Raw genomic sequence first — 288358 nt, 5'->3', positions numbered from 1 at the left:
AGAGAGAGTTCAAAAGTCTAGGGGGCTTGCTGTTCAGTATACCCTCAAAATTTGAAATTAATGCAAAGGTACTATATATATTTATATTGTCCTGCATTACCTGGTCAAAATTGGAAGCCTGCGTCCATTTTTTCCAAAGCAACAAATGAATTTATGATCTTGCTATATGTCCCCATTTTTCTGTCCAGTTCCATAACCAGCCATTTTTTTCACCTTGTCACAAAATATGTATCTAAATGCTGTAATTCAGGTTTCAAAATTATACTGAAATTTCTTATAAGAAGCCTTTCTTATTTTAAATCTCTGGTGGAATTTCAATCTGCATGGAAATGCTCTTTCAGGTTATTTGGACAAATGACCTCTGTGCAAATCACCTGAGCCATGCAACTCCCTTAAAACATTAATAAAATACAGAGTGGGTTTCTCCGGATCTCTAGTAATTGATGGGGTTCATTATGTCTCCATATAAGTGCTTTTCTTTAATCTTATCTGTAATTACTATTGTGTAACTGTAGAAAAGTTGGAATGGAAATTGAAATGAATCTTCCTTCCTAGACTTCTATTTTTGGGTATGTTTAATCAATTCTTTTTTTCTGGGATAAGATTCTTAGAGCAAGTAGAGATTGGTTTTTAATGTTTTGGTTAGGAAATGTATTGCTAGGTTTTATGGATATTAAAAAATATTTCAGACACAGATTGGTGATATTTTCAGGGTGCAAAGCCTGATGTGTGGATTTCCTCATCTGTCATCCATCTCATGTTTCCCAAGCTTTTTTGATTATATATTTATATGGACATTTTAAAGATACTGCTTCTTGATGTTTATAGCTTACTTTGCCTGGTTGTTTTCCATTCTACTAATCATCTTGTTCTGCTCTAAAGGTAAAGGGTAAAGGTTCCCCCGCACATGCGTGCTAGTCGTTTCCAACTCTAGGGGCCGGTGCTCATCTCCGTTTCAAAGCCAAAGAGCCAGCGCTTGTCCGAGGACATCTCCATGGTCATGTGGCCGGCATGACTAAACACCAAAGGCGCACGGAACGCTGTTACCTTCCCACCGTAGTGGTCCCTATTTTTCTACTTGCATTTTTACGTGCTTTCGAACTGCTAGGTTGGCAGAAGCTGGGACGAGTAACAGACGCTCACTCTGTTACGCGGCACTCGGGATTTGACCCGCCAAACTGCCGACCTTCCGATCGACAAGCTCAGCGTCCTAACCCACTGAGCCACCGCGTCCCTTATATGTTCTGCTCTAGTATGTATTATAAACCAGCTCCTGAAAACCGTCTGTGATATTGATAAGAATCACACCTTGCATTAAACTGTAGGTTGTTTAATAAAATAAATAAATAAATAAATAAACCTTTATTGTCAAAGTGCAACATGTGTACATTGAGATTAGCTGAGCCTCCCCCTGTGCTCTCTCCCCCCAACACAGTGACAACAAACCCTCCATCCCACCACACTATGTGAACCAACTACACCACACACCGGCCTCCCAAGTCAATTCTGCATAAGATTATGTCCCATTTAAAAGCCTAACAGCCCACGGATAAAAGCTATTTTTCAGCTTGTTGGTACGGCTGGCTATATTCCTATATATCTGTGATATGTTGGATAAGCCACAATTACCTGAGTTCACACAATATGCTTAGCCCAAAACAACAAAGTTTAGCCATATAAAAGCTTAGAATGATGTCTACATCCATCCATTTTCTACATATGCTTTTCATGGCACATTCCTAATGGTGATAACTGCTGATTCTAATAATGAGTTCCAAATTGCCAGAGGCAGATAGCATAGTTTTAAAGAAGTTGTGGGTCAAATAAACTCTGACAGTTTAGAGACGTGATCATGGAAAAAGTCACATCAGATGCTGAATTGAATAGACAAGAAGATATAAAGCAAGAAAGAGATCCTGTGTTGATGTTTTTTAAAGTTAGGCTTTTCCACGTGTGGCAGAAATATAGTTTTATGCAGTGCTTTTTTTGTAAAAGAAAAAGGTGCCGGAACTCACACATGTCATACAACCCGCCTTGCCTACCCTACATGGCTCCATCCAAAAAAGGTGCCAGAACTCCGTTCTGAGCGTTCTATGACAAAAAAAGCCCTGGTTTTATGGGCATTTTATGGATGGTATGAAATGGTGAAGTAGAAAATAATGTCAGCATTCTGCAAAAGGGTTGTCTATACAGTTGTTTTGCTAAAAGTTGAAATTCTAAGAACACTGGAGTGAAAAACTGATCAGAGGTGCTAAAGAGTACCATAGGTGGCATGTGCTGTTAGATTGAGATGTTAATATCTCTTGCTTTTAATATTTAAAGAACAATTATTTGGATTACAGAGCTTGAAATTAAATTTGTTGATCAACTATAAGGTGCTGCTTTTCATACAACATTTTAAAATATAGGTTTGCTGGACCATTGTATACTTTTTGAAATAGCATGTTATCTTATAATATTAGAAAGACTGTCCATGGTGCTCTCTGAGCTTGTTTGTTTGCTTGCTTGTAGATATTTCATTACTGACCAGGTAACATCATCAGTGCACTGATCCTCATCATTGCCACCAACAAGGACACCGTAGTTCAACCCAGAACTTTTGTTGAGACTATTCTCGTGTGATCGGTGCAGTCAGTAAACTTTCCAGTATGGCTTGTCTAGGATGCTGTGAAGTCTAGCGAGAGAGATTGGGTGAAAGTTTTGAAAAACAGCTAGTGTTTTTGAAGGCCACAGAGGCACACATTCCATGCAGATAAAAAAGTACATTAAGAGGTATTGTAGCATCTGGAGGTGTGGGAGTGATGATGGCTTCCTAATAACGTATATAATGCTGCTGGATAGGAAAATGGCCCTCTTTCCAGCCTTTCCTCTTATTTGCTGTGGATAATGTTAATTGGAGCATTAGTCCAGGAAGCAGGAAAATGAAATGAAAGATGGGGGGGGGGAGTCTGCTTATTGGGTACATGGAAGATGAAATCCATTTTAGATTAAAATATGAGATTAAAATTGCCTTGAATGATGAAATTCAAGTTAATGGAATCTCAGATAGAAAATGCATTGTTCTGGTTTTCTGAATACCTGCAGGGACTGAAAAAGAGGACTGGCTTTCTGTGTAGCATTGGAGTTAGCAAATTTGATTGAACATAGGCTGAAATCCATTTTCATGATTATACTGAAAGCTGATCATCATGATTGTATTTTCACTGAGTTGAACATCACACTTCTTCAAAGCTTATGGTCATTTTTACTAGGTTCCCAAGGGCTAGGACAGGGGTCTTCAAACTCGGCCCTTTTATGACTCATGGACTTCAACTCCCAGAATTCCTCAGCCAGCATGCCTGGCTCCGGAATTCTGGGAGTTGAAGTCCATGAGTCATAAAAGGGCCACGTTTGAAGACCCCTGGGCTAGGAGATACCAGTGCTCTAGAGAGCAGGAATACTAGCAACAACAACAAAAATACAGTCAAAGTCCTTGCCCCAGTATTACAGATTGTCTTAATTTGATGAGGGGGAACAGATTCTTGGATCAGGTAGAGCGCTCCGTAGGTGAATCTGAATCTTACCCTCTGGGCTTGCAAAGATACTCAGGGTTGAGTTGGCTACTGTGGGGAAAAGAATAACTTTTATTTTTATTTTTATTCTGTTCTGCCTAAATATGACAGTTCCTCTTTTAAGGAACTGAATATTTTGGATAAGTATCCAGCATTCCCATTTTGGGATAAGGTACTTGAGGGTATAGAAATATATGTAAGGTTTCAGGAGATAATTTGTGATCAGGAGTGATTTCTATCTGTTTAAGATGGTTTTAAGTGGAGATGGACTGTAATTACTTTACCAAATTAATTTTGCAATAATTTGGATGGGAAAAGTGCAACACTGCTGGTTCTCTCAGTATCTTTCAGAAATTTCAGCTGGGGTAGTCTCCACTCCATTGATCTAAAAAAACAAATTGGACCTTGCACTTGTGGGAAAATACTAGAAGGAAAAAAATATTCTTATTTAACAGGGCCATGGTATCCTGCTTACTTTAGGTACAACTCAATTATTATCTAAGCAGGTTAGTACCTTATTATCTGAAGACTGTCTTCTTCTACATGAATATTCCTGTTCTTTAAAATAAAATTGAACAACCATCCTGCATTTTCTGTTAGGTTTCTTTTTAAAATAGCTTTTAACTTTCTTATGGTTACATACTGGCTATGGAATTATTTTACTCACTGATTTTTACCTTCTTTTACCTTTTACCTAGTGGTTAGTGGGCTTGGTTGTTGCAAATAAACAAGATTATTGCTTATATATTTCATAACACAGTCTGAGTCACCTTTTCTCTTGAAAAAAAAACAAGGCAAAAATTGTGAAAATAATTTTGTGCCCATAACTAATAATCTCAACAGGGTTACTACCATCAGATACATTGCTCTTGTCAGAATAAGCTAGAATTCATGAGAATTCTACTTATTGGAGAACAAACAACATGTTAGCACATGCCTCTCCAGCTGTTCCCAGATCTTGGGAAGAGCAAACATGGCTAAGAAAATGTGAATAGATTCATCCATGGTTTAATCATTGGATTGCCAAAATCTAAGACATAGATCTTCGTTATTCTTGGTGCAAATCAGCTCTAAAGGCCACTTTATGTTTCTGATTCTTTTTCCCCCGCCAAGACGAACAAGCTAGAATCATTGATTTGGGCATCAGAGAAAACTAACTACAGATAGAATCATTCATGATTTTTATTATTATTATTTTTTAATTGAGCATTCTGGCAGGAAGAGCCACCAGGCATGATTGAACACTGCCTGTTCCTAGAAATTCTGGCTTACTGTAAAGTGTGAACATAGCCTTTGAGTAATCACACCCACACATATGGAATTAGAGGAAAAAGAGTTCTAGGCTGGGATGGTGAGATTGCAGGCCCAGCTGGAATCTGGGGAATGTGTCATTTCAAAATTTAAAACACTGAATGGAAACAGGTGAAATCTTAGAATATTTATTCATTACTACCTGAAAGAATGCAATTAATTGGAAGTATAAGAGATATGTTCACCCATTATGGCCTTAGCCTGCTATTAATAATTGAGATATCCTGACAAAAATAATGAAGCAAGTGGACTTCTGTGACAATAGCCAACAGCACAAGATTTAAGAATGTCCATTTTTGAAATATAGAAAATATTTGTTCATTTAAGTATTTATGGGATCACTAAACTTAGGCAATGTGGAATAATTTCTGGATGAGATGCAACAGAAACTAAGCAATAACACAGACAAGTAAAACTATGCAGTGTTAACAAATCACACAACTCAGCATATATTCAAGGTGCTGGTAATGACCTATAAAGCCCTAAATGGCTTGGGTCCGGATTATCTAAGGGAACACCTGCTGCCGGCATCAATTTCCCACCGTCCTGTGCGCTCCCATAGGGAAGGCCTTCTCAGGGTACCACCGGTTAAGGAATGCCGGCGGGTTATTCCCAGGGGAAGAGCGTTCTCTGTGGGCGCGCCGGCCCTATGGAACCAACTTCCCACGGAACTCAGGACTGCCCCTGACCTTCATTCATTTCGCTGGGACCTGAAAACTTGGCTCTTCGAGCTGTCTGGCCAGACTGAGGGGTTTTAATTTTTAATTGGGTTTTAGTTTTAAATTTCGGGGACTTGAATTAATTAATTGTTTTAACTGATTTTAATTTTTGTATGTTATGCTTTTAATTTTCCCTGTAAACCGCCCTGAGTCCTATGGGAATAGGGCGGTATATAAATTTAATAAAATAAAATAAAATAAATAAATATATAATGTAATGTATAAATTGGTGACCATCAGGATAATATTAGACAACCAAAGGGGTCTCCACTCAACTAGAGTAAAAACATGTGGAGAAAACTAGATTTTAATGGCTTTTTAAAAGGTAGGCAGAGTTAGGGCCTATTATATATCCGGGGTTGGGGGAGGGGTAGTGAGGTGGTGACAACCAACTCATAAATGTAAGGATTGAACATTATTATGTTACCTTTTTAAAAAAGAAATCCACATCAGTGCATTCTGTACAAGTGTGTCTCTAAGGGATTTTCCTTATTAAATAGAAATGCCATCCAGAGATCTCATTGCTGTCTAACAGAGCACATGTGTCTGAGTAAAGGGATTGCAGCAAAAGCATTTAATTGAAATCCTGTTTGTCTTTTTAGGACTAGCTTATTGAGCAAGAGTCTCTCTAGTGATAGATCATTTCAAACACTTGCATGTGTAGTGCCCTACAAGTTCAGAAAATCTTCCATTATTGCCCTGCCTTTGTGTGTGGTTAGGAGTTATAGTTTCATATTTGAGCAGATACCAAAAGAATGGAGTAGACATATTCCTTAACATTATGATTAGGATTAATCTGATATATAAAAATACTTCAGTTACATTTCATTTGTTTTTATGGTTTTACTTCATAATGTCATTCAGTGATATGTAGCTAATTTAAGATTCAGTATTTTCATGTACTATCTTTGAAATTCTTTCAACTCTTCTGAGGTAAAACATTTTTTAAAACAATCTAATTTATGTCATACTTTTCTTTATTCAATCTAAATTTATTTTAAAAGTGAGAAGTGTAAAATGTTCAATTAACTGAATGAGAAGATATAAAGCAGACATGTCAAACACAAGGCCCGGGGGCCAGATCTGGCCCGCGAAGTGGTTTCATGCGGCCCGCGAAACCATCCTGGAAACAGTGAGGGAACGGCCCCCACTACCTTGGCCCTGGCCCAGAGACCCTTCTCCTGCCAGAGACCCTCAGATCTGTCCTACTCCTGCCCAGGCCCCCATAGGCACCCTTGATGCCAACGATGTAGAGTTGGCCACGCCCACCCAGTAGGCCATACGCACTCTAGCCACGCCCACCTGGTAGGTCACGCCCACCCAGGCCACACCCACCCGGCCCCCTGAGGGCAACCGCAATGCTGATGCGGCCCTCAATGAAATTGAGTTTGACACCCCTGATATAAAGGGACTATGCTATATTTATGAAATGTTATATTAATGTTTGCTAACTGAGAAAAAAACCTGAGAAAACCTAAGAATAGAAAAATACATATATTTAAAACCATCTCTATTATACAATAAGGGAAGGAAAACTTAGTCTGGGCTTTATAATGGAACCTATCTTTTTCATATGGGAAGACAAGAATGACAAAGGAACAATTGTGAATGTCAGAAAATGACCATAGCCCAAGCAAATTAAAGGAAGCAATACTTCTGCATATTCAATTTCATTTAGAACTGCAGACAACTTCCTTTGGTATTAGTATCTTGCTGATCACATGACATCACAACGCTGATATTTCTCCCCTGCTAGCTTAATACTGTTGTTGCCAACAAAAACAGAGGCATGCTGCCTGCTTTGTGCAACATGTATAATTTGAAAGCAGGGCCATGCTGTGCATGCATGTGTAGGACCCACCATGCCAGAACTACATAAGATTTCTTTGGAGGAAGAATAGGGCTCTACTGCTAGCTCCATCTGGCTCGGATATATTATTAGCTTTTTAGGGTCAGTTTAAGAGAAAGTTGTCGCAGAGGACAGTGCTCCCAGGGCTGTAGAATCAGAAGACCGATTGGCCTTCAATTGACTGTGGTCTTTGTGCTAGGACCTTAGAATTGGATGTTGGAATCCAGCCTGAGATCTAGACTTGTAAATGGTATGTCAGGAAGACCTGGACACATAGAGTGGAGAAATGAATGGGTGGAAAAAGAAGCTCAAAAGGGACCCTCCCTAGCTTCTCAAGATGCAAAGGAGACAGCAGGAGATTTTTACTTTCAGACTTTCAAGAACGGTAAAGTGGAATTAGTTCATCTGGTTGTGTTTCCTGTTTTTTTGATGTACTTGGAAAAGCTAACAAGATCAGAAGTGATAAGGAAATTCTTGTGCAGAGGTCTCCTTGTGCTACCAAAGAGTTGCACAGACAAGGAAGGGTACTGAGAGTAGTAAAAGTCACACAAGAGTACACTGAGTTGTAAAAGCAAAAAGTAGTTTACTTTAAGGTGGTGTAAGAACAAAAATGCACAGTCAAAAATAAACAGTCCAAGTAGCAATCCAAAATACAAAGTCGTCTTACCGGTCCAGAGGTCAATACACAGTTCAGGTAACAGAGCAAAAACAGTAACAGTAGAGAGCAGTGAATTCAGAGAGAGAAAGAAGCTACGTTACTAGCTCCCTCTTATGGCCATGAGAACACTTACACACCCATTGGCCAATTAACATCTTAAAGACATAACAACATCATGGTTAATATATTTTCAACCCAACATTGTAGGCTAACACCATATGCCTAACAGGAAGGTGCATCATATAGCCTTCCACCTTTTTCCTACTGAGAAAAAAGGAGAAAAAACAACATCTGGTTTGGACTAAAGCCATGTGACAAGACTACAGATTAAAAACACTGTCTTCTGAAGGGCAACTTACAAAAATGTAAAATGAAAATAACATAATTAAATGGTTCAGGACTGGCAGCAGCAAAATGGAGCATATGTAAATATTGTCCTGCCTGGTACAAATTTCTCTGGATTGTGAGGGAAGAGTGTGTAATGATTTTTTTTATCTTAGGAATTGATCTCTTTATGTTATAATGCAAAAGAAGCAAGAGAAGTCCAAGGCTAGTGAGAAGTAAGACAATGGTAAAAACTGTATAATGGGGGTGGGGACAAAAGGAGGTCAGTTATGTCACATATTTTAAGACATTCTTCTTTAAAAGGTAAGAAATGAATATTTTCTGATCCATATTATTCTACATAATTTGTGCAAGCATGTTCTGATCTACATTATGTCATCATGGCTTCTCTTGTATAACAATGACTAACATACGGAGCAAGTGGTTTTTTCTTCCCCATCTTATCTGTGAGGATGAGGAATATGAAGCCAGCAACAAAATGTCAGGTTTTTTTGGCTTGGGGCAGGGGTTGAAACCCAAAGTTTCCATTAAAAAGATTTATAGAGATGAATGGGATGGGGCAACTAAAATTCCAGTAACTGAAAAATTTTCAGTTGAGAACCAGTATATTCCTGTGTACATTAAAGCTGTTCCACCCCCACCCCACCCCGAAAAAAATAGTCTGCTTAGGATCTAGTGAGGAGGCGGGTCTCTTGGCCGATAAGAGAAAAGCTTTCAATTAGTTGCTTACTTAATGGTCTCCTGAATTTTTATCAGCCTCAAATTAGATTTTTATACTGTATGAGCATTTCACTAGACACGAGCTAGACATTTCTGAACCATTTGGAGCTGAATATTGGTAAACAAAGAAATTTAAGGCAAGGTTCAGATCCTGTTAATTTACTTAAGAGTTATTTAATTTGAGGTTTTTAAACTGTAAGGTATTTAAGGAGTATTAACTTTAAACCTAAACTTCTTCTCAAATTTTTATAACAAAAATATGGCAAGAGTTGGATTTTGTGTGATATCATCAATAAAATACTGTTTCAATATCTATCAAAAGAACAAAAAGTGCAAAAACTATAACATGTAAATTTACAATGGAGGTTGGCAAACATTACCCATTGTTGGGTAGACCTGTGCATTAGCCAAGGTGCTGTCTTCCTAAATTGAAATGATATAAGATTGGGGATGAAGGTTTGCACAAGAACAACTGAATTGCTGGGATGAATCTTTTGATCATTTGACAAAACACTTTCACAGACTCCTGAAACAGAGCAGCATTCAGCATCAACTAAAAGTTAGACTGGAATATTCCAGCATCAAGGCATGTCTTATGTCTAGGAGGAAGAAGAGTGCAGATCTAAAAGACAGACATTTCAGAAGGACGGAAGACTGTCACGTAAAAGTCAAGTAGTGGTTTCAGTATTTTGAAATATTTTGTTTGTTGCAGCTTAATGTGTTGTAGCCGAATGGAATTTATTTTGTCGTCTTTTGTATTACATGCCTGTGCAATTGGCTAATGATTTACACATTACATCCCCACTGCTCTAGAGTATTCATTATATGGTTCAACATGACTGTTGAACAACAGTTTCTCCGTGTGGCTCAGCATGTGGTTTGGACTAAGTTTAGTGTAACGTATCAAGTCTTTGTTTTATTGGCTGTGTGAGGTAATTTGAAATAGTCACTGCAGCAGCTGCAAAATGGAAATGAAGGAATAGGCATTATGTCTTTGAAAAAAGGCATAACAGGAGATGTAATTAATGTACGATTCAGGGCCTAAGCTGAAGATCTGTCTCTGCATAACTTCTAGAAACGGATATATCTAAATTAGCTTCTTGCATCTATAACTTTTCCTTCCTAGAATTTTTATCAATACTTAAACTATTTGATGTATTTCTTCACCTCCATAACTGATCTGAGTTTCTAAAGGGATGTCCTGAAGATACAATGGCTGGGGTAAATCTGGAAAAATATTTTGAGTAGTATTACGTGAGATTTCCCATCTGCCCAGGAGGAAGAAACACACTGGGATTAATTGTGAAGAATTCATGTATTTAAATGTGTTCTGTGAGTTAATTCCCATAATAACAAAGCTTGTATAAGGATTGAGGTTGGTCCTTTGCTCAAAACAAGTAGTTAGGAAGTTCTTGAACTATTTATATGCCAAAGATTTCTTCCTCTGAGTGTCTTCATTTGCATATTTCAGAAATTTGGTATGTACTGTACAATATGTGAAAGGTTTCTTTCTTTTCACACTGTTCACTGGATATATTTACTAGTAGCTGCCTTTTACTATCTGCTTATTACCCTGAATTCTACAATGTGGTACTATTCATTATACAATCTTTGTTTAAAAAGAGACAACTTCATTTCCTGTAAATGCCAGGAAAAAAATAGGTTTCAAAACTGGCAATAACAGTATATAAGAAATTTCCTGAAGTTTACTTTGATTTCTTTTACATAGAGACCATTAGAATCATATATCCTTCTAATTTGTAATGATTTCATTCTTAAAAATATACCTTGAATAATCTTTAAGAACTGCAAGCTCTTTGGCCTGCACATTCTTAATTGCAGCTAATTGGATTTTATAGTTGTAATCCCAGAGGTGTGATCTAAATATAAGGAACAGCAGGTTTCAATTACAAGGACAGAGATTTTGATTGAACATTAGGAAAATATTCCTAGTGGGAAGACCTATTCAGCAGTGCAGCAGAATTCCTTTGTAGGTAGTGAACTCTGGAGATGTTTAAACAAACAGTAGGGGTGCTATAATAATGGATTCCAACACTAGGCCAGTAATTGAACTAGTAGATATCCAAGGTACTTTCCAATTATTTGATTCAGTGATCCTATGAAAGAAATCTATTGACCAAATGCCATTTGTTTCCAGCATTTCCAAGAGTTCAAGAGTTACATGATTAGTACAGTGTCAGTTTTCAACAAGTATACCCCCTCTGTCTCTTTCCCTCCCTCCCTCCCTCCCTTCCCCTCCCTCTCCCCCCCTCTCTTCTTTTGCACTGACAGTGCAGATGGTACCTCATCTACAGAGACAGAAATTAGCTGGCAAATGTCTGTACAGTGGAGGACTTGAGCATTAATCAAACACAGCCCGTTGTATTAGAATTATATTAGCCTGACAAGATATTAACACTGAAAGTGTGGAACACATGGCATCCTTGCTAGAGGATGTGAGAGTTTTAGAAGGTAAGGAACCTGGGGGAGAAGAGTCATACAGTCCTTCTGTTACTATTCTAATCTTGCCTTGGGTCACATTCAAAATAGTTATCGTTTTATAAACACACACACACACACACACACACACACACGGCAAACTGAGTAAAAAGGCAGAGCGGGTGAGGATAACAACCAATGTTTAGAAAGATTCATGCAAAATTAGAATTAATTACAGATAGTCCTCGATTTATGGCAGTTCATTTAGTAACCATTCAAAGTTATGATGGCTCTGGAAAAAAAGTAACTTATTACTCAGTGGTGGTGAACCTATGGCACGCATGCCAGAGACAGCACTCAGAGCTCTCTCTGTGGGCACATGCGCCATCACCCCTGCCCCGCCTCCCCGTGGTCCCCTCCTTAACAGCAGCCCCCCCGGAGGTTGCCCCTGAGGTCATGCAGAGCAGTGCAGCCAAGGACATGGCAGCCGGGCAGCAGGGACAAGACTCCACCCTCGTGCCCCGTTACAGTTGTTGGTGCGGGGCGCGGGTGGAGGGCATGGTCTCCATGGTGCTGCTGGGCCACCTGGGTGATCTGTGATGGGCCATGGAGGTGCCCCTCTTGGGGGGCCAGGGGTGGGGGCAGTTTTGGGGCACTCGGTCTCTAAAAGGCTCGACATGACTGTTGTTGTTTTTGTTGTTGTTGTTGTTATTATTATTATTATTATTATTATTATTATTATTATTAATTGGATTTATATACCGCCCTTCTCCCGAAGGACTCGGGGCGGTGTACAGGGCAATTAAAACACAATATACAATATACACTATACAAAGTTAAAATAAATTAAATTAGATTAGCCCTAATAAGTAAAACACATTCTAAAAGTCTAAAAATTAAAAATCTTAAAACCCCAATCCCTCAGTCCAGGCCAGCAAGCTCAAATAACCAAGTTTTCAGGTCGCGGTGAAAGGAGCGAAGGTCAGGAGCCATCTGGAGCTCAACAGGGAGTTGGTTCCATAGGGCAGGCGCGCCCACAGAGAACGCTCTCCCCCTGGGGGCCGCCAGTCGGCATTCCCTGACCGACGGCACCATGAGGAGGCCCTCTCTGTGGGAGCGCACAGGACGATGGGAGGTTGACGCCGGCAGAAGGTGCTCCCGTAAATAATCCGGTGCAGCATCCCTGGTGCAGCATCCCTGCAGTCACTAGTGGAATAAGTTATCTCCAGAAGATGTAGGTGCTACAACACTAGAAATTTTTAAGAAGAGATTAGACAGTCATTTCTCTGAAATGGTATAGGTTTCCTGCTTGAGCAGGTGGTTGGACTAGAAGACCTCCAAGATCCTTTCCAACTCAGTTGTTCTGTTCTGTTTGAAAATAATCCATGAATTACATGGCTGTTGGTGGCAACTGTATCTATAGCTAAGCTGGATGTCCATGTTCAAAGAGAGTAGGTACCGGACAAACTAGAATAAAATCCAGTTGCTGGTATATCCTGTTCTCATATTTCATAGGTACATCTTTCTAGGGAGTTAGAGGAGCAGGTCAGTAACTTACAACCTTATCGACTTTCTGAAACCTACTAGATTAGAATTAGAATGGAAAAAAGAGGTACAGTGCAAATGTTTTAAAATGAGAAAGGCCAAAACATTCCCAAGTCAGATTTTTTTACCCTCCCATCTAAAGCAAAGGCTACTCTTCTAATTTCTTTAGTAATTCAGATCTATCCTCCTCCTTACAACAAAAACAAATCTTTTCTCTCTCCAATAAATGTTTTTCTAGTAAAAGGTCTCTCAAGAGTTTGGCCTGCCTTTGTTTGCACTTCAAGGCAGTTGCCGTCCTGATCTTCTCTCCTGTTTACTTCCTCAGTGACTCAAATGTTGGATGCTTTTCCAGTTTTTGCAAAAAGCCAAATCAGATAATGACAACAACCTCCAATATAATCCCATTAAAAAACAAACAAATCTGAGTATGGGAGTTGCAAGCAAAAGTAATAGGAAAGCCAGGTGAAATACATTCATATTCTCACCGCTGGAATGAAAAATGTTTTAGTTGGCATCAGTATACTACTTTCTGGCCAGATTAAGCTGCAGTTTGTACCCAAGACAGAAACTTTTTATGCATTCCTGCCAGCCGCACCTCAGATGGGAGATATATATAGAGTTGACTTAAGTAAAGTAGATTTGTAGAATTCTATCTATAGGCAGGGCATGAAACTTTTAAACATATCAATCAACATGTTATGTTTTACCTGAAAAACAGACTAGCACCCTTTCACTTACAGTTTACTTGCACTTGAAATGAGGTGATAGGTTAATCAATATACTGTTTTCAAGATCATAATCTATATTTATTTGCAAAGGACTTTAGGGGCAGTGGCTTAAATCTGGTTTATCAAAGAAGCGCTGCAGATGATTTTCCGTTGCTATGATCTGTCCTTATGCTTCTGGCAAGGAAAGAGAAAGGGTGGACAAGGAACGTTTTCCTTCAACTAAATAAAAACAGGAAAAGCTCGGTTTAGGAAATGCAAAATTTATTTGTGGAGGGATAATTATATATTACTTAGTACAGCATTATTTCTTATTCTTGTGACTGTTTACAGGTGTTCTCTGTAATGTAAAGGCCAAAAATAATCTATTTTCCAATTAAAAGGCTTGTCACCTCTTTTCTATTGTTGTGGCACAGCTATCCATTTTCTTTGGAAGTAAACACCTTTTGGAAATGGGTCTAGAAAAATCAAATTATTTGATATATGTTGACCCAATTATTTGAAATCCAAGACAAATATCATGCCAGTTCATGTATTAATTGCTCAGTTGCTGCTTGGCTTAGGTGTTCCAATTAGAGATAAATTTCTTGCTTCCTAAAAAGAACAATACTGGAGTTCATATTTCATTGATAAAATCAGTTGTATCAAGCTTGCACTATAAAGCTAAATTAAAATAATGCATGGAATGATTACATTAACTTATTTAATTGAATTCCTTTTAATTAAATAGACTTTTTTCTTTGGCCTAGAGCAGGGATGTCAAACTCAATTTCATTGAGGGCCGCATCACCATTGTGGTTGCCCTCAGGGGGCCGGGTGGGTATGGCCAGGGTGGGCGTGGCCTACTGGGTGGGCGTGGCTAGAGTGTGTATGGCCTACTGGGTGGGCGTGGCCAGCTCTACATCGTTCGCATCAAGGGTGCCTATGGGGACCTGGGCAGGAGTGGGACAGATCTGAGGGTCTCTGGCAGAAGGAGGGTCTCTGGGCCAGGGCCAAGGCAGTGGGGGCCATTCCCTCACTGTTTCCAGGATGGCTTCGCGGGCCACATAAAACCACTTCGCGGGCCGGATCCGGCCCCCGGGCCTTGTGTTTGACATGTCTGGCCTAGAGCTTCTTTTTTGGGATGGGGGAAAACCCTCATCTAAAAGTTTAATCTGTTACTTCTCTGGCCCTCTGATGTAACTTGTTCAGTTTTTAATATGCAATAAGAGTATAATTTCTCATGCTGTTGATAATACATAAGATATTACTACTATACAGTTATGAGGGTTGAGTGAAAGTGCTGCATCCAGTGTTATATGTCACCAACAGATGGCATTATTAACATGCTAGCAGCTCTGACGTGTTCTTTAGTAACTGTTCTTTAATTTCACTGGGTGGAAAGTTGCTATGAGAAAAGGTTGCTAGCGTTCTGGAAATAGAAAACTGTAGTTAATATTTAGTAGTCTACTGTAAGGGGCAATATGCTGTAATTGAATTTTGACTGCTAAAGTAGTCCCCCCAATTAAAATTGAAAGTCACCACTAAATGCAATTTGTTTATAACAATGGCTGCTTTGCTGTGACTACGGTGTGCTGTTGGGCAAAACATCTAAAGATGGAGAAGCAAGAAGAGCTAATTTGTATGATCAACAACAAAGTGGGTGACCTGTGACAGTGACCAATGAATTTCACACAAGGTTGATGAACTGATTAAGGACAATTGGCTGATCACTCACAGGGAAATTGTTGTCAAGTTTGGCATTTCACAGGAATGTGTGGGTTACATAATTGATGTTCATCAATATTGGAAGATTTGTGCAAGATGCATTCTTCACATGCTGACAGCAGAGGTGAAAGCTTCAAGAGCTGAAATTTGCCAGCAGCTGTTGTCAAGCTTTAAGAATGTAGGTGAGGAATTTCTTCACTTCATCATGATAGGCAACTAAATATGGCTTCTTGGTGTAACCCAGAAACGAAGCTATTTCTTCACTTCATCATGATAGGCAACTAAATATGGCTTTTGGTGTATATCTTTTTGGTGTATATCTTCTAAAGCTTCATCTGCAAAATAAATAACTAAATACCCAGGATTTGGAAGGAAAATCCATTACAGTTTATTTGGGGCATAATTGTTGTTATTTACAAGGATTTCCTCGAACCTCTCACGACTGTCAACATTATAACACTCTACAAATTCTGAGATCCTGCTGTTCTCTTTTAACATTGTGGTTAGTAGTAGATTTAGCTTTGTAGAAATGTAGAGTGACATAGGTATTGTGGAGAAGCTTCTGTTCTGAATCATTGTAATGCTTAAATGATGAGATATGAATTGAAGCATCACAACACATGCCTCATCTTTCTGTATTTTTGTTGTAGTGTCACATGCAGATGCATTAGGAACACAGTTTGTGTTTCAGGCAGGCGTTTTGTCACTTGTCTCCTCCATGTAGATTCCTGCAGTGTTGTGGACAAATGATTATTAATATAAACTTCTAAAAACTGTTTTGCAAAGAAATGAGGTATGATACCTGGTTCATATGAATGCATTCCTTTTTTAATTAATCTATTATTCACTAAACTAGGAACAATGCATGCCTACCCCTTTTCTACCTTGATCTGTTCACTTCATATGATTGATATTCTTTTTGAAATCATTTTCCTATAACATTCAAACTAGGAAACTAGCTTAAGGAATTGGCGAAAACCAAGAGAGCAGCGTGCATGTCACCTAGCTGCAATTTAACAAATCCAATTGGGCAATTGAAAAGGAAAGCAAGAATGACATAAATACTGTACATTATTCAGTCCTGGAATTTAGTGTCTAGACTGAAGCCCTGTTTGAAACAACTGTATGAAATATTAAACATGCAAAGAAGACAAAATAAAGTATGTTTTGTTCTGTCCAAACCCTCTTTTGACAAGGGTGGTCTGAAGAGAAACTCTAGGTACATAATTCTGAACAGAGCCAGATTTCTATACATAATCAAGAATGTAATCAAGTTGTTAGAGTGATTGGTCTAGCCCACAGGTCTGCAAACCGCGACTCCGGAGCCGCATGCGGCTCTTTCAACCATCTCCTGCGGCTCCCAGTCCTCTGCCATGTGCAGTCCAAAAAAAAAAGTGGGACTAAAAAAGTTCAACCAATCAATTCAAATATGCAGGGTAGGTGCATATCTCGCCTTGGCTCCACTCTTCAGTCAAACCCTGTTCTGCGCATGCACGCATGTACACGCATGTGCACACATTTTTTTGCGGCTCCCAGTTTTTCCTTTTGTGAGGGAACTGGTTCCAAGTGGCTCTTGCATTGTTTCAGGTTGCTGACCCCTGGTCTAGCCCTTAATCATTGTTAATTACACAATCTCCTGACCTTCTAAATTCATCATGATGTTCCTTTTCCCATTGTTTCTATTATTTTGCTTTTTATATTGTCCTATTGATTTCTAGGCTTATCTAGTTACAAGATATGTATAAAAAACTATATTAAGAGGAGGAAAGTGTAGCAATATAAAGTAAGAGAAGCTTGTACTAAGCTTCTCACAATTTCAGAATTACTGCTTTTTGCCCTGCCTACAAATTTTCTGAACACTATGATTTGCCTATTAAATAAATTTATCACTGATATTATTAGAGGTTTCCCTTAAATGCCCTACACTTTTGCCCTACACTTTTACCTCTTCCCCCTTTCCTCCCCTGCTTTTCCGTTATTTTCATTTTTCTTTGTATTTTATATTTTGATAAATTAATAAAATTTGAAAGGAACAAAAAAGTTAAAAAGATGCAAATAGCTTGGGGATGGTGGAATATTTTTGTTGGGTCTTAGGTCGGAAAAGAGATAAAGCTTCATACCTTCTCAGTCTTGCGATCACTCAGACTTTTTAACTTTGTGTCACACACAGTATCTGTAATCTTATTGGACTAAATCTTGTGTCCAACAGTGCTACCAGAGAATATTGATGTACAGTTCAAAATATTAGCTACCAGCACACCAACTTTATCTCTACCAAGTCACAGGGCTTCTGAAAAGCTATCACAAATAAATAAATTTCATCTTTAAATAATTGCTAAGTCTGTATCCTTCCATAAGAAAAGAAGAATGCAGTTGTGCATATTGCCAAGAAATATTACAAGAAAAAGGAGGAAGAAGCATAGAAAAACTGTTGTTGAAAAAGGATGGAGGGTGAAGTGCAAATGATTTTTATGTGAAGGGTGGGGGAGATGACGTGGAACCCTGACTTCTTGCTCATTATTCCTGCTTTGACTGTTCGTCAGCCCTCCAAGATAGAGCAGACTAGGAAAGCAAAGTCATAAATGCTAATACAGTACAGGTAGTCGTTGGCTTACAACAGTTCTTTTCGTGACTGTTCAAAGTTACAACTGCACTAAAAATGTGACTTATGATCATTTTTCACAGTTACGAGCTTTTCAGCATTGCCATGATCAGGTGATCAAAATTCAGATGCTTGGCAACTGATTCATATTTATGACCGCTGCTGTGTCCCAAGGTCATGTGATCCCCTTTTACAACCTTCTCAGAAGCAAAGTCAATGGGAGAAGCCAGATTCACTTGACAAACGGATTACTAACTTACGAACAGCACTGATTCACTTAGGGTGCAGAATTGAGCAAAACTCACTTAACAGACGCCTCTCTTAACAATGGAAATTTTGGGCTAAATTGTGGGTTGTAAGTCAAGGACTAGCTGTAGTACTTTTGTAACGTTACAGTAACAGAATCTTGCAAATCTGAATGAGCTTCTTGTCTCCCTTTAGCTTTGTGCAAGCTAGAGAGCCTTATCTGAAACGCTTATTCAGATTACTGTTCTGTCCCAGGTTCAGATTTCTTTTCTCTCGCTTTTGCCTTTGCAGTGGCAAGGTTAGTCCTTCTTCTCATTACATTGTTCTTGCCAGATTGCTGATTTTAGAGCTAAAACCTTCTTCCCCTTGTAGGCCATAGACCGCAATTATACGTGGTCTTCTTCTTGCTTGGATAAATGGCAGTAATGGAGACAAAATAGAGCATTAAAAAAGGAGAAAACCACTCTAGTTCAAGGTAAGCTAAAAAATGAAATCAGAATATGGTTTAAGCAGGCACCAGGTGTTAAATGATCAGCTAATCATCTTTTTTTCCCAGTCAAAGATATGACATCTCCCTTGACTCTATTAAACCAGTCAAGCAAATTTAATAAAAAACATTTTGAAATATAAAATAAGGAGCTCTTTCAATGAAGAATTAACTTTTTTTGGTATTCCATTTGTCTCTTTCAAGGCAGAGACCAGAACCGGAAACCGAATGGAAAGTTAAAATTACGGTAAATGATTTGAACAAGGTTGGAAGTGGCTCACCTTTAGGTTTGTTCCAGATTTAATATTTGTTCCCCTTTGATTATATAGGGGACGTTTGGGGAGGGAGGGAGATACAAAAACATAATTTCCCCAAATAAACATCTTATTTGCTGATAAAACTACACTTAGTACTTCTAACTAAATAGGGATTCTATAGTACTTAGCCCCTATTACTTTCCTCAATAAAGCTGCAACTATTCCAGATCAAATAATTCAGTTATTTCATCATTTATTACCTATTATGACTGGAAGTTGATATTTAAAATTTCCTTCGTAGCTATTTAATTTTGTTATCCTTAATTGGGGTTATAGTACTGTGGGCTGCATCACATAGGCCTTCATTATTGAATGTGCTTGTTTCTTCTCTGTCACAAGCCTATGGTTCCTCCATGCATTTAGTTTTGGAACAGACAGAAAGTTATTTACTATTGTGTATTTCTTTAAGTTCATTGCTTGTTCACTGATGAAAGAGAGCTGTCGTTTAGCCAAGGTGCATTTCTCCTTTGAAGCAGCTCTTGGTGGTTGGAGATTTCACTTCATGTTTTGAATGTCTCTGAGGTTCAGTGGGCACGGGTGATGTTTTGAAGAGTCCATTTTATGAGATTTTCTTTCTTTTTTTCTGTTGAGGCTTGTCTTGTCTTTCTCAAACTGCATTAAGCTTGCTTTAGGGTTTATAGTATGATTGCTTCTGCCTCTAAATGTTGACATGGTAGGAAAGCTTACTGAGAGGCAAAAATATATTGGTAGGGTAGGAGTTGGGAATGAAGACAATACTTTGATTGTTACAAGTTGCCTTCTTTGCGGTAAAAATAACAATTGCCTATGCAAAAACAAAACTGCTTAAATTAAAAAAAACCAGATTTTTGTGGAAGGTATGAGGGCAGTTTGGAAATAAATCTCCAGTTGGTTATTAATGACAAACACAGATGCAAAACTTTTACTATACATATTAGAAAACTACATTACATTACTTTTGACATAATTGCCATTCAAATTGAGGCACTTGTCATAATGTCTTACAAGGTTTGAAATTCCTTAGTAGTAGTTGCTTGGTGCCACATCTGTGCTATTGGGGGCGGGGGGAGAGGTGTTGATCAAAAACATCCCAACAGAACTGCTTCAAATGTTCTTGGGTGCATCTAGTGGGGTGCAGGTGAGAATTATCTTTTTTGGTGTAATATATTTTATTGATTTTTTTAAATGTAAATCATTTAATAATTGGTGAACAGTGTGTTGTCTGGGTTACATTTGTAAAACAGTCATTAACAATTGATTTCTATAATTGATAATCCACATAATGATTTTAGTTGATTTCCTCTTTTCCCAAAATATCCTCTTTTGCAAACATTGAGTTAATACAATTCTTATTGTTTTGATAGATAACAATTAAATATATACTTTCCCCCCAATATTCCTAAAAAAAATAATCACTTCAATATAATATTTCTTTTCTATCCAATCATTCTGGTTGCCTTATCATAGATCTTGTTACAGTTCTTATTTTAATTTGTTTCTCTCACCAAATTCTAGGTATTCTTACTGGTTAAGATTTTCTCAAAAATAATTACATTTAAAAATTTAACACTGTTTTCCATATGAATCATCTCACACTTTCACATTTCTTAAGGAATAGATAAAACAATGGGGGGAAAAGGAGAGCAAGAGTAAAGAAACATAAAAAATAACTTATTACTTAAAATATGTATCCCTCCTAAGCTAATATATATTTATTTCCTAAATTCCTTATTTTTTTAACCACAATTAAAATATGTTTAATCTTTAAACATTCCATTTAATACATCTACTCATCTAGTCCTTTAACTCTTATTCAAAACATTTTTATCCATTATAATTTTCTTAAATGCAATCACATTTAAGTATCTTAAAACATTTCCTTTATCTAAGTCATTTCAACTTTTTTATATTACTCATATCAAGAAAGAAAACAAAAAAGAGAAAAAAGCATACTATATTATTTATGGAATTCATCTCTCTTAGAATGACATATATATTCCAAAACTTTTCTATTTCTTCAACCATATTCAAACAAATATTTCTTTTTTGTATTGTCTCTGGTAAGTCCCGTCCTCTATTTTCTTGGTTTCCACTTTAGTCTTTTTCCTTTGCCCAGTATCTTTCTTAATCAATGTATTTTGCTGAATCAAAAAGTTTTTCCATATGTTCGAAAATGTTGCTGTAGATATAAAAAGTAAATCAGGTGAAGTGTCTTTGTACAGGGCTTCTGCCTTTCCATGTTTATTGAAAATCTTTTTTCTTTTTCTTTCTCTCCGCTTCTCTTATTATTTCCTTTCTCTCTGATGTTCCTGACATCTCTACAGTCCATTTTATCCAATCTGTTTTCTTGTCCTCAGATTTATTTTGTAGTCTTAAGGGATTTGTTTTTTTCCAATTCTTGTAAAAAACTTTCCACTAGGGTTAAATCATGTTTCCTTGTTTTGTTAAGTTCCATCTTTAAGTCTCTGTTCTCAATTCTATATCCATTTATCTGTTTTATCTGCTCCTCCTCTGTTGTTGTTTTCTGGGATTTTTTTTTGTTATTTTGGATTTCTTTGTGCTTTAAAGTCATTGTTGTTTGAATTAGTTGCAGTATACTATATATCTCCTCCTGTGAAGTATTTATGTTTTCTTGATATGTTCTTTCTACATGTCTCTGATCCATGATGGCCAAGAATTTGAGTTTTTCTCTTCCTTTCTTTTCTCTGCATATAGTTTTAGAGTCCCAATTAAATAGATATTTGTAATCCAAATAGTTCAAAAAAGATTTTTTCCTGAAATTTATAATTCTCTCTTTGCTTAAAGCCCAGATTGTCTTTTTTTTCCTCACAGCTGTTCTTTGTTGTTAAAACTTTGAAGGTCAGAAATACAGATTAGCTTTTCCCAGGTTGCCAAGTCTTATATTAAAGTCATAGCTGTCATAGTCTCTATCCACCACTAGGTGTCAGCAAATATTTGTTTTTCAATTTCCAAAATAAACAGTTATCTTTAAAATGAGAGTCTTAACCATTCAAACAATTTTAGATTTATACAGATTTAAGTTTTAAATTTCAGGTTTTATATTTATTTCACTTCCATATATTTTGATCCTCCATAAAAAGATTAATTTGCCGCTTCCATTAGTATAAGGGTGGGTGGAAATCCCCCTCCTTCCCTTTCAGAGGTATTTTGTGTCTTGAGGATCTTTTCCAGGAAATTAAATGTAGAATAGAAAAGAGAAGATCAAATTCTTTTCCCAGTTTCAAGAACGCTGTTGTGCTGGTTAGTGCTTTTGGACTTCAGTTGCTAGTAGCTTGTGCTGGTCAATGCAATACGGCCAGCCTTTCTCCTGTCGGGTTAAAAGACTTTCTCCAAGTCAAAACGGAACAGTCACCACCCTTCCTTCTTCGTAGCTTCTCCGGGGCGACTTAGACCCATTTAGGGTCCCCAGGCAGGGCGAAATTAGCCGTGAGGGTGCGGAGAATCCGTAAGCCCATGACCAGTCGCTACTGTGCAAAACCGGAAGTCAGGCGAGCATTATCATGAACCAACACTACACTGGAAGTGATGCTATAGAAAATCTTGCCAAATGTGAAGATACCAAAGGAGTACTACTAGGGAAGTTCATGGAGCATGGTTTGAGCATCAGTTCAGAAATCTACTCTGAAACGTTACGAAAACTCAGACAAGCCATCCATAACAAGCGTCGGGGCATGCTGACTTCCAGTGTGGTGTTAGTTCACAATAATGCTTGCCCGCACACCACTAGATGCACCCAAGAAAGCAGTTCCATTGGAATGTTTTGGATCTCACACACACACACACACACAGCCCAGATTTGGCGCCGAACAACTACTACTAAGGAATTTCATACCTTCTAAGACATTATGACAAGTACCTCAATTTGAATGGCTATTATGTCGAAAAGTAATGTAATGTTGTAGTTTTCTAATATGTATAATAAAAGTACTGTATCTGCAAGTGTCTGTCATTGATAATCAAACAGATTTATTTCTGAATTGCCCTCATATTCTATAGATATGTTGTAAGAGAAGTAGAGGGACGCGGTGGCTCAGTGGGTTAGGACGCTGAGCTTGTCGATAAGTTTGGCAGGTCGAATCCTGAGTGCCGCGTAACAGAGTGAGCACCTGTTACTCATCCCAGCTTCTGCCAACCTAGCAGTTTGAAAGCACGTAAAAATGCAAGTAGAAAAATAGGGACCACTACGGTGGGAAGGCAACAGCGTTCCGTGCGCCTTTGGCATCTAGTCATGCTGGCCACATGACCACGGAGACGTCCTTGGACAATCGCTGGCTCTTTGGCTTTCAAACGGAGATGAGCACTGGCCCCTAGAGTTGGAAACAACTAGCACGCATGTGCGGGGGAACCTTTACCTTTACTTTTAAGAGAAGTAGAGGGTATCTTTATGGTTCATATATACAGTTTATTTTCTTTTCAAGAATATCCTTGCAAACAGTTTCAGTATACATAGGAGTTTAATTATCTAATATGGTGTTTTTATGATAAGTTCACTTGTTCTTATATGTTGTTAACATGCAGATGATACCCAATTGAAGAAGTCTAAAAATCTCCCCATGTTTCAAGTGGTTGTAATCTTATGGAAGTGTGCCTGGCATTGCAATTCTTGAGTTCCAGGTGTATGTTGCACTATTTAAACCAACCCTAGAATATTACATCAATAAATTTTAAATTCTTAAGTTAAACAAACTGTTGATTTTTTTAAACCAGAAAGAGTTTTAACACATTACAAATGTTTTTCACTTTAGTACTGATGTTTTCATTTGCCTCCAAAAATTGTAAAGGCTGGAAACAGTTTATTTTTAAAACAACAACAACAAAATATAATGTTATACTTTCAAGATTCTGTATCATTGACATTATTCAGTACTATAAAAGCTGTTAATAATTCTTCAAAACTGAATGGTTAGTGGAATAAAATAAAATTTTTAAAGCAACTTTGAAGTTTCAATTACATAGATTTCCAGAGGGACACAGCAGTGACATTGTGCTGATGCATTTATAATGAGATTATTTGACAGGAAAGGTGGGATTAATAACAATTGGTATAAATATCCCTTCTTATTTACAGGAAAAAAAGCTTTTTTAAAAAAATCCTGCATCAGATTTAATACTGTATGTCTTCTCATAAGTGCATTCAAATAATCAGAGATACTTATTCAAGGCTATTTTTTTCCTATACTTTCCAGAAAACTGTATTCAAAGTAAGCCATTACTGTCAGAAACAAAGCTATGTAACGATCAGCAAAATAAGGAATATATTACTTTAGAAGTTGGTCACAGTCACATGAAAATGTGTTTTCTCCAAACAATTCTAAGAAATGCTTAAGATGCTAGGAAGAAAAAGTAAATTACTGTCTTGGGATGCTTATTGAATTCAGACTGTCAGAAAAATGTTTTCCTATCTCCTTTTACTATTTTCCACAAGTGAGATCATGGTGAAGATTCATTTCAATGTGTTCCAGTCTGCATCCTGACTTTGATCATTTGCCTTCTCCAAACTGATTACATCAATCTTTTGTTGTAATGTGGCTTTCTTTTCAGAAGGCACAACAGAGACTTGGTCCAAGGTTGTCCATCAGCATGGGGTAAAGTCCACACCTTAAAATTGCCAAGGTTAAGAAACACAGTCTTATAGTATCAGAAGATTCTGAACTATGGTACCTCTTCTTTGTTGGGATTCAGCAATAGCCTATTTTTAATGAATCTTGAATGAGGCCACAATACATTGGCCGAGACTGTATAAAAAGCTTGTATTCATGTGTTGTCCTTCACCTACATCTCTGGAAATATTGAAAGCTGCTTACATTAGCCCTAGCTGGTCTGTGAAGTTCATAATTGTCTATATTGTCCAACAGCAGGGCTGCAGATTTTATGACGGAAGCTTTTAGCCAACTCTAAAGATGCCAAACATGAAAACTGCGGTATTTGGCATGTTAAAACTACCTCTTTGGATGTTTTTATAAGAAGCTTGGAAACAGAACTAATGGATTTACTGTCTAATAGTGGTCAAATTTATAAACTCAGTACAAATTAATGTATCACAATTGGATCATGCATAATTCCCTGTAAACCGCCCTGAGTCCTCAGGGAATAGGGCGGTATATAAATGTAACTAAATAAATAACTAAATAAATAATTACAAATGGGAAGAAGTTCAGAGATGTTTTTTCCTGTAAGATTAATGAGGTAAAACCATTTCCCTTTTTAAAAATAATAATAGACTTCTGTTTGAAACCACTATGACACATTTTAGAGCTGAGCTAGTGGCAAATAACACACTTAATAAATGTATTTTGGCAAGTAGGTGTGTTAGACAGGGGGCTCTTGGTTTATAAGGCTGAGGGTGAACATTCTCCAAAGTTGTTGCAAGGAGACTTGGCTGTATCCACTGTTACTAATTATAATGGTCCTTGTAATTAGCAGCCAGGAACTTATAGATGAATCTTTGCTGAGTTGGTGTTAACGGTTCTGGTTCTGATTTCTTCTACGCAAGTGAGAAACAGACTGTTTGGGTTGGAGTTTGACGATCATAGGTGTCAAACAGCTGTTTAGTGCTTTAGGTTGTAGGATCTGTAAAATTGCGCTCTTTAACAGTTTGTTTTGAATATATGGAGGAAGAAAAGGATGAAATGGAGGAAGAAAAGTCACTTTTTATTTGACATGGCAAAGTCTTTATTAAGGATGACACTTAATTTTTAACATGGCTGGAATAATAGGTACTAGCTAATGGCTATTGCAGTGTAGAATTGCTTCAGAAATCTGTAATACCGGTAAATACAACTTTATGAGCTTTGGTTGATGTTGCAAAGCAAATATTTTATTGTGCAACAAAGCTGTACTTGTTGTTTCTTGTTGAAGTCTTGGAGGTTTCAGCCTACAATATGTAGTTCCTGCAAAACTCAACCCTTTCCTTAGCTGGGCTTTCACTAGTTTGGAGTTCTGTTTGGAAAGTACATTATGGATTACATGGGCACTTATTGGTTAACGCCAGTAGACATTTGCTGATGAGTATCAGACTTTGAGTCTTATGTCAATTTGACTGTCTCATCACTACTCAGACATGGCAGGATATAAATTGTAAAATCCTTAGGGTTTTCATGTATAATGGTCATCCAGTAATGAGATTGGAGATTTACTTGAAGACTTTGGCTCAAAACTAAACACAGGCTTCACAGTCATGCATTAGAGTCTTATGGGAGGTTTGACCACGGTTTTTCTATTTCTATGGTAATAGGACAGCACCCAAAAACAAGAGATTATAATTTCACTTTGTTTTATCAGTAAAGACATAACCTTGACCAACTGAGGAGTCAAACAGGGCTATATCCTTGCCTCTTATTTGTCATGCTCAAACAACCAGATCCATAGGTGAAGAGTTCAATTAGCTATTTTATTGCTTATGCCTATTGCACAGGAATCTTCTCAGACTGGCAGTTTGTACCATGAGGCTGAGATGCGATAGTTTACTTAAGAGATATGTGTTGGAAAAGGCCACAACTGACTTTTTAGTGTGGTTATGGTGAGAAAGGCAGGGAGGAGAAAGAAGAGAGTTAAATTCAAGATATCCTGTTTTAGCAGGTCCTGCATATCGTTCATTGTACATTTGAGCATTAATATTTTTGTCACTCCTGAGAGCAGTTAATAGGAGTAGGGAGCAGCTGTAGCAAGTTGCTTTATATGTGAAATCAGAAAGTGTAAAACTGAGTTACCTTAAACAAATATATGTTGAATACAGCATGCAATGCAGGATCATTTGGCTTTCCCAGTAATCACTAACAGTATTGGCACAGAGTAGTCAAAGTCCTTATGTTTTCCCAGCTGACAAGAAAACATTACCAGTTCAAATACAAAGTAACACAGAAAGGCAAACAAAGCCTTCCCCGGCATCCATATAACTCTCTATGTGAGGGGGGGACGCACATAATGCTTGAGAGAAATAACCATTTGATGAAGGAAGATTTAGGTGCTACGACAGTGCACAAGAGCCAGGGAACACCGATTATGGGAAATCCGTTTATTTTTTAGTTGCTTGGTATTGCAGGTCTCCCCTCCCCTCCCATTCCATAGGAAGTAGCAGTTGTTAGGGTACCCCAAAAGATGAAAGGTGATAGGATGCTAGCCTGAGGACTAACTTTCTAGGCTGCAGTGAAGTTGACCTTCTATAGCTCTGGTGTTGAAGGGAACATTTTGCTTTCAGTGAGCAAGGAGTGCCATAGTTTGAATGCCATCAACTTTGGATGCCATCTTGTACTTTTTACTAACAATTCGTAGTATCTTTTAAAGCATAGAGTCAGAGTAAACAGAATCCTTGTATGGATTTTTTTGTGTGTGCACCTTTGAGTCTGTAATGTTTCCTGGCACCTGCCTGGACAAGTCCCTGTAGCTTTTTTGGCAAGTTTTTTTTTAAAGTGGTTTTCCCTTATTTTTTTTCTAGGGCAGCTGGCTTTGTGCTTAAGGTGGAACAGAACTCACTATCTGGTTTCTAGCCTGATGCCATAACACTACACCAAACTGGTTCTGTAGGGATTTAAAATTATTCAAAAATATATAATTGGGGAAAAATGGAAATTGCTCATCATGCAAAAGCCTAGAGCCTCTGTTATTATATCATCATCGCTACTTGTCATCCCCATCATTATTTGAATTTCTATAGAGATGGATTAATAGTGATCAGAATAACATAATCTAGTATTATATAAGACATTAAATCTGTTCTTTCTGTCATCTAACCATCAAGGCTAAATTGCAAAAGTTAAGATTTTTTTGGTTTGATGAAGATAAGACTGCTTATTTTGATGTTTTTCTAAAAAATAAACATAATTACGCTAGTTTTTGAGCTTTCTGTAAAAATCAATTTTCAGATTCTTTTTGCTCCTTATTTTTTGAACCCAGGTGTGAAATATTAAAGGAGTCTCTGTGTTTTGAAAGTATTTTATCATTTGTGAATCATTTCATATCCAGTTGTAAATGCTAATTGTTGACAGTTCCAGAAAGTAATTCCATATCAGTTCAATATGATGTCAAATGGGTGGCTAGAAAAAAGGGATATAGCTAATCCATAGATTTAAATATTAAATCCTCAGCTTCATTCTTCATTCCTTTTGATGGCTGCTAAAATGGAGAATTTTGTAGCACCTTTAATATTAATAAATCTATTATGGTATAATATTATACAGCTGATAGCATACTTTATCAGCTGCAAGGGTTATAATTTATAATAGATTGATTAGTTTCTAAAGTTCTACAAACTGTCAGGTTCATACAACAATAAAGAAATTGGGAATCACTGCTATTAGTATGAGAGGCTAGCAAAGCTATTTCACTGGATCAAGTAACTAGTTCCTTGAGAGTTTCTCAGAGCTTTTCACAGTTCTGTAATATTCTTCATGACTATGTTATTGTCCTTGATTATTGCTGTCTCACATGATTAGGGAATGTACCTCTGTAAACTACAGGCAGGCTTTGTTGCATTCCTCCAAAGTGCAAAGTTAAAAACGGTGCCTGGCATAACAATGATGTGTGAACATTTACAACAGTCAAATTAAGCTGTAAACACAAAAATGTACTGTACGTTATGCAGGTAGTCTTCCACTTATGGCTGCAATTGAGCCCAAAATTTCTGTTGCTAAGTGAAATAGTTGTTAAGTGAGGTTTGCCCCATTTTACGATCTTTCTTGCAACAGTTTTTCAGTGAATCGCTGCAGTTGCTAAGTTAGTAACACAGCAGTTAAGTGAATCTGGCTTCTCCGTTGACTTTGCTTGTCAGAAAGTTGCCAAAGGTGACCATACGACTCCGGGACACTGCAACAGTCATAAATACGAGTCAATTGCCAAGAATCTGAATTTTGATTACGTGATCATGGGGATGCTGCAAAGGTATGCATGTTTTACTTTGTATGCAGTCTGTAAATCTTTCCTTATGGCATCCCATCCAAATGCTAACAAATTCCAGTGCTGCTTTGTTTTAAAGATCAGCCAGAGTCAACTAGGTTGTTCCACTTAATTAGATACTACATCCATAATAAGCAGCAGATAGCCTTTAGGAGTCAAAAAAGAGGACTGGTTTAGGAATGCATCTCATTTGGTGTTCTCATGATCTTTTTCTCTGACATAACGCTGCTAGGACTGAGGCATTTATAAATGTATCTTCAGGCCTGACTTTCTGGGTCCCTTATATATGTATGTGGTTAACTCTGGCCCCCTGAATTAGCCCTCCCCCCATCCTGCTTTTCTCCCCACCCACCACACCTTCACTGCCACAGATGTTGTGCCTAAAAGGGGTGAAGGTGAGAAGAGTGCCATTTTATTAAAAGATTGTGGGAGTTATATGTGGGGAGTTAAAAATTATCTCTGATCTTCCAGCTTCCAGTCCAGCAAGCCAGTATCTCCTGGAAAGAAAGAAGCTCTAATTCACTAAGCGATGGGAAATCCACCTCACAGTCTCAGTCCTGTCTGATCCCAATAGATTCCATGAAGGCAAAGGTAGCTCAGTCCACTTTAAAAGAATACTAACTCGCTCTCAACAGAAGTGGACAATTTTGATTACGTGATCATGGGGATGCTGCAAAGGTCATAAGTGTGAAAAGCAGTCATAAGTCACTTTTTTTAGTGCCATTGTAACTTTGAACAGTCTGAAATGAACTGGTGTAAGTTGAGGACTACCTGTTATGTACATCTATATTGTAAAAATTAATATCAAATTAATCCCTCAAAGTTTGTTGGAAACAGATGATCCAGTAGCAGTAGTAACATAGTTTGTAGAAAATTATCATTGTTAAAAAGTGTATCTTTTGGACGGCTTCATGGGATCTTGTCTGGGCTTCAAAGTATAATTTGCTGCTAAGACCAATTGTAGTTTGAGCAATATGAGAGCAGACCATGATTTCAGCCAAGCTTTCAACAATTACTCCAATTATAACTTGCTGGTTTACATCATGGTAAATTGGATAGAAAGCACTTTACTAATTTGGGTGATATTTGCGAGTTAGCAGATAAGAAAGCATTTCTATTTCTTTAAATAGACACTCAGTTGGAACAATAAAAATGTAAGATCCAAATTTCATTCTTTAAACAACTTAAAGTCCCAGTAAGTGGTATCCATAGGTTAGTAAGAGTGTTCCCCCCACCCCACCAAAAAAGCCAAGATGGCAGTTGCAGCATTATTGAAGCTCCATCTCTTTGTATGTATACAAAAGCAGTTGGGATTTGATCCGGCCATTGTAACTGCCATGTTGACTTTGCATGCTTCCCCAAACCTTGAATGTAGTCTCCATAGTCCCTCCAAAACATGCCACTGAATTGGGAATTTTGATATGATAGACATTATTAAATACATGAGATGTTCAAGTTCACTGTTTTAGATGAACCTTTGTCCTCATTTTTTGGAGTGTGGCCCTCTACCCTCAAGAAATATATACAAGGTTGTTTTAGTTGTATTGGAATTTCCACCAGGGTGTGAGATACGACTAACATACTACAATTAGCCTGAGTGAAGAAAGAGGAAAAGAAGGCAAACCACATTACAGACCGCCAACATTCGGTCATTGCCAAAGCAAGAAGAGAATCAATATATCAATACAGGAAGCAAAGAAATCTGTGTCGGTTTGGATAAAATCCAATCAAACTGAAAGACAACGCTTTGCATCTCATCCTTACTATTATGTCTGAAGGCATTGAGCCAACTTTGCAGAATGATTGTCACAAGATGTGAATAATGCATGGAAATGGGGGCATGAGAAATGCCTTTCTGGGCCTGGAGAAAATGTAAACAATTGTGTTACTTTATTGGTTCCTAGTTACACAATACTCTCTGGGAAGAGAAAATGTATTAAAGCTAGAAAATCCCCCATGACTTCTCTCTGCCTGCATTGTGATTGATTTAGAACCTGGAAGATGACATACCTTCCATTTTCCATTGGTCACATTCTGTCTGTCTGTCTGTCAGTCAATCCATCTGTCTCTTGTTTGCTTACTTTCTCTCCTCCCCCCCCCCCATTTTGATGCTGGTTTCCTTTTTCTTTGTGCCCCTAGGCATGAAGCCAAACTGAGGTAGAGGGAAGGAGATTTACACGAATGACCCGAAACTTTAAAGAACAAAACAAGTGACAAGCTTTGCAGATTCTTTTATGTGAAAGACACTAAAGGCTGTCTTTTCCAGCTTACCCCTTTCTTAATATTTGAGGTGTCCTTAGCACTCATGAAAGAAGAGCATTAGTCACTTGGCTGTGGTTCAAAATGAGGCTGTAAAATGGGTCATTATCTTCATTTCATCCGTGCAAATTGGGAATTCTTCCAGTGATTTTGGTGGAATAATTCCAGGTTTAGATTGCAGAGAAGATCGACATAAACAATCCCTGAATTGCAACTCTCTTGTCTTTTGCATTGTTTTGATCATCCCTTTGACTGGGATATGTTGATTGTGCCAACATTTGTAGGAGGCCTGAGAAGTGACTTCAGTGTTCAGCAAGGATTGAATGTGAGGCCACACTGGAAAATTTACCCAGTTTTTTCTCTCTTCACTCCCACCATTCACCCTGAATGGATCCTGCAAGGGCTAATGCGAGGTAGATTTCTCCAGGGGAGATGAGCTAATGAACTTTTGATTTCCTTTAAAAATCCGGTCTCTCACATTAAAGCAAATAGAGAGTAAAAAATGAAGAAGAGCTGAGATTTTCTCGTTTTTACACTGTTAGTGAATAGAAAAAACATGAAGCTCATTTGAGTGTGCAGCTGCTTTTAGAAAACACTAATTGTTGTTGATTTAAAATTGTTAGTTAAATACCCTGTATTTAGTACACCCTGATACTCCACATTGCCCTGCGAGCAGTCAAAACACTAAATGTACTTTCTCCAGCAATCTTTTCCAATGAATTTATACCCCAAATGAGCCTGGATTGAAGGACTTCTCATACACCATATGCATTTTATCACTAAATTTCAGTTGTCCTTATCGTAAGGAGGACCATTTCATTTAGATGTAGTCTCCATTTCTCTCTTCCAAAAAGTCAACAGGAGCTTGTGCTATTCTTCAGTAATGCTTCCGCTAAGGAGCAAAGGGTCTTGGCTGGGTCCACACCTTGATGCTGACTTAAGCAAGGAAACCAAGGATGACCTTTTAATGGATTGAAGGATTTGGTTGCTTAGTTCATTAATTGGTTCAACAACAAAAAAATAAAACAAACAGTGCAGTTAAGTGTAGTCCATGCTGGGGGCTGAACCCTGGTTTCATTGTTATGCTGAACAGAAGAGACAAAGGGAGACAAATGTGAATTGACCTCTCCATGCAACATAAAATCTAAATGGAGGGGTCCTTGATGGCCTCTGAGCTTGGTTGTTTTCTTGCAGATGTTTCATTACCCAAACTAGGTAACATCATCAATACAGCACTGAATGATGTTACCTAGTTTTGGTAATGAAATATCTGCAAAAAAACCAACCAAAGTCAGACAGCACCAAGGACCCCTTATTTCAGGGGTGCCAAACTGCTGGCCTGCGGGCCAGATGCATCATAGCGAAACTGCGCCCATTCCATTTCCGGCAATGGCAAAAAAGTCACGATACGCTGCCACATCCCATGACATCGCAAGTTTGACACCCCAGCCTTATTTCAACCCTGAGCTACAATCTAAATTAGCACTGAGTTAGCCTAGGCAGCATTCTTACTGAGTTTGGAAGAGAGCTGTTTGCTTCCTTGGTATTGCTGTACAGTTAGTCCCCATTTAGTGACTGCTTCATTTAGCAACAATTTGTAATTATGACAATGGTGAAAAAGAATCTTTATGACCAATTCTTGCATTTAGGACCTTCACAGGTCTGAAAGCAAAGGAAAGCCGAACTAAAATTGTAAGCACTGTTGTAGTTTCACTTTTTGAACACTTCCCTTAATGACCAAGTTGCCGCTTCCAATTGTGGAGACTAAATTAGGACTGCCTATCTGTACAGTGTTGAAGGAAAATACTGAACATGGACATTCATTTGCATTCATCGATACTAGAAAATAGAAATAGTCATGATGTCCACAATTTCGTTTTTTAAAATTTGATTTCATTAAAAAGAACCTCTGAAATGTGCGTGCTTATAAATATTTTCAGTACATAATGTGGGAAGTTCAAAGTTAATGTAATTTTGGGTTTTAGCATAGGATATTTATGCACTGTCTCTTGAGAATATTTTTGTCGAAGAGTGACCTTATTGGAAAGCAACAAGCAGGTCTGCAGTTTTAATTAGAGATAATGCTGAACTTGTTTTCAAAGCCCTACCAAAAGTGTCCTTTTTTATTTTTTTTCTTACTAGATGATGGGTATTTTTATTTAACAATTTAAATTAACAGGAAGAAGGCAGATGGTACAGCAGGTTGCTGTCCTTTGTGAATAACCACAAAGCCACATATATTAATTCTGAGGGGCCAGGTCAGGATTAATAGCTTAAGAACAGACAGTCTGGGATGTGCAATTAGCAGCTGAAAGAAAAAAATAAATTAGTTCAGCTGGGTCAGTGATGGACAGCCACCCACACCCACTTTCACTTTCGTCCCTTCAAATCAGACTTAATTCTTGGTGACTTCATGGACATCTCCTTTAGTTTTCCTGGGAGCAATACAGAACAGGTTTGCTCTTGTCTTCTCTCCTTGTGTGTATGCATGTTTTAGTTTGTATGCAGTCTGTAAATCTGGAGTTTCCTTATGGCATCCCATCCAAATCCTAACAAATTCCACTGCTGCTTTGATTTAAAGATCAGCCAGAGTCAACTAGGTTGTTCCACTTAATTAGATACCACATCCATAATAAGCAGCAGATAGCCTTTAGGAGTCAAAAAAGAGGGCTGGTTTAGGAATGCATCTCATTTGGTGTTCTCATGATCTTTTTCTCTGACATAACGCTGCTAGGACTGAGGCATTTATAAATGTATCTTCAGGCCTGACTTCCTGGGTCCCTTATATGTGTATGTGGTTACCTCTGGCCCCCTGAAGTAGCCCTCCCCCCATCCTGCTTTTCTCCCTACCCTAAAAGTGGTGAAGTTGAGAAGAGTGCCATTTTATTAAAAGATTGTGGGAGTTATATGTGGGGAATTAAAAATTATCTCTGATCTTCCAGCTTCCAGTCCAGCAAGCCAGTATCTCCTAGAAAGAAAGAGGCTCTAATTCACTAAGCGATGGGAAATCCACCTCACATTCTCAGTCCTGTCTGATCCCAACAGATTCTGTGAAGGCAAAGGTAGCTCAGCCCACTTTAAAAGAATACTAACTCACTCTCAACAGAAGTGGACAATTTCAATAAGAGTTGCTTAAGGAACCTACATTTTGGTGGTTGCTGATGGAAGCATGTTTCGTTGTTTTATTGGTTTGGTGGACGAGAAGACTATTTGAGCTTCAGCCTTTGCTCTCCCACTCCTGAAGACATAACTACTCCCTGGAGCAGATTGAGAAGCACCTAAAGGAAATTAGAGGAAATAAAAAGAGCCTGAAAATTGCTGGCTGTTTGGGATCAAGGAAGGGATATATTCAAGCTGAAAAATACATGTTCTCTAGAAATCTATGGATATTTTCAACATGTAGGAAGGAAAGATGAAAAACAGGGAGTGTGTTCAGTGAAGATCTCTCTGAACTTGGCTTGTTATAAGTAGATCTTCCTGAATTGGTTTTGGTTCTATGGAGGGCTAGTGAGGAACTTTTCTTAAGAAATTTAATTCAAGGGCAAGTGGTTTATTGTTTGGGATTTTGCTTCAGTAGAATTGTAATCAATATTAATCACACCTTTTGCTAGGTCTCTGATTGGGAATTTGAGTTCAGAAATGGAAATCCATTCTTCAAAGGTGCTGTTAAAACGGAGGCTGGGGATTTCCTCCCCTCCCCTGTTACTGCATCTGGAATGACATTTTTATCTGAGTAATGGCCAATTAGCAGATAAACCTGAAAATGACAGTCTGTCCTTCTCCTTTTGACCTCTAGACCCAACAAGAAGAAGGTTTAGTTTTCAAGAAAGGCAGGCAGGCAGGCAGCGTTGCCGGGGGAATTGTGAACTCCTCTGTGATACTTTATGTACTTCCTCCAGGCAATCACTTTGCTACCTATGTATATTTGCTCCATATATCCCTAGCTTTCAAGGCAGCCATGGGCAACGTATTTTTTAAAGGCAGTAAAGGCAATCTGTGATAGCTTCTAGTCTAATGTGGAAAAAGGATTGAGAAGCTGCAAAGGAACTCAGATACACAGAAAAATAAATGGGCACCACATTGCATGAATGCCTGGTGTAGTTCAAGGAAATGGAAGCACACAAGGTTAGCGGGTAAGGTCTGCCTGTCTGTGAACCACTATTGAATTCACATAAGTATTTTGTAGCTGTAGGGAAAATGTTCACACCTGAGAAAATCAGTGCAGGGTTACAAAACCTCACGAGGCGCATGCAGTTTCTTAGCCACTGTAGGCACTATATTACCTTTTAAAGAAATGCATGTGCGCCTGTGTAATTATGTGTTTTAAAAGTTTATATGTCTGGGCATGGGTGTTGTGGAAAAGGCAAAAGATATTTCCTTCAGAGAGACGTGATTAATTTACCATGCTTCTGAAGATACAGACGAATGCAGATATGACCTTGGAGAAGATATTCAGAGATCAGTAGCGAAAGATGAAATGTCTGAAATGCAAGACTGAAATGCAGTCTGAAACGCAAGAGTGTTTGAAAAAGGAAACTTAAAAATTGCCCTGCCTTGAGTCTTTTTGGAATAAGAGAGAAAGAAGAGGAAGCTATCGTCTTTCAAGATTTTTTATTATAGCCTATACCAGGGGTCGGCAACCTCGGCTCTTTTATGACTCGTGGACTTCAACTCCCAGAATTCCTGAGCCAGCATAGCTGGCTCAGGAATTCTGGGAGTTGAAGTCCACGAGTCATAAAAGAGCCGAGGTTGCCGACCCCTGGCCTATACCATCTAAAGAGAGTTGTAATTTTTTTTTTGAGGGGCGGTGTCTGTTTCCTGAGCTGACTTATCTTGCGTCAGGAGAAACAATTTTGGATATTCAGAAGAAATTCAGCATAACATGCCACTGAAGGGAAAGGGCAGTTTCACTCAGTGGTGTTTATATGGCTTGGTTATACACTTTAGGGCCGGTTCCAGCGTTCTTTATGCAGAGGATTTGCTTCCAGGATCATCCAACCCCATGTGTATTTCAATAGTCTTGCACATGACTCTTAAATACCTGCATGGTTTGGATTGTGGTATCTTTGTAACAAAGGTAGCAAGAGAAATAAATGAAGAGTTAGATTCAGAATGGTTGGTAATCACCCACTCAGTATAATTTCCATTTAAAAATCTGAATTTTAAAATAATTGTGTATATCAGGAAGAAGAAAAAAAAATAAAGGTTTCATCTTTACACATACCAGGTTTCCCTAAAACTCAGATGCTTCTCTTACTGGATGACATCGCCAGGGCTCGTTGCCTTGGAAGAGTGAGGAAGATTCTCAGGGATGACTCACACCCTGGACGGTATCTCTTTACTCTCCTACCATCCGGTAGGAGATACAGGAATATAGCCAGCCGTACCAACAGGCTGAAAAATAGCTTTTATCCGTGGGCTGTTAGGCTTTTAAATGGGACATAATCTTATGCAGAATTGACTTGGGAGACCGGTGTGTGGTATAGTCGGTTCACATGGTGTGGTGGGATGGAGGGTTTGTTGTCACTGTGTGTTGGGGGGAGAGAGCACAGGGGGAGGCTCAGCTAATCTCAATGTACACATGTTGTACTTTGACAATAAAGGTTTTATTATTATTACTCCCTGAAAGGTATTTGGTTTCAGTTTTGTGTAAAGGTAAAGATGTCCTTGAACTGGCTTGACTTCTGATGACTAGATGAATATATTAATGTAATTTTCTTGCCCACAGCATAGTTTGCCCTCGCTTTCTTTTGGGGTGATTTTTACTTCCCTATCTAGTCTGTAATCCTGTTACTGCTTGGATGTCTTGGCTCCTGGTACTAGCCAGTCATAACGTTGCTTAGTTTGTGAGCCCCCAGACAAAGTTGGCCAAGTGGTATTACCTATACTCCGCTATTTCGCTAAAAGCAGCATTTATGTTTTTTTTAATTAATTTTATTAGTGAGTTTTATTAGTTTTATTTTATTTTTTTCAAATGAGACTGATGCTCCTTCGCCAAATGAATCTCTTCCACCCATTGACATTTAAATCATTGCATCCCAGGTGAGTGGAAAATAGCTTATGGGAAATCTGAGTATGAAAACCTCTCCTTGATCATCTACATTTAGGATTTACTACTGTTTGTTTCAAAGATTGTTAGAAGTTTTGGGAACTTTTACAGGGTTCTTCCCCTTCCCATCACACAGCAAGCCCATGTTACATCTTCACTGTAGGGTTGCCTGTTTAGGTAGCAGTTTGCAAACTTGCAAGCTTTGTAGTTTTTGCTGCTTTGTTGGAGGTGACAGACTGTGCACAAGGCATACTTTTTAACTTAACAGGAAGGGAAAGCTTTGCATCTGCATAAGTAGTCCAGTCTTGCACAGAAAGTGCTTTATCTTTACTAGTCAGTCAGTTTGGAAGAGGGCTCTATTGTTTTTGGGAAAAGCTTTCAGAGAAATTATGCACGGTCAATTAATGGAGGCAGTCTGAGGTATTTGTTTATGAATCCACATGCCATTAGAATCAATGGCTGACAAAAAAAATAACAGTTATTAACTGACTATTAGAAAGGACCAATGGATACAGATTCTCTCGCTTCCAAGGTTCTGGATAGAAGAAATGCAAGTGTCCGAGGGAGGTACTTATAGACCACTGGATCATCTAGCCATACTATGTTTGTTTTAACCAGCTTCCTCTGATTCCTTTCTGTAAAGAAGTAGATTTACTAGAGGCTGAGAATCAGAAAGACCATTTTCAATTCAGGTAAAAGTCCTCTTCTCTAACTCTGTCTCCTTACCTCCACTACCTTCCCAATCAGCTACATGCAAAGTATAAATAGCAAAGAAGAACATTTTCAGGGGTGCAAGATTGCTCAAAGATTATAAGAACTTTTAAGTTTTTATTGCCTTACTTAGGCAGATCCAAATTATTTTACAGTATCAGTTGGATCTACAATAGACTTAACTACACTAAAAGCAGATTGGTCTGTTGATGCTGAACATGGGATCTGGAGTGGGATCTGTAGGCAAAATATCAAATTATGTTTTTTTAATAATATTTTATTAGTTTTCCAACATTTACAATAATATCTTTAAGAAGCAACGTGGTATCCGAGTTACAATATTTCCATTTCAAACAAATACAAAATAGATCTCCACATTATTATAACCAATACTTCCTCTCTTTTTTCTTCGATATATACTATCTTATCAAAATTAACATATTTCTTATTGCTATGTATCAAACATTTAATAGTTTATTTTATTTTATTTTTTGAATATATATCCTTCAATCTTTTAGTATATTTCATATTTTAACATTCCATCTTTAGAACATCAAACACCTTATCTATTTTTTCTAGCTTAATTTTACATTGGTATTAAAATTAAAACATTTAAGATTTCTCAATTTCATATCACTAAAAAATCTCTTTTTCCTTTATACAATTCTCTTCAATATCTAGTAGTATAATCCAGTTCTCATTTATTTCATTTCCATATCTATAACAATTATACAATATTTAAAATAGTAGTCATTAAAATACATATCACAAGGAGGAGAAAAAGAGAAAAGAGGAAGGCAATAAGATATTCTTAATTCTCATTTATAGTTTCCACATATTAAAAATTAACCAAAATTTGTTCCATTTTAACATTCAAAACATCCTTCATGTCTCTGCATCTAAATATATTAGTTATATTCTATCATTTTTAGCATGTATACATCTTAACCCATATCATTTAGAAAACCTCAATATTTCAATGTTAATATTCATACATTTGTATTATCTATTTGGCCTCCTAAAAATGTTCATATTTCTTCTTGTATGCTATGTATTTTAATTTTCCCTGTAAACCGCCCTGAGTCCTATGGGAATAGGGCGGTATATAAATTTAAATAATAAATAAATAATAAATAAATAATCATATTCTTGCTTTCTTCCTTTGCCATGCCATTTTACGCTTCTTTGCCTCAGGGTCATCAAAGCATTCTTGTATTACTATTTCATATTGAAGTGGACCTCCAGACTCCACCATTGAAGAATTAAAGAATCTGCCAACAGCACCAAATCTTATTATTTTCACCTCTTGGTACAATTGTCCTGGTTCAAATAAACTTCCTTCCATATTTTCTCCATCACCATCTTCAAAAACCTGTATTTATTGACTATTTAATTCTTCTGTCAGCGTATTTGATTGTTCAATTTCTTCTATTAAGCTCTGTCCCAGTAAAATATTAGTTGTAGTCACAGTTTGAATTTGAGTTTGTTTCATCGAGATACTTTCTAATTCTTTCCCAAAAGCTCTTATTTCATCACCAGCTGTAGAAAGGAGCTGATAAGTTTGGTAAGATATTTCCCACAGAGCATGAATTTGTTTTTGAAACTCTTCCATTGTAAGCTTTCACATCTGATGTTCAAGGTTACTCTTTATCTTATTTTCTTAAATATTTTCTTGGTTGTTTTTTTAAAGAGAAAGTCAGAATTGCAATTTCACATTTAGCCACTGGGTGTCCCCCAAGTACTTTAAGAGTTCTTTTCTTTTGTTATTTCTTTCTTAAACGTTCTTTGTTTTTTAAAAAAAACACCCCTGAGTTTGTTCGCCGCCTTCCGAAGGGAGGGTTAAAATTCCCCCTCCCTCTTCACAGGGGGAAAAGTACTTAGCAGCTTAATTAGGTGAAAAGAAGATGATTAAGGTACAAGAGAGGAATCTTACCCTCATCTCTTCCATGCTGCTTTAATGTTGCCTGATGGTAGCTTTGACTTCGGCTGTCTGCAGCCTAGGAGCTGGCCATATTCCTATGGTCAGTCTTTCGTCTGCCGGTACAAAGGGAATGCAGGCACTAACGAGGGGGTTGCTGCCCCCCCGCGTTTCTGCAAAAGCCCCTTCTGTCTGGACACCCCTCCAGGGCGACTCTTTGGTCCTTTTAGGACCCCCCAGCGATGAGAATCTGGATGTGGAAGACGGGAGCCATCCTCCAGACGTCCATTTATGGCTGTCGGCAAACCGGAAGTCCTCAAAATATCAAATTATGTTACTAAACTGTTGGTACAAACCAATCACATTAATTTATACAGTTTATTTACATTTATTGCTACATTTGATTTATATCCCACTTTTCTTCCAGGAGCACATGGCTGCATACATTACAAACCTTCCTGCTGTTTTTTCTTCTTTAGTAAACTGATCTGAGAGTATGATTGGGCCCAAAGTCATATAGGAAGTTTCCTTGGCTGTTGATGAACTTGAACTCAACTGTCCCCATCCCAATGCAACACCTTAGCTTTCACCCCTGCTCCATACTAGCTTAATTATGGGGCATTCATTTTTTCCCCTCAAAAATGTTAGCCGTAGCAATCCTTAGTATAATAGGTTACAAATAAACAACTAGGAAAGTTTGTTTAGGGTAAGAAAATGTTTTCTCTGTTGCTCAGTGTATATTGTTTAAAACCTGAGTACAGATACTTTTTCCCATGTCCTTGCTATCAAAGGGAACATGGAGATCTCTGAACAAAAATAGCAATTCGAAGGGCAAATTGGTTGCTCGAGATTCTTATTTGTTATGCATTGCCTCCTGGAAATCATGTGTCCTAATATCTATCCTCATCTGAAATAACGCAAGCCTTGTTTTAAGGACTAACCAGGGTTATAAGTCTGTGTGTTTTGAAATGATGCAAATCGTGTGGAGCAGTTGGGAGAGTGGACAACTCTGTCTTTCCACAGCTGCTAGGAGAGCAAAACAAAGGGAAATCTTTGATCTGCGGATCTTTTGAAAGTATGCTTGACCAGTTGCTGATGGAACTGCTGACTTGAAGGATAATTAGTATTGATCTGTATTCCATTTTTGAGATTGGGAACAAAGGCCTTTTAAGAAGAATCATCCTGGTTGAAGATGTTCCCCAGTGCCCACTTATTTATACAATATACGTCTGGAGTCAAATGTGGAAAATGAAAATGGCTGCTTTGATTGAGATTAGCATGCACCAATTTTCTGATATCTGGGGCAACATCTCCCCCTCCCTGTCTTTCTGCTGGCTCCTTCTCTGTCCCACAGAGATTACGCTAGGCGGCTGCTGTTAGTCACTGTTATTTATATAAAGATACGTAATGTGTTTTGTGCCGAGAGCTTGTCTGCAATGGCGCTTACACCAATTCAGATAGTAGAGACTGGCAGGGATTGCTGTGAATAATGACTTGCTAGTGACAGCTTTATTGTGCCAGTGATATGTCATTGTGCTTCGTTTTCAATTAATCATGCAACAACAAAAACATTGTATCTAGCAACTATGTTATATCCATTAGAAGTGGAAGGAGTTGTGGCTTTGTGAACACAAGTATTGTCTCCCCTCTTGGTTTCTCTCATATTCTCTAATTGGTAAGTTTCAGTATAGGATCCATTTCCTCTCACCCTCACTCATCAGCTACCACTATGATCTGTGATCTCCTATATGACAGCCTGACAGTTTTTAAATGATGTTAAGACATTGAGTTAGGGACGCGGTGGCTCAGTGGGTTAGGACGCTGAGCTTGATCAGAAGGTCGGCAGTTTGGCAGGTCGAATCCCGAGTGCCGCATAACAGAGTGAGCGCCTGTTACTTGTCCCAGCTTCTGCCAACCTAGCAGTTCGAAAGCACGTAAAAATGCAAGTAGAAAAATAGGGACCACTACAGTGGGAAGGTAACAGCGTTCCGTGTGCCTTTGGCATCTAGTCATGCCAGCCACATGACCATGGAGACGTCCTCGGACAAGCGCTGGCTCTTTGGCTTTGAAACGGAGATGAGCACCGGCCCCTAGAGTCGGAAACGACTAGCACGCATGTGGGGGGAACCTTTACCTTTACCTTTTAGATATTGAGTTACTTCACAGTCACCTTGCTTTAATCATTTTCTTTTCTACTGCATTGTGAAGGGAAACAAATGGGAGCAAAAATTAAAGTGAACTAGTGGTGATTGGTTTTCCATGATAGTTTATGATCATCCTTGGCATTGTGGAGCAAGAAGAACTGGATTGGTGTGAAACCCACTGACAATAAGATGTAGAAAACCATTGAACCTGCTTGTGAGTTAACCTCCAACATACAAATGTAGTGAAGAGTGTAGTGATGTATGCTTGATCTGCTCAGATGATGAATAATTGTTCAATGACATATCATACCTTAAGGAAGTTGGCTTTCACCAAATATTTGTCATTTTCTGAAATAAGTGATCAACAAGCAGCACTTCAATCTTAACTAAAAACTGATATAGGTAGTCCACTATTTATGACCACAATTGGAAGTGGAATTTTGCCCAAAGTCAGTATGGCCTAAAACAAGTCATCATATGACCGGACCTGACTATTTTTACTTCAGTCATTAAATCATGGGGTCATTAAGTGAATCTAACTTTCCCAATTGTCTTCGCTTATCAGAAATTGGCTAGAAAAGTTGCAAATTGCAATCACAAATTGCAAGATGCTACAAAAAGTATGTAAATCATGGGGGAAGTGATAGTTGTAAATTCAAGGACAGGTTGTAAATCACTTTGTAACTTTGAACCATGTTTAAACAAAAAATGTCAAGGACTTCCTGCATATTCTTTTTCTTGCAAGCATAGCTAGGCAGGGTTCAGTAATCTTAGAATAAAACAAAGTAACCTCGGTTTTAATTTGTTTGCTTTTAGCCCTTGCTAGACTTTAACTTCTTATCCTTTGCTAAAGAAATACTGGTATGCATTTTTTTTAAAAAAAATAAGCTGAAACAAAAAACCTTTTGAACTGAATGCCAATAGAGATGTGAATTTAACAATCCTTTGTAACTAGAATTTTTTTTCTTAAAGAGAGGCTAATATTTGAGAACTTAATAAACTGTCTTGACTGTGAAACCTGGTAATTGTTCCTCCCTCCCTCCCTTCCTTCCCCTTCTCCTTTTCCTTCTCCTCTTCTTCTTCTTCCTCCTCCTCCTCCTCCTCCTCCTCCTTCTTCCCCCCCTCTCTCCCTCTCCCTCTCTCTCTCTCTCACACACACACACACACACTTGCACACTTAAAACACCAAACAAAAGCTGGGTCTGAAATACAGGCCGGGGCCTCAACTTCGGCTCTTATCACCACCACTGCCATGCAAAAAAGGCTGCCTCACAGTATTCCCCAAGGTTTAGCCCAGCACTTCCCAGAATCTTCCCTACACTGCTTCTCTTCAGGTGGTGTTCCCTTGCTGTTGATCGGCCTATGTTGCCTATGTTACATGAGGCCTTCATTCTTGAAGTAGCTTTGGAGAATGCTCTTCCATGGCTTCTGCAGGCTCTGAAAATTGCACAAAAGCACATCCTGTTCTCATGTGACTTCTGCAGGGTTTAGAGACTACACAAGCAGTCCTCTCATGCAACCTCTGGAGGGTCCACTCTAATGTCACCTCCACAGCCTTCAAAAGTTGTGCAAGAATGGGGCATACTTTAGAAGCTAGTTGTTGTCATATGTTGGTGAATGCTGCATGTCACCCAAAACATTGTGGTATGTCTTGCTTGATATGTTTGTCACGTTACTGGTCTGTTAGTTAATTTGAGTTGCTGGGCAAAATGGGCTAGCCTACAGATCTTTTAGAAGAGGGGTCCCCAACCCCCCCCCCAGGACATGGCCTTTTCAGAATCGGGCCAAGGAAGTGGCTGGCTGGCGTACATGTGCGTGTGTACAGTTCGACTTGCACAAGTGGCGGGCTGATGTGCGCACAATTCAACTTGCGCAAGCAGCAGGCCAGTGTGCATGCACACAGCTTGAATTGTGCGAGTGGCTGCCTGTTCCCCCTCTCATCCCCCCCCCCCAGCTGAGTTGCCAAGCCATAAAGGTTGGGGACCACTGTTTGGAATCTGGTGGTGTCCCCATTTTTAAGGAAAGAAAAGTGAAATCACAGATCCTTACAGTCTGCTCATTGAGATAAAAAGCCCTTGTCAAAAGACAGGAACCTTGTTCTCCATACACTTGTTATATAAAATTTCTCTTGCAAAAGAGATTATTTGCATCTCTCTGCTGTCTCTTTTGTTACAGAGAGAGTGTGTAAAATCTAAAACGTTATCATTTGTAATGTGAATGTTTATGGGTTAATATTTATTTTACTGTTCATTAAATTCTGATGCTTAAATGGAGCATTGCATTGCAGTTAAAAATCTTATGTGGCTAGAGTGGCCATAGTCAATTTGGGCTCCATGGGGAGCTAATATCTTCTTGCAGCAATTGTGAGAATTAGTCCTCCCACTATCAGCAAGAAAATAAGAGCCTGGCAGATCCGACCTCTGCCAGAAAGAGGGACAAATGGAAAACGAGATCTCTCTCAAAAAAAGTGGGCCCAGGCAGTCTTAACCTAGGTTAAGTGTTGTTTGAAGCACGAGCACTCCTGGATTTCTTTCATTATGGAATCCTAAACTTTTATTAATAAAAAGTACGACTCGAGTTCTAGAATTCTTGTGAGCTTGCCTAAGTACCGGTAGTTTCAATCTGATCACCTTCCAGTTAAAATCTAATAACCGAATTATCCTTGTCTTAGTAGCTTTCTGAGAAAGCCTTTTATAAAAGTTGTGATTTTTGTGTACCCCTTCTTGGTACTTTGTTTAATGGAAGCATTGGTTATTTTTTAACTGTTCACAGCTTTTGGATTTCCACATTGAGCAGAGGTTTGGGATGAAGTATTAGTGGCTCCCGAAATCTGTGTTTTGTTTTTACTGGGAACTGAAGACAATTCATGAAACTGATGTTAGTTAATTTGGCAAACCCTAGCACAATGTGGTTAAACCTTCTAATTTGGTAAACTAGTGGAAGGCTGCTTTGAATAACGGAACATTTGTTTTCTATGATTTTAAAATTACACACACACATAAACACATACGCACAGTAAACTGGGTACTTCTGTGACTGCTCAGTGGAATTCTCATTCCTATATTGGAGATGAAATTCAGCAGTTGTAGCATTAGCCTGTAATGATTTAGATTTGTCCTCTTATTTCTGTAGTTTGGGTTGAAATTATTCATATGAAATCATTTCAGCCCAAACTGAAGTTCATATGATTCTGATTTCATTCTATGTGTTTTCTTTGCTTATAGACTTAATATTTAGAACCAACCAAGATAAGCAATGTGGAATTTTCAAGGATGGAGGCTTGCTAAAAGAATTACCATATACTATTAAAAAGAAGCAAATATACTTGAATTATTAGAGTGGAACAATGTCTGAATTATTTCATTTTTGAGAAATGATTAAGGAAGAAAACTTTCAAGCACAGGATCAATGTTTTGGGGATTGTTCTGTTTGTAATATAATTTTCCTCCCATTCCCTACTTTTTCTCCATCCTGTCCTTTCATTTCCTAATCAATAATTTTAAGTATTTATTAATGCCAATATGCTTTTGATATAAGAGTTGGTGTATAAAATGAACTATATTAAACATTTTTTGACTACTGAAAATCTTGTCAATCTGCTTTTCTAAAGGATTAGAGAGTAATTCTTCCCTCCTGTTGTAAAATGTGAAGATAATTGCTCTTTAATGTTAGAACTGTTTTAGACCTTCAGACTCATTTGAACTCAGATGGCTATTAAGATTAAAGGGGATTTAGTTTGATCTGGAACACTTATGTTGTTTTGCTCTATTGACAATTTATTAACCGTTTATTATATTTTGCTAGTTTTCAAAGAGCAATTGAAAGTTCACCTGATTAGAGTTATCATTTTCTCTGTTCAGTTTCTTTTTTGGGGGGGATTATTTTCCTTGCAATATTATATTAAAATCCCACATTTCCAGAAAATCAGAAATTTCTCAAGATATTTCCTCAATTTGTGACCCCCCCTTTTATTATGAAGCTCATGTTACAAAGGCACCCCAGGTGGACATATTTAAAATAATCTTGTAATAATTGATTCAGGAAAGATTTGAAGGACAGAATTTGCATACAAGCCATTATGAGAGCAAATCCTCTAAGGCCTAGCTAGCTGAACAGCTCAGCTCCTGAATAACTTACAACTTTGAAATCAATTTGGCTCTATGTGCAGGTGGGACAGAAGAACAGAAGAACAGTTCAGATTTGAGAATGAAAACTTCTCTCTGTGAAGAGTTATAGATAGCTGGCAACTTTCACTGACAGCTAGAAAAAAGGAAGGAAATATTATTAGTGCATGTGTTCTCTTGGAGTTATGACAATGCAGCCCTCCATCCACAATTCTCCCTTGTCATCTTTTCCTTTTGCAGCTATAGAAGGTGACCTTCTATAACATTTCTGCCCACTTTAGACATGCTAGCTGCCACGGGGTGCGTGTGGCCATTTGCACATATGCACAGCACCAGCGCACGCCACATGCGCAATCAGGGCCGCTTGTGCCAAACCGGTGCGTGTGACCCCGTTTGCGTGTACATGCACACCAATTTGGAAGCTGCTCTCCTTCCTTAAGGAAAGGTTGGAGACCTCTGCTTTACACATAGCAACTCCATAAATTCATCGTGTTGGGTGTGTAAACATTGAAATTGAACTAGAGAGGTTAATGTTCGGAAATACAGAACAGAAAAGTCCTCTGCTAAAGTTACTTGAATTAGAGCTGAGATTCAGTGCTAATTCAGGGAAATGAACACAGTGGTTTATATTTTCTCAACTTGCCCGCCTGTGGGCTGCTTTTTAAGTGCATGTATGAAAAGCTTTTGTCAGTGAGCCAATTGCCACTTTAGAGACATTTGATGAAGTAACGGGCTCATTTTCTGGAGCAACTGTGTAATTTAATTTTGATATATTGAAGGCCTTTAAAAGCCCAATGAATGGAAATGTTGAAATCCTGATTATATATTGCAACTCTACTGGGAATAATTCATTTTTAAGTACTTAAGCCAAAATCAGTGGAGGTCCTGAAGTAATGAGGGAAGACCTCAGTGGTATCACTGACCTTTTATTGACTGTACTTGAGAAGAATTTGTAAAAATTACAGAATGGAGAAACTGAGCTACTCAATAGTTTCTTGAACAGAAGCAAAGGTTCTTTTCATACTAGATCTGTTAATCAGCTGACTTGTGCAAGAATCCCTGTGTCATAACTCTTTTGGGAAAGTAGAAGGTAGTTAATAATGTTGACTGTTCTCAGCCTATATATCAAGATAATTCTGTCCAATGAAGGGGATTCAAAATTTATGAAATCTTATGGTATAACAAATTTGCTAAGTCTTTTAAATACTAAGAATTGGAAAGTAGTGATTTTTAGCTATTGCATTTATAACACTTTTCAAATTATTTATAATTTCATTTTCTAGGGACACCCATCGTCACTAACTCTGCATGACTTGGGAATATTGAAAAAAGCAACCAAGTGCAATATTGTAAAAATGCAAAAGTAAAGTAAAAAGGAATAACTATGGGATGCGGGAGGAAAACCAACATGTCGTATATATACAGAATCAACCCCATTGTGGACATACACTCTGACCTCGTCCAAGGCCTGAGGATTCAGGCTACATTTATTAGAATTTCAGATTGCAGTTGTGTCCTAAGTGGCTTATATTTCTAGTTAACTACATGTTTAAAATGAAGTACTTCATTGACATATATTCTTTGCTGCTGCTTCTTTGTTGTGTTGAGCATTTTATGAAAAGAAGCTGCCGTAATTCCTAATGCTTCATCTTAGAAATTGCAGAAGTTCATTTAAGAGCAGCAGTGGAGAACATGGAATCCAGAAAGGCTATGGGATAATGCTGTACCCTTATGAGAAGGCTTATGTTTAATAAGCATTGAGTTTTACCTAATCATTTCTGATTGGATTCTGTTACAAGTAGGAATTATTTCTATAAGCGAGCATTCATCAGGAAGAAGAAGCATAGTATTATATCAGAGCAGAACTCCTAATTCATCATGCCTCTTTCAAAAACAAACAAACAAACAAAACCGGAAGCAGGCAGACATTCAAGAACACGAATCCCTTATAAGTAAACAGAGTCTAATGAAGCCATTATAAAATAATTCTAGCAACAGCTGTGCATTAAATGCAAGCTCTATTTATAAAGAAATATAGATTGACTTTAAGCTCACATTTTAGTTTGTTCCAAAGAATATAGTTGAAGAGATATCATCTGGGCTTCCTATTTGGCTGTTGAGAGTCCTTCCCTCCCTCCCTCCCTCCCTCCCTCCCTCCCTCCCTCCCTTCCTTCCTTCCTTCCTTCCTTCCTTCCTCCCTCCCTGCCTTCCTTCCATCCATCCATCCATCCCAGAAAATAAATGAAAATCACACTTGTTGGAGAGACTAACTTGGTTTGACCAGTGAAATAAAATTTAAAAATAATGTACCATCCCAGGCACGTCGGATTCTACTTTGCAAATCAGAGTTGATGTAGTCATTAAGCCTACTGTAATGGATTTCATAGAACCGTGGAAAAAGAATTGCAAGTTTGCAAAGTGTACTTTTTCATCTTTTCCCACTAAAGACATCTATTAATAAAATGGGGGAAGCAAAGTATGAAATACTTCCTGATTTTTTAAAAATATATGAAAAAGTTTCATACATTCTCAATCAGCCTTTACAATGCTAACATAATTTATAAAAAGTGTTAACGTAATTTCTTTATGACATCATTACATTATTCCATATGCTCTGTGATTAGTATTGCTCCATGTAGAAAAGGCAAGCTAGACAATACGTTTCTGAAATGCGAGGGCAAGAAAGAAGTTCTTCCTCTAAGGAAAACTTTCTTTCATGACTGCAACCTTCCTCTGTACATGTGCTTCTTTCTTCTAGAGATCTTTTAATTTGTAGGTTAGAGAGATATTTCCTCATTTTTAACAGGATTGAAAGCATTAGTGCAGACATGTCAAATACAAGGCCTGCGGGCTGGGGCTGGCCCAGGGAGGGCCCAATTTGCCCCCCCCGGGTTCTCCCAGAAATGGCCCCCGCTGCCCCTGCCCTGGCCCACCCTACCCTGGCTGGGCTCCCTCCCGGTGCACGCACAGAAAACTGTGAGCATTCAGGGGCTGGTGGTGCTCAGCAACAGCTGCAGCTCATTTGCCTCAGCCCACCCCACCCTTCCTAGTCTAACCCCATCATACCTGCCCATGCCCCACTTTGCCAGGCCTTTCCCTGTCCAGCTCTGCTTTGCCATGCCATGCCTTTCCTCACTTGGGCCATGGCGTTCTGTAAGCCTAGCGCCTCAGGGCACGGCCGGCCTTTCGGGTGAAAGGTGTGGAGATTTTTTTTAATCTCCTCCCACTCCATTCAGGTGCAGCTGGAGGAAAAGGGCAAGAAGGGGGAGAAAGCAGGGAGAGTTTGTGTGTGTGTGTGTGTGTGTGTGTGTGTGTGTGTGTGTGAGTGAGAGAGAGAGAGAGAGTGAGAGAGTGAGAGAGAAAGCGCCAACAGGGAAGCGAAAGTGTGGGGAACGGGGAATGTTGCAGAGTAAGCAAACTTACAAAAAGGGGATCTCTGTCTCTCTCACGTGCTGCGTCAGGGAGGTGGTGTGCAGACAGGTGAGAGAGCAAACTTAGCACTTGGCCACCAGAAGCCCTGTTGCCCTTTCACCATCCCCTGGTGGTCTTCCATCCTATTGCTGAGGATGCTTTGGTTACAAAGCCAGATCTCCTCACATAGAGAGGCAATGGGCCTCCCTCTGATCCATGCACTTTGCCCTCCTGCACCCACCATGAACAACTTGGCCAAGGAGAGTGAGCACAGCAGCAGCAGCCTCGAGGAGGAGGTAAACGCAGCTGGGCGCCGCCTTGGGGAAGTGCGGCTACACTAGGCAGTGCTGTGGGGTCCCGGTGCCATAGGAGCTGAAGGGCCAGGCTGCGCACTTGACCTCCATTGCCTAGGGCTTTGGGCAATCCATGCCACCATCAGGGGCTCCCTGCATGGCCTGAGGCTCGGTGAGGCTATTCCAATGGACCATGCCCTGGTGCTCACCCCAGTCCCACCTCACCTCTGCCGGAAACCCTCGGATCCGCCCCAGTCCTCCCCAGGCCTGGGGAGTGACGTTGAGCTGTCCACATCCACCCAGTAGGCCGTGCCCCCCCAGCCCGCCCAAGGGCAACCACAATGCTGATGCGGCCCTCAATGAAATTGAGTTTGACACCCCTCATTAGGGCAAACTAGACGTTGACAACAGCATTTGTTTATTGATAAAGATAAAAAATACTAAAATAATATTGTATATAGCTAAATTGGCATTGTGTCTAAGATGAGACTTAATCTAATGATCTCCCAGTTTCTAGCTTATGTCTTAACCATTAGACCAAACTTCCTTTAACCATTAGTAGAGGTATATATAGATAGAGATACAGATACAGATATATATTTTGCTATTACCCATTGATAACTTGAAAAAACAAAGAAAATTAACAATAGCTATGGTAAATTGGAATCTCACTAGGGTTTTGTAGATTACTTTGTAAAATGGCATTTATGAACAGGTCCCAAAAAGATGTGGCTAGCTAGGATGTTATTTGTTTTGTTTCATTTGAGAGAAAAATAAAATTAATGGTCCTGTTAATCCCAATTTCTGTTATGGTGGGCACAAATACACTCAATGGACATATTGTACAGCTTCTTTAATTATTTCTGGTTTTGAATGGTCAATTTGATGGTTGTAAAAAGACAGCTCTGAACACTCTCAAAACATAATGAAATATTTAAACATGAGACTTTTAAATTTTATTTTACTTGCTGTCTCATTTCCAGACTCACTTTGCTACTGTATTTTAAAGCACTTTTCCTGACCCTGAGGGCTATACATGTTCATACTGAATGAAATATTAGATTGTCTAGGTTTTTATATCTGTTTTGTGAACTTTTGAAAATTACTTTTTAGTTATAATTAACCCAGCTGAGAGGTCAGGAGATCAGGGAAAGGGAATTATTCATTTTGGTTAAAATTCATGCATTAATAAGAAATATGTAATTAATTAATTAAGATGTAATAATTAAGATGTAAGTTTAAGATTTAAATGTTATGTGTGCATTTTATAATAGAATCCAGCCAAAGAGTGGAGGCCATCTTTGACCATTTAAGAGAAGAGCTATCCAGAGTCAGGTTTACATTCCTTTCTGTGAGTTTCTCTGGCATCATCTGTTTATTTTGGGGTGTTATTTTACTAAGCTTTGGGTTTGGGTCTTTGTGACAGTTTTATAGGCAAGGCAGTATGTGCTTTGGTGGCAAGGGGAAGCAATTTTGATTTGCTTGTTTACTGCCTGTTTCTTTGTCTGCAGGGTTATTGTGCAACTGTGTGTATTTACGAGGAAGATGCTCTCTGCTAAAATAATACCCAACCTGTGTGCAATAAAGGGTGTTGTGGAAAGATGCCCCATTGGCATGTCCATGCAGAAAGTTAAATATAGCACAGTGGTCATCTGTTGCTGGAAGATCTACATAGTAAAATTGGAGTGCTGAGTATAACTGGGGGTTGGGGAGAGGAGAATAGGAAAGCAATTGGTTTGTTTGTTCAATTACTTATTTTTAAATGTGGATCAGAGTATAATTTCAGAAGGTGATGCTGTAAATTTTTGATAGGCTACAGTGAGCTACCCCAACTCACATTCTGAAGGCCTACTTGATTGGAATATACTTTTAATATGAGGACTTTAGCCCATGTGCCTCAAAGTTTATTATGAAATAGCTTTTAAAAGTATTAAACTCATAAATTTGGCTTTCGAGCATGTGTGCATCTTAATTTGCAAGGGCATATTATTTGTGATAGTTTCCACAGGGTGATATATTGTAGATGAAAGTGAAGTAGATTATCTAGCTTTCCCACTCAGTCTAACTAACTGGATAGATAGATGATAGATAGATAGATAGATAGATAGATAGATAGATAGATAGATAGATAGATAGATAGATGTAAAGGTAAAGGTTCCCCCGCACATGCATGCTAGTCGTTTCCAACTCTAGGGGCCGGTGCTCATCTCCGTTCCAAAGCCGAAGAGCCAGCATTTGTCCGAGGACGTCTCTGTGGTCATGTGGCCGGCATGACTAGACGCCAAAGGCACACGGAACGCTGTTACCTTCCCACCGTAGTGGTCCCTATGTGTGTGTGTGTTTGTAAATTTTTTGGATTGCTAACAAAGAATTAAAGGGAGACTAATATGGCCATTTCAAACTCATTTGTTCTCATCAGTGAAATGGCCATATTAGTCTCCCTGTAATTCTTTGTTAGCAATCCAAAAAATTTACACAAATATGAGCTGTCACTGTTGTGACTACAGCTTGGGGATGGCCTGGGGTTAGGCTGAAACAGGCAACAAGATTTGTCCCGTGTTTGGGGCCTAGCAAGGTATTCTAAAATACTTAACAAACACTTAACACACACACACACACACACACACACACACACACACATACACACACACATATATATATATATATATATACATAGAGATAGATAGATAGATAGATAGATAGATAGATAGATAGATAGATAGGTAGGTAGGTAGGTAGATTGTGGCTGAGTTTTTTTAAGATTTCACATGTTTTTTTAAAAAAATTCTTACCCCCTAAAATTAGAATTTAATTCTTTGGGGGGGGGGGAAATGCATCCTATAATCCCAGTGAAACAATCCAATTTAGATTCTTATTAACTTTTGAAATAATAGCATACCAGCAAAAATTATGTCTGATTTTTGTTACTCTAAAAGCTAATTTCTCTCAGTTTCTATTAAGCACCAGTATAGTCTAGTGCTTAAGAGTAAAAATTGAATGTTTTATTTCAAAAATAGAGATAAATTATAGTTAATTTCAGCAACTCTGGGGAGAATTTGAAATAATAACACCTGTGAAAGCCTTACCTGAACATTTGTAACCTCCTTCCACATTTCACCTGAAGAAAGTGAATATACATATAGTCCAGGTTTTAACATAAAGTGACTTTAACATAAGTCACTGTTCTCCTCCCAGTCCATTTTAAATTTGACAAAAAATTACGGAAAACGTAGAAGTGTGCCAACTGCTTTGAATTGGGTGAATAAAATTAATACCCTGGAATAGATTTGGGTGTTTTTAAAAACAGATTACTTTAAATTTGGTAGTTCCAAAAGGTGCTTTTTCAAGAGGCAACTGGACTTTGTTTTTCTATGAAGACATCTTCAAAGAAAACCAAGAAAGTCCGGTTGCCTCTTGAAAAAGCAACTTTGGGACAACCTTGACCTGGATGACTGAGAACCTCCATAGACATTTAAATTTGGTATGAAAAGCCTGACTTTTTCACATGGCATACTCTGTATTAGGGGTCTTCAAACTTCACCCTTTTATGACTTATGGACTGCAACTCCCAGAATTCCTCAGCCAGGCATGCTGGCTGAGAAATTCTGGGAGTTGAAGTTCAAAAGTCGTAAAAGGGCCAAGTTTGAAGAGCCCTGCTCTGTACAGGTTATATTTTAGCTCTGGTTTTCTAGCCATGTGCTTCTGCAATGCAGGCATGGGTATGGTACACATACAAACCTGATACTATGTGCACAATAATGGACCGCAGCAGCTCCCTTGGTGAAGGCTGCCTCATTTCAGAAGAACATGCTGTGCAAGCCAAAATGTTTAGATTTACCTGTACTGTATATCCCTGATGTTTCTAAAGCAAAGAATGGACAGATAAGAGGGGGCGTGAAGTGTGGACAACCATTTATCTGAATATTTTCATGCTTTGAAGTAAAAAAAGATGAAGCCCACCAATTGTTGCAAGCAGCATTGTAACCCTTTGTGATAACATTCATGCATCACCCTTTGTGATAGCATGCATATATGCAAGTGTGTGCTTGGCAGCTATTGTAGATATGTTGTAACGGGCACACGTATTAGGGTGCTGGACTGATACTGGAGCAACCCAGTTTCAAAGCTTACTAGGTAGCCCTCTAGCAGTAACTCACCCGAATTCACAGGATGGTTGTAAGAAAAAAATATGGGAGAAAGAGGTACTGTACGCACTACATGTTTCTGAATGGAAGGAGAGTTTTTTTTAGGTAACATCCTAGGTGTTTTATTTGAGGATTTTTGGCTGGCTCTTTTCCTTGAGTCTGGTATACATACATTGTATTTGTTGGTATTTTTCTGGTATAGCTTTTTGAGATCTGCTGAAAACTTGAGACATCCTTAATGATTGCTGCTGCCATTGGAGATGGTGGATGATTATGGGTTTTTTATGTTGTGGATTTTAAATGTTGTACACTGCCTGGAGTCACCTATGTGTAAATTGGGCAGTAAGTTGTTAAATAAATTGGTAAATTTGTCTGATGGGTCCAAGATTACGGCTAAATATAAATGTGACAATAATGAAATTGTATAATTCACTATTGGAAAAATGCAGTCAAGACAAGAGTATTAATATTTTCCAAACTATATCCCTCCCTCCTCCTCCGATACCATGAGTTCGTAAACATATAGAATATTAGGCAGGGATAAATAAGCCACTGGACTGAGAGCCAAATTGTTTTGCAAGGAACAAATTAGGAGGCTGGATCAGTTTGGCAGTATTTTAGTGCCTCTTCATTGTACCCAATACCTTCTGAAATGTTTTACAATAGAAGCTTTCCTGTGTCTTCAAACCTATTGATTTACAACTCAGTATTGAAACAATGTAATTGAGGTTTTATGGTAAGCAGTTTAATTGTGTAAAAGCTAAAGCAAGTTGTGGTTGGAAATTAAATTGGAGATGGATTTTTTGTGTCTCTCTCTGACATTTAGGCCTCATTGCCTACTTGTTTTTGCTACATTCTTCCTGGATTATTCTCCCTCCCCTCCCTCTCCCACCCCGCCACCCCCCCACGAAGGACACTTTTAGATTTGGATTCTCTTGCTCTGTAAATTTCTGAAAAGCTGAATCAGCTAGCATATTTTAGCAAATTCTGTTAGGAAAGAAATGAAATCCTGAGAATTCTTGAGCCTCATACTGTCACACAACTTGTCTCCCACTCCACCACCCTTGGTTTAGCAGATAAGGCATATTCTCATCTTTTTTGACCCAAGACCCCTGTCTTCTGGTGGATGTGCCTGATCTGTGGAGCAGCATCCTGATCTTAGTAGCTTAAAAAAAAAGCTCTGAACTTCTAATTATTACCTGAGACATTTGAGCCAGGAAGTTATGTGGCTCTGCTGGTGATGTGGCTTCTTGTTTGGTAGGTTCTTGTTTTAACCAAGGCATTGTGGGTTAAAGCAGAATTACAAGATTTCATTTCACTTAAGTGAGACAGAATAAGACAACAGGGTTCTAATTCCTGTTCATTTATAAATACACTTACATAGAAGTTTGGGACAAACTGGTGCCCAAAACAGGCAGTGCCCAAGTCATGCTCTACTACTGGTGACTTTACAGATGTGTCATGCCGTTTCCTTGGCAACAGTAGTGGTTTGCCACTGCCTTTTCTAAGTATTGTAAAACATCCCAGGATAGCTGGGGTAGTCTTTTATCGAAGTATGACCTAGCCAGGGGTAGGCAACCTTGGCTCTTTTATGACTCGTGGACTTCAACTCCCAGAATTCCTGAGCCAGCCCAGGAATTCTGGGAATTGGAAGTCCATGAGTCAGAAAAGAGCCAAGGTTGCCTACCCCTGACCTAGGCCCAACCAACCCTGTTGTAAGGAGAGTAGCTGTATTTCAGGAGTGACTTAGTTAGCTGTGTGCACCTAGATCCTTCCTCCCAAGTTCGTACTGGCTGTGCACTGATATTTAATTTTTCCTATTAGCCAATAAGTATTACTTTCCAAAGGATGGGGAGAGAAACGTCCAACCCTCAAGGAACATTAAAGTTCTTTTGTGAAATTCTTGATCAACCATCAGGGTTCTCATGTGAAACTGTTGTAATTGATCCATTCATGCTGTAGATATAATTTACTTGGACTTCAGTAAGGCATTTGATAAAGTAGATCACAACCTACTACTTGATAAGATAGAAAAATGTGGGTTAGATAGCATCACCACCAGATGGATTCGTAGCTGGCTGACAGGCCGTTCTCAGCGTGTGGTCCTCAATGGAACTGCATCTACATAGAAGGAAGTGTGTAGTGGGGTGCCCCAGGGCTCTGTTCTGGGCCCAGTGGTCTTCAACATCTTCATCAACGATTTGGATGAGGGGATAGATGGGGAACTCATCAAATTTGCAGACGACACCAAGCTGGCAGGAATAGCCAATACTCAGGAAGATAGGCTTAAGATACAGGAGGATCTGGACAGACTCGAACACTGGGCATTATCTAACAAAATGAAATTCAATTGTGAAAAAAGTAAGGTTCTACATTTAGGCAGGAAAAATCAAATGCACAGGTATAGTATAGGTGGTACCTTGCTCAATAGTAGTAACTGTCAGAGAGATCTCAGAGTCCTAGTGGACAATCACTTAAATATGAGCCAGCAGTGTGCTGCAGCTGCCAAAAAAGCCAACACAGTGCTAGGCTGCATTAACAGAGGGATAGAATCAAGATCATGTGAAGTACTAATACCACTTAACAGTGCCTTGGTAAGGCCACACCTGGAATACTGCGTCCAGTTTTGGTCACCACGATGTAAAAAAGATGTTGAGACTCTAGAAAGAGTACAGAGAACAGCAACAAAGATGATTGGGGGACTGGAGGCTAAAACGTATAGGGAACAGTTGCTGGAATTGGGTATGTGTAGTTTAATGAAGAGAAGGGTGAGGGGTGACATGATAGCAGTGTTCCAATATCTCAGGGGTTGCCACAAAGAAGAGGGAGTCAAGCTATTCTCCAAAGGACCTGAAAAGCAACGGATGGAAACCAGTCAAGGAGAGAAGCAACCTAGAACTAAGGAGAAACTTCCTGACAGTTACAACAACTAACCAGTGGAACAACCTGCCTCCAGAAGCTGTGAATGCTCCAACACTGGAAGTTTTTAAGAAGAGACTGGCCAGTCATTTGTCTGAAATGGTATAGGGTTTCCTGCCTGATCAGGGGGTTGGACTAGATGACCTCCAAGGTCCCTTCCAACTTATTATTATTGTTAATAGTGAAAGACTTAATTACAGCATTGTACCAGTCTAGAGAAATTTTATCTCAGGTTTGTTGCTGGAAAAAAACAAAGTGTAGATACCCTCATCAAATCTTTTCAGTTGTAATGATTGTGTGCTGCAGCATGACACAGAAAACATATTATTCATTTGCTGGATTCTTGGATTTGCAAAGTAGTTCAAAGAGGACTGTGACTGGCAGAAACTGCTATCCTAAAACTGTGAAACGAAGAAGAGCTCTGCAGTACTGGGCAATCTTTCACTTGTGACCTTTCCAAGCGATAGATATTATGTATATTATCTGAAATGTGGGAAATATCTTCTCCCTAATTAGGGATTATGCCAATGTGGAGTCCAGCAAGTAACATGTCTCCGCTGGCTCTTTCAATTCTATCCTCTCCTTCTGCTGCTTGTCACCAGAGCATTCCTGAAGTTTTCCAATTATTAATGAGGCTACTGTTATTAATGAGGCAAAAAGGACAACTCTTGAAAATTGGCTGGGGCTGCCCTATGTAAGTATGATCTCTGACACAATTGGATATTGCATTATGCAACCAACCTAAGCTGTGGTTTACTTAAAACTTTAGCTTGTTCAGTAAATCCCAGTTGGTTTAGTTAACATACTATGATAAGCCACAAATTGGAGTTTGAAATTCACGGTGGCCTGGTTACTAAATCACAGGCAAGCCATGTGTTGATTACCACAAATGTTTGAACTCCGACCATGTATCCTATAAATATTGGATTTAAGATTGTCATACTCTTATTATTATTGGGTTGTCTTCTTCCTGCTGTTATTTATTTGGAAAAAAATATAGTCCATAAAACAAAGATTAGCAGATAGGTTACCTGTTCACATGTTTCCCTACCATCATAAGAAATATGCAGTATGTATTTTAAGCTGCAGATAAAGGCTACTATAGCAATTGGGACTGAAATTACCATCACTAATCAATGTGGTCCTAAAGCACAAAGTCATGAGACTGTGCTGCTTAGCCATGGCAGTTTTAGCACACCTGGTTGCCATCATTAAGTGAATCATGCAAGTTGTTAAGCGAGGATGTCATGTGATTGCTATTTGTGGACTCCTGCCAGCTTCACCATTGACTTTACTTTTCAGAAGCCGGCAAAGAAGGTTGCAAATGTTGACCGCAGGACTCTGACATTGCAATCACTAGCCAGGTATTAAGCACCTGAATGACAACCACATGACTAAGGGAATGCTCTGATAGCCAAGGACCAGTCATAAGGACCACTCATTTAGCACCATCCCAAATACAAACAATTGCTGGACAAGTGGTTCTTCACCAAGACTCTCTTGTAATGATTTAATAGATTACACTTATGCTTATAAGTTAGCATATGCATGTTTTATGCAGACATATGCCCTCTTCTATTTATGATGCACTTCCTCTTTTGGCAATATATGATTGGGTTTTGGAGCAAAAATAATTATTTCAGAAGCAAAATAAAAACAAGATCTTCCACCTAGCCCAGCAAGTAAGCAAGACCTTGAATCTGCTTGGATATCTGTTTATCCCACAACATTTGATTAAAAAAATGACTCATAGCTCCTGATTAAATTTAATATAATAATTCAGAAAAATAACTTCATGGTGCTAGATAAAGTTTACTAGAAATCTGCATTGGGAAATAAATCTATCCTTATTCATAATGAATGTTACATTTTGGTGGAGTAATATGAGAAATGATTGTTCATAACATGTCAACCTTATAACTAAAAGCTAATATTGAAGTGGATTTAACGCTATTAGACTTACTGCCTTTTGGGTGTATTCTCGCATTAAATTTTCTATACACCTTGTTTATTGGTAGCATTCTGCTAGGTAAAATCAGTAACCAGAAGCAATGAGTTTTTGATTTTAATAAACACCTTTTGATCAGAGTCTGTGCAGAATAAGATATTAAACTTTTATTTAAGCATGCTAGACCTCGTTTAAAAACTCAGAGTTAATACTGGGTAATTTATTTTTTTTCCTATCCTGTTCTAAGGTTTGGATTGCAAAAATGGAAATGTATAGGATGGGATGAGAGGGTGAAGTTCGCTTATAATTCAGAAGGAATTCCCATTCAAAGCCATCTATTGAGGCAAAGAGTAGTCAAATGACGAAATTGTCTCTGATGATGACATTGTGCATAAGTTGCAACTTTCTTGCAGCTGATACTTGATGCACAAATGGTATTTGTGTGATTGCTTCATCGGGGAGGTGTTTTCATTCTAATGTCATCATGGTTTGCTACAGACACTACTGTCCTAGCTGTCATGGACAATAACCTTTGGCATTCATTGGTTGTAAACATGTTGAAAGCATCTTCCAATAAAACTGCATATTTAAATATAATACAGCATAAAAGTCATACCTGCCTCAGGTTAGCATTCAACTCATGCAAGAAAGGGTCAAGGTTATAATAAAAAAGGTTTCTGTACAGCATATATGGTAGATGAAAACTCACCAGACACAGTGATCAGTAAAGTGAGAAATGGCCAAATTTCCCCCAAGGAGTGCTTATATTTTGGAGTCTTTCTTTGAGCTTTTGCTTGAGACTAGGAAAATGAGATGTCTCCAGTTCTTGCAAAGACTGTTTCCTAGAGTAATGAGAGTAAAGAGACCATATGTACAAAAAGGAGAAGTTCCTAGGAGCAACATTAGAGGAAGTTCAACATGATTTAGGGCATCATACATTATTTCATGAGTATTTGAAGTTATTGTATTGTTATTGCTGTTGTGGTTTCTGCACTACAAGTGTAAAGATTAGGTCTGTATTATGGATGAGTGGTATCTCATGTACTTAACATACTGCAGAGTGTTTTAAAAGTTAATGGAGAGCTGAAGGCATTTTTTATCCCTTTCTTCAGCAAAGATTTATGAACTTTTTCCCTTGGACTCATGAAGAGCCAGTCATGTGCCCAGCATCATGTTCATTACCCTAAACCAGATTCTGGTTGTGTATCTGAACACCCTAGTAACTGGCTTAAAGATACAGTTATTCACTCACATTTAAGACTATGGTTTTTGGTGATATAGCTCAGGGCTTTTCAACCTTTTCACCCATTGTACCATTTTTAGGATAGAGCAACATCCTAGTAACACCAGTTGCCTAGCAAGGTGTCAAAAACTTGATGACCTAAAAAAAAAGGAAAAAAGTGATGAAGTACAGGTAGTCCTTGGCTTACAATATTTTGCTTAGTGACTGTTTGAAGTTACAATGGCACTGAAAAAAGTGCCCTCCCCAAGCCACAGCTGAGCAAGACACCTGCCTGCCCGCCCAGTGGCGCTTTTCTTCCTGTCTGAGGTTTTCATTGTTGTGAGCATTTCTTTTGAGGATTGGCAGTGGGAGTGGGGTGGGGTGGGGTGTGTTTGGTTTATACTCCCCTCGTCTGCTAGGTGGTTGCAGCAGATTTTGGTCGCTTCACATGATCCTGGGACACTGTGATCGTCACAAATATGAATCAGTTGCCAAGCAACTGAATGTAAATCACAAGACCCTGGAGATGCTGCAACATTCCAGCTGATCGGCGCTTCTTCTGGGCTCAGCAGAAGTGCCAGGATCAGCGCCAAGCTCCAGCTGGAGCCTGGTGCTGATCCTGGCGCTTCCACTGAGCCCTGACAGCCCGAAAGAAGCACTGATCCTGGCGCTTTCGCTGAGCCCTGACAGCCCTGCAGCTCCAGCCATCTCTCGCTCAGGCTTGTGCGGTGCTGCCACTGGTTCAGGTCATTCCCCTCCCCCACTACCACTTTTCTAGGATGGTCGCATGCCACCTGCCAGGTACCAATGTACCACAGGTGGTACTCGTACCACTGGTTGAAAAGCCCTGATATAGATATAATTGCCTCTCAAAGAGTCACCTTATCAGGGAGATGGGCAGCAAATAAACTTAATAAATAAATAAATGAAATTGATGTATTTGGTGCAGAAGTGTAGAGAAAATGCAGATGTGATTTGTTTTGAACCTGAAATAAATACAATGTATTTTGGAAGCTTTGGTGGTCTGTTGTTATTAGATTCTTATCCCACCTTTACATAGGCAGTGAACATACCTAATAAGTCCTTTCTCCTATTTTCCCCACAACAATTTTTGTTGTTGTTTTGTTGGATTGAAAGAAAGGGACTGGCCCAAAGTCACCCAACTAATGTTCAAGCCTTAGGGAGGTCTGGAACTCCCAATGTCCAGATTTTTGAACCAGCACCTGAACCACTACACCAAACCACTCACCCATTTGATTTGACAGAAGTGAAACCTGGAACATTTTGATTCTTCCAGGATTTAGACAAGACAAAATCCAGAGGGCCTTAAGGGGAAAGCGAGCAAGGCTGTTGCAGCTTGCCTTTCTCTCTCCTCCTCTGCATGGACAATGCACCAACTTGCCTGCTGATCTTCTTAGCCATTTCCTTTTCCTCCTTCTTAACAGCTACTGGCAGCAGTATTGTTGGCTTTGAACATGACATTTCCAACCAACCCGCCCACACCTCTCTCAGTCTTCCCAGTGCCTTTCCTATATAGGTAGTCCTCGACTTACAAAGTTCATTTAGTGACCATTCAAAATTGCAACGGGATTGAAAATAGTGATTTACGGCCGTTTTTCACACTTAAACTGGTGCAGCATCCCCATGGTCACATGATCAAAATTCAGATGCCTGAATTTTTATCATGCTTGCGTGTCCCGAGGTCATGTGACCTTCTGAGAAGCAAAGTCAATGGGGAAGCCAGGTTCACTTAACCATGTCACTAACTTTAACATCTGCACTGATTCACTTAACAACTGTGGCAAGCAAGGTCGTAAAATTCACTGAACAAATGTCTCACTTAGCAACAGAAATTTTGGGCTCAATTGTGATCGTAAGTCGAGGACTACCTGGATCCCATTAGGGGGCATTAAACTTGGCATTTTTTTCTGCATTTCCCAAATGCTTCTGCCCAGAACCTGTGTGTTTTGGTAGAGACACAAAGGACATGAAGCTAGCTGTTCTGTGCATGGTGTGATTCACGTATGGAATGTTTTCCACCTCTCTACTTTGGTACTTCATGTCTTATAATTCTTTTATGTAGCAAGAGAGATCAACTTTTCAGAGCATAAAACTGTCTTGGGTTGAATGCATATATTTGCCATGGTTGGTAGAAAGAAGGGGTCTTTTTCTGTCTTTGCTTTTGTTTTACAATACAGCTTCAAAAAGAACTGACAGGAGATGCTGAAGAACATCTCAATTGGTGACAAATGGACACAAGCAAACCACCATCTCTACCCATGGTCTATTTTTATTAAGAGAAGGTTTTGTTTTTTTTTAAAAAAAATCCTGTTCAGTTTTCTAGGTTAGCCTGTCACTGCAGCATGGCAAATCTGTCAGGTTTTATAATATTTGTATTTCTTCATATTTATTCAGGCAATGAAGCTTTTTTTTTAAAAAAAAAAAATAGTCCCTTCATTTCATTTTCTCCATTTGTCCAAATAAATTTAGCTTTAACGTCTGGATTTAAAACATTCATTCAGTGAACCACACAAAGCATCCTCTTTTGCTTGTCTTTATCCTTCCTTTCCTTCTTTCCCTCTCTCTTTATTTCAAAATGGAGCATACACTTTCCAATTATGGTTGAAGTCTTCCTATTCTGCGTGTGAAATAGTGATTCAAAGCTTGTAAGAGTCAGCTGAAACACTTCACTTTTTTTGCTCTTTTCTTCTAATTACTTTCTATGAATGCCAAATATTCTTGGTGGGAGGTTTTTTTGTTCTTCATTTAAAGAAAATTTTTCAGTCTTAGCAATTAATATGTTACCTTTAAAGACAAAATTCTAATTTGTTAGCTTTGCTCTATTTCAATAAAGGAATCAGATCTGTACAGTAGTGGCCAAAATTGTGGAAACCTTTTGGAAAAAGTGTACATTTGAGGTTTGATAGTAATAACACCACTTTTTTTGGAGTAGTACCATAAAATTATATATTAATGGAAAAATAATTTAATCAAGAATGTAATGCAATAACTTTTATGAAGGATTTGCTATTAGAATAGCAGTTATAAAGAAAAGTGAAACACGTAGAAAAAAACAAGATATACAAAAAATATCACCATAGAAAAAAGAGATATACAAAAATTATCACTAAAGAAAAAATGAGATATACAAAAAATATCACCATGTCAGTTAATACTTAGTTGGGTAACCTTTAGCCTTACAATGTCTTCCCATGGAGTGAATCAAGTCCTTTAGTTCTGCAGCTGTTATAATGTGAAACAAGATTGAATAATTGCTTCTATTAACTGGGTTTTATTGCTGGGTCACTTCTGACTAACAAGTTTCTTTAGTCGGCTCCATAGATTTTCAATTGGGTTAAGGTCTGGGCTATTCCCAGGCCATTCCAGCAGTGGAATATGATTATCTTGAAACCACGTGTTGCACACAGCAGCAACGTGGCATGGAGCTGAATCCTCTTGAAATATAAATGCGTCATTGTCTTGGAAAAGATCATGTGCGGAAGGCTTAAGTTTGGGCTCAAGTATTTCATTAATGTATTTGTAATGTATTTACGCACTCTGGCCACGCCCACCCAGTAGGCCACGCCCACCCAGGCCATACCCACCCGGCCCCCTGAGGGCAACCGCAATGCTGATGCAGCCCTCAATGAAATTGAGTTTGACACCCCTGAGCTAAAATGACAAGAATGGTGATATTAGGATGTATTTTTCTCCCTCTTTGATCCACCAGTAAAATGCTTCTAATGAGCAAACAACTCCTGCACTGAGTAGAACAACAGATGAGATAGATGCCTTTTAAGGACCCTTCCAGCTATATGATTCTATGACACTTGATGTTGCTTGCTCATATAAATGGAAATTGCATGTCTTCATGCAATGAAGGGAATTTAAAAAGGGAATTTGATTGGTGCTTGTTTTCCTGGCATGGGTGGATTGGGTAAAGAAGCAGGTGAGTCCACTGTTGGGGCCTGTGGAAGCCCCTGTCTGCACAGAAAGCTGCATTGTTAGCATAGCTTGAAATATGGACCATGACTTTTTAAAAAAACTAGCTTTATTTCCAGCTGGGTTCAGCATAGGAGGTAAGATGTTTAAGGATGCCACGTAGAATAGCCCAGTTTATACATGTTTGGCATGTGTATGTTTTTGTTTCAATGTAAATTTAGAAATGATTAACATAATTGAAATAGAAATGTGGTGTGGGAGACTGACAAAGTAACTATAAGCCTGTCTTCTCAGGCTGCTGCTGGGTAGCTTCAAGGTCCCCCCCCTTTTTTTGGTCATTCTTGTTGTTAAACTGGATTTCGAGTAGCTACTCTTCCACAAAGTGCATCTTCAGATAGAAAACAGCCCTCAAACAGCTCACCAAACAAAATATTGCTAGTGTAACAATAGCAATAGCACTTAGATGTATATACCGCTTCATAATGCTTTGCAGCCCTCTCTAAGCAGTTACAGAGTTAGCATATTGCCCCCCAACAATCTGGGTCCTCATTTTACCGACCTCAGAAGGATGGAAGGCTGAGTCAACCTTGAGCCGGTCAGGATCAAACTCCTGGCAGTGGACAGAGTCAGCCTGCAATACTGCATGCCTCCTTAGTGTGAGTTGATCTACAGAATGCTTCCTGGTTTTTGAATGTTGAAATGGGAGTCTGGAAGTAGAGTAACAGACACGGTTTGTCAAAACCTTTTGCTTAATCATCTCTAAGATTCCTAGCTGATTTTCACATTTAAAATGCCTTGAATTTGAGGAACATTTAAATGAAGAGCCATTGTGTTCCAGCCACTACCCCCTCTCCCTAAAGAAACCCTATAGAATTTCCATATTTATCTAATATTAATTTGTTCGTAGCTACACAGTATTCATGTTTTGCATTTTAGAATTTCATTGTCTGGAGCCCTTCATTGACAAAGCATTGTTATCCTCACTGCTTCTCTGTATTATTAAGCGTGTAGAGAAACACTGAGGATTTTGACTGAAGGCTACAGATGGCACACGTCAGGAGGGAGTTAATCTTGATAGTCCAAATGTCCCCTTCTGATTTTGTGTTGATAGAGTTTATGGCAGCACAGCAGTTTTTGAAATATGTTCCTTTTTCAACTTAGGAACTTGAGCATTTTTTAAAAAAAATCTGAAAGTTGCATGATTTCAAGCTCTAGCTTTTGAATTCTTGTCTATCTCCAGAAAATTCAACTTGCCCTGAGTAGTAGAGAGGAACAACTCTTTCTTAACATAATTGTGTAAGGGATCAATTTTACTTGTATAAGTAGTCCCACCTGAATTTGCTTGACAACTAATTCTGCAGAGTTATTAATTCATTTTGTAAAATATAGCAGAGTTTATACCTGCAGGTTGGACCAATCACTTTCCTGAAAGAATTATTGCCATGTTCAAAAACCGCTCTGTTGAACCAGTCAATTAAACAGTCCTGTCTTCATGTTTTGAACCTGGAAATATGAACTTAATTTTGAATGCAGAATTTTTTCTCATTAAAAGAATGCTTCTTGAAGGGAACGTTGTTGGCAGAAGCATATTACTTATTTAGCTTTCCTGTACTAATAATGAGCACATGGGCTATAGAGTCCTGGCAGGAAGCCCTGCAGAACAGCAGTGTGTCATTGTTCATATAACTCTCCCCAATCTTCTGAAGTTGATGCTTTAGGGATATGTTGTTTGCTGTCCTTGAATCCTGAGAACACCAAAGATGCTGAACTTAGTGGTATTCATTGAATAAAACAAAAATAAAGTAAGAAAGAGTAGTGTTCTAGTGTAATTTCAAAGTCATGATAGGAGAGAATTAGTAAATGTGTAGAATTGGTGAATATAATTATATTGATAGCAAAATAAAACATCTTTTTACAGAGGTGCTAACTTCTGCAATATTTTCATGGCTTGTGTTTGAAAGGAAGGATCAGTTATCACTCTCTGGGGGTTGAGGAACTCATGTGGTCTTGGGCTAGATTGTGTCTGTCTCCCTGTGGGGACAAATATTTTGTGTAACCCAGGGGAATCCAATGTGTGAATGGTTTTACAGTATATTTCTTTTCAGTTTGTCCTGATGATAGCACAGAAATAAGGTATGGCAATAAGAGAAAAGGGGGAGTAACCATTTCTGTTGTTCAGACTGGAACAGCTTTGGTCTTCTGTAAATCTTTTGTCAGGAATCAAGCATCCTCTTGGCAAGAAAGGGAGAAGAGATTTGACTTTTTTATAGAAGTCTTTCTCAAAAATGGTGCCTAAAATAAATAAGCTACGCCTTCGTGTTGAATTAACATACTGTAAGTAGTTGGATATTTGATCCTGGCTGTTCACACACCAGGTATCTTAAGCATTTTGCGGAAGTTGGAAAGATATATTCAAACAGGGTCAGATTAATGTAATTATACTTATAAAAATTATGAACATTATAGTTCTTTTATGAGAAACACTGAATAGATGAACAGCATTTAAAGATTATTGTAATTACACTTTTAAGATGGATAGAATTAATTAATTCATAGTTTGGATATTGTTGGCAAAGTGGAAAAGAAAATTACTCTCTCCAGAGAGAATGGAAAAATTATATAGAGCATAAAATTCTACTGTACAAGATCACAAATTATGAAGAAAACTCGACAGCCCTAGGTTATAAAAACCTAACATTAAGAAAATGAGATACAGATATTCTGTGTTTGAGATAAAGTAAATAATTAAAAAGAATACAAGGAATTAGTATTGAAAGTTTCTTCAGAAGGAACAATAAAGCTTTAATTAAATTAATGATAATAATATCCTTGTAAGTGGTGTTGTTGATTGAGAAGGAAAATTAAAGGGAATGCTGAATTGATAATTAGTAGTTTAAAATATTGAATGTGCTTAATAATGGTGGAATACTTTTATATTTTCCACTAGTTGAACTTTTGGATATAATTGGACATTTATTTATTGATAAACATTATAAGTATGTTAAAAATGAATCATCAGTGGTACTGTTCTGAGAATTTTTATACCATTTGCGCAGTAACCAGATTGGCATATTCCATTAAGTCAGATTTATTATAACCATGGTATGTTGAATGAGTCACAGTGGGAATCAATACAATACATTTAGCTCAAACCAGGTTATATCTAACATGATATGTGATCCCAGCTTTGGTGATAGGTTGTAAATTACTTTTCCTGTTGCAACTTTAAAAAAAGAATATCCAAAATGCCCCAAAGGAAAAGACTATTCTGTACTTAATTTCAGTTTCTTTAACAGTGTTTTAATCTAAGATGTCTGTTATTCCTTTTGGGAATAACAGAATGTTATGATCACTTTCAACACCATTCAAACTTTTCACCAGTTTTAATCTCAGATGTCTGTTATTCCTCTTGGGAATAACAGGGAAGATCTTGCATGTACAATACACATTAAGTAGACTACACTTCATAAGATCTGTCTAAAGTAAATAGAACAGTGGGTGAATAAAAATAACATAAGAAAGGAAATGAAGAACAGCACGTGTGTGATTAAAAAAATAAGCTGAAGACATGTGTCTTCAAGATGGTGTTTGAAAGCCAAAATTCATGATACTATTCTAATAGTAGGAGACGGAGCATTCCCAAAAATAGAGAATAATGCTTGAAAACAAGGCAGATAATTGTGCTACTGATTTTGCAAATGGGAGTGGTGGCTTTGTAGGATGGGTTTAGCTCTCAGCATACCTGAAAGTGATCATAATTAATATAGAAAAGAATAACCAGGTAATTAGCTTGGATGTACATTTTTATCTCACCCTTCTGACTTTTCTCCATCTTTATATTGATCAGAATATGTATTTATTTCTTAGATTTTTATCTCAGCTTTATTGTTTTATAAATAACGTATGATGGTGAACATACCTAATACTGCTTCTTCCTCCTATTTTCCCTGCAACCACAACTGTGAGGTGGTTTAGGCTGAGACAGAGTGACTGGCTCAAAGTCATGCCTAAGAATTTGGTGCCTAGGGCAGGACTGGAAGTCACAGTCCCCTGGTTTCTAAGCCAGCACCTTCACTGCTACACCAAATTGAATATTCTTCCAGTAACTTGAAAAACTGTGTAAATGCACAACTAGAAGGGCTGAGTCTGAACTGATAAGAATTGTTTTGTTCTTAAGCTGTTCAGAAGTAGAGCAAAACATCAAGAAGATGGTTTATGATCATGGGTTATTACCTTATCACCATTTGTCATTTTAGCCATTGTCTATCCACTGCAGGATGAAGGCCTCTTCTGCATGCTTCCAACTAATCTGGTCCTTTACTTTCTTTTGCCAGTTGGGCCCACAATACTTGCCGATGTCATCAATCCATCTTGTTTTAGGTCTCTTTCATGGACGCTTTTTATTATACCACCATTATTTTGCATTTTCTTTCCCTTGAGTTACAACCCATTTCAAACCACAGGAATTCCTTGTCTTAATTTAGTGGTTGGTAGCATCAGACTGAGTTCCTGTGGTACTTCATTATATAGGTAATTTCTTTGATACCATTTTAAGAGGCAGTAGATCTTCACGTGGTATGTGGACAAAATTTGAACAACCTAAATTACTCCCTCCCCTCAATTTTATTTAAAGTAAAGTGATTATAACAGTAATGTGAAGAATCTCTAAGGTTAGGATTTTTGTTTAATGAAAAAGCAAAAGTCATTTGGAATATATGGCAAAACTGAACCACATACCTTAAAAATGTTCCAACTAAATATCATTTCTTGTTGCCTTTTAAAAAGAAGTCTAATTGTCTTTGTCACTGGCACATATATTCAGCTGAATAGTGTATAAATTTATCACTTTTGTTAGTCTTTTTTGGCTCAGTAGGTAATGTTGTAGATCACAATAGGTAATGTAGTTCACAGCTACAATGGTTCAGACTTCATGTTAAGGAAAATTGCAATTTCCTAACCCGTAGTTTGAGTAAATCACTATTGACTGTATTTACCCAACATGATATGCTATAAATGGTGATTTTTCAAACCTTAGGCTTGGTTTGCACAACACCCAAATAAGCCCTGTTTTGAATTAATTGATGTATATGATTAACCAAAATTTGAATGCTTTTCCAGATAATTTGAGTTTGGAACAATAAGTGAGAACCTGATGATGGATTGAATGTTCTCTCTGTAATGAACAAGGTGATATCCAGGGAAAATTTTTTTCCAGTACTCAGCATTCTTTATTAGCAAAGCTGATATGAAATCGTTCTCCTTTTTCCTTTCCCAGTTAGCCATCCTACTCATGCAGTGGATGAGTAGACCTGTAGATGTGTCACAAATATCACTGGGTAGCGCCTGAGGCATTACCGGCGACACGTTTGAATGGTGTTGATTGTTTTATGACTGTTCTGTCTCAATGTTATCTAGCATCACTGGCACTTGTATGCATGTTTTAAATCAGTTTGCCAACACTCACCTCATAGAATCCATTGTTATTTTAGCAACCTTCACTGGAAAGTGCTGAGTATTATAATAGTTTCCATGCTGAGAGCGCATTGTCCTAGTGAACAAAACTGCCAATCGCCATCCTGGGTGTCTCCTTGCAGAATTCCTATTGTGAGGGCAGGATATTCATATTGTACACAGGCTTTTGATTTTCTGCATTAGTCCCACAAACTCTAGGCTTTGCAAGGTAAATTGCACAAATCTCTAGAGTGAATCTTCATGCAAAGTATTGTCCTAAAAAACTGGACTTTAGTCCTCAAGTGAGGATTCTTTTGTTTTCAGTCTTTAATACTGAGTGAAAAATGTTGGTCTGCTTAAAAATTCCATTAGAAGGTGTCTTAGAGCAGGGCTTTTCAACCAGTGGTACAGGTACCACCTGTGGTACATTGGCAACTGGCAGGTGGTACGCGACCATCCTAGAAAAGTGGGAGGGGAATGAGCTGAACCGGTGGCTCAGCTGAGTGAGAGATGGCTGGAGCTGCAGGGCTGTCAGGGCTCAGCGGAAGCGCCAGGATCAGTGCCAGGCTCCAGCTGGAGCTCAGCGCTCAGCGCTGATCCTGGCGCATCTGAGCCCAGAAGAAGTGCCGATCAGTTGGAATGTTGCAGCATTTCCAGGGTCTTGTGATTTACATTCAGATGCTTGGCAACTGATTCATATTTGTGACAGTCACAGTGTTCCAGGGTCATGTGAAGTGACCAAAACCTGCTGCAACCACCCAGCAGAGGGGGGGAATAAAAATCAAACAACCCCCCCATACCACCCCCACTGTCAATCCTCAAAAGAAATGCTCACAACAATGAAAACCTCAGACAGGAGGAAGAGTGCCGTCGGGCAGGCAGGTAGGTGTCTTGCTCGGCTGTGGCTTGGGGAGCACTTTTTTCAGTGCCATTGTAACTTCAAACAGTCACTAAGCAAACTGTTGTAAGTTGAGGACTACCTGTAGTTCATCACTTTTTTCCTTTTTTCGGGGGGGTCATCAAGTTTTTGACACCTTGCTAGGCGACTGGTGGTAGTCAGATGTTGCCCTATCCTAAAAGTGGTACAATGGGTGAAAAGGTTGAAAAGCCTTGCCTTAGAGCAGAGGTCCCCAACCTTTTTGGCACCAGGGACCGGTTTCATGGAAGACAATTTGTCCATGGACCAGGGGTAAGATAGGATGGAGGGGGTGGGGGCGGGGGTTCAGGATGATTCAAGTGCATTACATTTATTGAAAATTTTCTAAATGAACAAATAAATAATGCACGTATTTTTTATTATTATTACATTGTATTAGATTAGATCAGTGACTTTCTGCTTCTAAAAAAGTGGGAAGGAAGAGATAGTCCTAAACTCAGCCTTCCAGCAAAACCCAGCATGTTGAGGAAGTGCTGAGAACACCATTAGGGGGGGGTGATTCCCTCGGAGACACTTCTCCCCTCCACTTTTGCAAGCTGGGTAGGAGCGCACTTGGCTTGCAAACTTGGAGAGCTGCAGAAGAAAGGAGGAACACACACCTACACGCAAACACACACACACACACACACACACACACACACACCAAAATAAACCACGAGGCACCTGGAGCATCAAAACAAAAGCAAAAAACTCCTGTTGGAAGTGCAATGGAGCCCAGCGGCCTTCGAAAAGGTGCAGATGAGAGAGAGAGGATCCCTTGGAGACGCAGGGCTTAAGGTGAAAGGTAGCTTCTCCTTGCCCCTATTTGCAACCTGACAAAAATACACTTTCACACACACATACCTTGGGAGGATCCCCTTCCACTGAGGCTTTGGGGAAGCTCCCAGTTTTAAGCTGGTCTGGCGTACGCTTGTCTTGCAAACTTGGAGAGTTGCACGAAGGGCGCGTAAGCTCCACTGGGGTGCCGGGAGGGGGAGAGGCGGAAAGTGAGGAAGGAGGAAGAAGAAGTAGCAGGAGGAAAAGTAGTCAGTTGCAAGTGCAGCTGCCGGAGGAGCTTTGCGCTGAGCAAGACAGTTTCTGTCCAACCACTCTCCTGCCCCTGCCCAGACCCCTGCAGTCAAGCCTCATGCCCGGAGGTGGAAGACGTGCTTTCAGCACACCTCCAGCTGCACGACCTGGTTCCTAACTGGCCGCGGATCGGTACCGGTCCGTGGACAGGGAGTTGGGGACCCCTGTCTTAGAGGATCAAAATGGTGACCTCACTACTCTTCTGTTGCTCCAGCAAAAACAGCATTCATTAATATACTGCTGTAAGTAACAGATACTTTATTTTTGTCCTGCCTTTTATTATTTTTATAATTAACTCAAGGAGGCAAACATAATTGATACTGCTTCCTCCTCCTATTTTCCCCACACAACAACCCTGTGAGGTGAGTTGAGCTGAGAGACAGGGATTGGCCCAAAGTTACCCAGCAGCTTAGGCTTTCATGCCTAAGTAGGGACTGGAACTCAGGTCCTGGTTTCTGGTCTGTGCCTTAACTGCTAAACCAAAAGTAGTTTTTCCCTGTTTTTTCCCTTTTGTTATAAAAAGATGAAAGAATGGGTTTAAACCAGAGAAATGTTTGGCTTATCCCTTACTGGAAAACCACATTTGATAGTGCTTCTGTAACTGAAATTATTATCTTACAAATATTCTGCACTGCATTGAATGTAGCAATAAATATGCTGTCTTAGGTAGAGTGTTGTGGTTTTTTTTTCTGGATACAAAATGCTGAGTTTTGAAAGGGAAGAAATGGAATATTCTATCAGCAATACCACACTTTTGACAGAATGAGTAAGCATTTGGAATGTGAACCCACGGAATAAGTGAATATATTTCACCCCATCCCCAAATTAATTGTATTTTATTTATTTGCTTGCACAGCTTGTATACAGCTCCAATCTAAACTAATGCTGACAGGCTTACGTACCGTATATATGTAAATAAGGTGAAAAAGTAGAGACTCTAAAGCAAAAATAACAATGTAATACAAAATACAGTGTCATTGATAAATAAGGCTTTTTTCATTCATTAAATTCTTGAAAGGGACAGCTCACACCATTTGTAATTCATCTCCAGCCTCCCTTTTACATATTTACTATACTGATAATTTGAATATCACTGTTAAGCATTAGTGTTCCTAAGAACTGGCTGTGTAGGATGTAAAGCCAATTTAATTTATATCATGTTTGTAAGAGACCCTAATTTTTTTTCCCCCTTTATTGTTTCAGGTATCTTCGAGAGGCCTAATTTGGATGCCGTATCTGCAGCACATCTTCAATCATGGCTGTTTCAGGACCAAAAGCTGTTCTTCTGTCATTTGCTGGCCTTTTCCTTCTCACATTTCACCTCTCTGCAGCACACAGGATTCCTGACTACGCTGAAGAGGAAGAGGGGAAGCACTGTTCCAGAAGAGAGCACCCTATGATTTATTTCGAAGGTGAAAGATCTTTCTTTTTCAATTCTTCTGTCCTGGTTTGAGAAGCAGGCATTTTTAGGTCACTTTGGATTGCAACCTTCAGCAGCCTTTCCTGTTATTTCAATTATAATTCAATTTTCTAATGAAGTGCAAGAGTGGCATATTCTGTCTTCCTTTATTACACTCTTTTTTTTTTACTTCAGTTCTAAAAGGGCAGAACGTGTCCTTTCAAAAATTATGCCACCTAGTTCGGCATTGGGATCAATATTAGAAAGTTAGCTTCCCTGTTCTTTTATGAAATTGTGCCTATGTACAATCTGGATCTCTTTCAGTCTCTGCGCTAAGATAATTTCTGCACTGAAGTTGCAGAAATCGTTTATGTATTACTTTTATATCCTGCCACAGTCTTGCAGGACTCTGTGCTGCAGAAGTACAGAAGCCACTAAAACATAATAAAGCCACTTGGTGAATTTATGACCTAGAGTTAGGCTGAATGTCTAGGATGGAACACCTGGCTTTGTTATGATATAAAGGGAGGGGGGAAGAATTGTGTGTTTTTAAGATTTTCATTTTTTTAATGAAAATCTTAAAAATACCCAGTTCTTTCCCCTCCCCTCCTGCCATCACAAAACCCGGTGTCCCATCGCAGACATTCTCCAGAAAGCACCTAAGGTCTAAGCTCTAGAGCAGTAGTGCCGAACCTATGGCACGGGTGCCAGAGGCGGCACTCAGAGCCCTCTCTGTGGGCACCCGCACCATGCCCCGGAGGTGGCAATTGTCCCTCTTCAACCAGCCGCCTGCTAATTTGCTGAGATCCCACGTGGCTGAATGCATCCCGGCATGGCTGGTTTCCCTTCCCCCCCATCCCATCCCTCCTGGCTTTCCATGCTCTCCTTTTCCCAGGCATGACCCACTGCATCACCTCCTCAGCTGTTGGCCGACCATCCATCTCGGAAGTGGCTTCTTTGAACTGCTGGCGACGGGCTGCGGAGCCCCAGAGTGTGCCTGTCGAGGGGCCGGCAGGCTGTGGCTACTGATGGACACCGTTGGCCCCCATGCGCTTGGTGGCCTCTGTGTGCGGGGGCTGATGGTGTCAGGCAGCAGCTGCCCCTGCCCTTCCCTTGCCCCATGGCAATGGCATCCCAACCCTGCCTTGCCTCACCCCACAGGATGAGTGTCCTGCCTACCACCCTACCTGCCAGAGACCTCCTGGAGCTCCCCAACCCTGCCCACTCCCCACAGGTGTCCCTACAAGCAACATTGAGGTGACCACACCCACCTTGGCCACACCCACCCAATCTTCTATGACCACCACAGCTACACCCACCCAGTGGGCCACGCCCACCTGGCTCCCAGTGATAAGTGGGTTTTGGGTTGTAGTTTGGGCACTCGGTCTCTAAAAGGTTCGCCACCACTGCTCTAGAGAGAAAGGTCATTTCAAAGGGCAACGCCTCTGAATCTCCCACACCTTCCGAAAGTGAAGAACTAACAATTGTTTTTCCTAGGAAAATCAAACTGATTGGGCCAATTCTAGCAAATGAACACAATCCTGAAGCTAATCTGATGCCAAGGTATAGAGCACAGTTAAAACATCTATGTGTACATGTGGTGCAGCATCTAATTGCACCTAGTCATCTGGTCTACCAAATTTTTTTATTTTATTTTTAATTTTTATTACATTTATATCCCGCCCTTCTCCGAAGACTCAGGGCGGCTTACAAGCTTAGCAGTAGCCTTCATTCTATGTATATGCCTGCTTGTTAGGGCTTTCACACACACCCCCAAGCGGCATTATTACAAAGTCAGCTTATTGCCCCCAACAATCTGGGTCCTCATTTTACCTACCTCGGAAGGATGGAAGGCTGAGTCAACCTTGAGCCTGGTGGGATGCGAACCTGCACTAATTGCAGGCAGCTGGTGTTACTTAAGGAGGCATTAGCCCACTGCTCCACCAAGGCTCTTTGAAATTAAGCAGGGGCAGATTTTAAAGGGCTATAAACTGCTCCTTAGCATTGGAAAAAATGTCCTAAAAGAAGGTCATGATAAACTATTTTTTGGTGAACACTGAACACTTATTAGATCCTAGCCATACTAGAGGTCAGACTTGCCTTGGTTTGTATATTTTATCAGCCAGTGTGGTGACTAAGAATACTAATATAGAATTAAGATGAGCAAAGAAGTTTGCACCTGATATTTGCACCTGGAGAACAGCAGGACATTGTTTAAGGCATCATAAAAATTTCCTAAATTTTACCAGCTATAAAGTATTTTAAATGTTTTCTCCCCAGCCACAAAAAACTAAACTGCTCTTTCTTTCTTGTAAGGAAGGAAAGAAAAAGAAACCCAATATTTAGGCTGTTATATCAATGCCGATCAGTTTTACTTAAATGGCAAGCTACAGCTCTTGGCTGGTGCAAAAAATCTTATAGATCAGTTTGCATTTTATAAGAGAGGACATTTTCTTTTGGACTCCCTATGTGACATGTGAATTTATGACCGTCCTAGAATCATGCTGAACATGGTCTTCATTTCACTTTTGCAACCTATCCTTTGTTGGTATTCGTTTGTTTAGTATGCTGATATTGTTGCTTCCACAAATCCATTTTGAAATGAATTTCTCAAATAGTGAATTGCTAATTTTGCTTTTTACTTGACACATGCAAATACATTTGTGACTATTTGATCTTCTGTTGAGAATGAGTATTTTCCACCAGCCTTTTCAGAACGAGAAGATTCATCTTGATATACCATCTGAGTCTTACTTATTGGCATGTGAACTGTTGTTTGCATTTCACAAATGTCAGCAGCAGCTTTTTCTTTTTACCTTTTTCTAGTTCTTTTATTCTATTAATTGCTCTTAAATGAATTAAATTTAATTAGTGACACATTTACTTCTGCATAATAACATTTTGTTCCTAACTTGAATTTTCTGAAACTAGGAAAACTTGATTTTTAGAATTGCTTGTTAAGTCACACCATGTGCTTTATTAGGAAAGAGTTAAAAAGCAAAATGTATTGTAAGATTAATTGTAGGGAGGGGGGAGGCTACTCCTGGTTCTGTAAACAAAAAATAAACCCATACATTTGTTGAAACAAAAGGCAAGGCTTGTCAGCTTTGAGTTATTCTAAGACTATTAACAGTGTGGCTTAATAGGCTTAATTTAAAACAGATACTCCTTTTCCATGTATTAGTTTTATGCCTCCAGTGAACACTGTACTGCTTTGTATTTATTCTTGGTTGGATTGTACATGTTTTGTAAATAGCTTCTTAGGTATCTGGAGTACCAATGGAAGTGGATAATTTCTTTCAAATAAATGCGTAATCAAACCATTACAAGCAACATAGGCATTTTTTAAAAGTGGTTGTTAGTAGAATTATTTATATGATGCAGGCATCTATTTGTAGCTTTCACAGTTACATGTTCTTTGCTGTATTTTCATGATAGAATATATGTGACATATTAGGTGTGGTTTTTTCACAATCCTGGAAATATGTTGGAAGAACTGCATCAAAAGAATGTTAAAAGAATTAACTGCAGAAATCCATTGATAATTATCTGAGCAGATGGATTAGATAATAAACGTATCCAAGTGATAGACATTTGATAGACATTTTTTCCAACACTTGTTCAAAAAACTTTATTTGCACCACTATATCAGAGATTTTCTTTGCATCTGAGAAATTCTTTATACCTGTTTCATTGTTAATTAAAATATAATGGTAAGATTTCTACCAATAATAATATTATATTATTGGTAGAAATCTTACCATTATGTTTTATCAGGTGTTTCACATCCTTTTATAAATCCAGGTTATGCCGCATCGATTAAGGATAGTAATACCTTCTGTAATCTTCATGTCAAAGTAGCCGTTAAAATCTTAGTTTCTGTATTTATCAAAGACATTGGATGAAATCTTCCATAATTAGTAGAGCTCCTTCCTGTATTAGAATAATTGTTATATAAGCCTGATAATCCTGTGAATGAGGCCCTTTTCTCCAAAGACTCCATATATATCTCTTAAGAATATCAGAGCCACGTTTTTCTAATATTTTTATACCATTCAAGAGGTATATAGTTCTCATTGCCTTATTTGTGTCAATTATCCCCTTCAGAGTTACAGGAAACAGTTAACTCCCTTGAATTATCATACAAAATGATTGGAAGATTTATTCCATTTTAAAAAAATCTATCCACTAAGATAACATTCTCCATTTGCAGAGGATAGTGCCATAACATTATCACGCACATGTCATCATTTCATGTGTTTCTATGTCAGCTGAGAGTATTGCTAATCCTTTCATGACTTTGTGGTCGATTAAACAAATAATTCTGAGTCATCTCCTGGCTAGCTGTAATTTATTGGGGAGGGGGAGAATTCAAGGGTTGGAGAAGTTAGGATTTTTTTTTCTCTGACTGTGGCTTAAGGCCTCCTGGTGAAGCAGATACCTGAAGAGATTCCATTTGACTGGACCTAAGGATTTAGGCCCATTGTTACTCTAGAAGAGTAGGAACCAGTGAATAAAGCTGGGAAAGAATATTCAATTTAGCCATTTGAGGAATTTTGAAATTTGTGTTCAGTACAAGATGCTCAGTTGGATGATATTCTACCGTTGCTCTAACCTTTGTCTTTCTATGTCTGTCAATACTTATACATTGTTGAGTTCTAGGTTTGAAATGCAGATGCCAGCCTCATTAAATGGTTGCATTTAAATTTTACTCTCATATTGCTGTTTCATTGCTTTTATTAAAAATAAAAATTATTTCCTTGATTTCTCTAGCTATGAATTTGTAACCCAGCATATACTCCAAAATCAGTTGAGCTAGGTAGCCCTGGCTGAAAGGAGGAATTTGGAGCCATTCTTTAAAAGCTGATTCCTGGGAAAGAGAGCGTCCTTGTAATGTCCTGTCCAGATTCCAAGTGAGGGAAACATCTTCCCGTTGAAAACAAATGGTGAATATACCGTATAACTTTTTACCTGGGCAGAAGATTTTCACTGGGAGGTAGCCAGTGGTGGAATTCAAATACCTGAACAACCAGTTCTCTTATTTGATGCAGGCCTGGGCCTCCAAGGCCTAAAATGGACTTCCAGTAGTGGCATCCATGCACTTCTGGTGGGCTGTTCTAGGCCTGGGAGGCCTCCTCCAGGCTTCCCAAGCCTAGAATGGCCTTCTGGAAGTCATATGGTTCTCTGAACGCAGCAAAATTTGCCTACTGGTTCTGCTGAACCGGTGTGAACCAACTGAATCCCGCCACTGGAGATAGCCCACCTGAACATTCCAGGGTTCAAGAAGACCAGATATGAGGATGAAGATCAGATGGAGACAGATTTGGGTGTTGATTTGGGTGTTGACACTCCTGTCACTAGCTTCCTACTCCCTTTCTTTTGCTACATCTTTCTTTCATTCTTTGAAGGAGAAGGAATTTAGCAAGACATGTTAATAACTTCTGGAAGTATCATGTTTGGCAGAATTTACTTTGTTTGTTTTTGGCCTTTACCTATTTGAAAGAAGACAGCAAAACAATAGCAACGCTTCTTATTCATGGGTATTGGTGTATATGTGTGTTTGTGTATATGTATATATAGTATAGATGAACTTTTCTGCAAATTAATAAATTTACCATTTTTCATTGTAATTATCAATACATAATCTTTGTCTATAAGATACTCATTAATAAAGTTGCAAGACTTCAATTTTATGGAATTTTATGTTGGAGCAAAGATCAGGGTAATTATTAATTGTTTTCACCTTTGCTTCCACTCTGTATTTATTGTGATGTTATTTTATGCGTTTAACTTCTGTTCAACAATCGTTAAAGGTAGGGGAGGGAGGCAATATAAAAATAAATTAAATATAATTTCCCATAAGTTTTACTTCTACATCATTATTATTTTGCACTATTATTTTTCAAAATGTACAAGACTGCAGTTTGCAGTGAAAAGCATGAGCAATCTGTCCTTTTCTCTCTGTTGATTAATCATGTGCTTTTAGAGCTTGTCTTAAAAATATCTAAAAACTACTTAAACTGCTTAAAAGTGCTATGGGCATTCCTACATGTCAATAAGTGCACATGGCACTAATTAACTTGCTAGATTGTCAGGTTCTTGGAGAGGCTGTTCATTTTATTTAGAATTTGTTAATAGAATTTTATTTGGGAATTTCACTTTTAGCTACCATTGTTGTTTGATAAGGTGAAGATAATTTTTCTATTTAAGGCAGGCAGCAGAAACGTAACAAGTGTATTTTCTGAGCAAAGCTTGTTTAGAAGGAGATAACTGATCTCTGTGATATGGCAGCCTTTCAAACAGAGGTGCAGGTCTGCTTTTTTTTAAAAAAATAAAGTTCTCTGCTAGCTATTACTGGAGTATTGCTACATTTCTATCTTTGTTTACTAGTAAGAAAGCTCCACTGAAACAACTGTCTTACTTCTGAAACAAGCATAGATCAGAGGTCTTCAAACTTGGCCCTTTCAGGAATTCTGGGAGTTGAAGTCCACAAGTCATAAAAAGGCCCTGGATAAGATTATTAGTAGAAAGTTATGGGGGGGCATAGTTTATGTATCTTCTGTGGTCTTCAGGATATAATTTTAGTGATAACCAGATGAACATGGGGGGGCATGTATGCGTGGAACTGCTTGGATAAGTCCCTGCAGTTTTTTTGGCAAGATTTTGGATGTGGTTTGCCATTGCTTTCTCCTTCTTTGCGCTGAGAGAGTGTGAGTGGCCCAAGGCTACCCAACTGGCTTCGTGCCTAAGGTGGGATTAGAACTCATGGCGTCCTGGTTTCTTGCCTGGTGCTTTGATCACTACACCAAACTGGCAGACTTAGAAGCCTGTAATACGCTGTGCACAAAATGATAATATGTTAACAATCCATTCATAGTTTGTTCAAGAAATAAGTGTAGCTACAGTAAAGTTTTCACAGGAATCTGTACCCATCTTTTTGGAAACATGGCAACTTTTGTAATATGTGATCAATTTACATTGCTATATAGCTAAGCTTCCTTTTTCCCATTTTTTACAAAAGGAGGCAGGACTTCCAGTGCTGTTTTTAATGAACAAGCTGTTGTAATTTGGAGAAACTAAAGGAGAAAAAAAAGGTGTGCTTTAGATGCTGTGGTAAAAGAGAAAAGTTTTGCTGCACATAACAAGTGATCTGTCTCAAATCTGAAGGAAAAACAGATTGAGCTCTGCTCTGGTTATCCTTTAGCCCCTCTGATTCTGTCACTGAAGTAGTATTATTGGAATATATGGAATATATATAGGTGGTGCTGAGGAACCTCAGTGTAGAGTGGGATTTAGGATCTGAACCTACAGCAGTATCAAAGGGTGGAGATTGCTTGAATGCCAGCAACAGACAAGATTCTCATGTTCATAGCACAACTTACCAAACACAAGGCAGGGGTGTCAAACTCAATTTCATGGAGGGCCACATCAGCATTGCGGTTGCCCTCAGGGGGCCGGGTGGGTGTGGCCTGGGTGGGTGTGGCCTACTGGGTGGGCGTGGCTAGAGTGCATATGGCCTACTGGGTGGGCGTGGCCAGCTCTACATCGTTCGCATCAAGGGGGCCTATGGGGGCCTGGGGAGGAGTGGGACAGATCTGAGGGTCTCTGGCAGAAGGAGGGTCTCTGGGCCAGGGCCAAGGCAGCGGGGGCCGTTCCCTCACTGTTTCCAGGATGGCTTCGTGGGCCGCATGAAACCACTTCGCGGACCGGATCCGGCCCCCGGGCCTTGTGTTTGACATGTCTGCAATAAGGCAATGCTTCTCAACCTTGGCAACTTTATGCTGTATGGACTTCAATTCTTTCAAGGGCTGAGAGAAAGTGACTGGACCCAGGTCACCCAGCTGGCTTTAAAGTGGGATGAAAAAATATCCCAAAGATTCTTTTTCCAAAGGTAACTGGACTTTGTTTTTCAGTTCTTCAGAGCGGGAGAAGCGTCTTCAAGGAAAAACTAAGGCCAATTGTCTTTGGAAAAAGCACCTTTGGGACAACCACGACAAGGATGGCTGAGAAGCTCCATAAATAAATAATAATAATTTAAAAAAACCCTGCAAAAAAGCTTGTGCAGGGCACACAAGTAGGGCAGAGTATTCATCAGCCTTACAGTGGATTTGTGATAGGCTTGTTTTAAAGATCAGGCACCACTTTGCTTAAATGCAGAACATCTTATTGGGTAATATAATAATTGGCTGGTTTGTTGCTGTGCCTTGTTTCTTTATTTCTGTCCCTGTTGGTTTTTAACAATAATAAATTCAGCCTAACAGATAGATGAGATTGCCCTCAAATATAACCAGTCAAAAATCAAGGGATTCCTTTCATCAGTCAGGAAAATATTTCAGTTTTCAGTTCCCGCCATCTTACTGTAAGTCGTGATTTTTGATATGCAGAGTAAACTGGAACAGCTGTCATGCAATAAGCATAGCTTCTTTTTCTCAAGAACCCATAAGAGAAGCAAAGAAAAAATGTATGTGAGCTCCATGCTGTGAGCTTTATTCTTTTCTTAGCCTGCACTGAACAATAGACCAGAACCTTTGCCTTTGATGCTTTTGGAAACTTCACAACTTCAAGGAGCTTGGTGACAAATAAATGGCTGAGAATCTACAACCACAGTAGGGATATGTTTTACCATGTGGCAGGCAGACAGAAATCCTGAGGTTTTTTATTACAGATTTTCTAGCCATTTACAAAACCATATGGAATGTTGTTAATATGAAAATAAAATTAAAATGAAAGAAAGCTGGTAATTCTTCCATGGTTGGAACCACATCTGAAACCATTCTATGTTGCTTTGGAAAATTGGGAGAGTAATTTTTTTTGGCAGAAAAAAGTCAGTAAGTTAGAATAAAAATTCATTAACATGCCAATATATAATTGTATTTTTCAGTGGGCATCTCTGAGATTATTTGCATATTTACTTATTAAATTATATTTATTTATTAAATTTATTGTTATTGTTATTTGTCGTACAGTCCGCCAGATGTTTAGATTCTATCCATCTATTGAGTTAGGCAGATGTTTAGTTGGGTTGAAAGTATTATTGCAGGATTTAAGCTGTTCTGAGTAAAGCTGCCTTTTGCAATTGACTGGCGATGTTCAAGTGGTGTTCCAGGTATTTTGGGATTGCATGCATGGCATCTATTACTGTTGGTACCATCTTTGCTTTCTTTTGCCACGTGTGTTCTACTTCTGCTTGAAGGTCTTTGTATTTTGTGATTTTTCTCCAGTTCTTTTTCTTCTATTCTGCTGTCTCCAGGTACTGCCATGTCCACTATCCAGGCTTTTTTTGTCTTTCTTATCAACAGTTGTTAAGTCTGGGGTGTTAGGTGCCAAGTGCCTGTCTGTTCAATTTCTAAAGTCCCAGAGCAATTTAGCTTCTTCATTTTCTATTTCTTTCTCTTATGGTTCCATGAGTTCTTGCTTCCAGGCAAATGGTATTCCTTACATATCTTCCAATGCAATATTCTTGCTATGCTATTTTGTCTTGCCATTGTAATCAGTCTGTGTGATCTTGCAGCAGCTAACCAGGTGATCTACTCTGTTTCTTCAGTTTCTTTGCAGAGACCACATTTGCTGTCTATTGCTGTCTTCTCAATTCTAGCTTTGTATTTATTTGTTCTTAAGGCTTGGTCTTGTGTTGCCAGAGTTAACTTCTTGGTCTGTTTCTTCAATTTTCCCGCCCTTGGCCATTTATTTATTTATTTTATTTATTTTAATTCCATTTATATCCCGCCCTTCTCCGAAGACTCAGGGTGGCTTACAAACTTAGCAGTAGCCTTCATTCTATGTATATGCCTGCTTATTAGGGCTTTCACACACACCCCAAGCGGCATTATTACAAAGTCAGCTTAATTGCCCCCAACAATCTGGGTCCTCATTTTACCTACCTCGGAAGGATGGAAGGCTGAGTCAACCTTGAGCCTGGTGGGATGCGAACCTGCGCTAATTGCAGGCAGCTGGTGTTACTTAAGGAGGCATTAGCCCACTGCTCCACCAAGGCTCCTTGTTATCTGCTTTGCCTGCTGGTTTTTAAAATGTACTGATCACTTTTTCTTCCCATGTCTTTTTTTTTTTTGCTGTTCGTTATGGTCTGTCACAGACAGCCAGATGTTCAGACTGGACTTGGCATTTTTGTCCACCTACTGGTATCAAGTCCTTCTCAAGGACCTGGGATAGGCACATGTGGATGTTTGATGGTGTTAGAAGCATCATGGCAGGATATACAGTAAGCTGTTCTGAATAAAGCTGCCTTTTGCAATTGATTAATGGTGAATTTGTCAAAGACGATTGTATTCAAGTGGTGCTCCGGTATTATTATTATTAATTATTTAGCATAAACCATGATGTGAGCTGATAGAAATCACTTGGCAAGCTGAGCTAGGAAGAACTCTAGAATGAGATCAGGCTGGGTGAACCGCCCTTCATTCACAAAATCCCCTCACATGCAGAGAATTAACCACAAGCTAGCGATTTTAGGGCGGGCAGTTTTAAGAAAGGAAATGTTTCTGTGGAAGAAAGTGTTTCAGTGATCAGAGGCAGCAGACTCCAAGCAGGGATGTGGGGAGCGGAAGGAAGGGAATCACAGGGAAGCAAAACAAGAAAACAGCCACACAGGGAGAATGAATAGGAAAGGAAAGGAAAATGTGAGTGATCATGCTGCTTGTAACTGAAAGAGAAAGAGAAAAAAAACAGTAATGCTGGAAGTCATAAAAGATAACTCCCTTATAGGTAGAGTCTATATTGGAGTCTGCAGAAATTTTTATGCTGGTTTTCATGAAATATGGTTTGTATAATGGATGTCAGTTCAATTATTGGCTGTATTAGAAATGTAATAAATAGTTAAAACCTGAGCCTAGAGTCGGAATGTTTAATATAGCCTTATTTTGTTACTGCCTGCCTGTACTGAAAAGAAATCTTTAAAAAAATGATGTTAGCAGACCATAGTTCCAATGAGTGGAAGATTATTTTCCATAGATTGTGTAGATCAAGGCAACACCTATCAATATTTTTATATGTTTAATATTCAAGATGAATCCCTCTCACTGAATAAGTTAAAAAATCAAGGGTGGTCAATTTTGTGATTTGATTTAGGCCATAAATTGGGAATAATAAATAAGTTAGGTCATCAGACTTAGTGGGACTGAGAAAAATATGAAAAGGATTTTATTGACAAGTAATTCTCTATAGTCTTATGGAAAACAACCTTGGCTGCAGAGTAAAAAAAGTTGAAAAGTAAGCTTTTTAGCATTTCTTGTGTATATTACATCCATTTGATTAAAAATATATTAAAAGGATTACTAATGTGCTCACTTATCTGAAAATAAATAAAAGGACTTCTACTTAGTTACTTTTTACCAGTTGCAATGTATGGCAGTGAAAGTTGGACCATAAAAAAGGCTGAGCGCCAAAGAATTGAGCCCTTTGAACTCTGGTGCTGGAGAAGACTCCTGCGAGTCCCTTGGACTGCAAGGCGATCAAACCGGTCAGTCCTAGAGGAGATCAACCCTGACTGCTCTTTAGAAGGCCAGATCCTGAAGCTAAAACTCAAATACTTTGGCCACCTAATGAGAAGGAAGGACTCACTGGAGAAGAGCCTAATGCTGGGAAAGATTGAGGGCAAGAGAAGAAGGGGACGACAGAGAATGAGGTGGCTGGATGGAGTCACTGAAGCAGTAGGCGTGAGCTTAAATAGACTCCAGAAGATGGTAGAGGACAGGAAGGCCTGGAGGAATGTTGTCCATAGGGTTGTGATGAGTCGGACATGACTTTGCAGCTAACAACAACAACAACTTGTGCAACTGCATCAGTAATGACTGCTAGAGAAGGGTGGTCATAAGATGTTGTGAACTTAGGGAGCACTGAGATAAAAAGTTTAATGCTTCATTATAATACAGTATGTAGGTTTTGTCATAGGAAACACGAGGGCAAAGTACATGCTTACTCAGAATGTAGTATTAGATGGAGGCTGTGAACAATTTATAATAAAAGCAATTTATTAAAGTGGTATGCCTCCTGACCGTCAGTGACTCTTGGCAGTTCGTAACATCCAAACGAAGAAATTACAATAAAATCAAGAGAAAAGGTGGCAAATGGGATGAAACAAGGATCTCACTTTCCCTTGCCAAAGGCTTGAATGAAGAGGCAGTTCTCCATGGCTCTTCTAAATAACAGGAATGAGGACCATTCCTGGATCTTGACGGGGTGGGGTGGAGGTGGGGACTTGAGTAGGCACTGCTGCAGAGAAGTTGCATTCCAAAGTCCCAATAGTTGATACTGTTTAACTGAAGGAATCTGAAGTGTACCAATCCTGCAGGATTGAATCAACCAGGGAGATGCTATGGGTGATTTGTGGTTCCTCAAGTAACCAAGCCGAATGTCATGCAGGTAGGTCATGTTAGCAAGACCTCAGAAACAGAACTGAGGGGGCAATTTGTCCATATATTCTATGGACTAAAAAAAACCCACCCCAAAACAAACAACCCAGACACTCATTAGATAGGAAATCCCTTTTTTAATGGTAAAGCCCAAGTGGGGCTTTATTGGATGGAAGAGTGGAATGAAAATGACTAAAAGTGCCCGTAGCCTGTCAAATTCTAAAATATAGGAATGTTAGATTTTAGCTTTTAAACTTATGATTTTTGGCTACTGAAAAGCATCAGACTAATTTCGGATGAAAGCTACCAACAATCCAGCTTTGATTCCCATTGTGTCATTTTTGCAATAGCTTTGTGATATGTCCTATACCAGGGGTCGGCAAGCTGAAACAGTGAAAGAGCCACTCGGAACTGGTTCCCTCACAAAAGAAAAAATGGAGCCACAAAAAAGAGTGCTCATGCGCACGCATGCGCAAAACAAGAGGCTGATCAGCGGCCGGGTGTATGCGTCCTCCCGGGAGCTCTGGCAACTCCGTAAGGCCAGCCCTGAACTTCACAAGTGGAAATTGAGGGAGATTGCCAGGAACACGAGATCAGCGTTTCTCAGCCCATGCTGATCTCGCCCTTCTTCCAGTCTCCTTCTCTCTGTTTCAGCTTGCTTTCAGCTACTTTTCTTTCAGGGAATCCAGCCTCTGCTGCCCCCTTCTCTCAACAGCTGGATGCCCCGAAAGAAAAGCAGCTGTGCAAGTCTCCGTCAAGAGAATGGGGTGGCAGAGGCTGGATCCCCCGAAAGAAGTCTCTGCTGAGATGAGAGAACGGGGTGGCAAGCTGCCGAGAGAATGGGGCGGTGGAGCGCTCCGCCCATTCTCTCGGCAGAGACTTCTTTCGGGAGATCCAGCCTCTGCCGTGCCGCGCCGAGAGAACAGCAAGCCATCCCATTCTCTCGGCACAGCGCTCCACCGCCCCATTCTCTCGGTGGCTTGTCACCCCGAAAGAAGTCTCCGCCGAGATGAGAGAATGGGGCGGTGGAGCGCTCCACCGAGAGAATGGGGCGGCTTGCTGTTCTCTCGGCGCGGCAGAGGCTGGATCCCCCGAAAGAAGTCTCTGCTGAAATGAGAGAACGGGGTGGCAAGCTGCCGAGAGAATGGGGCGGTGGAGCGCTCCGCCGAGAGAATGGGGCGGTGGAGGCTTGCCACCCATTCTCTTGGCGGAGACTTCTTTTGGGAGATCCAGCCTCTGCCATGCCGCGCCGAGAGAACAGCAAGCCGCCCCATTCTCTCGGCGGAGTGCTCCACCACCCCATTCTCTCTGTGGCTTGCCGCCCCGAAAGAAGTCTCCGCCGAGATGAGAGAATGGGGCGGTGGAGCGCTCTGCCGAGAGAATGGGGCGGCTTGCTGTTCTCTCGGCGTGGCAGGGGCTGGATCCCCCAAAAGAAGTCTCTGCCGAGAGAATGGGCGGCAAGCCTCCACTGCCCCATTCTCTCGGCAGAGCGCTCCACCGCCCCATTCTCTCGTTTCTGCGGAGACTTCTTTCGGGGGATCCAGCCTCTGCCGCCCCCTTCATTTGGAGAGCTGCTGCCTTCGTCCATGTTTGACGAAGGCAGCAGTTCTTCAAATGGGGCAGTGGAGGTTTGGAGAGCTGCGCGCGTAGCTCCCCAAACCTCCGCCACCCCATTCTTTCAATGGGACTTTTTTACTCCCACTTTTTTTCCAGAATGGCCGAGGAGGACTGGGAGCCACAGGAGACTGCTTAAAGAGCTGCATCTGGCTCCGGAGCTGCGGGTTGCCGACCCGTGTCCTATACTGACTGAGCATTATTTTGGAATCTCAGTATGACATGTACTTTGAAAAAATGAACTTCTGAACTAAGACATTGGCTTTTGAGAAGACATTAATTGCGAACTGCATGTATCATGATTGTACTTGGATTCATTCACCCACTAAATGTAAATTAAGTTATTGAATATAAAACTTAAAACCCAAATAGATGAAGGGTAGATGGAACTGGTTCCCAAACATGTCAGTAATTCATTAAGCTCTTTTTTTCTCCTCCTTTAAGTATATTAATGTTACTTTGTGTTATTATTTCAATACAGGGTGGCATACTTTGACTTTAAAACAAGATTAGGGCTGTGCAGCACTTTGGATTTGAAAGGGAAAAGATGCTGAAATGTGCGGGCATGCTGACATGGCATGTGTTAGCAATTCTTTAAAGCAGCTGCATCTTTTCCACTTGTGGCTGCATGCAATTGCTGTACAATCCTGGTAAAGAGATATTTAATTTAAAGAATAGCCAACAGGTATTCATATGTACTCCAAAATGTCTTTTTCCCTCTGAATCCCAAGTGCTACATGCTCCCGCCCAAATCAGGTGCAAAAGACCAGAACCACATGTGAAGTTACAATTAAACTGATTTATTACTTATCATGTCTCTGCACAAGAATCTACTCACTTAATGGTTAGCACTATCTTGACATTATATAAGACTTAATGGAATTCAAGAGGGGGTACTTAGTCCATTTGTTACTTTGTAGAGACTCTGGGCTGATTCCTCTTTTGACTCCGTCCCCAGGTTTTGCCACTCCTTCTGCTACACCCTCATCTGTGTATCTCACGGGTCGGCAACCCGCAGCTCCGGAGCCGCATGCGGCTCTTTGAGCCGTCTCCTGTGGCTCCCAGCCGCCCGGTGCGCGCGCACCTCTTCGAATGGGCAGTGGTGCACGCGCACCTCTCCAAATGGAGAGTGGCACCGCCCGTTTGGAGAGGCGCGCGCGCACCTCCCCGAATGGGCGGAGGTGCACGCGCACCTCCCCAAACCTTTGGAGAGGTGCGCGCGTACCTCCGTGCGAAGGGGCAGCGGCGCCGCTCTTTGAGGAAGCTGCCGCGGCCCGTCTGCAAAGCTGCCGCTTTCGGCAGCTTCGCAGACGGGCCGCGGCAGCTTCCTCAAAGAGCGGCACCGCTGCCCGTTCGCGGGGAGGTGCGCGCGCACCTCTCGGAATGGGCAGGGGCGCCGCTCTTTGAGGAAGCTGCCGCGGCCCATCTGCAAAGCTGCCGAAAGCGGACGGGCCGTCGCCATCGGGCAACCGGGAACCGGTTCCATCTCACTTTTTAAAAAAATGGCAGCCGCGTGCGTCCGCGCATGCGCAAAAAACCGTTTTGTGCATGCGCAAAATGTTTTTTGCACATGCGCGTGCATGGACACACGCACGCGGCTCCCACTTTTTTTAATTTGTGATGGAACCGGTTCCCAGTGGCTCTTTTCCTTTTTAGGTTGCCGACCCCTGGTCTATCTATTTGTTTTTGAGGGCAACAAAGGGATGTCCCAGGGTTGTATTGATGCTACTCTATGGCCTGTTTTTTTTTAAAAAAAGTGGGGAGAGTAAGTGAGTTGGCCTTTTACCTCTTCCTTTTAATGCAGCTTTTAGACTATGGGTTTCATGCTTTTGTCTTAGTATCTTATATATTTCCTTGGAGTCAATTACAGATGGCAGTTGAAACTGTCTTAGTATCTGACTTCTAATGATTGGCTTATATTCATTATCTTCTGTGAGCTAGTGGGTGTCTTTTCCTCAATTTTATTTATTTATTTATTAAATTTTTATACCATCCCACTGGTAGAGTGACTCTAGGCAGCAAATGAAGTGGCTTCAAGGAGGAAAACTTATTTCTTATAGTTCCTTGAGTATAAGGTATGAACGTGAATCTTCAAAAGATAATATACGCACCATTCTTAACTGCTGAATGGTTCTCCCCAGTAGGTACACATACTCAGTGACATGTAATTTGGGAGTCGTAAGTTTCTGGTATTGGCCATAGATTTACAATTGAAGGATTTATTTATAACCACTGGATCTGGCAGGCATCGCAACAGTGTGTCTATTATACTTTATTTTATTGCCAAAGTCTTTATTGTCAAATCAGCCTTATTTCATAACAGTGTCCTCTGATATATGAATCTTTTGCGTGAAGGCTAATTAAGGGAGTTGCTAAAGGTGCTGTCGATTCTCTGGATTTCAGCCTTTAGGGGTTCCAGCCTTTTGATTCTTAAGGCATGTCTTTCAAGGGGTTCTTATTACTTTCATTATTCCTTTCGGCATTGGATTTTCCCCTCTTCAGAAGAAGGGATCACAGTCTGTGTTGACAATTCATAAATCACAGACTATCAGCAATAAAGCAGCTTTGTATGTTCTATATAGGTTTAAGACAGATTTGAAAGGTACTTCAACACTTTGAGTTGGAAATAAAAAGTTTCCCCTTCTCGGTTGTAGAAAATTGTAGAAACAATTGAAAGCAGTGATGATATTATGAATTTACATTTAGATTCTATACATGATTACCCAGATGTAAAGATGTTTAAAACCTCTCTTCATACTTTGTGTACTTATATATTAGGTAACTAATACTAAAAATAAAATAAATCTGTCTTTCTATGGCATATGATGGGAAGGCATTCCAGGAGTAGGAAGTATCCTGTTAGAATTATAAAACCTTGATAAAACCTTGTATGGAGAATACATATCTGTTTTTTGAAACCTTTTAGTCAAAATCGAGGCACTGTTCTAAGAGGAGACAGAAAGAAAAAAAATAAAGAAGATAAAGGAAGCTATCTCCCCAAGAAAGATGTGGGAGTTCATTGGATCTCTATATGTAAATTTTATTTATTGTAGAGAGGTATACCCATCTGATTGATGCGAGGTTTGTTCTTCCAGTTGAGTGTTTATTCCCAAGATATCTCTGACCTTAGGCCATGACATTTAATATGGGGTGTCCCCCCAAGTGCTTGGTTCATAGCCATCTGATTGTTTGATCCTCCATCCCCTGAGAGAATAGCATGAATGCAGAAAGCCTGGTCATGGTGTGAATTGGGGTAACTGGTAGTTTGGACTATCAGGGAAAGCCATGCTGTGTTTAATCATCCCCCAAATCTATAAAGGTTTAAATCTATGAAGTTACATGTCATGCAGCCTTTAATTTAGCAAACAAAGGGTTTCTTTATAGACTTAGCCACCCATGGTCATAAGTAGAACTCAGGGCCTGTTACCTGTTACTTCTCTGCTTTGACATCATTAATTTAAACTATCAGACAGAGGACTGAGCTGCCTATAGTGCACGTATTTTTTCACCCCACAATTCTTTTTATCTGTAACTTTTATATATTGTTTGCTATTTAAATGTAGAGATGTGTGCCAAATGAAAAACGAAGAAGAATGGGAACAGACTTACATTTTCTGCTGTCTTTTCAAAATGTGTTTGTCAAGGAGGAAAAACTCAAGTCTGTTGGAAATGACAAGAGAAATTAGAGCATCAGCATAGGATCCATAGGTTTCATTATTGGGAAATGACTTCGGATCAGGGAGCAAAAATGCCCAAACTTCTGGAGAATGCATGTATTATATTGTTCTCCTGTCTAATATATGCAGGTTTTGATTATTAAGCTCAGACAGATCCATGCTTGAAATAAATTTATATTAAATAATTTAAAAAAGCAGTTTAATAAGCTAAGATAATAACAGTAATAATAATAATAATAATAATAATAATAATAATAATAATAATAATAATAATAATAATAATAATAATAATAATAATAACAACAACAACAACAACAACTTGGAAGGGACCTTGGAGGTCATTTAGTCCAACCCCCTGCTCAGGAAACCCTATACAATTTTGGACAAATGGCTGTCCAGTCTCTTCTTAAAAACTTCCAGTGTTGGAGCATTCACAGCTTCTGGAGGCAGGTTGTTCCACTATCCATTGCTTCTTGTCCTGCCTTTGGGCACTTTGGAGAATAGCTTGACTCCCTCTTCTTTGTGGCAACCCCTGAGATATTGGAACACTGCTATCATGTCCCCCCCCTCGTCCTTCTCTTCATTAAACTACACATACCCAATTCCAGCAACCGTTCCCTATATGTTTTAGCCTCCAGTCCCCCAATCATCTTTGTTGCTCTTCACCATACTCTTTCTAGAGTCTCAACATCTTTTTTACATTGTGATGACCAAAACTGGATGCAGTATTCCAAGTGTGGCTTACCAAAGCATTGTAAAGTGGTACTAATACTTCACGTGATTTTGATTCTGTCCCTCTGTTAATGCAGCCTAGCACTGTGTTGGCTTTTTTGGCAGCTGCAGCACACTGCTGGCTCATATTTAAGTGATTGTCCACTAGGACTCCGAGATCTCTCTGACAGTTACTACTATTGAGCAAGGTACCACCTATACTATAGCTGTGCATTTGATTTTTCCTGCCTAAATGTAGAACCTTACTTTTTTCAACATTGGATTTCATTTTGTTAGATAGTGCCCAGTGTTCAAGTCTGTCCAGATCCTCCTGTATCTTAAGCCTGTCTTCTGGAGTGTTGGCTATTCCTGCCAGCTTGGTGTCATCTACAAATTTGATGAGTTCCCCATCTATCCCCTAATCCAAATCATTGATGAAGATGTTGAAGAGCACTGGCCCAGAACAGAGCCATGGGGCACCCCACTACACACTCCCCTCCCTGCCCATGCGGTTCTATTGAGGACCACACGCTGAGTATAGCCGGTCAGCCAGCTATGGATCCATCTGGTGGTGATGCTGTCTAACCCACATTTTTCTATCTTATCAAGTAGTAGGTTGTGATCTACTTTATCAAATGCCTTACTGAAGTCCAAGTAAATTATATCCACAGCATTCCTCTGATCCACTAATTTTTTCACTTGGTCAAAGAATGCAATAAGATTTGTCTGGCATGATCTGTTTTTGACAAACCCATGTTGGCTTTTAGTGATAACTTTGTTTGCATCAAGGTGTTTGCTGATTCGTTGTTTGATTATCTTTTCCCGAATCTTCCCAGGTATTGAGGTCAGGCTGTAATTTCCTGGATCCATTTTTTTTCCTTTTTTGAAGATGGGAACTACATCAGCTCTTTTCCTGTCCTATGGTAATTCCCCGGTGCTCCAGGATCTTTGAAAAATATAGTTCAGTGGTTCTGAGATCACGTCTGCCAGTTCCTTCAGAACCTTGGGGTGTAATCCATCCGGTCCTGGTGATTTGAACTCGTCTAGGCTGGACAGGTGCTTACTTACCATTTTCTTGCCTATCTTAAGTTGTGTTTCTATTCTGTTTTTTATGGCACTATTTTTGATAGGTTGGACTGTTTTTTCCCTTCGTGTAAAGACAGATGCAAAAAAAAAATAGTTCTGCTTTCTTCCTGTTACTTGTCACCTTCTTGCCACTTTCACCCACTAATGGACCAATCATTTCCTTCACTTTTTTCTTGTTTTTTACATGTTGAAAGAAGCTTTTTTTTGTTATTGTTGACTTTGGTCACAAGCCTTAGTTTATTTTGAGCCTTAGCTTTCCTCACTTCATCTTTGCAGGCTCGGGCTATTTGCTGATATTCTGACTTAGTTATGTGCTACTCTTTCTACTTTCTATACTTGTCCTTTTTATCTTTCAGTTTATCAGAGAATTCTTTATGCAGCCATGCTGGTTTCTTTTGAGAGCTGTTATTTTTCTTCTTCGTTGGTATTGTGCTAGACTGGGCTTTTATTATCTCACTTTTCAAAATTTCCCAAGCTTCTTGGGTTATTTTCCCCTTTAGGATTCTCATCCATGGAATCCTTCCCAAGACCTTTCTAAGTTTATTGAAATTTGCTCTCTTAAAGTCCAAAACTCTAGTTTGACTGTGTTCTATTGCTTGTGCTTCCATAATGTTGAATTCCAATATTGCATGATCACTTCCTCCCAAGGTTCCTGTGGCTTCAACACCTTTTATCATTTCATCTCTTTTAGTGAGAATTGGTTCCAAAATGACTAATCCCCTAGTTCCCTTCTCTACTTTTTGGGTAAAAATGTTGTCTGCTAGGTTTGTCAGGAATCTGTTTGATCTTCCACTAGGTGCAGAGTTTGTCTCCCAGTTGATGTCAGAGTAGTTAAAGTCCCCCATTACTATTGTGGTGTGCTTCCTACATACCTTAGTTAGCTGATACCTTGGTGATATTTTGGCATATGTTGTGGGTTTGCATATTGCTAAATGTCCTGGCAAATCCTGATGCATCGGGAAGGGTGGTTTCAGATCAGCCTTGATGGGTTAGTCTCCATTATTTCCTTGTTTCAGTGATGATTGTGAGGGCTTGAAAAATTCATGTCCGTGGATGGAGAACTCTGAAACAGAGAGACTCACATTACAATCTAAAGGAAGGAATTTCCATGTCCAAAAGCATTGTATGTCTAAAACAAGTCTCTTTGGGATTAAGGACTTACATATAAGTCCTACTTAGAAAGAGCTTCTAGTTATGCATTTGTAATATGAAAATATACATACATACACACACACACACACATACACACATACACATGTACATATATACACACACATGTATGTATATTCATTCGTAAATGAAATTTATGGGAGTGATTGCAAAGAGATTTTCTTAGCCTTCTTTGGAATCTCCTCTAGCGATTGATATTCATGACCTGTATTTTGTACTGTATTAAGAATAGCTGAGGGACACCTGGCATACTGCAGTTAATAATTTGCAGTACTTTTTTGTTCAGGGTTGGTCACACTGGGATTGCATCTGGCATCTGGATTCCCAGTCTTCCAGAGAATCACAGGAACTGTGATAACATTACAGAAAGAGGATTTAAGGGTGGGAAAGGGAGTAGGGAGATCCTGGAAGATGACAACTGAGGAGACATGGAACATTTAACATTTGGACATAGAAACAGTTGACCTCCCAATGGATGCCTCTTCCAGATTTATCCTTAAGTTTACCAAACAGACCAAAAAAATTGCGCTAGTAAAACCAACCATTTTGTCAAATTTTAGCAGCATAATTTTGGTGTATGAGATGGAGCTATATGTTTCAGGTGGGTCACAGGTTTCCATCTCTGATTTGGTGTAGGTGACATACACACTGCTAAATTCAGGTTTCTCCTGCTTTAGCAATTGATGGTTTCCTGGCTTGTGCAAATGGGATTCAAAACTCCTACTGCATTCTTTCATCATAGATTTTAAAATTCTCTAGCATCATTTTGCAGTTCCTGCATGAACTGGATCACAGTGATTACAGAAGCTTTTATATGCAAGAAGTGTCACATACAGGTAGTTCACAACTTACAACCATTTGTTTAGTGAGTGTTCAAAGTTACAACGGTGCTGAAAAAAGTGGCTTACAATCAGCCTTCACACTTAACAACTGGCACAGTCAAAATTTGGGCACTTGGTAATTGGCATGTTTATATGACAATTGCTGTGTCCCAGATTCATCATATCACCATTTATACCTTCCCAGTCTACCTCTGACAAGCAAAGTCAGTGGAGGGAGCCATATTTGCTTAATGACCATAGCAACAAAGATCATAAAACTGGGCACATTCACTTAACCATTTTGCTTAGTGATGGAAGTTCTGGTAACAATTGTGCTTGTAAGTTGAGGACTACTGGTAATAATAAGACTTTATTAAGTTTCTCTTTCACATGAATCGGTAGTACAGCCAGTCATTGGGAGCTTTTGAGCAAATTGCCGTAAGAATGCTAATAATAGACTCTACTGTTCCTTACCATCCAGCCCAAGGAAGCAGATAGAACCTTCAAATATGGCCTAAATTTGATAATGGATTGGAACAGTCTATGCCCAAATTAGCTGGTGATAGTGTGGATAAATAAACATTCTTGGGGATAGAAGTTCTCCTTTTGAACAAATGGATGTGATTTTCAACTGTCACTAGATTCACAAGGGGCAATTATAACATGGACCTTTTCACACAGTTAAGGTTTGGGTCCCAGGAAATTTGATGACAATTATCTGTGTTTTAGATGTACCCTAACTTTTACTATTGTCATGATTTCTCTGTGGGACTAACCCTGAAAAATATCTAATAGTTGGTGGTGGTGTAAAATGGAAGGCTGCTAAACACTGCAAGATACAGGTACCATTTAATATCCTGAAATGTTGATTGCTCATTTGTTAAATTTAAGACCCCAGGGGCTTGAGATCTGATTATCTAACACAGGGGTTTCAAACTGGCGGCCCGTGGGCCAGATGCATCATGCGCAGGCCATGCCCACCTTGGCTTCGCAAAGGCAAAAAATGTTGCAATACATCATGATATGTCACATGACTTGATCAAGTTTGACACCTGTGATCTAACACAACATTTCTGCCATTAGAAACCAATGTTAAAATCTGGCTTTTTAAAGGACACACAGACATACCCAAACACCCATGGTCACCTTCTGTAACTCCCTTGAAATTTGACCCATTTCTCTCAGCATTTAAAAGAATTGTAAGGACTCATCTTTTTTAATCAAGCTTTTGGTTGTTAAATGTTTTAATATTGAAAGCATTTAGTGTTAATCTTTACATTGTGCCTGCGCATGTATTTTAATTATAGTAGCTGCCTTAAGTGCTCATCTGAGCAGAAAGACAAGATATAAATTGAATAAACAATTATACAACTTATAATACCATGGGAAAAACTAAAAGCCAAAAACTCTTCTATTCTTTTAATGATAAGGCAACTGAAAGTTAATTTTATTGGATTATTTCTTTCCTGCAAGAAATAATGCCTTTAAAATACACACACATATACTCTACAATCTGTAGTAATATTTTGAATGTCAGTTGGTAATCCTGAAAATAATTTCACAAACATTTCTATTTTTGTGATTCACGTGTTTTTAGGTTGTTGGATAGAGTTAGATTTTTTTTTATACATACGCTTCTTCTTTTTCCAAAGAATATAAAATTAAGGCTTCATCTTAAAATGATTTGGGAGTAAACATCTCTTTTAGAAATATTATATGCTACTGTTTTCTGCTTCCCCTTAAATAAATCTGTCTAACTGGAACACAGGTAATGAGCAGAATTTCTATTATCTTGAAACTGTTATCTTTTCTATTAATGCACTGGATTATTTGTTCCATCTTGGTCAGATCCTTTATACACCAAATGCTAACTGAAGCACAGTTTGAGAGCTTTTAATAGAACTTTATGTCTTATGTTTATATGTGGTTATGCAGGGTTGTTTTTTTCTTTAATTTTGGAGTGCTCAAGAAAGCTTTATCTGCCAAAATTCCTTGTGACTAAACCTTAAGAATAATTATGTCCCATTTATCATTTTAGTAGAATAACCTGATACATGTCTAATTTTAGAGGAAAGTTGCCATTCAGAGAGGATGGAAGATGAAAGTCCAAATGTTTTAATGTTTTTCAACACAAGGAAACCAAAATCTCTTGCATTACAGGAGATTTAGATCTCCACATCTTTCTATAGTTTCTAATAAATATTCCTCATTCCCGCTAGTGGGATTTTTTTTTTTAAAAGAGCTTTATACCATAAAAACTTCTGCCATTAAATAGCCTTTGTCCAGCCTTTGATAGTAAGATCTGAAGCTACAGTGAGTTCTTTCCGTTACCTGCAACGTAGATTACAAGACTGATCATTGAATCAACTTTATTAAAATTAGAAAACTGAACTGAATTAATTAGAAAACTGACAGACCTTGCTGTAGTAGCTGCTACCTTGGTGACCCCCCTCATTATATCAAAATAGAATTCATGTATTGTTAATTATCCACATATTGAATGATACTCCATTGGAGATCCATTAGTTGAATGCCATGTGGAAACAATGTCATTGTTCCTCTATCTTTTTCATTTTTCTTTGCAGATCTGAAGCCTTGGGTTTCCAATTTCACATACTCTGGTGTACGGGACTTCTCTCAGCTTGCTCTAGATGCCAATAGGAATCAACTCATTGTTGGAGCCAGGTAAATTAGAACCTTTTAATTGGAGCAAGATCGCTTCTCTAGTTCATTGCCTGAATGTTACTGTCTGCAAAAAGAGATTGCTTTTTCAGCCTGCGAGCACACTCCATGTTGCTTTTAAAGCAAAGCCTTAATTTATGTAGAAAGGTTTTAGAAATGCAGTAATAATGTTGAAGAGGAGAAAATTGCCAGTCATTCTTGTGGGGAAAAGTGTAAGTAAAATGAGGAATTAATGAAGCAAAAAGCTGTCATTTCCTATGGATCATAAAGGCTATAAAATCTTTTCTCAGCAAGGTGGTGTCCACATGTATGGAAACAGAACTAGATGAAAGAAAGAATTCAGCCCATTAACGGAGAACATGTTCACATAGTTACATACTATAGCCCCAGAATATCAGGCAATTTGTCTTGGAGAATTTTCAGTTTGAATGAACTTGAATCTGTGCTATTGCTAGAACACTTTACAGAAAAGGATTATGACCCCCCTCCCCATAACCTTTGTATAACCTATGATTACTAATAATGCCACCATAAAATTAGTAGCCCTAGTTTATTCATAAGTAGCATTTATATCCTGACAGCATTTAAGAACTTAAATTACACCTTCCTAAATTCTTAGTATTTCTGTAACTCAAAGTGTCTGAGATATTATCACATAGCACTTAAAGCAGCTCTCTGAAATAGCTCAATCTTCATATTATAAGTGAGATTATCCAAGGATATGAGAGAGTTGTTTAAGATATGAACAGGTTTCTTTTTGGCTGTTGAGTCTTTTCAATGCCTATTGCATTATGCCAGGGGTGTCAAACTCAATTTCATTGAGGGCCGCATCAGCATTGCGGTTGCCCTCAAGGGGCCGGGTGGGTATGGCCTGGGTGGGCGTGGCCTACTGGGTGGGCATGGCTAGAGTGCGTATGGCCTACTGGGTGGGCGTGGCCAGCTCTACATCGTTGGCATCAAGGGTGCCTGTGGGGGCCTGGGCAGGAGTGGGACAGATCTGAGGGTCTCTGGCAGAAGGAGGGTCTCTGGGCCAGGGCCAAGGCAGTGGGGGCCGTTCCCTCACTGTTTCCAGGATGGCTTCACGGGCCGCATGAAACCACTTTGTGGGCCGCATCCGGCCCCCGGGCCTTGTGTTTGACATGTCTGCATTATGCAGTCTTCCTCTGGCAAAAATGTTGGCCTGCAGGAAAAAAGAAGTTGAATATCCATTTGTCACATTTTGGTTTATTGCTGGCTTTTGGGGGCTTGTCAAAACCTAATTGTGAATTCAGATAACTGTAGAATACCACTGTACCACTCAAGAAGTTCAGTATCTATGGAGTGCTCCATCCTCAATTTTAGGCTCCTGCCTTTTGGATCTGGTTTCATCATTCAGGTTCCCTGGAGGCTATTTGTCACTCTGAAAAGTGGGCTGATAGACCTTTTATGTCTACTTTGAGAGTTTAAAAACAGCATTTAATTCCTCGCATGTCTGGAATGACAGTATTTCCAAAGAGCAAGGAAATGGCAATTAAAGGGTAGCAATGTGATATTATCTTCTTGTTCAGAGATAAGATAAAGTTAGTGCAGTGCTGGATATGTCTAGTGCAGGGATCCCCAACCCCTGGTCCATGGACCAACACTGGGCCGCAGCATGCCAGCAACCGGGCCTCACAAACAAGCAAAGCCCCATCTGCGGGATGCAGGCAGTACATGAAACCACACCCCCTCTGGTCCACGAAATACCTCTCTCCACGGAACCGGTCCCCAGTGCCCCAAAAGTTGGGGACCTCTGGTCTAGAGAAGAGATAAACATAAATCACATAGAGGCTTTTTGATAAAGAACATATGAGAAAGATTACACATACTGTGCTGTTTTTTCTTTATTTCTGATGTTTATGAATTGTGCCAAATGTGCTACATCTTGTTGAGACAAGAGCATCCCAGACTGGATGCTTAGAAACAAAATGCTTAAGGAGTTGGGGATGTTTGTATTAAATTGTGTGCAGGTACTGGCTTGCACCACTGGATGAAACACTGTATTAATTTGTGGCAGAAACAAAAATGGTATGAAAAACTAAATCTAAGAGCAAAGATTTATTTCTTTGGAAAGGGCAGCAGAAGTTCTCATTGGTGATGTTAAATAATGGTTCAAGAAGAGTGGGTAAAGAGGACAGCCAGAAGAGATGTCAGGAAAAATTCTGCAAAATCACTGCTAACTTAGAAGGATTTATAAAATATTTCTTTTATATAATTTTTAATATTTTATATAATTTTTTGATGAATTCTTTGTTTATTAATTTTATATGCTGCCTATTTCATAGTGCAAGGTGACTCTGAGCAGCTTGCAGTGCAATAAAACATACAGATGCCAAAACAATTACAAATGGTCCTTGACTTCCAACCATTCATTTAGTGACTATTCGAACTTACAATAGCTCTGAAAAAAAGTGATTTATGACCATTCTTCACACTTTTGACCATTGCAGCATTCCTATGGTCACATATCAAATTTCAGGAACTTGGGAACTGGCATGTATTTATGACAGTTGTACTGTCCTTGGTTCATGTGACCACCATTTGTAACCTTCCCAGCCAGCTTCCAACAAGTAGTCAGTGAGGGAAAAGCAGATTTGCTTAACAATGGTACAATTCACTTAACAACTGCAAGGATTCGCTTGGCAGAAAAGGTGATAAAATGAGGCCCAATTCATTTAACAACTGCCTTGGGCTCAATGGTGGTCACAAGTTGAGGATTACTGGTATGACTATGAAAAAAAAAGATTAAAAATATAAAAAAATAAAATAAGCTAAAAATCAAGGGGAGAGATGGGTTGCCTTTTCTGTTAATGTGCCTCCAGCCAGGAGCTTCTTCAGGACTCCATGCCAGTCAGCATAGCCAAATTTTAAGGTTTTTCCTTAAGGCTAAAAGTGGGGGCAAGATGTCCCAAAGGGCAGGGACCATGGAAGAAAAGATTCTTGTCCTGGATCCCACAGCCAAAATTCCTTGCCTGGTGTGGTCTGTAGTAGGTCTCTTCTGCAAGCATGAGCAGGACGGACCAATTTATAATATATGAAAGATGTTTTTGAGAAATTTTGATGGCCCTATGAATAGATGCAACTCTCATTATGACTTTTTACAGGTGGTCCCAGCAATTAAATGTCTGCATGCTTTTGGTGCTGGTTTATGTCTCCAGATTGTCAAGAAAAGCAAACTGGATCAAGGGAATAATCTCAAATTTATATCTCTCTTTTCTTCCAGAAATTCAAGCATGTAGTACTCCCAAGATAATTTTTTAGTTCCCTGGTGGCTTTTTGGGTGGTAGGATTCTGAAAAGGAGTTAGACATTTCTGTTTTCCTAGGCAGTCTTGGCTGAGAGTTCTAGTCTTTAAGAACTAGATATTTTTTTTGGTGGCTGATTGAACCTTGGAATTCAGGCTGGCCCTCCCAAAAGCCTTGGGATAACTGCAATAAATAAGGTAAAGTTATCAGGGAAAGTAAAAACAGATAGGTAAAATTATTTTAAATTTTTCATTTCAGTGCTGTTAGAGTTCAGCACTAAAACCTTAATTTGCATTACACTTCCTTATCCCCTCTGCTTGTTCCAGATCATTAAAAATTGCTAGCTTTGATATACAGATCTCAACCTCAGCTACCCATTTCTGAAGCTTTGCCTGAGTTGTCGTTGGTAAAATAAAAATCTTTATTTTTTGTTTGTGTCAATCCAAAACTACTCATGTTAAAAAGGAGTACACTCAAGACATTTGTTTAAAAGCTTGTTCTTGGGATAAAGGGATGTCTTCTTCTAACCAATCTAGATTCCAGATGAAGTGATGTATCACTCCATTGTAGAACAGGAATTGCAGCTTGAGTAGTAACTTGGGGTAGAGGAAGTAAGAATGGCAATTGGCTACTGTTGTATCTAAAGTGGGCTAGGTAGTGGTAAATGATAGTGATCTCCTCTCAAACCTATGGTACTGACATGTCAAACACAAGGCCCGGGGGCCAGATCTGGCCCGTGAAGTGGTTTCATGCGGCCCGCAAAGCCATCCTGGAAACAGAGAGGGAACAGCCCCCACTGCTTTGGCCCTGGCCCAGAGACCCTCCTCCTGCCAGAGACCCTCAGTTCTGTCCCACTCCTGCCCAGGCCCCCATAGGCACCCTTGATGCGAATGATGTAGAGCTGGCCACGCCCACCCAGTAGGCCATACACACTCTAGCCACGCCCACCCAGTAGGCCATGCACACCCTGGCCACACCCACCCGGCCCCTTGAATGCAATCGCAATGCTGATGTGGCCCTCAATGAAATTGAGTTTGACACCCCTGCGTATAGTAGAACACATTCAGGTCACATTCAGGAAGCCTGTGGTAGCCAATGATATTCCAGGCTTTTCCTCACAGTTGCAGGTTCATTAGCTGAGAACTGATTTCACAGTTTTTTTGGAGTCGTTTCTTTTTGCTATCCAGATCTCCCTTGTTAATACATTGTTGGCCTGATTGTACAAGATCCTATCTCCTTTCCTGTAGCCTTCCTCTTCGGTGCAATGGAGCTTTAACTTTGTTGTAAAGCAAAGCATATTGTTGTTATATATACCCTAGCTCTTGGTAAGGACACACATGTCCTCACAAAAGCTAGTATACGATGTCACAATACCAGTAAATCCGTCCAAGTCTGCTTGAAGCAGCTTCAGAAACACTCCAGTCCACGCAATCAAAGCAAGCCTGCAGCTCTAACTTTGCCTTTTCAGTCTGTTCCCTATTCCACAGCTCCAGTCATGAGAAGGTAAAATCTGTATTGTTTTTTTTATTGAAAAGTTTTACAATACATTTTTAAAAAAAGACAAAACCCCTCCCAACCCCCTCCCCTCTCCCCAACCCTCCCCAACATCTCCCTCCCTTCCCCCTCCCCCCTCCCCGACTTGCCAGAGCTCAATACAGGGTATAAAATACAAGCAATCATAGTCTACCTTATGCCAACAACAATAAAATATTAAATCTATCGCACTTTAACTCTTATAAAATAACTACAAGCAATTTAAATATCGCATCAATACTTATTCAAATGCTAGATGAAACTTTTTAGTCAAAAAGTTAGACTAAAATCTGTATTGTTAAAGAGCTTAAATTATTGTATTTACAGAATATTATCAAATTTTACAAAATTCATGCCAGTTGGGTGATTTCTGGGACATACACACTTCTCAGCCCAAGCCACCTCACAGGGTTGTTGTTGTGGAGAGAATAGGAGGAAGAAGGGAGTATTAGGTATGTTTGCCAGTTTGAGTTGTTTGTAAAAATAATAAAGATAAGGTTTAAAAGGCCTTTAAAGGAATGGCCTTTAGAGAATAAAGTGACATTAATTATTGACAAAAATGTTAAAAAGTCAGTGCTTGGATATGATGCCCTAAATAGACAGAATAATCTCAATTTAAATTCAAGTCAAGCCAACCTATTCTCCAAACACAGATGCAGAGGAAGCAAAATTTGTACAGTTCCATGATAATTTGCAGTACCTTGACCAAACACCACAAAAAGGGTCATACTAAATTACAGGAGACTGGAATAGCTCCATTCTATTAAAACTAAAATGAAATTTGAAAAAAGCCAAAAATGTGGTATTGGTGTGTGAAACAAAGAAGGAGACACCGGGAAAGACAAATAGATTAATATTTAGAACAAATACATTTTAAAAAAAATATGTGAAGAAATTCTGTTCGGTCAGCAAAAGCAAGGTCTGATACTGAGTGTATTTTAGATCGTGATCTCTTCCTCACAAAATTACAATGTAAACCAAAGAAGAAAAAAAAATCAGATGAACAAGATATGACCTCTGCATTATTCTTTATTATATGGTAAAGGTCAGTAATAGATTTAATGGGTTATATTTGATAAATAGAATGTCTGGAAAATTCTGTATTGAATTTCATGGCCCCATTAAAGATGAAACAAATAAAAATAACCTGAAATGCAAAAACCAAAGGAAAGTGAGGTGCCTTTCTGCTGACAAAGTAAAAGTAGCTAAAGAAAAGTGGAAGACAAATTATAGTAGATTTTATTTAATTATTTAATTAATCATATTTATAGAGGATCGTACACAGAGGAAATTTGCTAAGGTGACTGCCGAATTCCCCTTATGAACAAGAAGTGACAAGAAATTGTATCTAAAGAAGCAATGCAGAGGCAGACAGAAAGAGAAAGCGAGGGAATATAGTACACCAGTAGTATATTTATGGCAGAATTCCTTATTTTGGCCCTTGCTTAATTCTGTACACTATGACCACTTTTCCATTATTCTGCTAACTTCCAGCTTTATTATTCCAGCTTTATATAATTAGTATGCTACCTTGTTGATGTTGTAGCAGAGTGTTACAAACAATCATAGATCTATTCTGTTACACTTTTCCTCTGGGACACATTTATATATTATCATCATTTTTTTTTAAAAAAAAGATATATATTCCCCATCGAACCAAAGATTATCTTGGTTGTGAATGTCCATTTGGCTGTCTACTTATTTATTTAATAGTCAAGTTTATGTATCAGCCCATCTTACAAGAATTTACTCCTGGTGGTGTACAATCGTTAGTAAAAAGAATACATGTATAAAAACAAGACATTTAAAATGGAAAAATCAGCATTAAAAATGAAAATAATTAAAACTAAAAATATATACAGATCCCTGAGAGAGAGAGAGAGAGAGAGAGGGAGAGAGAGAGAGAGAGAGAGACAGACAGACAGACAGACAGACAGACAGACAGACAGACAGGCATCTCAATAGTAGAATCATCTAAACAAGGTCACGAGGGCATAACCAGATCTTGATGGATTTCTGGAACATCAAAAGCGATGGAGCTAATCTAAAGTCTGGGGGAGAGAATGAGTGTTACAAAATGCAGGTGCCGCAGCAAAGAAAGCTCATCTGGGACCTGCCAAATGTAGGTCGTTGGCTGATAGTATCGGCAACATGTCCTATCTGCTGAATCTAAAAAGAGAATCAGAGACAGCCTGGTTGATATAATTTGAGAGAGGCAATCCCTCAGATAACCTGGTCTCATGACATTAAGGAGTTTAAGATTTAAAATCAGCATCCTAAATTGGAGCTGGCAACCTTCTCTTGGTAGAATACTGTTGTTATTTCTCTAGTGCAGACATGTCAAACACAAGGCCTGCGGGTTGGGTCCGGCCCAATATGTGGGTCCGTCCGGCCTGAGGACCTGCTCTGGAAACAGTGAAGGACCAGCCTGCTGCACCTCAGACCGGCCCAGGCCGACCAGGCACTGATCTGCAACCTGGTTGCGTCCATAAAAGATAGAACACGCTCAGCCTTAGATTCACAGGGCAGCCCTGCCCTTTGGCCTGGGCACGTGCACAAGTGGAGTCCGGCGTCCCTGCTGGCTATCTTGCCTCGCAGGCCCACTTCACCCAGGACACTGGTGCTGGCCGTCTCCTGTGCGTACACGCAGGGGGCAGGACAGAGGTGGCGGGGCTGCTCCTTGCTGGTTCCAGGGTTGGTTCCAGGACTGCCCCATGGATGTAAGGCTGAGAGCATTCTGGCTTTGATGGACGCAACCAGGTTGTAGATCAGAACTGCCCCCCTACCACCAGCACCTCCAGCCTCACAACCACAAGGCTTTTCTTTCACCAGGACAGCCCCCGCCTGCCCATGTGGAATTACAAGACTGGCAGCCACATGGCAGTGCTGGCAATCTCTCCCCCTCCCATCACCCCTTCCTGAGCGCAGAGGAAGGAAAGAGATGAGAAGGCAAAGGAACAAACGGAAGGAATGGAGGAAGGAACAGAGGGAGGAAGGGAGGAACAGAGAAAGGGAGGGAGGGAAAAAGGGAGGAACAGAGGGAGGGAGGAACGGAGGGAGGAAAAAAGGAAGGAAGGAGGGAAGGAAGATAGATTATAATGAGGGGGAGGAAGGGTCTGAGGGAAGTCCTGCCTTAACACTTGGCCGTGAGCAACCCTGCTGCCCTTTCGCCATCCCCTTATCCCCTCCTCCTGACCTCTCCTTATGGTCTCCCATACTATCACTGAGGATGCTTTGGTTACAGAGCTGGGTCTCCTCACATGGAGAGGGAGTGGGCTTCCCTCTCACCCACACATTTTGCCCTCTTGCAACACTATGAGCAACTTGGCCAAGGAGAGTGAGCACAGCAGCAGCAGCCTTGAGGAGGAGGTAAGCACAGCCGGGCGCCCCCTTGGGAAGTGGGGCTAGGTTAGGCTGGGCTGCAGGATCCTTGAATTTGAGAGCTGTGCACTTGACCTCCACAGCCCAAGGCTCTGGGCAGCCCGCACCACCATCCAGGGGCCGCCTTGCATGGCCTGAGAGGGACGGTGAACCTCCTGCAGTAGACCATGTTCCGGCGCTCGTCCTGGTCTCACCCTTCTCCGCTGGAGACCCTTGGATTTGTCCCAGGGCTGCATAGTTGCCCCTGACACAAGCGATGTCAAGCTGGCCATGCCCACTCAGTAGGCCACGCCCAATGCAGCCACACCCACCCAGCCCCCGAGGGCAACCACAGTGCTGAGGCGGCCCTCAACGAAATTGAGTTTGACACCCCTTCTCTAGCGTATTACCTTGCATCTAAATATCAGATGCTGAGAGAACTAACTCTGTATTTATTTATTTATTTATTTGACATAGTCTGTTTGTAAATTGTCCAATGCATCTTCTTTGTACTTTAAATTATTTCTATACTACCAATATCCCAACCTAAAGATAAACAGATAATCTGCTAATAGTCCCTGTAGCTAAAGAATTTTATGCCTGTTGTTTTTCACTGTGTTTTGTTATAGTGAATGTTGAAGGATCACATCTTCATATTTGTCAAAGTGCTAACATTTAAAACAGTAAAAAACATTCATTTCCTTGTTCCATTTTCTATTATGCTACAGTAAGTTAAAAGCCAGTTAAAGTGTGAAAAATGTTTCCCTAGATGATATAATAAGAATAAATCTTCAGGATGTCTGTATGTACCTGTTTTAAATCTCTTGAAGATAGTGTCAAAATGCTACATTAATGTTATTTTTTTATTTTAATATATATGATATATAGATATATAAAAATCTTGAGTGCTTACTGGAGCAGAAGTAGATTATCAGTCAATCAAATAATTAATCGTTAGTACAACAAAAATTCCATAATGGTTTGAAAAAGCTTTAAAACGAATAAATCATACAACAGCTTGGTAGCAGCAGGTAATTAAGAGACAGCCAAAACTCCAATGATCAAGAAGAGAAAATGTAAAAAGCAGATGTTATTTTCTTTACTGTACACTGTTATTCTACATAAGGCTTTTATCATTATACAATCTTTCTGACTTATTCCAAGAATATAACAAGGAGTCAAAATAACATCACCTTCTATTTGAAACCCTTTCAATATTTCCCATCGGTTTATCAGTGTTTGAAATTACAACATTAATTATGTTAAGATGAAAAAGTTAAAGTGGTTACACAGTGCATGTTATTTATAATATTTTCAGAGGTGCCTATAACAAACCACATGCCAGCAGTTCGATTCTTACCAACTCAAAGTTGACTCAGCTTTTCATCCTTCTGAGGTTGATAAAAGGAGGACCCAGATTGTTGGGGGCAATATGCTGACTCTAAACTGCTTAGAGAGGGTTGTAAAGCACTGTGAAGCAGTATATAAGTCTAAGTGCTATTGCTATTGCTATATGAAATTTGTTGGGTATGATATCATGATGCAAACAGTATTGTATAGATCTTTCTGAACTCTTTTTGAAGTTGGAATAGTTCCTTAGTTCTGTATAAAGTGAAATTTCTATAGTGCATGTAAGTATAACCCATTTTGTAGAGAGATAATGTGTAGTTATTAGCGCCTGTGCTAAAAATACATGACTCCCTAAAAATCAAGAGATCTGCTAGCTAGTTGCAGCTGGGCGTGTGTGTTTTTTTCCAATTAATTGGGAAAAAATGTTGCATAACGAACAGAGACCAGGTTTTTCACTATTTTCTTCCTTTTTAAAATACATTACATCAGTGCTGGGCCCTTCACAGCTGTGTCTCCATATTAGCCTTTCATGAAGCACTGTGCAAAAGAGAAACTTGTGTTGGAGAGCCCTATGTGGCTGCCAAAATAAATCAGGCTTTTTCTTGCCAATGTATGGAGATCCACCATACAAACTTGCTCTTCAGGCATGGCTTCCAGGTGTGACCTTATAGGTATTCCAGGAAATGCTGAGTCAAATGGGTATTGGCCTGAACAGCCTGCTGTTGTTGCCATGAGGTATTTTAAAAAGCAAAGAGAAAAGTGAAGACAATTGTAGCAAATTAGAAACATATACTTGGACCTCCAATGGATTTCCAAATGTCTTGTAGTAGTAACAGGAGTAGCCAGTTACATTATTTTTAGCCAGTATTTGCCCAGGTTGCATTCGGAGTGAAATGCCAACTTTTGCATGGGTAGAACCTAGTGGCATTCTTTTACATCCTTTTTTTCTTTTAGAAACGGACATCATTAACACATTTGTTGGAACTTGTGCAAAGTGCTCACTATTTCATTTTGAGGAACTTTTGAGGAAAGTCGGGGATACAAAAGCATTATTATGTATTTCCTTCTTTTGGGATTAGGATTAGGACCTTTCATAGAAAACCACTGTGTGCTTTTCTTGGGGCTGATAGTGTGTGTTATGCTGATGTTTGGAAGAAGGCATTAAATCTTCCTAAAGAGGAGGGGAAAACAGGCATTGTGGGAAAAGTTCAAAGGCAAATTAATTGGCTTTCTTTTCAGTTTTCAATTGAGAAAATGTCTTTTTCCAGATCAAATGCTCTTGCAACTGGTTCGGCTTGAAAGGATGGTTGAGCTCTTTGTCTTTTTTTCTTTTCTTTTCTTTTTTAGTTAGAAAGGAGATTGCAGCTAAACAACTGCCCCAATACAAATGGGCATGCAGTATATTGTGTGGACAGTGGAGGTTTGCAGGAAAGACAAAAATAAAAGTAAATTATGACTTCAACTATTTATTCACAATTCCCCCTCCCCTAGGAAAATGGTCCAGTCATATTCATAGTTCTGCTTGACTTCTTCCAGAGATATACCGGTAATTAATCAGTATCTGCTTAACATCTTTGATACATGTTCTTTTTGAGTAATAAACTATGGATATATATGCTGCTATATCCAGCTCTGGTGACTATATGGATGCCAAAACACAAGTAATAGAGTTTAAAAATGTTTGGGCACTGGTAGAAAACTGAATATAGAATTTGGCTGGGTGAGATGCTGATAGAGTGATTGACAGAATTAAGATTTTGAAGGAATTACAATAAGACTATAGAGCATAGGTTATAATTAAATATGCCAGAGTTGGATTATCTGATTTAATTCCCTGAAAGTTTTGGCTGGGTCGTGAGTCAGAATATTGCCTTCTCTTAGAATCAATAAACTACAGTAGGGATTTTTGTGTTCAGGAGCATAATTTCACTGTATTAATGTTGACCCAAGTCTTATGACTGTAATCCAGTTGATAATACACTCAGAATCACAACTTTGTCAGGTGTGCAGTTTGGTAAGTATCTGTTCTGTGAGTGTACAGCTGATGTCCCATAGAGCCTTCTGAAGGGAGGATGCAAAGCTGTTGGAAGCGATCATTTGGGGATGGATTTTTCAGGCTGCTATGATCCTATGTACTGGAAGTTCTTGATTTAGGACCATTCCTTTAGCAAAGTTAATGACAACACTTAAAAAGAGACTTGCAACATCATGGTCTCCCCATGGTTATGTGTTCAAAGTTTGGGTGTTTGGCATTTATGATGGTTGCAGTGTCCCAGGGTCATGTGATTGCCTTTTATGACCTTCCCAGGAGCTTCTGACAAGCAAAGTCAAAAGGAAAAAAAACAGATATGCTAAATAAGTATGTGATTTGCTTACTATAACCACATCATTTGCTTAATGACCATTCGTTTTAATGTCATAAAATTGGGTGTGCTTCATCTAACAATCCCAATTGTGGTCATTACTTATAGTCGTTAATAGTTTTATTGAATGTTTTACAGATCTACACCACTCAGAATGATCTGGTGAAGGAACATATAAATAACCCACGTTAAAATAAATAAAATATTGTAGCCTTCCAGATGTATGGAAGGTCTCAGATCAGCTAGTTATGAAATGTAATGGCATCCTTGCAAAAAGACATTCTAGATAAGGTATCATCGGTTGATACAATTTTCATCTCCAATTTTAGAAGGTAGAATTCCAGCACTAACCCTATAAATATACATAGTTTCTGCATTCTTTAAGAAGCATTACACATGGTTTCCTTTATCTTGTAACTGGATTTTGAGATAGTGTTGGATGGCATAGCAGAGGGACTTTTGTGTGTGTCCATGTGTGGTGTTTCCATACGTTTTTGCATCAGTCCCCTGTCAACATGAATCCAGATTTCCCTAGAAATTTGGTGAAGAATCACAACAATGTTTAGAGATGAAAATACATACTACGTTAATGCAAATGTGTTCTCTATTTCGTTCAGAAATAGATATGCTGTAATTGATATGCTATCCTATATTGATATTTTTATTAGTTCTGATGTATTTCCATCGGAGAGCCTTGAAAGAATCAGCTTAAATATTAAAATTATTTATTCAGTCAAAATATACAGTGTTTCTAGGAGGCAGGCTATTGCTAGTGCAAAATTTTTCTTATGAGTTATCCAAACCCAATGCATTTAAATAGCATTCTTAACAAGAATGGGAAGGCAAAGCTGCTAAACCTCTTGTTGCCCTTCTCAAAGTGAACTGGGACTTGAGGCTTATAGATGGTCACATTTCCTAAGAAAGTTATATTATTTGCTTGATACTTTAGTAGGATAGTATTATTTTGCAATAGCAAGACATAGGAGTATGGGTGAATTGGAATTAAACTCAAACCTAAAGGTATAGTAAGTGGACTAAGATAGGCTCCTAGAGTGCATACAAAAAGAATATATGTTGAATAATAATGCAAATATAGCAAATGTATAACCTTCAAGCCTTCAAATTGATGAAAGCAGACAAATGCAATATTTTAAATATACAGTGCGCAAAAGAGGTGTATTCATTATGTGATGCAGCAACAGGAGAGAGATTTGCAGGATGGGATGACTGCATGCTCAGATACAATTTAAATTCAAGTAATATGCTCAGAACTTGAAATCCCAAGGGTAAAAGTTGGATTCATAAATCACAGCCATTGCTCTTTTGTAATACAGTATCCAGCACTTGCTTAAGTAGAGTTTGCTTGGTTCATTGAAAGAAAAAAAAGGAGAAAGATAATCAGGTAGAGGGAGACAGAGGAAATGTTAATTATTTCAGAATTAAGCAATATATGGAACAAGCAGTTTGTGGTAGAGGTTCCTATCACCTTAAGCTTGGTAATAGGAATAGGTTCAGATCTGCAGTAGAGACATTTTAACCCTATTCTCCTTGTGCTGTGGCTTCCATCTGAATGCTGTTTCCAGAAACTCATACTTGCTTTGAAGGGAGAAAATGCAGCCTTGGATATAAGAGCCTGGGCTCTGGGTGGTGAAGTAATTGATGGTGTTGAAAAGGTTAGCACTCTTCTCCAGCACTGCTGTCCTGATTCAAATTATATGTCCCTTTTTCTTTCCTTTACATCTTTGCCTGTAATTTTTAAGAAAACCTGACAGTGGATCCTCCACATCAAAGATATAGTGTGATTTATATCAATGGAAGATACTTAATATTTGGAGCCATTTTAAATCACATCCTGTAGCAGCTGTCTGTATGTGACAAGTCATTAGTATTCATTTTATTAGTGAATAGAGCGGACTTCATATGTTGACCATCTGTGTGTACATGACATGAAGAATGCTATTGTCTTTTGCTTCTCTCCTTCCCCCTTAATTTTTCTGATATTTGATATTTATGATGTGATGTGGTGATGCTATATTTTTTGTTTTTGGTAGACTGGTTAAATTAGACTCTTCAACTCATTGACCTCTTCATGAGGTTTCAGGCCCCCAAATAATAGTATATGAAAACAATTTAATAACTAATACTTTAAAGAATAATAATTATAAGAAAGAGAAAAAAAAGTTTGGATAATGGACATTGCAGTACTTGGAGATAGCAGAAGAGAAGAGAAAGAATGGGAAAAATCACAAAATATAAAGACCTGCAAATAGAAGTAGAACAACTGTGGCAAAAGAAAGCAAAGGTAGTACTAATATAATAGGCCCCCTATTGCAATCCCAGAACATTTGGAGCATGACTTGAATTCCATTGGTATGACAAAATTACCATTAGTCAATTACAAGAGGCAGTTTTCATTGGAACAGCTTATATCGTGCAACAGTACTTTTAACACTTAAAAGTAATTTCTGTCTTGGGAAGAACTTGATTGGTGGATAAAAATACCAAATCCAATTTAAATATCTGGTTCACTGTACTGTATGATGAATCATAATAATGGATAGTCTCATCAAACCTTGGAGATCAATATTAACCACTGAGTTAGATCTACAGTGTTTCTTGGTTACAAATTGCTTAGTATGGAATTGGAATGCTTCTTAAGGCATCAGAAATTTCCATTTGCTGTATTTGGAGGGGGAAAATGTTCTTTATACATAGTGATAACCTTAATTTATTGTCGGGATTTTATTGTTCAAGACCCAAGTACCATGTGATGGGGTGAACTCCATTTAATTGCCCCAGCTCCTGCCCACCTAGCAGTTTGAAACAATGCAAATAGATAAATAGATACCCCTTCGGTGGGAAGGTAACAGTTTTCCCTGTGCATATAGCCATGCCAGCCACATGATCACGGAAGCATCTTTGGACAACGCTGGCTCCTCCAGCTAGGAAACGGAGATAAGCACCATCGTCTAGAGTCACATATGACTGGACAGGGGAAACCTTTATCCTTATCTTTTTACTTTGTATAGAACAAGATCGAGCCTTTCAAAGTTTTGTTTATGTTACAGAATTCATTTAAAAAACAGCTAATATAGTGCATTATATATTTGGAAAAAGGGACGTGGTGGCTCAGTGGGTTAGGACGCTGGGCTTGTCGGTCAGCAGTTTGGCGGGTCAAATCCCGAGTGCCGCGTAACAGAGTGCCTGTTACTCGTCCCAGCTTCTGCCAACCTAGCAGTTCGAAAGCATGTAAAAATGCAAGTAGAAAAATAGGGACCACTACGGTGGGAAGGTAACAGCGTTCCATGCGCCTTTGGCGTCTAGTCATGCCGGCCACATGACTACGGAGATGTCCTCGGACAAGCGCTGGCTCTTTGGCTTTGAAACGGAGATGAGCACCGGCCCCTAGAGTTGGAAATGACTAGCACACATGCGTGGGGGAACCTTTACCTTTACTATAAGTTTGGAATTGTTTGATTCTTTAGGTTTGATTCATTGCCTATAGAAAATTATGTTCATGCTTTATGATGCTTTATGATAATGTTTCTTTACTCAGATAAAATATTTTGTATAACTAAACCTTCTCTAATTTCATCTGTTTGCTCACACAGGAACTACCTCTTCAGACTTAGTCTACACAATGTTTCTCTTATTCAGGTATGTTCAGCCTTTCTGTCATCTACTTGTTCTGATTATAGAATTATAAAAAAACTACATAGAATGTTTTTATAAAAATCAATAGACAAGCGTATAATAATGGTTATTAGGAATGTGAATTGATAAGCTCATATAACCTCTGTTTTGGAAAAATTAGTCTTGTTGATTTCTTTTGTAATGAAATTTAAATGTATCATTTTTGTCATATATAGCCCTATGTATTTTACTCTGAGAAGGTAGAGCTGGAGTAAGAAAAATGTTCTTGCCCTTTTCTAGCTCAATTACTTTAGCTTTGGTCTGTTGACTTATAGATGGATGACAAGAAAGGACATTGTGTTAAAAGCATGGAGGGTTTTATGATGGATAGTTAATGCAAGCTTAACTAAAACAACGTAAATACTGTAAATCCTTAGCTTTCCTTAACGCAACATCGGCAGCTTTCAAAGGAGGTCTTCTCTGTTCTCGTTCATCATTGCTCTGAGCTTTTGTTGGCCCTGCTATGAACACAAAATGCTGAGGAGTGAGTTTTGCTCAGTTCCTCAGCTCCTCAACCTGTAAACCTTTCAGAAGTAAATGCTGTTCACAGTATATGTCATTCCTGTTCTGCCAGCAAGGGCCTAACAAAGTGTAGCAAGGATCAGCGTTCTGAAACTTTTGTAAAGTTTGTTCTGACTTGGTTAAAATTATAGCTATAACAACTGCAGTTATATAAATAGAGCTGGGTCAACTTTTGTGTTGTTTCATGAAACTGTACGTGAGTTACAGCCATGCGTGTGACATGCTTCTATAGTTTGAGAATTATTGAGGTGATGTGTTTCAAGCAGGCAGTCACAACTCATATTCAAACTTGTTGGATAGCTGTTGCGAAAGCAAGGCAAAATCAGTGTCAGGTTTGGGAGGTAGTAGAGTTGGTTGCCTTGCTCTAATCAAGAGGAAAAGACTGAACTAGAACAAAATGAGAGATGGTCTCTGATGGTCAGCAAAACACTGTAGTAAGACACAGATGAAGGCAAAGCTACTCAATACCAGAAAAACCCAGTAGTGCTGTGGAAATTGAAATATTTGTCTTTTTTTTTTTTGCTTACTTGAACTGATTCTTAAATAAGAACACAGATTCCAGCAATGTTAGTTAAGAAGTTGTTACCACAAATTCAAGGTGCTGGTGATGACCTATAAAGCCCTAAATGGCTTGGGTCCGGGATATCTGAGGGAACACCTGCTGCCGGCATCAAGTTCCCTTCATCCTGTGCGCTCCCACAGGGAGGGCCTTCTCAGGGTGCCACCGGCAAAGGATTGCTGGAGGGCGACACCCAGGGGGAGGCCCTTCTCTGTGGTCGCACCTGCCCTTTGGAACCAGTTACCCGTAGAGCTCAGGACTGCCCCAGATTTTCATTCGTTCCGCCGGGACCTGAAGACCTGGCTCTTTGAGCTTTCCGGCCAGGACTGAGAATTTTTAATTTTTAACCTATTGCAATTGGGTTTTTAATTAGAGTTAAGGGTTTTAGATTTTAATTAAGGATAATTTAATTTATTTTAATTTGTTATTAACTTTTGTATTGTTATATTGTTTTAATCGCCTTGTGAACCGCCCTGGGTCCTACGGGAGAAGGGCGGTATATAAGTTTAAATAATAAATAAATAAATTCTGTCACATTTGCTGCGAATGGGTTGAGGAAGAGGAATAACATGCTGTGTGTTCGCATACATAAAGTTAGTAGAGTTTCTTTAGCTGCTTATTTAAAAATAATTACAGGTCTACCACTGATTTAAAATGTTTACTTCATATAAAGTCATTCACTGAGTAATTTAATCCTTAAGTCAAGAAAAAAAATATTTATCTTTAGCTATTGATAGAAACAGTTCTTATATTTCTCTTCATTACAGTTATCAATAGCAGAGATACTTGCATGTCGGTTCCATGAAAGTTTGATATATTACTAGCAGGTGTTCCTCATAACTCATTCAAAGAAAAACAGCAGTTTCTGATTATCTAACTATAAACCTGAGTCTTGAGATCTGGGATTTCTCTTAGCATAACTGAGGTTTCAAGACACTGCATGTGTCCTCCAACATTTTCTGTATACCTTTAAGTTTCTAATATGGAAGAATGGAAGGTTTTTAAGTAAACGAAGAACAATATTAGCAACTGTATTTTATTTAATTTTATTCATCATTTTGATAACCTACCTTGTGTCCAGAATCTCCTGATAGTAATCATCATCTCATACCTCAGTTTATTTTTCCCATACCTACTTTGTTGGATTGAACTATCAAAATAGTATAAATAGTCCACCTTCGTTTATGCTAGTAGTTCTTAAATTGTTTGACTCAATTAGTCCTTTTCTCAATCTCAGATAACAACAACAAACAACAACAACAACAACAAAACCAACCTCCAAACACACTCTGTTTTTTTACACAAGTGCCTTAGCAATATCTGTTGCAAAATGGGTCCTTAACTCACAAACAAGCAATAACAAATTGTGTAACCTCAGGATATTCCTAAATTACTCCCAGTTTAAGAACTATTGCTTTAAGCTCTCAATGGAGATACAGGTATTATGGGAAGTTATTGTATACCCCATAACCGTGTGGGTTTTTTTCATTATTTCCACAAACTTCTTTTGGAGAAGAGGGGAATTTCTCTATATTTATACAGTGTATATCTGATGCAAGCAACCAGCACCACTCAAGGATAGACCCAAACAGATATTTTATTGTTGATCACCAATATTACAAAAATATTGCCAGACTGTCTTCATTCTCTTGGAAAGTGGCAGATATAGACCTAAGGATTTGATCTCAGACATTTGCTCCCCTGAACGGACTCTAAGCTAGAATGTCTCTTTATTCTCCCTGACATGGCCCCCTCCCATTCAGCCAGGACAGTGAATATCCTATGTATTTTTCATTCACACTGACTACCAGGAGGTACTGCCTGACCTGTTTTGTTGGTAGAGCTAATAATTAGGACAAAGTCATCCACGGAGCCTCTATGACTGAAGGTGAGATTAAAATCAAAGTCTTCCCAGTTTTCATTCTAACTTTTAAATACTACAACTCTCTATACTTAATTTAATATATTAAATCAAAAGCAGTCTTTCTGATATGCTGCTTACTGTATTTTTTTGGTGCTGCATACAGTCCCCAGCATTGTACAGCACGGTCAAAGGCAGCTGTTGGCCAGAAAATTCTTAGGCTCTTATATCTTGCTTTGGAAAAAAAATAAGCTTGATAAGATCATCTGTGATTCAAGATCCATTTTATAATTCTTCAGATAAAGAGATCTATGCATATCCAGTTGTTGTTCGAATATAATCTGAACCCTTGATAAGGTGTTTTGGGGGGTGGGGGGTGTAACTAAAAAAAAAAGATCACAGTGGCAATCACAAGCACAAATTACACTTGTGAAAAGGGTGGAGTTTTAATCAACAGTTTGGGGCCATGATCTTTTTTGTTTATTTTTTTTAATTTAAAGTATCTCCCCCACCAGGATTCCACTGATCATTGTATGTGGTTGAGGTTGATTTTGGCCCCAGGAAATCATTTAAGTCTTACAACATTGCAAGAAACTCTATTTGTTTAGAACTAGTGAAGGGTATTAAAAGCAGATGAACTTTGCTTTTAAGAAAACTAATTTTATTTAAAAGTTTTCATTAAATTAAAGTGCATTTAATATAAATGCCATATGATTCAAAATATAGTTTGATTGAGGCTTCTATTTTTTCTGCTAGAATATCCTAGTTTTTCTTGGGTGTTTGAAAAAGCCTTGTTTTCAGTGCACTTTCATCGCCATAAGTTAAGGTTTTGTTTGTTCTCACTCTCTTCTGGAAAAAAAAAGAAACTTAAAAAGAGAAATAAAGCAGTTTAAAGTACACAGCTGTCAAAGTAAGTATTTTGACATATAGCTGCTATCTATCAGAAATGATGTTAAAGCTAGGCATGAGAGATTCTGTTTTTTCTCCTTTAATCAGAAAGCTAACATTTTCTGCTATTTAGCATATGATAGTCATTCATCATACTTGCTGTATTTATTTATCTTCTCTGTCACTTGGGGGGGGGCAGAGAACCTCATACCTTTGAACAAAGAAGCAGTGTAATTTGCCACTGAATGTTCCTTTTTTCTTCTAGACAACAGTCAGGATTGTGGTTGCTGTGGAATTTCCAGCGCTGCAGTTACATTCTGTGATGTGGGTGTTAATTTTTTACCTCATGAAATGTCATTGCAAAACATATTTGCTTTTTTTTAACCATAGGACCTCTGATTTTAAGATTAGCTCCTACTCTCCCATATTTATGAGAATATACCATGCACCTCAAAAATCCTAACAGGAAACTTAAACATATTCTGCACACTTTGTTCAGTATGCTGTGGCTTTTAAAGGAGCTCAGTCTAATCCTTCACATTCATACAAAAAGGCTTTTTACTGTAGGCTCCACAATTAAGAGATTAGTGGAAAAAATTGCTTTGAAAATAACATCCTCCTAGCATATTTTAAATGATAAAATTATGTTGGAATTGACTGAGTGAAGCGTGTTTATAATGTGTATAAAACTGAGCTGGTGAGACCTCAATTGATACACCAGAGTCATACTTATAAAGAGAGGTTCTCTGGTACATAATGATGTTCTTTCCTTCTGCACATCAGCCCACGTTCTCTTGGTTCTTGATGATCATCTATTGATGGGAGTGGCTGAAGCATTTTGGGGTGGGTACAATCTATTCTCTCTCTTTGACATCTTTCTTTTTTTTCCTTCTGACATCCTCTTCTCTCTCTCTTTTCTCTTTCTCTCTCATCCCCATACTGAGGGAAGGATCGATCACTCCTGCCAAAGTCCCTTGCAAAAGGATTTTGAAATTAGGCTGAGAAATAGTACAGTCTGATTGATTTCAGAAAGGTTCACTCTCTTGTAAATGTGCTCAGGATACAGCAGCCATGTGATTGTGTGAAAAAGATGTAGCTGCTTGAAGGCACTGTAGACAAATGCTACGTTCGTACCACATCCATCCCTATGCATGTTTATTGATTCAATCACTCACTCACTCACTCACTCCATTCATTCATTCACTCCATTCATTCATTCATACATTCATTCAATAAATTTATACAGGGAGTGCAGAATTATTAGGCAAGTTGTATTTTTGAGGATTAATTTTATTATTGAACAACAACCATGTTCTCAATGAACCCAAAAAACTCATTAATATCAAAGCTGAATATTTTTGGAAGTAGTTTTTAGTTTGTTTTTAGTTATAGCTATTTTAGGGGGATATCTGTGTGTGCAGGTGACTATTACTGTGCATAATTATTAGGCAACTTAACAAAAAACAAATATATACCCATTTCAATTATTTATTTTTACCAGTGAAACCAATATAACATCTCAACATTCACAAATATACATTTCTGACATTCAAAAACATAACAAAAACAAATCAGTGACCAATATAGCCACCTTTCTTTGCAAGGACACTCAAAAGCCTGCCATCCATGGATTCTGTCAGTGTTTTGATCTGTTCACCATCAACATTGCGTGCAGCAGCAACCACAGCCTCCCAGACACTGTTCAGAGAGGTGTACTGTTTTCCCTCCTTGTAAATCTCACATTTGATGATGGACCACAGGTTCTCAATGGGGTTCAGATCAGGTGAACAAGGAGGCCATGTCATTAGATTTCCTTCTTTTATACCCTTTCTTGCCAGCCACGCTGTGGAGTACTTGGACGCGTGTGATGGAGCATTGTCCTGCATGAAAATCATGTTTTTCTTGAAGGATGCAGACTTCTTCCTGTACCACTGCTTGAAGAAGGTGTCTTCCAGAAACTGGCAGTAGGACTGGGAGTTGAGCTTGACTCCATCCTCAACCCGAAAAGGCCCCACAAGCTCATCTTTGATGATACCAGCCCAAACCAGTACTCCACCTCCACCTTGCTGGCGTCTGAGTCGGACTGGAGCTCTCTGCCCTTTACCAATCCAGCCACGGGCCCATCCATCTGGCCCATCAAGACTCACTCTCATTTCATCAGTCCATAAAACCTTAGAAAAATCAGTCTTGAGATATTTCTTGGCCCAGTCTTGACGTTTCAGCTTGTGTGTCTTGTTCAGTGGTGGTCGTCTTTCAGCCTTTCTTACCTTGGCCATGTCTCTGAGTATTGCACACCTTGTGCTTTTGGGCACTCCAGTGATGTTGCAGCTCTGAAATATGGCCAAACTGGTGGCAGGTGGCATCTTGGCAGCTGCACGCTTGACTTTTCTCAGTTCATGGGCAGTTATTTTGCGCCTTGGTTTCTCCACACGCTTCTTGCGACCCTGTTGACTATTTTGAATGAAACGCTTGATTGTTCGATGATCACGCTTCAGAAGCTTTGCAATTTTAAGAGTGCTGCATCCCTCTGCAAGATATCTCACTATTTTTGACTTTTCTGAGCCTGTCAAGTCCTTCTTTTGACCCATTTTGCCAAAGGAAAGGAAGTTGCCTAATAATTATGCACACCTGATACAGGGTGTTGATGTCATTAGACCACACCCCTTCTCATTACAGAGATGCACATCACCTAATATGCTTAATTGGTAGTAGGCTTTCGAGCCTATACAGCTTGGAGTAAGACAACATGCATAAAGAGGATGATGTGGTCAAAATACTCATTTGCCTAATAATTCTGCACTCCCTGTAGAGGTGCTACATCAAAATGCAACTCTGGGTGTCTAACAACAAATATAACAAACTTCATAATGATTACAAACAAATATGCCTATATGCCTGGACCAAAACTCCACAGAAAAGAATTGGCACAGTAAAACGCATAATTGGAGACTCTTTGGGGATTGAATCTGAAGTATTGTCCAGCCTACTCAGGAGTACTACCTTAGTTCAACCCACCCAACGTGTTTTGTTTTTTGCTGTGGGAAAAATAGGAGGAGCAAGGAGTATTAAGCATGTTCACTGCCTTGAGTTGTTTATAAAAATAATAAAGGCAGGATAAACATAAACTTTTCAAGGCTAAACTTTGCATACTAAGGTAGCATTTCTTAATATGGAAACCTTGCAATAAAAATGCTCTTGACAATAGATCACCACAGGATGTTTGGTAAGATTCTAAAAGCAGATATATTCATGATGGGCAGCTGGTAGAATCCAAATGTCTTTTTTGTCACCTGCAGAATTCCTTTTGAATGTTGATTTCATATCATTCTAAGTTGAAAGCTGTCATGCAAACTAAAAATAAGCTTTATGAATAAATAAATAAAAACCCTGTGTTCTCTTATCCTCTTTAAAAAAACGTTTGATCTCATACGTTGTTCATGCGCCCCACCAAGTTGGCATCATTTCTTTGCCAACTGTGGCCATTAACATCTTTCAAATAATAGGATGGCCTACACTGGTTTAGGAGCATTCTCTATTTGTTATTATTTGATTTGCTTTAGTTTTAAATCTGTTTTGATTTAATTCAGTGACTTTGTGTGTTTGTTAAAATACAATCAAGAAGCAACACTGAATATCACCCTGAGTTCTTGTCTCCAGCTACTTTTTTTGTAACCTTCAGGGTGCATTTTACAGCTTACCAAACAAACCTGACAGTACTAATACCAGGTGGACAAGCAAATTGTCATATTGTCTAGGGAAAGAGTGGAACTCAGCTGTTGGGAGGGATGGGGGGGTGATTGAGAAGGTCAGCCAGTAGAAAATAGTTCCTGTGTTTCAAAGCTTTTGTTATCAAAAACCAAAGAGTGATTAATGGCACAACTAATTTGGCTTCATCTACACATTCGTTGGGAGACAGGTCACGAATTGCTTTAAGGAAAAAAAAATCCCTATTTTATGGCATTTTTTTCAGAAAAGAATGATATCCTGAACATAAGCAATTACCTGAGACATAGCCACTCTTCTTTCTATGTCACAGTGAGTGATGATGCATAATTCCTTATCTAGAACACATATTTCTGGTTTTCTCCTTTGACAATTATTTATTTATCTTCTCTGCTTCATTGTATTTCCTGATCGTACCTTGAATTTTGTACAAGCAAATCTTCACCCAAAGTCACTATTCCATTATAACTGAAAGAATTGTATCAGAATCACTCTGAGAGTAAGATAAGTGGTACCTCAACTTGATAAATAAAATATAATAAATAAAATTCCATGTTTTCATATATATTAAATTAGCTAGGTAAATTTAATTTAATTTTAATTTATTAATATTTCTATACCGCCCTTCTCCCTGAGGACTCAGGGCGGTGTACAGGGCAAGAATAAAACACAGAAATGTACAAAAATTAAAAGATAATTAAATGCATGCCCGATTAAAATACAATTAATACATAGTAAAAACCCCAATAAAAATGATAAAAAAAACCCCACCAATCCCCCTCATGCCAGGCCGGCTTGCTCGAACAAGTATGTTTTCAGATCGCGGCGAAAGGAGCGCAGATCGGGCGCCGTCCAGAGCTCAACTGGTTCCATAGCTCCGGGGCGCCCACAGAGAAGGATCTCCCCCTGGGGGCCACGAGACGGCATTCTCTGACCGGTGGCACCCTGAGGAGGCCCTCTCTGTGGGAACGCACAGGGCGCAGGGAGCTTGATAAAATAAATATAAATATATCCACTCCTATATTATCAGCAGGAGCATATTTGAACAGGTTAACGCTGAAGGTCACATAATTAGCAGATGTCCTACACAAATGATTGTATCATTTTTACTGGTTCCACTGACAAAATGCAAATGATTTTGAGCTCCACTGTTTTCTGAACATCCATTGCCATTTCCCCACCCAGGCCATATTACATTTGACAGGAGGCACCAAATGGTCCTCTGTGCTTAGCTTAAGACTCAGGCAGAAATTACAAGAGTCAGAACATCTGATTTATCCTATGTTCTTCTGAATGAAAACTATATAAAACCTCTTCTGACTCTTGGGGATTTCATGGATGTGTCCACCTAGTTTTCTTGGCAGTAATACAGAAGCTGTTCACCTTTTTCCTTATTTCAGGATATTTCTTTGACTTTCTTGGGATTTCCTGCTGGACTTACCCTGTTGGACATACAGTACTTAGTTGTGAATTAGAAATGAGAGTGATGATAAACTTCACAGCCCTTGCTAGACTCCACAAATTTCTCTTACTCTTTTTCCTGATGTTAAGGGGCTAAATCGTTTAAAGGGCTTAGTCTCATTCTTTCCACATTTTACAGACTATTTTTATTTGGTGAGCAAAAGGATTATCTCTACTTTGTCAAAAGGATTTGTTTGAATCAGTGCTAAAAAGCAATTATGAGATACATGGGTTTGGATCCTCAGAGCTTTGTGCCGTCGGTAAGCTTCATTTATCTTATCCTGGTGGGACCTGAACTTGGTTCTGTAACAAATGCACATCTGAAATGCCAGCAGCAGGACCACACAAATCCATTACTTATCTTTATTAGTCATTTTCTTCTCTCTAGCTCTTTGCCATCCACTGACTTGAAATAGTTATGTCTACAGTTAATTTCATTTAAATAACACTGAAAATGTCATAGACTGTCCTTATTCACCCACAGACTATTTTGTTCCCTGGAGATTTGTGCCCTGACTTCTTTTCTTTTTTCATGCTAAGAGGTATCTATCCAATGTCAAATTCTAGTTATGGAAGGTTATACAGCTTACTAGATAGGAAAAAGTGACATGTGTCAAGAAAACTCAAATTCAGCTACACCTGAGAATCTAAAATGTTAACATTTCTGGATTGTTTTCCTGTTGCCCCAGTTTAGGTTTTAAAAGCATTATTCATTTGTTAAATTAAGGTAACATGAGATTTACCCTTTAGTGACTCTGTAGTATACATATGGATTTGGTAAAGTTGGACCTATGCCTTATTGAGCATTCAATAACAACAAATTCTGTACTAAATAGTAAAATAGAAATATAAGACAGAACTGAGCTCATATCCCTCAGCACTGTTTCAAAGAACCACTCTTCCATCTTTGCTACATTACATTTCAGCATGACCTTTAAAGCTATGTTTTAAGTGTCTTGTTGGAAGTACAGTGTGAAATTACAGCAATCTAATCTCGCTCTTTTGCAAAAACACACATCTCAGAACTAAAAGTAAATGAACCGTTAGTTTGTCAGAAACTTACAACTCAATGTCTGTTCTCTGTGTTTGTAGCTTTGTGTACCTACACCCATATTCATTAAGGTTTTATCAGAATTTACTCTTTAACACAGAAAAATTCTTATTTTAGTTGCACTAAAAATAAGTTTTACATATATAGGTAATTTGCCATATAACATAGAATAATCACAGTCCTTTTAAAATATCCTCCACACTATTGTGCTTACAAACTTTTCATTCCAATCATATACAAGATATAACTTGTCAATAGAAAAGCAGAAACTAAATAAAACAAGAGCAGATTAAAGTTCCAGTTCTGTATTATAAAGAATGTGTTTTTTGCTTCTTCGGCAATTGATTAGGTAAAGGGCTTACCCTCAATGTTTTAATAGATATTTAATAATACACTTGCTTTTTTAACATTCAGATCTCTACTTATTAGCTGCAATAACTTGTGTAATATTATTGCAGAGCTGCATAATATATTTTGTTTTATAAGTAAAGCTGTTTTTCCACATAAACAGGCTGATTCAGTTATATTATATAAATGTATTTCATAGTAGAACTTTATGCAGAAGAAAGTCTTATTGAAATCACTGGGCCTTACTACAAGGAAATCTATAGGATTGCTATCGTAGCCTGTAGTAAACCAGTGGTTCTTTAATGTTTGTCTTTTAAGCTTTAAAGAGTTGAGTTCCAGCATGAAAATAATAACAATTTGTTTTTTAAAAAGAGGACATACATACATTTATTTACTGGTGTACTTTTATTATGGATAATTGGCCTAGTTAAGCATATAGCCAAGTGAAAATGAAGAAAGAAATGAGAGATTCAGTCCATTAGGGATTGTCATTAATTTCCATTTGTACAGATCTAGGCACAAAACCATGCTCAAACCATTTGGTTTGAAGAATCTCATATCTCTGGAAGGTGTAAAACACATTACAAGGTCCCAGCTTTGTTGACGGTAAATACCATTAATTTTTCTCATTTTATAATTATTTTCAAGTGACTACCTCACTTTGCAAGCATGTGCTCAAAAATGTAACATGAAGGTTCTCTGCAGGTGGAATCATCAAGTAGGTTCTTAATATTATACAATTCTAACAATTAGTTTTATGTTACCATTGTTAGTATATTAAAATAAGTCATATCAGGTAGTACTTTCTAATTGGAAATAATTAACTAACAAATGTTGTGCCAATAATAATAATAATAATAATAATAATAATAATAATAATAATAATAATAATAATAATAAGCTTTTGTAGACCATAGTTATGAATTTTAGTGGTGTTGCTTATTTATCCTTATAAATACATGAAGAGGGGAGAGTGAAGTAGATGATAATCAAGTACAGTATATCTATATGGGATAGCATTCCTTATAAGATAGTCATTGTAGCATTACTGAAACCATTACCAGTGGAAGAAAAAGCCACCTCCTTGTTCATCCCCCTAATTAATAGGATCAACCTTCCCATTTTAGTTCCACGGATCCATGCTGTTATTTTGCTTGAAATTCCTTATTAGGAGATATGAGAAATGTTCCTCTTAAGAGATTCTGAAAGTTGCCCTTTCTAATGACAAATGTGTATCTATTAATTAATTTGCACTCAGATGGAACTGTTTGCCCTTTTTCCCCTATATGGGACAGTGTGAAGTTGACACAGTTATTATCCATAGTTATTTGTGAGTCTTCACTGTGCTTATTCTTCATTTAGAAATTAGTGAAGATGTATGGCATTTGGCAGGCAAGAAGATTTTTAGTACAAAAACAAATAAATGCTACATACGCCCAGTCCCATTTGTGTACATAACTTGGCCAGCCACATTGGCTCCGGGGAAATAGACATTTCCACTTAATATCATATAGTATTATGGTCACTCATATAACCTAGATCCTACACCTCATTCACACTCTGCTACTCACTAGAAGATAAAGAAAAGGATGGCAAATCATGTCCCCATTATAACAAGCAGGGTCATGTTCTTCCTGTCAGTCTATAGGAGGATATTGTTGACTAGGGTCACAAATCTTGGTATGAAGTTTCGATTAAAATACCAAGAGGAAAAACAGTTTAAGATTATTTTAAAGGGCGTCTTGTGTTTTTGAAATTCAGATTCTTACCTAAGCTTTCCTATCCTTGCCCATAGTTTTTAAATGATGTCTTGTAGTCTGATAGCTATGAGAAAGGGGGGGGACAGTTTGAATATTTTCATTTTTTTTCATAAAAAGAAACAACAAGATATAATTAATGCTGGAAAAACTTGGTTTGCCTGTTTCTCTGAGACATAATTCATTTGGTTTTAGCTTAACTGGTTGCTTAAATCTACTCTTGTGCTCATTCAACAAACCATAACTAAAACTGACTATGGCTCAATGCAGTTTGGATTGACCTTAAGCATAATAGATCTCTGTTTCTTGCCTTTTTTCAATGAATATGTGGGCAAATAGTGATTTGGGAAATAATAATATGCCACCTTTTTCAAATGGAGAACTAGTGGGAATATTAGATTTCTTCTACAGGTGGGAAGATCTTAGTTCTTGGCTTCTCTACACAGTATAACAGAGTTGGAAGGGACTTGGAGGTCTGCTAGTCCAACCTCCTACTCAACTAAGAGACCCTATACCCTTCTGGACAAATGGCTGTCTAGTCTCTTTTTAAAAACCTCCAATGATGGTGTACCAACAGCATCTGAAGTCAACCTGTTGCACTTATTAATTGTTCTTGTTGCCATGAAGTTTCTTCTTAGTTCAGGTTGCTTCTCTCTTTTGATAAGTTTCTATCCGTTACTTCTTGTCTTGCCCTCGGATGCTTTGGAGAATACATTGTCGCTCTTTTTGTGTGTGACAGCCCCTCAAATATTGGAACACACTGTCATGTCACCCCAGTCTTTCTCGTCTTTAGACAAACCACGTTTCTGCAACCATTCATCATATCAACATCATTTTGATAGACAAGAAAATGAAAAGAACAGGTGTTATATATTTTGGGGAAGCTTCACTAGCAAGCCAATTTAAAGAAATTAAAATATAATGATTTCAAGGTCCAGTGGGCCATTTCTCTACATGATTGGGCTACTCAAGTAATTGCCTTGGTTTCTGATGTCCTGAATATCAGTAGCATCCTTTCTTTCCTAAATAATGACTGTTTAGTTACTGATAGAAAGAGTAGATTTATTAAACAAGCAAATTAAATAAATGACAAGATTTGAACATGTTGGGAAAAAAGGGTAGTCTGTTGCAGTGATTTGATTAAGCTTCCTATATAACAATTAACAATTAACACTGCAACAGACTACCCTTTTTTCAATATGTTCAAATCTCATCATTTGTTTCTTTAATTTGCTTGTTTAATTAATGTGATACAGGTTCCATATATAATATATTGACATTGTGGTTACAGTTGAAGATATTTTATTTATTTATTTATTTATTTATTTATTTATTTTAAATAAATAAATAAAATATCTTAGACTGTTCCTGTACTTTTCATCTTAAACTGATTCAGAGAATACTGTAAGAATATAAAACATGTTACTCATTGATCTCTCGGAAGAAGACTGGATTTAAAATCAACTGTAACCACAAATATTCATACAGTAGTGACTTCATGGCTGAGTGGAGTTTTAGACTGGTGTGTCTCTTTTCCTAGGTCCACCTTTCCCATCAGTTGCCTTCTGTACCACTGAGTGTATCAGTTGATGACTGTGGCCTAGGTAGTTCAACATTATGGAAGGCATGATTGGAGTTTTATCTGTGCTGAGTTGTAAGGGAATTACTGCTGCAGTAAAGTGCTTTCCTTTTTGAAAACTGTAATGATTCTTCCATAGTTAAAGCTGAAAAAGAGGTACATATTCCATTGGATTCAGAGGAACTTTTGCAAATCCAAAGAGCTGCACATTCAGGTAAAATATTTGCCATGTATGAAGGATGAGGAAAATGTGAATCTTCCACTGTTTAATTAGGGTTGCATGGCACAGAGTACAAATTTCATATGGCTTTACTGAATATAACTTTTCCAAACAGTTTTATTACATTTTACAAACCGTACACTTTGAAACATAAATTAGCAATCAAGAGAAATAATAAAGAGCAGAAGGAGACCAGAGATAGAAGCATGAAAAAGTATAAAGAAAAAGAAAGGAAAACACAAATTTATACTAAGAATAACTTTCAACTTCATCTTCCAAGGATATAATGAATGCCTGTGTTTGACTCTTAGTTTAAAACTATATAATAAACTGTCCATTCCTCCCGTCCCCAAAGGAAAGGCGAAATAAATTAAATATATATATTTCCCTCTTTTCAGATTTTAACAATCTTCAAATCCTTAAGTCAAAATTTGATTTTTTTCCATCTCCTGCAAAAAGTCCAGGATGCTTTTTCAAAAGGCAACTAGACTGTTTTTTCCTTGAGGTAGAAGAAGAAATCATTTTGCTTCTCATCCAAGTTTTCTTCTTCTTCCTCAAGGAAAAACCAGTTCATTTGCCTATTGAAAAATCAGCTTTGAGACAACTATGACCTGGATGACTGAGAATCTCCATAGACTTCCAATTATAAATTAATTTCTTCAGTGATTTTTCTCTAATGAGGCTATTAGCTTGGCCATCGTTGCCAGTTCTGTCATCTTTATTAACCACAATAGAGGAATTGGCTTTACTGGATGGAACTTTGGATAATGTATCAGAGATACATGTTTTATGAGATACCTGAGAGATTGAAGTGTTGGCAGAACAGTAAAGAAATGGGGACCAGCTAAAAGAGCTAGGAGTTTTTTTTAAATTTTCTAGAATTGTGATACTTAATAAAAAAATTACTTTGTGAAAGGAATTGCAGAAGATCCCAAGCAATAACTCACAGGTGTACCAATTATTTGTGTACGGTACATAAAGAGGCATGGATTTGCTTCTGAGGGATCAGTATATCATATTTTTCTCTGTGCTTATGTTCTTTTTCTGTAGAACCATTAATAGTTTTCTATTAATATCTTTTGACATTAATAGCTATAATAAATGCTAATCAAGTCTATTTTTATAAAATATATTGGTTTGAATCCATAACTTTCAAGTTATCAACAAATAAGTTTGGAATTACATTGATTAAGGAGCTATAGTACAGGAAACGATCCTCCCTCATATGTATTTTTCCCAATTATGTGTGGCAAGATGTCTCTGGGAAATATATAAAGATGACTAGCAATAAGTTTTTCCCAGAATTGAATCTTCCTAAATACTCTGCTTCTTGATGTGAAAGTTTTATGTACTGTAATTATTGCATATCATAAGAGCATTATTCAGATTGTGCAAAACAGAATGGCCTAGTCCTGAAACAGACTAATCAAGGTGTTCCAGGGTAGGTTTATCTATTTTTAGAAGTTATTTTAGGGGAAAGATTTGATCACATCCAAAATAATTTTACCTGCTTTGTATTGTGGAATACAGTATTCGTTTTGGGAAATAGTGAACCATCCCTGGGACGTTCAGATCTTTCCATTCTAGGTAGCAAATTAGATGTTCTGGAAACGAACCATGCTCTTTAGCACAAAATTGGTATTTTTTTGGTTCCTGGATAAAGCATTATTGTTTAATGGAGTGAATGTTTTGTGTTTCAGTATCAATTATTCGGAATCTGAATCTTAGCTGCATTTTGATTGGCTGTGCCCTCCTAAACGATTTTCATCCTGATCTAGTAGGCTGTTACATGTTTGACATTCAGTTATATATTTCATATTCTAATATAGTTTGCATTAATTGAAAGGAAACAATAAATGTATCAGTTTTAATTTAATCTGATGTTTTTGCTTGGCATTAAGGCCAGCCTTTTCCAGCTTAGTCAAAAGTTGCTTTAAGTCCTTGCATCTTAACTATTTTAGCAAAAGTCTTATTCCTATCCACACATACTGAATATACACTGATCCAAACCATCTTCCTGTTTCTTTGAACTCTGTCCCATTTACTATAATCATATTGGCCTATTTCATCCCCAGAGAGCACTCAATACTGGCCATTATGGTTGGGGATTATGGAAAAAATGGCACATGATATCTGAGGAGTCTTGGATTGGATAAAATAAAGAACAATATGATACCAATTTAATAGAGTTGACCAACAAAACAGAGCAGGCTAAAACCATATTAAATTAGATTTTGCTCTTACATTTCAATTTCTCCGATTCTAACATCTAAATTTGCATTTTGATTTTCTGGTCTTTGTCCTTCATTATCACTTTAGTAATATATATTTGCAAGTGAGAAAGATGACAATGGGACTGAAGCAAATTACAAGAGAAATTGTAGCATGTCATAACAGCATTAAGGGAAAAAAGACCCAAATATTTGGCAATCAAAGTATTATGATACAACCTTGACATTAGTTTTCCTTATCAAGAAAAGAAGTAAGTACAGTCCTTTCCTGTTATTGGGAAGGAGACTAGTTTGGTACTTGTTCACGATAGTTTTCAAAGAAAATAGGATTATAAATCGGCTATTTCACTTACTCTAGCCTGTGTTTAACAGACTGCAAATTAAACTTGTGTGAAGTGTCTGATGTTGTATCACATTAGAATATACTGCTACTGTGTACCGTATTTTCCGGCGTATAAGACGACCTGGCGTATAAGACGACCCCCTACTTTTAAGAAGATTTTGAAGGTTTTGTCTTATACGCCGGAAAATACTTACATGCCCTGCCCGTCGCAAAGGAGGCGAAGGCCCGACTGGCCCCGCCGGCCCTCCCGCTGCTCCTGCGCTTCTGCCAGCCCCCGAGGCGCAGCGTTTCCCAGGCGGCAGGCAGCGCCGGAGGGCAGCCGCCACCCCGCCACGGCCGGCGCCCCTTCTGCTTCCCCCCCAGGCCTTGAACTTCTCCCATTGGGCGCAGGGCGGGGCAGCTCCGCCCGCAGCCTCTTTTTTAGAACTCGTGCGCTTCCCTCTCACCGTCGGCCGAGGCGTGCTCGGCCCGGGCTCCCGGTCCCTCTTCCCGGCCGGCTTCCCGCCCTGCCCCTCATGGAGCTGGACTGGGCGTGCAGCCTCTCAGTGTGGCTGCTTTTCCTGGGCAGCCTGGTGGTGCGGCTCCTGCGCTCGGACCTGTTGCTGAGCCGGCGGCTGCTGCTGTGCGTGGGGCTGCTGGCCGTTTTGCTGCTGCCCCTCAGCGCCGCGCTCACGGCGGCTGCCTGCTGGCTCTGCTTCTCCCGTCCTCGGCGGCTCGCACTCCTAGTTTCAGCGCATTGGAGTAAGCGCCGGCAGAGGCTGCTCTTTGGTCACCCGCCGGGAAACTTGCCAAACCGGGAGAGCGACTGCCGTGCCCACGCCCTTCCTGGGACGCCGCGCCTGCCTGCCTCTTAAAGAGCCCACCCTGCATCCCTCTGGCCAAGGCAAAGGCGGCTGATGAGGACACCGACCTCGCTCCACGGGCGGCGGGAAGAGCTGCCACATCTGGGGACTCCTCCTCCTCCTTCCCCCCTCCCGCCGCCCTCTCACCTCACGAAACGGCCTCTTAGTCCGGCGCGCAGCTCCGATCCCGGCCACCAGGCTGGCTCGTCTCCGACAGCACCGCCCGGCGGAAGCACATCCCCGCGGGGGGGAGAGCGGTGCTGGTGACAGGTCAGTCCGGCGGGCGCGAGGCCCTCCCCTCAGGCCAAGAGCCAATGGGCAGCGCCGCCTTCGCGTGGGGAGAGCTGCCCAACGCTCCCGCCCAGCTGTGTCCCGGAGCCGCACTGGAGTTAGCTCAGTTGTGCGGGGCGGCCCGGCTTTGCAGGAACGCTCGACTGATTTGTTTTTTTTCCGGCGTATAAGATGACCCGCCGTATAAGACGACCCCCCAACTTTTGAGAAGATTTTCAGGGGTTAAAAAGTCGTCTTATACGCCGGAAAATACGGTATGTTATATGGAAATGCATCAGGCCCATGATTGTAGTAAATTTGATTCCCAAAAGCACAATTGAGGAAAGACAGCCTATCCTAATCAATCTTTGCAAAGCAACACAAAGTTTTGAATGTCACATTCCTTAACCTTTTAAATTATGAGAAAATACTCCACAAATAATATATTTTTTTTTTATAGTTTCAGCGGATTTGGTTTGTTCCAGAAATTATTTTTGCCTCTAAGAAACTACAACATTTGCAATGTTGGACAATCTAATTCCCTTTGTTTCTTTACCCATTCCAATGGGTTCCATTGGGAACCCAGAAATTAAGATAAAATAGGTAGGATTCTGAACAATTGGTCAATACCTACTGCATGTAGCAGCGCCATATCTGTGAAACATGAATTTTGCATGTGATTGAGTTTCATAACCTGTTTACATCCATGATGAGGAAGTTTTTATGCCATTCTGAAGATCTTACGCTAATCAGGAGAGCAATGAAAAGAGTAGTTTAGTTTGCTTCTTTCATTTTTATCAGTTAAGAAATTCATGGTTTGCAGGGGAATACCATTACATCTTTGGTTCAAAGGAGCTTGGGGTTGATATTAAAATAAATTTTAATACAAGTGCTTTTCTGTATTTTGGGATTAATAATATATTGGGTAATTATACTGCCCTCATACAAAATCATAGAATTACAGATTGTAACATCATTATTATATTTTCCAGGAAGTTCTTCTAGTCACTTCCATAAACATCTTCACACTTCACATAATCAATCAGAAATGTCCTCCAAGAATCTCAACCCAAAGCCAAGCTTTCATTTGTAGTGGCACCAAATCAATTTCTATTGTTAAATGCTATAGGCACTAAGTATATTCATTTTTATGCCTAGAAAATATATTCAAAATTCTAGTTTACAATATACTTATACATAGTCACAACAGAGTAAAAAGTAAGATGGCAGAATTAATTTTTTAACCAGAATTTTAGTTTAAAAAAATAATTGGGCATAATTCAGTCATATCCGTGTAATGCAGTATATGCTTCCATGGAAAGCAAAATTACAGCGGTTTTTTTAAGGATTAATTGAAAGCAGCAGGTTAAGTGGAATAGACTTACATACATCTTCTCCTTACTGAACCTGCAGCATAATGCAGTTATTGCAGCATAATGCAGTTGCCCTCCGGGTGAGATTCAAGGTGCTGGTTATGACCTACAAAGCCCTACATGGCATGGGTCCGGATTACCTATGGCAGCACCTGCTGCCGGCATCAACTTCCCTCCGTCCAGTGCGCTCCCACAGAGAGGGCCTCCTCAGGGTGCCTCCGATCAGAGAATGTTGATTGGTGGCCCCCAGGGGGAGGGCGTTCTCTGTGGGCGCGCCAGACCTGTGGAACCGCTTGCCAGTTGAGCTCCAGATGGCTCCCGACCTTCGCTCCTTCCGGCGCGATTTAAAAACTTATTTATTTGAACAATCTGGCCTGGTCTGATGGGTTGGGGGTTGGATTTAGTTTTAACACACTTTTATTATTGTATTATATTGGGCATAATTATTTAATTCTTTTTAACTCTTTTATAACTTTTGTATTTACATGTTGATATTTATTGCCCTGTACACCGCCCTGAGTTCTTTGGGAGAAGGGCGGTATAAATTTTTTAATAATAATAATAATAATAATAATAATAATAATAATAACAACAACAACAACAACAACAACAACAACAACAACAACAACAACAATAATAATAATAATAATAATAATAATAATAATAATAATAATAATAGTGTGTGGTGAACAGTTTGTAACTCCCAGCATTTGTCATCATTGGTTTTAGTTCAACAGCCTCACTGAAATACCACATATTCCCCCATTCCAGAGCTACTGGAATTTGCAATAGGGCAAAGAGAAATGTGGAGCAGATGCTCATGAATAGGTTCAGCCTCACTCATCTTGCAGAGCAGCTTCTAAACTGTCTCACTTAGAACAGAAAGGAATAGTCTGTTTGGGATTTCAGAAACAATAATCTAAAAGCTATATAATCACTCCTAACCTATCCAGATTTTACTCATTGTTTCCTATCACAATCAAAATGCAATGTTTTATTCCTTTAAGTTTTGACTAATTATATATAATTGTGATACATGAAGCAAGTTATGTAGAATGACAGCCTATCCAGGGCACATAAACGTTTCATTTCTGATTCATTAACAATTATTTTACAAAAATATAACTGTTCTGATTTACACATCAGTGCCAATAGAAGATAATATCTGTGGCTCAGGGTTGAACTGTGGGATCCTTGGTGCTTTCTGAGCTTGGTTGTTTTCTTGCAGACATTTCATTCCCAAACTAGGTAACATCATCAGTGCTGGTAGGGAGTGAGGTTTGCTCTCATTTTATATTCTACTGTAGTGGCTTGCTCTATCAGTGTGGGTGGAAATGATCTTGGTGGTTCCTTAACTGGACACATTACACATCAGTCTTAAGTGACCAGTCATATGTTGAGGAGTACCTGTATTTTTGCTCTTTTAGTTTTGCTGGGTTTCTTGCAATATTTTTGGACTCAACAAAACAACATGTTTTGAGCACATCATTTCTTTTTAGATACAACAATTTTGTTATAGAAGTATCATTTAATTAAGATCCTATATTATTGAAAAGAAAAAAAGTTTATTGTTATTTCAACTCATGCAATGAACATGATGATCAACAATGAGAACCAGTTTGGTCTAGTGGCTAAGGGCTCCATGCTAGAAACCAGGAGACCATCCAGCTTAGGTATGAAAGCAGGTTGGTTGATGTTAGGCCCCTCACTCTCCCAACACAACCAACCTCACAGGATTGTGATTGTGGGGAAAATAGGAGGAAGGTATAATATGGATGCTTGTCACATTAAGTTATTTATAAAAATAAAAAATGAGTTAGATAGACAGACAGACAGACGAACAGAATCATCATAAAAGCCATTGTATCCTCAAGTGAGTTCTACTTATGTCATAGAATAGAAAATTTCTCCTTGTTAGAACTGGTAGATATTGCCAAGGAAAGCTAAATCATGGTAATTTTCTACATAATCTGAAGAAAGTGACTATGTAACTCTGTACTGGTGAAAACTACATGAATCATGAATCTAGACCAGGGGTATCAAACTCGCCATGTCACGTGACGTGTTGTGACGTATTGCAATTTTTTTTTTGCATTGCCAGTAATGGGGTGGGTGCAGTTTTGCCATGATGCATCCAGCCCATGGGCTGGCAGTTTGATACCCCTGATCTAAACTAAGGGAAGTTGAATTAGTCCAACAGTCCATAAAGATTTTTATGCATGTTAATAGGAGACCTTAATTTTGTATTGTTTAGAAGGAAGTTGTAAACATGAATTATAATTCAAATCTCTTCAGTTACTATCAAAAAATAATATTTGAACTATTTCTTTGCTATCCCTCACGGAAGTCACTGAATGTAGCAGTGATTTATTATTTGTTCAGTATAATATGTGTTCAATTTGTTTATGTCCTGAGAACTTACATTAGGTTTTTTCCCCCTCAGGCATGGCTGTTTTCATTTCCAGATGGTTATGATTTTCTAAATTATTTCTGAAGAGCTGTAAGGTGTAGGAGACAATCATGATAGATATTAGAAGAACATTTTGTTTCATTTCAAATGTATTATGCCAAATTTAATTTATTTCCTCCATAGATTCATAATACAGAATTGAAAGGGACTGTTTAGGTCATAAAAATCCAACTTCTTTTTTAGTGCAGAATGCTCCTAAGTCAGACTTCTCAAATTTTGTAGTATTTCAACCCCCTAAAATGACAGGTGAATGTCTATGATGGTCTTCATGAACACAACTAAAATGTTTATTATGGTTAGGGGTGAGCCAGAAATAAATACTGACCAAACAGTACAGTCACTCATGCGCTCGTGACCTCCCGGTTAGACTACTGCAATGCCCTCTACATGGGGCTGCCCTTGAGGACCACCCGAAGGCTTCAACTGGTGCAGAATCCAGCCGCGCGAGTTTTGATGGGAGCTTCCCGTTACTCCCATGTAACACCTCTTCTCCGTGAGCTGCATTGGCTTCCGGTTGCCCTCCGGGTGAGATTCAAGGTGCTGGTAATGACCTATAAAGCCCTAAATGGCTTGGGTCTGGACTATCTAAGGGAACACCTGCTGTTGGCATCATCTTCCCATCGTCCTGTGCGCCCCCACAGGGAGGGCCTTCTCAGGGTACCGCCGGTTAATGAATGCCGGCGGGTTATTCCCAGGGGAAGGGCGTTCTCTGTGGGTGCGCCTGCCCTATGGAACCAACTACCCACAGAACTTAGGACTGCCCCTGACCTTCGCTCATTTCACCGGGACCTGAAAACTTGGCTCTTTGATCTGTTTGGTCCAGACTGTGGGGTTGTTAATTTAACTGGGTTTTAGATTTACTCTTGGGGCTTGAATTTAATTTAATTGTTTTAATTGTTTTTAATTTTTTGTATTCATGGTTTTAACTGCCCTGTAAACCGCCCTGAGTCCTACGGGAATAGGGCGGTATACAAATCCAATAAAATAAAATAAATAAATAAATAAATAAATATGAGCTTCATCCTAGTTTCTAGACTTAGTATTATCTTCAGTACTCTCACATTAGCCATTTTGGGCTTTTCTCTTCCACCCCCACTGTAGAATTTTTTCCCCATTTTGAAAACTTTTAAAACTGCACATTAAAAATACTGTTTTCACTAAGACATACCATCTCTATAGATACTCCAACAATTTCAGATATAGTGCTACATATCACATCACTCTGTGGGTAGCCATTTTCAGATAGATTTATTATATGGCTAGACCCAGTTACAATGGTACCTTGTTACTCATTGTTAATTGGTTCCAGGAGTCATGATGAGTACTAAAAATGATGAGTACCAATCATTTTTTTCCTATAAGGAATAAAGTATGAGTCACAAGGCAGCCGACACTGACAGGTTCTAGCTTGTGCATTGAGTACCAAACGAACAATGAGTACAGGGATAAACTTTCTGCATCAAAATGCGTTGAGTATCAAATTCAATGAGTTTCAAAGCTGTTGAGTACCAAGAGTAGTTCCCTCTCAAGACTCACCCTAGACCTTATTCCTTGCTCTCCTTACAGAAGCACTCATTGACCTTGCCATGGTAAACCAACATGAAAGAATTTTATCTGCACAGGTCTTATAAGCTTTAGACAAAAATTGCACCATCCTCCCCACAGTTGCATCTGACCTTCTTGGAAAGTCACAACTCACAGCTTGAGAACTCTTGCCCCAAGTTATTGATTTCCTGGTTGAACTGCACTGACTGTTAGGAAGTGTTCCTTAATTTTGAGGAATTATTGAACAATTCTGTAGCAAAGGACCACTGCTTCTTGTTCTACCTCAGGTTTCCCCCCCCCCCAACCTAAATATACTTCTCTTTCCTTACAGCATTTGGTTCTTGTTTATTTCTTTTGCCTTTTCCTGTACTTATTTCAGCCTGTCTGAGTCATCCTTAAAATAGTCAGAGTTGAACATTGCACTTGAAATGAAATTTAAACTCACACCTATTAAGGGTGCTTCAGGTGGCAATTTTGGTCATGATATTGAAAGCCTGAATCCTTGAGAACATTAACTTTCAATTTACATTAAGTGAAAATTGAAGCCGAATATATTTTTGAACAGTTACATAATGTTAGATGTCCTTTCTATATGATAATATATTTTGTATATGCACGATACTCATGTATTCTAGGTGTTCACAGAAAGCACAGCCAATACAACAAAAAATAGTTCAAAAATCTTAATGGCTGGTCTCTGTGGGATGTGCAAAATTTTTGTTCCCTCCATACATGCAGGTAGGAATTTTAATTCAATCTTAGTTTCTTAGTTTTCAGGTTTGGAGAAAAAATTGTGGACCACAATTTTCCAACTATCATTTACCTACAGCAAGACCTACCATACCCACAGGTGAAGATAAAGTTCTGTATGACAGAAGCTCATGATTGCAGCAATTAAATCCTGAATAATTTAAATATTGTTATTCTTGCTGTTCTTATTAATTACCCTGTTGAATAAAAATCTTTAGAAATGTTTTATAATATCTTGGAAAAAATATGTTTTATACATAAAATATATATATAAGCATAAACAATCTGGGTACTTTTTTCTGCCAGAAGATTTTAGAGTTCTGCTGTAAATTCTCAAATGTCATGCTGACCTCTGCCTGCTAGGGATTTTGGCATCCTATCCTACCCTGCTATCCTATCTATGTCCTTTTTTGGCGATCCAACTTAGAGCAACAGAGATCTTATCTCTGAATACTTTGAATTAATATGATTAATTTCACAAAATCCTGCCAACTGGTGGAACTGTATTCAAGTGGATCCTCCCTCTGTGACTTGCCAGAAATTCAATCCACATAACAGAAGGTTGTTCTAAGGGATGTCGAAGAAATAGTCAGCTCAATATCAAAAATGAGTCAATAGTGAGAAATGGACACCTTTGAAAAGACTAAACTAGTGGAAGACGGATATTTATGTTTTGAATCAAATATTGGAAATTAGGCTTTATTGTAGCTCACTGATAGAGATAAAAACTCTCCCCCTTCCATTTATGTTTATAGTGCAATGTGTTGAAAAGGAAGCCATAAAGAAGAGCAGATACTTTGCCAGTCTTCTGTATTCAGTTGCTGTCATATTACTCCACCTCCTGTCCTCCCTCACACATACATAACTCATTATAAGCTGATGATGTTGGCAACCAGTATTCTGAATTTCCTAACTCAAACAAGCATAGAATTAACATGCCCTGTTAATCTTAAGCTTTTTGTATGCATTTACTGTGGATTGACTGAAAAGAAGAATGCATGACCTAACAAGCCCGCTGTAGGAGTGCTCCAAAATTCATACAGTATGTTTCATTCCTCCCATTTGGCTGAGCATCTTAAAGAAAACACACAGGGTTAGGCAGAAACATGAATACATTTATCCACCCATTCAGATTCTTAGAGGAAGAGAGAATAGTCTTCTTCCAAACTTTGTTAAAGCCTGCAAACAGCCTGTGTGCAAATACATATTTAACATAAGCAAGAATGGATAACCTTGTAATTTAAAAAATCAGGAACTGAAACGAGGCTTTTTTAGCTTAGAAATGTATGATAATGTGACATAAAATTTGCCTCTGCATCCTTGCCCTCTCCTCTTTTTGAAAATTAAGGGACTCTTAGCGATGGTCAGAATCAGATTAAGATGAGATCAGCAGATAGGTTTTCTTGTTTATTATGACTTATATAAAACAAACCCCAAAAATTAATTGTGAATTTTTGGATTCAAGAGAACCAGAACAGAAAGTAGTGTTGTACTTTTAATACAAATGTGTATTTTAATTCGAAGAGTTCTGCTCCACCTGCTTACAATATTCAGCTGTCTGAATTTTAATTTAGTTCATAAAAGGTTTTTAGTGTTTTGTAAATCCAGGGTTTAAAAATACAAACAAAGAAACAGTTAAGAGCTATTAGCTTGTTTTACCTGTTCCAGATAGGACAAGACACAAAATAGACACTGCAAAGATTCCAAGAATGGGACTTTATTGTTGTTGGGTATAATAACAGAACTTAAAAGGCCATCAAAGTTTCACTCAGGCCCATGTTAATACCACTCAGAGTGTCTTTGTCATGGTTTACATTTTCTCAGTACTGAGATGCCATTTCCCCTCTCTTAACAGGTTCCTGCCTTCATTAGGATTATCTCTACTTTCCTTTACATCCCCTTGTATTCCTTTAGCAGCATTTCCATCCTCCACGGTTTCTCAAAGAAAGGGTCTCTCAGATAGAATCCACAAGTTCCTTCAACTCTCTCAAATATCTCGTACTGGAGGTTTAAACTCATTGATCGTATTTTGGAATGGCTTAGTTAATCCTATATTTACCTTGAATTGCCATACTCTTTATGTCTGGCATTCTGCTTAGGTTCATTTTGCATTTCAGGAGAGGAATGAAACAAAACAGCATACAAATACTTCTCCCTTCTCCTATTATCACCTGTTACCTACTACTTGATACCACACTCTCATCTTTTCCAAACAGGAGGTCTTTTTTTTTCTTCCTCCTCTTATTAATAAGTCCAAATAAATTCTCCTTGTTGTTTTTAGCTTTTGAGTCCAAGTATCTTTTGTGCTTTTATCATTTCTGCTTTTAGATACTTGCTGTATTCTTTGATGGATAAACCTAACCTTTCATTTCCTGTGCACGTTTTTGTTCATTTTTAGTCCTATCAAAAACTGTATTCATTGACAATGATTTTTTCTTAACTGCCCGTTTCTTGAAAAGTTTTCCAACTCTCCTGTATTTTCTTTGATCTGAGGATTCTTATCCATGGATCCTACCTAGTACCTCAATTCGCTTACCAAAATTTAGTATTCAGGGCCTATGCTCCTTCTGTAATAGTTTAAAATCCAAGATGACGTTGTCACTCCTGACCCTACCCCCAGCTTGCTTACTATTATTTCAAACTTTTGAAAGAGTTCTTTCCTCATTAATTGGTTGGCTCATTATTTTGTCTCTAGTCACCTTCTGGAAAATAAAACAGACCTCCTTAGAATTTTGGGAACTTCTCAATTTTGGCTTTAGTTGGTCTTCCAGTAACTTTAATTTCCAATTATTAGCTCATCTCTTCTCCCTGAAACAAATCTGGTCCTAGAAGGATGAGAACTTCTGCTTAGCTCAGAACCTACAGTATACTCTCACAATAATATCATTTCCCTGTATTTTACCCATGTACTCTAGAATTGCTCCCTTATATTCCATATTCCTAGATTTCTGTATACTGTCTACTTCCTTCACACATAATGCCACCTTCTTTTCCTTATGTCTTCACTGTTTCTTTTGATTTTATCCTTCAATCCTTGCACTTCCTATGTAAAACAAACTATTAATGAAGCAAACAAAAATCTAGCCATGAACAGTGACTTACATTTTCAGTATAATGTTTAATAACATACAGGATTTCATTCTAGCCAAAAGGAGTTTCTTTGGTAGCCTGTTTGGTGTCTGTGACATTTCAATCAAGGCTTCTGTCTTTACTATTACATTCTTATAAAGACTATATTGAATGACAGCTTGTTGACAACACTATATAAGACAAAATAACCCAAAGTATAACTGACATTTTGGCTGAAGGAGGACCTTGAAGATATTGTGACAAAGGTTGAGACCAAGTCATTTCAGTTGTCTGTCAAAGATGGAAAAGTCTAAATCAGCTCAAGATTCTGGCAGCTGACCTTTACATTGATAGAATCCAAAGTTTCACAAATTACTATATAATCTCTGGTTTTAAAGCATGAGTCATGGTTTGCAATTTAATTTCCTACATAAGATATTAATTATATTATTTTAACTAAAATATATACACTGAATCATCTGACATAACTTGTAATTATCTTATCCTCTCCCACCCTAGTGCAGTTAGTGTTTGTTACAAGAAACTGCAAAGAAAAACAAAGCGTCTGTAAATTCTGAGGAAGTGAAGAATTGAAAAACTTAATTGTTTCTTTTACTTTAAATATATCATGAACTGCCTTGAAAAGATCTATTAATATATAAATGTTAATGAATATATATGCTTAATTAAACTGTATAAAGCTTGATTGGGGTTTTTTGTCTCTCTTTTCAGAATGGTCAAGGCTTAGCCATCTAGGCAAGAATTATACAATTCTGAATTTTCTTGCCTTTTACTATTTAAATTCTTCTGACGCCCGTGCAATACCATTTTATTTTTCTAAGCACAAATTCTCACTCCTCAAGTCCTTTTCTTTAGTTTAGCCTTTTTCGTCCTACTTGGAATGGAATGAGGTGGACTGTTGAGTATCCTGTTCAAGTAATACAGCTTTACCATTAAATAAGCAAGATATCTTGTTAGTATTAAATAAGACATGGGTTGGTTGCAGTGGTAATAGGATCAATGTCACTTTTTTAAAAGGAATATTTCTGTAGACATAGCAACTGGAAACATGTATTTCAGGATGAAATTCTCAGGGACGTAACAAGATCTTTCAGTCCTTCGAATATGCGAAAATGAGAGCGTTAAAAGTTTTATTATATAATGGGTTGCTGAGGTTCAGTAGATCTAGTAGAATCTATAAAAGATATATACTAGTTTTAAAATGGTCTCTTGGAGGAACTTAAAAAGATACTAAATTGCAGAAAAGAAACAAGACAGCCAAGGAAATAAGTTAAATAAAAGAAGGTTAGGTTTCTGTGAGAAACATCTAGATAAAAACTGACCGTATGTCAGTACTGCATTGTGTGGAGAAAGAGATTTGGGCAATTGTGCCATGTTTGCTAGGTCATTGTTATGGTCAATGCTCAATGGGTCTTTTTTCCCAAGAGAATTGATATTCTTATTGAGTCCTGGCCTGTCTTTCCTCTTTGGCTATTTCCCTTACAACATACTCCAGGCATGTGCTGAGGCGTAGTAAAACATAGCTTGTGCTTCTTTTTGACTTAATTGTCCCCTTGACTGTAATTAAAATTGAACTGAGTAATGGAGCAGTCACCAGCAACATGTTCCCATAATTTTCCCTGTTGTCAAGGGTTCCTATTGTCATCAGATTCACACTGGATTGCTTGCTAGGTTAGAGAAACGGAAGGGCAGTGTTGCTCAGACACAGTTGTAGGAATACTCCTCTCTGACATGAATCGTGGTATGTGAAAAATGATTTTCTCCTCTATAGAAGTCCTCTTACTTTCATTGGTACAGTTCCCACAGAGGCGAAAAAGTATTTGTCTTCTGAATTGTATTGATTGTTCAAAGTATTTTTCCCCCCTTGTTTCAGTTTGCTCTGTCAAATTCTGTCAAACTAAAATGGGTTAGTAATGGAAAGTGTAGCTCCTGGGTGTTTTTTGAATGAGAAAAGAAACCATCTCATGTCTAGAAGTTGTTAGTTTCAGTTTTTCTTGTTTTTTCCCCCCTTCCTTTTAGCTTGTCAAAAATTGATCCAAATTTAAAGTATATCACAGTTTGCTGGCAACGGATACGACTCTTAGGAAAATCTAATACTTTGCCTTCTTTTCCTTTTGTATCTATGAATGAGAATAAATTGGACTTTTGAACTCTTCAATATGGCAGGAGATGGCCATTGTATTTTATTTATTTTACTTTTATACCACCTTTATTATGTTTATAAATAACTCAAGGCAGTGAACATTTGCCCTGTTTAAATTGGGGAAAATTTTATTTCCTTAATATAGTATCACTGGGCTTCTCTATGCAGTATTTTAATCATAAAATCTTTTTTTGGAAAAGTCAATGCTTTACTATAGTTCAGTGCCCAGTTGGAGAGGCTCAATATGCTCAAGCTTTCTCAGCCTTCCTCCACCTCTCTCACTGAACCAGAGACTATCATTCTGGAGTAAACCAAGGCAAGGCAGCTACATTTCTATTCAAATCGAAGTAGCAAGAATTGGGCAATCAAACGAATGCTATCAAAACAAGGAGGACTTTAACTTCCTTTGGGTATTCTGCTACTTGAAACACTGGTATAGAACTTATGCTTAGTTGAGTTATGCTCCCCTATGTTAGTGATGGCAAACCTTTTAGAGACCGAGTATCATTGGTGCTGGGTGGGCGTGGCCCTTTGGGTGGGCGTGGCTCATTGGGTGGGCTTGGCTGCAGTGGTAAAGGCAGACTGGGTGGGACTAAAAAGTTCAATCAATCAATTCCAACTTTGCGAGAACGCTTTGTTCCCCGCGAGAAGTTGAAATTGATTCATTGATTGAACCTTTTTTTTTTGTACACGTCGGTGGAGGCCTAAAGCAAAAAGGTTTTGTAAAACCCAGCTGAAGGCCTAGGACTGGGGCAATGGCACAGGTGCCCACCACGGGGTTAGGAAATGCTCTTGGATTGTGTAGATTGTGTAGATTCCTCAGATAATGTTCAATGCCTTTTACCAATTTTATCTGGTTTATCTGGTTCATCAGATATTTCCTCTTCTAGAAAAAAATGGGATCTAAGTACTGTTTGATTGTGCACCAGACATGATCTTTATTTATAATTAAATGCTTTAAAGATTAAAGGCTTAGATTTCTAGTGATCTAGGGCTGGGATGCCCACCTTGTAAATCTACTCGTGCTTCGAAATTAAAAATCCTTCCCATGAATCTTAATTTCACTAGAACTTATGTGGGCAAGCTTAAGCGGCAAGAATTTTGTTAATAGGTGGTAAAATTATGAAATGCCTCTCCTGAGGAGACCCATCATATTTTCTTATCTTCCTAATGTTTTGGTGAGCAATACATGTCTTTAAGGAAACCTATGATTGCAAATATTAAAAGGTAAAGGTTTCTCTGTCACGTCATGTCCAACTCTAGAGCATGGTGTTCATCTCCGTTTCTTGGCCAAGGGAGCCAGCATTGTCCAGAGACAATTTCCATGGTCATGTGGCCAGCATAGCTATACGCCAAAGGCCCCAGAAAGCAGTTACCTTTCCACTGCAGTGGTACCTATTAATCTACTTGCATTTGCATGCTTTCAAACTGCTAGATGGACAGTAATGGGGGTTCACCCCATTGGGCAGAGTTTGGGTCTCGAACTGGGGCTGTCAGCTCTCTCTGCTGACACGCTTAGCTTCTTTAACCGCTGAGCCATTGCACCCCAATGTTAATTATTACTGCCATATTTTTATTATTGCCACTGTAAGGATTTGATTCATTATGAAATGCGTGCTTTCAAATTTTCTGGATGCTCATACTTAGGATACTAATTTAAGAATTCGAAAAAAGGAATACACTATTTAGGAATTGTTCTGCGTTTTTCATAGAATTTTTGCACGGGGGGCAGATACAGCTTTATAGACAATGCATACCTGCCAGACATAGATTGTGTGTGTTTGTGTGTGTATGTTTGTGTGAATGTGTGATAATAGTGGAGTTGCAAATCCCTATGCCAGGGAGAGCTTCATGAGTAGTATAGATATCCTAGAATGAGATGAATGATAAACAGCATCAAATTGAAATTTGTAGCAATACAATAAAAGATTAGCACTATCAAAAAGAACAGAACAAGAAAAATAAAATTAATACATTGTGTCACTGGGGAAAACGTTTTATCAGTTTTTGTATAAATTGATGTGTTTTCACTGCAGCCCTGCAAAATTTGGTTTACTGTATTAGTGAAAGCATGACTGGTCTCTCAGAGAAGAACATTGGCATAATAAGCTTCTGTCATTCCTGGGAGGCATAGCAGCAAGGATAATATTTAATTCCTGTGCAGATCTTTGTAGAAATCACAGAGAAGTAGCACATGTTGGACAGTTTCTATTTTCCGAGAGAAGGTGCATTCTATTAGTGGAATTTTGATACATTTGTCTTGTAATAATGCCAATGATGGCCCATGGTGTCTGGTTCTGAAGAAGTCCTTCTTCAACTTGAGGGAGGTTTAGCCTTGCATTTGGTCCCTCCCTTTGGTATAAAAGAACCTCTGGGGATTTTGAAGCTGCTTGGACAATGTACTTCTGGAGGGCCTTCCAAGTCCCCCCTGTGTATGAAAGACCACATCTAAATATTTAAAAGTTGGTTGTAAAGTAAATAAATGGTGATTGTTGACTGCGGGACGCTGGATGATCATAAAGGCTCGCTGGTTGTGAAGCTGTGATCGTCATAAATGCAAGACTAATGACTTTTTCAGTGCAGTCATAACTTCAAACAGTCACTAAACAAGGCAGTCGTTTAGCAAGGTCTACCTGCACAGGTAGTATTCAACATACAACCATAAAGGAGCCTGGAATTTCCGTAAAAGTCATGTTGTCATAAGTCGAGACACCCACATGTCCAGATTTTATGGCTTTTTAATGACTATCATTAAGTACCATAGTTGTTAAATAAACACAGTCGTTGTTAAATGAAGACATCAGAGCTGTTAAATGAATCTATTCCTGTGGGGGTATTTTGCCAGAAACAATCCCCGAAGGCTAAAAACTGGCAAAATATAGAATGAATTATGTTGCTATGACCACAGAACACTTCAGCCAGCTGTAAAAGTGAACAAAGTTGTGAAGCGCTTGAATGTGCCTGTAAGTTTTTGATGGGTCCATCATAATTTCAAGCAGTTGCTAATCGACTGGTCATTAAGCAAGAACTAGCTATGTTCTATTCTTTTACTATTTATTTATCTGAGTTCTTTGGTTTTCTTGGGATTACCAATATTTTTGATTGGTGGTAATTTATAATCAGCTTATAGTCAGCTTATTCTGATTATTATGGATCCCATAGCCCGGTGATGGTGAACCTTTTAGAGACCAAGTGCCCAAACTGTAACCCAAAACCCACTTATTTATCGCAAAGTGCCAGGGCCGCATCAGCATTGTGGTGCCATCAGGGGTGTGTGTGTGGGTGTGTGTGGCAGACTGGGTGGCCATGGCTGGGGTGGGCATGGCCACCTGGATGTTGCTTGTGGGGGAGATGCCTGTGGGGGCCGGGCAGGGTTGGGGGAGATCCAGGGGGTCTCTGGTGGGTGGGACGGTGGGCAGGAAGCTCATCCTGAGGAGTGAGGCAGGGGACAGGGTGGGGGTGCCATTGCTGTGAGGCAAGGCAGGAACCGGGGCAGCTGCTGCCTGACACCATTGGTCCCTACACACAGAGGCCAGCGAGTGCATGGGGGCTGACTGTGTCCGTCAGCAGCCACAGCCTGCTGGCCTCTCGACTGGCACACTCTGGGGCTCCACAGCCCACTGCCAATACCGGACCAGCCCTTCAGCATTAGGCGGAGTAGGGGAGGCATGTGATGCAGACTGCCAGATGCGCCTACTCTGTCCTATCTGTTTTTGCTTGCAGTTGGAAAGCAGGTTGCTGCTGGTCATCTCCTTGGCCCCCTCACAGATCTTGCCCTTGGCCCATGCATGAAGCCTGTTCCCTTTGCACAACCAATGCACCTTGGCCCTGCCTTGGGCTGCCGCTGCCGGCAACTCACACAGGTCCATTAAGCTGCCACCGCTGCCCAGAACATCTGGCCTGCTCAGCACAAAGGAGGCAAAATGGCCAGCTAGCAAGCTCGAGTAGAGGTGGTAGAGTATGCCCACGCCCAGCAAGCCAAAGGCCACCCTGAGCGAGGATAGCCAGATCCCCATCAGCACCATGGCCCGCCCAGTCCCAGCTAGGATTGTGTGCCTCCCCCCCCCATCTCTTCTGGGCCTGGGTGGCCATGACACTGATGGGGATCTGGCTTTTCCCACTCGGGGTGGCCTTTTACCTGCTGGCTCTGGGTGTGCTCTACCACCTCTACTTCACCTCCTTTGTGTTGGGCAGGCCTGCAGCTCTGGGTGGCAGCCTAATGGACCTGCACGTGTGGATGATGGCTGCGGTAGGTACTGAGGTGTGCAAGGGGAATGCGCTGCACCCACGGGCCAAGGAGGGCAAGAGCCTCAAGGAGCTGAGGAGATGAGCATTGGCGACCAGCTCTCCAACCAAAAAGAGATGGGCGTGTCCGGCGATCCACAGCACATGCTTCCCTGGCCTGGTATTCACAACAGACTGTGCAACCCCTGCTGCTGGATGCTGTTGGCTCCCATGTACTTACTGCCTTGGGGGCCGCTGGGTGGGCAGGGCTGGGGCCAGGGTGGCAGGGGCCAGTCCCTCATCATCTCCGGGGCTTTTCCAATGGGCCAATGCTGCTTGCTTGGTCACTTCCTGCCCTGTTGCTTCCAAATGCTCGTTATTCTGGTGAACTCTGCTGGGGTGAAGGTGCACATGCTCACAGAGAGGGATCTGAGTGCTGCCTCTGGCACGCTTGCCATAGGTTCACCACCATTGCCATATCCCTTTTAAGTCCATTGGGAATGTGCGAGACACCTGCTGTATCATCTGCAAAGAGGAGAGGAATTCCACGTCATAGCATTTTAGGGACATGAATATCAAGATCAGTCGGACGTTGAGCTAGTATAAAAATAAAACTGGTCTGAAGTAAGGTTACAACCTGCTGTCGTCCTTTTTCTATGTGTATGGGTCTAGACTAGAGTGGCCTATGAGGACCACATCTCACTTTAAGAATGGTGTCCAAATGCAACTTTTGGATTAAGAAAAGGAAGAGAGAGAGAGAAATAAATCCTTTCCCACAGAAGTATTCATGAAATGGAATTAAATGCAGCCTTAGAGTTAGAAAGATCACATAGAGGGAAAATTTAATTTACTAACAACATTCAGTTCATTGACACATCTGTAGTTAGTTGGGTCTTCTTTGTGCCCTTTTTTTGTATATTGGGATTATTGCGACAATACCCCAGTCCTTGGGCATTTGCTCTGTCTTGTCAATATTAGTAAAAAAAAAAAGTATGCAGGAAAGTGTGTCCACTGTACCCAGTTGGTTTTAAGTAATTTAAGTAGGAGACACAAAGCTTGGAGCCTTTGTGTTCTTTAAGATTTCAATCCATTTGACCACTTCAGAAGAAACTGATGGCCAGAAGAGTGTCAGGAACAAGTTCATTATGAGTGATTGCCTGAATTTGGCAGCCAAATTTTGCCAAACTTGTCCTGGGATAAACAGGATTTGTTCAAGATTTCCTTAAAAAATTGGAGCAATGATTTTCCAGAAGAGGAGGGAGTTTCTTTCTGTAACTAACTTAATCAGCCTTTGCCACTCTTTCTTTCTATTTGTCCCTTGGGAGGGATTTACGCTGTTTTTAAATAATTAATTAACAGTTGAAGATGTTCCATGGAATGATTTAATCTAAACACTTGGTTTGTTATCTTGAACCTATCCTTGAGATGTTCATGCTCACTGTTGGTGTCTTTTCCTAGGATCAGAATGACTGGGGAAATTCCTCTCACTAGGCCTATATAACGGTTGTACTCATTAATGTGTTGCTCATAAAGCTCTAAACACTCATTATGAAGTTTCATTAGTGGCATCTGAATCCCTATGGTGACTGTAGAGCAGAATCCCTATGGTGAATGTAGAGCAGAGCGTTGCAGTTGATGCTCTTAAGCTTATTTCAGTTCTTCTAACGTGGATGACAGAATTAATTCTGATTTTATAAGACTGGGACAAATTTTTACATTTTAAAAATCTCATTAATAAGTGACACTCTTAATATTACAGATAGTTGGTTGACAGCAGTAATTGGGGTTAAGTACTCTGACAGTAAGTGATGTAGTTGTAAAGGTGATGTCACATGACTGCCGAGTTATGACAGTTGTTCCATCAATTCCAGTTGGAGTCATTAGGTAAATCCCACACAGCTGTTAAGTGTGTAGTCATATTGCCGCCATTTGCAATCTCCTGCTGGCTTCCCCAATGACTTTGCTTGTCAGAAGCCAGCAGTAAATTTCACAAATAGCAACAGTACTTAGACTTACATACTGCTTCACAGTGCTTTACAGCCCTCTCTGAGCAGTTTACAGAGACAGCATATTGCCCCTAACAATCTGGGTCCTCATTTTACCGACCTTGGAAGGATGGAAAGCGGAGTCAATCTTGAGCCGGTGAGAATCGAATTGCTGAACTGCAGGCAGCTGGCAGTCAGCAGAAATAGCCTGCAGTACTGTATCCTAACCACTGCGCCACCATGGTTCATTGTGGTGATCACATGACTGAGGGTGCTGGGACAGCCATAACTCTGAGAATCAGCCACAAGTTTCCCCATTTGGTGTTGTTGCAACTTTGAATAGTCACTGAAAGAATGATTGTTATTATTTATGGTTCTACTTTCAGATCTTATAAAGGTGAATCCAGACTGTTGGCCATCTATCTGCCTTATTCAGAATTTCTCATAATTGCAGATTTTATCTTATGGCTCTTTTAGGAGATGAGTTTTCAGAATTTCTTTTGGTTGACAATGATATTTAAAGCACTGGTAGAAAGTTCAATCAACTGTGTACCAAGTAGGGTATTTCAGTCTATTTCAATAATAAGTATTGCTGCTGTGTGAGCAGTGAGCAGTTTTCAATGTACCTCTGCATGTGGCAAATAATAAATGGAGAGAAATATATGCAAAGAAAGTTCATAATTTGGAATAAATGTTGCAAGTTACCATTGACTTCTGACAACTGTCTAGAGTAGACCATGGGTGTCAAACTCACTGCGTCACGTGACATGTCGTGACGTATCGTGCCTTTTTTTGCATGGAGCTGGGGTGGGCGCAGCCTCCACATTAAGCAACCGGCCCGTGGGCCAGCAGTTTGACACCCTTGGCCTAGACAAGCCATGCAGTTTTCTTGGCCACATTGTTAGAAATGGTTTGCCATTGCTTTCTTCCTAAGGCTAAGAGAGAATGACAGTCCCAAAGATGCCAAATTGGCTTTTGGTGGGGTGGGGAAAATATACACACACAACCATGCACAGATACAATTTTGGAATATTTATATGTTTTCAATCAGCACTTTTTTCCTTTTAATTTTTTTCTGATCTTCCTTTGAGATTATTATATGCAGTCATGCATTTTAATTATGAGACAATTTCTTGATTACTCAGCTAATTATTTTCCTACTCCATAATTTCTAAAAACTTTTGTTGAAAGTAATAATTATTTTTGCCATAAAAATATCCAGAGGTTATAGTATTGTGTTGGATGGGTCAAAAAATTGCTTTAGCCTAACAAGTCATGGGTACAAGTCTGGGGAAACTAACATCACTTAAAAATAATTTAAATTTAATTGAGTGACTTTGATCTGTCATTTCTTGTTAGCTTGGAATATCTTATATGGGGTTTTTAGGTCAAAATGAAAAGAGCTCCTGATTTACTCTCCTGAGCTGCTTGAAAATGTTGAAATGAATGCAGCCATAAGCTTTTTTTTTAAGTCAGTCTAGTAAAATTGGGACCAAAGTGAATGTATTGAAAAGAAAAATCTAATCTGTGCTGCAAGTTGCAACATTCAGGAGATGGGTAGAGATATCCCCAAGTAATTGAGGAATATAGTGATTGTAACGATTGGGTTTGTTTTATCAGGTTCTGTCTGTGACATACAATCTGTATTAGGCAATGTGTATACATCAGTCAGTTGTTATGATTACAATTCTCATTTATTCAAATAAAAATAAATGGCAGTCACTGGGACCACTTGTTAATCTGGGTTTGAGTGAGAGTACCCTAACTCTTCCTAAATTATTTATCTTAAACACATGCACACCATAAAAAATTACCTGCCCCACTGAGGATACAAACATAGACCAAAATTAGTCTATAAATGCTCTCTGTTTAGGAAAAACTGACTTGGAGAATGTTAATCAGTTCTACTTGCATAATTTCTGTGACTGCCAACTACCATGGTTTCAATTGCACCCAATTGTACACTCTGCAGCAGCCACCTCAAACTCCATTGTCCTCACCTTATGGTGCACCAATTCCTTGAGCACATTTTCACACCCTCCCCACCCAGAATCACAGCCCCCCAAGCCAGCCCTTTGTGCAGCCCCTCTTTCCCACCTGGCAGAAGCTGCTTACCTGCCTGTTTGTGACCCATCTGAGACTTGCAACTTTCTGCCACTTCTGACTTCAGTTGTTGGAAGGCAGCACCAAGCTGTGAGAAAGTCCTCACTTAATGACCCTTGAGCTAGCAATGGGGACTGCCAGATTGCAGTCACTAAGCAATGTGGGCACATAACATTGCACGTTGTGAACACATTGCTTAGCAATGGAAGTTCCAGTCCCAATTACTGTCCTTAACCGATGATTACCTGTATGGTATTACATTTATATGAAAATGTAGTAATTATTTTTCCTGTATTCCTACATTTGCTACCTTGGTCCCTAGAGGGTTGGTCTCTCATCTGCTGCCTTTCCTTTGTACTTCACAAGAGAACATAACAAAGCAAGATCACAGGATCTGCTGCAAACTGCCCTGCATGGCTCCCTTTTAAATGACTCCAAAGGAGACTTGACCCCAAAGTTCATGGTGCTGTTTTGGTTCCCTAGGCAACAGAATGGGGCTCAGATGAAGACACCAGGAGATCGTGTCAAAGTAAAGGAAAAACTGAGGTAAGTCTCCTATCTACTTCTCCATATGTATGAAGACTCCCATTGTTAACATTAATGATTTCATGTAATTGTTTATGGGGCATTTTCACCTGAAAAAGTATGGTGCAAGATGGTTAAAAGGAGAATATTGTAACAAAAAGGTAAAATATGTGTTACTTTCTAGTGGTACATTTTCAGATTCTGGTTTATAGTTTTTTAGGAATGTTTTCATGTACATTAAAGTTAATCTCCAATTTTTTGGAGCAGACTAAGAACAATGGATTTCTGTGGGATATATAGGTGCTAGCAAAATCTACTTGTAGGGTTTAATTCATATTTCTGATTAAGAGTTAGTTTGGTTGTACCCTAATTTCAGGGAAGCATGCTTTTGGATTTAAATCACCATGGTGGCCATCCAACCAATTCCTTGTCTAGTGTTTCAATTCTGGTTCAGAAAAGTTACAAGGTTCACCGAATACAGTTCCTTGATTTGAATAAAATCTGTGACCTGTGTCTTTGTTTCCATGAAATGAGCCATTTGAAGTTGCATGGCATAGCATCTTCCCCTAGTTGGCACATGAATGGATCCTCTGCTGGACATATTATACCAGTGCTTCTGCTCCAAGCCTCTTGGATCTTTCCTCAATAAAAATCAGATGCCTGGTTTATAAGTTAACATGAAGGGGAAAATTTTCAGCAACTTGCACCCCAAATTCAAAACCACTTTACCACTCAAAAAAGCTCAGTGGCTAAGATTGAACTCTTTCAAGGCAGAGTTGGGACAACAGCAAGAATGACAAAACAAAATTTCCTCTGTCTTAGCAAGTCAAAATAAGTCAATTCTTATCTCCTTAGTTTTCATTTCGATCCTTATTTTATCAAGATGGAATACAGCCCATATTCTCTGTCTTCCTAAAAAAAACCCACCTGCATGTAAGCTTTAGCAATAAAGCATAAAGAAACTAGAAGAAGAAGAAAAAGTGATGAATTCTTCTGTATCTTCTGCAAGTTGCACAAAACTGATTAATAAAATTGTTTATCTGAAGAAATAAACATAAATATCTGAGAACATGTTAATAACAGTGCTTTCCAGCCTGCAAGATACCCAAAAAGAAAATACAGCAGCAAATATATTAAAATTGTCTCTTTATTCCTGAATGAATTTCCTTTGAAAAGACAGTGGAACATAGTCTATTTCCTCAGTTCTTAGACACAGCTAGATTTCTAACTAATTCTGGAGATTAGGCTTGGTAATATACATTGATCATAAGATGGTGTTCGTTGTACTGCAATTCAAGCCCAACCTTGGCATTGCATGTAGATACAAAGGAACAGCGTGTCACTCACAATGCTGCAACTACCATCTTTCCTGTTTTGACATACAACTCTCTATGCATACCACTGCTACTTCTGCTTCTTTCAGAGATGTTGCTAGAAAACCCTGAATGGTATCTAATCTGAAACTGCCAGCCCCAAAATCCCACTGGAAGTGTCATCATCCAAAATCCTGCAACTCCAGCATGGAACTCATGACTATCTCTTTTCTCAAGAAACATAATCACCATTTTAGTTTGTCACCCTTATATACAGTTGCAGCAATCACGGCAGCAGTGCCATGTCCTAGAAAGATAAGAAGTTTGCTTGGGTGAGCTATGAAAACGTAATAAATCTGGTCTAAAACTGAAGTAATAAGTGTCATTTGTCTATGGACTGTCAACCAGAGTGGCAATGACATTCTTATTTCTTCCTCAACCAGTGTCCTACTAATTAGGCATCTATACTTTGTTGAATTCTTGAATGCCACAAAGGAAACCTATAGAACAGAAAATATAGCATTGGACCCAAAGATAGGATCCTTATTTAGCCACCCTTACACTGACCAGAATCTACTGGAAGTGAAAACTGAATCCAAGCCCCTAGCTCAATAACATCATTCTGCTCCTAGGAATTAGTTGATATTTATTAGGATGTTAGAGTGATATGAGGTGGTTCATTCTTAAAAGACAGTGCTCTCTAATTGACTGTCTCTAGAATGAACAAAGATGAGAACAGCAGTTTGTTATACTTTCTTTTGGAGGGAACAAAGTAAAAAACTAAATCTCCATTATCTGCTTCTTAATACATCTTTCTAAAGTCCTGATGAGCCATCAGACAGTACTGAACTACATGGTTCAGAGGTCCAAAGGGCATAAGACAGTTTTCTAAGTGTCTTGTTAGTTTTCTTGTAATTAGGTAAATAGGCAATGGTGAGGAAGTGTCTTGCAATTCTTAATTATGTTTTATTGAGGTCCGATTTACAGTGGGGTTCTTCAATAAATTGAGTGCTGATAATTTACAAAATGTCTTGTTTCCAGAAGAAAATTTAAAATTAGTGTGACTCGGCAGAAGAAAAAAATGACAAATTTTTATGGCAGTCCAAAGACCAGCCAACTTATTAATACATATAGCAATAGCACTTAGATTTATATACTGCTTCATAGTGCTTTACAGCCCTCTCTAAGCGGTTTACAGAGTCAGCATATTACCCCCAACAATCTGGGTCCTCATTTTAGCAATCTTGGAAGGATGGAACACTGAGTCAACCTTGAGCTGGTGAGAATTGAATGGCAACTGCTAACAATTGTCAGTCAACAGAATTAGCCTGCAATACTGCATTCAAACCACTGCGCCACCATGGCTCTAATGCTCTAATACTCTTGAGTTAATTTCATCAGATGCATGAAATTATACATGGGCTTGAAAAATATAATATATATTTGTGGGAGATATATATAATATAATATTATATATATATATATTATATATATATGCCCACCATTCAAAACACACTCCCACCCAATCAGAACACACTTACTCCCCCACCCAATCAGAGCACTCCTCCACCCACAGAACACACCCCCTCTGGCAGTTTAAAAAAGAGGAACAAACAGCCACATGCTTCTCCCAGAAGAAGGAAGCAGAAGCCACCAGCCTGATGATGACGGATGGGATTCCGTCGAAACGTCGCCCCTACACCTTTAGTTCTACGCGGGGAAAAACCCGAATAACCAAAGATCCACATACGAACACCCGCGAAAACCTCAGAAAACATATATGTATATATATATATATATATGTATATGTATGTATGTATGTATATATATATAGATATAGATATAGATATAGATATATATAGATATAGATATATATAGATATAGATAGATATAGATATAGATATATTTGTGGGGAGATATATATTTGTGTGAACTGTCTAGGCCAAATATATCAGATTTTTAATTTTGAAAATTGACCATGACTTTGGTTTGATTTTTAAAATAAATTTCTGGTTTTATCTCTGTCCATTTTATTCTTTATATTTGAAGAACTGTTGTTTTCATAAAATCTGTATCTCCATGCCAATGCAACCTAAATATTTGTTGCAAATCTCTTTCCTTTAAGAAGATACAAGTGGCAAAACAATCTTGATGGCTATCCAGCAAATCGTGATTCATAAGTAACATTGGGTATATAAGTTAAATGGGTATTGTTGGGTTATACTCAGCTAGATAAACATTTAAATCAAGTACCAGCCAGATCCTGATATTACAGTATATACGGTGTACATTCTGAGTCATAGATTTGAACTGTTTATGGATAGTCCAAATTCAAGCCAGGCTAAATCTGTTTTCATAGAAGTGAGTGTTCTAGAATATTATAGAGCATCAGCCCTTTTATTTTATACACCAATCGTTGCTATTTAAACAGGACAAACATGCAGAACACGAGGACAGTAAAAATTGGTTATTGTTGATTATTAATAGAGTTGCATTTTTATTTTCTGCCTGTGTAAAAGACAGTTTGCAGGGAGCGTATGATGATATCAGAGAGAAGAAAAGACGTGACAGAAACGTTCCTGATTCTGATGAGTTATTCCACTTGCAGTGTGGATGGAGGAGAATTAACTCAGCTCCAAGCATACATACTTTTGTTTGACATGACTTCAGTTGCTAGTTCTGTATATAATAAACCACAGCTTATCTTTTTCTGAAAGATAATGTATTGAAGCTTTGCTTCCAGGCTGAGAGAAATTTCAGATCTGATCCCTGTATATCTGATCAAGACATAATGGAAATGAAAAGTAAACCATGTGAACCTCTCCAAGGAAACACTGTGATCTTGACACGCTCATTCTATGTGCTCTCCAGGCCAACCCTGAAAATTCACATTCTGCTATCCGCTGAAATGAGTGTCTTAGTTTCCTTTATGAAATATATCCCCAAACAACAAGGACATCTGACACTTCGTGGGCCACACACGTAGCTCTTACTGTAGCCCTTAATGTTTCAGTGAAATCATTTCCACTTCCTGAATGAAAGGAAGTTGTTGTGATACCTGTAATTGTGAAAGATCTTTCTTTGCCTGCTGAAGGATGGTTTGGAGTGACTGTGTATTAACAAAACCCTAAATAATGTTTTTTCAAGAATTGTTTCACATCATGCAAGCTTTTGTAGTGGGAAACTGGAAACAATGTTTTTGACCTTTTGGAATAGCTGGTTCTTTAGCGGCAATCTCTTTTTGGTGTCCATTTACAGTCTCCAGATAAAGAGAAATAAATTGAACATAAGATAATTTGAACAAGTTGTGTTTCCTGAATATAAATATGAAACTTAACCCCTTTCCCCAGAAGCTGCACAAATAGAAATCAGAGACCGCAGTTATTTCAAGGTAGAGGTATTTAAACAAGACAAAAACAAAACCTCTGACCCATAAAGTATGGCTGCAATCAAAGTTGTTGACATTTCTTTATAGGATAGCCTAGAGAGAAAAACAGTAAGGCATAGTTTTAATCAACCAGCTAATTTCTCTAAAATGGTAGAGAACAAAATTTATATAAAAGCTGCTATAATTTATGGGTTGGATAGGAAGTCTCTGTACATAGTAATTGGAGTGCTTTTGATTGTGCAGTTTAACCAGTGTTGCAGTTCCTATATTTGGAGATTTATTAAATTCCTGTAAAGTAGACTATTCTATTGAACAAAGAGACTGATCATGCTGAATGGAATATGGTGATTTTCCTCCCCGGTGATTGGATCATGCAGTGTCTCAGATTTATGTTTATTTATTTTATTTATATTTCACACTTCTTCACCGTCCCTCTCCCCCATGGAGGGGCTTTGAGTTTTGCCAATGGCTTTTCCAATAGTCCAGTTTTACGGAATACGCTGTAAGTGGATTCTTAGTTTTATGAAAATAAATTTTCCTGGCTTGCTCCATACTGAATATGTAACAAATGCTACAGCAAATATTTGTTTTATATTTAACTTTAGCTTTATATACATTGCAGTCTGAATTACTCAGTGTTTCTTGCCAATGCTTTCTCTTCGAGTGATTGCAACCCTTAGTAAAGAAGGCAATCTGAATCTACCAAATTGTATTTATTGTGTGTGCTTTATGCTACATATTATGTATCTTTAAAAAAAATAATCTAGATAAATGGGGTGGGGGAAGATTTGAATGGTATTTAACATCTAGTCATTTCACACTTGTGTGTTCTAAAAATGTTTGGGATTACTAGATTTAAAGTAATGGAGGAGGGAGATTAATAGGCTTAAAGTTCATTTTTTATGAAAGGAAAACACTCAAAAATCAGTGAACTTGATGTTTTCTAAATTACTTTTCTAAAGTTGGGAAAGTCCAATACAGAAATTCTGAATATATCCGTCTTGAATTTAGTGTTCTCTGATCACTCACTTGTTTGATATCATTAATATTAATATAATTTACAAATAAAGATAACATGGCACATATATTTCTAAACGTTATGCTCTATAATTTATTGTTGTATCTCTCCAGTTATGCTTATTCAGTGAAAGACAGCTGGTATAATCTTAGACACATTCTCATCTGTGTTATTGTAGCATGATATTTACAACAGAGTGTGAGTGTGAAATGGAGGATATGCAGAATTCTTGAATGCAGCAACAGCATGCCAGAGAACTCTGGAATATTCTATTTCTACCCAAAGCATGCTCCTCAGTGGTGCAGAAGTAGTTGCTGGAAGTAAGTCCTCCAAACCAAAAGCAGTTGGATATATTCTGGACATGGCATTCTGAATAAAGCAAGCTTTTTTTCAGAGCCTGTAGAAACTACTAAATTATACAAGTAATTACACTGTTCTTCAGAATATTTCATTCCCAGATCAGCAGCAGATGCAGATCAGTTACAACCATTGCTTGGAACGAAACCTCAACAAGTGTCAGTTAAATTGGCCATCTTTCTGTAAAGTGTCTTTTCTTGTCTTTGCTTTAGGAGGAGTGCCAAAACTATGTTCGTGTTCTCATTGTTTATGGCAAGAAGGTTTTCACTTGTGGCACAAATGCTTTTTCACCACTGTGTTCCAGCAGACAGGTAAATTGTACCCTTCCCTTTTCAGGATGTGCCAGAGAATAAGAATGGAAGTATGATAAAGGATGTCCTGTTTCTTATAAGTCACATCAGAGATGAGATACAATGTTAGTGTTACATTAATTGAATTTAATAGGTGCAACTGTAAGAGAGAACAAAGAAAAAATAATAACAAAGGGCAGCATACATTACAATATAAAGAGGACTAGTTGCAATGATTGACATTAAAAAATTCTAAATAGTTCAGGTTTGTAGATGGAATATCCTGGGTGCCAGTATCCTGTGGTGTACCTTTTTCCCCAGTATAAGCAGGTATGCCAGTTCTACTTGCTACTAAAAACTACGTCTGCACTCATTAGTTTATCATGCCTGTATAGTTGTATAGAGCTGCATGCGAAGTGCTCTAGAAAATGCTGAAAACTACTCTTGGTCCAAAATATGTCAGACAAATATTTAAAGTGAATAAAAAACTAAATTCAAAATGTAGGATTTCATGAAAGAAACATCTAATTCTGTTGCTGGAACTTGCTTCCAGTGGCTTCTGGGTAAACCCAGAGCTTTGCAATAGTGAATAAGGCCCTTCAGTTTTGGACTGTCTTAGCTAAAGGGTCCCTTTTTGTAACATAACCTGGCTTATTCCTGCTGTCTTTAGCAGAGGCCCTTTGTGCGTCCCAGGGTCCCCAGAAGCAATCTTGCATACTTGGAATCACTGAGTGGATCTCCAGGGTCAGGACTTTCTTCAGAGCCCTGCCTGAGAAACATGCATCCTTTTAATGGAATTTCAGGGGTTAACTAAAATCTTCCATATGAAATATGAGCTTCAGCCTCGATGTGTGAATGAAGAACTGAAATGGGTGAACTATAGTCTTTTAGATGAGAACTTGGATGAGAAGAATGCAGCGAACCATTTGGAGAAGATGAAGACATGACCCTGGGGCTGGCATAGAAAGTTAATCAATTGAGAACCAGGAATAGCAATGGAATAGATGTTTTTAGGACAATAATACTTTACCGGAGGATCCTTATAAAAGAGATGGGGAACCTTGGACTTTCCAGATATCACTGAACTATAGTGTCCTATTACTCCAGCCAAAATAACTAATAATGAATGATGCTGGAAGTTGTTTAGTATATCTGGAGGGCTATTTTCCCTGCCATGCCCCTTAGGTCCTAGATGTGCATGTTTTAAAAATAAAAACATAATTAACTTCTTTGCAAGGGCACAGATGTAGTGTGCTACACAGCAAGGGTGTCAAAGTCACAATGTCACGTGATGTGTCACGACGTATCGTGACTTTTTTCCCATTGCCAGCAATGGGGTAGGCCCGGTTTCACACACGGCAGATCATTAAAGTCCTTTTATCATAGTTCTTGCCCTGAGTGCATATAGCATTTTCCAGAGTTACAGTAAAGTGAGATTTTACACATGTTTTGCTTGGTCAGCTCTGCTTTTTTTTTGTCGCTATTCTCATTGTTTTATCTTCTGATTCCTTTTTTTAAAAAAAAAATACAGGTAGGAAATCTTAGCAAAGTAATTGAAAAAATAAATGGGGTAGCTCGCTGCCCTTACGACCCCCGGCACAACTCAACAGCTGTGATCACATCCCAGGGAGAACTGTATGCTGCGACAGTCATTGACTTTTCTGGACGGGATCCAGCCATTTATCGCAGCCTTGGAAACATCCCACCTCTTAGAACAGCACAGTACAACTCTAAATGGCTTAACGGTAAGAACTCTTAGTGTACTGAGGAGCATTTAGTTCAACTGGACAGTCTTAGAAAACTTTATTGTTTCTCTTATCTGATAAAAATCCAGGATGAATAGAAGAGAAAGGAGCTTGCTCGCAGATTGAACGTGTCACTAGCACTGATAAAACGGAACAGAAGTAAGACCAATAAAAATGCAGAAACAAGACCAATAGCCTGTAGGGCTTTATCTTTCCTTATTCTGAAAACTGATGGCCAGGGCAGATTCTGTCAGATATTCCATTTATGTTACTACAGCCACATAAACATGCCTATCGTTCTGCTTATATCCAACTGTTTCTTACAATAAATCTTGAACTGTATCTTTAAAAACGTGATGACCCATGAAACCCATGTTTCTTGCACCAGAATGTCAGAACACCCAGTTTACCTTACTATCAGGCAGAGATAAGAGGAGGCAAGAGCTTGGCCGCTTCCAACTTGTTGAATACTTTGTATTATACTGTAGGAATGAAGGATTCCTCAGTTGTAAACCTATTCAAACAGAGGTGCACCATTATCTTTTTTTCAGGTAACCACATTTAGTTTTTGAGGAATATGCTGAGGCCACAAGCCAAGTAACAGTGTGTCAGACTAGTAGAAGCATGAAATCTGATCTCTTTTTATTTCAGTTATACATTTACTATAATTAATTTACAGCCATATCTTTAATAATGTTTTTTCTTCACATTAAAAATTACAATTTGGTCATATAGTAATATTTGAAGCTGTGAGGGGTTACACCCAATAGTTTGGGGGGGGGCTTGCTGTGAAAGTCTATGGCAGGGGTCTTCAAACTCAGCTCTTTTATGACTCATGGACTTCAACTCCCAGAATTCCTCAGCCAGCATGCCTGGCTGAGAAATTCTGGGAGTTGAAGTCCATGAGTCATAAAAGGGCTGAGTTTGAAGACCCATGGTCTATGGCATCTCTACTGAAGCCACAAAGCATTCACTTTGCTATTTTTTCCTTTAGTAAATCTGTTAATTGAAGCTCCTATGCTGGACAGCTTAGTACTTTTGTGTTACGTGAAGTCCCAAAGGGAGGTTTTACAGTTTGTACTCAAGCATTGCAGAATGGCTACATTTTACTTGTTGTGTACCAAAAACTCTTAGTTTTTGCTCACATAGATAGAATAATCTGTTTTGGCCCTTTAGCTTGGCCTTTTAAACTTCTTCAAGATTCTCCCATTGCTGCTGTAACCAGATCTTTTCATCTTGTTAATAGTTGTCCTTTTGTCCTCCATTCAACCTTTCTTAGCATTATTGACTGCTCAAGAAAGCTAGCTTTTCCCATTATGTGGAGTCTTTGGTAGTTAATTGTTTCCTTGCAGACATTTCATTACGGAACTATATAACATCATCAGTGCTTGCAAGTATGAATTTAATTCCCTGTTTATAATACAATAGCTTGCCTACCAGTGTTGGTGGGGATGTGGTTTTCTCCCTAATAGTTCCTTGATTAGGATATTTTTTTCTGCTCAGTTGTTTCTCTGGGTTTTTTTAATTGAAAAGTTTTATAAAAGTTGCAATATTATCCCATCCCCAACCCACCCCTAAACCCCCCTCCCCCTCCCCCACTTCCCAAAGCTGATTACAGGGTTACAAATATATAATAATCATAATCTAACATTAACCAACTATATAAATAACCAAATACATAATGCACTTTAACCCGCCTATAACATAATTACAAACAATCTAAAAATATCCAATTTATACTAATACAAGAATAATACCGTATAATATAGATATTATTATAGTAAAGGTAAAGGTTCCCCCGCACATGCGTGCTAGTTGTTTCCGACTCTAGGGGCCGGTGCTCATCTCCGTTTCAAAGCCGAAGAGCCAGCGCTTGTCCGAGGACGTCTCCGTGGTCATGTGGCTGGCATGACTAGATGCCAAAGGCGCACGGAACGCTGTTACCTTCCCACCGGAGTAGTCCCTATTTTTCTACTTGCATTTTTACGTGCTTTCGAACTGCTAGGTTGGCAGAAGCTGGGACGAGTAACAGGCGCTCACTCTGTTACGTGGCACTCGGGATTCGACCCGCCAAACTGCCAACCTTCTGATCGACAAGCTCAGCGTCCTAACCCACTGAGCCACCGCATCCCCTATATATTATTATAGCTAATAATAAAAAAGAAAAAAGAAGAATTTAAATTATAACAATCTAAAATTTACTCATAAGCTAAATGGAACTTTTTAATCCCATATTTTTTTCTGAATATAATCTATCCATCTTCTCCAAACCGAAATGTATCTTTCTTGTGAATGATCCTTCAAATAAGCAGAAATCTTAGCCATTTCTGCTAAATTTGACACTTTAAGCGTCCATTCCTCTATAGTAGGCAGGCAGTCCTTCTTCCAAATTCGACATCAAGTTAATTTCTTTAGTATCACAATCTGTAATAACACCCAATAAAAATAATTGTGGGGTAAACTTTATCTTTCTCTTAAAAATCTTTTGGATGTTCCACCAAATTTTAATCCAAAAAGCTTTTATATTTCTACAAGTCCACCAAATATGAAAATAAGTAGCGTCCAAACTACCACATCTCCAACATTTGGGCTGTAAATTGGAATACATACAAGACAGCTTTTTAGGATCCAAATGCCATCTATAAAACATTTTATAAAATTTTCTGTTAAATTTTGGGCTTGAGTAAAATTTACTTTTCTACCCCAAATTACCTCCCAAACATCCAATGGGATCGGTTCTTGAATATTTTGAGCCCACTTTACCATGCAGTCTTTCACTAATTCCATTTCCGAATCCAATTCTATTAAAGCATTATAAATTCTCTTTATATGCGCTTGAGTTTGATCTTTAATCTGTTTTACCAAATTTTCATCCATCAGTGTCAAACCAACCTTCTGATCTAACTTCTACCTAGCTTGCAATTGGGTATACTGAAACCAAGACTGTACGATATTTTCTTGTTTTAACTCGGCTACCGATCTTAATTGCCAATCATTCCCTACCAATCTAAGTAATTGCTTATAAGAAATCATATCCAAATTCACACCCATAGATACACCCTCTATTGTGTGTCCAGGAATCCCCCAAATTGGTATTTTATAATTCAACTTATAATAATACTTTTTCCAAACACGCAATAAAACACTTCTTAAAATATGAGATTTAAAAGCCTTGTCAACTTTTTTTATCATAAATCAAATATGCATGCCACCCATACAATAAGTCCCATCTCTCAAGATAAAGTATACTTTTATTTGTTAAGTTAAGCCAATCACTGTTAAAACCACCACTTCATAATATAGTTTCAAATTAGGCACCTTAAGTCCTCCTCTTTCCCGTGTGTCTTGTAAAATCTTACGTTTAACTCTCGGTTTTTTCCCCGCCCAAATAAATTTATTAATACTTGTTGTTTCTCTGGTGTTAATCCCTGCTTATCTAGGTGCAAGCTGTTGGAGAAGATTTATTCTGTCTTTTTGTTTCCTTAGTTTTTTTACTGTCATTTTAATAGTATGTAAATACATGTGTCAATTGATTGCTGGTTTGTCTGAATGCAAGCTTCTAGGAATTTGTGTTTGTGTGTGTGTGTGTGTGTGTGTGTGTTTATGTGTGTGTGTGTGTGTGTGTGTTTGGTTTGGTCTAGAAGGCTCACAGTTTCCCAGGAGTTTGATAGAAAGGACCTGGAGTATGCTCTCGCTACTAAATCTGATAGAAGTAAAATCTTCCACTAAAATTTAGTTGCTCCAGATTTTAATGGAAGCAACACCTTCCCAGTGATTTTACATGACAAAGCTAGTACCAATCACGCCCTTTTTCCATCCCTTTAGAAATAAGGATATCTGTTCTTCATAGTGCCACAGTGGGCTCTTCTGTATGACATGGGCATTTGTCGTGTATCCCTAATTTAAAATACTGTTTATATCCTAAAGTTTCCATGCTGTCTCGGCTTTTTAAAGTTTTTGCCCTCTTTTCATGAAGACTTCTTAAATTTAACATGAAACTTTTTGTATTTGACGTGAAGTTTATATAATATCAGAGAAGTTTCTTTCATTTTGCATGATATCAATACGCAATATTTTTCAAGCATTGTTAATGTGTATGCACAGTTGGTTAACTTTTTTGTGCTCTTCCTTTAATAAATTTATAATACGTTTCTCTTCACATTTGGGAACATTGTATTTAAAATATGGATGAGAAAGCTAAGAAAAGGGGGTTTTTCCCTAAAATTTTAAGTGGGCACCTAGTTTTCATTGCTATGGCACATACACTTGCCAACTAGCAGATACAAATTCAGAATTCTTATCACTTTCTTAACTATTCTTACTTAACTATTCCATTAAAAGTTGACTCAGGCAAAAAAAGTTTTACAGGACCTCTCAGGGTTAGACTTTAACAAAATCTCTAGGGAGCATCCATTCCTTAGGTGTAGGCGGCTGTTAAGAATGCCATTGTGTCTATTTTGTGAAAGTACGGTCCCCTTACTGAATCTTCAAGATTGTGCTGTATTGTGAAAGACAATTCATAATGGCAGTTTCAGAATGACAGCTCTGACTCAGGCAAATTCATCTGACTCTAGGAATTACTTTTTTTTTTAAAGAACATTTCTAAATGTTTGGAAACAATTCCAGTGGGGAAGAGAGGAACTGGGTTTGCTGTACTCTTTGGCTGACTTATTCACTCAACTAACAAAGTCCTCTGGGTACTTTTTAAGACTGAGATGTTTTTAAAAAAAACAACAAAACTTCTGGTTTCTTTCCCACCACTTTCGTCAATGTAATTTTCTTCCATCTTTTCTGGTTGCTTTTTGGCCCAGGTTATGGAGATTTGCATTTGAACAGTTTAATTCTGTTTTTCCTGAAAGAAAAAACAACCAACCATCTTATCATTTCTAATATTAAATAATTACTTATTTGATCTCTTCTACATATTCCCCAAAAGACCTACTTCAGGCCTATGCTATCACCTTTCTGTTGAATTCTGCAGGCCCAAATTATTCAATAATGAAAACACTCCTGCTATCATTTTTTTTTTTTGGCAATTAGGGAAAACTGTGCCATGGTAAATGTCTACAGAGATTCTCAGTCATCCAGGGCATGGTTGTCCCAAACATTAAGGAAATGATTGGTCCATTAGTGGGGGAAAGTGGCAAGAAGGTGACAAGCAACAGGGAGAAAGCAGAACTGTTTAACTCGTTTTTCTTGCATTTGTCTTTACACAAAGACAGTCCAACGTATCAAAAACAGTACTATAAAAAAAACAATAGAAACACAAATTAAGATAGGCAAGAAAATGGTAAGTGAGCACCTGTCCAGCCTAGACGAATTCAAATCACCAGGACCAGATGGATTACACCCCAAGGTTCTAAAGGAACTGGCAGATGTGATCTCAGAACCACTGAACTATATCTTTCAAAGATCCTGGAGCACTGGGGAACTACCAGAGGACTGGAAAAGAGCTGATGTAGTTCCCATCTTCAAAAAAGAAAAAAAAATGGATCCAGGAAATTACAGACTTATCAGCCTGACCTCAATACCTGGGAAGATTCTGGAAAAGATAATCAAACAACGAATCAGCAAACACATAGAGGCAAACAAAGTCATTACCAAAAGCCAACATGGGTTTGTCAAAAACAGATCATGCCAGACAAATCTCATTGCACTCTTTGACCAAGTGACAAAATTAGTGGACCAGAGGAATGGTGTAGATATAATTTACTTGGACTTCAGTAAGGCATTTGATAAAGTAGATCACAACCTACTACTTGATAAGATAGAAAAATGTGGATTAGACAGTATCACCACCAGATGGATTGGTACCTGGCTGACTGGCCGTACTCAGCGTGTGATCCTCAATGGACCTGTATCTTCATGGAGGGAAGTGTGTAGTGGGATGCTCCAGGGCTCTGTTCTAGGCCCAGTGCTCTTCAACATCTTCATCAACAATTTGGATGAGGGGATAGATGGGGAACTCAAATTTGCAGATGACACCAAGCTGGCAGGAATAGCCAACACTCAGGAAGATAGGCTTAAGATACAGGAGGATCTGGACAGACTTGAACACTGGGCATTAGCTAACAAAATGAAATTCAGTGGTGAAAAAAGTAAGGTTCTACATTTACTGTAGATAACAAAAACCAGATGTACAGGTATAGTATAGGTGGTACCCTGCTCAATAGTAGTAACTGTGAGAGTCCTAGTGGACAATCACTTCAATATGACCCAGCAGTGTGCTGCAGCTGACAAAAAAGCCAACACAGTGCTAGGCTGCATTAACAGAGGGATAGAATCAAGATCACGTGAAGTATTAATATCACTTTACAATGCCTTGGTAAGGACACACTTGGAATACTGCATCCAGTTTTGGTCACCACGATGTAAAAAAGATGTTGAGACTCTAGAAAATATACAGAGAAGAGCAACAAAAATGATTAGGGGACTGGAGGCTAAAACATATAAGGAACGGCTGCTGGAATTGGGTATGTCTAGTTTAATGAAGAGAAGGACAAGGGGGGACATGATAGCAGTGTCACAAAGAAAAGGGAGTCAGGCTGTTCTCCAAAGCACCTGAAGGCAGGACAAGAAGCAATGGATGGAAACTAACCAAAGAGAGAAGCAACCCAGAACTAAGGAGAAACTTCCTGACAGAACAGTTAACCAGTGGAACAACCTGCTTCCAGAAGTGGTGAATGCTCCAACACTGGAAGTTTTAAAGAAGAGACTGGAAAGCCATTTGTCTGAAATGGTAGAGGGTTTCCTGCCTGAGCAGGGGGTTGGACTTGATGACCTCCAAGGTCCCTTCCATCATCATTATCATTATTACTGTTGTTGTTTTGTTGTTATTGTTATTGTTGTTGTTATTAAAAGGCAACTGGACTTTGTTTTTTTTCTTGAAGACATTTCGCTTCTCATCTAAGATGCTTCTTCATCTCTTGGTTGAAGAGCTGAAGAAGCTTCTTGAATGAGAAGTGAAACATCTCCAAGGAAAAAAAAACCAAGGCCAGTTGCCTTTTTAAAAACACTTTTGGTGCACCATTGGGGCAGGTCCCTGGGATAAGGGAGAATCAACGCAAATAAATTTAATGATGAAAGTGAGCTATTGCTGCTTATTGGAGGTAGCTGAATGCAAGAAAAAGAGTAAAATAGCCCTAGAATGAAGATGCACTTGGCTGCAGGCCATTAGCGTATATTCACATTTGAGAAATGGTATGACTCGTGTATGGGTTAGCGCAGGGGGAGGCAACCTTGGCTCTTTTATGACTCGTGGACTTCAACTCCCAGAAATTCTGGGAGTTGAAGTCCGTGAGTCATAAGAGAGCCAAGGTTGCCTACCCTGCTGAAGGAATCTTGCAGAATGCCTTAAAATACTTGCTGGTTGTGTTTAACGGGGCTGTTCAGTTTAATGGCTGTTTATTTAATCAATTAGCTAACTGAAAAGCAATATTGAAACACTTAGTATGATGGGCCTCCCTCTGAGGCTTGCACTGTAGGAACCTTTCTCCTTTTGAAAGTGTACTTGAACTCTAGTGGACAACACTGTCACATAGCTCTTCACATCTCCAGGGGATTTCTGTGCATCGTCATTAACTACAAACCAACAGGCAAACAAGTAATGCTACTTGCGTTTGTTGCTTCTGTTCCCTTTCACCTTTCTATTGGCCCTGAGGCAGCTGCCTGTGTGGTTGGGGCTATGATCTCCAGCAGATCTACTTAAGATGCTCACCTGGCACATAAGCCAAGGAGAATGGTGGTCCAGGAAGAAATAGGTGCTGCATGAGCTATTCCCAGATAAGAAGTATAACTGAGAATTAATTTCACAAAGGTGTCTTTTAAATTATCACTTCATAATTGTGGGCTAGTGAATGTCTAGGTCAGGGGTCGGCAACCTCGGCTCTTTTATGACTCGTGGACTTCAACTCCCAGAATTCCTGAGCCAGCATAGCTGGCTCAGGAATTCTGGGAGTTGAAGTCCACGAGTCATAAAAGAGCCGAGGTTGCCGACCCCTGGTCTAGGTGTAGACAGCCACATATGTGACTTTGGAGGAAACATGCCAGAATGGTTACAGAAGCAAAAATACATCCATCTTAATGTATCTTAACTTCCAAGGGTACAAGAGGAAGGGAGGGGAAAACACAAGTCAGACTTTCTACGGCCTGTATTAATACAGGTAATCCTTGACTTGCAACAGTTCAATTAGTGACTGTTCAAAGTTTCAACAGCACTAAAAAAAAGTAACTTATGACCATTTTTCACATTTATTGACCGTTGCAGCATCCCCATGGTCACATGATCAAAATTCAGACTCTTGGCAACTGACTCATATTTATGATCATGGGGTCATGTGATCCCCTTTTGCAACCTTATGACAAGCGTAGTCAGTGGGGAAGTCAGATTCACTTAACAGCTGTGGCACAAAAGGTCATAAAATGGAGCAAAATTCAGTTTAACGTCTCACTTAACAACATAAATTTGGGGCTCAATTGTGGTTGTAAGTAGAGGACTACCTGGAAAGGAGACTTCCAGTCAAACTTGTAGAGTCTGTTTCTTGACCTGATCTATCTCAAAGGTTGACACTAAGCCTCAAGTTTCTTTGTTGTGGAGGAAGACTTGGGCTGGTGGTTCATTCTTATGAAAAAAAGTTAACATCTGTTCACTTCAATTGAAACTGAGTCCATAATCGGAATTGCCAGATGACAAACCTTAAGTATTTTCAGATAAATTCAGATGCGTGTGTGTATGTGTATGTGTGCGCATGTGTGTGTGCCTTCAAATAAGTGTCGATTCCTGAAATTTCTTGGATAAATCCCTGCAGTTTTTTTGTCAAGGTTTTTCAAAAGTGATTTGCCCTTGCCTTCTTCCTAGGGCTGAGAGAGAGTGACTGGCCCAAGGTCACCTAGCTGGATTTGTGCCTAAGGCAGAGCTAGAAATCGCAGCCTCCCATTTTCTAACCTCGTGCCTTCATCATTACACCAAACTGGCTCAAATCCAGTTCTAGCTAAGTGGAAAATTCGGGTGTTTTATTTTTTCAGGGATAGGAATATAAGAGCAATTCCAAGGTTTTGAGAATATAGGGTGCATGGGTGGAAACTGCAAAAACCCTAAGAAAAGGCAATGCTCTTCCCAGTAGTGGAATCACAGTTATTGTTTGGTACATTGTGACTGTATGTGGATGGGCAACTTCTTCATTTTAACCTATAGGAGTTAATGTTCCTTTTGCTGATTTTTCCCCTTTGGTTGCTTGAAAGTATTTCTGTACTTTGTCATTATAAGAGCTTATAAAATTTAGGCCAATCTTCCCACAAGTCAGATGAGCATGTACAGACATTCAGAATCTGGGTAACAATAGGTCAAAAAAAATCACACTGCTGAATATTACTTCTCCAAGGAAGGAAGGAAGGAAGGAAGGAAGGAAGGAAGGAAGGAAGGAAGGAAGGAAGAAAGAAAGAAAGAAAGAAAGAAAGAAAGAAAGAAAGAAAGAAAGAAAGAAAGAAAGAAAGAAAGAAAGAAAGAGCCCATTATTTATGAAAGACATGGTATCTGAAGAGTTTTAATTAGGGCTAATACTTGAATAAACCCTTGAATTGATAATAATGAATACATGATGCAAACCTTATAAATAAAAAAACTCCTCTGAAATAAGCAGAATAATTTGGTTCAGAATAATTTGATCGTGCATAAATATTTTCAGTATTTTTCTTTCCTTAGGTAAAGCATAAAATTTGGCGAGCATACTGTAATTTTTAAAAAGTATACTGTCATCCATGTATCCCATCACGCATAAATCCTCAACCTAATGATTTAAAAATGAATGTGCAACTCAACTCCATGAGAAAAAAACCCTCAAAGAGCAAAAACAGCAGTGAGATTATATGTGTTCTGCCTTTACGTTTTGATACTGATGGCTTATTTATAACATGTAACTTATCTCTTGATGCTGAGGAATCAATTATTGATGTGCTTTTAAGACTCGGACCATAACTTGCTTGTGTTTCTGAGATGTTCTGAAAAAGATCTGTTTTTCTCCTTCACGTCTCTTGTGAGCATTTGTTCATACTTCATATGGAAAGCTCAATTTCTTAATGTATTTCTCACTGTGTTTTATGGTTTAATTTTTCTCCAGAGCCCAACTTCATTGCTGCCTATGACATTGGTTTGTTCACTTACTTCTTTTTCCGTGAGAATGCTGTAGAGCATGATTGTGGAAAAACAGTCTATTCTCGGGTGGCCAGAGTTTGTAAAAATGACGTTGGGGGCAGATTTTTGTTGGAAGATACATGGACAACTTTCATGAAGGCTCGGCTGAATTGTTCTCGTTCTGGAGAAATCCCTTTTTACTACAATGAACTGCAAAGCACATTTTATCTTCCTGAACAGGATCTGATCTATGGAGTATTCACAACCAATGTGTGAGTTTCTTATTTCTTTTGTGTTCCCACTCAGTTGTCTTTAATGCTTTGTTGTTGTTTTTTCCTATAATGCTATATTTATTTTAAGAAGTCAAGGATTTTTTTCTCCATAAACAATTACCGGTATCTTCAAACTGCCTGTGTGTGTTGTGTGTGTTTGTGTGTGTGTGTGTGTGAGAGAGAGAGAGAGGCGGTGGGGTGTGTGTGTCAATTGTCTTATATTTGCTGTGCCAATATCTTCAAATAACCCTTGCTGAAATGCATGGGTACTTGCAGAATAATCTAAAGATAAGCTGCGGCTTAAGAGGGCTTCCTTACTCAGTGAATGTAGCCCTTTCTGTAACATCTAAACAGGGCTTGGACTGGATGGGCTGGTTGCAATTACTGTGAGTAAATTAAAAATAAATTCAGAGAGAATGAGAATGTCTGTATACTACTAAAACCTTTCCTTCTATATCTTTTACCTGGGCGAAATGGTGCATCGTAGGGCAACAATTTTTGAACTACAGTACCTCAAATGGACTATGTAAGGGAGTTAGGAGGTTTCGCAATCTGATAAATAAGTAAAATTACAGAATGAGTCCAAAATCTGGAACACGTGACTCCTGAGGGAATGAAATTTGAGGAAGTTGTGGCTGCTAGTCAGGTGTTCCTCATTTTCAGTGTTCCAGGACAGTTTCTCAGACACTCTCACAATCCCTTGATTCCATCCCTACCTAGCAGCAGGAAGGGAGGAAGGAGGGAGAGAAAAAAAAGAGTAGAAGGACCTCTGCACACCCTTCCTGGGTCAATGCCACCTCCCCATGTACCTTTCCCAACTCATGCACCTCTTGCACACTTCCATGTACCCTCCCTGACTTTCACTGTCTCCCAGTCTGTGTGGCACCTCCTGCACATGCTCATACAGCACTCCTGATCCTGCTGACCCCCTGAATGCCTTCCTTAACCCATGCAACACCTCTTATGCATCCCAATGCACCATTCTCAACCCATGCCGCTTCGTCTTCGTCTTCCCTGATCTGTGCAGTAGCTCTTGCACACTTCCCAACCCGTGTCACTTACCTGAGTGCCCGTCCTGACTTACATAGCACCTCTAATAGACCCCTAGGGATTCAGTTATCTGAATCCAATTAGTTAGTATACTACTATCATGGCTGACTTCCATTAAAAACACATTTTATTTTATTTATTTTTATTTATTTTATTTTAATTCCATTTATATCCCGCCCTTCTCCGAAGACTCAGGGCGGCTTACAAGCTTAGCAGTAGCCTTCATTCTATGTATATGCCTGCTTATTAGGGCTTTTTCCCCCCCCAAGCGTCATTATTACAAAGTCAGCTTATTGCCCCCAACAATCTGGGTCCTCATTTTACCCACCTCGGAAGGATGGAAGGCTGAGTCAACCTTGAGCCTGGTGGGATGCGAACCTGCACTAATTGCAGGCAGCTGGTGTTACTTAAGGAGGCATTAGCCCACTGCTCCACCAAGGCTCTGTTGTCAGTTTCATATCAAGAGTCACCTTGTAGGGGAGATGGCCAGCATAAATAAATAAATAAATAAATAAATAAATAAATAAATAAATAAATAAATAAATAAATAAATAAATAAATAAATAATAAATAAATAAATAAATAAATAAATAAATAAATTTCAATTAAGAGAATTCTGAGTGAGTTTCTGTATCGAAGGGGAATGATTTAGAGCGGTGTTTTTCAGCCTCAGCAACATGAAGATGTGTGGACTTCAGCTCCTAGAATCCCTCAGCCAACATGCTATTTCAATGAACATGGACTCAGTGACTAATGAACATACATCCAGCATGCTGACTGGGGCATTCTGGGTATTGATGTCCACAGTCTTCAGGTTGCTGAGGTTGATTTATAGCCATTACCTAGAGTCAGAAAATGCAACTTTTCACGGCAAGGGATCACATTTACTTTTTGAAAGGCATGCTGTTTTCTAAAAAGTTATGTCTAAAACTGTTTTCCCCAAAGAGTGGTAGTAGGGCTAGGATAAAAACCACAGTTGATTTCCTTCACATTTGAATTTTGATGAAATCACATGCAGATTATAGGATAACTCTTTATGTATTTAATCAGTGTTCTCTTCTGTCACTTTAACAAAGAATTTCTTCAGAACATTCTCAGTCTCTAGAGGCTGCAAGCGCAGTTTGTGGAAGCAGGTTGATTTTAGAGGGCAAAAGTTTAGCTACTTACATGTTAATACAGCAGTTGCTACCATCCTTGCTCTTCACTATTCATAATCTTAGTATATCTAGGAAAATGGTTCTTTGTGGACTGGGAAACTAAATTATATGGAGATACCAAATTTCAGGTGATTTGCTCAAGAAGTGTAGTTGCATAAAGATGTTGAGAATCCTGAGAACACAATCTTCCTCACTCCAAGTATGGGCACTGCTTATGGTTCCCTAAGACAATGTTAGTATTGGGGGGGGGGAAGCAATGCCAACAACCAGAGCATAGAACAACTCAAAGAGGTAGTGGAAGATCAGAAGATGTGGAGAGACCTGGCCCATAGAATCTCCAAGAGTCAGACACAGCTGAATGGATAACATCATCATCGTTAAAAAAAGCAAATATTTTAATCGCAATAATGCTTAGCCACTCAGTAAGATGGTTTGAAATGCTTTGCACACTGTAACACTACAATACTTTTATACTTCTGTATGTCTTTTTCACATGAAATTTTGGAGTGTTTGAATCGGCAGAATATCTGTTTCTGAATCAGTTGTTTTCCGGTAGGCATCCTTGTTTATTGTTCAGGCTCCAGTTCTGCATTTTACAGCCCACAACTGCTTTGCATGCTGACAGAGTTGTCACTCGGCCCAATATGCCAGATCCAAAGACATAAAACTGTTGAATCATCCAAACATGAACTTCTGCTATGAAATGTGCTGCAAAACATTCAGCGGCTTGGTTTAGAAACCCCATTCCAGCCTCTAACCTTGCACAGGGTTTGGGGTTTTTTTTTAGACTATTATTTTGCTTCTTCTCTTGTGCCTGAAGGCGTTAAGTTGTCATTTGTCATTAGCACTGTCTAAAGAACGGCCTTCTGTGAACACGCCACATGTCAGTAACACTTAGGCTGGAATGAAGAAAGGTTCATCATCATGCAGTGCTTTGAAAAGTTCACAGCCAACTGCTGCATTGCTCAGTGGAATGGGAGGATGGCTGGGAGAGGAAAACAAGCCTGCAAACTTACTCTTTTAGCAACTGCTTTTGCTTTGGAAAGAACAAAAAGGGATCTTTTGTTCAGGTACAGATCAAGAAAGTTCTTAAGATGTTTTGATGATCCTGGAGGAGTCTTCCTAAAAGTGTGGTCTAACCCCTTTGAGATGAATGTTAGACTCATAAGCCGTTCCTGCAGCACGTGCTGGATGTTGCTAGGATACTAAATCAAACATCACACAAACTGCATTCATGCTTCTTAACATGGGTAAAGAATAATAGAAGGGGATGTTTACATTGTTCCCCCATTTCATAGGATCTCTTTCTCTTTCCTTTTGACAGGACCGGGAGGGTCCTTTTTAAATATTTTGCCCAAATACTTGTTTCCTGCGTAAAATCTCACAACCTGGAATGCAGTTGTTCCCACTAGTAAAACATTACCAGTTTAGCAGAAATTTGTTCTTTTCATAGAAGTCCGAATTATTTCCAGTGGTGACACAATATGAAAAGCAATCATTCAGATATTTGCACAGCAGGATGACATGCCTTTCATAGGGTTTTGAAAGGGCCTTCTGTATTTTTAGACACTTTTTAAAAACGATTTTGAACTCCGTGATTCCTCCTTGTCCTCTTTTTCCCTACTACTTAAAATAACACAGAAATGATTTGAATCCTCAGTTCGGCTCTACAAGTACTTTGTCTTAAATTGATACTCTCCAGATGATAAAATCTCAGTGTCAGCTCTTTGGTAGATTGCATTTGTATAAGGATAGCATATCTCAAATACATTGAAAAGAGAGAATGAAGAGAATATTATGTGGAAAAGTTAAAACAGACCCAGCACAATTGAAAACTCATGTCAAATATTTTGTTTGGCTTTCTCACCTACACTTGTATTTCAGCTGTTAGTTCCAATCTAGTCTTAAACCTCAAAAATGCACTTACACTAAGTGGTTTCCTTTTCCAACTATTAATCTGATAATGATTGACATGTGCATTAAACAAAGGCCACAAATAAGTGACTGCACTTCTTGATTTTAATGGATCGACATTAAGGGAAACTAAATGCATATACCTGGGGATATAAATATATTGTGAAAGCCCTCATTTCTTTAAAGGGTTGCTACTCCTTTTAGTTAGCAAAGGAAGAAGTAAGGTTCCGTAGGGATTTTGTTTTGAAGTCATTTGGATATTGAAAAATCTATACTAGAAACTTTTTGAATGTACAAAATATACAGGAACATTTAGTGAAGAATGGGATAACCTGGGAATAATCAAAACAATATTTTAGGAGACTTGGTATCCAATAAGGCTTTTGCTAAGATTTGGTTTGCTTCAGAGTTTGGCTTCAGTAGATCATATTCTAGGTCTTTGGCATGTGTTCAGCTGCTTCTTCCCAAAAGTTACGTATTCTGAAGTTCTGATAGATAACTATAGTATTAGGTAAAAGATTAGACAAGTTCTGATTTCCCTATTCTTGACATGTCTTGAGCCTCTTATGCAAATAGAATGGCTGCTTTAATAGATGCGGCTGGACTTCGTCAGAGGGTGAATTAATATATTGCAGTGGAACCTGTGGAGCTTAAAATTAAATCTCACCTTGAAAAATAAACTAGAGGTTTAAAAATTAAGCCCACTTACCACCAGTCAGGATTGATGGGGTATCAGTATTAATGTTCCTTGTGAATTAAACTGTGTGTGACTTTCCGTGTCAAAATTGCTTTTCCCAGTCTTAAATCACATGAGGTGTTCAAGAGGGACTTTTCAACATTTCCTAATTGTCACCTTATCCATGTAGATTCTTTTCACCCCTTCTGAGGCCTGTAGCCTTGTGTGCTGCTTCTTGGCAATCTATGTGCCATTTATTTTTCTGAGATTTGATGTCTGTTATGATGAAAGTCTCAGTGCTCCAAAGATTAAATTGATTTTCTTCCTTTCTCTTCCCTTCTGTCCTTGTGTCTAGAAACAGTATTGCTGCTTCAGCAGTGTGTGCCTTCAATCTCAGTGCTATTACACAAGCCTTTAATGGACCTTTCCGATACCAGGAGAATCCAAGATCTGCATGGCTCCCAACAATCAACCCAATTCCAAATTTTCAGGTATTTTAGGACAATTTCAACTCACTCAGAACTTCTTCTGTTTCATCTGTGGTAAAACATTCTAATCAATCAGTCTTGTATGTTGACTAGTGTATCAAGTTTGGACATAAGGAATTCAAATTTATGTAGGTAGGTGGCATGTGTGAATTAGCTGATAGGAACAGAAGCCTTAATCTGACTGTATATAAAAGAGTAATAAGAGTGATGCTACTTGTGCCATTTCTTTGCTTAATATAGCCAGGAAGAAGGATTACAGGAGATATTATTCACGTATGTGTCTATTTATCTGTTAGGTTTATATCTCCTTTTTCTTTAGGAGTTTGAGCTGACATAAACAGGATTCCCAGTTCTATTTTCATTTCCGTAACATTACTTTGAAGCTGATTAAACATAAAGATAGTGGCTAGCCAAAAGTCATCCAGTGATCTTTGACAATCAAGTGTAGGCTTCGGTTTCGCAATCCTGAATCTTACAATGACACCTAAATGTTTTAGCAGTAAGGAAAGATATACATTATTTTCCTGTGTTAGCATTGTCCATTTCCAAGATTATTTTTTTTGGCAGTAAACCTTCAATTCTATTCAGTACAATACAATTCAGTTTATTGAATATGGAGGCTGACTGACTCCCAAAAAACTTGGGGCAATTTACAATATTTAAAAGACCGCATAATTGAAAAGGGAGCATGACACCTATACAAAAACACATAAATGGCCTATAGGAAAAAAATTGCCATCACAATTTTGTTCTACAAACACTCTAACCCCAGGCTAAGAACAAATCCAGGTACTTCTTCTTTCATGTCTAGATCAAACTTTAAACTTCCAGAATGAAGCCACCTTTGTTGTTGGCCAAAAATAAGTCATTATTGGTACATGTTTCTGGTAGCAGCCAACATACCAGCAGACGGGCCGGGCTCTGCGTCTCTCCACATTCACATAGACTGTTGTTATCCACTAAAAACCTCCACTTGAGCATATTGGTTGTATATTTAGGCATTCCAACTCTCAACCTATTTCAGGGTCCTCCAGGTAGTATAAGGGAGGTCACCCATATCCTCCTTTAATCTTATTCCTTGCTCGATGGTCTCCTTCCTCCATCTTTTAAGTCAGTTTTGACAAAGCCAGGTTTTAAGAGACTTCAAGAGTGGAAACCATGTTTTATCTCCAGAGGGTGCTGTTCCAAAGGTTTCCTCAGCTCTGTGATATGACTATTTAATTGAAGTGACCAAGTGTCTACCCATTCTGCCTGCGTGTACCACTGCATTGTATTTATCAGGTCACTTTGCATATGTGAGGATTCTGGTAACTCAGCGTTGCCAGTTATTGCCAAGGTTGTGTTTCAGCAGAAGACCCACAGCTGACCTGTTATCAACTGTATGCCTGCTGCTCTATCCCTGCCTGCTGCCTGCCTTGTGGAGGGTGGTTGCAGACAATTGCTTGTTGATTCCATTCCTGTTTTTTATGCTAGATACCTGTCAGATACCAGTTCACTGTTGGTGTGTTATGTTACATTCTCCCAACTTAAGTAGCATTGAGGAATATTTTGGACATTCTGTAGTCCTTTTAAAAGAATAAAATTTGCACTGCAAAAGAAGTATGAGAAGATTACAAAGCCAAGCTGGGAATCTTATAAAAAGGAATGTAATAATGGTAGGTAACAGGATTTTTTTGTAAAAAAAAATAGAGAAAGTTTCAAGTAGAGAAGAAGCAGAAGGTCAGTGAAGCCTTCAGGAGATGACAAAGATAAGATACTGGCTGGAAAAAAAATTATTGGAGAAAAAATTAATTCCTCACATGCTTTCAAGCAGGACATTTAATATGAAAATGTGAGCAATTGAAAAATGCACAAGCAATTTTTTTGGTACACACAACCAATGTCATTAAGGTTTAAGAACTAAAATACAATCCTGTAGTTAAAAACATCCTTAGCCGTGTGTGTGTGTGTGTGTGTGTGTGTGTTTCAGAGATCAGATGTGTAGGGTAAGGAGATTAGGGATAACACTGAAATTGCCTTCATAAACAAAAGGTACTTACCAATGAGTGACAGAACAATTTATTCAAGAATATTTTAGGAAAACTTTAAAATAATTAAGTTAAATAATACGAGACTAAATACCTTTGTTCCTTTCTTTTTGTTCTTCAGTGTGGAGTATTGAATGATGATGGCCCCAATGAGAATCTAACAGAAAGGATCCTGCAGGATGCTCAGCGCTTGTTCCTAATGAATGATGTGGTGCAACCTGTCTCTGTGGATCCATATGTTACTCAGGACAACATCCGTTTTTCCAAATTAGTGGTTGACATTGTTCAGGGCAAGGATACACTCTATCATGTGATGTACATTGGGACAGGTGAGTGTGCTTGGTACCAGAGGAGCTTTTCTTATCTTCCATTGGTTCAGATGATCATCTAAATTCTACACTGAGGGTTTTCAAAAATGGTATGAAAATTGGCCTTTCCTTATAACAATATCAATAGCACTTAGAGTTATATACTGCTTTGCAGTGGTTTACAGAGTCAGCCTATTGCCCCCAACAATCTGGGTCCTCATTTTACCGATCTCAGAAGGCTGAGTCAACCTTAAGCTGGTCAGGATCGAACAGTGGGCTGACTTAGCCTGCAATACTGCATTCTAACCACTGCGCCACCCTGGCTCCTATGAGTATGAGTACTAGCCTTATGAGTAGGATATAAACCAAACAAGAATAAGAGCTGATTTTAAGAAGCAATGAATCCTGAATGCAACATATAACCTTAGTATAACAGTTACCCAGGATTCTAGGGACCTTATTTTTTAGATTATTTAGATCACCTTTTGTGACCTCCTGACAAGCAAAGTCAACGGGGAAACCAGATACGTTTAACAACCAGGTTTCTAACTTATCAACTGCAGTGATTCACTTAACAATTGTGGCAAGAAAGGTCGTAAAATGGGGCAAAACACACTCAACAAATGTCTCACTTAACAGAAATTGTGGTCGTAAGTTGAGGACTACCTGTATATAGCAAGAGCATGTCTGATGGATTATTGCAATAGTAGTAGTAGCAAGTAGTTACACTTGCCTCATTGTATTAAGCTGTCTCATGAAGTAGTATGGATACCTCCTCCCCTGCCCTTTCCTTCATGGATATCTTCAGATAGAGGCTGGATCAGTCCAAACGTTATAGCAGATCCTGTATCAAGCAGGGATTGAATCCGGGTCCCCCCCTCCCCTTTCACTACATCTGTGATTCATTTCCACCAAAATTATGGTTGTATTCCTGCAGTTTAGCTTGTCCCATTTTTTTTCATTTCTAGCCTCCCTTTTGAAAGAAATACACCTCTCCAAAAGTAAGTAGAGCCTCTACCAAGGGCTAATGGAGAAGAGACCTACTATAAACAAAAACAGACTCACCTGATATTTTCCCAAATGGGATTTTTATGAACAACAAAGGTTTTCTGAATACAAGTTCAATTTTAGAAGAGAGAGCAAATAGATAGCAAGGTACTTGGGTAGATATACACAGTGTAAACATCTCTGTGTTGTAAACTTTCTTGTACATACACCCAGGCTCTCAGATAAGGAATGTTAAATAGCTTTGCACTTGGATAGCAATTTAGGTAAAAGCATAGACAGTTTATAGATTGTAAGAAGGATATTTGTGCTATTAGGAATATAGGAATTAAGGTAACATTTTGGTGATTTTTCAGTATTCAACAGTTGGTAGAAACTTAATTCATTAGTCATACTGGCTGAGGTTTTGGGAATTCTAATTCAAAATACATATGGAGCACTAAATTGCCTGGGTTTAATATAATCCTGCTTGGTTTAACTTAATATTATCTATTCTAATTGGCAAAAACTCTCCAGTGTATTAGGTAAAGATCTCTGCCATCACTGATTCTTTTTCCCCCCAGCAATCAAACTTGGACCTGCAAAGCATGCATTTTGCCATGTCTTCTGTATCTCCCTTTAACTAAAACATGCATACCATACAGATAAACATTTACATAAAAATCCACATACATATACTGTACCTCTCCTCTATTGGTACATGCGTACACTTAAATTGATTCTTGAAAACCACAGAAACATTTTCAATTTCTCTGAATTTAAATTTATTTTAATGTAGTGATTAGTAGAAAGGCTTCCATGTCCTTAATAGTTGCTAATTTAGATTGTTGGGTAGTTGTACTTTCTGTAGTTCACCTACTTCTGGTGTAATCAGTGAAAGTGCCTTAGTCATGTGACACTTGTTATTATGCTTTAAGTACTAGATTGATCTTCCCTGTTGGCCTTTTTTTAAGATAAAAGAACCTGGAAAAGTCCATGAAGTATCATAAAAGAATTGACTTTTGTTACAGAATTCAACAAAACGTTTTGGCTAATCATAATTTATGCTGTGGCTCTGTTTAAAAAAAATGATTATATATTAAGAGAAAGTTGATTTTATGTTAGGATAAATGGGTCCTCTAAGTACTACTATAATTTACTCCATGATACACAATAGGATCTCGGAGTCCTAGTGGACAATCACTTAAATATGAGCCAGCAGCAGTATGCTGCAGCTGCCAAAAAATCCAACACAGTGCTAGGCTACATTAACAGAGGGATAGAACTGTTAATACCACTTTACAATGCCTTGGTAAGGCCACACTTGGAATACTGCAACCAGTTTTGGTCACCATGATGTAAAAAAGATGTTAAGACTCTAGAAAGACTACAGAGAAGAGCAACAAAGATGATCAGGGGACTGGATGCTAAAACATATAAGGAATGGTTGCTGGAATTGGGTATGTCTAGTTTAATGAAGAGAAGGATGAGGGGTGACATGATAGCAGTCTTCCAATATCTCAAGGATTGCCACAAAGAAGAGGGAGTCAAGCTATTCAGTAAGGCATTCGATAAAGTAGATCACAAACTACTACTTGATAAGATAGAAACGTGGGTTAGACAGCATCACCACCAGATGGATTTGTAGCTGGATGACCGGCTGTACACAGCGTGTGGTCCTCAATGGAACTACATCTACATGGAAGGAAGTGTGTAGTGGGGTGCCCCAGGGCTCTGTTCTGGGCCAGTGCTCTTCAACATCTTCATTAATGATTTGGACGAGGGGATAGATGGGGAACTCATCAAATCTGCAGACGACACCAAGCTGGCAGGAATACCCAACACTCCAGAAGACAGACTTAAGATACAGGAGGATCTGGACCGACTTGAACACTGGGCACTATCTAACAAAATGAAATTCAATGGCGAAAAAAGTAAGGTTCTACATTTAGGCAACAAAAACCAAATGTACAGGTATAGTATAGGGGGTACCTTGCTTAATAGTAGTAACTCTGAGAGGGATCTCGGAGTCCTAGTGGACAATCACTTCAATATGAGCCAGCAGCTGCCAAAAAAGCCAACACAGTGCTAGGCTGCATTAACAGAGGGATAGAAGTGTTAATACCACTTTATAATCCCTTGGTAAGGCTACACTTAGAATACTGCATCCAGTTTTGGTCACCATGATGTAAAAGAGATGTTGAGACTGGAAAGAGTACAGAGAAGTGCAACAAAGATGACTAGAGGTCTGGAGGCTAAAACATATAAGGAACGGCTGCTGGAATTGGGTATGTTTACTGAAAAGAAGGACTAGGGGTGACATGATAGCAGTGTTCCAGTATCTCAGGGGCTGCCACAAAGAAGAGGGAGGCAAGCTATTCTCCAAAGCGCCCAAAGGCAGGACAAGAAGCAACGGATGGAAACTAATCAAGGAGAGAAGCAACCTAGAACTAAGGAGAAACTTCAACTTTACTACTATTATTATTATTCTCCAAAGCACCTCAAGGCAGACCAAGAAGCAATGGATGGAAATTAATCAAAGAGAGAAGCAACCTAGAACTAAGGAGAAATTTCCTACGGTTAGAACAATTAACCAATGGAACAACCTGCCTCCAGAAGCGGTGAATGCTCCAACACTGGAAATTTTTAAGAAGAGACTGGACAGCCATTTGTCTGAAATGGTATAAGGTTTCCTGCCTGAACAGGGGGTTGGTCTAGATGACCTCAAAGGTCCCTTCCAATTTTTTTATTATTATTATTTTCTGGAGTTGGGAAAGTCATACTGTGTTCGTATGATAACAGAGTGCTTTCTAAACATGTGAAACTACAAGTAGTCTTCACTAGAGCATTTTTTTAGAACCATTCAGTTCCAAACACAATGCTCCTTTTCATTGGTTTACTCATTATAATATTCAACATGACAATATAGAATACAGTGTCTGTCTGTCTATCTATCTATCTATCTATCATCATCATCATCATCATCATCATCATCATCATATTTGTCTCCCACACAATCAAAACTACTCTCAATTAACATGATACAGAAAAACAATTTAAAACAACTATGGCAATTGCAACAACAATATAAAATCAAATCTCAATTGTTATTAAAAGTACAATTCAAAATAAGGTGAAAGAATTCACAAATAAAACAACTGTAAACAAATAAAGGGAATTGGTTGCTCTCCGGAACCTCTCTGCCCTTAGCATCTTTGGGAATGCAGTCAGGGAGGGGGCCAGCCTGATTTCTGCAAGGAGACTTTTCCAGAGAAGGATAGGTAGACAGAGGTGGCACTTTGTTCACTCACCATTTGTTCCTTCCTCCAGGTAATACATAAGGTTCTCTGGGGTGGTAGCTCTTAAGAGAACAAATCTCCTTGTCTCTCAAGCTGTGTCTCTTAATTTAATTGCATCTATCCACTCTGTTTCTTCCAGGGAGGTGTCTGTGCCAGCAATTTACTGTTTAGAATGTGGTTTGTTCCATTCCAATTTAACTTTTAATTAGGTCCAGCAACAATCTTAGCAACAGAAGCATAAATGCAGAGAAATAAGTTTCCATAAATATCTTGGACCATAAATGTATAGTTTCACCTTATTTTCTCCTCAAAGGACAGAACTCCTCCTCCAATCTCTGAGCCCCAACACTGAATGGATCGTCTTATCCCGTGACCCCCAATTTTACTCATTTGATGATGAATTTTGACAGAAGATTTCTGAAATGGCACATATATAGCCTCAATCTGGCTGCTCAATCCACATGCTGTAGTGCTGTGCTATCCCAGGAAAAAGTTGGTTGTTTTGAGGGGTTGCATACATGTGCTTGTGCTTGACTGAGCTCTGAAGTACATTCTCTAAATCCAATCGGAAACACTGCAATGCCCTATCTCTGTTTTGACTAACTCTCTTCTCTACACCGTGTCCCATTTTAGATGTTGACCTAAGTCAGACATGTCAAACTCGCGACGTCACGTGACGTTGTGCAATGTATCGGAGCTTTTTCTCTGTTGCCAGCAATGGAGTGGGTGCGGTTTCCTGATGACACGTCCAGCCCATGGGCCGGCAGTTTGACACCCCAGATCTACGTTAATTGAGTTGAGTTCAGTAGAAGAGTAGCTGCAAATAACATTACATTTTTTTTGTACATAATGCTCAAATCTGCTGAGTCATGATTGTCCATCCAAGACTAATGTCATAAGTGTCTTAAGAGTCAGCTCAGAGGTCTGCTATAATTTAAACCTATACAGTATATAGGCTTTCTATCAGTCCTAACACATGGTTGGCCACTGGGCCATGTAAAAAAACAACAATTGTGTTTAGTCTGCCCTAATTTTCAGGTGGAAATCATGTACAGTGCTCGTTTTGAGTTTGTAATTGTATTCCCAATGTTAGTATATTAGAATTTCAGACTAAACCAAATTGAGAACATACTAATACACCTTTGTTCTACAGGATACATTTATGCTAGCTTGCAGTAAAGGAAGTCTGATAAATATAGATGCATCCAATAGTTGGTAGTCTTATCCTTATCTGCCTGGGGGCGGGGGGGTAACAACTTTTTGTTTCTCTTGATTTGTTCAAACGCTTCTCCTTTATCAATGATATGTGTGATTAGGCCATATTATGCTTATAAAGGATATCAATTGTTAGGAAATTCAGTAATGCTATTTTATTTCCAAAGAATTAAAATTACATTTTTAACCTGAATTTGTATTTGTACATTTAAAAAGAGAAGCCAGAAGTTACAATGAAGCAGGGCTGGAAAAACAGGTGTGTACAGGCAGTCCTCGACTTGTGACTGTAATTGGGACCAGAATTGCTGTTGCTAAGCAAGGTGATTGTTAAGTGAGTCACACCCAATTTTTATGAACGTTTTTGTCACGGTTGTTAAGCAAATCACTTCTCTAGTTAAGCGAACCACATTTTTGTTAAGTGATCCCAGAACTCTGCAGCCATCATAAACACATGCCGGTTGCCAAGTGCACACAATTGGGGGAATTCTGTGATAGTCTTAAGTGTGAAGAAGATTGTAAGTCACTTTTTTTTGAATACCATTGTAACTTTGAGTGATCACCGAACAAATGGTTGTAAGTCAAGGACTGGATGTTAAAACAAATTTAACACCATGATTGTGTTGTGTTTCTCATTTTGCTAGAGCACGGCACCATTTTGAAGGCACTGTCTTCTACTAATAAGAGCCTGAGGAGTTGTTATTTAGAGGAAATGCAGATTCTTCCTGCCAGCCAAAAGGAGCCAATCCAAAGTCTCCAAATATTGCACAGTGGCAGATCGTTGTTTGTTGGTTTAAATAACGGAGTGCTAAAAATCCCCCTGGAAAGATGCTCAGTGTATAGAACAGAAGGGTAAGAAAATTTATGGGTCAGATATATTTCAAACTGTCTTAAAAGAAAAGCACTAGGGAAACATATTGCTACTGATTTATTTTAGAATACCTTTCGTCGTCATTCAAAGAACGCAAAAAACATTGGCTTGGATAGTTCAAAACAAAGAGAATAATTTGAAAGCAGGGGTTTTTTTTAGTGCATCTTCATTAGTCCCAATTAGAAATCAATGCAATGTACAAAAGGCATATAGTTTACTCCTTTTTCTTGTACATTCTTGAATCGACACTAATGTTATTATTCTGTTCTGTATTGTGCAAATAGGTTTGACTAGAATGTTTGGTGGTATTATTCTCACAATTGTTACTCTGCAGCCCTGGTTATGTTATGAATGGATCCAATATAGGTATGACTGGACTTGCCATACTTAGTGAAGTAAGAAAAGCTACAGCATTGGATGGAGTCATGGGCTCCCTTGTTTCCTACATCATTGGACACATAAGTTATCCAGAATATTTATCTTGTTTCAAATGACTCATAGTCAACATTATCCACAGTTTGTTGCTTTGAATGAAAGGCAAAACTGTAGTTAATCAAAAGGCAAATCAGAAGCTTACGAACCTCTCCTCAGTGTTCTGTTGGATTGCTCCTCTGATTTCATCTAATACTAAACATTTTTGCAAGTAGAGGGTATCTACGGCTTCGTTCCTCAGTTCTCTTCTGGTTTCCTATCAATGAGATTTAGGATTACAAAGCAATTCCTGATGTTCTTCTTCAAAATGGTGGTATTTATTTATTTTTTTTAATTTTATTTATATACCGCCCTTCTCCCGAAGGACTCAGGGCAGTGAACAGGGCAGATATATAAAAATACAAAAATACAAAAGTTAAAAAAGAATTAAACATGTGCCCAGCTAAAAACAATAAATACATATAATAAAATGAGAATAAAAAACCCAAACCATCCCCCATCAGGCCAGGCCGGCTTGTTCAAATAAGAATGTCTTCAGATCGCGATGGAAGGAGCGAAGATCGGGCGCCATCCGGAGCTCAACTGGCAACCGATTCCATAGCTCCGGGGCGCCCACAGAAAAGGACCTCCCCCTGGGGGCCACCAATCGACATTCTCTGATCGGTGGCACCCTGAGGAGGCCCTCTCTGTGGGAGCGCACAGGGCGGAGGGAAGTTGACGCCGGCAGCAGGTGCTCCCTAAGGTACTCCGGACCCATGCCATGTAGGGCCTTAAACACCATTACCAGTACCTTGGTATGCGGTCAACTTCCTACAGTACTATGGAAATTGGTTGCCTTTCTTTTGCTGCTTTAGCTTGACTTAGAACTTGCACAGTTCTGATCTGTTCAACAATTTAGCCGTATATTTGCTTTTATCACTGAGAATTTCTCTTTTTTTAAAGTTTTTATTATTATTTTTTATTCTCTACATACATAAGTTAATTTTTCAAACAACATGCAAGCTGGGTTCATAACACGCTGATACATATACAGATTCTACTCTTTGGTTTTCTCTTCTAACCATTTGTAAAATAAGTTCCAGCTTTTGTAGTATTCTGTTTCTTCTTTTTCTTTCAATCTCATTGTTAATCTGTCCATCTCTGCGCATTCCAATATCTTCTTTATTACCTCTTCCTCTGACGGTATTTGTTCATTTTTCCAGCATTGTGCATAACTTATTCTTGCTGCAGTTACAATATGTAAAACCAAATATAAATTTTGTTTGATAGTCTTTTCTGGTACAATACCTAATAAAAAAAAATCAGGTTTAAATGCTACACGTTCTCCTAACGTTTTTTCTAGCCAAGTATGTATATTTTTCCAATAAGCCTTTACTTTGTCACATGTCCACCAAATATGATAATATGTACCTAAATTATGTTTACATTTCCAACATTTACCTGATACATTTTTAAACATTTTTGCTAATCTAAAAAGGTAAAGGTAAAGTTTCCCCTGCACATGCGTGCTAGTCGTTTGCCACTCTAGGGGCCGGTGCTCATCTCAGTTTCAAAGCCGAAGAGCCAGCGCTTGTCCGAGGACGTCTCCGTGGTCATGTGGCCGGCATGACTAGACGCCAAAGGCGCATGGAACGCAGTTACCTTCCCACCGTAGTGGTCCCTATTCTTCTACTTGCATTTTTACGTGCTTTCAAACTGCTATGTTGGCAGAAGCTGGGACGAGTAACAGGCGCTCACTCTGTAACGCGGCACTCGGGATTCGACCCACCAAACTGCCGACCTTCTGATCGACAAGCTCAGCGTCCAAACCCACTGAGCCACCGCGTCCCTTTTTGCTAATCTAGCTTGGGGGTAAATGCCATCTATAAAACATTTTATACAAATTTTCTTTGTATACAGTTGACATTGTCAATTTATAATTTCTCTCCCACAATTTTTGCCATTCTTCTAGATCTATGTTATAACCAAAATTTTCCGCCCACCTTCTCATTGTCCCTTTAATTTGTTCACTTTCCATCTCCAAAGTTAACAGAAAATTATACAATTTTTTAATTAATTTCTCATCAGAAGTTAATAATATCTTATCAAACACATGAGTCCCTAGGGAGAAGGGCGGTATAGAAATTGAATAAATGAAATGAATACATGAAATTTTGTTCTTTATAAAATCCATACATTTTCATATCTTTTTCATATCTGTTTTGTATTTGTAAGCGTACCCACCATGACATGTTGATACCCTGATGTTCCAATTCTTGTTTCGATTTTAATGTCCCATCAATATTTAAAATATCTCTATACATCCAAGTTTTTTCAAAATCTTAACAAGTTTACATGTGAAGAAGCTTCAATTGTTGATAACCACCCTGGAATTTTTACATATATTTTCATTTTAATTTTTCCCCATACTGTTATCAAAGCATTTGTAATGGAATGGTTTTGAAAATATCCATGAATTTTGTTTTTCCCATACCACAAAAACGCATGTCATCCCAATTGTAAGTCATGTCCCTCCAAGCATAACAACCTTTTATTCCTAAGCATTATCCATTCTTTCACCCATGTCAATACAGATGCTTGATAATATAAAGCCCACTCAGGTAAACCAAAACCTCCATTTTCTTTAGTATCTTGCAAAGTTTTCCTCTTTATTCTAGCTTTTTTCCCTTGCCATACAAACTTCAAAACTAAAGAATTCAACTCTTTAAAAAAATTTCCCCCAAGTTTTATCGGAATTGTCTGAAACAAAAATAGAATCTTAGGCAATATATTCATTTTGATTGTAGCTATCCTTCCTAATAGAGACAATTTTAAATTCTTCCATTTTTCCAGGTCTAACTTTATTTGTTTCAATAACCTTGTATAGTTATCTTCTTTTAATGTTGAACATTTAGCTGATAAATATATACCCAAATATTTTACCTTTTTCACTATCTGTACCTCTGTCACTTCTGATATTCGATCTGTTCAACAATTTAGCCGTATATTTGCTTTTATCACTGAGAATTTCTATCTTGTACCAATAATTTAGCCAATTTATATATTAACTGATGAAGATTATGTATATAGTTGCTTGAAGACTATGTTAGCACTGAAGAAATCATTTGATTGGCAGGATTTGATAAGAAACATTCCTGCTTCATTTCAGGAATGACCATACAGCTCAGTTATGTTTTCCTCTGTAATGTTTTAAGCATTCCAATTTTCAACCAACAGCTTGTATATTCTATTTAAAATTAAACTTTACCATAAATTTGGCTAACCTCCTCTTCTTTTCCATCAATGGTTAGAATATAAACTTGAACAACTGTCCTAGTCAATGGTTGTCAACTATTTAATTGTTATTATTTGGTCATTGAGTACATTGTACTTAAGTGCTGTCCTTTCAGGATAATTCCTGATGATAAAAACACTGTACCTTCCTTATTTTTTATATCTTCAATGGTGTATGGCCTTCTGATTCAAAAGTGTTCAATTCCAGTCCATTTGAATTCACTAAAATGCCAAACTGTATAACTAAAATGCCAAACTGTAATTGGTTTATTTATTTAATCTTTCATTGTGTTAAGCTTTTCTGTGTACATGCTTCTTAAATATATAAGCATAGCACCCTAGTCTATCTAGTCCAACAGTCTGTTTTCACTGTGGTCAAACAACTGCACAAGGCAAGCCATGGATCTCCCAGCAAATGACCTTCAAAAGTAGTCACACTACCATCAAAGCTAATAGCCACTGATCTCCGTGGTTACCACGAAGTAGTCCAACCCTTTTTTCAAACCAGCACCTCATCTCCATTTTCCCACTAGAATTGTGTCTTTGCAGCTTCAGGTTTTCTTTCACTACCTGGCAACTGGATGTCCCAAAGCTTTAATGTTGTCATGATATAAACATCCTTTGTACTCTAAAAGTTCTTCAGCTCTTCTTCAGCAGCCTGTTGAATGCTCAATTGAGGAGCCCATCATCTCATTCTATGCCCTCTATTATTTTATATCTTCTATGCATGTGGTTTTCTGGGTAAAGTAGCTTTCTCCTATACAGTGTGAAATGATGATTTGGTGTCTATTTCCAGCATCTTCCCATAATGCTGCTGCCCAATATAGGTGACTGCTTACTTTAACGGGGCAGCTGGGATGACCTTTACACCTTGAGTGACTCTACTGAAATGATGTACTCTTGACATACATCCCTGGCATTCTTTGCTCATCTCTCCCGAAATGCCACTATCACAAAAATAAACACATGACTGTAGCGTATATGTGAGGTAACATGCCCTGCAATAAACATACAGTATTGCTTACGTAGATCACATTTTGTCTGAACACATCCTCTTCCAGATAAATAGTTAAAAATGAATTGTATCGATGTAAAGTAGCATTAGTAGATGACTACTCTGGATGAGATAGAAGGAATTAGCATTAACTGGGACTCCACCATAATCTTTTATCTGTCCAAGACAATAGTGTCTTTCAGTCTCTCTGTTTAAACCATCCATAATATGACATCATAGTGAAAATGTTCTAAGCTGCCTGAACGTTTCCCTGCCAGCCTCTACATGGCATATAGCTTTTCAGATCAAAATAGCCATGCCAGTTTTTTTAATGCAATTTTGAAGCCAATCATTCATTTCAGGCAAAGGTGACACTTGGAACATGTTTACATTGTCAGCTCAGAGATGGAAAGGAAAATGATTCTTTCTTGTTTGTTTTCTTTCCAATTTTTGTTCCTAGGTTTATTCCTATTGCTCAGAGGCTTCATAGACAACAGATTTGTGTACCTTTGCTGACCTTGCTCTTAGTTCTTGCAAAAAAAGCTGGCAGACTCTGAATTTATACCTGGTTTCTAGAGATAGATGTTAGATATTTTTCAAGCTGTTTAAAGCTAGTCTCAAAACACTAAGCAGAATTGGATCTGGCTAGTACTAAAATGACACACCATCAGGAAATCCCAAGGCTGTGGAAATTGAAAAATATCCTGGAAGAAGGCAGTGTAAAACAAGCTACATAACACTTGTTATTGTTGTAGTAGTAGTTATTATTATTTATTCAATTCATATGTCACCCATCTTATTAAACGACTCTGGGCAGCTCACAACAGGTAGACACGACATTCCAATAAAACCAAGACTAATGTACAAACATATAAAAACCACTAACAATCATTTTAAAATACAAAGAAACTACCAAGAACACTGCCTGGAGTTTTATAAATATAAGAATTAAAGAATTGTGATTTTGTTATTAAATTTATACATGTAATCGTAGAAATGCTCAACTGGCACGTGTAAATAGATCTTATAATAATAGTTGATTGTAAATAGAATGTGAACCAGAATTGTGTTGTGGTTGCAAAAAAATAAAATAAAATGTGATTTTAGGCTGCGTCAGTCGAAGTATATATTCCAAACTATGAGAAGCGTTATTCTCTCTTCTATAGAATTATTCTAATCTATTCTACTTCAGTCAGAACCACTCTGTCTATTATGTTGAGTTTTGGGCGCTTTTATGGAGTATTCAGAGGAATTGGAACAGGCTTAGAAAAGACCAGTGAATATTATCAAGGGACCATAAATTAAGGTCTATAAAGGATGGAAAGAGCTGGTATTTTTAACCTTGACAAAAGAAAACTAAGGGGAAATGCAGAACTTTGTTTTTACATAATGTAAATAAAAATACAACACAGGTTATACAATGTATAAAAACAGAAATTCTCTGCTTCCTAGGAGGCAGAGGGAACTTAAGGGGCCTTCATATACCATTCTGAAGATAGACTTGAGAATACATCCATAGGTTTCCCTTTTCCCAGGTTATAGGATATAAAGGTCTCTCTTTTTCCAGGCTATAGGATATAAAGTAATGGACTAAAGTTGCTAGAGTATAGATTCCAACTAAGTTCTTTATAAAAACAGTAATTGTGGAACCATTGCCCTGCCCCCTCCCCCAATTATAAGTGCTAAAGTGAAGGCCAGATGGCCATTTGTTTAATGTGCTTGAATTTAGATTCTTGGACTGAAAGGAGTCCACGTTGATGGTATATAAGGCCCGTTCCAACTTTATGATTACAGGTAGTCCTCAAGGTACGAACCTAATAGAGCCTTCCCATTAGACTCATAAGTCAAAAAATTAGTCAAATGAGTCAGACTCAATTTTACAAATTTTTAAAATCTAATTCATTAATTGAATCAAATGGATTGTTAAATGAATGAAGATCTGATTTACTATTTTCTCTGATTTATTAATTGATCCCTGCCATGTTTATTGAACTGATAGGCTTTTTTTGCTGGCTGCCCATCAACTGTTTCCAGTGCCTGGCTCAGGAACTAAATTGCCTCCAAGCAGGGCTTGCAGCCATTGCAGTTATTTGTTTTAAAAAAAAACTGCTGCTAGTCAGCTCAAGTGTCTTCAGCTGCCTGGGGGGGGAGGGGGGTTGAGGGTTGGACAGTTGCTTAAAAAAACCCTGGCCACTAATTAGCTTAAGAGTCTCCCGCCAGGCACCCATAGGGAGATGAGGAAGGGATTTGCAGAACTGTCAGCTTGCAACAGTAACAGAGATGGAAGGGACCTTGAGGTCATTTAGTCTACTCTGCACTCACAACAAAGTATTTCTGATAAATGCCTATCCAGTCTCTTCTTAAAAGCTTTCAGCGATGGAGCCCCCACAGCTTCTGGAGGCAACTTAAATTTAAAACCTACAAACTACAATAATATAGATTAATCTCCAAAATAAAAGCAAGGGAACACAATGTTATAGAAGGCTGGTTAGCATTTCTACAAGCAGTTTCAAGAGCAGGCTCCATTACGCTCGTAACTCAAGGACTACCTTATATATAGACCTTCCCATTAAGTCATTAGAAGTCAAGCTTTACTGAATGGAGACTGCTACATTATTCCTATCTCTTGTTTCAGGCATCAGTTGAGGATGGGTATTGTATTGACAGTGCCCAGTATAAGATGCTTATGGATACTAGCTAAACTTTAATTTTCAGTACTTGTAGAACCCTGCTCTGATTTTGGTCCATTACAAAAGCTTAGAGCTATTCAGTTGAATAGGGATAGAATTATGTAGCTTTCTCAATTCTCATGCTTAGAAATCATTTTCGGTTGTAGTGATGCTTTTGTGAATGATATTCATTTCTTTTGCTGAATTGGTCAGATATAAAAGTTCCTTGAACTCAATTTGAAATAGAGCAGCAATCTTAACTGTTATAAATTCATTGTGTGGTTGTGAATAATGGGGGATGTACTTCTCAAAAATTGCCATTTGTGCAGAATCCTTTAAGAAAACAAAGGCAGACCTGCCCTGTTTTGTAGATGGGGTAATGAAAAAAACTGCTTTGTAAGGATATTTCATTCAAAACCTTGGCTTTGTGGGGAAGGATTCCTGCTATCTGGCAACAAATTTTCTGATTAGCTTTGTATCGGTTGCAGCACTTGGTTGTATCAAGAAAGATGTTTTAATTTCATCCATGGCTTTCCGCCTGGCATTTTTCCTAGGTGGTGATTTATAGTCTATTGTTGAGCCTATGCCAGTAAATAGTTGCAGAAGGGAAGCAAGATATTCTTCCCGTTTTTCACACCTACTTCAGACTCTGTGAGAGTTTGTATGTGTGTGTGTGTGTGTGTGTGTGTGTGAGAGAGAGAGAGAGAGAGAGAGAGAGAGAGAGAGAGAGACTTTTTATAGAAACTCCATCCTCTGCACATTAAATTTTGATTTTTTTTAAAGAAAGAAAGGCTTTCATACAGTGGAGAACTTTGTGCCCTTAAGGCAGGAATACCAAAAACTTGTTTATTTTCTTTGGCTTCATTTTGCTTTCAGGATAGTAGTGAGTTGTTTACACCCTCAAGGCTGATTAGAAGTCTTGATTAGTCAGGATTTTTGGAATCCTCTCAATCTGACTACAGAGAAGAAAGTATGGTTGGGAGGAGAGAAAAGCCGATCAAACCCAGGAGACAAATTGATCTTAACATTGATTAAACTTAGGCGCGCTAGTGTTCTCAGCAGATGTTAAGGCTCCAGGATATCTTGAGAGCTCTCAGAGGTATAGTATGAACAAGAGCAAGACAGACACGCAACAAACAGTTTGCTCTTATTTCCTCTGCACGGAATTACTCCAACGGCATTGCTTGATGATGTCTCTCTTCTGGCTTTGTTTTCAGAACATATATCTGGCTTGATTTGACCATTGGGCATTTGCTACTGGTCTGTGGTAGTGGCATATCTTTCATAGCCTCCTGGAACTGCATTTTCAGAAGAGGGTTTATAGGACAGGGAACAGTTTATAAAGAGATGTGTGGACCAGAAAATTTTCCAGGATTAAAATTTTCCATGAATGTTTCCACATGAGAATATAAGCAGTACCCTGCTGAATCAGACTCCTGGCCCATCTGATCCAACAGTCTGTTCTCTCAGTGGTGAACCATCTGCGCAAGAAGACTGACCAGTTCCCAGCAGATGGCCTTCAAGGTTAATAGTCATTGATCCCATAACTTCCATGAATTGGTTCAAGCCATTTTTGAAGCCAACCAAGCTGGTAGCCAGCACCACATTGCATGGTAATGAATTCCAAAGCTAAATTGGAAATTGTGTTTAAACAAAAATCCTTTTGTTTATCTGATTCTTTCAGGGCTCAGTTTCATTTGGTGACTGTGAGATGTAATATTCGGGGAAGAGTAAAATAAGTACTTATTGTCCACTTTATCCACACCATGCATACTTTTATACCCTCCAATCATGGCCTCTATTCTTTGCCTGTCAACAAAAGTGCCTATAGTCAAGGCTATGGTCTTCCCAGTTGCAATGTATGGCAGTGAGAGTTGGACCATAAAAAAGGCTGAGCGCCAAAGAATTGAGGCCTTTGAACTGTGGTGCTGGAGAAGACTCCTGCGAGTCCCTTGGACTGCAAGGCGATCAAACCGGTCAGTCCTAGAGGAGATCAACCCTGACTGCTCTTTAGAAGGCCAGATCCTGAAGCTAAAACTCAAATACTTTGGCCACCTAATGAGAAGGAAGGACTCACTGGAGAAGAGCCTAATGCTGGGAAAGATCGAGGGCAATAGAAGAAAGGGACGACAGAGAATGAGGTGGCTGGATGGAGTCACTGAAGCAGTGGGCGTGAGCTTAAATAGACTCCAGAAGATGGTAGAGGGCAGGAAGGCATGGAGGAACGTTGTCCATAGGGTCACGAGGGGTCGGACACGACTTCACAGCTAACAACAACATTCTTTGCCTCTCTCCTAGAGTAAAAATTCTGAATATTGCAACCCATTCCTTACAGCCCCTTGATCGATTCAGTTCCCATCCTCTGCAACTTCTCCAACATCCTTTTTGAGATATGGCAACTAGAGCTGTACACTGTATTACAGATGCAGTCATGCCATTGATACACATTATGATAGGCATCTCTGATTTCAATAGTTTATTATCCATAACGTGCTGTTGACCATTTCACAATGGACGCACAGTGGGTCAGTATCTTCACTGAACTTTTCACCGTTAAGAAGGGTCTCTTTCCTTATCAGCCATTGCTAGCCTTGATCCCATTAGTTTGTATAATCTTATTAGTTTGTCTACATAAGGCAACTTGCCAATTTCAAAACAGGTATGGAATTTGTTTTCCAGGGCATTGGTCTAAAAGTTGAAAAGGAGGAATTCCCTCCCTTCCTCACATCGAATAATGTAGCTCAGATATTTATGGAAAATGATGAATATTGGGATGGATATGCTAATTGGAAATAATTTAAACAGGAAAATATTCCAATTCTTGGAAAACCTGTATCTCTATTTTGAATTCCAGCCATCAGAAAAAATAATCTGCTGAGATAAACTTGCTATTGCATATTTTTCATATTGTAATCTTAATATTTTTGAAGAACTTCATATTGTTTGTTGATTGATTGATTGATTGATTGGGACTTATATGCCGCCCTATCTCCTGAAGGACTCAGGGTGGCTAACAACAATAAAATACAAATAGGATACAAATATTAAGAAGAAATTAAACTATACCTAGCCCCAACTAAAACCAATAAAACGTTAAAACCATATTAAAACCCCTTATCATCAGTCCAGGAGGGCATGTTGGAAAAGAAGTGTCTTAAGGTCACGACGGAAGGACCGGAGGTCAGGGGACATCTGGAGCTCCAAGGGGAGCTGATTCCACAGGGCAGGTGCCCCCACAGAGAAGGCTCTCCCCCTGGGGGTCGCCAGCCGACATTGTCTGGCCGACGGCACCCTGAGGAGGCCCTCTCTGTGTGAGCGCACAGGGTGATGGGAAGTTGTTCCTGGCAGCAGACGGTCCTGCAGGTATCCCGGGCCTAAGCCATGAAGGGCTTTATAAGTAAGAACCAGCACCTTAAATCTCACCCGGAGAGCAACCGGTAACCAATGCAGCTCACGCAGGAAGGGTATAATATGGGAGTATCGGGATGCTCCCATCACAACCCATGTGGCCGCATTCTGTTAATTTCCTTCATAAGATATTTATGGGTCCATGTAATCATGTTTAAAAAGGCAGTGTGAACCAGTCTTTATTGAACAAGACTCATCTGTTATGTGAAACGTTCATTAGTGCTGATTGATACCATTTCAAAGACTATTCCCAGATGTATGTTTTCTTGTGCTTTTGCTTTATCACTTGTATTGCACATAGGAAGGAAGAGGCCAATTAGTTAGCCATTAGAAATAGACACCATTACTTTTGTGGGGCTGGCAGTCATGGGAAATAGCTCCCACAAAGTCATAGTAAAAGGCCTAATGGGAAACAGATGTAATCTTTCTCTGACTTTCTTACTTTAGTACTGTGTCTTGATTGCACATCAGTCATATAAAGTACTTATCCTAACTTGACAAGATTGGCCAAGGAGAGGTAGAAGAAATTGCAGTTCCGATGAAAGCATTTTGTGTAAGCCACAAATATGCCTTAATATTTTTAATCACACCTTGTCTCTCAGCCCAGCCTACCTCAGAAGTTTATTGTTGGAAAAAGTGGGGGGAGGAAGTGCTGTGCACACTTTCTTGAGCTCCTAAAAGAAAAGAAGAATATTCTTTCAGAGATGGAAGTAAGTACCATCAACCACTTTGTTGATTTTTGATTTAGAATAATGTGTGATCCATGTCACATTATGTATAAATCAGAGTTTGAGGCTTAAATTAAGGGTGAACCAGGCCACTGTCACTTATTCAGCATTCATTCAGCATTCATTGTTAAATCAACTCTTTGGATAGAGTTTCATTAATAATATTGAAAGGGATCCTGATTGGTGAAAGACTGCAATAAAAAAGAATAACCCAGTATAATTATAAATTTCAATAGAAAATCTTTACATATGTCCTTGATATTTATCTTACATCAGCTAGCTTACAAAAGTTTGGTTAGCATATGTTGTCCACACTTTGTCAACAGTGCTGAAAATAATCAAATTGGAAGTAGACATCCCACGCTGAAGGGCAATACACCTTGTGGATTTTTGTTTTTCTCCAACAAAAAAATAAATAAAGAGAATTGAGCAGTAATCACCAAGATTAAAATCACTAAACTTAGATATTCTCCTATGGTTGCTTGATGGAGTAGAACATCTTTATCTCTACTGATAGACATATTCATTCTCTAGAAGCTGTATGTACAAGCTGTATTTTAAATGAATCTGGAAATGTAAACACAAAAGATGAGAGGCCTAAGATACACAAATATAAAGATGAAAGGGCCTGACATGAGAGGCCCAAGAGATGCTTACTAATTTTATTTCTTGTTTTATTTTAGCAGAAGGCAAATCACCAGACTGAGTTCAATTAAGTTTTGTCAAAAATTGTCTATAGTAAATCTCCATTTAGTGTACCAGCTTGGTAGATGTCAAAGGTTGAGCTGAAATGCAGTGTATACGTTCACAGCTTGTCAGAATTTTGCCTTTGTGCAGTTAGTCACTTCTTTTTACTGTGGCCACCCACAGTAAAATGGGCAGCTACAGTAATCTCCTATGCTGTAAAATAAAGCATGTATGTGTGTGTTGAAATGACCTATGCTGTAAAACAAAGCATGAATGTGTGTGTGTTGTTGGCAGAATAGACCAAATACTAAATTGTAACCCTGGCATTCTTGAGAGATCTAGCAAGAGGATCCCATTTGTCATCCCAGACTAAAAGCTTTCTCCTCCCACTTTGTTCTTACCATTTAAAGTCTCATTCTTAATTACTTTTGCTCCTAGGAGAAAAAAATGTGGATATCATTCTTAACAATCGTTCCCCCCCCCCCATCTAGAAAAGGGGATATTAGAAATCTTTTTTATAGGCATTGATTTTTTTTGCTTTTTAAAGTTTTTGTTTTTGTTCTGTAGGTGTCTTTGTAGAACTAAAAATCAATATTAAAATATGCGTAAATAATCTTTAAAAATCATTCATTAAACAACCAAGAAGGCTTGCTTTATCAGTCAACCACCTCCCCCTCCCCCCAAAACACAGCTCAGCAGATAAAACAATAGCAATTTTGTATGAGTAAAACTGATAGTTGAAATGACAAAACCGGGTGTCTGGTTGTCAAAAAATCGTTCATAAAAGCAGAAGAAAAATGGATGGAGAAGGAGGAAATAGCTTCAAGAGGTTGGATTCTGTGTATTGTATATTTCATGAGTTCTCAGCCTGCTGATATAATGCCCATATAGATCAACCTAGGTGCGACAGCATTTTTTTTTAAAAAATAGCTTTTTTCTGAGGATTGGCAGACTTAAAAATCTCCAAATGTGGTTGAATTTAACTCCCAATAACCTTCACTTTAGGCCAATCTGTGAATACACACACACACACACACACACACACACACACACACACACACACAAACACAACTTTTTAACAGGACACAACTTTCCTGCCTTGCTGTGCTCTTTCTAATTACAAACTACATAATATCACAAACTTTATGTTGAAAAACTTTTATTGCACATTTCAACTGGACAGGATTATATGGAAAATTCAGATGTTCTGTTACTAGGCTGTTTAGATTTGCTTTGTAAATTTCCTTTCTTACGATTTTCCTCTATGGAATTCAGTGTCTTGAATGAACTACTGTAATGTCTCACTCTAGTGAACTTGGCAAGATGTCCCAGATATATCCAAAATATATTTACGTTTCCATCTGTCAAATTTTCCCACAAGTCCTCTGAGAGTTAATGGATATATTCTTTTTTCTGGTCTGCTGAAAATAAGTATCCCATAAAATAGAGGTGGGAGCCAGAGGCCCGCAACAGAGTCTGGCTTATAAGACCGTTCAATTGGGCCCATAACTTATCTTGTAACATTATACCCCCTCCTTTAGGTCCCATGATATCCCCAGGGCCTGCTGCTCCATCTAATCTGATGCTCTGTTATTCCTTCCAGAGCAGTAGGAATGTTCCCATTATGCACAGCAATGTTTGAATGCATTCAAGTGAGCCACTACCCACATCGGCTCTGCATACACGTGTACTTGGTGGCTTTCTCCATCTTGGGTAATACTCACTTAAGGTAGCTGAGGGAGACCTGAAAATGAACATAAAAGATGAACCATGAAGCTGAAAAGGAAAGCAGGGGAGAACAGAACAAATAAAAGAAAGATCTGAAGCAGGGGGTGGGGGCTATTGGAAAAGGAAAGTGAAAAGCAGAGGCATTTCTATATGGGGAGGAAATGATAGGAAAAAATTATATGGATGAACGGAGGAAATAAGGATGAAGGGAGGTGGAAATAGGGATAGGCGAGGGGATGGATGAGGACTTGATTTTAAAACTAGTTTATGACTCCTTTGTCGCGTCTGTATTTGGGGAATACAGCTTGTCCTCGACTTATGACCACAGATGAGCCCAAAATTTATGTGGCTAAGTGTGACATTTGTTAAGTGAGTTTTGCCCATTTTACAACTTTTCTTGCCACAGCTCTTAAGTGAATCATTGCAGCCGTTCAGTTAGTAACCCAGTTGTTAAGTAAATCTGGCTTCCCCGTTGGCTTTGCTTATCAGAAGGTCACGAAAGGCCATCACATGACCCTGGGACACTGCCACCATCATAAAAATGAACCAGTTGCCAAGCATCTGAATTTTGATCATGTGACCATGGGGATGCTGCCACAGTATGTAAAATGTTCATAAGTCACTTTTTTTCAGTGCTGAACTAAATGAACTGTTTGTAATTTGAGGACTACCTGGATAGAAAAAATGAGTTATAAATTAATAGAAATGTTGATTCCCCTGATACTAGTTCTAACAGCCTGAAATATTCTGGTAATATAATGATTTTGTTTCCATCTATTAATTCTCACCTGGAGGAAATCAGAATTTAATTGTGATGGTAATAGTAGATGAACAAAATTTTGAGAAGACCAGGTTGGAACAGTTCACGTTTTTTTTAAAAAAGTATACATCACAGCAATTTTCATCCCTGAATTTGTGTTCTGCTGCCAAGGATGTTTTTCTGATAAGCAATGTTACATTAAGTTTTAAGGTTGTTGTGATCAGGACTGGGAGTTTACTCCACTACTCAGATTGATGTATGCTTTCTTTCACTGCTTTTATGGCACCTGAATTTCCATTTGGATGGCTGCCCATGTAGCTGGTTGAAGGAAGCTCACAACATCTCTGCTTTTATTAAGTGTTACTTGTGTTTGGCAAGGCAACGGAAATTTTATAGTGTTTATGAAGCAGCATTTATTCATATATTTTTAATAGCTCTCTTTAGTGGTATAATATAGATGTAAATCCAGATTTAATCAGAATTTCCTCAGCATAACTATTCATCTTCACATCCAAGCAAAATACTCTTATGTTCCTACGTTCCTTCTTTTAACAAATAAATAACCCCATGAAGAACCTGTTGTCTCAGTGAAATGATGGAAAAGTGTGTGGGATAAAAACTGAAATAGCGGAATAGTTATATTGATAAATACACCAGAATACTGTACATGTGTGTACAAAGTATCATATTACTTTGGGTTAATGGAAATCCTAAAAGATTCAGAAAAGTTCAAAAGAAATAGAAATCAAATTAATTATGCACCATTAATTTTGATGCTTTAATTGCATGTATCAAAAAGTTTTAGAGCCTTTCCCTGAAGTCTTTTCATCTTCAACAGTAACTTTGGAATAAATAATATTCTTAAAAAAACGAAAACAAAATTTCTATCCATTTACCAGATGTTTTGTTTTCTGGATTGCAGTGATTCATTCTTCACTATCCATTTTCCTTTATTCCTGCATCCACCTACTCATTTGCGTGTCTACAGGGGTTGATACCTCTTATAAATACTACACTATACTTAAATATATTATTAATGCACAACTATCGGGTCTGGGTAACGCTGGGGTTAGCCATATGTACTCCAATCTCCATTTAATCCTTTCTTACCAATGACAGCTGTCATGATTGTTACTTACATGAGCTTGTTAATAGACAGGTTTTGCGGCCGTGAATTCGTAAATTGACACAAAGCAACATTGTTCTTATAGACAAAATTTCCAGGGACTTAAAATATTTCAATTTGATTTTTATCTTCTTTTTTTTCTGTTAAGCTTATAACTATTTCATTTTTCTTTTGTCGTGTTTTGTGATGGAGGGCATGGTTTCCTGCTAAGCTCTGTTGAAGATAGATCCATAACAATAGATTAACCCTTGCAATTCCTGTAGTAAATGTAATCTTGCAATTCCTCATCTACAAAAATGAGATGCAAGTTATATCACGTATGGAATGGAATCCTTGCCTCCTTTCCCAGTACATTATTATATATTTTACTTAGTTGTTGCTATTGTAGCAGCTTGTGTTTACGTCTTTATAAACATGCTGAGTCTTTATCATATGCGTCCCTGATTCTTACATTATGCAAAAAAGCAAACAGCTGTCCTTTATTTACTGTAGCCAAATGTTTTATAATTTTGCAGGTTGTCATGGGATGGAAATTCTTCAGATGGAAAGAGAAAAGTTTGCTTAAAATTGTTTGGATTTCCATTTCATTGTTTATTTTCTCCTGGAATTGGCATGTATAAACAGCCAACCATTGTTAATGATATAAGAGACCAGACCAGCTCATAGCACTCCAGTGTCTTATAAGGAGGAAGCAGCAGTCCACATCATCAGCAGATGTATAAATATTGACTAGAGTACTAATGCTGCAATGAATCAACCACTGTCAGTGCTTGGGTTGACTTGCAAACAATATTCACAAGATGTTCAATTCTTGATTTTCATGTCTACAGGAATAAGAGACTGGACTATCAGAAACTGTGATCTCTTCCCAACAAGTCTAGATGATGATCATAAAAATGTAGGGGAAGATGGGTAGTGCTCACTTCACCGCAGCCTTGTAATGTGCCATATGTTGGAAGGATAACTTTTGCAGAGGCGATTCCTTACTGCTACTCTAGACTCCCTTTAAATGGGGAAGTGACCTTCAGTATGTCGGGAACCGGTGTATTTTTCTAAACTCATATTTGAGGTATGGGAGCATTCCACATAGGGCTCTCTGAACCACACAATTAATATATTTGGATTGAATGTATTCTGAAATATTTGATCTACCCAGAATTCAGAACTTAATTCATTATGCTAATCCCACTGTTGAAACAGAATCAGTTGCCATTAAACAGAACTGACTCTTGGTGCTCGATTGCCGGTAACATGTCGTGTTCTTTGGGAAATAAACTTGTTTCCACTATACTGATGTCTGGATCAGGTTTCTAATTTCTGCTTCAGTTGGTTTTTCTGTGGGCATGAGGCATGTGATTTCTTTAAACTTCTTTTGATTTAGTTTTATCTCTGCAATTTAGGTTTTGGTTTGGTTTCTCTGTACTTAGCAAATTGAGATTGTGGGATTTTTACAATTTTATTTTTCATAAGTCTTCAACATCCTTGGATTTATTGTCTGCTCTCTTTACGCCATCTGGTTTGGGACATGACAGAATGAGTTCTATATATGGGTCATTGAGGTTGTCAGCAATTAGAAATTAGCTGGCTGAAAACTAATAAGGTTGATTGTTAGCTCATCCTCTTGCAAGTTGATGTTAATGGCACAATAAACTAATATTGTTAGTACCTTTTTTGCCAAGCTCAATTTCTTGCTCCCAGCTACTTAGACAGACATCTAACGCTCTATTATTTGTAAAATGTGTTTCTTTGGCAGTAGCCACACTGAACACTGCAATTAGATTTCCTTCTTTCTTTTTTAATTTTATAAAATGCATTGTAACGTGGTGTTACAGTATGTAACAATTCTGCATCAGATAAAATGAATTAAAATAGGATGGATATACTTGTTATGTAAGTTGGACTTAAAGAGAGTGACAGGCCCAAATTTGTCTAGTGACCTTCCATGGATGACTGTGGATTAGAACAGGGCTTTTCAACCTTTTTCACCCATTGTACTACTTTTAGGATATGGTAACATCCGAGTACCACCAGTCACCTAGCAAGGTGTCAAAAACTTGATGACCAAAAAAAAAAAAGGAAAAAAGTGATGAAGTACAGGTAGTCCTCAACTTACAACAGTTTGCTTAGTAACTGTTCAAAGTTACAATGGCACTGAAAAAAGTGCCCTTCCAAGCCACAGCTGAGCAAGACACCTGCCTGCCCGCCCAGTGGCGTTCTTCCTCCTGTCGTGAGTTTTTCATTGTTGTGAGCATTTCTGTTGAGGATTGGCAGCAGGGGTGGGTTGGGTGGGTTGGTTTTTATCCCCCCCCCTGCCTCTGCTGTGTGGTTGCAGCAGGTTTTGGTCACTTCACATGACCCTGGGACACTGTGACCATCATAAATATGAATCAGTTGCCAAGCATCTGAATGTAAATCACAAGACCTGGAGATGCTGCAACATTCCAGCTGATCGACGCTTCTTCTGGGCTCAGCAGAAGCGCCACGATCAGCACTGAGCTCCAGCTGGAGCCTGGTGCTGATCCTGGCGCTTCCGCTGAGCCCTGACAGCCCTGCAGCTCCAGCCATCTCTTGCTCAGGCTTGTGCGGTGCTGCCACCGGTTCAGCTCATTCCCCTCCCCCACTTTTGTGGGATGGTCGCGTACCACCTGCCAGGTGCCAATGTACCACAGGTGGTACCCGTACCACTGGTTGAAAAGCCCTGGATTAGAACTCGGAGTTCCTTCTCCTCAACCAACACTTTAACCACCAGAACACACCATACCACAATGCTATCTTTTAAAGTCAGGAGTATAATACAGGAAAAAATAACTACATGGATAATGTAGTTACGGGATGCTATTTTTTTTAATCCTCTATTGCATAGGTGTGAAACTTGATTGCGTCACGTGACATATCGTGACGTATCGCAACTTTTTTGCCTTTGCGCAGCTGGAGTGGGCATGGCCTGTGCAGGCTGCCAGTTTGACACCCCTGCTCTACTACATTAGCTAAGTTTCAAATGTGTTATATTAATAACACATTTTAAGCATAGTGATAAGTGTGAACAAGGGCAGCTAGGAGGCTTTAGTCAATTGTTCTAGTGATGATGATTTTGAAATAGCATGACCCCAGTACCCAGTGATGTTGTTTATGGACAACCCAACTAGCCTTCCAGAAGGAATTTTAGTGAAAAATAAATGTAGCCCCTGTTGTAGCAGCTTCGCTTTTAAATTTAAAATGGCATTCTTAAAATGTAATGAATATAACTGTAATTTGTCACCTAAACCATGAATAACCATACTTAGATTTCTGCAGTGCTTTTTTTGTAAAAGAAAAAGGTGCCGGAACTCACACATGTCATACAACCCGCCTTGCCTACCCTACAAGGTTCCATCCAAAAAAGGTGCCGGAACTCTGTTCTGAGCGTTCTATGACAAAAAAAGCCCTGGATGTCTGTGGTTTCACTAAAAATCAGCTCCCTGTTTCAAAGCTTTCCTCTGTTCTCACGAGGATTTAAAAATCTCTTTTATATAACCATTAATCCTTTCAGAGAAATATTTTCTCGAATATCCTGTCAAACACACTGTACATCTATTTTTCTTTCTGTCCTGAAAGGATGTTTAAATTTATTTTATTTATTTGCTGCATTTTAAAGCTGTTTTTCACCCTGTACCTTCTTATAAATCTCAGAGCAATTAAAAAAATAGAGATTCACAGAGACTAGACACACAACAGATGGAGAGGGAAGAGAGGAGACAGAGGAGGGTGATCAGATCTTCAAGGCCAGAGAAAAGAATTGAGCTGACATTTATATGTAATTTCAGGAGGCCCTGGCTGACTTCCCTTCTGGGACTTCTTGTTTGGTCAGTCTTATGGCTTCTGCTGAAGGATAAGGACCTTCGGGGCATCTCTCAAGAGAGAAGGACTGAGCTTTTGTAGATTAGCAGCAAGAGGAAAAATGAGTTTCCTCCAGTCACTTCTTTGGCTAATATCAGAGACCAATATGGTCTATTTTCCTTTCCATGATGTTCTCCCAGCAAAACAAAGTGTTCAGTTCTCCATGATTTTTGGTTCATAGTCCAGTGGAAGAGGTTAGAAATGTCTTATCTTTCTGCTCTCAAATCCCAGCACTAATAGTAGGAGAGAAGGAATAGGAAAATAGGTGAGAATGACAAGTACAAAATTACATTAAGCAACCTTATGTATAATTCTTTGAAGAAGGCATAGCAGTTTGTCTTGAATTATCTGGGGTTCTTCAGAATGCCCAAGAATTTTGTTAAATGCTATGCTCTGTGTTGAGATCAGGTGGGAAATTCCCATGATTCTAACTAATTTCTGTACCCAAGCTAAGACTCTATGGGAAACCAGGTTTTTTTTCACCCACTGACCAGTTTGGGATACTGTTGAAAGTAGCAGGCTAGAAACTGGGAGACCATGAGTTCTAGTGCGCCTGCCCTTTGGAACCAGCTGCCCGTAGAGCTTAGGAGTGCCCCTGACCTTCGCTCATTCCGCCGGGACCTGAAGACTTGGCTCTTTGAGCATTCTGGCCTGGACTGAGAGTATTAATTGGGGTTTTAAATTGGATTTTAATTGGGGTTTTATAATTATTCAAGGTTTAAATGTAATTATGTTAACTGTTTTTAATTTTTGTAATTGTATTGTTTTGTAATAAAACCTTGTCCTACGGGAGAAGGGCAATATATAAGTCTAATAAAGATAAAGATAAAGCCAACTGGGTGATCTTGGGCCAGTCACTCTCTCTCAGCCCTTGGGAACAGAGTCTGGCCCATCTGCTGGTATTTCAGCGACTACCAGAAACCTGTACCAATAATGACTCATTTCTGGCCAAAATACAAAGCCAAGAAGGTGGCTTCATTTTGTCAATTTAAAGTTGGATCTAGACATGGAAGAAGAAGAAGAAGCCCTAGGAAAAAGACAAAGACAATCCAATTCTAAAATCTTGCCAAGAAAACTGCAGGGGATATGCCCAGACCAGTTACCAGGAGTCAACTCTGTCTCAAAGACATACTTCCCCACCCCCACCCCCCCATACACACACACAAAAGAAAGCACAGCCTACATCCTGTGTAGTTCAAATAGCCTTGTTGACCTGAGAGGACTGACAGATCAAGCAACGTGAGAGTAGCTCCTTCTCTTCAGAAATTATATCTGCATGATCAGCCATTAGTTGAATAAAACTAATAGCGCCATATCTGCATACGCAAAGGAGACAGCCTAGTTGCCTCAGGTCAACTCACATGACCATAATTTTTAACAAGGGTTAAAAGTTGTTGATGGTTTCCAAATGAAAACAGTTTTGGATATAACTCTGCATAGCTGCATGCTTATGAGTTCTTTGTTAAATTAACTTTCACCAAGTTGACACTTGTGCCCTGTCTGCTTTTTCCCCGCATTAATCTGAAACTGTGCCTTCTGCTTCCATTCCCTTGCATGACTTTGGAAGCTGGGATAATCAGCCAGAAGAGCCACAGTAGCAGATGGCAAGAAAACTCCTGAGGAGCCAAAGTCCTATTTTCATGCAAATGGCTTTGGTGGCTAAAAATAAGGAGCAGGAGGCGAAATCGCTCTTGTATTAAAGAGACGAATTCCATTGTTTATAAACACCGTGCTTGGGATATACTTTATTAGGCATCAGATAAATCATTTATTGCAAAATAATGAACATGGGAGTGAGTGTCTGCGGATGTTAATTTTCTGTCAGAATACATCCCATCTGCTAAGCGCTTTCTGAGAAGAATTTTCTTGAATCCCCAATGACTTAATAGCATGGTTAACAATTAATTGGAAATATAAGAGGAATTGGAATATAAGAGGAACTACTATAGCTTAAAATTTGTAGTATCTGAAGGGCTGCTGGTGCTTTTTTATCTCTTGAGTAGGAGGCTAGATTAGTTGATCTCCAAGATCCCTTTCAATTGTACAATTCTATGATTTAACTATAATTCCCTTATTTTTTAAAATAAATCTACTATGATATCTTTCACTAAATAGTTTCTGACGGCATTTAAATAATCAAATATTTGTGGAAATGAGCCATGGCATTCTGGAATCATTTGGATGATGGCCACATCCAAAGTTTACATGCAAAAAGCAGGACATTAACCTTTGCCACATGATTAATTAACTAACTGATGATGTTCTTTTTCCAATTCTAAACATACTTATTAGAGACCAAGAACTGTTTTGCTCATGGAATATACTTTCAAATGATCTAATTTACAATGGTACTGCTAGTTAATTAAATTTAGATTAATTTGTTTATGTGTATTACAAACCACACCAAAGACAAAACATTTTATATGGTTTTTCATCTAACAAGAGAAAAAAATATTTTTGCTAGATAGGATACATCTAATGCTTTTAAAAAAATGTACGTGCAACATTTTAATCAGTTTGCAGGTTTTTCTTTAGAGTCGATCAGATTAGAAACAGACACCCCAAGGCGTATAGAGAATGCTCCGTTATTGTTGTTGGGTACAACAGAATCTTGAAAATCTGTCAGAATTGCTCTGTCCTATGTTAAGGAGAATCAAGGCAGAGATTTTTTGAGTCTCCTCACACTCCTACCTTCCCAAGATTGTAATTTATTTTCTCTTTTGTAAAATTACTATTATTAATACTTTATTTTCAAATCAACATACAATTATTTTTACATTTCTTTCCCCTTTTTCCTTTATGTATGGTGAACGATTTAAACACAACAAATAAAAAATATTTTAAAAGGCAAAATTCTATAATTACAAATATGTTCCAGACGCATCTGATTTTTTTAAAAAGTCTTTCAAAGGGGAAACCAAGCTTTCAATGTTCATCCAACTTGTCCCTGGAATTTTTTCATTTGCTTTCTGTTAACAGCACTAGCATGCCTGTGTATTCCTCTGCGGTAGCTAAAGCCTGCCTATGAGGAAAATTGGAGAGCCCAAAGTGCTCACTATGGGTGACATGCATGAGCAAATGAGTATGTATATAAGGCTCTGCAAGTTGAGAGCCCTTCCGGTGGCTCCGCGGCGACGGAGGGAGCCTTCCCGGGCTGCCCGCGGCTCAGCTGGTGTTTTTTCGCCCGAAACAGCGCCGATCAGCTGTTCGGGCGAATCTGAAGCCCCCTCCTCGGGAGAAGAGGAGGAGGTGAGCCCCCAGGTGGGGGTTGAGTTCTCCGGGGCCGCCTGAGCTTGGAGCTTGGGCGGCTGAAGGATTGAACTCCCCCGTAGCCTGGGCTGCTCCCAGCTGGCTAGCGTCTCTGCTCCGGACTTCATGGAGCAGAGCCAGGCGTCTGCGACCATCCCTGCTTGAAGGAGAGACTATGAAAGGGAAAGAGCAGGCAGAGCAGTACAAGAGGGAAAGATGAAGAGATGAAGAAGATTTTATTTTACTCTCAAGCTTGATGGACTTTGCTTAAAACTTAAAGTGAAAGTGCGTCACAATTGTAAGTAAAAGATGGCGGCTAAACCTCCCCCTAGAACTTTTCGGAGTGCTGGAAATTCTCCGGTGCAACAACAATCATTGCTGCAGGCGTTGCATTCTCCTGATGTATTGACATCGAAGGATCTTGAAAAACATACCCAGTTAATTTTGGAGTCAATGGGTGTTAAATTTCTACAGATGGAGGAGAAATTGGAGAAATTGGAGCAGAGAATGGAAGAAAGGATGGAACAGAAACTTAGAGAAATGAAGGTAGACATTTTGTCCTCAGTGCAAAAAGTTGCTAAATGTGTGGAGGTGCTGGATGATCAAGTGCAAGATTTGATTCAAAAGAATGCTTTATTAGAAGCAAAAGTATTGGAAATTGAAGATTTAAAAGACAAAATCGACAGTGAACAGAGCTTGGCTCAATTTTACCAGATGCAGTTTGCTGTGAGAATTAGAGGCCTAAAAGAGAATATTAAGGAAGATTTAAAGCAGCTGGTTTCTGAGGCTTTTGAGGGAGTATTGAACCATCCAGCATCTGAATTAAAACAAGGTATGGACAAAGTGTTTCGTGTGAATTCGTGGATTGCTAAACAGAGAAAGTTGCCTAGAGATGTGGTGGTTTATTTTGTAAAAAGGGAAATTAGAGATGAAGTTATACAAGCTGCCTACGATACCAAAGTTGTGATTGCTGGTCAACAAGTTTTGGTTCTAAAAGAAATTCCTCCAAAGATTTTAAAGAGAAGGAAGGATTTTATATTTCTTGTGCAAGAGCTCAAGCAAAGAGATATAAGGTTCAGATGGGAGATCCCAGCTGGGTTGAGCTTCATGTATGATGGCAAAAGGTACTGTTTGAGTAATGTGAAGCAAGCGCATGATTTTTATAATAATGTCTTGAAAGTAACCCCATCAACACTTCTGGAAGCTGCAGAGGGATCTGGAGAAGGAGAACATCAAGAGGATGAAGATGCACAGATAGACGAGAAGGGTACAGGAGGAGTTCAAGCTGCAACTCTTTTGGATGATCTTAGAGAACAGAGGGTGACGCGTGCTGCCTTAAAACGCTCAAAAAAGGAAAAAAAATAAGATCAGTAGAAATCTGTGGAACTTCCACAAAATATTTATAGTTAAGTGGTAGTTGTGTTTTTTTTTTAAAAAAAAAAAAGTTTTGGGATGCTATGTATGGTAATAGATTTTTTTTTTTAATTTGGAATTAATGGACAACTTACTACAGAGGAAGAGGAAGAAAGTTTTGTGGGTTAATGTGGGTTAATTTGTGTAAGAACTATTTATTAATGTGCAAATGAGAATATGTTAAGGTAATAGTGAATTGTGGAAGAATATAGATGGGAATGATGCTAGTTTTCTTTTATTTTAGTTTTTTATATATATTTAGTATTATTAAGGATTGGTTTACTATATACAAGCTAGAGAGTGATGGATTTTAGAGTTTATAATTGTTAGTATATGATTGTTTATGATTGCCTTTTAGATATATACCTTGTATTTTGCTCTGGGAAGTCGGGGGGGGGGGGAGGGGGGAGGAGGGGAAGTGGAGGGGGGGAGGTAGGGGAGGGAGGAGGGGGAGGGGGAGGGGGGGAGATAGGGGGGAGGTAGGGAGGGGAGGAGGGAGGGGGAAGGTGGGTTTTTTTAAAGGAAAATAAAAACAAAGAAAAAAAAAAAAAAAAAAAAAAAAAAAAAAAAAGGCTCTGCAAGTTGAGTCACAAATTATTCACAAGTTATTTTATTTTAACAAATTATACGCCATCCACTTCTATTTATAGCTCTAGGGAAGTTACTAACATCAGTTTTTTATTTTAACCACTGTTTACTGTGACGCATAGGTTTTCATGAGTTCAGTGGTATGTGCATCCGTTCAGATGGTAATACAGTACAATTATTTATTTAACCATTTTGGTATACTGCCACACTATAATAACAATAACAATAATAGAGTTGGAAGGGACCTTTGAGGTCTTCTAGTCCAACTCCCTGGTTAGGCACTAAACCCTATACCGTTTCAGACAAATGGCTGTCCAGTCTCTTCTTAAAAACTTCCAGTGTTGGAGCATTCACAGCTTCTGGAGGCAGGTTGTTCCACTGGTTAATTGTTCTAACTGTCAGGAAGTTTCTCCTTAGTTCTAAGTTGCTCCTCTCTTTGATTAGTTTCCATCCATTGGTTCTTGTCCTGCCTTCAGGTGCTTTGGAGAATAGCTTCGCTCCCTCTTCTTTGTGGCAATCCTTGAGATATTGGAAGACTCTATCATATCACCCCTAGTCCTTCTCTTCATTAAACTAGACATACCCAATTCCAGCAACCGTTTCTTTATATGTTTTAGCCTCCTGTCCCCTAATCATCTTTGTTGCTCTTCTCTGTACTCTTTCTAGAGTCTCAACATCTCTTTGACATCGTGGTGACCAAAACTGGATGAAGTATTCCAACTGTAGCCTTGTTGTTGTTTGTTGTTGTTAGCTGCGAAGTCGTGTCTGACCCATCGCGACCCCATGGACAATGTTCCTCCAGGCCTTCCTGTCCTCTGAAGTCCATCCGAGCTCACACCCACTGCCTCAGTGACTCCATCCAGCCACCTCATTCTCCGTCGCCCCCTTCCTCTCCTGCCCTCAATCTTTCCCAGCATTAGGCTCTTCTCCAGTGAGTCCTTCCTTCTCATTAGGTGGACAGAGTATTTGAGTTTCAACTTCAGGATCTGGCCTTCTAAAGAGCAGTCAGGGTTGATCTCCTCTAGGACTGACCGGTTTGATCGCCTTGCGGTCCAAGGGACTCGCAGGAGTCTTCTCCAGCACCATAGCTCAAAGGCCTCAATTCTTTGGCGCTCGGCCTTTCTTATGGTCCAACTTTCACTGCCATACATTGCAACTGGGAAGACCATCGCCTTGACTATACGCACTTTTGTTGACAGGGTGATGTCTCTGCTTTTTAGTGTGCTGTCTAGATTTGTCATGGCTTTTCTCCCAAGGAGCAAGCATCTTTTAATTTCTTGGCTACAGTCTCCATCTGCAGTGATCTTGGAACCCAGGAAAATAAAATCTGCCACTACCTCCATTTCTTCCCCATCTATATGCCAGGAATTGAGAGGGCCAGATGCCATGATCTTAGTTTTCTTAATGTTAAGTTTCAACCCAACTTTTGCACTCTCCTTCTTCACCCGCAACAAGAGGCTCTTTAGTTCTTTTTCACTTTCTGCCATTAGAGTGTAGCCTTAGCAAGGCATTATAAAGTGGTATTAACACTTCTATCCCTCTATTAATGTAGCCTAGCACTGTGTTGTCTTTTTTGGCAGCTGCAGCACACTGCTGGCTCATATTTAAGTAATTGTCATTAGGACTCTGAGATCCCTTTCACAGTTACTACTGTTGAGCAATATACCACTTATACTATACCTGTGCATTTGGGTTTTTTTTTGCCTAAATGTAGAACCTTACTTTTTTCACCATTGAATTTCATTTTGTTAGATAGCGCCCAATGTTCAAGTCTGTCAAGATCCTTCTGTATCTTAAGCCTATCTTCTGGAGTGTTGGTTATTCGTGCCAGCTTGGTGTCATCTGCAGATTTGATGAATTCCCCATCTATCCCCTCATCCAAATCATTGATGAAGCTTTTGAAGAGCCCGGGGGCACCCCACTACACATTTATCTCCATGTAGATGCAATTCCATTGAGGACCACACACTGAGTACAGTCAGCCAGCTACGAATCCATCTGGTGGTGATGCTGTCTAACCCACATTTTTCTATCTTATCAAGTAGTAGCTTGTGGTCTGCTTTATCAAATGCACGGCAATGTATAAAAACATTAAGCCAACTAAATATAGTCAAACATTTGTATCTTTTCTTCATAAGAGATCATTACAGAGCTAACAACTGAATGAGTGGTGGGATTAAACCAGTTCGGCAGAACCGATAGCTAATTTTTTGTTGTCCAAGCCCAGAACGGACTTCCAAAAGCGGCATCCACACAGAGAACCAGTTGTTCACATATTTGAATCCCACCACTCAGCTGAATGCTAGCTCCATCATGTCATTCCTTCATATTAAATACATTATATATATATAATGTTGTTATATATATATATATATATTTGTTATATATATATATATATTTGTTTTCGTAGATTCTCGCGGGTGTCTGTATGTGTAGATCTAGAGTCTCGGGTTTCTTCCCGCGTTCCTTTCATCTTCAGAAAGTTGTGGCGACGTTTCGACGAACCCAATCAGAAAGCAGCCATGCCTCCTCCCAGTCAGAACACAGCCCCACCGGCAGTTGGAAATAAAGGAACAGCCAGACCACGCATTGCTCCTGGAAGCAGCAGGAGGAACACTCCGGCCTGATGATGACGGATGGGATTTCGTCGAAACGTCGCCACAACTTTCTGAAGATGAAAGGAACGCGGGAAGAAACCCGAGACTCTAGATCTACATATATATATACATATATATATATATATATATATATATATATATATATATATATATATATTTGTTTTCGTAGATTCTCGCGGGTGTCTGTATGTGTAGATCTAGAGTCTCGGGTCCCCTGAACAGAAAAACATCCAAGAAGAAGAACAGAACAACGGACGAGCCATCTTGCCCTACATAAAAGGAACAACCAACAAAATCAGTAAAGTACTACGCAAACATAACATCAAAACCGCATTTAACACTGACAGAAAGATATCAACCATCCTGAGAAATCCCAAAGACAAAATAGAACTGGAAAACCAGGGCATATACCAAATCCCATGCGCCTCCTGTCCAGCAACATACATCAGACAGACTAACAGAAGAATAGGGGTACGTGTAGAAGAACATAAGAACTCAGTACAGAAGAAAGATCACACATCTTCACTAGTACAACACATAAACACTACGGGACACAACATCAATTTTGAAGGTACAAAAACAATCGCCAAAATAGAACATCTCAATAGCAGAATAATCAGAGAAGCCATTGAAATAGAAAAACACCCAGACAGTATGAACAAGCGAGACGACACCTCCCGCCTACATGACATTTGGAAACCAGCATTGATAGAGAAACGAATTTCAGCAAACAAGGATTTAAAAAACCAACAAACAACCCCAAATGCCACCAGCCCCAGCAAGACTCATCCACACCCAGAACAAAAACTCTCCCACACAGAAGACAGAACAAGTCAAGCAAAAGTGCCATCACCCAAGCAGAAGAACGCACACACGAACCTGACTGACCCATACCAGAGATACATAGCAGGTCCTCGAACTCGGAGCCAAACCAAAGCTCTGGAGGCCACTACACAGCCCACTCCTCAGGACACCAAATCACAACACTCAGGATATTACAACACAACAAAAAACCCCACCCATTCAGAACACACCCCACCCAATCAGAAGACAGCCACGCCTCCAACCAATCAGAAGACAACCACGCATCCACCCAATCAGAAGACAGCCACGCCTCCACTCAATCAGAAGACAACCACGCCTCCACCCAATCGGAGGACACCCCCACCCAATCAGAAAGCAGCCACGCCTCCACCCAGTCAGAACACAGCCCCACCGGCAGTTGGAAGGAAAGGAACAGCCAGACCACGCATTGCTCCTGGAAGCAGCAGGAGGAACACTCCGGCCTGATGATGACGGATGGGATTTCGTCGAAACGTCGCCACAACTTTCTGAAGATGAAAGGAACGCGGGAAGAGACCCGAGACTCTAGATCTACATATATATATATATATATATATATATATATATATATATATATATATATATATATATATATATATATATGGATCCTTGGTTTTTCGGGTTTTTCCCCGCGTAGAACTAAAGGTGTAGGTGCAACGTTTCGACGGAATCCCATCCGTCATCATCAGGCTTTAGCTTCCTTCTTCTGGGAGAAGCATATGGCTGTTTGTTCCTCTTTTTTAAACTGCCAGAGGGGGTGTGTTCTGTGGAGGTGTGCTCTGATTGGGTAGGGGACCAAGTGTGTTCTGATTGGGTGGGAGTGTGTTTTGAATGGTGGGGGTGTTCTGATTGGGTGGGGGTGTGTTCTGAGTGGATGGGCTGGTCTCAGCTGCCAGCTCCAGACCTGAGCTGGTGAGTTGTGCTGCTTTTGTTCGGCTTCGTGTTTGTGGTGGTGCCATGTTTTTATAGTGGGTGTCAGTTTGCTTATTGTGTAGTTTGGAGGGGTTTAAAGTGGCTGATGTTGCAGCTGTAGTTAGGTTTCTGTTTTGTGGTTGTGTGTCTTTATCGTTGTGGGTTCGGATTTGCTTTTTGAATGGTTGTGTGGTGGTGATGTCATGTGATGTTATCATGAGTTTGGGTCTGGTATCATTCTTGGTGGTTGGGCCTCGTCTGTCAATCAAGGCGGGTTTCCAAATGGCTGGTAGACGAGAGGTATCATCTCGTTTATTCATGCTGTGGGGGCATTTTTCTATCTCAATGGCTTCTCTGATTATTCTGTTGTTAAAATGTTCAATTTTGGTGATAGTTTTGGTTTTTTTAAAATCAATTGACTCAGGGCGGTTTACAGGGCAGTTAAAACCATGAATACAAAAAATTAAAAACAATTAAAACAGTTAAATTAAATTCAAGCCCCAAGAGTAAATCTAAAACCCAGTTAAATTAACAACCCCACAGTCTGGACCAAACAGATCGAAGAGCCAAGTTTTCAGGTCCCGGCGAAATGAGCGAAGGTCGGGGGCAGTCCTAAGTTCTGTGGGTAGTTGGTTCCATAGGGCAGGCACACCCACAGAGAACGCCCTTCCCCTGGGAATAACCCGCCGGCATTCAGTAACCGGCGGTACTCTGAGAAGGCCCTCCCTGTGGGGGCGCACAGGACGATGGGAAGATGATGCCGGCAGCAGGTGTTCCCTTAGATAGTCCGGACCCAAGCCATTTAGGGCTTTATAGGTCATTACCAGCACCTTGAATCTCACCCGGAGGGCAACTGGAAGCCAATGCAGCTCACAGAGAAGAGGTGTTACACGGGAGTATCGGGAAGCTCCCATCAAAACTCGCGCGGCTGAATTCTGCACCAGTTGAAGCCTTCGGGTGGTCCTCAAGGGCAGCCCCATGTAGAGGGCATTGCAGTAGTCTAACCGGGAGGTCACGAGCGCATGAGTGACTGTACATAGAGCATCTCGGTCCAGATAGGGACGCAACTGGCGCACCAGGTGAATCTGGGCAAAAGCCCCCCTGGATTGAGACGAAGCCTGTTTGTCCCCATCCAAACCCGGACCGCCTCCAGGCAACGGGACATCACAGTGAGGGCATCACTGGGTTGGGTCGGGGTGGAAAGAAAAAGTTGGGTATCATCAGCGTACTGGTGATACCCCACCCCGAAACCACGAATGAGCTCACCCAGTGGCTTCATGTAGATGTTGAACAGGAGGGGAGAGAGGACCGACCCCTGAGGGACTCCACAAACGAGAGATCTCGGGGGGGACCTCTGTCCTCCCGTCAACACCGACTGCGAGCGGCCCAGGTGGTAGGAGGAGAACCACTGTAAAACGGTGCCTCTCACTCCCAGCCCCCTGAGACGCCGCAGTAGGATACCATGGTCGATGGTATCAAAAGCTGCTGAAAGGTCTAATAGGACTAGGACAGAGGAACAACCCCTGTCCCGAGCCCGCCAGAGATCATTCACCAGTGCGACCAATGCCGTCTCTGTGCTATGCCCAGGTCTGAAACCCGATTGGTACGGGTTGAGATAATCAGTTTCCTCCAGGAAATGTGTGTGTGTGTGTGTGTGTGTGTGTGTAAATTTTTTGGATTGCTAACAAAGAATTAAAGGGAGACTAATATGGCCATTTCAAACTCATTTGTTCTCATCAGTGAAATGGCCATATTAGTCTCCCTTTAATTCTTTGTTAGCAATCCAAAAAATGTACACAAATATGAGCTGTCACTGTTGTGACTACAGCCTGTGGATGGCCTTGGGTTAGGCTGAAACAGGAAATAAGATTTGCCCCATATTTGGGGCCTAGCAAGGTATTCAAAATACTTAACAAACACTTCACACACACATACACACACACACAAACACACACACACACACACACACACATGCATGTGCATAAATAAAGCCAGCATGAGGCCATAAGTCATAATCCATCTGAATGGGTTAGTGGATCATCCACAAAGCCGTAGTAAATGAAATTGGCTCAGCTTTTGAATATTTGAGATGCAAGTTGAGTCACAAACTATTCACAATTTATTTTGACTTTATTAAGTTACAACAGCACTGTAAATAGTGACTTATTCACCATTTTTCACACTTACAGCATCCCCATGGTCACCAGAGCTGACCAGAGCTGCTTTTGAAGTGAAGCAGAACTCTTGTGTGAAGGTGTCACTTGTATTTAGTTTCTATTTACTTTCTCTTTTTCTCTACTCGTGATTTTTCTTTTTCCCCCTCTCCTCCTTCATTAATCTTGGTTGGAAGGGGTGGAAAAAGATTTGCTTTATAAATGTCTAGGTTTCCCAGCAAAATTTATAAGCAAATTAGTCTATGTGACCCTCCTCTGCTTATGGCTTGCCATTAATATCTGACCAGTCAAGATGGAAACAAAATTCTGGATTAAGTGGGCCTTTGCCCAGTATCAGAGTGGCGCTTAGGTCTATCAGTCAACGGATGGTTATCTGATATGCTATTGTCAAGCCTTGGAGATAGCCCAGGTCAAGAAATGTCCCCCAAAATTCCAGGAATATGAGTTTATTATTGTAGGGTGTAACAGCAGAACCTGAAACCTGACCAAGTTCCTATCTATTCCCTGTTCTACATGTAGTCCTTGGCTTACAACCATTCATTTAGTGATCGTTCAAAGTTACAACGGCACTGTAAATAGTGACCTAATGACGATTTTTCACACTTACAGCATCTCCATGGTCACATGATCAAAATTCGGACACTTGGCAACTGGCATGTATTTATGACAGTTGCAGTATCCCGGGGTCATGTGATTACCTTTTGCGATCTTCTGACAAGCAAAGTCATTGCGCAAGCCAGATTCACTTTAACAACCATGTTACTAACTTAACAACTGCAGTGATTCACTTAACAACTGTGGCAAGTAAGGGACAGAATAGCGCAACAACTGCCTTGCTTAGCAACAGAAATTTTGGGATCAATTCTGGTCATCAATAGAGGACTACCAGACTACACAAAATCAAGGGATGTTTTTTTCCAAGTTTCTTTCTGACGCTCATTTCAAACTCTGGATTGTGTGATTTCTTCGCTAGGTCCCTCACCAACAGGTTGCTGCTTCCTTTTTCCCCTTTAAAAGCATTTTCTTACTTCCCCAACATGAACTCTTAAGTTCCTTAACAATTCTGCACATTTCAGCCTCAAGCAAACTAGAAGCAAACTCCATGTGCGTGCATGTGCGTGGATATTTGCAAAATATACATAATACATCAATAGCATTCTCACTGCTCACTGAGGGACTCTGCATAGGCCTTCATCTTCTTCAGACCTGTCAGTCACAAAAACTGCTCTTTGACATTTAAATAAACACAAATACGTTGCTCAGTGTCACAGTTTTTTTCAGGAAATAAACAAGATACTCTTATGTGCCCTTTTCCTTCTCCATTGTATGATGCAAAGAAAGAGGCACCGAGAAGTGAAGAATTCATTCATTTCTTCTTCTTTTTTAGAGGCATGGTGTGAAGCGATGGAAAACATACCTTCTGCAGCTGCTGCAGAAGGACATATGATACATGCAGAGGCTCAGAAGCTGGACTTTTATAAATAACAAATGCATTTTATTGCTGCCTTTATTTTCTGTAAAGAGTGTGAGGAAATATCCTTTCCTCTACGAACTGAACAACATCAACTTCTATCTACTAAAATACATCTAGATTTGGGGACTTCCATTAAAGATGCAGACTTGAGTTTTGCATAGCTATAAAAATAAGCTCCTTTCTTGGGGCCATGTTGCATACTTAACTAAGACAATAAGGCATTTTTTCATAGTTGAGTTTTAGGCTGGATAATCAGCTACCTCTGTAAATCATAACAACGTAGACTTTGGGATCTATCTTTCCCAATCTGTCAAGTCCAACTCCCCACACACTCCAAGATTCCTGACACCATCCCCAAGAGATGCTTACCCAGCCTCTGAAGAAAAGGCAGAAACCACTCCAAGCAGTAACCTATTCCACATCCAGATTTCCTATCCGATTATTATGTGTACAGGTAGTCCTCAATTTAACGACCAAACTGGGGCCAGAAGTTCCATTGCTAAGCAAGGCAGTCGTTAAGTGAGTTTTACCTGATTTTTACTATCCTTTTTTGACATGACTTTTAAGCAAATCACTAGTGTTATCATGACACAATCATTAAGTGACTCTGACTTCCCCCATTGATTTTGCTTGTCGGAAGCAGGCTGTGAAGATCGCAAATGGTGAGTATGTGACTCTGGGACACTGCAACAGTCATAAGTACAAAGACCAATCATAAGCCATTTTTTTTCAGTGCTGCTGTTATTTTCTAATTGCTGCTAAACAAATGGTTGTAGGTTGAGGCCTCCCTGTACACTTGCTTGGCTTGTGTGCTGCCTCCTCCCCACTTATTATGTAGCTAATACCAGTTCCAGCCTGGATGCCTACAGCTGCAGTTTTCTAGTAGTCCAGCAGAGGGCAGACCAGATAAATCCCGATAAATTATTGTCCTGGAGGTTGCTACATTGGGTATAGGCAGGATAAGCTCAAACTAAATTGAATTTTGAAAAGGGAACAGTGGCTGGACTGTTAATATCCTGAATGTTTGCTGTATTTTATAGTCTTGAGGCTTAAGAAAGTATTGTAAGGGTTTCTTACACCCACCAAAGACAATTTTGTTCAGTGAGTAATGAATGCTGTAAGATCATTGGTTACAGACACAAGCCTTAAGGCTCAATTAATATTTTAAAGTCTTCATGATTTCACTCTGAACTTAACTTCCCCAAGGTAAGGGGTTTTTTTCAGTTAAGAAGCATTTCATTTCTAACACCAGCTACCCCAGTCTGGCATTTTCAAGAAAAAAAATTGGAACTGCAATTTCCAGAACGTCCCCAGTGTATCTAGAAGTATCAGGTTGGTGCAAGCTAGTTTAATATGTCTCTTGCTGATCTAAACAGTTGTCAAATATTTTCAGATATTCCACCAAAAATCTTATCATAGGAACTGATTTTGCTCTTGTTCTTAATTATTACATTTAAGACCGTTTGTTTTATGTTATTTTTGGAAAGAGAAGCTAGAGTAGGCCACTTCCTTGGTATATCTGTTTTAATGTTCACAGTGTATTTTTGGGCAGTCTGTGTCAATTTATGCTGTATTTTATAGAAAATCTGGCCTAAAAGATCAAGATCTTCTGGGAATGTCATATATATATATACAGCTGCATGTGCAAGTATTGCAGATAAGAGGACAAAAACTAAAACTAGATTTTATGATCTTTTTAAATGTAAAATTCTATTTTACCAGCTGGGGTACTTCATATTTATATATTTTCTACATGTTACAAATTGCTTGAATAGTAAAAACTAGTCATTCACCTCTTTATTTTTTGTCTTTACCACATTATATTAATAGTAACAAATATACATTTAAAGCAACAACATACAGGAGGAAAAAAAAACTCTTAAAATATAATTTTTATTAAAACATTTTTTAAAAAGATAAAAACATGGAAAATATTATACAGTAGGGAAAGAACAAAGGAAGGAAGATACAAAGCAGTGGCTTCTGATACTCCTCATAGCAGTTATAAGTTCAATTATATTTAACCTCTGTCTCTAAACTTACGTTACTCTTCTTCCTAAAATCAACGCTGGAAATCACGAGTATGTTTTTTTCATTTTTTACACAAAAGTCCACTTTAAACATATATAATCCATAGTTAAAACCAGGATTTTAGAAAAAAGGAATACCTGTAGCATCCAACATGGAATCATTTTCAGTGTCTTATTATGCCTGTTGTGGCATTTATTTGGTCTCATCTATCGTTGCTGCTTCCATTTGTGTTTCCTTTAAATTTTTGCAAACAACTTCTTGCTTTCTGCATAGAGTTCAGTCTAAATCTCAGATGTTTAAAAATAAGTTATCCCAACTAAATGGACATATTTTTTTCTTTGTTTGACTGTCAGGAAAAAAAGTGCTCTTTTTTTCTTACGTAAGTGTTCTAATTAGAATTTTTTAAGTACAATTTCATCTATATTATCAATTCTCAACCTAGTATTAAAACACTGCTGCAAAACCTGATCTCTGGTCTTCTACATGACTAAGTGCAAAAGAACATCCCGTGGAACGTCCTTAATTTTGCAAAATGTATATTAATCCTATAAACTTTTTCAGTCTTGGTGCCAGTGTCATTTTTCTCCCAGTCAAAACAAATTAGAGACTTAACTATCTTTTGTCTAATATCTTCTCCATGTTCTGGAATTGCTCTAAAGTCTAAACCTTAAACAAAATTCTTTTCATCTCAGTTCCAGTAATACCATGTCATTCAAATCTTTCTCCATTTCACTATTTATAACTTCTGTCTTACTGTCAAAAACTTCCACTTTGTCAGTAATTTGTTTTAAGTCTCCAATCAATTGCCCTACCTACTTCAATCTTCTTAACTTCTTCTTTGACATCTTTTTTTTATCCCTGCAAATCCTTTTTCCGTTTCTGTTTTTACTGTTGCAGTCATCTTTTTGCCAAATTTTTCGAACATCTTCTGCAATAAATCTGGCGAAATGCCCTTATCTGTAAGCTGTTCTAAAGAACCCCTGCATCCTTATGCCAGGTTAGCAGCTTTTCTTGTAGTTGCCATGGGGAGGAAGTGTTAGTTATTATGGTGAAAATAAAAGGAGGGCTTCTCTTTTTTTGTGTTTTGCTTCTCTCTCTTCCACACTTTAGACTCAGTTAGCTCTCCATAGTTACAGTCCCACTCATATTACCCTTACCTTCTTGTTTTAATAATAATTTAAAATTTAAATCCTTGAAAATACCATTTTTTATTTCAAAAATAAGAGAAAATATAGAGCTATTTTGGTCTGGTGGTTAAGGCACCAGGCTAGAAACCAGGAGATTGTAAATTTTAGTTCAGCCCTAGGTATGAAAACTAACTAGGTGACTTTGGACCAGTGAGTCTCTCTAAACCCAACTCACCTCACAGGTTGTTGTCATGGGAAAATAGGAGGAAGGAGTATTGGGTATGTGGGCAGCTTTGAGTTACTAATAATGTTGGATGGCTAGACAAGGTAAACTTTTGGTCTGATCCAGCAAAGGCTTTCACATCAGAGATTATGCTAGCTGGACCTAGCAAGGATTTCCAGAATGTTTGAGTAGCCCCATCTTCAAAGATCTTTCATGCCCAGCCCAAGTCTGTTTCAAATGTTGATGGTCTGTGAAAAAGGACTTCCATCAAAATAGGCGTGCATGGAGGAGTAACTTGTATATTGAACTGTGCTAGAAAAAAAGAAAAGGGAATTTCATGCTATGAATCTGCTTGGATTGTTTAGTATCTGAAAGTTTTGGAACATCTTGAAAAATGGACTTTTTGATGCATCATAATCATTTGAAAAATGATTTTTGAAAAAGCCATAATTAAGGCACTTATCATTGCCGCACATTTATATTTATTTATTATTAAATTTATATGCTACTCATCTTGCTGATTGTGTGAATACAGTAACTTTTAGGCTTTTTTAAAAAAAATGTTAAGTCCTGCAAGCAGATTAAGAAACAATGAGACTTGGAATTGGAGAGACGTTAATTTTCATTCCTACAAATTATCCATTGAAGTTGCTGTTTTGTATCACGAGAGAAGCTGTTGGGGCAATGGGTGATCAAAGGTACAATGGGTCATACCCTACATTTCAAAGAGAGGGTTGCAGTAGATAGAGCAAGGAAAAATGTCAGTTATCCTCCACATGCATGGGGCAAAGAGGATTGTGACATCCTTTCTTAAAACAATTTTAAATAGTTAAAGCTAGTTTAAGGCTTTCAATATTATGTTGATTTGTTTTCTCCTCGCAGCAGTGGGAAGCTCTACTATAATTCTTCAGCCATTGTAGTTGGAAGGAGTTCACGGTTCACAGGTTGCCCATTACAGCCTCCCTCCTGTAGTTTATAACTTCTCCATATGAGTGGTAATTCTGGATTCCAGACTTTATGCTTCTAAAGGGGGTGATAAATGTTTCCCTTTTGCTTACTGCTTATTCCTCTTGTAGCTCTGTGTGTGTATTAAAAATATTCATTTATTTATAAGATTTATAAGGCTGCCCAACTCAAACAGCCAGTGTCTCTGGGCAGCATACAGCAAAAAAAAACAACAAAAAACAAAAAAAAACTAACAACAAAGCAAAACATTCAGTTTGATGCCCGCAATCCAAGGACAGATAACTCTTCGAATTTATTCTCTGTGTAACAAAGGATGGTCCTCTGTTTTGTCTTTTTCAGTTTTCATTCTTAAAAATCAGGGAGGTTTGAGGGTAGATTTTGAAAGTTTGGTAGACCTACATGTTTTTATTTGTTTATTAACTTTTTAATCCATCTTTATTATTTTATAAGTAACTCAAGGTGGCAAACATACGGTACCTAATACTCCTTCTTCCTATTTCCCCACAATAATAATCTTGTATGGTGAGTTGGGTTGGGTTGAGAGGGAGTGACTGGCCCAAAATCACCCAGCTAGCTTCCATGCCTAAGGCAGGACTATAACTCACAGTCTCCTGGTTTCTAGGGGAGCACCTGAACCGAATACACCAAATAGCAGCAATGTAGACATTAAATCTAAGAAGTTATATATCATTCTGTAAAACCTTATGGAGACCAATTAGAAAGTATTGCACACATGTGCACATCTTGTGATTTCCTGTATAAAAATGCATTTCTGAATTGCTTTAGGGTAACCAAAGAATGACCAAACCTATGTTACTTCCTGAGGAGTTTTAAATAAGGAGCATGGAATCTGATCAGTTTAAAGCACGGGTGTCAAACGCGTGTCACATGTCACGACGTATCACGACTTTTTTTGCATTGCCTCTATATGATGCAACTGGCCTGTGGGCCGGCAGTTTGACACCCCTGGTTTAAAGGGTCACTTTGTACTAAAAGGAAATTAACTTTCATCTGAAAAGCTGGAACCCTAAGTAAATCTTTTATGAGCCCCAAATAGAGATAATTGGTACATACTAGAATTACTATAGCTTGCATAAAGTTAGTGGTTGCTAGAATACTGAGATGTCCCAAAAAACATTGTTTCCAATGCTGAGTGGTGATTTAATTTTAGATTATTGGTTCTGCTCCCAGCTTCTGCTCAGGTGCAATTCAAAGTGTTGATTATCACCTTTAAATCTCTACATGGCATGGGGCCAGGATTGCCTCTCCTGAGGGTATCTGCTCACCCACCAGATCAACGTGGGCATGTTCAAGGTCCTTTCTCTTAAATATTACCCTATAGGTGGCTTAGGAAGTGTGCCTTTTCTGTAGCTCTGGGGAAGACCCTTCCACTAGCAATCCAATATGTCCTCACTGTTTTCACCTCATAAAGAGCTGGGTCTTCCCCAGGTGCTGTATTAGAATGAGGGTATTTGGGCTTGTTTTGGGGAACATTCCAGGAGGATGGCCAAAGTACTTGTGTCTTTGTTTTATGAGATTATATTGTGTTGTGGGGGGTGCTGTGAGCCACCCAGAGTTTTGCCATAAGACTGGTAGTCATACAAGTATTTTAAATAAATAAAGTCTTGATGTAATTCTCACGTTTTATCTGTTCTTAGGAAGCAAGACTGAGTTGCTTAAATTCATTGTTTTATAACATTTCCACTGATTGTGACACTGCTCACTATAAATAAGTCAATTCACTTAAAAAAAGCACATTAATTTTATTTTCAAAGAAATATTTTATTTTATTATGTCAGGAATGTTCTTTCTCTGTGAAGAGGATGTGGAATGCCTCTTTTATCATGCTTGTTTAAGTGTATCTTCTGTTTTTTTTAAAGTCTGGAGTTTTAAATGATAAATTAGAAACTTAAACCTTTTGATTTTCAGACACCTTTGTGGTATATTTCAGCTTTACCATTCAGCCAAGTTTAATCTGCTTCTTCGCATTAAGACAATTGTATTTTTTAAAGATACAGTTGCTGACCCCATAAAAGAACTGTAAAGAGTTATTCTGATCTTCTCTCCTTTGTAGCTTCCAAGGAGAAACAAGTAATATGAAATGGTATACTTGGGAATCCTTGATTTTACTTTGAAATTTGAAATAGCTCAGATGTGCTTTTTCTTCTTTCCTAATTTTTAGTTACTACCCACTCGTTTTTTTAAAAAAAATGTATTGCCATCCCTTGGATGTTCAATGGGTATGTCTGTTTAATGGATTGTATACAACTCCTTCAATAAAGGTAAAGGTAAAGGTTCCCCCACACATGCGTGCTAGCTGTTTCCGACTCTAGGGGCCGGTGCTCATCTCCATTTCAAAGCCGAAGAGCCAGCGCTTGTCCGAGGACGTCTCCGTGGTCATGTGGCCGGCATGACTTAGACGCCAAAGGTGCACGGAACGCTGTTACCTTCCCACCGTTGTGGTCCCTATTTTTCTACTTGCATTTTTACGTGCTTTCGAACTGCTAGGTTGGCAGAAGCCGGGACGAGTAACAGGCGCTCACTCTGTTACTCCTTCAATATGTGCCTTCAAATTTTGTGATGACTCTTTGCAATCACATGGATAGATTTTCTCTATGATGGCTGGGATTTTTGAGTGGAATTTATTATTTCTCTACTAATTTTTCCTCCCCTTATCTTCAGGAGCCACGTTGGGTTATGCTTCTTCTAGCGGCCTGGTCTGATGGGTTTGGGGGTTGGGTTTTAATATGGTTTTAACTGTTGTATATATTGGGCATAATTATTTAATTGTTTTTTAACTTTTGTACTCTGTATTTTAGTATTTATTGCCCTGTACACCGCCCTGAGTCCTTCGGGAGAAGGGCGGTATAAAAATCTAATAAATATAAATATAAATATAAATATAAATATAAATATATAATTCTCTTTGTCTGATCTGTCTGGTCAGTGACTCTAGGCAACTACTTTCCCCTTTATTCTGTGCTAATTGCTCTGTACTGTGGATTGAAACAACATGGGCTGACCTAGCTTGCCATATTAAAGTCTTCCCAAAAACAAAGTCCACACACATTTACTTCAGAGTCCTTGGGTTGAAAAGCCCAGAGCTTTTCCTATATGGTCATTTATCCTTGGTAGGTATGATTGGACTGAGCTGCCACAGAAGGACCATTTCTCCTTACTTCTTCCATTACTGTGTTTTGTTTGCCACAGAGCTTCTCAAGGGCAATAAAGTAGAGTATTGCCTCTTTTTCTCTCAGTCCTTATTTAAAACTGCCAAGAGATTGTGCGTAAATTACAAAGTAGGAAGAATAAAGTGAAGACTCATAAAAGAAAATCCTTCATCTGGCCATTGAAGGGAATCTGATACTTGCGTTCAGATGCATCACTTTGTACTAATTGTGCATTGATAGCACTGTACAGATTGCACTATGCTGTAGAGACAGGTTGTGTCATTTCTAGTCCCACTTTATGGGTTAGGGTATATTCCTGCATGAGTGTTATGTGAATGTTTAATTTATCATACCAACGTCTAACACTTGGAAAAATTAGATTTTTCATTTTATTTCCTGAGTTCTATCTTGATTAATCTTCCCCTACTCCATTCCACACTATTGATAGTTAATGGCAAAATCTTTTGGTGGTCTATGGATTAGAACTGAATGTGTTGATTGAATTATTACAGATCAAACCAAAAAAAAGCACACTTAAACACAGAACTTTTTAATTGCCTGTGTATTGTTGTTTATATGTATACTGAGACCTTATGCACTGGAGACAAATTCCTTCCAATCACTCTCAACCAATAAAGAATCCTATTCTACTCTACTCTGCTCTGCTCTGCTCTACTCTACTCTACTCTACTCTACTCTACTCTACTCTACTCTATTCTACTTCCTGAGCTATAAGTGTGAAAATTAAGTCACTTCTGCTTGTTCAGAAATTTGGAAGTTCTTTATCCTTGAGCTTAAAGAAATCTCAGGGGTTTTTTTTTATTTTTGTTGTGTCTTCTTCACAAGTACTTGAGGAACAGAACAAAATTACTTTCTACCACCAATAAAACTGAAAATAAGAACCTGAGTCTTTTTCACTGATGAATATTTGTTAAGTCCCTTCCAGATTTGCTTGTTAAATGATAGAAAGATGACAGAACCCTTAATTATTATTTTTTAAGAAAAACCAGCCACTCTGTTTACTGTTTAGTCCTGTTTGTACTCTAAGGTGATCTGCTTTGACTATTGTAGAGTACTATTATAAATGGATAAAGAAGGCATGAACTGATATTAGCCAACAATGTATTTACAAGGGGCTCTAAATATCAGCTTCAAATTTATTGCATTTAAGGTAGATGGAAAGTCTTCTTTAGCAGCATCTAGATTCAATGTAAAAAATTCCACAACATATTAACCATAGTCAGAAATGATACATTCCAGGCTGAAAGTGTACTGGCATTGCTCTCCTAAATAAGATCTAGTTTGACCTGTGACTTTTACTGAATTTTGAAAGTTTTAACCAGTTATTTTCTTTAATAAAGATGGCTTAAAAATAGACCTCAATGTTTACATAATGAATACACCATTAATACCACTTTTTAATTTAAGAGAGATTAATTATGTACTGCTTATATGTTATATTATAAATGCTACTATTGTATTTTTTAAAAAAAAAATCTGATAATTTTCTATTGGTTTATTCCTGCTCCTTATGTTTCTGTAACCATTATAAGTTATTTTTCCAAAATATATTTATTTTGTAGGAAATTGGATTTCTTATGTTATTATTTCCACCGAGATATTCTTTGATTAGATAGGCAAAGCAGTTCTTTATTATCCTTTGGGTTTGTAATAATAGTGAAAAGCCTAGGGGGGGGGTTGTTTGTTTTTATTGGGGAGAAATAGTGGCTTTCATTAGCCTGCTGATTTGGCCATTTTGAAACCTTCCTTGCAAGTCAAACTTTGTTCTAAAATAAATTTGGCACACTTGACAGCTGTTGCATAAGAAGTTGTGTATGTTAATAACTTGTCAATGAATCTCTTTCTCTTTTTCCCACCAGAGAGTGTCTGGGCGCAAGGGACCCATATTGTGGCTGGGATAAAAAGCAAAAGCGATGCACAACCATTGAAGACAGCTCCAATATGAGCCTCTGGAGTCAAAATATTACTGAGTGCCCTGTAAGTAAAAAACTAAAATCAGGAATATAAAAAAATGTATGACATGTTTTGCTTTGAAACAGTCTTCATGAAATTGCTGCAGCATTGTGGCACATGGGTTAGGTGACTACAGGAATTCCAATATTTTCCATTCATCTGCATGAGGACTGTTGTGGGAAAACCTAAGTGCATCCCATTTGGTTATGGTGTAGACCTAGGCATTATAGCAAACCTTACCACTAAGGTTTGCACAGCCTTTTCCTCAACATCAATGAGCCCTTATTGTTACTGTTGTTACATTCACATTATGCAGGGGTGATTGATAGCTAAACTGCAGAGGGCTATTTTGTGCAGCTTGCCAACTTGTATTTAAAGTTGCAGTGCTAGGATTTTTCCTGTCCTTAATAACCTTGGTTACTCCTTTCCACCCCACTCTCACTCCCCATATAGCATTAGTCATTCCTTCTTGCTTCGTTTCTTATACGGTTTTAAAGTTTGTCTACTTATAGCCTTCTCCTGCTGTTCTTGGGATATAATGTTTATTGACTGCCAGGTGTTGTTATCTTGTCACAGTTTAATGCCTCTGTCTGTTGCTAGGTGTATGAGGTGTTAATCCTTTCCTTGAAACACAATGTCTGCCCTAGCCCGGTGGGAAGCCCCCTCCTTTTTTAATCAGTCTTCTATGGTCCCCGAAAATAGCTTGTTGTGAGTCATTTGGATTTTAGAAATGACACAAGGAATGGGAAGAGTAATGTTTGGATTTTAAGGCATGATTAATAACAGCTGGACGTGTTCAAACAAGAGATGACAAGACCGAACATCGACATCTTAGGTATCAGCGAACTAAAATGGACAGGAATGGGTGAATTTAATTCAGATGACCATCAGGTATACTACTGCGGGCAAGAATCCCTCAGAAAAAATGGAGTAGCCTTCATAGTCAATAAAAGAGTAGGAAAAGCAATACTGGGATACAATCCCCAAAATAACAGAATGATCTCAGTTTGAATCCAAGACAAACCATTTGGTATCAAAGTAATCCAAGTCTATGCCCCAACCACCAGTTCTGAAGAGGATGAAATTGACCGGTTCTATGAAGCCCTACAGCACCTTATAGAACTAACACCAAAAAACAATGTCCTTATCATCATGGGGGATTGGAATGCTAAAGTAGGAAGCCAAAAGATAACTGGAATAACAGGCAGGTTTGGCCTTGGAGTACAAAATGAAGCAGAGCACAGACTGATAGAATTTTGTCAAGAGAATACGATGGTCATAGCAAACACTCTTTTCCAAAAACCCAAGACACGGCTCTACACATGGACATCACCAGACGGTCAACACAGAAATCAGATCGACTATGTGCTCTGCAGCCAAAGATGGAGAAGCTCTATACAGTCAGTAAAAACAAGACCAGGAGCTGACTGTGGCTCAGACCATGAGCTTCTCGTTGCAAAGTTTAGGCTTAAACTGAAGAAAGTAGGGAAAAGCACTAGGACACTCAGGTATGAATTAAATCATATCCCTGTTGAATATACAGTAGAGGTGACAAATATATTTAAGGAATTAGATCTGATAGACAGAGTGCCTGAAGAACTATGGACAGAGGTTCGCAACATTGTACAACAGGTAGCAACCAAAACCATCCCAAAGAAAAAGAAATGCAAGAAAACAAACTGGCTGTCTGAGGAAGCTTTGTAAATAGCTGAGGAAAGGAGGGAAGCGAAAGGCAAGGGAGAAAAAGAAAGATACGCCCAATTGAATGCAGAATTCCAGAGAATAGCTAGAAGAGATAAGAATGCCTTCTTAAATGAACAGTGCAAAGAAATAGAAGAAAACAATAGAATAGGGAGGACCAGAGATCTTTTCAAGAAAATTGGAGAGATGAAGGGAACGTTTCATGCAAAAATGGGCATGATAAAGGACCAAAATGGCAGGGACCTAACAGAGGCAGAAGAGATTAAGAAGAGGTGGCAAAATTACACAGAGAAACTATACAAGAATGAGCTTAACGTCCCTGATAATCACAATGAGGTGGTCACTGACCTCGAGCCAGACATCCTAGAATGTGAAGTGGAGTGGGCCTTAGAAAAGCTGAGCAAAAACAAAGCTAGTGGAGGTGACAGTATTCCAGCTGAGCTATTCAAAATCTTAAAAGACGATGCAGTAAAAGTGCTACACTCAATTTGCGAGCAAATTTGGAAAACTCAACAGTGGCCACAGGATTGAAAAAGATCAGTTTACATTCCAGTTCCAAAGAAAGGCAGTGCCAAGGAATGTTCAAACTATCGCACCATTGCACTCATTTCTCATGCTAGTAAAGTTATGCTTAAAATCCTACAAGCTAGACTCCAGCAGTATGTGGATCGAGAACTACCAGAAGTACAGGGAGGATTTCGAAGAGGCAGAGGAACTAGAGATCAAATTGCCAATATACACTGGATCATGGAGAAAGGTAGGGAGTTCCAGAAAAACATCTACTTCTGCTTCATTGACTATGCTAAAGCCTTTGATTGTGTGGATCATAACAAACTGTGGCAAGTTCTTAAATAGATGGGCATACCAGACCATCTTATTTGTCTCTTGAGAAACCTATATGTGGGCCAAGAAGCAACAGTGAGAACTGGACACGGAACCACTGATTGGTTCAAAATTGGGAAAGGAGTCCGGCAAGGCTGTATACTGTCGCCCTGCCTATTTAACTTATATGCAGAGCACATCATGAGAAAGGCAGGGCTAGATGAATCAAAAATTGGAATTAAGATTGCTGGAAGAAATATCAACAACCTAAGATACGCAGATGATACCACTCTAATGGCAGAAAGTGAAGAAGAACTAAAGAGCCTGTTGTTGCGGGTGAAGAAGGAGAGTGCAAAAGTTGGGTTGAAACTTAACATTAAGAAAACCAAGATCATGACATCCGGCCCTCTCAATTCCTGGCAAATAGATGGGGAAGAAATGGAGGTAGTGACAGATTTTATTTTCCTGGGCTCCAAGATCACTACCAACATCACTAGGGATTGTAACCAAGAAATTAAAAGGCGCTTGCTCCTGGGGAGGAAAGCCATGACAAATCTAGACAGCACACTAAAAAGCAGAGACATCACCCTGTGAACAAAAGTGTGTATAGTCAAGGCTATGGTCTTCCCAGTTGCAATGTATGGCAGTGAAAGTTGGACCATAAAAAAGGCTGAGCGCCAAAAAATTGAGGCCTTTGAACTCTGGTGCTGGAGAAGACTCCTGCGAGTCCCTTGGACTGCAAGGCGATCAAACCGGTCAGTCCTAGAGGAGATCAACCCTGACTGCTCTTTAGAAGGCCAGATCCTGAAGTTGAAAGTCAAATACTTTGGCCACCTAATGAGAAGGAAGGACTCACTGGAGAAGAGCCTAATGCTGGGAAAGATTGAGGGCAATAGAAGAAGGGGACGACAGAGAATGAGGTGGCTGGCTTGGGAATTCTGGGAGTTGAAGTCCACGAGTCATAAAAGAGCCAAGGTTGCCTACCCCTGGCCTAATGAATCAGTGCATTGCCACCCCGTGAGTACTGAATGGAATTGCAGCTGTTTTACTCTTCTCACTTACAATATGGGGAAGGAATGTGAGAACTGCGGACATTCGTTCTTCCAGCAGAAAGGTTAGGGAAAGCTACATAAAGGTAATCAGAGGAAGGAGGAATTCAGCGATACAAGATGGAGTGCTCCATCCAATTAGAGCTCCCTTAATGTAACTCCCCTTGCTTCTCCTCTGCATTACATACCCAGGGCAGCACTTGCAAAGGCACCTTGAGCAGCCATTAGCACATCAACTGGCAGTCATCATGGATTATTTCAAAGTGGATTAAGACTTAATTGAACAGCACTGATGTGCACCGTATGTGGCTCTCTTTAACCAGCAGCAGGTGGGAAATTACTTAACATTGCTACAAGGAAGGGTGATCAAAAAAAGAGAGAAACCTAGATGATGCAGTCATCTAATTCCCCACTTTGCTGTATAGCTACCCATTTTGCTAAGATGTGATGGGAGCTATATGCAGAATATTTGACTAGAGGCTAGTAAAGGGAGGCCAAAGACTCCCAGCTAGCACATATGCCCTTCAGTACAGATTTTAAAACATCTTTAAGCTAATGGTAGATAATCTTTCAAGTTGGGACTTGTTAACTCACTTATCACAGTTAAATCCTTGCTCTTTGCCTAAAACGTCAATGCAATCTCCCTTAAGGCAGTTTACAGAGCCAACTCTAATTTGAATCCCCAGGAAAATGACTGAAGGTGACTTCAGACATTTTGGGGGTATTGGACTGGATATTTCCCTAAAAGAATGGAGGAAAGAAGCCTGCCACAATCAGGAAACTGCTGGTTGTTTATTTATTTGCTTCTAAAGTTGGGTTGGTGTTCTGTGGTTAGTTGAAGACCTTCCTGGTAAGTTCAGGTGGCTGGAAAAGAGCAATTTTCTTATTTAGGTCTTCTTTCTAGGATCACACTGCATATTAGATAAAATTCTCTCATCCTAAAACCATATTGCATGTATTGAAAATTGCTTCTCTGCAACCTACTACCTAGTGTACTTTTTGACTATGTGTGTTAGGCAAGCATGCATCATAAATTATACTAATCCCTTGCATACAGGAAAATCCCATAGGCCATCACTGTATTAAAAATTTATATCAATGGGTTGAAGGAGTGGGGTGGGTATTGTAACAAATATTGCAAGAATGGTGCATTGCAATTGTGGTTCTCTTGAATATATTTTCTGTTGTGAAGTGCTTGCCTTCAGATTGAGGACATGTTAGGATTTTAAGGTTATATTGAGGACATATACAGTCCCCCCCCCTTTCCTAGACTGATTCACTATGATAAAATTCCCTTATTATTAGTATTATGTAGAATTCCTGAACGGAAGGGGAGAAAATAAGAAATAATTTAATACTATCTAACCTTCAACAAAGAAAATGCTCAAGCTTCCTTGACCAAAACCAAGAAACAGAAAATTCACCTTCCAATATGTGTGTTGCAACATGCCCTTCACAGTTCCATAAATGTCTACTCAACTATGATTCTGACCCTCTGTATAAATGCGGCCCGGTCCACCGAAAGGTTGCCCTCTCTGTCTTAGTTGATGGTGGAATACAAAAAAAGAGTTCTTTTTGGAAGACCAAAATTGTAGGACAAAAATATACTTTTGAAGATACTCAAACCTCAAAGCTAAATTGTTGTCTGAATCTGTCCTGAAATTGCTTGCTTTCAACTTCCTCATTTCTCTTCCTCATTTCTGTCCTATAGCTTGAAGCTTGCCTCTGTGGAGTCCTTGGTGCTCTCTGAACTTGGTTGTTTGCTTGTAGTTGTTTCATTACCTGACTAAGTAACATTATCAGTCCTAGTGAGTGTGGGGTTTGCTCCTTGTGCATATATAGTAGCTTGCCCTGCCAGGTGGTATACTTTGGGTGAACCATGTGATACTGCATTCTGGACCAGGTACAGCTTCCAGACTGTCTTCAAGGGTAATCCCATGTAGAGCATGTTGCAGTATTCCAAGCAGGAGGTGACTAAGGCACGAGTAGACTCATGCATACAATTAATAGCATATTCCAAATTCCCAGAAGACTTTTACAGTAAAGTTTGTATAACAGGTCCCTCACTTAAAGAGATATTAGTTTCCTCCTATCGCCATAGGGCCAGTGCCAACCTGGCTAGTTTAATTTGATTAGCCAGGAGTGGCAGAGACTGAGCATACATTGTCCACCTTCTTGAGCTGTACAAGTTGAAAAGAATGGTTATTTGTTAACTTTACACATCTCTTTCCATCCTGCATGAATATGTAATATTTTTAAACAAGGAATCCAGCTGAGCAGTAGCTAGAATACAGCAGGGACAACCATGCGGTCATCCTGCTTATTGTTTGCAGGCTGCTGAATTACTGTGTGATGAAAAACAAAGCTTTGGAATAGATGTTTAAGGTCCTTCTAACCACAGTGTGACGAATATAATGACAGATCTAAATTACTTCTACGTTATACCTTGTAGTATAAGATGCAAGATGGAGACTCAGAGGAAGTGCCAGGAGAGAGCTTGGCAACAACCAAGTAAAGAAGTGGGGAAATAGGAGATAAATTATGATTTGCAATCCTTGTTTTGTAACTATTTGCCTCCAAAAGAGACTCCGTGGTTTGATGCTTTTATGAAGCGGGGAGAGGATCTCTCTGGCCTTGAGAAAAATCAGTAGCAGCTGCCATAGGATTATATCCCTCTTGTTTTCAAGAAAGGTAGTTATTTTTGCTGTGAGGCATCTCTTTGCTGCAGTTATGACTTCCAGACATGATTTTTCTTCTACAAATACTTCGCCCGAATTCACCAGTTTTTTCATAGAGGAGTCTCTAGACCTTATGGTTTTCCTTTGTAACCTGTGTTTTCTTTATTACTGCTTTCTCTTTTTATCCTTACACCAAAAGTCTGTAAAGAAGGAAAAAACAGACTGGTTACAGGTTGAATTTGATTAGGAGTGCAACAAACTGTTTGCCCTGATCACCATCTGTGCTTTCTGGGGAAATCATTGTTGTATGTAGTGAGAAGATAAATGGATAAAAGAGAAAGGAGCCCATGGAGGATTTCTCTGTCTTCCTTTGTACTGGGGAAAGATGAAAGCAATATCCCACAGGGGCGCATTTTGGGAGTCGTAGAAGAAATGGTCAATTTGATATAGCAGACATAAAGGACTCATGCTGTAAATATGGAAAAAAATGAAGATTGTTGTCACTAAATTTTTAACTTAGACAAGTTCAGAACTAGCTATCAAAATTTGCACAGGTTCTTTAATCTGCCATAAACTACAATGTTAGAAAGATCATTTTGGTTCTATCTTCATAAGATGCATTGACTGTATTGTACATTGTGAAGAATAATGGATGTTCTTGATTTGTTTTCTGATTATGTCTGGTTGTTTGCATGAGCCAAGAATGCACTAAAGTGTGGTATTGTCTGAAGAGTCAGAGGAACGATTGAAGGCTTCCTGGCTTTACTGCATTTGCTCTTATACAACTTATGCACTGTGTAGAATTACTGTATTGATTTTTTTTTCTTTTAATTAGGTGAAAAATCTGATGGTGCATGGGCAGTTGGGGACCTGGTCTCCATGGCAACCATGTGAACACTCAGATGGAGATAGTACAGGTTCCTGCATGTGCAGATCACGGATGTGTAACAACCCTCAGCCACGATGTGGTGGACATGACTGTGATGGAACCAGGATAGAGATTGCAAATTGCTCGAGGTACTTCAGAATGTTCTTGTCTCAGGTTACCAGGAGGATGGAACTTCATCACATTATGAATTTCCACTACATTCTATCATGTTCCAACATGTTTATAGACCTTAAACCTGAGAAAAGCAATCTACAGAAAACTATGCAAGGCTACTAAATACTTATTATAGTAAAGCAGTAGAGTTGGTAGAGTCAGGGCTTTTTTTCTCATAGAATGCTCAGAACGGCATTCCGGCACCTTTTTTTGCAAAAAAAAAAAAAAAAGGCTCCCTCTTGGCTTTAGGAGTAGGCAGTCTTGGCTCTTTTTTATGACTCATGGACTTCAACTCCCAGAAATCCTGAGCCAGCCACGCTGAGGGGAAAAAGAGAGGTTTTCAAGCTGAGCCATGCTGGCTCAGGAATTCTGGGAGTTGAAGTCCTTGAGTCATAAAAGAGCCAAGGTTGCCACCCTGCACTAGAGGAGGACATTAAAATTATTTACAAGGTTACTTCTTTAGGAACTAAACTTTTAGAATCTAAAACAGCTAATTCAAAAAAGCCAACAGGAAAGAACCTCACATTTTTCATCTGCTTCTGTCTTTTGGAAAGTAAAATTAGATAACAAAATAATCTATTTCTTATGTTAACATCTCTGCAATGAAATCAATAAAAGTAACAGGAAAGAATGAGAAACATTTTTCTCAATGTAATATGTCTAATTTAGCTGATGCTAGAAAAAATAGTATCTTTTGTACACTCTTGAAAACTATTGTGAATCTATAACCATCTATTACAACTAAACCACTTTAAATTAAACAATTCTTAAGAATGAAATATTCTTAATTTGGACTTTACTTTTACTGTTTGGACTGTTGTGTGTTTTGAAAAATAGATTATTTAGAATCTAGTTAAGTTGCATTTCAGTCTTTAAATAATTAACCTAGTATATACATAACAATATATGATGTTTTCCATGGTGAGCTTAACATCAATAACAACATTTATTAAAAAGGCTAAAATAATTTCTGGTAGTATTATCTGTACATTAAAATTTTGTTTAGTCACAATCTTTCACTTTTCACATTCTGGACAAGCAGTGGTCATGTATCCTAGCAAGAGATGTTACATATGTGCATAAGTGTAGTCAGTAGCATATGCCTTTTTAAAAATATCAAACATGCAAAGAAACAAAAATAAGTCCAAAATATTACATCCAGAAATGCCAACTTTGCAACCAGTATTTCTCATCTATAACTATGGCACCCTAAGGATACCAGCATACATGCAAATGCTTCTCTGGGATCAGTAACGCAGCAGGGATTGCTTTTTCCTTCCAGTAACAGATTGCTGGGAAATACCAAACATGGCCTTGAGAATTCCAATGTTTGTTACAATTTTTTCTGGATGTGGTTGGGAAGAGGCTGTTTGGCGCCGGAGACCACTGCCACGAGGAACACAGCTCTGGGTTGGGGTTCGGAGCAGCTCCGGATTGGGGCTCATCACGGGCCACGGTGTGGCAACTGCAGGGAGGAGAATCCCCACGGCATGTGGCTCCGAGCTGCAGGGGCGGGGGTGCAAAGGACAGGCGGCAATGCCATAGCAAGACACCGGCATGGCTCCCGGTGACAGCACCTCTGAGTTCCGGCACCTTTTTTTTTTTTAGAAAAAAAGTACTGGGGTAGAGTATTGGGAATTTGAACCCTTGAACACTGCCTCTGAACCAAATCTGCCTCTCATGGAAATTAATCAGTACATTAAAAAATAGAAAATAGCCGTATCTGCTTTTCTGATGTAATATTGCATCTTGTTACCAAGTGGCCTTTTCCCCATGTCATGTGAGTATATCCCAATGTCTTTGCAATAGCTATTAAAATGTTTTCTAAGTTTGCACATTTAAGATGAGATACTTACTCTGGAATAAATGCAATACTGACTGTGTTCTCCATCACCACGCTGGATCAGAATTTCCAATCTCACCTACTTAAAGGCAGCATTCTTAGTGAGCGGAAATTTTGGAGGAGAAAAAGATGGTTTTAAAGGCTGTTCCAGACCAGTGGGATAGTTATACGGTGGACGATTTACACATTACTCCTGGCTTGCTAACACTGGAGAGTTTGGCCATTGTACTATTGATACTTCCAAGTGGTTTCATGCAAATAAATGAGCTGCCATATAAAAACAGGCCACTAAATGGTGGTAGCTTTTTTAGCATTCTAAAAACATATTTTTGAGGCTGTGCTATGTGAGACGCTAGCAATGGGACTCATGCACCAAACTCTGGCTTCTCAGTTGTGCTTGGCTACAGAATTATTTTCTATACTATTTGGAACCGCCATCATCTAAGACAGGGACATTTTCCATAGGAAAAATAATGACAGGGGAAAAGGTTAATGGACTCTATTAGGGCAGTAGTCTCATCCCAAATTAAATAATTATTATCCCAACACAAAAAGGCATTCCGATCTTGGCAAGGTGTACAGGATATTTTGTTCAGAGGCATTGTGGTTATGTTGACTTTAGCACACAATTGCATTTGATCAATTTATATTGATTACAGGGACTTAGTGGCTCAGTGGTTAAGGTGCTGAGTCTTAGACCATTTAAGGTCAATAGCTCAACTAGTCAAGACCTGAATGCCATGAAACAGAGTGAGCTTCCGTCACTTGTCTCAGCTCCTGCCAGCCTATCAATTTGAAAGCATGCAAATGCAAGTAGATAAATAGATACTACAAGTATTCGGGAAAGTAATAGCATTCCATGTTTCATTATATGCTCTGTGCTGTGGCATGATGTCATGCTGGCTACATGACCATGGAAATGTTTCCGGACAACACTGGCTCTTTGGCTTAATAAACTGAGATGAGCACTACCTCTTAAAGTCGGTCACGATCTACCAGTTGAACCATCCTCCATCTTCTCAGTTCATTATGTCTCGATATGGCTATCTTTTTCAGTAGGCTTTCTTCATTAAATCCAAATCCTATTAAAGTGACATACGTTAGATCAAAGCTTTGCTGTTTTAATCACAGCAAACGTAAGCTATCATGTTTAAAAGTCCGTAGATTTAAATAGACCATGTCCCGGTACTTGCCCACTTAACCCTTCTCACTTCAAGATTTGAACTAGCTCTAATGTCTTTGATGGAAAATATGGTATTAGGTCCATTAACTATACGAGTTCTAGCACTACCTCAGTATTAAAACAAAGGTCATGAGCTAGTTTTTAAAAAACAGAAACATGAAAGACATGAAATTTGAAGCTTCAAAATCTAGGATTACCTCCTTGAGCGAGTAAAGGATATCTGTGTTATACTGAAGAATGGTGTGAGGTTATTAACGAAAAAGAAAGATGGCCTGTATTTTTCAGTGTTACTGGTAAGGTGTTTTAGTACTGAAGCATCAGTTTAAACACATCCCTCCTGTTGGCCTGGGTCACAGAAAATCAGATTTAATTTTGTGAAGTTACCTGAAACTGTACAATGGCTAGTGGGTGCACTCAAGCTATTCTTCTAGTATTATGTGTTCCTGTCATGTGTGTGTTATCAGCTGATTAAATGGTACAAAATAGACATGAAGGCATGCATATCAATGCATAAATAAACACATAAATACATGCATCTCCAAGTGTGCCTGTGCACCCTTCAGGTAGTTATTGGTGAAAGATACGTTTAGTATTGTTATAGCAAGACAAATATACTTCATATGCTGCCTTGGGTGCTTTGGCAGTCTAAGCTGTCACACTTGAAGGAGTTTAATTCATCTTTCTTTAGGATGCTATACATACCTGTGACAAAATTAGCTAGTGGAGACATGGAAAATTCCTTCACAATATGGATAGTTCTTGTGGAGAATGTTTCTATATATTTTAATCTAGATTAGTTTCTCTGCAGAATCTGTTCAGCCAGTTTTCTTTTGACTGAAATAAGAGCAGACTTGAATTAAATCTCACTGGGAAGGAATGTTCCATCTCTTTGCTAGAGAACATTAGCATTTGGAATAAAATTATTAAATGAGGTAATAGAACTTTATCAGTTACTTAGACGCATAATATGCAAAGATGTATTTTGTGCTTATGAAAATGGTGTGATGGATAATTATTCTGATTTTCTGAACAGAACTTGGTGCTGAAAAGATTTCTCAAAATCTCCCACTGAATTTGTGACTCACCTGGCATATGAATATCTGTCTTCTCTCATTCCAGGATGACACATGATTAAAAAAAATCAAAAAAGGTTGATTAGATCTTCTGGATCCTCCCTGGTTTTTTTTGTTTTTTTTTTTTGAAAAGCAGTTTATACAGCTGTTACAACTCCACCATGTGGAGCATCATTTTCTCTGCGAGAGACATAAGATACATACTGTAATAATTTAATTATTGCCAGCACTGTTGATCAGTTAAATGTAGAATATCATACAATTATCTGTAGGAAATAGATGAAAAATTTATTTAGTGTTAACATTTAATGACTATTAGGAAATACAGCTATATTATCATTTTACATTCTTCACAGGTCTACAATTTTCCATTTTAACTGGCTTCCGATGCCATGTGATTCTTTCATTAAAATATTTAAAGGAGAGGTTTTACTAACTAATCTAAGATTTCTATTGAAAATGTCACTGTGATAATAAAAACCTTACTGAGAATTGAATATATCTGAATCTTCAAAAAAAAGAAGTCTGGACATATAAAACTTTATATTCTGGCTGCTATTCCAAATATTTGTCTAAACATATGTCTGACAAAATGGTTGAATTACTTACATGTTGACATGGAGATACACAACTAGCTAATAGTTTTAGATTTTGTGTATGATTTTGATTTGGATATTTGTGGTTTTGTTTGTGTTTTTCCTGTATCATCTGGACATAGTAAGCTTTACCCATTTTTTTGTTTTGTTTTATCAAAACATTTTTTGATGTTCAGTTTCTTTTCCTACTTACTAAAAAAACGACGTAGTTACAAGGGGAAAAAGTAATTTTCAAAAATTTCTTGCCCTCTAATGAAAGAGAAATAAAATACCACTGATCGAAAGTCATGCTCCCAAGAGAGAATGAGAGAACAAATTAGGAAAGTGTAGACAAAGGTCAAGTTTTAATTCTAATATTCCTGCTACAACAGGTGAACTACCAGCTACTTTTTAGTTTCCAAGCTCTTCAGCTGTATCTGTTTCCCACATAAACATTCAGGAATCCAAGAAAGAACATAGCTTGTGAAAAAGACTTCAGAACAAACTTTAAAAAACAACAACAATTGACCTCATTTTCCAAGGTAGAGAAAACAGGAATGTTGGGTTGAGGGAAAAACCATGCCTGGTTCTATTTTGTGATATTTTCTTGGATAGAAGTTTGTTCCTGAAATGTATTTCCTATTGGGATTAAGAAAACCACATGTCTGTTTGAAGAATAGGAAGTACAACCTGAATCTTTCTCAAAGAAATAATTGCAAGTATTGGAGTAATTCTTCACTTCATTGGCTGGGCCTTAATGTTAACACACGTTATCTATTCCCTTTTTAAAAACCTTATTGAAAAATCACATTTGCAAAGGGTATTTAGAAGATTCAAGTATACATATATTCTGTTTGTTTCTATGTTAGCCCACCATTCATAAAGATACATGGAATGTAAAAATTACCTAAAGTGAAACATTAATAGAAACGTCAATAAGATAAATAAAAGCAATGGTAGCAAAAAAAAATGGACGACAGAAACTATAATTTATGTTTAATTGTAGTTTGCTATTTTAACCAATGCAAGTCCTTAGGGATATTATCTGAATCTTTTAAAATATCCATTAAAAATATGAGTAAACAAATGTCCACTGTTCATCTGTATGGAGTGTTAAGATTCTGAAATAACAATATTCTGACTTTTAGGTAGCAACTTTTATAGTTTTTATCATTAGCTTTTAAAAAGTTCTTAACCTATTCTAGCCATTCAAATGGATATACATATTGCAGCTTTGTTACTTAAAACAAGTAAGTGTTGAGAAATCAAACTTCCAAAGCCAGGCTAACTTTTATCCTCCCTCTCCCTCTTCTTTTTCTGCAATACCATAAAATGTTGTCACAAAGTTCACAAACATGAAAAATTACAGCAAGAGTGTAAATTTATGAACGTTAAGGAATGTATGAAGAATTGGGTTTATAAAAGCTAAACTTATTTGTGTTATAATTTACCTAGGCATAAATCTGCTCACAATGAAAATACTACTTTTGAATTATCCTTATAAATTATAAATTTTGCCGTTGGGGGTATTTAATTATATTAATATGTTTTTAATAAACCTAGTCAGCTCTACATACCTGCTGGTACCTCATAGCCAGTGGGGTTGAACTTATCATAAGACTGAACAAAAACATTAACCCAGTTGCCATGTTTTATCTCTCCTCCTTTCCCCTCCCTTCTGTCAGGAATGGAGCTTGGACCCCATGGTCGTCCTGGGCCCCCTGCAGCACTTCCTGTGGGATTGGCTTTCAGGTCCGTCAGAGGTCATGCAGCAACCCTGCTCCGCGATACGGAGGCAGGGTCTGTGTCGGACAAAGCAGAGAGGAGCGGTGAGAGATGTTCCCCATCCCTAAACTTCTTCAAAGTTTACTTCAGAGCTCTGTGTTTTCTTTGGAAAGAGGGGGACACTATGTGGTACAATACCCTTCACAGTTGCTTTTTCCAGTCTAAACCTGCCCATTTGGGGTGATACTGCTCAGAAGCCTCCAACTGGTGACCCCTACCAAGGAGGCTGGGGAGCTGGCAACTGTCAATAGGACTATCCCAGGACCCTTATTTAGCACCCCTTTTTATTTTTACTTCTTAAATACTAATAGAAATTACATTATTTTCCCAAGCTTTTTCTGAATGATTTTACAATTGTCTTTTACTGTTGTGATTGTTTTCAGTCATTGCATTTGTTTTATGTGATTTAATTTTCACTGTGTTTTTTTTAAATTGATCTTTTTTATTATTTTGTTCCTAGATTGTACTCTGTCTTGCAGAACTCAGGGTGGAAATGAAGGCTAGACATATACTAAACTTTAGAATTGTGATTAATTAAAATCAAACTCATACTGGAAAGCATACGCATCAGTGTTAAGTTGTGAACATTGCTGATTCTGAAAGGCAAAGTCTACAGCTGATTCCACTGTGGCATAATATACCTTTAAACAGAGCTCAGTAGCCATCCGAAGGCCACTTAATGTTTAAGGAACAGGGATATTTCCCTCCAGTAATAAATTAAGGTTGCCAGTCCAAACAGATACGCGTGAGGAATGGCTTATAAATGTTGTAAGTAGGGGCATTGGGACTGGAATACTCTCTAAAAGTTATCCACCTTCTCAAATCCTCCAGAACCCTCCGCTCCCCAAACACCCAGCCTTTTAAGGAGTCAACATGCTTGTTATAGGATGTTGAATGTGTAAAAGGAGGCATGGAGCTTGAGAGTGGATAGAATAGCAGAACAACAGAGTTGGGAGGGACCTTGGAGGTCTTCTTGTCCAATCTCTTGCTCAGGCAGGAAACCCTATACTATTTCAGACAAATGGTTGTCCAATCTCTTTTTTAAAACTTCCAGTGTTGGAGACACCCACAACTTATACCTTATTGGAGGTAGGCCTGACTGACCCAAAGTCTGAACAAAACAATTCTTAGGAGAAAGTACCGGTAATATTATATATAATATGGTATTTTGTTGCATAACCTTGGTCTATAAGCTTTTAGTAATAATTATTCAAAAAGATGATATCTGGGATTTGCCACAAAAATGGCAGCTGTTTTTTAAAAAGGTACATTGCCTGCATTGCATGTTCCTGAAGCTGACTTAAATGTAGGTAGGCTATCACCTCTTGTGGGGAGATGGCAAACCATTTCTTATAAAGATATAGTGAACCATTAAAATGATATTAAGCGAGTTTGTATATGTGGCCTAGGGAGTGGCCTAATCCAAAATAAAGAGAATATGGAACAATTGCAGAGAGCGCATAACAGCATTATGGTTAAAACCATGATATGGTTTTTGTGTTTTCCCTACATACTATGTTGCTGAAATCCCAAGATTTTAAAATATTTGTCAGTAATCCCTGAAAATGCAGATTTACAAGACCCATATATTATTTTCTTGATTGGAGATAGTCAGCATAAGCATCTTTAGGAATTCAAAATGTAAAATCATGTATTCCATCATTCTGGACTTGTTTTTGAGTTAACTTGTGACTAATGAAAACAATGGTTTTCTTTTTTTGCTTTACTAATTTCCTTCAACTTAATGATCTATTTCTATTAAGCAACTAAGTACTGTAATTAAATTGAATTAGAATATTATTTTGCAATAATCAAAACCATTGGGGTAAAATAGATACTGTTGTTTGACCCAGTGGAATATTATTGGTTTTGTTTTACATTTTAGAGAGAAAAATAACTTTGCCAATAGCTTTTTAATAGCTTGTGTAAAGTGTTTATTTCTATAACTAAAAGAAAAAAAAGAGATTGGGTAAATATGTATGTGGTTTCAGATTATTTTTGAATGCATAGGAAGGCAGAATAAAATTGTGGTCCTCTGGAAATAATCTCTGTTCATGTAGAGGTAGGTGCACAGAATTAAAGAATAAAAACTTTCTTGGAAATAAATCTTAGTTAACAATGTCAAGTTTATCTCTAAACAAAAATGTTATTTCATGGTAGTTTTGAAAGGTAATGACAGACTGAGCTCAATTATACCCAATATATTGCTTTCAAACCAATATTAAAAGATAGCTTTCTTCTAGTAGCTTAGTTGCTATATGGGCCAATTTAATTGCAAGAAGCTGGTATTCTACATTCTGCACAGATTCCTTACGGGTTTAATATTAAGCTAATTTGCAGTTCTGGCAATAAGCATTTGTAAAGTGTTGATGAAGATTCTCAGTCATCCGTGTAGAGTGGTCTGGCAGTTGAGCGGTGGCAAGTGGGCTTCTTTTCTTGTTAGCTTGAAATGTGTCACTGGTTATCCAAGTAACTTCTATAGTCTGAGGAAGTTGGTTAGGGGGGACTCCATCTATCTCCTCAAGAGTGGTTTCATTTCTCACCCAATTTGGGCAGGCTTGTTAGACAAGTAGGCAGAGAGTTGTTGGGATGCTGGAACATTTACATCCCAACCACTCTCTGCTATTCACCTAATGAGCCTAACCAGATTAGATGAGAGATGAAACCACCCTTGGGGACCTATATGGGGTCGCCCTAATTAACTTGCTCAGACTGAAAAAGCTATTTGAATAAGCAGCAAATTGTTTTGAACCATCAAGAAAAGAAGTCTAATTACTACAACTCAGCTTCCAGTAAACATTGATAAAGCTGCCGTTTCTGAAATGCATTTAGTCTATTCCAGTGGTTCTCAACCTTTTCTTCACCACGGACTCCTTTTAATTATTTCTCGTGGCCATGGAGCATGGCCACGGACCATCAAAACTTAACTCAAGATTTAAATCACAACATTTCTTCAAGCCTCAGGGTCTGTGGACCACAGATTGAGAACCACTGCTCTATTTTATATCCAGGCAATGAATGAATAAAAATGGTATAGTAATAAAATATATTTTCAGTTTTTTATTATGTGTATATACATCTAATTTCTAATATCCAGAAATCCTGAAGGAAACCCATGAAACCTGGCAGATTAGCCAATATTAGTTTAAGATTTGCTGATTTCAGTGGTTTAAACATGGTAACCCTATGTGTCCTGTATCTTTTTGTGCTGTTGCGTTTGTACTCAGACTGAAATTATCTTCGGGGAAAGATTTTGTCTTCTTGATGGTATAAACAGATCTGAGGAATCATTTCTAACTTTTCCTTGTGCATGGGGAGATCTAGAACACTGATTGTGTCTGCTTCCATTGTCCTTCTCATTTTTATTTGCATTCAGATTCTGCAATGAAAACAGTCCATGCCCATTACCAATCTTCTGGTCTTCGTGGGGCCCTTGGAATAAATGCAGTGCAAATTGTGGTGGAGGCATGCACTCCAGGCAGAGGTCCTGTGAAAATGGAAACTCTTGTCCAGGCTGTGCTGTGGTATGTTTTCTAGTTAAAACAGTTTGATATTGCTTTGTTGGATTTCTATGCCTCTCTTCAAGATTCCCCTAACAGCTTCATCTGAGACTTTTTCCAGGAGAAAAAAGAATTTTTTTTTAAGTATCTCAAGATGATGAAACAAGTCCTGTAAGATCCAAGAGATAAAGAAAATAAAACATTGCTGTTCACCAATTTGCATTTTTGGAAAGCATTTACCATCTCTCAATTTCTAAAATCGACAGTAGTTTAAATTTTTAATTTCAAAATTAGTCTGAAACAAATTTTACATCTTATCACAATGTAGAGCTAATAAACAACATTTCCTAGATATGTCTTCTTATCCTGACTGTCCTGCAACAATCACTGAGATTGATTGTTGGTGATATAGATAAATTATTGTAGTCCAGAATATAGTGAAAATAATGGAGAGTGAAGGGCTGACCTGCTCAAGTGTCTTGTCTTGTTCCCTCTAGACCTGGGGTAGGCAACCTTGGCTCTTTTATGATTCGTGGACTTCAACTCCCAGAATTCCTGTGTCAGCATGGCTGGCTCAGGAATTCTGGGAGTTCAAGTCCACGAGTCATAAAAGAGCCAGGGTTGCCTACCTCTGCTCTAGACAGTCAATTGAAGCCTATTTACATCTTTCAAGAGAAGATGCCATCCCAAATCAGAAAGTTGACTTAAATAATGAGGGACTCTCCTAAAAAAATATACGTTATTGGATGCAAACAGCACTAACTTGATTCTTGAGATACAGGGTGCTTCTGCTGCTTTGGAGACAGAGGTGTGTCATTTCTTCAATGGTTCCAGATAATTTTCACCCAATCTCCAACCTTTCCTATCTCAGTAAGGTCGTTTCAGAGTGCCCTAGAGGAAACAAATTATCTGGACCCATTGCAATTGGGTTTCAGGCTGCAGCAAAATACAGAGACACATTGATCACACTTGCTGATGACCCCTGTACAGCCAGGTTAGAAATGATGAAACTGTCTTGGTCCTCCTTGATCTATCAGCAGCTTTTGATACTATTGATGATGGTATCTTTCTAGACCAACTAGGAATCTAGGAGTGGAAGGTCTGGTGTTGCAGTAGTTCTCCTCCTTTCTCCTTGGTCTTTTCCAGACGGTGTTTTCAGGTGAGGGGAAGTCCAATCTGAAATTTCTGGTTCAGGGTGCTTTAGGACTTGACATTTCTTCAATAATATCATAGCCTATTCACAGAAACACACTATTACTGATATTGTTGATATTGTGGCTACTGTTTTCCGATTCCATTCTTAAAAAGTCTCCTTCAGTATTTTCATTGTCATTACATTTTGCGTTATCTAGCAGGTCTATATATCTTCCCTCCTTAGTCCCTTCTAGTGTCTAGTTTTTGAAATCATTAATTTCTTTATGCTTTGTTGTTAGCTGCGAAGTCGTGTCCGACTCATCGCGACCCTATGGACAACATTCCTCCAGGCCTTCCTGTCTTCTACCATCTTCTGGAGTCCATTTAAGCTCACGCCTACTGCTTCAGTGACTCCATCCAGCCACCTCATTCTCTGTCGTCCCCTTCTTCTATTGCCCTCGATCTTTCCCAGCATTAGGCTCTTCTCCAGTGAGTCCTTCCTTCTCATTAGGTGGCCAAAGTATTTGAGTTTTAGCTTCAGGATCTGGCCTTCTAAAGAGCAGTCAGGATTGATCTCCTCTAGGACTGACCGGTTTGATCGCCTTGCAGTCCAAGGGACTCGCAGCAGTCTTCTCCAGCACCATAGTTCAAAGGCCTCAATTCTTTGGCGCTCAGCCTTTCTTATGGTCCAACTTTCACTGCCATACATTGCAACTGGGAAGACCATAGCCTTGACTATACGCACTTTTGTTGACAGGGTGATGTCTCTGCTTTTTAGTGTGCTGTCTAGATTTGCCATGGCTTTCCTTCCCAGGAGCAAGCGTCTTTTAATTTCTTGGCTACAGTCCCCATCTGCAGTGATCTTGGAGCCCAGGAAAACAAAATCTGTCACTACCTCCATTTCTTCCCCATCTATTTGCCAGGAATTGAGAGGGCCAGATGCCATGATCTTGGTTTTCTTAATGTTAAGTTTCAACCCAAGTTTTGCACTCTCCTTCTTCACCCGCAACAAGAGGCTCTTTAGTTCTTCTTCACTTTCTGCCATTAGAGTGGTATCATCTACGTATCTTAGGTTGTTGATATTTCTTCCAGCAATCTTAATTCCAATTTTTGATTCATCTAGCCCTGCCTTTCTCATGATGTGCTCTGCATATAAGTTAAATAGGCAGGGCGACAGTATACAGCCTTGCCGGACTCCTTTCCCAATTTTGAACCAATCAGTGGTTCCGTGTCCAGTTCTCACTGTTGCTTCTTGACCCGCATATACGTTTCTCAAGAGACAAATAAGATGGTCTGGTACGCCGATCTCTTTAAGAACTTGCCACAGTTTGTTATGATCCACACAATCAAAGGCTTTAGCATAGTCAATGAAGCAGAAGTAGATGTTTTTCTGGAACTCCCTAGCTTTCTCCATGATCCAGCGTATGTTGGCAATTTGATCTCTAGTTCCTCTGCCTCTTCGAAATCCTGCCTGTACTTCTGGTAGTTCTCGATCCACATACTGCTGAAGTCTAGCTTGTAGGATTTTAAGCATGACTTTACTAGCATGTGAAATGAGTGCAATGGTGCGATAGTTTGAACATTCTTTGGCACTGCCTTTCTTTGGAATTGGAATGTAAACTGATCTTTTCCAATCCTGTGGCCACTGTTGAGTTTTCCAAATTTGCTGGCAAATTGAGTGTAGCACTTTTACTGCACTGTCTTTTAAGATTTTGAATAGCTCAGCTGGAATACTGTCACCTCCACTAGCTTTGTTGTTGCTCAGCTTTTCTAAGGCCCACTTCACTTCACATTCTAGGATGTCTGGCTCGAGGTCAGTGACCACCTCATTGTGATTATCTGGGACGTTAAGCTCATTCTTGTATAGTTCTTCTGTGTAATTTTGCCACCTCTTCTTAATCTCTTCTGCCTCTGTTAGGTCCCTGCCATTTTGGTCCTTTATCATGCCCATTTTTGCATGGAATGTTTTCTTCTATTTCTTTGCACTGTTCATTTAAGAAGGCATTCTTATCTCTTCTAGCTATTCTCTGGAATTCTGCATTCAATTGGGCATATCTATGTTTTTCTCCCTTGCCTTTCGCTTTCCTCCTTTCCTCAGCTATTTGCAAAGCTTCCTCAGACAGCCATTTTGCTTTCTTGCATTTCTTTTTCTTTGGGATGGTTTTGGTTGCTACCTGTTGTACAATGTCGCGAACCTCTGTCCATAGTTCTTCAGGCACTCTGTCTATCAGATCTAATTCCTTAAATCTATTTGTCACCTCTACTGTATATTCAACAGGGATTTGATTTAATTCATACCTGAGTGGCCTAGTGCTTTTCCCTACTTTCTTCAGTTTAAGCCTAAACTTTGCAAGGAGAAGCTCATGGTCTGAGCCACAGTCAGCTCCTGGTCTTGTTTTTACCGACTGTATAGAGCTTCTCCATCTTTGGCTGCAGAGCATATAGTCAATCTGATTTCTGTGTTGACCGTCTGGTGATGTCCATGTGTAGAGCCATCTCTTGGGTTGTTGGAAAAGAGTGTTTGCTATGACCATCGTATTCTCTTGACAAAATTCTAACAGCCTGTGCCCTGCTTCATTTTGTACTCCAAGGCCAAACTTGCCTGTTATTCCAGTTATCTTTTGGCTTCCTACTTTAGCATTCCAATCCCCCATGATGATAAGGACATCATTTTTTGGTGTTACTTCTATAAGGTGCTGGAGGACTTCATAGTACTGGTAAATTTCATCCTCCTCAGCACTGGTGGTTGGGGCATAGACTTGGACTACTGTGATATTGAATGGTTTCCCTTGGATTCGAACTGAGATCATTCTGTCATTTTGAGGATTGTATCCCAGTATTGATTTTCCTACTCTTTTATTGACTATGAAGGCTACTCCATTTCTTCTGAGGGATTCTTGCCCACAGTAGTATACCTGATGGTCATCTGAATTAAATTCACCCATTCCTGTCCATTTTAGTTCGCTGATACCTAAGATGTCGATGTTCAGTCTTGTCATCTCTTGTTTGACCACGTCCAGCTTTCCTTGATTCATGGATCTTACATTCCAGGTTCCTATGGAGAAAAAATCTTTACAGCATCGGACTTTCCTTTCACCACCAGACACATCCACAGCTGAGCGTCCTTTCGGCTTTGGCCCAGTCGCTTCATTCTTTCTGGCGCTACTAGTACTAGCCCTCTGCTCTTCCCCAGTAGCATATTGGATGCCTTCCGACCTGAGGGGCTCATCTTCCAGCGTCATATCGTTTTGCCTTTTGGTACTGTCCATAGGGTTTTCATGGCAAAGATACTGGAGTGGGTTGCCATTTCCTTCTCCAGTGGATCACGTTTTGTCAGAACTCTCAGCTATGACCTGTCCGTCTTGGGTGGCCCTGCACGGCATAGCTCATAGCTTCATTGAATTACGCAAGCCCCTTCGCCACGACAAGGCAGTAATCCATGAAGGGGTTCTTTATGCTATGTCTTGTAAAAATCAAAACAGGATCTATTTCCCAAGGGAAGTTGTTTATAATTAATTCCAAAATATTATATAAATTTTAATATTCAAATTTTATCTGGACCCTTAGCCCCTTCGTAACTTTCTGGAATAAAAATGTATTTAGTTTTTTTCTATTTATTTGAGATTACCGTATTTTCCGGCGTATAAGACGACCCCCCCAACTTTTGAGATGATTTTCAAGATTTTTCGTCTTATACGCCGGAAAATCAGCGAGCCCGGGAAGGCACGCCCTCCCCTCTCACTGTGGAGGAAGCAGGGCAGGCTGGCATCTGGCGGGAGCCGGCAGGGCAGTCCTGTGCACGCGCGCGCTCCCCGGCTGCTAAGGAGTGCTCCTTAACAGCCGGGGAGCACGCGTGTGCGCAGGACTGCCCTGCCGGCTCCCGCCAGACGCCAACCTGCCCTGCTTCCTCCACAGTGAGAGGGGAGGGCGTGCCTTCCCGGACTCGCTTATTTTCCGGCGTATAAGACGACTGGGCGTATAAGACGACCCCCCAACTTTTGAGATGATTTTCATGGGTTAAAAAGTTGTCTTATACGCCGGAAAATACAGTAAATTCCTAACATTATGGTTAACATTTCTTTTGTTGAGGATTAAAGGCAGATTCACAAGGCATTTTCAAACTTGCCATCTCAAAGGTCTCTAATAGTTTAGAAGTAGTTAATAAGCAATTTCCAAAAATGATCAGAAGGTGAGGTTTGCAAAGTTGGCTTCCTTTAAATATCTCCACCGTGGTTCTGAGCAATATGGCTAGTCCCATTCAATTCAGACACATATGAAATCACTATCCTGTAGTCTCCTTTTGGGGAGCAGCATCTGGAACATACGTGGGTAATCTTCCATCTTCTCTTCATTCAGAGAGATTTCAAGGAACTGATTACTTGGTCTTTGCCATGATCATCACTTCAGTTCGCCATAGTTCAGTTTGCCATACCTTCCTCAGAAATCCCAATAGGGTTGCACTTCACCAGTGACATGATTGAATGAATGAATGAATGAATGAGTGAGTGAACAAATTAATGAATCATAGCAATAAATACTTTTTCTTTCCTCAACTGGGAATCTCTGTGTTACTCCAAAACATGTTGTGTTTTTGTGCTAATATTTGGCCTATTAAATTAATGAAACTTTGTGTTGATTAAGAGATGTTGGAGGTATAACAGTTATGGGCTGGAGAGTGACAACTCTCAAGCTATTCTCCAAAGCACCAGAAAGCAGGACAAGAAGCAATGGATGGAAACTAGTAAAGGAGAGAAGCAACCTAGAACTAAGGAGAAACTTCCTGACAGTTAGAACAATTAACCAGTGGAACAACCTGCCTCCAGAGGTGGTGAATGCTCCAACACTGGAGGTTTTTAAGAAGAGACTGGCAGCCATTTGCCTGAAATGGTATAGGGTTTCCTGCCTGAGCAGGGGGTTGGACTAGATGACTTCCAAGGTCCCTTCCAACATTATTATTATTATTATTATTATTATTATTATTATTATTATTATTATTATTATTATTATTATTATTATTATTAACTTTACATGGAACTATATAAATGAATTATTGGGGTTAACATATTGTGGCTGTCTCAGTTTTCAGTTTTTTGTTTTTTTTATCATAGGACATGTTTGAGAAGAACTTTCTTTACAAAGCAGAAACAATTGAGCACTTTCTCCTTCTTCTCCCCAGGATGTTTCATATTCACAAACAATGTCTAGCATAATAAAGAATATTCTGCTAATTTTTAAGTCTGAGAATCAGCTGTGTTTCTGTGTTACATATAGTTAATTTGAAAACTCTGGTCTTATTGAGGGCCAAATTGAATATCCTCTGCCCTCAGTTATTTTTGCTGTTAGAAGCTAAATAGGTATCCTCTAGATCAGGGGTAGGCAACCTCAGCTCTTTTATGACTCATGGACTTCAACTCCCAGAATTCCTGCCAGCTGACTCAGGAATTCTGGGAGTTGAAGTCCATGAGTCATAAAAGAGTTGAGGTTGCCTACCCCTGCTCTAGATAGAACAGGAGTGTCAAACTGCCAGTCCGCAGGCCGGATGCATCATAGTGAAACCGTGCCCGCCTCATTGCCAGCAATGGCAAAATCACGATACTTCACGACACATCACATGACGTTGTGAGTTTGACACCCCCGCTCTGGAAGGAGTTCGATAGAAAATAATATTAGATTGCTGTATTTTTCTAATCCATTTAACAGAATAACAGAGTTAGGAGGGACCTTGGAATCTTCTAGTCCAACTCCCTGCTCAAGCAGGAGTCACTGTACCATTTCAGATAAATAGTTATCCAATCTCTTCTTTAAAATCTCCAGTGTTGGAGCACCCAGAACTTCTGGAAGCAACTGATTAATTGTTCTGTCAGGAAATTTCTCCTGAGTTCTATATTGGTTCCCTCCTTGATTAGTTTCTATCCATTGCTTCTTGTCCTGCCTTCAGGTGCCTTTTGTCATTTGTTTTTATCTTGTGAGTAGAAACTATTTACAGGAATAAACAACATGACGGCTTCTCCTATCCTTCTCTAAGACTCTGTGTTCAGACGGGAAGTTGGGTTTGACTTGACATCAATATTTTTATCTGAAGAATATTTTTTAAAAGCATTAACAAAAGCATTCAGTCGTAAGAATCTGTTTCCGATGTGACAACCCCCAATGTTTTATCACCTTAGTGAAAGCTAGGACTTGCCTATAAAATTTGTGCATATATGCCTGAGCAATGTATATTATTCAGCTGTGGTCTGCCACCTCAGTATTATATTCTATTAATTAAAGCACCTGCAGCAATAAGAGAACTTGTTTTATATGCCTTCTGAGCTTTATTTCTGCCTCAACAATTTCTGTATTTTTAATCAAATATTCCAGATTTACTTATGACTCCTGAAATTGTGGAGTACCCCAGAGTAGTGGTAAACTTGTAGTTCCCTCAAAAATGTTAAAGACTCTGATTTAATCTTCCCTTTTTTCCTTCTCTTGCTTTCTACAGGAGTACAAAACCTGCAGCCCAGAGGCCTGCCCAGAAGTGCGGAGAAGCACTCCCTGGACACCTTGGACCCCTACCAATATTACTCAAAGTGGGGCCCGCCAAGAGCAGCGCTTCCGTTACACCTGTCGTGCTCAGCTGGCTGATCCCCATGACCTACAGTTTGGCAGAAAGAAGACAGAGAGTCGGTTTTGCCCCAATGATGGCTCCGCAGTTTGCGACACAGATTGTATGTCTTGCCAGAAGGCAGACAACTTGTTTCAGATAGTGGAAGCCTGGGTGGATAAAACAGAGAGTTGGATAAGCACCCATCTGGGCTGCTAGTAGAAGAGCAGATCAAAGCTAGCTGGTAGAGATGATGAATTCTGGGAAATTAGAATGCATGAAACTCACAGGATGCAGGGCAAGCTTCTTAATTTCTTATGTTTATAAAGGTGCCCATCTCAAAATTCTCCAGGAGCATAAGAATTACTGTTACTAAATAGAATCATTCCCGGTACATAAGTTGATTAGTTGATTAATCATCCCAGCTGCTATTTGTACTTACTTATTTTGTGAGTTTTTTATTGTTTTAATTTGTTTTGTTTTATAATTTTAGAATAGTAAGCTGCCCAGAGTTACTTGGTTGAGTTGGACAGCTATAGAAATTGAATTAATTAATTAATTAATTAACGAATGAACGAACGAATGAACAAATGGTGCTACATCAGGTATCTCAGAAGAAACTGGCACTTACATGCAAAATATTGTAATCAGAATCATCCATAGCAGTGGCCCCCAACCTTTTGGGCGCTAGTGACTGGTTCCATGGAGGGCAGGTTTTCCACAGACTCTGGGAAGGTAATGTGGTTTCATGCACTGCTTGGGTCCTGCGCTTGTGCAAATGGCATTTTGCTCGCTTGCGCAGATTGGTTCTTGGTGGGCCATCGCCTGGTGTCAGTTCCGCAGCCCAGGAATTGGGGACCCTGGATCTACAGTATTAAGTAACTAGATGGAATCTTTTTGTTTGTCCACTTACCGAACTTCAGTTCTTTTTGCTCATTATTTGCAGTAGTGTGCAAATTTGCAGGCTTGACTTATGTTTTTAAAAGGACGAGGTTTCACTTTGTGAGAACAGCCATGAGAAACATTTATGAATGTTTATCTGATTTGGATTTCTTTGTCACTAAGGTGACAAAGCATCTATTAACTGTCCTAAAATACTTTGCAGAAGCATTCTGTCTCTGGCTCACATGGGCTGGTAAACTGCATCCTTGAGGTCTCCTATTTATTTATTAAGCCATTTGCAAGTAAATAAACTTTGTTGTCAGCAACTGACCAAGAAAGACATTTTAAGCTCATGATGAAAAACTCAGTTAAGAAATCTGCTTGGTTGTGGAAAAGGCAGTTTCCATGCTAGGAATCAGAAGGGAGATACGTAAAATAAGATTATCAGTATCTTATATACTCAGTAGGATATACTTTACACAGTTTTGGTTGCTGCATCTCAAAATGATACTATATTGCTGAAAGTACCAGAAAGGATTTCAAAGACAGCCAGATGGCTGAGACAACTCCATTATAAGGAAAGATTACAATTTGCAGCTTTTCGTTTAGGGGTGGAAAAATGGAATAGTGTGAAAATTATTAAAGATTACTTGCATAATGCTAAAACCTGTTTGAAAGATAAAGAGAATTTCTTTACATATTGTATAATTAAAATAGGTGTAATTATGCTGCCACAAGATGTAGGAGTGGTTTGCTTTCTGCTTGTTCCCCTCGTTTCTGCTGGCTGAGTATTTTGGGAACAGGATGGTCAGATGAAATAGTCATATATCTTTTCCACCAAAACTCTTAAATTTCATCCTACTCTTCCCCAGAGGTAATCATTCCACCTTCTTTATGATGTCTTCATTAAGGTAAAGAATGGAATTCCTTTATTATCGTTTTGTGCTATCAAAGCATAAAAATGCAGATGAGATCCTGTCCCTGGTGCTTACTCAGCACCAGACATTGGCAGAAAATCAAAAAAACTAAAACTCTCCTTGCCTTGTGAGTGTAATACTAAGGAAGGTGGACATATCTTAGTTAAGACCAAGCTGAATTTGATCTATGGCATAATTCTGGAAGAGAAAATGGGAACTTTGGTTCAAAATTAAGGTAACCGATATATCAATACCTAATGAGAATATTATGAATTATTTAAAAATTTATTTTAATTTATTATAATGGTTCACATCTCATAATTTCTGATTGCCTTTGTAGGCCAGTTTCTAGAAACTGTAAACACGAGCTTTTCGTCTCATTACTGACTTCTTTCTGCTCCTTTGTGTAAGATCAGGATACAACCTGGCCAGAAATTTGTGCTACTCCCTGAGTCAGAAATCTCCTTGCCCTGTTTTCAAAAAAGAAAGATGGAGGGAGTATGCCTTGTTCTTTATATAGCCAGGTTTTATGGTGCTTTAGCATTGCATTAAAGCGCAAAATAATAATAATAAAGAATTAAAAAAAACACGAGGCTGCTAAGAAAATGATCTAGAAAGCTTTGCCTGTTTGAAATGAAGTTGAGATGTAGTTCATTGTGTAATAGAGAAAGTTGTAGTTTGTCCCATTACCAGAATGATATTACATGCCCGTCCTATCAGGTTTGCCTAGATTTTCTATGTGTATATTGTTACCCTACTAGTGTATTTAATTACTACCTTTTATTTCTCTCCCCAACTAGCTCTAGTCGATGATCTTCTGAAAAGTGGCAAGACCTCTGTCCGCATTATCAATGGCGGCTGGTCCTTTTGGGGTGGATGGTCATCCTGTACCCGTGATTGTGAACTGGGCTTCAGAACCAGGAAGCGAATGTGCACCAATCCAGAACCCAAGAATGGTGGTGTTCCTTGCATAGGATCTGCAATGGAATATCAGGATTGTAACTCACACCCTTGCCCAGGTAAGACCCTTTTTTGATTTAGCGTTTAAACAAGGCCATTGGTATCCCAAGTATTGTACCACTTTTTTTACAAAATGACTTGTGATTGCTTCACTTTATCATCCTAATTTGCCAGGCTGGTCTAGAATATTTAGACTGCAGTAACAGAATGCTGCCTGCATTTAAAAACATGGTCAAAACTGCTACTAGTCCAGAATAAGATTGGTCCTTTACTGGTATTGGCATTTTCACACAAAAGAGAGTGCTTTGTCAATTGCAGTAGTTCATACATTAAAATATTGATTTTAATCCTTAAAACTCTAAATTGCTTAGGGTCAGTTTTTCTCAAAGACTACTTTCCCATGTATTTACCTACTTGAACTGTTAAGGTCTTCTTTTGAGGGTTTCTCTGAATGCATTGACTCAGTGAAACAAGGGAAATAATGCCTTAGGCAGGGAAAATATGTCCAGTCATTGCTGAACAATCCCAGCTAATATGATTATGATAAGTGCTAATTATGTTGTAATTATACAACATAATTGTATATGTTGTATATATAGCATAGATAGATATATATCGTATATAGAACATATAGAGCTCAGGTTTCATGTATATGCATTAAAGACCAAGTATTTTTGGAGGTAGTGTCCTTGTTATTAAAAAAAATCTTCCAGAAAGCCTTGCATTGTGACATTCTTGGTACTTTCAGTGAAAATGCTTTTATTCACTCAAATATTTTTAAATGCAGTCTCTTCATCTGAACATCGTCAATGTTTTAGTTATTTTTTAGTTTCAGCAACTTATAACATTTTACATTGTCTTGATTATATTATATTTTTCTATCTCTCACCAAGTGAACTTGTATTAATTGGTACCTGTATAAAAATATAAAAAGTAAGAGTGAAATCTTAACAATAGTAAAAAGGTAAAGGTTCCCCTGCACATGCGTGCTAGTCGTTTCCAACTCTAGGGGCCGGTGCTCATCTCCATTTCACAGCTGAAGAGCCAGCGATTGTCCGAGGACGTCTCCGTTGGCATGTGGCCGGCATGACTAGACGCCAAAGGCGCACGGAACGCTGTTACCTTCCCACCATAGTGGTCCCTATTTTTCTACTTGCATTTTTACGTGCTTTCGAACTGCTAGGTTGGCAGAAGCTGGGACAAGTAACAGGCGCTCATTCTGTTCCACGGCACTCGGGATTCGACCCACCAAACTGCCGACCTTCTGATCGACATGCTCAGCGTCCTAACCCACTGAGCCACCTCGTCCCTGTTTTAACAATAGTGCCACTTATCTAAAAAATATTTCACTATAGTCTTTGGTCTGTCATTGTTGCAATCACGCTGTTATTTGGGTTGAAGCAGACTAAACTCAGAGGCGCCTATTTATTGTGTACTGAATCATCTACAGTGAAGGGCTCATGGTCCTGCTGGACTCCTTGGTCTCAGTGCTCAGCAACATGTGGAGGTGGACACTACCAACGCACCCGGACCTGCACCAACCCAGCACCAACTAATGGAGAGGATATCTGCATTGGGCTACACACAGAGGAAGCCCTCTGCAATACACACCCATGTGAAGGTAGCAAGCACTTAATTTGTTCCTCAGGACCTGCTAGTATAATGCTTCCCAATATTACTATGTACCAGCAATAACTGCTCTTTAACTACTGTTAAATGCTTAGTACTATCTTTCCTATTGGCATCCTCCAATTAGGTTGGAATTACGGAATTTCAATCAGCTGGAAGGCTGTCTTCTCAGCTGCTGACGGTCACCTGTTCTGCTGTATGAGATCTGATACTTTGAAAGCCCATTGATGGAACATAGCTGGCAGGATTCCGTCATGCCATTTTTACAGTTTTTATTAAAATTAATACATTTAAAGAATATTCAGTATTCCAGAAAGAGGGTGGTTCTATTGATAGCCTTGAAAGTGATGTTGAAAGAGTTAGTTGTAAAAGCATGACTATACATTATTCATTCCCAAATGATTACTAAAAACAACTAACTGTAGTGGGAACATTTTATTCCAAGTTACAAACTGAAGGAGGAGGTTTTGATGAAACTGAGAGCAAGCACAGTAAGAATGTGTAGCTTACTTTGCTAAGTGAGGATGTTCTGTAAAATATGTTCTAGGCATAGTCTGAAAAGTTACGCTGATTACCTTATACTATCAGTATGTTTTTGAACTACAACTCCCAAGCGGATTGTTCAGCTGAATAACTGCATTCCGATCTTTAGTTCAGAATTCATCTCTTACATTTTTTCCTAGCATGACACTGAATCATCCTGCCTAATTTATCTTATTTCTAACATGCATAATTTTAAGGAGGCTGGTCTGAATGGTCTGAATGGAGTTTATGCAATGAAGATAGCATCCAGTATCGTAGCCGTTTCTGTGAAATCCACAGTCCGGGATCTGTTCAGTGTGCAGGGAACAGCACCCAGTACCAAGAATGTCTGTATAATGAGATCCCTGGTAGGTAGAGTTTTATGTGTTTCAGTACACTAGAGAAGCAAGAATCTGAGTAGTTGATTAAATGTTTGGGTGACCTTCCCATATGGAATAAAAGTGGCTGCTATTTTTAATATCAGTAGGATAATGTGTGCAAGTGGGTTTATTGAACGATTTTTCATGTATCATAAGCTTACATTCATAAGATGGCATTTGGTAAAGTGAACATACAAATTAATATATGATTATAGAGGGTAGATACAAAAGAAATAATTTAGGAATAATCTATACTTTGTAGGGGTATAATAATTTTGCAAGTGGTTATGATGAGTTTTAGCCATGTTGATTAAACCATCTTCAAGAAGTTACCTGTCTCAGACTAACTTCTATTTTATTTAGCATATGACTAAAATGTTAAAAAGGATATCAATTACATTCTTAATGAGCAAATATGAAACTTTTTATTTACAAATACAAAGGTAGACTATTCATGTTTATATGAATGGGTGCAGTGGTGGAATTCAAATACCTGAACAACCGGTTCTCTTATTCGATGCAGGCCCGGGCCTCCGAGGCCTAGAATGGACTTCCGGAAGTGGCATCCACGCACTTCCGGCAGGCCATTCTAGGTCTGGGAGGCCTCCTCCAGGCCTCTGAGGCCGAGACAGGACTTCTGGAAGCCAGGCGGTTCTCCAAATGCAGCAAAATTTAGCTACCAGTTCTACTAAACCGGTGCAAACCAGCTGAATTCCCACCACTGGATGTGTGGGATTCTATGATTCATAAATACAAAATAAATTAAGCTTACATTAAAGTAAGATGAACCTGGATGAATCAGATGAATCACTAACAGTGAATAGATATATGAGAGGTAACATGAAAGTAAAGTCAGTTGAAATACTGACATATCTTTATTCATTGCTTTGTCTGGTGCAGCAAATTCCAAGACTATTATTATTCTTCATTTAAAAGATGTGAAATAAATTATGTCATATAAGACATAATAAAGGGTGGGTTAGGGGTGTTTTAACAGTTTTATTTATATGGTTAATCTTTTAAAGTTTTAAATGTTATAAATCACCCAGGGTCACCTATGCATGAGTTGGGTGGCTAAATAAATTTATTTAATAAATAGCTAGCTAACTTGGAGTCAGGAGGCAAAAGCATAATATGTATGCTATATTATCTACCTGTGTCGTTCAGGTGTTTTGTAAATACCATTTGAATTGTACCACTCATTTCTTCGAGTTTTTATATACATGTGACTATGATTTGTGCACAGATCTTTTCTCAACAGAATACTGTTATCTTTAAATAGTTCTCAATCCGATCCACATTTCTGTGATGACAGGAAGCATGTTCTTTTCAAGAAGGTTTTTTTTTCTCTTTGTATGATATTTCATTCTGTATTTTTTACCAGATCTCTGAAAGAGCTTCTTGTTTGCAGCAGAAATTAACTTGCCACATAGCGAGCAAAATCATTTTAATTGCCTGTAAAGTATCGCAGATGACAAAAATGACGTTTCCCCTCCCTTTTTTTCATTTTGTTTAGTAATCCTGCCAGCATCAAGCATTGATGAGAGTGCGAACTGTGGAGGTAGAGTACAGCTAACTATAGATCTTGCATTTATTTTAACATGCCTACTTTTTTCTGGGATGCATCAACAAAACCATTAATCTGTATGATTCACATCCCTGTTGATATCCCTAATTCCACTGGAGCCTTGTTGTCAGAGTTGGGGAGGGAAAGTTTTTGATATGGATATGAGATTCTCAGAATAATTAATTACTAGGGAAATCTGTCTGGTGTAACTCCTTTTTCATTGAACTAGAAAAAGATTCCATGTTTTCCTTAATACTCTCTTAATTGTAGAGTTGTCACTGGGTATCCTTACAAGCAAATTATTGCTGTTCTCCAGTTCAGGTAAAACTTAGGAGAAGCATTAAAAAAAATTATCCCTCTAATTGGCAAATCTGAGGTCACTTCTGTAATACTTGTTATTTTTTATAAAGCAGGATATGCTTTATTTAGACATTCACATTCACTTAGTTAAAAATTGTTAGTGCACACTAAAAGTGAGCAAGTCCAAATACATCCAACCATTCAGATCCCCTCCCATGCCTCTCTTTTCCACCTAAATCCCTTATTCTCTTTCTAGTTAAAACCATGAACTATCCTAGATTCTGTAATTTCCTTCACTTTTCACTATGTCCCATTAACTAGGGACTATTCCAAAAATCCTCAACATTGTAGTTCTCCACATTGCTTACTTATTTACATTTATCAAATTTACTGCCCATCTTGTGGGTCAAGGTTCTACTCTTTCTAAGAAACGCCCACATTTTCTGATGAAATAAATTGATTGAAGAAAATTTCCTTGGACATTTTTACCATCTTTCATTGTAGAAAGCCCCAATACAGCAATGTTTTTGGGAGTAGCAAAGTACTTAGCAGATGGGAAAAAAATAGTCTGCTAGAAAATTGGACCCCATGTTTACTCTTGTAATGTCATCACCTTCTCTTCATGGGATGCCAGAGATGTTAGCAACTGGGAGCAGTCAAAAGCCTTAGGGTGGGAGGAAACTTTAGGTCGAGCCTTGTAAACAGGCAAAGCAGCAGAGGAGTAATTGGACTCCACAGCTGTAATACTGAAGAGCAAGAATGGCAGGGAGTCTCCTCTGGTCCGCAAGACTGAAGTTTTTTACTTCGATTTTCTTTCCACAGAACTTTTAAATGTGCCTCTTCTTTTAAATATTCTTTTTACATTAGCCTTTGATCTACTTAGGTTGCTTAGCACAATATTAAACCTGCTACTAACAACAGTATAAAAAACACTAGCTTCTAGGATGTAAGAAGTTGGGGGCATCGGGATATAATCAGAATGCAGTAATTTTTTCAGCTGTCTATAGCGGTGGGCCCTTCTTTACCAAGGTGAGATACATCATTAAAAATCTACTTATAGAACCCAGGGGAACCAAGGCAAGGCAGCCCGTGTAAGATCTGGGTTGCCTTACAAAGTTGCCAGTCACTAAGTTTTATCTTCAAAGTTCAGGAAAAGGCATTTTCCTTGTGCGGAATCATTACTCTGTTCTCTGTAGTTACTTATAAGTTATGACCGAAGACTTTGAAAAGGGCAGAAGAAAAATTGGCTTTTTATGTCTCCCAGCATAATCAGCTGCAAATACTGATGGCTCTTTTCCCTTTGCTTTTATTTTAGGTGACAGCTGTTTTTTTTAATGCAAGTGATATTTCATGACTGGTAGCTGAAAAAACAAATCTCCTTATCTACAAACAACAAAGTGGTCCTTTTAAAGTTCTGTCCATTGTTAGATTCATGAGATGTATTTGCTCAATCCTCAATTTCTTTCTCCAGAAGAATCTTTAAATTGTAGATATGAGATTGGGGCTGCAAATTCTCATTTATCTCACCAAATTATAATATCCATGAGAAGGGCAGGGCCATAAAACTATTGCATTTTTGTAGTTACAATGCCCTTGAAAATATTTATAATATTGGGTGCTCTTTTGCTGATGCTTTAATGCAGGGTAGAATCTGACTATGAAAGAAAAAAAGACCTTCACATGCCACAAAGATTTCCACATGAAAAAGTATTGTTCTTTTTAGAATTTCTACTGCATATTTAAAAATTGATTTAGCTTGCTCCCTTTATCAGCAAGGATTTTTTTCTGTGAGACGATTGTGAGTGTATGTTGATTGGTGGTGGGATTCAAATATGTTTTTTTATAAATTATTATTATTGTTATTTTAACAGAGTTCAATAATAATTATTCAACAAAAACGTGTTGTCTGAGTATCTCATTCACGAATACAAATTAAATTCCTAATCCCTAAATCTTTTCTCTAACCATTGATAAAATAGGTCCCAGATTTAAAAATATTCTGTTTCTTCTTTTTCTTTCAACCTTATTCAAAGGCTGGGATTCAGATATGTGAACAACCAGTTCTCTGTGTAGATGTCACTTCCGGAAGTCCGTTCTTGAGCCCAGGCAACAAAAAATTAGTTACCAGTTCTAGCGAAGTAGTGCAAACTGGCTGAATCCCACCACTGGTTGAGGGCGAAGGGGTTGTTTCTCAGAACGTTTGGTATTCAGTAATTCCATGTGTTCTTCAACTGATCTTGCCATTTAACAAAATGCATTTTTCTTTTCACTTTCAACAAAACGACTCTGAAAGTTACACAATGTATTAGGACTATAATTGGCAGGAACAATTTTGGGAGCATCAAAAACGCCTTAATCCCAGCTGTTGCCCACCATAGTCACATTTCTTAGCAAGTCCCTTAGATACAACTTAGACACTTATATTCAAACTATCCTCTACGAGGGAGCAAAGCAATATAAAATAACTGAATGAGCCAAAGTCAGGAGATAAGCCATTAAGAGTAAAGGAAGTATATATGTATGTGCTTCTTTGAATCAACATTGACTCCTAACGCCTGCCTGAATAAGTTCCTGTAGTTTCCTTGACAAGATTTAGGAAATTGTTTGCCACAACCTCTTTCCTGGGACTTAGAGAAAAACTAGCCCAAAGTCACCCAGCTGGTTTCATGCCTAAAATAGAATTAGAAGTTCCAGTCTCCCAGTTTCTGCCTTAACCTCTCACCAAATTGGCTCTCTAAATAGAGGAAGGCAGCATGGATAATCAGTGACTGATCCAGGGTCGCCTATCCATAAATCCACAAAATAACATATAAATACATAGGCAAGGAACAGGCCAAGGTTTAGATTTTGAGACTTTGGCATCATGATGAAAATGGCACCTCTTACTCCTTGGATTACTCCTAATGCTGCTAAATCAGTAGGAATTCTGATTAATATTGTTCCAGAGTCACTTGTTGAGATGCAGGTGACATTCATACAACTGGACTAAATTAATTAATCAATCAATCAATCACCCCAGGCCATTAAGGCAGCCCTCCAACTAAAATATCAGGCATCCACCTCTTTATCATCTAGTTTATTTTATTTTATTTCTTCCCTGGCATTTTAAGCAACCCTTATTAGGGAAATGTGCTTTCTATGACAGGCCATTCTTTAAGTGTGTGTTGTTCGTAAGCTTCATTTTTTCCAACCTGTCAGCTTTAATGTTTCCTTTCAATTTCAATCAAAGGAGAAAGAAATACTTTTTTAAAAAAAGCAAGGTATGATTCCATTAACACAGAATGATGTTGGGCAAACTAACAGGAAGGGAGTAAGATATATGCAACGTCCTAGATGTTTTCAGAATTGCATTTTGCTTGTACCAATGGATCAGAAAATTATTCTCAGGTCTGCATGCATTCAGTAGCCATCCAAATATCCTTTTTTATGGTTGTAACGTGTGAGTATTTTTTAACATCAAGGGGACACCTCTTATCCAAAGTTTTGCAGGTGAAAAGAAATGAGGTATCCCCTGGAGGAACTGAGAAGATACAAGCTTTGTTTAATATGTTTTTGCCATAAGGTTCACTTCTCTATATAAAACTGATTTTAGAGGAAGGGTAGGAGGAATATATTGAGCTATATATACATTCAGGCATATATACATAAAATTTAGAGGCTATCTGACACCATGTCATTCTGTGTGGCTTAAGAGTGTTTAAAAGCAGGAAGCAATAAAAGCTTGGCAACCAACCTATCCCAAGGCCTGGGAAAATAGCCAAGTTTTCAGTGACTTTTTGAACATCAAGAGTGTGAGACCCATATGGATCACAGGAGGGATGATGTTCCAAAGAAGACCTGCTTCCCAGGTTCTAATAAATGGCATTATGTAATCGAGGAGTCATGGAGCACATCTACTCTGTCCATGATCAGAAACGGTTGGAGATAGGTGGTTCCTCAAATTAAGCCCTGGGCCATAAAAAGCTTAAAAGGTGGTAACCAGCCCTGGAATTGCACCCAGAAGCCAGCTGGCATTCAATGCAGCAATGAGTATGGTAGTAGATAGCCAAGTTAGTGATGGGAAGGATATTGTGAAAGAAGTGCCAGCATGGTAGCAATGTATAAAACCTTGCAATATTTTGTTTACAAACTGTAGTACAAATGTTGCAACTTATACTCGAGAAAAGTGGTGTTTTACCATTTTTGTGTCACTGATCTCTTCCAGGTTTTAGCCTCATCCACCTCATTGCCACAGGGCTCTCCTGTTTCTTTGGCTCTAGCCTCTTAACCTTTGTGATCTACATTTACTGTCAACGGTGCCAGAGACAATCTCAGGAGTCAACCGTTATCCATCCCACCACTCCCAATCATCTTCACTACAAAGGCAACACAACTCCCAAGAACGAAAAGTACACACCTATGGAATTCAAGGTAAGAGACTGCATCCATAAATTGATCTCCTTTGAGCATATTACTCATTTACAGCAGAAATAGATAACCTGTGATCTTCCGGTCTTAATAAACTACAATTTCCAGTGTTTTTACCATGGGTTATGCTGGTTAGGACTATTGAGAGTTGAAGTTCTGCAACTGAGGGCCCAGTGCGCCTATAGTGCTCAGCGGTTCCTACGTAACTTTGCGAGCAATTTTCTTGTTTTCTTTTTTGCAGTACACTTTGAGTTGAATTTTATAATCAGTAAAATCATGTGGCAGAACTTTACTAGCTAATGAATCTCCTGATATGTCTTTGTCCAGTCAGAACCTGCCACATAATTCTTCTGTTTCTGTTACACATTTTGTGCCTCCTTTTTAGGCATGGCCTGTATTGGTATAGAGAGATTTGTTGTGGCTTGAAAAGCCTGTTTCCCCACAGAGGATAGCCTTGCTTTGGCCCATCACCTTGGTCATAAACATAGACTCGGTAATATAACTGAGACATATTTCTGAAGGGAAGAGCGCTGGTGATATACCTTTGGATAACAAGTGCAGCCTCCTATTAAAGGCTAAATATTCAAATATTGGCTGTGCTTTCTTCCTTTTCCCTGTTATTCTTTAGATAATGCTATTCATTTCATGTTCCTCTTGTCATTCAAATTTTAATCAATGTCAGCAGAGGTCAGAAAACAGTTTATTTTGTTCAGAGGTACACATATAATACATTTGAGGAGCATGGGAAAGACCGTATTGAAGTACCCAAATGGGTTGTTTGTTTGGCAGGCTTATTCATAAGAAAATATTCTCTATTGTATATGAATTGACATGGAAACCTCTTTTTTAAGTCTTATCTGGAATTTCCCCGATCAAGAAATGATCTGGGGAAGTTAATAAATATTGTAGTATCAATTAACACGTAATAAAGTATCCAGCAACTCTAATCAATAAAGTAACTTGGGGACAAGGGAAAATGCCCCTTAAAAGCATCTGATTAACTTGCAGAGATTATGGCAAAGCTTACTATTCGTTGCATGTAGTTAAACAACAAGCAAACAAGTAAATAGGGAGCAAGTACAAAAGCAGGATGCACTTAAAACCAATGACAGTTGAGAAGCCTCCTTGGAAAATCAGGCTTCCAAATAGTGTTGATGATACAGCAAAGCATTTCCGCAGATTGTCAAGTGAGTACCGTTGCTGGAAAATAGAATTTGGCATACGGTAGCGGTCCAACCTACCAGTCCTCTTTCCTTGTGTTTTGAAGCCTATGAATCCTTATTCAGGCTTCCCCTGTCCCAGGGGTAGGCAACCTTGGCTCTTTTATGATTCGTGGACTTCAACTCCCAGAATTCCTGAGCCAGCAGGGCTCAGCTTGGAAACCTCTCCCTTTCCCCTCAGCATGGCTGGCTTAGGAATTCTGGGAGTTGAAGTCCACGAGTCATAAAAGAGCCAAGGTTGCCTACCCCTGCCCTGTCCTATAGGCGGCAGATTGCACACGGAAGGTCTGTCACTGCTGGCAAACAAATGGAAAGGGAACAGTCAGTTCTACTGATATATATATAATTTCTTGGATGCATGCATGATCTGTTGATATGCAGGCTGGGTGCATCAATAATAATTTTTAGAATCTAGAAGAACAAACTTTATATTGAAGAGCTGGGAGGAAAACTGTGCCCCAGCAAAGCCGAAAATGGAGTGTCAGTTCTTTCTGTGATTTAAGGAGTTGCATATTTTTCCTCCATGCAGAATGCCTCACTTCTTCCTGTACAGAAAAAGGTGTTGCAAGAGGAAGATTGCCTCTATCCCTGCTGCCCCCTCCCACCGAAAAGGTTAAAACCTACTTTAGAAGCTGTAAATAACCAGTTTCGTCTGTGAGGATCTTGAAGGCCATAGAAGGAAATACAGCATATTGCTTTACTTCATTTTTTTAGATGATGAAACAGAGCTAAATGCTATTTGATGTTTTACAGTACACCTAAATTGGGATCCTTATACCTGAACCGCCTATTTAGAAAAAGAATTTGCTGCATCATCTCTAAAGTTTCCAAATGCAAGTGGAGATTGTAGACACTTTTCCATGTCAGGCTCACTATGTCTCAGTTGGCTAAGCTCTAAATTAAATTAGAACTTTCCTCCATGATAGGATAATCATCTTAATTCAGGAAACCATTTACAGGTAGTCTTCGGCCTAGGATCATAACTGGGACTGGAACGTCTGTTGCTAAGCCAGATTACTGTTAAGTGAGTTCAGGCCTGATTTTACAGCCTTTTTGCCCAGGGTTGTGAAGTGAATCCTTCTGGTTAAGTGAAGCCTGCGGTCATTAAGCAAATCCAGCTTGTTGGAAGCCGGCTGGGAAGGTTGCAGGTGGTGATCACGTGACTTCAGGCTGCTGCAACAATCATAAATTCATGCCCGCTGCCAAGGGACTGAATTCTGATCACGTGACTGCAGGGGTTTCTATGGGCATCCTAAGCGCGAGGACCAGTCAGAAGTAATTGTTTTTCAGTATTGTCATGTCTTCGAGCAGTCACTAAACAATTGGCTGTAAATTGAGGACTCCCTGTATATTAGGACTGTGTGCTCCTCTTCCAATTGTTGCTACCATCTGTGGATTTTCTTCTTGTTGCTCTTTAAAATGGGTCTTAACTTTTTTGTTGGAAGATCTTTAGACAGTTTTCATTAGAAAATATTGTTGAGAGAGCTTGAGTATGTAAATAGCCTGCTTTGTTCAATTCTTTGCTGCTGCCGATAAGCACACAAAACCCCTGCATGTAGGCAAATGGCTAGACTACTTGCTTTGGAGAAAGTATCTCTTGACTGATTGATTGATTACATGCCATCAAGTCATTGTTGACTGATAGCAACCACATAGATAATTTTTTTTGTTCATGATGATCTGTCTCTAATTTGATCGTTCAGCTATTCCAACAGTACATTCATCACTGTTGGAATTGAGTCCATCCCATTTGCCGCTGGCTGTCCTCTTCCCTTTCTTTCCACTTTTTCCAACATTGGAGCCTTCTCCAGAGAGCTGGGACTTTGCATAATAATGTATCCAAAGTAGGACAATTTAAGCCTGGTTTTATATCTATATAGGTGGTTTTTTTTAGGATAAGGAAACAATACTTTTTTTTTTGGAGCAGGGGCTATATTCTCAAAGAGGTAAAGCCAGAACTGCCAAAAACCTTTGTCGCCCAAATTTTAGTGCTAGTTCATGCTCACTTTATAAGGCAATTGGAGTACTTTGACAGTCCCTGTTTCTGCAATAGATTTCTAGAAGTACTACATATGCATCACTGAGAATGAGCAGAGCTGAATGTCATTTGGTCTTCGGAGCAATCCTCTTATGCCTGTGAGCTTTTTGTGAGATACTCTGATTTGTGGGAGAGATAATAGCTCTGCATTAAGAGGCACAAAGCCCTTTCATATCCTCCTTTTCTCTCCTAGTCTTTGACTATATGTCAAATTGTCCAAGACTTGCAGGCAGGAATTTGCAAATGGTCGTAGGTGGAAAACTAAGGATGTTTACCTGGTTTGAACATGAATACTTTGAATTTAGGATTTTTTTTCCTGATCGTGGCTACCTCAGTAAGCAAATCTCAAAGACTGATGTCTTGCATGTCTCCTGAATCGTGAATTCAGTTTGGTATATATCAATTTGTATACCAGTTTGGTGTGTAGAAGTTATCTCTTACCAGTTCTAAGCCTGGAAACCAGGAGACTGTGAGTTCTAGTCCTGCCTTAGGCATGAAAACTCTCAACCCAACTTGCATCACAAGGTTGTTGGGAGAAAAAAGGAGGAGGAAAGAGTATTAGGTATACTTGGCATCTTGAATTACTTATAAAGTAATAAAGGTGGAATAATAATCTGATGAATGCATAAATAAAATAAATATCAATTTGCCTTGTGTATTAGCAAATTCCATTGTTTAGTTGTGGGTACAGCTGCAGTTAAATGATTACAGGTGAAGGGCATTATATTGTCCTTTCCTGTTTATTGAACTCCTTCCAAAACTTATTCTTCCTACAGTGGCAGAAAGTTGTTTGCAAGTTAATGCGAAAACATTTTTATTAAGCACAAGTCAGCATGAATTTGGAAAATGAAAATTGTGTGAGACAAAAGAAAATCTCCACCACCCATCCTGTTTCTCTCATCTCTCTCATCTAATTAAATGCATGATGATTGATGCAGAAAGGCCATATCCTATTTGTTTCAAGAACAGCTTCATTAACTGAGTTTCCTGAATTTCCATTGTCATGAAAATATTTGCTTCTTTCTGTCTAAGAAAGTCCTTAGACACTACTAGAATGTTATTTAATGCCAGGATGGTGCTGAAGGCTATGCTGAAGTTTTTGAAGATGATCCCCTGAATGTTGTCTTCTACCATAGAAGTAGAGACTGAGAGTAAAAGATCACAGGTTATATGTTTTATGTTTATGTTTTATTTAATTTATATACCGCCCTTCTCCCTGGGGACTCAGGGCGGTTCACAGGGCATATAAATAAAAATACAATACTATACAAAAGTTAAAACAAAGATTAAATCAGTGCCCAATTAAAAAACAATAATACAATCTAAAATGACAATTTAAAACCCAGCTCCCCATCAGGCCAGACCGGCCAATTCAAACAAATGGGTCTTCAGACCACGACGGAAAGTTCGGAGGTCCGATGCCGTCCGGAGCTCCACCGGCAGTTGGTTCCACAAAGCCGGGCCACCCACAGAGAAGGCTCTCCCCCTGGGGGCCGCCAGTCGGCATTCCCTGACCGGAGGCACCCTGAGGAGGCCCTCTCTGTGGGAACGCACAGGGCGGAGGGGAGTTGAAGCCGGCAGCAGGTGGTCCCCGAGGTACCCCGGACCCATGCCATGTAGGGACTTAAAGATCATAACTAAAACCTTGAACCTCACCCGGAAGACAACTGGTAACCAATGCAGCTCGCGGAGCAAAGGTGTAACATGGGAGTACCGGGAAACTCCCAAGACAACTCTCGCGGCCGCATTCTGTACCAGTTGGAGCCTCCGAGTGGTCTTCAAGGGAAGCCCCATGTAGAGAGCATTACAGTAGTCAAGGCGAGAGGTCACGAGCGCATGAGTGACCGTGCACAGGGCATCCCGGTCCAGATAGGGCCGCAACTGGCGCACCAGGCGAACCTGGGCAAAAGCCCCCCTAGTCACGGCCACTACATGATCTTCTAGGGTAAGCCGTGAATCTAGGAGGACTCCCAAGTTGCGAGCCCTATCCACGGGGGGTAAGAGCTCACCCCCCATAGAAAGAGATGGAACATTTTGAATGTCCCGGGATGCCGGAATGCACAGCCACTCAGTCTTGTCAGGGTTGAGCTGAAGTCTGTTCCTCCCCATCCAGACCCGAACCGCCTCCAGGCAACGGGACATCACAGCGAGGGCATCACTGGGGTGGTTTGGGGTCGAAAAGAAAAGTTGGGTATCATCGGCATATTGATGATACCCAACTCCAAAACCACGAATGATCTCACCCAGCGGTTTCATGTAGATGTTGAACAGGAGAGGCGAGAGAACCGACCCCTGAGGAACTCCACAAACGAGAGACCTCGGGGTCGATCTCTGCCCCCCTGCCAACACCGACTGCGAACGTCCCAGGAGATAGGAGGAGAACCACCGAAGAACCGTGCCTCCCACTCCCAATCCCCTGAGACGCCGCAGCAAGATACCATGGTCGATGGTATCGAAAGCCGCCGAGAGGTCTAATAGGACTAGGACAGAGGAATATCCCCTGTCCCGAGCCCTCCAGAGATCATTCACCAGAGCGACCAATGCCGTCTCCGTGCTGTACCCGGGCCTGAAACCCGATTGGTAGGGGTCCAGATAATCCGCTTCATCCAGGACCAGAGGGAGCTGATGCGCCACCACACTCTCAACAACCTTCGCAAGAAAGCGAAGGTTGGAGACTGGACGAAAGTTGTTCAATACAGCTGGGTCCAAGGCAGGCTTCTTGAGGAGAGGTCTCACCACCGCCTCCTTCAAGATGGTGGGGAAATAACCCTCACTCAAAGAAGCAGATATAACCGCCTGGAGCCAGCCTCGTGTCCTCTCCCTGGCTGCATAAACCAGCCAGGAAGGGCACGGGTCCAACAAACATGTGGAGGAGCTCAGCCTCCCCATAATCCTGTCCACTTCATCAGGGGTCACAGAATCAAACTCTTCCCAGATAACATTGACAAGACCGTCCGTGTCCTGATCGCCTGACTCTGCCCAGCTGGAGTCCAAACCGGTCCGAATCCGAGCGATTTTATCCGACAGATGTTGACTAAATTCCTCGGCACGACCCTGCAAGGGATCCTCCCTCACCTCCTGATTAAGAAGTGAGCGAGTCACCCTAAACAGGGCGGCCGGGCGATTATCTGCGGACGCAATGAGGGTAGAGAAGTAATTACACCTCGCCACCCTCATCGCAGCGAGATAAGACCTAATATAGGTTCTTAACCGCAACCGGTCGGGTTCGGATCGGCTCGACCTCCAACAGCTCTCTAGGCCCCGTTTCCGACGCTTCATCTCCCGGAGCTCCGCGGAGAACCATGGAGCTCGCTGGGATCTGCGCCGGGTCAGGGGCCGCAAGGGTACAACCCGGTCAAGTGCCTCAGTGGCTGCCCTTTCCCAGGTTTCCACTAAGGCATCCGCCGAGCTGTGGGCAATGGAGGCAGGTGGGGACCCCAGCGCCGCTTGGAATCTATCAGGATCCATTAAGCGTCTGGGGCGGTACCATCTAATTGGTTCCGTATCCCCACGGCGGGGGGTGGCAAAACGGAAGACCATCCGCAGGAGATGATGATCGGTCCATGACAGGGGCATAATAAATGGAGAGCCCCCACCAAGATCATCCAACCACCGTCTAGATAAAAAAATCAGGTCAAGAGTGTGGCCTCCCTCATGAGTTGGTTCAGAAATTACTTGCGTCAGGTCCATGGCCGTCATGGAAGCCATGAACTCCCGAGCTAGCTCGGATGAGCCTCCCAGGGATGGTAGATTGAAGTCTCCCAAAACTATAAGTTTGGGAAACTCAACCACCAACCCTGAGAGGATATCAAGCAGCTCGGGCAGGGCTGCCGCTGTACGACTAGGCGAAATGTACGTCAGCAGCAAACCCAACTGCGCCCCAGAACCAAATCTCACAAAGAGAGACTCACACCCGACTATCTGAGAAACGGTGGTCTCCCGCGGACATAAGGTCTCCCTAATAATAACCGCCACTCCCCCACCCCTACCTTGAGCTCTAGGCTGGTGCAGCACCCGGAAGCCTGGTGGGCAGATGTCAACCAAAGGGACCCCACCCTCTGGGCCCAACCAGGTCTCCGTGATGCAGGCCAGGTCCGCATGCTCACCCTCAACTAAATCCCTAACGAGGGGAGCTTTGTTAACCACGGACCTGGCATTCAGATACACCAGCCGGAGCTCAGGAGGCTGCACATCCTCGCTCCCGGAACCTCGGGGAAGAAGCAGAGGGTCGGAGCGCCTCACCGCTTGCAAGTAGCGGAGATGGCCCTCCCGGTAGCGATACGGCCCCCTGTCTATCCGCCTGCTGCCATTCCCCGTCGTGGGAATTATAGGGATGGGAGAGAAAATTCCAACAAGAAATAGGGGTGCAGTTAGGCTGAGTTTAGAAAAGCCAGTCCTTAAAGGAGAAAACTATAGAAGAGTCATGTTTGGCTACTAGTAGATGAACGTCCATTTAGAAAACTGAAGATAATGCCTAGAAAATCACTGGCAATATACATGTGGATTGGTTTTCTCCTGTCACAGTTTCTCCTATTTTAAGAACTATAGTTTAGTTACTGCTTATCAGTGATGAAATATCTATTTTCCTCCACCAGAGAATTTCAGTCCCCAGGGCTTATTGGGAGAATGATAATTTAAATATAGTGGGAAAGTTAATATAAATGTAGATCAGAAAACTGGAGCCACTAGATCGTGGGCATAATATCTGTTAAGGGGAGATTAAGCATCTGCTAATGAATTGGTGGATGGAGGAAGTATGAGATGAGAGAGAGAGAAAAAATAAATTCTGCTTATTTCCCTGTACAGGTGAAGAATCACCTCATTCTCCAGATATTGCTAACTGCAATTTGGGGGTGGGAGGATATTGTACTTCATCAAAATCTGGAAGGCCCCAGCTCTCTGCCCTACTCTACTTAAATAACAGAGTGATAAGATGAATAAGTACTGTTGAAATTAGCAGAACCTTTTATGAGTACGTGATTGTAATCTTAATGTCATAGGCAGTGCTGAAAACCTTCTGAGGAGGTTTCTTTGCAATAATCCTGTCCATGATTTGAATGGCTAATGCATTAGTTCCACCATGTTTGAGATGTCCAGTTTAGGTCCCTTGAGCTCTCCAAAAGCACAGATGAATTTAGGATTCTGAAAAGTAGGGCATCTGCTGTAATTAATGAAGTGGAAAACTTTCAGCTTATTAGGAGACATAGTCAATTTGGGCATTGTTTAAATGCCCCGGTAGAAGAATATGAGTGATTTTTTTGTGGGGAGAAAAAGCTATTATCCCAATAAGTCACAGCCACAACTACTGCTTTAGGTTCTCTCACCCTACATTTTTCTGCTGTTGTAACCCTGAATTTTAAAAATAAAGGCATAAAGAGAGTAACCAGAATTCAGGAATGACTGAATACGAGTTAAAAAAAATGATATATAGTGTGCTACATTAGTGACATAAAGGACAGTAATTATTCGGTCATGTACATACACATATACATTTAGATAGGTCTAATACAGGTGGATATGAAACAATGAAAAAATAATCTGACCATTTGCTAAAATAAAACACTTAACCTGTTCACAGCATTATAAAAAGGCAATCTCCTTCTCCATTTCCTGTCTCTTGCAAAAACATTTTTACTTAACATTCTGAAAATATATTTTTCATTCTGTGTTAAAGGGTTTTTCAACTTTTTCATTTTGTGTGAGGGTATACAATATGGAAGGGTTGCAAATAACACAAGACTTGTGTCTGGATCCAAAGAATCAGATATTGAACTAGATATACAAAAATGGATCCTCTCAGCTTCAAACAAACCAGTTCTATCATGAAAGGTGCAAAAACATTTTGACACTGCATTTTCATGTGCATGTATCCATAAACGTGTGGAGCATGGAAGAAAAGAGAAACAGCAAGCATCTATATTAGAGCCATAGCGTATAAAAAAATACAAGGATTCCAAAGTTTATTGCCCATTTTTCAATCATCAGTCATTCCTGTTCACCAGTCAATCAGAACATTGATAGCGTTGTTTATGCTTTAATTACAACATTAAATAAGATTTAATTTGAAGGAGATTTTACCTGCCTAAGCATTAAATTTCCATGAACTACTGAGATAGTAGTAGGCACTAGAGGTAGAACTACTGTTGATGACATTAGTGTTTCAGCATTTTCTAGGTTGATAAGAAGTTTGGGTCTTTTACTATTGCAAGATAGTCTTACCCCAGAATCCCTTCTCCCCACCACTTTCTCATTTCCCCCCCCCAATAATATTCTAGGTTCTGTTGTCAAATCTTTTAGGAAAGGTAAGGAGAGCATTTTTCAAGTCATCTCCTCAGCCATTTGTGTTTATTAAATTGGCTACAATTTGTACAGCACTTGGACAGTATCATGTTATGTTCAGCATGAATGCCTATTGCAATACAAGCTGTTTACATCATGCATTTTAATAGAATTCTTTACATCATCATCAGATCAACCAGGTTGTTTGGATTGTAATAGCGCAAGCTATTTAAAATAAAAATTTAAAAACCCCAAGCACTGCACTTCCACCCGCTGCTTTTTAAATGGTCTTCCCCACCTGATGCTCTCTTGATGTGTTGGATTACAACTTTCACAATTCCTAACCAGCAAGGCTGCTCCTAAAAGAGCAAGTTCCAAAAGGCTCATGTACATAATTTATGTTATATCCCACCAGTTAATCGTGACTAACAAAACATTAAAATCTACACATGGACACATGGGGAGGGTGGGGGAAGGTGGGATCTGTTGTTACTTGATCAACCATCTCCACTGTATGGAGATGAAAGCCCCAGACCAACTGGCAAGCCATGTCTGTAGGTCATTACAAAAGGATAGAAGAGTTGGGGCCAACCTCACAGTGGTGAGGTGGCAGACTGATTTTAATTTTAAAAAACACCAAATTGTTGTGTGGATCTCTTGATATAATCTGGGTCTCCTCTAAGAATGTTCAGAATGCTAAAACCCTAGTAGGATCAACAGGATCTGTGCTGATTGCTCCATGATAACTATGTACTTTGAGTGCAGATGTCAGAGGTTCAGGCTCTGGCATTGGCACTTGAAAGCTTTCATAGTTGCAGGTTTAGAAAAACTTCATTTCTGAAATATTGGAAAACAGGCCAGATGAAGTAGATTGTAGTAGGCTAAAGTGACCACATTACTGAGAGCACAAGACACTTGAATGAGTATGAATGAGCAGTGCTCCTCAACCCAAGATCCATCTAATCCATAATGTCTGTCTAACAATGGTTAGTCCTATGTTTCCAAGAAGACTCAAGCGGGTAACTTGCTTTCAAAACATCCCCCTGTCAGTTCAACATATGCATGCATGCACACGCACGCACGCACGCACGCACACACACACAGAATGAACAATAGCCATTTCATGGGGAGAGGTGGACTATTTTGATCATATTTGAAATGTTTTAAAGTAACATGTTACATAGTCAAAATAGTTCTGTTGCACCCAGGTATTTCAAATTTGAAAAAATTGGCACTCTCATAATTCTGTCTCTGTTTTCGCTACCTGAAATGAAACTGAGATAAAATATTGAAAGTTGTTCAGAGGATTAATGAATCTTAAACTTGAGTAATTGGGCTTATATTTTGTATTTAGTGTTTGAGGCAATCTTTCTTTGATCATCATTTGCTGGAAAACCTTAAAGGGAGGGTGCATTTTTTCCCATCCAAAACATTGGCTTTCCACAGTCTAAGATGAAGGAAAAGGTTGACTTTCTGCATGATCAGCACAACTCTAAAGCACTCTCGAGGCAGTTAAATATGTATTAGCCAAATTTGAAATATTCAATGCAAGTACTTTTTCACACACCATATAATTTAGTCACAGTTGCTGGTTTATAGGTGGTATAAAAAAAGGGAATATGCCATGGATAACTCAGTGTTTTTTTTAAAAAAGCACACCCATTAACGCTGGCCACAGATGGAACATTCTTAGAATTGCTCAGAATGTGTTGAGGAAAAATTAATCATTCTCTAGGTCTTTAATGAGATTGGCCAAAGAGAGAAACAATTCAATTAAGAAGAATTCAAGTAAGACGGTAGTCACTTCCAAGCTTTAGGGATGCCCCTGATGCTAGCCACATATTTAAGGGGGGGGGCGGGGAAACAAGAGCTGAGCTTAGAAATGAAAGGTTGAAGATGACTGAGTTTTAAAAATTGCGATCAGGGAAGACTTACCGTAAGTGTAGGAAATGTCAGTGACTGAATCAGGCAGGGTTAAGCAGAAGAAAGGCTTGTTTGTCAGTGAAACCCAGATTTATGACTTTCATAGAAATGACATCCTTATAGGCATAGGAGGAATGTTGATGTCTCTGTAAGGTAGCCTTCCCATCTTTAACAATATGAGACCTCTTTTCATCTGGTTAGCACAGTATGGACCTTGGGTCTTCTTTCCCCATTAAGAAAGATTTTGCTGTTGGCAAATATCAGTGCCATGGATCAAAAAACAACCTCTGTTTTTTTGTTTATGTATTTCTGTTGGGGAGGGAGGAGTTGAAATTTTAGGGGGAAGAAAAATAGTGGATTTTTCAGCTGGGAAATGAGAAATGAGAATAGAAAGAGGATGTGATGCTTCAAACATTGCTTTACAGTGTCTTGTTCCTGGCAAATAGTCATTTTGGCAGCTCCTGAAAATAATGTTTATTCCTCCTCATTTTGCATGATAGAGATAGCAAAGGAGATTTTCTATTTCCAGAAGTATGTGGCTGAGCCAGGCACGTATTTGTAGATATTTGTATTCCCCGTCCAGCTAACACTTTCCTTTCTTTTAGCTTGCTCTTTCCATTCTCACTGCCTTTCTTTTCTTGCTTCCTTTACGCCTGGCTTTGGTGTAGAAGTAGTCATCTCTCTGCAGTATGCCAAGATGATCCATGAACAGGGAGATTGTACCCGATTCGGCCACTAGTCAAAAGCTGATGAATTTCAGCAGTTTGGAAAGATAGCATCTGTTTCTCTTTTACACCGTTTTTTGCACCACCCTCTAAGCAATCCAGACTGTTTTGCTACTCATGAGTTGCATTTGGAGCAAAGGATTCCCTCCACCCAATTTTGAAAGTATTGACAGATCAAGTGGCCAAGCAGATGTTGTCAAGGGACAGAGGCTGATCTGAAAAGGAAAGGGTCTGGTGACAGGTTGGGGGAACAGAAGCTGCATTCTGTCTACGCTCTCATCTTGCAAGGCTAAATATCCCTTCCAGGGGCTTTTGATTTATATCATGTCAGCTAGGGAGGGAAAGCAAGGAGTTAGCAGTGCAGCTTAGTCGAATGCCATTAGTGCCTTCCCCCAGCCCCCTTTAATTCATTGAGCAATCAGCCATGCTAGGAAGGTGTGGTCCCCGTGCAACGAAATTACTCTGGCAGAGCAGTGATACATCTTGCAGAGGCGTCATTAGCCTTATGGCAGCTGCAGCAAGCCCGGTAGACTTGTCACATTTTTAATATCAGCGGATGCTGCTACTTAAGGTTTTCAATGTGTGGTTGTCTCATGCTCTGCAGAATAATAGCGAACAACCTTTCGCAGGGTTCAGCCACTTTATTGATTGATAGAATACCTGCTGTGAAGGGTGCGCTTGTAGCCACTTGCTGTGGCGGAGGGGTGTGTGTGAGTAGCAGAATAAAATGGGAAATGTGATAAATGAGCATCTGTAGCTTACCATGCCCATCTTCACAGTCATTTTGTAAGACTGCCCACAGATGACCGCCAAATTCTAAATGGGCCTAGGTACCCAAAATGTTTTCCTATTTCTCAACCACACCAAAATGGGTCTTACATCCTGATTTGGATCTCTTGTATTATCTGAACAGAGATAGAGTTAAGCACAAGAGCCAGTAATCAGGAAAGAGTAAATAAGCTAGTTTGAAAGGTTGGGCAGTTGCCATTGGATGGTTTGAGGACAGGTGTGTTCCTGCCACAGTAGGATTATAAATAGGAGATTTTAATTTGGCTTTTGAGCTAGAATTTTCTGAACAACTCCCTAAACCTGTAGAAGTAATCTGGTCCATAGCTTAGATAAGGTTTGGCCTATTTCCAACTAATCCTAACTTTCTTTATTCCACCCATAATGTTTCTTCAGAAGTGTAATACAATACTGTTTAAACTTTCTAATTTCTACTTGTTTTGTATGTACTAATGTTAAAAAAATACATTTTTTTAAATCTCGGGATTTAAATTTTGTCCTTTATTATGCGATTCTTACTATCAAGTACTGCTTGGGATGAAAAAATAATTGCTCTTGTGTTTTTCTGAAGGAAAGAGAGTAGTAATGTGTTTTAAGGAGAGAGCATCTGAGAAACAGATTAAGAGCCAGATTTAGGTATTGGAGTGCCATTGCTCAATTTTTCTATTTATCTTCAACAGTTTACAAAGTGATGCTAGAGAATCAGCTTCCAAATAGGAAGGCATCTGTGGGTGTTGGTTTTATAACAGTGGTAGGGTTCAATTTCTCTGGAGCCAGAGGCATTGTATCCCAACCAACAGAAAGTTTTGTACAGAGAAGCACAGCTTAGCCAGAGGGGAAGTTTATAACTGGCTGTGGTACTAGAGAACAGGAAGAGACAAGAAGAGACACAGAGCAAAGGAGGATGAGACTACATCTAAAATTATTTTGTTCTTCTTTTACAGACACTGAACAAGAACAATTTAATACCAGATGACAGGACCAACTTCTATCCTTTGCAACAAACAAATGTGTACACAACAACCTATTATCCCAGTACACTGAATAAATACGATTACAGGCCGGAGGCCTCTCCTGGAAGGACCTTTACTAATAGCTGATGACAGATAGATCTGCCTAAGAACTGGATTACTTCCTATATGATTTTTATTTTTAAAATTGAGTTTATGGACCAAATATTGGCCCAATCTATAGATGTAAATATTATAAGTGGGCCTTTTATTTTCTCTCTTATTGGTGGTCTTATTTTCAAGTAGCACATCTCCTTAAGTGGATCTTCTGCTTATGGATAATGGGTGGCCTAGGATATTTGAGGAGTATTCAACTACAGATAGCAGATACTACTACGGATATCACTTTGGTATCCAATGCCAAGATAATCCTGGAACCAGCCCTAATGTGCTAAATTTGTGTGGAATGATAACGACTGCCCAGTACAACTTCAGAAGTTCTGTGGACATTGGAAGAGAAATCCTAGCAAAGCGCTGAGAATTCTTATTCTTCATATGCCTACAGGTTTAATAGCATTAGGAATATCATCCATCAGACAGGCTTGTGGAACAACGTATTCCAGAAATTGGCTTTTAAGCTTCAGGATCAATCCGTATCATCAGCATTTTCTGTGACGTGGTGAAATATATGCAAGCAACCTTTAATGGGAAAAATTCCTGTCAGATTTATAAAACAAATGGGATAATTTCACACAAGAGAAATGTTTTGAAACATTTCTAAGGCAAGATAGTAAGACTTTTAAGTTTGAATACATGAAGCATGGGCTTTGGCTATACAGAAGATGTTTATTCTCCTGGACAATATGAAGAGAGTGAAACAAGAGCCATGGAAGATTCTGAGGGAAAGAAACTTTTCTTGCTTTGATTCCAGGAGATTCTTAAGACACCGTTAGACTGGTGGCCCTCTTGCCCTTGTTGAAATTACCAAGCTTTGTGCTAATGCTGATTTTATTTTTTATAATTTTTTATTCACTTGAACAAAGAGAAGAATATTGATTTCAGTATGTCTTTAAAGAATGTCTCCATAGTGTAGCCTAACCCAGAACGCCTACGGCAAAGTCCTTTAGTGTCTTCCAGCCAAGAAAGAAATACAGTGTACATCAGTAGCTGCCATTGTTCACTAGTATTGGAGCAAGAAAGATAATTATTCTGCTCCAATTAAAATAAACTGGGGTCTGTAGCATTTTGAAACAATCCAGCCCAGCCTGAAAAGGTTATCTTTTATGCTGCGGTATACTGGTGCGTCTAGTCATATCATTTGGGCTAGATGAGTCTCTCATTAATGATACCTTCTCATCATCTAATGTATAAACTCTTGGTGCTAAGCAGTGAAGATGGCCGCAATATATAACATCTGATAAGAATGTAAACCAGTTCCTACATGCATTCTGATCCGTTTGCTGTTGCTGGATTGTCCATGCTGTAAGCCATTGGTTTCCAATTCAGGTTGACTAGCATTCAACACCGTATGGGCAGCTGCTGGTAGTACCTTCATAACTGTCTCTTGGAAGAATTATCTGAAAGTCCAGACACAGTCCAGACCCTATATCCAAACAAGAAACCCAGACTGATAAGTGACTCTAAAACGACTCAGGATGCTGTTTTACGTGAGAAAATGGTCCAGGGCTGATACCAGCGTCTCCTTCTACCTTACAGAATCAGAAGTCATAAAACAAGCATTAGTGCCTAAGCTGTGAAAAACCCTGGCTGAGTGCATGGGACAGATATGATTTAGTGATTTAGATAGGATGTCCTCCACGGATCTTTCTGTTGGCTAATGATGAAAGAGAGAGTGATCGGGCAGTCAGATTGCTACAGGCTCCTAACCCAAGCTTGTAGGAAGGTATGCCATGTTCCTGTGAGAGCAAACTCTGTAAACTTCACCAGCAGAAGCTGCTGCTTGTGCAGATCTGTAATAATTGGAATACTTGTTATTAGCTAATTAATACTTGAGGTCTGTAAGAAATTGTTGGATCAAGGCCAGAGTAAAGCATTGTTTCAGACAGAGTTCCATTTTTGTTGTTGTTGCAAGAATTCATTTGGTAGCAGTAAGTGCAAATTAAGTATTCACTATCTTGTTATTTTGCTCATTTTTTTTTTTTGCCACGATGGGATCCAGTGACTTAAATACTGTAGTGGGTTTTCATTCTTCTTACGTATTTTTTCTTCATATACCAGAAATCACGGCATGTCTCAGGACAGGGATATTTTTATGTACTCTATTGCAATTCTTTCTTCCCAGGGACCCAAATGAGAAAAATGATAGTCTTTCAAAAATGAGAACAACCATTCTTGAATCAGCTGCCTATGCTCCTCAAAGGAAGAAAATTGAGGGAAGCAGTGGGTGAAAAGTAACCAGAGCTATTACCATGCAGTGTCTGTTTGAGCGTACCATTTTTTCCCTAGTCTACGTTAATGCTCCCTAATTCACAGGGAAGCCTATTGACACTAAGATTCTTTTGTCTCCAATGCCTTTATGCTTTAGGCAGAGGCTGCTGGTGTTCTTGGTGATCAGTCCTTTACACTGTGGAGAGTTTGTCTAAATACTTGCTTTTCCATGTACGGACTGCAATACCAGCACAATGGGAATTTCATGCACTTTGCAAACAGTGTTTTCACTGAAAGAAACAAAGCTCTGGGCCCCTCTGTTTGACAACCAAATCATCTAGCCTTTGATGTGGCAACAGTCCCACGCGTGTTCAGGTGTACTTCAGTCTTTTGCTGTATGAGAAGTAAAGCCACCTCGGAGCATTGCTGTGCCGACCAGATTATTCTTCAGGGCTGCCCAGAAAGCTGCTTTGGAAACTCAGTCCTGTATATGCAATGCCAGGGAGTGACGTGGGGGGAAATAAATTAAATTTCAAATTAAATTAAATGCAAGCTTCTGGGAACTTTGTCTTAATATTCTTATGATCAGGCACCAAGAAGACGTTCGCAAAAGTCTACTATTAAAAAAAAGCACTAGAATGAAAGCCAGATGGATTAAAGCCTTCCCATTTCTTGATAACTTCAGCCGCCTATTTGTGTGACTTTACGTGGCATCTGCAAAATCTAACCCAGCAGCTGTGAAAACTAGTTACCGTATTAAAACTAGTTATAGCTCATAGTTATTTCAGAGGGCTGTACGGAGTCCAAGTATATGGCTGAAGGGAGCACCGCAGCCACTCAGATGTTTAGAAGTGAGATTTGAAACTTTTCATTAATTCTGATCTTCATTTAATCATTTGTTTCCTTCATTAGAGACGATTGGAGGAAGGGAGGGAGTTTTCATATTTGGATAGGGCAGTCTATTAACACATTTCTTTTTCATAATTAATTTCTGTGATCTTTTGGGTGTGAGAAATTATTGCTATATGTGTTTCATTATGGATCATTATCTTATTACATTAGCTTTTAATAGGTGAGGTTTTTAGAGATTTGGCAATTTGCTGTTACACACTCTGGTTCAGCAATTCCTTACTGGCAGCTCTAAAAACTTTCTTCCCAGAAGAGCTGATTCATTTAAAGGGAATTGACAGCTCCTGCTGCTGCCATCCTTTCAAGGAAGCCATACTGACAGGAGAATGTGAAGTGCGCATCTTGGAAAACCTTCTAGGTTCTGAATTGGAGCCAAAGGGTCCAAGTGAGTCAAAAGCAGGAAGAGCTGATCAGCCTGTTACAAGATTGTCCTTCAACAGTTTCTCTGTGTTCCTGTGGTTTTCTTCAGTGTTGTCTTCTTCCATCACGATAGGAATACAGAGCATGTTTACACTGATAAAGCAACGAAGCTTCATCACAAGTCTATGCCAACCATGTACTTACTCTGCTGTCTGTTTCTGCCAGGGCACCAAAATGCAATGTGGGTCATTTGTGTTGTCTCTTCTCTAACTCAAAAGAAATATGGTCTCCTTTGCTGAACTGTTGCGACACCACTCTGAACTGCCCACTGGTCCAGAGACTGTTTCGGAGCTCGATCCTGAATTGACTGCTGGGAGTTCACTTGATGTGTATTGTTCTTAAATAAGATGCCCACTATGATGGGATTAAGGAAAAACAACAACAACACACACACACACACATACACGGAGAAGGAAATGTCATTCCAAGGGAGATTGCGTATTTCTGTGACTCACCCACATCTGAAATACACACGTATACCTATTGCCTTATTATTTTTTTTAGAGAATGATAAATTAAGATCTATATAAGAAGTGGGAATGATTTGAATTCTTTTCGAAGCATAATTTAGGACTATAATTTCCTAGCGTTATGAAATCTATTGTGACAAAAAAGATCATTCAGAGTTTAATCTGTGTAATCATTACTCACACTGAATGTGAAATTTTCTTACCCATGCAAAGTATAAATGCCATGGAATCCTCTTATTCAAACACTGGTAAATATATTGTTATATATTTATAACAGAAATGTTATATATTTACTGCTGAATGTCTAAAAGTAAATTTACAATAAAACGGGGGTGGGGGGGGGGAGACAGAAAATGGCAGCAGTAGACTTTCCTGATAGTGTTAAAGGAAATCCTCCCCCAGCAGATTTTAACAAAAACTTGATTTTTCATAGATCAGTGATTTTTTTTCATCGTTTAATGAAAATTGAAAAGTTGACTTTTTAACTAGAAATGTTCATCTTCCCCTGAAAAAAAAAATCCATTCCTGTTCAGAATGGCAAAGTAAACAATGTTTGTATTTGCTCATACTTTATGAATAAACAGCCCAAATTGACTTAGTACTTTTTTGCTACTGTCTTAATTATCAGTCAGTAGATGTGAAGCTCGAACTACAAAGTGAACAATTGAAGCTTTTTTTTTTCATTTTGTTTTTCTTTTGTTGTTCGGTTGCAGCAGCTGTGGCATTTTGCAATCTCACTTTGCATGCAAAATTGACCTGAAAGAGCCAAGACGTGACATTAGTTGGGTGAACACTTTCTTTGGTTTGCTGTTCAGAACTACCCAGATGCAGCCATTCAGTGGTGCCTGTTGGGAGGTGACTCCTGGTTATGTGTTTTAATTTGTATTTGACAATGAGTGGGGGATGAGTGTGCAGTGAAAGCCAGCTTGGTGTGATGGTTAAGGCACCAGATTAGAAACTGGGAGGCCGTGAGTTCTAGTCTTGCCTTAGGTGAAGCCATCTTGAGAGACCTTGGGCCGGTCTGTTTCTCTCAGCCCTAGGATGCAGATAAGGAAAGGCCATCTCTGAAATCTTGCCGAGAAAACTGAGGGACTAATCCAGGCAATCACCGGGAGTCAAGATGTCTTGTAAGCACAAGGAAGAAAGTGTTGGTGCACACTACCTGTGTCAATAATGAGACAAAGGTTGTAGGGAAAGGCAGCTGAGGCAGTTTTAGTTATACTGAATACTGATGACAAAGTGTGGTCTCAATTGCAAAAAGTTAAGCCACCACAAAGCTGCTTGTCCAAGAGAAACCGTTTTATTCCTGTGCTAATAGCTAATATACTTCTCTGTGATAGGAAGGAAAACCACAGAATGAGAGACTTCTCTTCACTAAAAGAGGTATAATCAGTCAGGATGGTGGTAGCAGTCTACTTAAACCTGCAAACATAGATCATCGTTTCTTGGTCTCAGCAATTTTAAGAAGTGTGGATCTCAGCTCCCAGAATTCTGGCTGGAGAATTTTGGGAATTGAAGTCTACACATCTTAAATGTTGCTGAAGTTGAGAAAACACTGATCTATAGCGACACAAGATTAACTAAATAACACAGTGGCACAATTCGCATACTACATCGGACTATAAAATGATGTGTACTTCGGGTTTAGCAATTTGAGCTCAGTTACTGTGCCTTAGAAATAACTTGTATTATGAATTCTAACTATGACAGCTTGATGTGATATTTTATCCGAATTTCCGCTTGAATATCCCCCCAAAAAAAAACATGGCAGTGTGAGTTGGTTTTGGGAATTTAGACCAGAAACAAGTATCTGGGGAAGATGGAGTGACATTGTGTGCATCATGATGTTGTATGCAAATGACATGAATTATTTATTTACTTTATTTGCATCAAGATGTCATGATGCACATAATCTTGTGACATAATTGTGGTTTCTGGGACCAGAAATGCAAAGAAAATACAGCTAAGCTATGTTTTAGTATTGCTCATCCTCATTAGAAAACAAGGATATTTCTATTTAAAGGTTTACACCCTCCATATGTTTGCCTGTGATAGAATACGTGGAGGACAATTTTTGCAAGCTTGCGTGTTAATTTCACTGCAGTCAGCAGGTTCTGTGCATCTAAACCATTGTGCTTCCACTTTATTATCTCACTGGAATTCATATAGAAAAATCCTGTGGCTCTGAGAGATATTATTTTTATAGATTAATATTTTAAAGTAATAATGGTTTCCAGAAGATAGCAGTGTTAAAACACATCTCATGCTGTCTTCAAAACTGAAGTCTATTTTCATCAATTGCATGAGGTTTTATGTCAGAAATAGTTTCTGTTGCAATAGTTTAGCCTTGGAAAATATGAGAAAGATTTTAACCATTTCTTGGCCCAAGGACAGTCTAGCTCCCATCCGTGCAAATTATGGCAAACAGAAGAAAAAAAAAGAATTGTGACTCATTTTAGCTACAACTGAGCCCGAAATTTATATTGCTAAGCAAGACTTGATAAGTGAGTTATGCCACATTTTATGACCTTTTTTGCCACAGTTGTTAAACAAATCACTTCAAAGTGAATCATGGTTGTTAAATGAATTTATTATTTATTTTATTATTTATTTTAATTCCATTTATATCCCGCCCTTCTCCGAAGACTCAGGGCGGCTTACAAGCTTAGCAGTAGCCTTCATTCTATGTATATGCCTGCTTATTAGGGCTTTCACACACACCCCCAAGCGGCATTATTACAAAGTCAGCTTAATTGCCCCCAACAATCTGGGTCCTCATTTTACCTACCTCGGAAGGATGGAAGGCTGAGTCAACCTTGAGCCTGGTGGGACTCGAACCTGCACTAATTGCAGGCAGCTGGTGTTACTTAAGGAGGCATTAGCCCACTGCTCCCACCAAGGCTCTGGCTTCCACATTGACTTTGCTTGTCGGAAACCAGCTGAGGTCACAAATGATGATCACATGAATCCAGGACAGTCCAACTGTCATATATACAGGCTGATTGCCAAGAACCCAGATGTTGATCACATGACCGTGGGAATGACACAATAGCCACAAGTGTGAAAAACAGATAAATCGCTTTTTTCAGTGCCATTATAACTCTGAGCGGTCACTAAATGAATGGTTGTAATTAAAAGACTATTGTTCTGTATACTTAACTAAAACCAAGTCCAGAGTATTAACTTTGTTACTATAGAATGAATTTATTATATGTTCTAGAAAAACAGCTCCCAAACTTTTCTATACCCCACACCCCTAGAACGCTTCTGATATATTCTCACATCCCTTACAAAGGTTCAAAATAATGGCAATGAATTGTGCATATGCACTATAATTTTGAAAACCCCAGTTTTCCCACCCCCTGGAATATTGTCTCACGCCCCCAGGGGGTACAAGCACCCCTGGTTGGGAACCCCTGTTCTAGAATAATGGAAACAAATTAAAGGTTTTGGTGAGTTAAAAATATTTTCCACCATTTCTAAAGTGAGGATTCTCTGCCTGTGCAAATTGATAAAACTACAATGTTTATCAAAGGACACTTCTTGAAAGTATCAAGAAAGTGCTGACAAGGAATATGTTTCATGATTGCAGGGAGACCCAAAAAAAAACCTCCATAAGTAACCAAAGTAAAAAGGTGTACATAGAAAAATGAAAGCAATATTGAAAACTTGAGTTTTCTCAGTATTTAAATGGGATCCGATTCATTTTCAGTAGAAGAAATAAGATCACCCAGACTACTATTTGTCTTTGCAACTAAAACAAATAGGAATGACTATCTGTTGAATCATATAAATACAAACAGATAATTCCTTGTGATACAGACTGGGAAAAATACTACCAGGCTGATGTGGAGACATTGCAGAGTTTGTAACTGTCCTATTAGTACTGTGTTTCCCTGGAAATAACCCCCCCCCCCCCAAAAAAAAGACCTACCCTGATTTTTGGGGGTGGGCCTAATATAAGCCCTACGTCAAAAATAAGCCCTAGTTAGGACCCCACCCACTCCATCCCACCTGGCTGCCGCAATGGGACAGGAGGCCGCATGGCACATCACACTGCTGCTGCTACAATGATGTGAGGCAGGTGGGGGAGGGATGGAGCTGACCCACGTGCTCCGCACCTGCTTCCTTCAGCCTCCCCACCAGGCCATTCCTTGCTCCCTTTCACTCCCCTCCTGAGTCGGACTGCGATGGTACCCTACGGAAGATGGGTAGGGTAGGCCTGGTCCTCCACCATTTTGGAGCCAGGGAGAATATGATGGCAAAAGGCTTGGCTGCCACTGTGCATCGCCAGAGGGGCTTTCTTCATGCTCCGCCCCATAGATCACCTCTCCGATGGCAGCCGCCTCCTCTCCTCCGTCAACTCTCCTGTGGCTTGCATCTTGACTGGGCAGCACAAGCCTCCCCTGCTGCCTCCCTCTGCCAGCCCTCCATCACTGCCACTGGAGAGAATGGAGAACAGAAAGTGGAGCGGCTCTGCACAGCAATGCAGTCCCATTTCCTGCCACTTCTCCCGAAAGCAAAAAATATCAACACTAACCTGCTTTCCAGCTATGGTGCATTTCTCTCCTGCTAAAACGGAGTTCATGGTACTAAAAAAAGTTCAGTCAGACCTTCCAACTTCTCACAATGTGCCTCACAGTCTCCTGGCATGAGCGGCCGCAACAGAAATGCGCCATCAGCCATGTGGGTTCCTGCTGGATGGGCTGTTGGTGCCGCTGCCGCGAGGTGAGGCAAATATCTCGAAAAATATCAGACACCGCCCAAAAATAAGACCTAATGCCTTTTTTGGAGGCAAAACTAATATAAGACCGGGTCTTACTTTCGGGGAAACACAGTATAAGATGATGGTAACATAACAACTGCTTTTAGACACAAAAATTTGAGAAAGAGCTGGAGCTATCTCTCTGGTTCATTTTATTTATTATGTAAAGAATACTTCAAACAGAAAATCCACCCAAAATGCTAAACTCCAGGTTTCTTTCACTGTAAAAATATCAGAATAAGATAAGATAACCTTTATTGACATTTTTTTTTTACTATGGGCACTACGGCACAAATCAAAAATGAAATTTAGTTGCCCGCTCTGAAAGTGAAAAATATAAATGACACACATCTAAACATACTACATACAGCATATATATAAACCCACACCCCTACATATACATAACAAATAAATATTAAATACTGTCCATCTTGAATATATAATGGAAGAAGGAAGCTTGAGAGTTCACAAGGTTAATGCTGTATGGAATGAAACTATGGCTGAATCTGGATGTTCTGCTACGGATACCAGAAGCGTCCTCCCAGAAGGTAACAAGGAAAACAGGTCATGAAGAGGATGTGTAGTGTCCCAGATAATTTTGTGGACCCTGTGCAAGCAATGCTTCTGTGCTATGTCCTGGATGGGAGGGAGGGAACTGCCAATGATCTTTTCAGCCATCCTCACCACTCTGCACTGCCTTGCTGTCTGAAGCAGTGATGCTTCCAAACCAGACTGTGATGCTGTATGACAGGATGCTCTCGATCGTCCCCCTATAGAAAGTGGTCAGGAAAGGGGAAGGAAGATGTGCCTGCTTCACAAGTGTCTCACTGTTGAGTGACCAAGCCAGCCAGCCTACTCGTTAGCTGCACACCCAGGAATTTGATGCTGGTAACCATCTCCACAGGTGAATCATTAATGCACAGAGAAGTGTGGCTGTGCCTGACTTTTCTGAAATTGACAATGATATCTTTGGTTTTTCCAGTATTTAAAACTAGGCTGTTTTCCTTATACCAGTTCACCAACTCCTCAACCTTCTTGCAGTAAGTTTCCACATTGTCATCATGAATAAGGCCCACTACTGTTGTATCATCTGTGAACTTCACAATATGGTTGATGGCAAACCTAGCACAACAATCATGAGTCAACAGGATGAACAGCAGCGGACTTAGGACGCAGCCCTGAGGAGAACCTGTACTCAAGAAAATGGTATTAGAGGTATTTGTTCCAACTCGCACATATTGGGGGCTGTTGGTAAGAAAATCAAGAATCCAATTGCACAAAGGAGTGTTTAAACCTAAAAGGCCCAGTTTGTCTACTAGAGGCTGGGGAATGATTGTGTTAAACACCGAGCTGAAGTTGACAAACAACAAACGCATGTGAGTATTTCTTTCCTCTAAGTGCTTCAAGCTCAGATGGAGAACAGAAGAGATAGCATCCTCCGTAGAGCAATTTGGTCGGTAGGCAAACTGAAGTGGGTCAAATCTGTTTTATTTTGTTAGATACATTTGTATTAAACTACATAGTGTCATGGCCCCATTGGAGCCCAGTTCAGAGGAGGAGGAGGAGTTGAAACTGGGACCATCTGATAGGGATGGCATGTTTGGAGAGGCCAGGGCTGAGGACACTGTCCCGGGTCCCTCAGGAATTGGGGGAGGTAGTTGACCCAATTGCCCTCACAGACACAGGGAAGGATCGGCTGCTGACAAGCAGTGGTGCTGATAGGCAGCTAATCTCCTCTGATGAGGAACAACTGCTTCCTCCACTTGATCAAAGGGCAAGGAGAGCGGAGCGTAGGCAAGCCCAGAGAAGGGCTGCAAGGCTGCTCAGGAGGAAGTCGCCTCACCCCTCCTCACAAGGAACACCTGGGATGGAGTAACTTAAGGCAAAGCCATGGGAAGTTAGTCTTTGCCAGGAACAAGTGTTTGTTTTGGATCACACTCCCTTGGCTTTGACTTGTGCCTTTTTGGCCTTGCTTTGAAGACTGCTGTTTGTCTTACTCTAGCACTGTAGACTAGAGGTCCCCAATCTTTTGGGCACTAGGGACTGGTTCTGTGGAGAGAGGTTTTTTCATGGACCAGAGGGGGCATAAGTTTGCATATTGCCTGCATCCTGCAGATGGGGCTTCACTTGTTTGCACGGACCAGTTTCTGGCATGTGGCAGACAGGTGCCGATCCACCAGGGGTTGGAGACCCCTACTGTAGACTTTACCTTCAGAACTGCCTTTGCCTTGTACCCTGTCTTTGTTTTGAGGACTGCCATTCATCTTATGCCTTATTCATCTTGTGTACTTTCCTGGGGGACTGAGGGTAGCTGCCTTTGGGGGAGTGTGGGGTGGAGCCTTACTGGTTGTTGGAGGGCCATTTGTTGAACAATTTTGAGGACAATAATGAACTCTCTGAAGGCCTGCCTTTCCTTGATCACCTGGGTCATAACACATAGTTCCAACATGTTAAATGATTATTGTTGCACCTATCAATCATGTGTGGAGGGTTGAAGAGGCCCTACTCTATATGCCCACATCTTTAGAAGCTAAGGTAATCTGGACACAGGATTTTATGCTGTAACACCATGCAGGTTTAATAATGTCTCCCACAAACTTTCTGTTTTGGTACAGGTTAAAAATTGATCGAATGTAGTGTTACTCTAGTGAATGAAAAGGGCAGGATATAATAAATATCAATACATTTTGGGCATAAATCCCATTGATTCTATTACTAACATGGAAATAATTTTTTGTTTGTCAGAATTGGTTCTCAGACTGCTAGAGATTTGGGAAACAAACAAAATTCTCTTCCTTAATCTGGGGATATATATATATATATATATATATATATATATATATATATATATATATATATGTATGTATGTATGTATGTATGTATGTATGTATGTATGTGTATGTATATGTGTGTGTGTGTATATATATATATATATATATATGTGTGTGTGTGTGTGTAAATTACTAACAAAGAATTAAAGGGAAACTGAGATGCATTTCTGACTCCTTAGTCGTCCTCAGTCAGCTATACCCTTCTGAGATTCGAAGCTGGGCTGATTGCATACAAGCCAGTGTTATTTGCCTCTAAGCCACAAGGTCCCTCTCGCTCTGTTAGCTTTTTTTTTTTTTTCTGCAAGGGAAGATATGTTTCAAATGTTAACTATTTAGATTACCTTGCTAGGCCCCAAACCTGGGGCAAATCTTTATTTCCTGTTTTCAGCCTATCTTGAAGGCTATCAAACAGGCAGTAGTCACACCGGACAATTCATATATTTGTGTAAATTACTAACAAAGAATTAAAGGGAAACTGAGATGCATTTCTGACTCCTTAGTCGTCCTCAGTCAGCTATACCCTTCTGAGATTCGAACCTGGGCTGATTGCATACAAGGCAGTGTTATTTGCCTCTA

At 39.2% G+C, this 288358-nt stretch overlaps 1 protein-coding gene across 1 annotated transcript; it reads left to right on the top strand.

Moving 5' to 3' along the window:
• Positions 1–72896: 72896 nt before the first annotated feature.
• Positions 72897–280778, top strand: SEMA5B (semaphorin 5B). The gene is made up of 21 exons (XM_083349852.1): positions 72897–73065; positions 97085–97184; positions 112661–112706; positions 150564–150626; positions 156894–156992; positions 158503–158716; positions 168832–169117; positions 174270–174405; positions 176551–176758; positions 182877–183084; positions 225453–225570; positions 232632–232813; positions 239198–239341; positions 242674–242821; positions 250413–250638; positions 253114–253332; positions 254724–254894; positions 255643–255792; positions 257321–257365; positions 261876–262081; positions 275994–280778. Exons 1-21 carry the CDS (start codon positions 72909–72911, stop codon positions 276147–276149), a joined length of 3282 nt encoding a protein of 1093 aa, XP_083205978.1. The 5' UTR covers positions 72897–72908; the 3' UTR covers positions 276150–280778.
• The last annotated feature ends 7580 nt before the right edge of the window (positions 280779–288358 follow it).

The sequence above is a fragment of the Vipera ursinii genome (genome assembly GCF_947247035.1).
Source record: "Vipera ursinii genome assembly, chromosome: 1".
NCBI lineage: Eukaryota > Metazoa > Chordata > Lepidosauria > Squamata > Viperidae > Vipera > Vipera ursinii.
The sequence above is the reverse complement of the archived record's forward strand: the minus strand, read 5'-3'. Positions and strand labels throughout refer to the sequence as shown.

Excerpts from the sequence above, each read along its gene's own strand:
- SEMA5B (XM_083349852.1), top strand. The coding sequence starts at position 72,909 with ATGGCTGTTTCAGGACCAAAAGCTGTTCTTCTGTCATTTGCTGGCCTT. Across the intron at positions 176,759-182,876 it reads TGTGATGTACATTGGGACAG|AGCACGGCACCATTTTGAAG; the intron begins GTGAGTGTGCTT and ends TCATTTTGCTAG. Across the intron at positions 232,814-239,197 it reads GAGATTGCAAATTGCTCGAG|GAATGGAGCTTGGACCCCAT; the intron begins GTACTTCAGAAT and ends CCCTTCTGTCAG.